This window comes from Leptinotarsa decemlineata, unplaced genomic scaffold, assembly GCF_025532065.1.
Source record: "Leptinotarsa decemlineata unplaced genomic scaffold, Ldec_3_MD MMD2_tig00003798_RagTag_RagTag, whole genome shotgun sequence".
Taxonomy (NCBI): domain Eukaryota; kingdom Metazoa; phylum Arthropoda; class Insecta; order Coleoptera; family Chrysomelidae; genus Leptinotarsa; species Leptinotarsa decemlineata.
Genome location: NW_027412596.1, coordinates 896964 through 1145810, shown reverse-complemented (window position 1 = coordinate 1145810; position 248847 = coordinate 896964). Strand labels below are relative to the sequence as shown.

At 35.6% G+C, this 248847-nt stretch overlaps 3 protein-coding genes and 2 long non-coding RNA genes across 5 annotated transcripts in view; 3 read left to right on the top strand and 2 right to left on the bottom strand.

Annotated features, from left to right (window-relative positions):
- LOC111517105 (O-acyltransferase like protein) overlaps positions 1-38703 on the bottom strand; it is a 47619-nt gene extending 8916 nt beyond the window's left edge. Inside the window, exons 1-9 of the mRNA XM_074178433.1 lie at positions 38496-38703; positions 36799-36972; positions 33037-33251; positions 24530-24606; positions 20939-21132; positions 20709-20881; positions 8380-8548; positions 8108-8301; positions 7908-8055 (exon numbers count right to left, since the gene is read on the bottom strand). Of these exons, the coding sequence (XP_074034534.1) occupies positions 7908-8055; positions 8108-8301; positions 8380-8548; positions 20709-20881; positions 20939-21132; positions 24530-24606; positions 33037-33251; positions 36799-36924 (1296 nt within the window). The 5' untranslated portion in view covers positions 36925-36972; positions 38496-38703. The remainder of the gene's footprint in view (positions 1-7907; positions 8056-8107; positions 8302-8379; positions 8549-20708; positions 20882-20938; positions 21133-24529; positions 24607-33036; positions 33252-36798; positions 36973-38495) is intronic.
- Positions 38704-104349: 65646 nt separating this feature from the next.
- On the top strand, positions 104350-105626 carry LOC141483658 (small ribosomal subunit protein uS5m-like). Its single transcript, XM_074178432.1, has one exon. It carries the CDS (start codon positions 104667-104669, stop codon positions 105114-105116), a length of 450 nt encoding a protein of 149 aa, XP_074034533.1. The 5' UTR covers positions 104350-104666; the 3' UTR covers positions 105117-105626.
- Positions 105627-107545: 1919 nt separating this feature from the next.
- On the bottom strand, positions 107546-108843 carry LOC141483640 (small ribosomal subunit protein uS5m-like). Its single transcript, XM_074178406.1, has one exon. It carries the CDS (start codon positions 108524-108526, stop codon positions 107546-107548), a length of 981 nt encoding a protein of 326 aa, XP_074034507.1. The 5' UTR covers positions 108527-108843.
- A 15790-nt stretch (positions 108844-124633) lies between these two features.
- LOC141483657 (uncharacterized) lies at positions 124634-248399 on the top strand. The gene is made up of 3 exons (XR_012466212.1): positions 124634-124784; positions 125294-125374; positions 247981-248399. It is a non-coding gene; the product is annotated as an uncharacterized lncRNA (long non-coding RNA).
- LOC141483634 (uncharacterized) lies at positions 180762-181437 on the top strand. Its single transcript, XR_012466201.1, has 3 exons — positions 180762-180945; positions 181006-181138; positions 181200-181437. It is a non-coding gene; the product is annotated as an uncharacterized lncRNA (long non-coding RNA).
- Positions 248400-248847: the final 448 nt, after the last annotated feature.

The window sequence follows — 248847 nt, the reverse complement described above, 5'->3', positions numbered from 1 at the left end:
AACCGAATATCTGACATTTTTCCTGTTCCTTGTATGAAGAAAAAAACTTCACATATATGCGGTTGGTTACCTCGTTCACAGGCAGATGGCGCGATGACATATCTGCTGTTTGTTTTCCGCTTCAGCCTAGTTCGAGAAATGATACTCTGAAGAAAATCGATTTTCAATTATCGGAAATCACCGACTTTATGTTGATGATAAACACTACCCTGCACTGATGAGTAGCCAAACAGCCCGAAACCGGTCTCCAATAATTGAAAATCTATTGCGACAGTTGTATCGCCAACAGCATATGCAGGAATAACTTCTGTGAAAAATCCTGCACTGACACCTGTTGGATATAATCCAACGCCCTTCATGGTATCAGCCAGGGGAGTATTCGTTTTCTCATAGGTGTCAGTCCATTAACCTATAGTGTAGGGAGTTGAGACCGGCCTGAACGAATTGTTCCTCCAGATCAGGGGTCTCCAAACTTTGAAGCCTTCGGGCCATAATGATTTTTTCAGTTTATTTCAAGGGCCGATTTCTGCCCTTAATTATATTTCTAGACTAGGATAGTCGCAAAGTGCGTGACCTAAGAAAACTTACGCTTTTTTGCATTTCAATTATTATTGTGTATTGTGACACTTAACGACATCTAGTGGCGAGTAGTGGTACTATGTACTATCTTTTTCAGCTACCCGCTAGGTGGCATTAGGCGTAATCAAATATTTGGAATTACCGCGTTGGTTCGAGAAAGTTCTGGTTCTAGCTAGTGTATTCCGATCACCTCGAGATGGCAGTAATAATTGCATATAAAAAGGCTAGCAGCCTTTTTATGCAATGCCTGCAATGCCTGCGAGCATTGCATGAGTCAACGGATGTGTCAGATACTGCTCAGGTGTTGATTTTATTCGTGGAGTAGATAAAAGCTATGAAGTGTATGAAGAACTTCTTGATATTGATAGTATTCACGGCACGGCAACTGGGGCAGATATTTTTAAGGGAGTTGAAAATGCCATTAATAAAAAGAACCTTCGATGGAGAAATTTGAAATCTATAACAACTGATGGAGGCAAAAATATGTATGGTGAGAATAAAGGAGTGGTTGCACTTGGGCAAAGGCTGTAGAAAATGATGGTGGTTCAAAATCATTAGTCTTACATTGTATCATTCATCAACAGTTCTTGTGCGAAAAATGTTTGGATATGTCTGAAGTTTTAAAACCAGTCATATCAGTTGTTAACTTTATCAGATCCACTGGGCTGAATCACCGACAATTCCGCGAGTTTATTCAACAGATTGGAGAAAATGATTTATCATACTGCCGTATGCTGGCTTAGTTGCTGAAAAGTCCTTAAGCGCTTTTTTGAACTTCGAGTAGAGATCGAAATTTTTTTAGATGAGAAGCAGCGCCCTTTTGCCGATTCAGAAAATAGTGAATGGATGTAAAAGTTAGCCTTCTATGTCGATTTGACAAATCATATGAACTAACTGAATTCGAGATTGCAAGGAGAAAATTAGCTTCTCCCTGATTTATACACCAATATCAAACAAATCCTTCAGGCAGAAAATAATACTATTTCAATCGCAATTACGTAAAAAATGTTTCACACATTTTGAATCATGTGAAATATTTAGCCACACTATAGAGACGAATTTTCCGTCAATTTTGCAATCGAAACTTTGAGTGCTTTGAAGATAAATTTTGATACTCGTTTTTCAGATTTTGATGTCATTGCGAATGAAATTAAGCTTTTTCAACATTGAAACCCTGGCTCCGGAAGTCCAAATGGGAATTATTGATTTACGGTGCAGTGATATGCTTAAGAACAAATATCAAAATTCATCTTTGTTGGAATTTTATAAGAGTCTTCCACTGGAACAATTTGATAATTTGCAAAAATTTGCTCGTGGGTTGTTTTCTGTTTTTGGTACCAATTACTTGTGTGAGAAAACGTTTTCCAAGATGAAGTACACAAAGAATGTTTACAGATCTCAATTAACCGATGAGCATCTTAAATCTCTTTTGATAATTATTACAAGTAAAATTGATCCACAACTACAAAGTATTTTCGGTGGAAAATCACAATTACATAAATCTCATTAGTGTTTTTGTTTTACTGTGATTCATTTCAATTATTTGTTAGTTATTAATATGCTTAAACTAAGATACTCAGTTAAGTTTTCTTTGTCATCATTTCTGTCGTTGAGTTTTATCTTGCAAGTAAATAAAACTGAGTAATTATCATTCTGTGTTTTCTTTTTCAACTTATCACAGCAATAGTAACAACAATTAGATAATCATTGGCTGTCGCGGGCCAGATTGATGACAGTAAATCATTGGCTGTCGCGGGCCGGATTGATGACACTGGCGGGCCGGATGTGGCCCGCGGGCCGTAGTTTGGAGACCCCTGCTCTAGATGATTTGATCAAAAACCTAAATCTATCAATATCATAGGCGGTATTCAATGAATATCATGACAATATGAACGACTCAGAAACATCCTATTTTCATCCTATTTTTTTATTATCCGAACATAACTGCATAGGAAATAACAAACAGCTAACGATATTTCAGTAGGCGGTTTTCGATATTTCAGGAATTTTTCTTTTCAATTTTTGAATTGTAACATTCCAGAAATCGATTCCTTTCCATTGTTTCACTTAAAAAATATCGATAAGAGAATGAATAAAATATCTCTGATGCAAGGTCAAATTTTGATAAAATAGTGCGGAATTTAGTGGTATCACTGTATATTGATTTCATCATTAGTATTCAACAATTATGTTTCTTCAAAGGTCGACATTTCTCCATAATCTCAGAATGCATTATCATGACTTGTTACTTGTTACTGCTCCTGCTTGGTGTGGGGCAACTCACGCATAACCATGAATTTCTCACGAAGTTTTACGGTGGTATCGTAGTTAGAGAAATATGAGTTTTATATTCTCCTGAATGTAAAAGTCCGTATTTAAGTTATTTCAACTTGTCACGATAATTCAATGATTCGCTTTGTATCAACAGCCTATCATGTGGACTATCAAATAAAACATATTAACATTCCATTCTTCTGATTTGTGTCAAAGGAAATATGCCTGATCATTTTCCGAAACATTAATCAACCAAACAAAGCTATGTCAAATTGTTTATGTTACGCAGTTACTTTTGTTTTGTATATTTTTCATATTGAGAATTTTTATATTCCCAAGAAACAGTCAGAAATATGGACCCCTACCCAAAAATGACTTTCAAATGATAAATCCATAGATGTTTTTGATCTCATTTTCATTACTTCGTCTACGTCCGATTTTCACATCTTCAATTTTTCATGGCTCAGACTTTACTGCACTTCATTCGATAGAATGATGTTAGTCTTATATATGAATATACAATTCAAATAGAAGGAATCAATTTTTATATGATGAACGTGATGAGTAACGTCATTTAGCTGCTCAAAATCTAAGTAGAAATGGATTGATATACCATTTTTTAATACTGGTTCTACTAGAGATGACCATAGACCTCTGATTCCTTACTGACACTTTTTTCCAGCATTTTGAATCGTATCGATCTATTTGTTGAGTGTTTGTTTTATGTAGCTCTTCAGTTGGTTAGCTGACACGAATGATTCTATGCCAAGCCAGAAGCGATTTAGATTTATCAGTCTTTCAGACATCTACGGATTCCTTCAGCACAGTCTTCATAATTTTCAGATATATTTCCTTCATTTTTGTGAAATTTTTCTCCAAATTATTATTTTCTCACAGTTCAGTTTACTGTAACTACAGCTACCGTAATTTTGTTCGCATATTGAAGTTAATAGTTCACGAAGTTTCGGACGATTTACAATTTGTGTCGTCTATATTAGTCAGTGTCTACCTAATTCAACCCAACCTATAATCACCATTACATCCTCAGATTCTGTAGGAATCTGGGTAGCTTCTTTTATCATTATTCTGATTTACGAAATCAGATGATAGATAGTAATAATGGAATTAATACATTCCAGATTTTCAGTATCATTCAATAGACGTGTTTATTTCATACGACAATGTCGGGATCAAGGACACATCATCCATAATTTGTTGTTGTTGTGCCTACCCCTTAAACGTCCCCAACATCATCATAAGTCTACCAACCAGATGACCATACACTAATAGATTCAATCCGTTTTTCGAGGTCGAGATGGAATTCCTGGGGCTTCGATATGCCAACTAATTCTCGTTTTATTACTTTTTGTCAAATAAAAAAAGGTTATCCGAATTTTGGCAGGGGTCAACACGTAAACATCATGCAGAGACCTACTCAAGCAATACAAAATATTAACTTTTGTGGATATATTCATATTCAAAATGTACATTCATATTTATACGATATAGCTCCTATCATAGTATTAATACGAGAAATCATAATAACTTTTACCATATAAATACAACCTAACTGCCAAGTCCCCTGTTCATTTGGGATTGAAAATGTTTGAAAAGTTACCTCTTTCTCTTTGAGCGATTGATAGAATTCATGTTTTCAAACGCAACTTGAAAATGTTTTCACTGAATAACATGTTCTATATCGTGCAAAAATTTCTCGAAGAGAATGTATGATTCGTTTTGTATTCACATACCTGACTATTCCAATATATGTTTTTGTCTTATGGAAAATTAATATAATTATTATTATTTGAAAAATGGGTGGTTTGCGACATCATTTTTTTTCGCAAGTTTTTGGTTATTTCTTTTATCTATCTGTCGTTGATATCCTGTTGGTTTTCTTGAAAAATCTGTCGTTCCTTCTCAAAGAACTAGTGTGTTTTGATTCAGGAGCTTTATATCACGTGTATTTTTTCTGTTTTGTAAAATTTAAGATCCTTGCCATTTCCGACAATTCATTCGATTTTATTAGTTCTTCACAGTTGTGATAATGACATCTCGATGAAGTCTTTTTTCTCGACTGATTGTTCAATTTACAGACGGTTTGCTAACCACGTTAGCATCAATATGAGATGACTCATTGGCTGATGATACTAACTTAGTTAGTGGAATGCGTGTCAAGAATTGATATAAAAAAATTAATAAATACAGTTTATTGTATGATTTTCACTATAAAGGGTTTTACAAGAATCGCTACACGTGTTTCGCTATTCTATAGCTTCTCAAGCTGTTGAAGTATTTTTCCACTCCATGAATCATCTATTGGAATTTCCTTCATGCCAGTTCTACAATCCATTCAAATTCATACGAGCGGCAAATGAAACGTAGTTTCTGTTGTTTTTTGTTCGAGTAGCTTGCTTGGAGAAAATATTTCCAGTGTTCGACCAGCAGTAGAAAACAAACGTCAGGTGGTGTGAAATAAAACTTCATTCTCAATAATTATGCACAGATTAAATTGCAGCCAGAGATGAAGATATAATCTTGAAGTTTGTAAAAATCTATACAGCCTGTATAAAACACTACAGCTTTTGAAGAAGGAGAGAAGGAGTCAGCGCGGTCACTTCATAATTTGCTTTTTTCACAAGAAGAAGATGAGACAACCGATTGATTTCAGAATCATTAGACATTCCGATGAAAAGCAAGAGAAAAAATTGATGAAATATTGGTTCGCAAATGATGAACATATTTCGAATAACGGTTCATTTTACTTTTTTCGAACTCTTCGGATAGTTACTATTCAGGACAAATATTTATTTCTTTCACAGTTTGCCAGTCCCCACGTAATAATAGGATGAATAGAAGAATAACCCGTGAATGGTGTATGTTTATTATTTTCAATTTCAATAAACGCACTTTCGTACCGTCGTAATATTTGTGAAACATACCACACACAGGCCTTATAATTGTGGTATATACAAAGACATGATAATATGGATATCAAGGTATTTAAGTCGGACGAAATTCACGTGCAAACGTTTCATTTTCGCTGCCTTTGATAAGAATGCTAATAGTGGATCAGCATCTCTCATCACCTAGAGGGCACTTTCACTTTTTTTTTAATGTAAAGGGAGGTCTCGTGATAACACATTTGATAGGTATTTCAATTCTCTCTCCATATTTTTTGCATCAATGAAAATCGGAACAGGTCTTTCAGAGAAATCAGCAATTTCATATTAGTTTCAGAAACTTACAAACTGCTGATTCAAAAAAAAAATGTATATTTCAGTCACTTCAGTCCATCCCAGTGAATGTTCAATGCGATCATCATTCAATTCCTGACAATAATGGAGTTTGTTCACGAATTCATCATGGAATGGTTCTGGGGTAATTTCGTTAGAACCACACCTCACAAAACAACACACCACAACTATCAGCTCGGAAGTAGACTGTGGTGGTGTAACGTGAATTTCGGATTTCACCAATCATCATAAAAATCTAAGTTTGCGGGTCATTCTGGGAGACCACGTTTACCTATCCACTGGTTTGGATGATTGTCATCTAGCCACTTTTGAACCAACTCGTCGTAATGAAGAGGTACCTACCTACCCCAAATTGCTGAAACCTAATTTCAGTTGAAAAGTCGTTCGTATTTGATAATTTTCCAAACCGGTAGACAGGCAAACATGATCACTCAGACGAGCCCACTAGATCACCTGATCGGATATTTTTGAGTCGAATATTTTCGAGAAAAAACGTGACATCTGAAGTGACGATACAGAACCGCAATTCATTTCAGAATTCGTTTATTAAAAAAGAGGTGCTTGCAACGATTTTACCCAGGAACATTTCACAATATAGAAAAAAACTGTAAGTACACTCCATTATTGTTGTGAATGATTTAACGTTTTGAATATTCATTAGAATGAAATTAATTAAGATTTGAATAATTTGAAAATTATGATAATCATAGTGTGATGAAAATGGCCGATACTTGAAGAAAATCTATGAGGTTTCCAAGTGACACTCGATTGTGAGATTTCCAAGCATTTTCATACGTATCAAACAAACAATTAGACAATTTCAATTTGGTACTGAAGTGATTGACGTGCCATGTTGAACCTTGATGAATTTCATTAGTTTGTTATTTTCAGCTGATCATTTCAGTTTTATTGACATTTTCAGGCATTTCCATTAATTTTTTATGTCATATTAGGCTGTGGAAGTCTGAACTGATGAAATCTACCATGATATATTGTCAACCTACTTTAAACAAATGTTGAACTTTGTTGATGAAAATGAGCTGATTTCAGTTGAAAAAGATATTTTAGAAATATTGAAATAAGAACAAGAAGTCACGAACAAGAATCAACCGGAACCCAGGAACAACATCCAAGACGAACACAGAAAAAAAAACAATGGGAACAAAAACACAGCAGAAACAACAGAAACAACAAAAATACAAGGAACATCAATAGTACCTAAAACAACAAATGCAAAAAGCTGGGAGCTGATACAATAAGATATTTCGATGATATTGTCATGTTGATAGCAAAAATCAATAAGTAACTGTTTTTCATGGTAATCTCAGAACACCATTTGATCCCTTCAAATAATTTCAGTTAATTCTACGTAACAGTCATAAAGTACGTAAAATAACAACTGTTTGCCGAGATCGAATTTTTCTTCAAGAGATAACGGATATTTCGTAAATGTCGCCATTATATTTCAGCTACAATTTGGGTTCCATTAGGTCGTTATTTGGAGCTTTGGTTTCGAAATGACCCATGAATAAGTTGGGAATGACAGGTTATCATGGAGAACCCATTGGAACAACCTCTATATATCAATGAGTTTGTAGAGACATAAGGCTCTCCAATGGGTGCATAACAAGCCCATCATCTGGGCTTAACAGTGATTCGACTAGTTCACATTTTAAAAAATCGAGGCGTTCATTGTGATAGAAGTTAATATCAGAAAAAAAACTGTTTCAGGGAAATGGTTGCACAAACCTAAGATAAATCATGCATTAATTGTGAAATGACATATCATGAACTCACATTGTTTGGTGAGAAACCTTTTCTGCAAATCTTGAAATAACATGATCCTAGAATCATTCCGACCCAGCTGCTCAACCAAATGGAATACGTGGATAAGTAAAGAACATTGAAATGGTGTGAGACGAGAAGTTTTCCATATTCAAAATTCCTAAAAAACAGTTTAGTAAAAGTTAATTGCCTCATTTTGATGAAATACTTACCTGATGAATGTCTTGAATATTAAATCTGTATCATTGATGTATATCATCAAACCGTACACTGTATAATATATAAATAAAAGTGATAAAAACACTTTTTTCAAATTGAAGTTATACTTAAATGAGATATATAAAACCATCACATGAGCAACGTACATTTGAAAGTCTGCCGATAAGTACCATGTCGTACCGACACACTGAAAAATACTATTTAATCAAATTCAGAAATCGAATTGGAAGTGTACTAATATGTATATATGTAAAATATCACTCACCATATCTTTGATGTCATAAATGTTGTTGAAAAACAAAATAGTTGCATGCCAATTTTTTTTGCATCCAAGTAAGTGAAAATTCATGATATCGAAATTATTAGGACCAACAAAATAATGAAACCACGACGTATTCAGTAATGTAATGAGTACGATCACTGTTGAAACGAGCCTAGAAACAAAAAATATTGATGAACCTGTGTATTATTTGATGAGTAGCATACTCAACAAATCAATTCATCCAATTACCGGAATGTACAACATGAAAACATTTGTACTTGTACTTCAATATTAATATGCTACAACTATTTCACTCGACTATCATTCTTGAAAACTGACTAGCAAGTATTGAAATGATTATTTTTCTGTGTACAACATCAGAGCTTTTGTTGACCTATTTTGTGAATTTTTACTTTCCACGATCTGAAATAAATGATTCCTAATTGTAATGTTGCAATGTTTTAGGAATGGCATACTTCCTGTTCATCCCGATGAGTTACTGCGTGAATTCAATATATTTCTCACATATGAAAATGTGTTTTTATTGATCTTGTATTTTCACTACAGAAAAACTAATAATTTCAAAAATATATCTCGACTTCCCGTCGTTTTCAGGATCAAAAAAAGAATCATAGTTTCTATTTTCTCAAATGTATCGTACTGGACTACCTTCGAATGTTTTTGAAGTCAATCGGCAACTTTTTTGTATTCCATATGTCAGAATTTGGCATATAAAATATTAGAATAAATATTTATGAATTTATAGTCCATAAAATAATAATGAACAACTTTTATTGTGTTCAGATTGTGGTAGATGACAATTCCCAAAATGTATTGCAAAGATGGAGGGAAAATAATTTTTTCACTTTTATCTATTTTTGATCTCCTTTACTTATTGATTTTTCACTTTGTAACAAATGATTGTCTTCAATTACGTTGAAAAAAAGAAGAAATTGAAAAAAGTATGAAATCATTCATATTCAAGAAGAAATCAACAAAAAGTTTCAATTGAATCTTTGAATTTTAACTATTTTACACATTAATCACATCTCTGGCTTTTTCAACAACCCATTTTTACCACTAGGGTGAAAATGATATAGTACTTTCAAAAAATGAACATTTGAATAATAAATGTATTCAATATATACAGTACGGGCGCAAATAGTCCCTCTTGATTTTCGAACCGAACAAAATATTGAAGTGAGACATAATTCAAATGAAAATGTATCTTCGTCAGTACTTTTCGATAAGAAACACAATGGTGTTGAATCTCTCGTTGTCGAGACAGCCGCTACCAACTTTCATTTTCGAATAGGAAGCAGACTTTGTAGTAACTCTTTTGACAGGTATTTCAATTGTCTATTCAACAACGATTTCAAATTTGAAATTCGGATGGGCCATTCCTGAGTGATTAGCCGTAACATATTAGTTTTTAATATTTACAAAAAACGATTGATATAATCTCACTTCAGCTAATTCCAGTAAATGTCTGAATTATTACCATCCACTTACTGACAATAATGAAGTTTGTTGACAAATTCATTCGTTGAGAAATTCATTATGAAATGTTCTGAAGTAATTCGAGAGAAGCACCTCTCATTCTGACCATGGGCTCTGAAGTAGACTCCGGTTGTGTAAAGTCAATTTCAGATTTCACCAAACCTCATAAAACCCTAAGGGTGTTATATCAGATAATGCTGCGGGCCATGTATACCCATCCACTGGTTTGAATAATTTTCATCAAGTCCCATTCAAAGCAGCTTGGTTTGACCATTTTTCGAAACGGGAGAAAGGTAAACGTTGTCCCTCAGAAGAGCTCACTAGATTACCTGATATGACGTGATACGTGACATCTGAATTGTACGATACGTAACCCAAATTCATTCCAGAACTCAAGGATAGAAAAAGAGGTGCTTGCAAAAATATGGCTCCAGGAATATTTCATTTTTTCTTCGAGGATCAAACACAAGCAAGGAAAATCCTTGAGACGCTCTGAGAGCGATGTTTGTGTGAAAGTAGCAATTCACGTTGGATTTGAATCGCTGGAAATTAAATTCATCTGGAAAAACGTTCTCAGGAAGTTCATTCCACATAAACGCAGTTCTCCAAATGAAAGAGTTCCTAAACAGTGAAGGTCGAGTTATACTCAGTTGCGTATTTCTGATATGTACCACTCTTCTGGGAATCAAATGCGGAGTTACTTGAATACCTATCTATAAAAGAGAGACAAATCCCCAACCTTTTTTTCGATGTTCCATACACTCAAAGAGATGTGTCTCTAATCAGGTGCATGGCTCTTTTCTGGGTCTGATATAAGCTTTTTGAAGCATCAAACGTTGCTGAGGTGTGTACACTTTTCTGGTTCGGAACAGTGTTTCAAGCTTTTGAGAAGCAGCCTTTGCAATTTCATTGACATGATTGTGTTAAGACATATTGTTGTCCATTTTAACCACCAACAAACTTATGGAAGTAGAAAGTTAAATCATCTGTCCCGACATTATTATATCTGGTTTGGAGAAAACCGACGCTAGGGTTTTCTTGCCATTGAATTGAACCTGGTTACTTCCCCCCAATTCAAATTCACCTCTAGATCCTCATTAAAATGTGCAACCTCCTGCTACCATCAGCGTTGATGATGAAAGTATTCGAGATATATTCATCGACGTCCACTTGCAGGATCGTTATTTCAGCAAACTGGAGAGCGATACACAAGAATGATCCGACAAGCCATTGCATCGAAGGCAAACCCTCATGCCACCCAAGTGAAAGGCCTTAGAAATATCAAGCGCAACAGCTCTTGCGTTATTCCAAATATGGGTAACATGCGATAGAAGATCGCCTGTTGATTTTTGTTTTCGAAAGCCATATTAATGATGGCTCAAAAGAATAAAGCATTCTAGATATTTGAGAATATGGTGGTTTACGGCATCCTCGATAATTTTTTATATCACCGGTAGCAAAGCGACTGGTCTATAGTTATTTGGAAGATTTTTTTGCCCTTTCTCGGAGTAGGCTGAAAGCGAGCAATATTCTAACAAGAAAGGAAAACCCCCTTCTTTATAAGACATTTTGAAAAGTCTGCAAAATACTGATGCGAGTTCATTGGCGCACATTTTGTGTACACTGACGGGCACTTCATCCGGACAAGACACCATATTGATATCAACCGGTTTCAAAAACCACCAGACTAGTCGGAAAGGTATTTTTGGCATTGTGGATTCTAGTGTGTAAATGAGTGGTGCCTTTCCCAGGAAATCGACTGAGGAGTGGGACACGAATTGTGCAGAAAGTAGATTTGATATTTTTGCTGTTGTTACAATTGACCATTCGCTCGTATCTATGGTGTAATTGTGGATTTTGTAAAGTTTAGATTACAGCTTTAGTTACTGATCAAAAGGATCTAGACCCGTGGGGAATGGCAAGCAGTTCATCGCTAAGCTTCTAATTGTGGAGTTCTTTGCTTTCATTTATTTTAGGTTTGCAGCTGCTAAGAATATTAACAAACCTTGTTCGGCTTTCGGCACTGTGATTTTTGCGCCACTGCCTCTAGGCGAGATTTTTGAAGGCGACAGCTTGCTTGCAATTTTTGTAAAACTAAGATTCACCTTTGGAAGTTCCTTTCATCTAAAAAGGACTATATGCATTCATGGATGATGTTAAATCTCCCATGACTTCGAAAGCTCAAGTTGGTGAATCATTAGAGCTGAAACAAATATGGTATCAAGATCATCCACCTCAGCAGATCTGTGATGCCAAACTTCATCGGTAATTCATTCAACTCTGAAATGTGTTTATGATCAAAAGATTCCAGTGGAGACCCTACGGTGACTGTGTGAATTTTTGGATTGGTTGTTAGGTATAGACCCAGAAGACTGGCATATTCTCCATCACGGTCAGAAATGCTAGCTGGCTCATTTATAATCTGAGTGAGTCCACTGCTCATTGCAGCGGATATTTGGAAATTTGAGCCAAAAATTCAATGATCGCATTGAAAGAAGCACCGATAACCTTATTTCAGAAGTTTTGAAAGAGTTTAATGATTGCTGTAACAGCTGAGTATGTTTATTGAAGTTGCTAATTGAGCACATTCCTATAATGTTACCTTGCTTTATATACATATACATTTGAATTTATCATACTCATAGTTTTGTGCTAGATAAAAAGTATAAGTTTATGAGACTCTTTTTAATATAAGTTACTATGGATTTTTAAATAATGAACATGTTTGGCGTCATTGTGAAGTTACCTTAAAGACAACCGGTATATTACAATCGTAATTTCATCTATGCAATATCAATTATCTGTAAATAACTTCGACATGAAATACTGTGTTTCTGATAGAATGCGATAGTTGAGTCATATTATTTTCAATCAGAAAATAACATTCTAATTATAAAAACATCAATTATTGGGATACAACTGGCCACCCAAACTTCTCGTTGAAGGTATACTATCAATATTCATATTTTCATTTTTCAATTTGCGTAACAAAATTGAAATGACTGTTGGAAGTTCATTCTGGGGATAAATGTACCTAATATGCCTAGAGTGAATACATGCAGAAAGTCAGTGAAGCAAGCAGGTAAGCAGAAACAAGAAACAATTTTGCTTATTTTGGTTGGTGTCACCTCCAGAACAACTGCTCCGAGCTATGGCAATAAATGAATTCATGCAGACTGGGGTACTATATTTTATTAAGTAGGCAGGTGTAGTGAGTAATACGAGATGATGCGGGTTAAAGATGAAGTAGAAACAAATAGACCTGAAGAGCCATGATAATATAAAAACATAGGCTTTCACGACCGCAGTCACGATTAAAGAGAAAAAAATCCGGGATAAAAGGCCGTGGTCGAATGGAATCTAGAGTATCAAACGTTTCATTTGCTACTGAGGCAGACATCATCAGTAACGAGTCGTGCTAATAGTTCGTTTCTGAGACTTCGAGATATGAATAAATGAAATCATCAATATCAAGAAACATTACATGTTTATAGTAGGGACAATGTAACATACAAAAAAACAAATAAAAATATGTGAAACTAAAAAACTGTTAATCTATTTCATAACTTTCTTCGCAGTCAACTCTCATACCACTGATGATGAAACCGTTACTCTAGATTTCATTCGATCACACTTAGTAGCCCCGATTTTGTTCTTTTTATTGTTGGTTGTTAATGTTGATGATAGTGATAGGAGTAAAACTATCTTAGTCGGTGGGTGGCTTCAAAGAGTTAATTTAAAAATTTAGCGCAAAATCGGCATTCATAGGTATGCGCTTCATCTATTGAAAACACTTTTTCCTAACTAGAATGAAATCGCTGTCTCTCGACGCGCCTCTCGATAACCAAGATGGGAGAGATGACTTAGACTTGTAGTCTTATTGTTTTCAATATACATATTTATTTCAAATTTCACTCATCAGAATATATATTTCAACTTGAAGACAATGATAAGAGCGTCATTATATTTGTGTTTCTTTTTTTTAGTACAAAAATAAAAAAAATGTCTAATGAAGCACGTACTTCCACCAGAGGTCGGCCGTGACAAATCTGAAAATATGTAGCTAAAGAATCACTAGTAACTAGTGTAATATACGTATGTCAATTATTCGTCACATGGAATTATGTATCTTGTACGATACAGGCAGAGGGGAAAAATTAGATAGGTCGGTATTATGCATAATTCGAATTTCAGAGGGATGGGACACTCATAATTATATATGTATGATTATTTATCAATTCATTTTGATGAATTGAAAGAAACACTGTGATCTTCATTTAAAGTTAATTGCTTTATTTTTTTCTTTGAAAGATTCATACATTTAGTTTTTGTATAAAGATGGAAACGTAGGAAGCCAAAATTTTTGTCTCAAAAATTCAACTTTTCTGAAAATATACCTCCTTCAATGAGCCTTTTTCCTGAGAATAATACAGCGAATATGTCCCGAGAGGCAGCACTAGTAGTAGGGACAAACATAAACTATTCACAAGTAAAACAGCAGTGTTATTTACGTAATATTAATTCATTATTTGAAAATATAAATCTGATATGAAAAATTATTTTGTGCTAGTATAATGCCAACAAAGCATTGCTGTTTTGCGAATTGTACGTCGGATAATCGATATCCGGAAGAAAACGTGTTTTTATACCATTTATAAAACCTCATAATGATGAGGTTAGATGTAAGAAATGGATACATGCTTCGAGGAGAGTGGATTTAACAGTGCAAAAAATAAGTATTCATATGTATGCTCTGAACATGAAATGAATAGTACATTTTTCATAGTTAATTACCATTGATTAGAATGAGATATAATCTCAATAGTTTACTTAATCATATTCATTTATTATATTTAATTAATTTCATTTCATAACTATCTGTATTTGAGTAATATTTTACTCGAAAATAAATCTGAAATCCATAATTATTTTTGATTTCATTTATTACAGTTTGAATCTACCGCTACTTTTTTACTAGAGTCTGAATACTAACCTGTCTATTAATTCACTTTTTTCCAGTTGCTTTCAGATTCCGGCATGCAAGCCAACGTTTTAATGTTACAACATTGTTATCCTTTACAGTTGTAAATTTTCGTTTTGCTCCAGGAACATCTTCTTCTGTTAAAAACATTCTTTTTCAATTGTACTTTACCATATGTTTATATGAGGATAAGGCAGTGTTTGTCTCTACCGAACTATTAGCGGTGCTAGTGAGTCATTTTTCGTACTTCAGGAAAAAGGTTCATTCAAATAAGATTTCTATGATTGGGGTTTGATCAAGTAAGCGAAGGAATATCGTTGTACTGTCATGGATGACATGAGTATATTTAACTCATTTGTGGCATAAGATCATTATTAAATGAATGAACGGAATGCTTCACCCTGTATTAGTGTGAAGTTACCCACAACTTTTCATCCACAGTTTATGACGAAGGACAATCGAACAGGGTTTAGAATGAGATTTGCGAACAGTCAGCATTCTACATAAACTCATTATATCAGCCAACTGTCCGTATACAAGCAGTAATACAGAAAAAAATGTAAAATAAGAGTAAAATATTATTCAGGAAAAATCCATTTGTACCGAAACAGGTAGCGAATGAGAACTGGAAAAATAGTTTCTCGGTAAAAATTTTATGACTTGTAAAAAGTATGTCATTTGAAATATCCTACGTTAAACAATACCGAATGCACAGGAAAGACTCATCCATAAAATATCAAATTTCTCACTGATCAAAAATAGTTTGTTGACGAAAATTTCAGAAATATTTCAGCAAAAGTATATCTATCGACGTGCTGAAACAGATTTGCGTACCATTCGTTTCTTGGGTGCGAAAAAAATAGTTCCATATATTCGGAAGTGAATTATTCAAAAAAAGTCAAATTTCTCACCTATCAAAAATAGTTTGTCGATTAAAATTTCAGAATATATTCTTCTGAAGTATATCTATCGACGTGCTGAAACAAATTTGCGTCGATACGTTCCTTCGGTGCAAAAAAAAAGTTCCGTAAATTCGGAACTGAATTACTCATGAAAGTCAAATTTTTCACCTATCAAAAATAGTTTGTCGATGAAAATTTCAGAATATATTCTTCTAAACTATATCTATCGACGTGCTGAAACAGATTTGTGTACCATACGTTCCTTGGGCGCGAAAAATAATAATTCCATATATTCGGAACTGAATTACTTATGAAAGTCAAATTTCTCACATATCAAAAATAGTTTGTCGATGAAAATTTCAGAATATATTCTTCTAAAGGATATCTATCAATGTGCTGAAACAGATTTGCGTACCATACGTTCCTTCGGTGCAAAAAAAAAGTTCCGTATATTCGGAACTGAATTATTCATGAAAGAAAAATTTCTCACTCATCAAAAATAGTTTGTCGATGAAAATTTCAGAATATATTCTTTTAAAGTATATCTATCGACGTGCTCAAACAGATTTGCGTACCATACGTTCCTTGGGTGCGAACAAAAAATAGTTCCATATATTCGAAACTGAATAACTCAAAAAAAGTAAAATTTCTCACTTATCAAAAATAGTTTATCGATGTAAATTCCAGAATATATTCTTCTGAAGTATATCTATCAATGTGCTGAAACAGATTTGCGTACCATACGTTCCTTCGGTGTAAAAAAAAAGTTCCGTATATTCGGAACTGAATTATTCATGAAAGTCAAATTTCTCACTCATTAAAAATAGTTTGTCGATGAAATATTCAGAATAAATTCTTTTAAAGTATATCTATCGACGTGCCCAAACAGATTTGCGTACCATACGTTCCTTGGGTGCGAAAAAAATACTTCTATATATTCGGAACTGAATTACTCAAAAAAGTCAAATTTCTCACTTATCAAAAATAGTTTGTCGATAAAAATTTCAGAATATATTCTTCTGAAGTATATCTATCGACGTGCTTGAACAGATTTGCAAACCATACTTTCCATCGATGAGAAAAAAAAGTTTCGTATATTCGGAATTGAATAACTCAAATAAAGTAAAATTTCTCACTTATCAAAAATAGTTTGTCGATGAAAATTTTAGAATATATTCTTCTGAAGTATATCTATCGACGTTTCCAAACAGATTTGCGTACCATATGTTCCTTGGGTGCGAAAAAAAAATAGTTCCATATATTCGAAACTGAATAACTCAAAAAAAGTAAACTTTCTCACTTATCAAAAATAGTTTGTCGATGGAAATTCCAGAATATATTCTTCTGAAGTATATCTATCGATGTGCCCAAACAGATTTGCGTACCATACGTTCCTTCGGTGCAAAAAAAAAGTTCCATATATTCGGAACTGAATCACTCAAAAAAAGTAAAATTTCTCACTCATCAAAAATAGTTTGACGATGAAAATTTCAGAATATATTCTTCTGGAGTATATATCTATCGACGTGCCCAAACAGATTTGCGAACCATACTTTCCATCGATGAGAAAAAAAAGTTTCGTATATTCGGAATTGAATTACTCATAAAAGTCAAATTTCTGACTTATCAAAAATAGTTTGTCGATGGAAATTTCAGAATATATTCTTCTGAAGTATATCTATCGACGTTTTCAAACAGATTTGCGTACCATATGTTCCTTGGGTGCGAAAAAAAAATAGTTCCATATATTCGGAACTGAATAACTCAAATAAAGTAAAATTTCTCACTTATCAAAAAAAGTTTGTCGATGAAAATTTCAGTATATATTCTTCTAAAGTATATCTATCGACGTTCTGAAACAGATTTGTGTACCATACGTTCCTTGGGTGTGAAAAGAAAAAGTTCCGTATATTCGGAACTGAATTTCTCATGAAAGTCAAATTTCTCGCTTATCAAGAATAGTTTGTCGATGAAAATTTCAGAATATATTCTTCCATAGTATATCTTCCGACGTGCCCAAACAGATTTGCGTATCATACGTTTCTTGGGTGCGAAAAAAAATACTTCCATATATTCGGAACTTAATTACTCAAAAAAGTCAAATTTCTCACTTATCAAAAATAGTTTGTCGATGAAAATTTCAGGATATATTCTTCTGGAGTAAATCTATCGACGTTTCCAAACTGATTTGCGTACCTTATGTTCCTTGGGTGCGAAAAAAAATACTACCATATATTCGGAACTGAATTACTCAAAAAAGTCAAATTTCTCACTTATCAAAAATAGTTTGTTGATAAAAATTTCAGGATATATTCTTCCATAATATATCTATCGACGTGCCCAAACAGATTCGCGTACCATACGTTCCTTGGGTGTGAAAAAAAAAGTTCCATATATTCGGAACTGAATTACAAAAAACAAGTAAAATTTCTCATTTATCAAAAATAGTTTGTCGGTGAAAATTCCAGAATATATTCTTTGAAAGTATATTCAACGATGTGCCGGAACAGATTTGGGTACCATACGTTCCTTCGGTGCAAAAAAAAGTTCCTCATAATCGGAACTGAATTACCCATTGAAGTCAAATTTCTCACTTATCAAAAATAGTTTGTCGATTAAAATTCCAAAATATATTCTGTGAAAGTATATTTATCGACGTGCCAAAACAGATTTGCGTACCATACGTTCCTTCAGTGCAAAAAAAAATAGTTCAATATATTCGGAACTGAATAACTCAAAAAAAGTAAAATTTCTTACTTATCAAAAATAGTTTGTCGCACCCAAGGAACGTATGGTATGCAAATCTTCTTCAGCACGTCGATAGATATACTTTGTAATGATACATTCTGAAATTTTCATCGACAAACTATCCTTTACAAGTGAGAAATTTGACTTTTATGAGGAATCCACTTCCGAATATACGGAACGTTTTCTTTCGCACCGAAGGAACGTATGGTACGCAAATATGTTCTGGCACGTCGATGAATATACTTTCAAAGAATACATTCTGAAATTTTCATCGACAAACTATTTTTGATAAATGAGAAATTTGACTTTTTTTGAGTAATTCAGTTCCGAATATACGGAACGTTTTCTTTCGCACCGAAGGAACGTATGGTACGCAAATGTGTTCTGGCACGTCGATGAATATACTTTCAAAGAATACATTCTGAAATTTTCATCGACAAACTATTTTTGATAGATGAGAAATTTTTCTTTTTTTGAGTAATTCAGTTCCGAATATACGGAACTATTTTTTTCGCACCCAAGGAACGTATGGTACGCAAATCTGTTTGGGCACGTTGATAAATATACTTCAGAAGAATATATTGTGAAATTTTCATCGACAAACTATTTTTGATAAGTGAGAAATTTGACTTTTTTTGAGTAATTCAAGTCCGAATATACGGAACTATTCTTTTCGAACCCAAGGAACATATGGTACGCAAATCTGTTTGGGTACGTCGATAAATTCACTTCAGAAGAATATATTGTGAAATTGTCATCGACAAACTATTTTTGATAAATGAGAAATTTGACTTTCTTTGAGTAATTCAGGTCCGAATATACGGAACTATTTTTTTTTCGCACCCAAGGAACGTATGGTACGCAAATCTGTTTGGGCACGTCGATAGATATACTTTCGCTGAATTAATTCTGAATTTTTCGTTAACAAACTATTTTTGATCAGTGAGAAATTTGATATTTTGTGGATGAGTCTTTCCTGGGCATTCGGTATTGTTTAACGCAGGATATTTCAAATGACATACTTTTTACAAGTCAGAAAATTTTTACCGAGAAACTATTTTTCCAGTTCTCATTCGCTACATGTTTCGATACAAATGAATTTTTCCTGAATAATATTTTACTCTTATTTCACATTTTGTTCGGTATTACTGCTAGTATACGGACAGTTGGCTGATATAATGAGTTTATGTAGAATGCTGACTCATTTATTCGACATGTTTCAATAATATATCGTGTTTTTAAAATGATAACATCAAAATACAGGTAAAATTAATAATATTTGCAATCTGGCAACACTGTTCTCAAATCTCATTCTAAACCCTGTTCGATTGTCCTTCGCCATAAACTGTGGATGAAAAGTTGTGGGTAACTTCACACTAATTCACCCAGTAATGTTATCCAGATTGATGCTGAAAAGGCAACAACGGAAGTGTCCTAATTCGAAACATCTATATTCGTCATTGTGGATGACAGTGTTTCATGTAAGCAAAATGTCATCATATTATACTATATTGTGTTTTTGTATAATTCAATGTTTATATAAAAGTAGTTTTTTTGAAAGTACTTTTCTTTAGTGGAATTCAAGATTAATATGAAATTATTTGTTCCGAGAGGGCTTTTTCCCACTTTGAATTAATTGAATGCTTCATATTGTAATGTTATTCAGATTGGTGCTGCAGAGGCAATGAGACAAGTATCTTATTTTGAAACAGTTTTTGTCAATTGATGTACTCTCGGTGATACCTAGATGAGCTTATGAAATTTGAAATCAAATCAAATAAAAATGTACTTTATTGTTGAAGATGAAATCTCATTGACAAAGTGTTACTATTCTAAGAAATATAAGATACACAACTCAAACGATATTGTCGAAGATAAAATAATATTGTCAAAAGTGTTATTATTTTAAAGAATGTAAGTTATACAAATTGAAAGTAATATTTGAACATTTGGTGATTTCAGCATTTTGGGGTGAAAAAGTAGTCAGAAAGTAATAATATATATATGCTACATATTGAAATAAATAATAATAATAATGAATATTCTCATGCAACACATACACAGTCTTGAACCTGTCACTGAATAATTAGTTATATTAGGTTTTGCCTCAAGCTATCTAATTTTTCAGTTTGACTATGATAGAAAAACTCTTTGAAAGTATTTTTGGCTATTTACATCGGAAAAAATATTTCAAGACTTACCTGAAATATCTGTTGATTATTATCAGGAAAACTTGTTTTAAAGTGAATTTGCCATGTGCTTCCCGAATATTACATATTTGGTTAGTCAGCAGCCAGGAAGATATCACGAAAAATATGAGAACCAGAAAAGTTTCCAAATGGCTAGATGTTATAAACAAAGGAGTTGCCAGCATCTGAAAAAGTCTCATTGCTTCAGAGTGAAAAAATTGATTTTTGAAGTATTGCTATACCTTTTCGATTGAAGCTGGGTTTTTATAATACGATAACGAGTAATACAGCTTCGTATGAGTCAGTAATAAAAGTATTGTCGTATAAAAACGAAAACCCTGCATAGAAGTCAGTTTTTTATTGTCCTCATTTTTCGCAGAATGCGTTCTCTGCTGCCAATTGTAACGTAGGGAGAATAATCGTAATGTTCTATCCCCTGAAGATATTTGAAAAATAAAATAAAAAAAAAAAAACAATTGGTTTTACTTCAGCACAACAGAAAACACCACCGTCACCTGATATTCACTTACAGAGCTAATACTGAAATTAAAGGACACATGAGATGTTTTATATGTTGAAACAAAAAATCAATGAATCGATAAAAAAAATCATTCTCAAAAACTGACTTTCATTATTATGGATTTGATTCAAAATGAATTCTGAATGAAATCCAACTCATCAATTAATTTCAATATACAATTCAAAAAAATATACCCTTCCAATTCAAACAATTTATATGATATATGGAAGTTTGTCGAAAGATTTATCTTTTCAAAGAATAGTCGTACACTTTTTTATCTTTGAATTCTCATGTCAAAATCATATTGTAGTTCTAGTTACCTGTGCAGGTAAATCACTTGATAAGCATTTATATCATTATTTGAATGAAATCATCAAACCTTATAAATTGCGTTATGTAAAATGGATGGTTTTAAGTTAATTTTTTTATGTTTTTCCACTATGAATATTTTTTTTTCATTTTCAGTTATCGCTAGAGTGCCTTACAGTGTACGCATTATGTATCCATTTTGTGTTTCAACTTTGATCATAACTACCTTAAAATTCAACTATTTTTAAAAAAAGGAGCAAGACATTTATATGTCCATGAATGGAAGTGACGTGATTTTATTTCAAGTATTAGCTCCAGCCAATTTTCTCATTTCATACCCATAGCAGTGAAGTGCATGAACAACTTTTTTCATATTGGGTTTGAAGTGACATCATTTTATTTCATTCGTCGTTAGCACAGCCTTTCGTTTGATACCTATATAATAGAAATATTAATTACCATCTTGGGTGGTCCACCATACTCGATTAAGAGTGACGTCATTTAAATTTTGAATTTTTTCAGCAAACTCTTTCACTAATTAATCACATCATAGGGGTGCATAAAGAATAGTTCAGCATATTGGGAGATCCTGAATATAAGATATAGAATTACTTCACTCAGCTAACCATGCATCGCCATCCAAACTAAACATGTATGCAACAAAACTTTATCTCAATCAGTTGATGATGACTGCTTACAAAGTTTGATCTGAACTAACATCTACATACATATTCACAAACATTGCGAATTGAATGAAAGCTTGTATTGCGCCCATTAAACTATACCCATATATCATTATTTTTCTCGCCGGAACAGTCAGTGTAAATGAAATAGTCAATAGGTTCGAGAAAAAAAAATCCAATGTTTTATTCACTCGGCTGTGTGGAAGTTCATTGTTGGCTATCGAAAGAGAAGTATTGATTCACGTTAACTGCATCACAATATGTCTAATCATTTTTCCAATAATTGAATAGAACTGGCCGATACTCAATAATAATAATAATAAGTGTTCATGAGGGGTGAGTTGAATTTTATTAGCTTTGACATGAAGTAAAATTTCATCTCTACATTGAGATTCATTATAGAGTGCGTCAGAAGAAAATGACAGCTTTTTGCCATACATAATTTTCAGAACCTATTTCTGCAAAACCTGTAATTGGTTCAAGAAGCAATCATTGACGCCGCCCCAGCCCAAAATCCCATAGGATAGTAAGGACTCAAGGAAGAATAAACAGTTTTCAACTGAGTAATGTTCAATATAAAAATGGATATTGAAACTAACTAAATATTGTATGATTTTCACTATAGATGGTTGAACGAAAACCGCGATTTTTGTAAAACCCCCTATAGTGAAAATCATACAATGAAGAGTATTGGTTAGTTTCATTTTTCCATTATATAGATTTCACTAATCAATCATAAAATCTCTCATATGACGTCAATAATCCCGATTAATCTAACAGTGATACAATAGTCCACTTGCACTCGATTTATAATTGGCGAAAAATATTTTAATAATATGACAATATTGTCATATTTATTTAAGACGTCAGAACGGTCGGCATCGGTGGCGAAAGCGTGTTGCCGAGTGTGAATATTTGTTTGTACTCACACACCTGAACAGGAGTCAAAATCTAAGCAACTGTATAGGCGAGAATTTCTGTCGGTTGTAATTCATATCAGCTAGACAACTCTGTATTGAATTTTCACACATATCTTCTTATTTCACTTCGAGTTATTAGATGTACAATAATACAAATAATATGGCATGCAAAAGCTGTAAAAGCTCCATCGTGTCTATGACAAAAAATGTCATAAAAGTGCCATGTGAATATAATGAACGAGAGACTTCGTACGAAGCCACACAACATGATTCTGAAGAGTATTCTTTTTTTTACTTCACTTCAAATTGGAAAAAAATTTCAAAACAAATAAAAATTATTATTTTTCTATCTCTTGCAGAGAATATAGCAGAATCAATTGATTAGTTCCCTAGTTTTCCACTGGATTTATCAACACCTCCATCTTTCATATTAGGTAAAATATGAAACCAAAAATTTCGTTGTAATATCAAGATTATACGTTATGCTTTTACGTTCTTCATTTCCATAATATATTTATATGTTCATGTCATTATTTTTTACATTTCTGCAGATGCAAGAAGTGCTATGGTTTGAAAACCATCTGTCCCCCATTTTTGATGTATCTCTGAGATATTATCCGACGAAGCTCTGACGAATCATATCTGTGTCATTATTTTAGTATATTACAAATAATACATTGATCAAATCATTATCAATAACACATAATCCGTTGGAAAACTAAGTTTTGTAAATAGAGAACTAAATCAAAATGATAAAAGGCGTCCCTTCATTCGGCAAACTATTGCCACCTGAATGAATATATTTTGCTTTATAGCATCAAATCATAAAAAATTCAACCCACTCTCCCTTTGAAATATCAAAATATATCAGATTTGAGGTGATTATGAAAATCCAACTTCTTCTTACTTATAGCGAATAATGACGCAGCGGATTTGAGACATCAACAGCCTCTGAGAAAGCTTTTTGATGTGACGCACATTCAGTAAAATTCCAAGTGAGAATTTCTCAATAAATAAATATAGGAGTTTTATTGGCATATGAACGAACGTAGCGAGGCAAGCAGGTAACCAAAGTTATCCTTGGTTAACCAAAGCCCCTAAGCAATTCCCATATTATTCATGCACTGACGCGTTACTTGACGAAAATTATTATGGAAAGTAATAACACTATACATGATAGTAAAACAATTTACACACCAATAAATTGACTAAAGCGAGTTTCGCTACACTGGTACGTACCAGCTCGACTAAGGGAGCGATATTGTAGCTAAACGCGTTTCTAGTGAAGTTTTTAGTGTGGACATTGTTTTATTATCTGTTCTCATACCAATCTTATAATCAAAATTATTCGATTATCTGAGTATCATATACAGAATTTTTTTAATAATGAATGAAAAATACCTTCTTGAATATTTTTGCTTCGAACATCTAGAAGCGTTGAAAATGCTACTAGGAAACCATATAATATTACAGCAATCCTGAAACAAATATTAAAATAGATGAAAACTCATCCATGAATTTTGAATTTGAAGTATGTATTTTCCTGAAATCTCAAGCACCTGTTTCCATTTTGCAATAACTTATATATCATAGATGCCTACTTGACCTTGCCTTGAACTTACATTTCGATAACTTTGTCAGAAACGTTTTATTTTTCAAGTGATAACTTCTTATGGGAAGGTGAAACACCTCGTTACCTAACGCGTAACTTTGCCAATTTGTCTGGCTTCCCTCTCACGCGGACGGCAGACTCCTTCTCTCTCGTATGACAGACATTCAGTGTTCAGTGTGCCTTAGATATATACTTTCGACAGAATTATAAAAATATAACTGGCAAACACGTTATATTTTTTTATTATATGAAACGTGACTCAAAAATGATTATACTAATTTTGTGTATGTTCATTATTAGTATCATTTTATTCATTCCCGAAAAAGTAACAATTGGCTTATGGTAGCTATAATATATGTACATACACAAAATAATCAATAAAAGATTTCATTCATGAATAACCTTTCCTTATATTATCATATTAATATATACAGGGTATCAACTTGAAAACTTTCCAACCTCAATATCTTCCTTTCAGTAAATAATTTGAGAAATCAGAAAAGATGTCAATTTTATAGTCAAGGGGGTCACTTTCCAGAAATATTTGTAGCTATCGTTGTTCAACCCCCGAGGAGGGGTAGATGTTACCTTTAGAATCTCAAATTGAAAGGGGTGTCAAATGGCATATTTTTTGATTGGCGTTCAATATTGCTTCCAATGATACCCTGCAGTTCAATTTTTTGTCGAGCAGTTTCCGAAAAATAGCGTTCTGAACTTAGACATGTAATTTGAATTTGCCTGTTCTGAGATGTATTATTGTATCAACTCCTTTTGATAAAAATGGTCAGAAGAGTAGGTGGCATCGTGCCAACCCTTGAATGACAGAAATAAATGTATTACGCGTAGTATTTTCTATTTGTTGTTCATGCTACTTTCACAAAAAAATGCGAGAAAGACATTTCAAACATGAAATCTACTTACGCTTATCTTATAAACTGTTCGAAATACCGTTCATTTTGTTCCAAAAAGTAATAAAATCTGTTTTCGAACTCCCTTCTAACAATACGAACAATTCACTAGGAATTGACTGGCATGCTGCTGTAATTCGTTCTTTGATTTCTTCAATATAAGATTGTGTTTTATAAACAACGGATTCAAAATGCCCCCAAAGAAAAAACCTAAGGGTGGTGGATCCGTCTATTCGAAAATCTTTCGTTTAACCACTGTCGGACGGAAAAAAAATAATGAGATGGAGCACCGTTTTGCTGGAAATGTAACAGATCCTTCTGCAAACGTTCATCACCTTCTGCATCCATTCGAGTTTCTAGCTGGTGAGTTATAAAAGGATCTAGTCTCTTCAATCATCTTAAGGTACAGATTGCTAGTCAAGTTTTCTTACAGAAAAAAATATATTTTTACGTCTCTCCAATATCGACAATTTTATGTTCTAACATTGCCATTCATAAAAAAAATTACTCATCGCTATAATTAATATTCAACAGAAGATTGGGGATTTTATAGCATAACCATCCTCGTGGGGCTTTCGAAGAATCTGCATTCTATAACGATGAAATGTATGAATTTTCAATGCTTTTCTTAGAGTCTCGCGTGACATTCCCGTCTGTTCTGACAGTGATTGTAAGGAGATCTTGGGCTCTGCAGCAAATATTACCAAAACTTGAATTTGAGCTGCTTCATTCAGTACTCTGGGGTTATTTCTTTCTTTATGTGTCACTGAACTAGTTTCGTAAAACTTATTTACCAAATCCAGCACATACCGGTGACTTACATTATAATTTGGATGTCTTTCGTTAAAAAAAACTTGCCGCCCTTCGTGTGCACTTTTCAACTTCTCCATGAATTACAATCATTTCAATTCTGTTTTGAAGAATGTAAACCATTTTTACACTTTCATGCACTTATTGAAGTTATCGCCAAATATCCCAACAGGGCTGTTTAGCGATTACGATACTACCACATCGTTAAAAATTTGTGAATGAATTTTTTGCCTCAAAACAAAAACTTTTCATAGCAGGAGTAGCAAAAAAGGGCGGCTATGTGTACACTTTCTGCGATGAAAATTAGGAATTCAGCATTTACTGAACACAAATTTACTGCCATCTACGTTTTACTATTAGACCACTTTTGGATGTAAATCAGTTAAAGCTAATGGCTAATGATACCCCTAATAAAGGGTTGGAACGGTACCACGTTATGTTCCTACCAGTTCTGGTCAAACTATGCATTTCAGTATAGAGCTACTGATAATTACTTCTGTTCGAAAAATACTCATCGAAAAATACTCATCAAAAAATAATGAGTCAGGGTACCATTGGAAACAGAATTGAATACTAATCAAAATGATGTGCCACTTATCCCCCCTTTCTATTTGAAATTCTAAGACATCTGGCCCTCCTAGGGGGTTCAACCATGTGAAAGAGTTGTTGATGTGTATTGACCCTAATGTGTATTGATGATAAGTTGGCAACACTGAAATAAACAGTATGAAACTTACCTTTGTTTACTTGACATGGCGCAGTCAGAAAAATTTCTATTAATTAAATAAGAAAGCAGACAAAGGTGAAAAACAAAATAAATAAAGCCTCACGTAGGAAAAAAGTTCATAGCTGTTAACTGAGCATACTAAACGTCGAGTAATTGAAAATGAGTAAAACACGCGCTGCAATAGCTCCAATGAATATGGAGAGAAATCTTGCTGAGAATTGGAGGTTCTGGAAGCGTCATTTTCAAAATTATATTATAGCTTCGGAACTAAATAAAAAGACGGAGCTAATCCAATGTGCACAGATGCTTCATCTCATCGGCGAAGAAGGGTTCAAAATTCAGGAAACCTTTACTTTCACGGACGAAGAGAAAGACAAGCTACAGGTCTTGCTAGATAAGTTCGAAGTCTTTTTTCTACCTAAAGAAAACTTGGTTTTCGAAATATTCAGCTTCATAACTTTACGTCAGAAACAAGGAAAAACCCTAGATCAATTTATCACCACGTTGATGAAACAGGCAAAGAAATGCAAGTTGGGAGATTTAGAAAACTTGATGGTGAAAGCCATGATTACTGTGGGAGTCAGCGATGAAGACATTAGGCAGAGGCTGCTGGAAGATGGGTCCATTTCCTTGGAAAAAACCATTGAGACATGCAGGTCTATTGAAAAGTCCAAGGAACAAAGTGAGACAATGAAGAGCACTGCGTCAGGAGGCGTTGGTGCTGCTGTTGAAGCAGTAAAAAAGAACAACAGAGACTTTCAAAGAGGCAATTTCGGTGGAAAGTGTAATAACTACAGTTCAAATAATGCAGGTACCAAAAAGATTGTTTCTTGTACAAAGTGTGGGAGGGCAAATGATTTAAATAAGTGCCTAGCCTTTGGCAAGATTTGTGTGAGTTGTCACAACAAAAATCATTTTGCTAAAATGTGCAAGAAAAAATCTAAAAAGTTAATGTAGTAGTAGATGAGTCAAATAATGTAGATGTAGTAGAAGACTATATGTTCGTAGGCTCAATTCACTCTATCAATGGAAAATACAAACAGGTTTGGACTACACAAATTAAAATAAACAATAAGTTTGAATCTTTCAAAATAAATACCGGGGATAGTAAATGTACTTCCACTAAGAAATTATGAAGAGTTAGGTTTACCTTTGAAGTTGATAAAAGGGACAAACTCAAAGTTGAAATCATATACTAGTTCACTATCGGTAGTAGGTAAATGTAAATTAGAATGTCAAAAAAATGATGAACTGTATAAAATAGAGTTTATTGTAGTTGACAGTGATACTCTGACTATTTTAGGGCTACCATCTTGTCAGCAATTGAATTCAGTTAAGAAAACTGACTTGGTAACTGAACAAGAATATTCACAATTAGTGAAACGTTATACAGAAATATTTTCAGGAATTGGGCAATTGAGGAAAAAATATCACATAGAAATTGAAAAAATGCTAAGTCTGTTGTACATCCCGCACGTAAAGTGCCTTTACCATTGCACGATAAACAAAAGCAAAGTCTACAAGAGTTAGTTAAATTAAAAATAATTAAAAAAGTTGATGGTACATCTGATTGGGTAAATGCGCTAGTCTTGGTTAAAAAACCAAATGAAAGTTTACGTATATGCCTGGACCCAAAGGATCTAAATTCTGTGATAAAGAGGGAATATTGTCAAATACCGACAATGTCAGTTAGTTAGTTGGGGCTAGTTATTTTAGCACACTTGATGCCACAAGCGGGTTTTACCAGATAGTATTAGATGAGAAAAGTACTGATTTGTGCACCTTTGGCACACCTTTCGGACGATACAAATTCCTGAGATTATATACCCTATGGAATAAAATCAGCCACTGAGGTTCTCCAGGATCGGTTTGAATCAATATTTAATATTGAGTAGGTGGAAGTTTATATCGATGATTTGATCGTGTGGGGTGAGACTAAATCAGATAATGATAGTAGACTTGAACAAGTAATGCAAGTAACTAAACAATCTGGTGTTCGATTCAATCTAGATAAATGCCACTTCGGCAAAGAGTCTGTTACATATATGGGACATAGAATTTCAAAAGGTGGGTTAGCACCAAATGATGAAAAAATAAAAGATCTTACTAACATGCCACAGCCAAAAATTAAATTGGATATACAAAGATTGTTAGGAATGTTTACATATGGAAGTAAATTTATTAATGGATTTTCAAGTACAACACAGCCTTTAAGAGAGCTTTTAAAGAAAGATGTAGAGTTTATATGGCAAAACGAACATCAACAAGCATTTAAAGAGTTGATAGCTAAGCTAATTAACAAGCCAGTACTACAGTTTTTTGATGTTACAAAAGAAGTAACAGTATCAGTAGATGCATCTAAAACAGGGCTAGAGATAGTATTGCTACAAAATAGGTTACCTTGTGCATATGCTTCGAGGTCAATGACCGAGGCTGAAACTCGCTATGCTCAAATAGAGAAAGAACTCCTGGCAATCTGTTTTGGAGTATCAAGGTTTCATGAATATATTTTTGGAAAAAGGATAACAGTGGAAAGTGATCATCAGCCTTTGATTTCAATTTTCAAAAAACAACTTGATAAATGTCCTGCAAGACTTCAAAGGATGATGTTACAGCTACAAAAATATGAAATAAATTCAAAATATATTCCAGGAAAAGAGTTGATACTTGCCGATGCACTGTCAAGAGCGTATGTAAGTAATAATGATAATTCTGATTTTAATGAAGACATTTGTGCTCAAGTATGCCTAATTAAGTCACAGTTAAACATAACTGAGCTCAAACTAAAGGAATTGAAAGAGAAAACAAAAAATGATGTAGAGTTAGAAGAAGTGAACAAAATTATTTTACAAGGTTGGCCAAACAGTAATAAAAAAATGACAGAAAATCTTAGAACTTACTACAGGTATAGAAGTGAGCTAACCATTATAGATGATTTGATTTTCAAGGGACAAAGTGTAGTAGTTCCACGCACTATGCGTAAGGAAATGATTACCAGAATTCATTATGCCCACATGGGTATTAATAAGTCCGTTAAAGTTGCTCAAGAGTCGGTATTTTGGCCTTTTATGTCTAGTCAGATATGACAAGCAGTCCAAGAATGTTCAATTTGTCAGATTTGGAAAATCTCAAACCAATGAACTATTAGAAACCCATGGAATAAAGTAGGATGCGATATTTCAAAATCAGAAATAAAAAATACCTTCTTTTGATAGACTACTACTCAAAATACATAGAAATAGCTGAACTTGACATAAATTCCACTAGTGATAAAGTAATAGAAAATATGAAAGCAATATTTGCACGACACGGGATACCCTTGACGTTGGTATCAGATGGAGGGCCACAATTACATCACATCTGTTTAAACAATTTGCATGTGAGTGGGAGTTCAGCCATGTGATCTCCTCACCCAGAAACCCTCAGTCTAATGGTATGGCAGAGAGAAATGTACAAACGGCGAAAAATATTTTCAAAAAATGTGCAGCTGATAAAAAAGATATTCATCTGGCACTTTTATATTACCATAGTACACCAATTTTTGAAAATATCTCACCATCCGAAATTTTAATGTCGCGTAAACTTAGAACAACTTTACCATATATAAAATCTCAATTGAAACCGAAAATATACCAACAGTATGATAGGAAAGTTATAGAAGATATACAGATTAAACAAAAAGCTTATTATAACATTAACAAAAAGAACCTACCAGTGTTATAACCTAATACAATGGTATATGCACAGATATTACCAAATTCAGAGTGGCAACAAGGAATGGTCTTAGAACAACTTAGAAATAGGACTTATAAATTACAAATGAGCAATTGGTCAATTTTGGAAAGAAATCGTAAATTTATCAAGTTGAATTATAAAAATATAGTGGAAAAACATTGTTAATTTGTACCAAAACCACCTGTAAAAAGTACTAGAGTTGAGGAGGAACATTGTATAGAAAGTTTCAATGATAGTAATATGAAAGAATTTCAGGATGGGCGAGAAATAGTTGATGATAATGTAGATTTGTCTAGAGAAGGAGATTGAAATGTAGAAAGCGATAATTCAAGTGTAGAATTATTGGAAAACACTCCCCAGACATTATTACTTCAAGTGAGAATAATGGGTGAACATTAGGTGAACAAATATCTGAAAGTTCTGATAGTGAACATAGAGTGATAGATTTAGAACGAATGTTTGTAAACGCTTCTGAAATAACATCTTCAGGTAGACAAATAAAACCTGTTAAAAGACTTGACTCATAGGGGAGATGTGAAGAAGTTGCTAATGGGTATTGACACTAATGTGTATTGATGATAAGTTGGCAACACTGAAATAAACAGTATGAAACTCACCTTTGTTTACTTGACAAACCACAAGGATACAAATAGTCCTTGCAAGTGTTCTGTGTCATCCCTGATTATGAAATTGACCTGTTTTTCCAATTCCTTATATTGTTCACTGGAAGAAAGATATTGAGGGTGTGAATTTTTCAAATTGGCACCCTGTATAAAATTAAAGTTATAACCTGACCTTTCTCAAGTCGAACAATTTCAATAATGAATAGTTCATTAGATTAGTTAAAGTTATCACTTCTTTCGGGCGTCCCGAGACGCCCACGTTTTTTATTCATGAGAAGTTGAATGGATATAATTAACGACATTCATGTTATGTCGATTCACTTAATTGCTCTAGTGATGGAATTTTCGAAGCAAATTTAAAATATTCAAATATTTCAATGCGTTATGATTTTTAATGAAACATTACGATATACTTCACTCTGATTTTCATTCAACCGTTTAAAAATCATTCACCCAAATGAAAAATGCCTAACGCAAAAAGTTACGAAACCAGATTTACTTATAATATAATGAGAATCACGGGAATAATTTCAACTTTGAAATGCCTTCTGATGCATAGAGAATGCGTACAAAGATTCACAAATGAATATATTTGGGCTTTTAGAAATTATCATTATATACAGTTGGAATGAAAATAAAAGTGGAGAAAATAAAAATCCATAAAATATTGTGAAATTGCTGATTTGTGTAGAAACAAATTATTTTGATCTTGACTGAAAATGAATTGATGAATGGGTTAACCAATACGTGAAATGGATGCGAACTTTCGGTGAAGGTGATAACTGTGTCAAAGCTATTGACTGGGTTAGTCGTGATCTGAAGTTTCTGTTTATAAAAATCTGTTTAAAATCTGTTTTTCCGTTAACTATCTGTCGCACCTCTACGAACGAGAACCTTAAGAAATCGAAACTTGTGCAAGCTAAGGATTAACGACGTCTTACTTTTTAACGTGTGATTCATAACACGGGTTGGTCAATTGCAAGTGAAAATCGATCGATCTATGCCTTACAATCAAATACAAACAATACAATTGAGTGGAAAATGAGAAATGAAACTTTCTATGTTTTTTACCACTTTTATTTGTAACTATCGTTTCTGCAGTTTCGTCCTATCTGGACATTTTCAAACTAATACAATAAAACTGAAAATAAATAATAATGATACCCCTAATATGACTGAACACCACTGTCTGTAAGAGCTATCATTATTATTTATTTTCAATTGTATTGTATTTGTTTCAAAAAGTCTATATAATAGGGAACTGCAGTAACGATAGTTACAAATAAAAGTGGTAAAAACATAGAAAGTTGCATTTTTCATTCTATATGATGATCTCCTACCACGTAGCAACGGCTACATCAATCAATTCAATAAAACTGGAATAAAAATGAAATGGAATAATCAAGATGAATGTCAAAAACATAATAACGCATCACAATATCTGGAATTTCAAAAGTAGGGATATACAAGAACGGTAAACTATTGAAACTTACAGTACATAGTAATCAAAATACGACCTAGTGATAATTCCATTGGTACAAATCATAACGTCTGCTGATGAAGTCAAGTTTAAATGTCTAATTTCCTTGTTAATCAGAGCATATGAATATTCCTTGATGGACTGATTATTATATGCTGTATATTTTGGAATACAGAGGTTTCTCCAAAGGATATCCCGACGAAATTTGTATACGTCTTGTATAGAATCCTGAAATGAATTCAATTATTAGTATATTGTATTGAAAAGCCTTACAATCGATTGGAAACTCACGTCTCAGTTCTCAATTTTCACATTCGTTCAAAATTTGAATTTTTTCCTCTTGCGTCATGTCGAACAATTGAATAATGAAAATGATAATGATGAACATGATAATTGTAATATGTGATAGTGAAGATAATAATGATAATAATAATGATGATAATATACCCTTTATACCCTTCTTGCAGTTGCGTGATGGGTATAGAGGTTACTGACATCAGATCTCACGAGGCGCAAGTCTCTAATGCACTTGCTGTCAGCATTTTCAGCTCATGCAGCTCAACCTATATCCATCGACATAACGCGGCCCTAAGAGAGCTTTATTACCACCTACAGCACTTTTACGGCATTGACGAGATACCAGTGTTGCCCTATGGTTAGAAAAAATTAGATTTTGCAAATTCATTGGAACTATGCATTTCCCACCCTTCGGCTTTCACAAGATGATCAGCCTTCCTGATGAATTTATTGTTGGCAAATCCAGTCGGTCTCGGTCATTTATTATTATCATAATTCACCAGCGTAACGCGGCCCCAAGAGTACTTCATAACATTAAACTCTTGCGGTGTCTGGCGAACAATCGGTGTCACCTTCTACTACTCACTCCCCACATTCAGGCAGATACAAGCCAATAAAGCTGATGTGATTTTTTCCGATCATCAAAATAAGACGATGTTCATCATGAAGTTTTTCTCTACCTGTGAAATAAATATCATCCGAAAATAGGAAAAGGAATGTATCGAGGTTTACACAGCGAACTCTGCAGACTATTCCCAGACCACTCTGTGGAATAATGGATCACTCCTAAGTGGAATTACTTTCTGATCCTAAGATAATATCGAAATGACTCAAAATTGCAGAAATCTCAGCCGGAAAAATACAGGAGGCTATCATTCTTGGTTCATTACTTCTGCTCACAGTACATGATTTTCTGATCGAATGACCGCTGAGACCCTTATGCACTTAAAGTCGACAAGCCCAGAATGTGTGGTATTATCCCGTATTGCTACTTTTATTGTATTGACAAAATACCGGTGTTGCTTTATACTTCGAGAGATGATGAATTTGCTGAGGGAAATGAGAAGTGGTCAATCTATTCCCACTATCCATCCCTATTCTCAGATAATGAGCCTGATGAGTTGTTCTTAACCACCAGAGCAAAACTCGTAGTGGAGTTTTTAGCTCCAGGTGACGAATATTGCTCGAAACGAGATACAAAAACGAATGAAATATAGAAATTCTCTCTTCGAACTCCGCAAACTCTATCTAGTACAGGTACAAGGCCTGCCGCGAGACGCCTGATACCATAACACAGTTGCTGTTAGCATTCCAGTATACGCGGTTGCAGCTTTTATCCATCGAAATAACGATGCACTATAATGCTTCACTACCATCTACAGTAAGTACTTTCACAGAATTGACGTGTATCGGTGAGATTATTATCATTCAGAAGTAAGAGGAAGAGCATGTGAAATATCAAGATTTCCTCTTCAAATTTCGCATCCAGACCACTTTGTCGAAATTTCGGCTTGATGAATCTATTGAAAACACTTCTCCAACACCAGAACGAAACAACGATCTCGCTAACTTAGCAAGCGTCCTCAAGAGATCATTACGACTAAGAATGTAATGATCTCCTGAGGACGCTAACTTCATTAGCGAAACGCATGTCGCGAAACCGTTATTTTGTTCTGGTGATGGGGAAGTGGTGTCAATAGAATCAGTCAGTGAGCCTGATGTAATTTTCAAACATTGGTGCAAAACCGAACCGGTAGCCCAGGCGCATTCGGAAGGAAGATAACTTTCCCCCTCGCTGGTGCCGGCTGTAGGTCTCAAGGGCTAACCGGTAGACCCGAAATGGGGATCCAGGATTGCGAAGAGAAGGCCCCCGCAAACGAGCTCTTCACTGGGATCGGAGACAAGATGATGGGGTTCATAACGATAATTTGCACATCGGTGATAAACTTGACAATCACAACGGTAAACTTGAATAGACGCATTTATTGAGAGATAGCCTAGGAGAGTAGTGAACTCGTGGAGAGAATACATGGCAAAATTGCATGCTTTGTCTCCGTTCTTGTGGCTACAGTAGCATGCCGACTTTTCCACGCCAAACCTTAGGGACTATATATCTTGTCTTCTGCGGTAGAGTTATATGGCTCCACCGCTTATCATCGCTTATGGGTTCAACCTTACAGCCAAGTCAAGGTTCGGAAATTCTGGTGGGAAGAGGTGCGAATCACATTCTGTCCCGGCTGTTGAAGCTCTCTATAGAAAGATTCGGACTGCGCTAGGACTGTAATATGATTGTGAATGCTCACGAATGTCCTTTTAGTAGGCCGATCAGCGATTGGCAATGTATCTACAAAACTTCAAATGAGCTGCTGAAATGAACGATAATGACACATTATCGCTCATTTGATATATTCTGCAATACTTTTCAATCTTCTCACTAGCGACTTTTCAGCAGCCACAAGTATTCGTATCCTATAAAGACAATGCTATTTGGTAGTTTGTCGATGTTTGCCGATGGATATAAGGTGAATCCGCATATTGGACATGCTGACGGTGAGTACATTAGGGTTTCAGACGCCTAGCGACAGACTCTGAACGTTATGTCAGGAACCATCATTCCTACCACACGACTGCTGTATATTAGGATTTCATTATTTTTTTATCGAAGGTTGAGCTGATTGGGCCATATTCTCTGACGTCCCGATACATTCGGGAGAGCGCGCCAACACTATTAACCAATGACCACACCCCTCATCGTGAGATAAGTTATTATTGGGTCCAAAAATCATGTGACCTAAGCAAGCGTAGTGAGCCAAGAATGACAACCTTCTGCATTTGTCTGGCTGAGATTTCTGCCTTAGAGCGGCAAGCCGTCGTGACCTTGGAATTCGAGACTAGAGTGGCATCATCTCACTTGAATAATTACAACAATAACTCCGACAGAGTTTTCTGAATATATTTTGTAGGGTTCGAAGAAAAAAATGTCGATACTTTATTCGTTTTTTTTTTTCCTTTCCAGACAATATTCGTCTTGTCAAGAGCTGAGAACTCCTTTTGCCCTGGTGATCGCGAAAAACTACCTGCACCGTGTGTCAGGAATCTCTCTATCCATTACACGTCCCTGGTAGATTATGGTGTTGAAGATTCCATCCTGGCAGGCCATGATGAACCCCTCAGGTTTTAACTTCAGCTCACTCGACCTGAGGTCAGGCTCTTTGATGAGCCGAGGGCTTCAATATTTTCGAAAGAGACCCTATGCATTGGCTTGTCGTTGTGTTGACGCAGGAGTGAAGCAATCTCTGCGGTTGTGCCGTGACAGAGTTCTGATCCCCTCGTTCAGTGTAGAAAAATAAACGAAGTTCACCGGTCATTATTGTCATTATCATTATTATTATCATCATATTTTTTGAGAATATTACCTCCATATTCAATACTGAATAGTTCAATTTCCTCAAACGATGAACATAAAATAATCACTCACTTCTATATATTTCCATACTTCACTATTGTTCTTGGAGCCTTGAAGATTCACTTTGAGTTTGCAGTACAAGTTTTCATTCTGTATGCACGTTTCATAATCATCCATTTGGAATAGAGGTGGCAACATCTTGATGTTATGAAACACCAAATGGTCGGTCCTTCAAACAGTTCGGAACTGGAAAAAAATAGAACTTTGATATCATGTTTGCATATTTTGATGGAATAGAATAATTTCAATTCGATTGAATCATCTTCAACTCATCAGAATATGAAGTAATTGGTTGGTAACTGAGTAAAAACATCTTATGCTCCAGAATGCAAGACTTGGAATGGAAGGAAAAAGGTGGGGTTAGAAAAATACATATGTACAATTTTGTTTCTTTGTTATTACTTCAACTTTGGTGTTCTCATTTTGACAGAGAGGATCATTGAGAGATAAAGTTTATAATGGTACTGATAATTTTCGCCAAACCTTCCTCAAAACTTGTTTTATTTTCAGCGGAAGTCTCCATAATATGTTTCGATTGTATACATTTATTGTATATCCAATTGTATTCGCCACTATTGGATTTGCAAGCTTCACGGTATGTTCATATTTCGGATGATGTCTTATATAATTCGGATTCACCTCAGTGGAACGTAGAACTGGAACCAATTGTATAGAGTAAACTCCAAACAAGTACTATTTTCATACACCAGAACTGCACCAGTCTTCTCAACGTATAATTCACCAAACAAGTTGACATCTTCAGGAGATGAAGTGATTATTTTACTTCTTCTGAATTCACTTCACTTTTAAGGATTTTGATGAGTTTTGAAAGTTGCTGAAGTTCAGTTTGTTTTTTCATGAACTACACCTCACGATTCAATCTCTATCTCCATCAAACTTTCTCTTCAATACTTTCTTGGTCATATATTTGAAAAAAAATTATTGAATAAATCCAAATATTCAGGAGGTGATAAATAATTCTTTCTCATGGGTGAAATAATTAATTCTCCCATTATTTATCCATTGATGTATGGGTAATTCATTGTTCATATAAAAGTATTTGTATCGAAAATCCAATGTTTATATGAAAGTAGCTGTCACAAATGGTCTTTTTCTTCCAGTTTGTGTCTGAAAGTTACTTCTTTAAATGATCTACACAACTTTATAAAGAGCTACTTTCTCTGAAATTCATTGCTTTCTCTCTCTTTTTGGAATTAGGAAGCCAAAACCTTATTTCCACAAATATTATTCTATGTATCATCACATTAACTTTTCGAATTTTTCTGAAATAGAATACAGCCCATGTTTTTCGCTGATACTATAGATTTCAATAGGTAGAGATATTTAGGTTCCAGAAATAATCATTTTCTGAGCGGCAGTAACCAACATTCTCTGATAACGGTAATTCAAAAAATATATGATTGTTGATTACTTCTAAAACAGAACGTGTGTGTTAATCGTGTCATTGATAAGTCAATAACTTAACCATTTTTGATGTGTAAAATGAAACCCATGCACTGTAACCATACATTTTCCGATTGATTGAACATATAATATTCAAACCTAATATCTTTACTTTTTAATCCTGATGAAATGTTGGAGATAGATAAAAATCAATGAGGGTTCCTAACATTGAAAAAATCAATCAGTTGACGATGAAAATATTTTTACAAAGTGCGATAATATTAAATTGAAGAAGCCACTCATACCTAGAATGGTTGATGAAAACTAGCTGAACTAGGAATGATTTACACTAATATTTCGCAACACGACTTTTTCTAGAATACGTTGGCACCGTGGTTCACAAAATACACAAATACATGGAACAATCAAGTATTTCTTGTTTGAGAAATACAAAACTAATGAACCTATCTTCAATGCACTATGCAATTTTATCCTACCGAGCCGTGACAAACAATTGAATTTCCCCGCAGTTTATTGGGTGATCTGGAATAATTAAAAAAATAACTAGACTTTGCTCCCTTCCACTTGGAATTTCAAAGTAACGGTTTCATTCATAGTAGATTCGTTGTTCATACTTTCACTCAAGATGTTGAGTTATGATAATACTTTGTAGTTGTTTAATTAGTCGCATGATTTATTATTTGACTGAATACAACATTATAAAGATCTGAACCGATAAATAGTATTTCATTAAAACACAACGTGGTCATGAAATGAGTATGAAATAAGCCTTTAAAAAAGTACTCAACATTTTTGACAACAGCAAAGTTCAAAAATTCCACTCGACTGGTGCAAGACATTTTTGTGGTATTTCTGACTGCACAAAATTCACCCCCCAAATTTTAAATTAGCATGAGGTTTTAAATTGGCCGTTCCTCAAACACAGCCTGAATATGTGAAAGATCTGAAGAGAAGAATAACAGCTGCGGTATATAACTTCAGGCAGAATTTTTTTGGAATATTGGGGGGAATTCGGAAGGCAGCCTTTAATACAGTTTGGAAATTAATGGGGAGTAATTCGAACATTCGAAGAAGAGAATTACTTTTTATTAATTTTTTATATTTGATTGCAAAACACTCAATAATTGAATACCAAAGAGAGGTCAAGTATGTGATGTTTCTGAGGACAGAATTGAAATATATTTAACCGACCTCTTCATTCAAATTCAAGGGATTGTGTGCACCCAAGCTCTGAATGTATTTCATGAACTTTATAGCGCCTTACTTGAAAATAAATTCACCTTCTAAAACTGTGCTCATGAACTTACTCAGAATAGATGATATTACGTCATGTGATCATATTGTGTTGTACTCTGCCCACTCGCCATGAGTCATTTTGTGAGCAAAAGCAGCCCAAAAACTAAACCTACATGCAAACTGTCGTCTGCCGCTTTCGCACCCTTTCCTCAGACCGCACAGGAGATCATCCAGCAGAATGTTGCCTATTGACCCTTAATTTCCTTTTGATAGCATATGACATTCTCATTCCTTTTTTATCCATAATATATTCAAATATTTCACATTGAAAATAAAATCTAAAAATTGAAAATTTTGGTATTCAATAAAAAACTCAAAAAACCAAGATCTCTTTCATTAGGCTGTGAGTTGTTTAGCTGTGCTATTTTCAGATACATTCCTTTAGATTATTGCCAATTTTCAAAGCACAGAAATTTAAAAAAGAAATTGAGCTCTTAGTTTTTCTAGAAATCGTTAAATATTCACAAACATACTGTTAATGGAAAATCAACAGTCTTGCTATGCATCTACTCTTGAAAAATCAATTAAAGTGTGCTTTGATTTTTAAAATACTTGATGTAACAAAAGCAAGGTTGTTTGTAAAAATCACAAACATGAAAATTACTCGAAGTAGGTGGGAAATGCCACCATACGTTCTCATAACTTTTTCATCAGATTTGACTTTCTTCGATTAACTTTTTTTAAAGATTGTTGGTTGAGCTATTTAGTCATAGTCATCATTGGGATTGGGTCCAGTCTTTCTGAACCACTTGCTCTTCATAATATAATGGAACAGGGAATAAATATCCAAATAATAATTTGCGAAAGGATTCAAATGGACTCAACCACTGGTCAAATGAATTTTTATCATTTCAGAGTGAAGATATCTCATACATCTGCTCTAAATTGTAATATTTTTAATTTATATATAAAATTTGGTGTGGGAAATATGTTTTGGACCCATACGTTGAATGTAACAGTGTTCAAATTCATTATATCACCCTTAAAAAGAATGTCATGTTCGGTCAGTGAACAAAGTGAACTAGAATAAGATGATTCATTAATATGATTGGAAAACATATTGAATTTCATTATATCTATAAAATCCAACATGTTTCCAGTAAAACAATATCTTTTAGCGCTCAACCGCAAACAGTTGATATTTCCCGTACTTTCTGTTGTTTTGCTCAAAAGTAGTCGAAAATGCATTGAAAACATTCGAATTCAATACACTTGGACGGCTATAAAAGTTATTTGGCATCTGCTGTGGATACCTTGTGCCAGATATTCTCTACGGAAGTTCGAGTGTGAGTAAATGTATCAATATTTCATTCCAGTTTGAAGAAAATTGTGTCTAGACCACTGTAACAAAAAGTCATGCGTATATAATGACAACGAAATATGTTTTTTGTTTATTTTGAGTATTTATAATGAGACGAATGAGTCTTATTATAGAAATAAATGCGTGTTTATAAAAATTTCAGGTAATTCCGTTAGCAGATATCTAGATCAGTGTGAATGTGCACCAAAACTAACAGATAAGAACTTTTCTGCTCATTTGACTTTTACTCCGAAAAAACCTTCAATCTAAGAATATAATGCTAACCAACATTGGGAAGTATAAACCAAGTTCTATTTGGTTGCTTACAAGATATTTATTTATATATTCGAGATACAAATAGAAAAATCAACTACAGTATCCACACAATTGAATTAATATTAGATTAATAGTAACCTATAATACACAAGTACATAGTGTCTAATATGAAGGAGGAATTAGTATTACAATACACCTTTTCATCCTATTCAGAGGAATCATCGTTCGAAGTTACACAACGCTAACAATCACATGGTAAAATGTAAGACCTCGCTAAACCTTAGCTCGCACAAGTTTCGATTTAGTTGTCGTTCGTAGGAGGGGGATAGTTGATTATCAGTTATTGACTAAATGTATTAATGAATTATAATTTATAAAAATTAGTTTTCAATATTTTTTCGTACGTAAGTATTTTGCAAGAGTATTATCACATTCAACGCATCGACATAGAGGAGAGTTCTGCAAACAGTTTGTTCTCTTAAGAAGGGTAAAATGAACAATTCATATGCTCTTATTGTTCTATTTGAAACAATCAACCAGATTATTGATAATAATGATGAACAATTCATTTTGTTAGATATTATTTTTTGAAAAAAAAAGGGATATGTCACGCTACCATTCTAATTTCGTACTGAGTTAAATTGCCTGAAATTTTTAAATGAAAATATATCCATTGAACCAGAATATTCTCTATCTACATTTGACGGTATCAAAAAGTTTTAACTAATATAAATATAAAAGTTATAGAGAACAAAAAAGCAGAACCTGTGTTGTAAAAAAACATTCTGAAAGAAAATATAGTTACTGAGGACATTCAAATAAGAGAATGAGAAATCAAAAAAATGCATGAACTCTCATTTTCTGTCTGCTTGCACGCATTGGATCATCAAAGTATGGCACATGAACATTATAGCAGAATAGATTCAAGACTCAACCAGTTGTCCATTTGCAGAAATTCCATCAATGAAGAATTAAGCCAGAAAGAGAAAACGATATGTTTTTTTTTCAGTATATGCATTCACGGTAGAATATGAGAAAATAAATTACATTAAGATAACTTACAAATCCAATACATTTCACAACTCAACATGTGACGGTTTTTTTTACCGAAAAAATGCACATTCCTCAGGAACTCAAGGGTAGCAACTGAGATTTTCCAGTGTTCCCCCACTTTAAGATACGGAAACCAGCAAACCCATAGTGACACATGACTTTCTCTCTAGCGATCAGTATTGCTAATATAATAAGTAAACTAATTTTTGCTCTAAATCTACTAGATTTAATTTATGTTTGAGCATAAATAAAAAATAGAAAATTTTAACGTGTATCACTATTCTTGCCGATTGGCGATATATAAAGGCTGATTCAGGGTGAACGGCACATTACACGTTTCTGGTGAACTACACACCACATCACTTCAAAAACTCAAATGGAGAGAATATTCGTACATACATTCTTTACAGAAGTAGAAATATTTTCGACAATGTGGTATTGCCACTCTCATTAGAAAGTAGTAGCAACTTAGATTTTTCAAATGGAACACCTTGTATATATTACGATTAGTCGACAACTTTCATTGATATTATTCTATGTCTATCGGTTATTGTTTTGTATCTGTAGAGTGGGGAGAATGAGTGTAGGCCCACAGAACTTAGGCCACATGTGACCCATTGTACATCCTCCCGAGGAGTTGTCCTCCTAGGTCATCATCCATCCTGTCCTTTCCAGGAAGGTTAGGAAGGTGGACAGGTCACTGGGAGACATCTCCTTCATTTCGGCAGGTGTAGGCCAAGACTTGCCAAACACACATTCTCGTATTGACGATAACTCCGGACACTCGCATAGTACATTCCTGACAGTTTCATCTTCCTGTTCACACATCCTGCTGGTGTGTCCACCAGCTCCATATTATGGAGGTGTTTCCTTAGTTGACAGTGGCCAGTCAGAAATCCCACTGTCTGTATATATGCGTATTGCATTTATGGCATCGAATTCTGTGTTCTGTTTTATTTGTATATTGTAGGGTTTATTGAATACAAACCTGGGTTCAATTGCATCAGTGCTTGCCTGCAGCAGTGGTTGCGCAGTGAGTGCTTCTCGCCACAGGCTCAGCCTCAATTGACCCATTTCTACTTCGAGGTTTACACCAATCGTGAGCAATCGTAACATGGCCATCAACACAACCTCCATAACGTACAGGTCTAGAGGGGTCAGATCAGTAATTAATTCCATAGCCAATGATCTTTCGATTCTGCCAACGATATGGTGAAGGGCCGAATCAGTAGACCTTCCCGGAGTAAATGCATGCTGATATGGATGAAGTGGGTTGTGAACAAGTACTTCTTCCCTTATGTACCCGCACATAGCCTCTCTCTAGTTTTTAAAATGAACGATGTAAGACTAATTGGTCGGAATGCTTTTTGTAATCTGTAGTCCATCCTACCTGGTTTGGGTATGAATACTACTCATCCTTCTCTCCACTTACTAGGAATATTCTTCAGAGCTAGAGAGGCTCTGAATATTTCAATCAGGTGCGGCATAAGAATATCCAATCGCCATTGAAGTAGGGCTGATCTTATATCGTCAGATCCTGGAAACTTAAAGAGGGAAATGCCCGATATGACCCATCTTATCTTGTTCTCATCAATTACTGCACTAGCAGATTGCCAGTCGTATTGTGAGGGTGTTGTTGGTACTTCCATTCGTTCGTCGTTCCAGGAAAGACAGAACCTGGGAAGTGAGTTTCCATAAAAATCTCAGCACTCTATTGGAGGTTGGCGGCTTTGTCACCATTTTTTCCTCGTTAGGAGGCCGATACCCTTATGGTGGTCGTTTGAGAGTGCCTTCTGTAGCCTAGAAGCTGGTGAAAAGTCTTCGACTGCCTCACAACAGGGTCTCCAGGCTTCTGTTTGCTTTTGTCTGCAGACTTTTTTAAAGTCTCTGAGGTTGCCTTGCTAGATACCCCACTCCTCTTCGAGTTGTGTGCGTTTTGCCTTGTTGAAGGTCGTCCTCGCTGTCTTTCTGAGGTGTTCCAGTTCATAAAAACATCATGTTTTTTTTGTGCCATCTGCTTGCATCATTCTCATAGGATAGGATTCCTTGTAGGCAATGTCTATTTTGTTTTGGATAGATACCGTGTACCTTTCCAGTTTTTCATTATTACCAGGAGTCAGGACCCTCTGTTTCCCGCAGAGTCGATTGTAGAGAGCTACATCCGTCCTCTTCAGGTAACGGGATTTTACAGTGGTCCTGAGATTCTGACTTGCCACTTGCCAGTCCTGGATTTTGTTTGATATTTTGGCTGTCGCCAGCGTTATATTTATTAATGTTTGGCTACGGGCGTTAATAAATGTCGGCTCTGCGCCTGTGTTCAAGATTGTTAGATCTTTCCAGATTATAAATTCATACAGGTACTAATCTCGGGCGTTGATATCCTTGCTGCCGCAATCTGTTACCGTTTTTGAAATATGAAATGATTTCAATTTTTTTTTGGAAAACCTGCTAAAATGCTGATATCTCTGAATTAGGATACCAAATAAGGTACCTAAGTTTGGCTTGGAGTTAAGTGATACTTGGAGGCTTCCCGCACTTCAGCGTAAACTCCGTTACTTCAATACAGGGTAGTGAAAATATACAGTTTTTTTTCGCTTGCTCGAAAAAGTGACTGAAAGTTGAATATTTCAGGTGAAATACCCTTTTTATTATTATTTCAAATCCACAATGCTGTTGAAATTAGCTTCTTTTTTATGTATATCATGCGTATACTTAACTAGTCAAGTTTCGGACTTATGAGCATTCGTTTGTGAAAATGTTTTTTTTAAATGGTATTCTCATTCGGTTCAATCCTTCGAAGAATTGAACAGAAGTATTCAAACAAAGTTCTTATGAATAAGTTTATTATTATTGGGCGGTGTGATAAAATTATCAGCAGAACATGTAGAAAGTTTCTTTGAAATGTATCCAAATCTACCGCGAATGAACCTCAATAAATTCAAATGAATTCCGGACGATTTCAATGCATTTGGATCAGCTCTGAAAGGATTAAGAAACCCGTAACTTCTGAAGACAACCAGATTGATGTCTTAACATATTTTCATGTATTTCCTGAGTCATCGATGAGAACTGCTGAAGAAGATTTTGGTATAAAAAGTTCATTCGCTTAAAGAATCTTGCAAAGATAAAAAATGTATGATTATGAATCCATCAAAATTCAAGCAATGAAGCCTCAAGACCCTCAACAGAAAGTTGAATTTAGTGAAATGTTATTGATACGCATTCAAAAAGATCTTTTTTTTCAAATAAAATATTTTGGAAATTTTCGAGAGGAAGAATAATTTTCATTATCACCTATATTTCGAAATTTATCCTGTAATACGACCTTAGGAGAGAGATAATGTTGTGTCATGAAACATTAGTCGGCTATCTTCCAGATATAAGAAAGAGCTCAGATGATGACGTAGTCCCTAAGAAGTCAACTAGATTCTAGGAGCCTATTGATGAGACGAGTTCTTATTTTTGAAAAATAAAGTCAAATTTATCCTCAGTTTCCTTCAGCAAGACGTTAATCCTCTTCGATTCTTGCTATGAACGTAGTTTTCCACCCTGAGATTTGCTAGTGTTAGGGTACTTGCCAGTGATTTAATCATTTTCCTAATTTTTTAAATTCTATTGACAAGACGAATTTCGTCTTGCAGTCAACTTTATTTTTTCCAGATTTTTCTGACGAGACGCTACCGATTGTCGTTTCTTGAGAACCACATAGTTTCCACGTTGAGGCTTGCTGGGATCAGGAGTACGTCTTAGTGCTTTACCTCCTTTGTTTGAGTGGACTGTTCACTATCGCCCCTACAGGAGGGGCGTTTTGTTGGCTGTATCGGATTCCTCAAAGTGATCCTGTTAATGAGCTACCCACTTAGAAGTACGCTTTATAATATGAAGTCTTCTCTAAATAACAGGTGATATTGAAGATAAAATGAAAGTCTCATTCTGCTATGATGAAAAATAAGTGTGATAATGATATATTCGTGCTCACAAAAACCAGGCCACCAAACGTGGATTGCGATTCTTAGAATTGCATTTACCGCATACCCTGTGCGTGCAGAAAATCCTATATCAGTGAAACTGAGAGACCATAGGAGTCCGTATTGTCGAGCACAAGAGAAACATACAGTGAGGAGAAACCAGCAAATCGAAAATAGCAGAGCATGTTTAGACTCATCAATATAAGTTCAAGTGGTCCCAAGCTGAGATCATCCACAAAAAAAACACTGGTTTCAAGAGAAAGAAGCGCATATATGTTGTTCAACGACGCATTCGGCCAAGCTAGTGTGAAGACGCGCAATATATGGAAACCTGTTATCAAGCGGAAAAACAGTGAACTTCTGCTGAACCGGTGAAGCGGAAAGAGGGGATAGGTGGAAGCGTTCGAATGACCTATAAATAGTCATCTCTCGAAGGAATAGTCCAGTCATCACCCGAAGACGATTGTGGATACTATCAATGGAAACGTCGTGAAGTAACTTGATTTGAAATCTGTTTTTTTTATCATTCTTGCTTTATTTCATTTCTACTGAAGTTAAACTCCTTTACGCACGCTTGACTTGGGGAGTGAGCTAGTGAATGCGTGACGAGAGCGTTACGAAAGGCGTCATCGGACGAGGCGAACGGAAGTTGAGAGAAAGGTATAAGTTGGTGAAGATAGAAAGAGAGACTTATGTTTTGTAGTAAGAAGTGAAATCAGTCAGTAAGTTCTATCCAAAAATTTTGTCTACAAATTGAAAAAAATAAAAATGAAATCCATAAATATTGATAAGCTGTAAACGTTTCGAAAAATATTCTTGATTGTTTTCTAAACCTCAAATTCATTATAAAAATGTCGCCTCAACTTGGGATAGTTCTAATTTCTTTTGATATAATTGAAAACAATAAAATGTCCGGAAGTCGCACGCGACACTACATGAACACACAAAATGAATGTTTTCATATGAGTATTACTGGAGTAATAAAGAGATCGTATTAGCCTTTTTTTTAGGAGAAACCACCATTGGACTGGGCACCCTCTCAAATTTCATAAAAAAATATTCAATATTGATAATTCTGTGGTCGAATCAACATTCACACTGTGTCATTATTGAATGTTAACTGCACACATAAAAGTGAGTTGGCCGTGAAACACCGTCGGATATGCAAAAACGTGCTATTTCCATTTGACACTGGAAACAAAAGACTATTGTTGATTATCATTGCTGCTGTCAAAAACTGTATCAAAACAGTACGTCAGATTATGCCCGATTAGTAGGAAAAATATTCTGTGAAGCAGTAGGAATTGTGATCTACCATAGGAGATCAATTTTACATCGCACACTTAGTTGTGTGCGATGTAAAATTGAAATATTTGTCTGCTTTTTTGGCAAGAGAAGCTGCTAGAGAATGTCATAAGTGACATACTTATTAACTTCCAGTGAGCAGCAGTACGGTGAACCATATAAATTCTGTTTTTAACCAAATAGCTTGTGTATCGAGGCATATGTTCAAAAAGAGAAACAATCCACATCGTGAGAATAGAAATGGTGTGCGAATATTGCAATATTTTCGTAATAATTTTCATCCAAGCTTGCGAAAGGCTAGTTCGAACTTAAATACTCCTAGAGAAGATATCAGGGGATACTTTATGAAAAATAAAATTAAACCATTCAAGTAAAATATTTTACACATTCTGAACCGGGAGATGAAGAAAGAAGGAGAGAATTTTGTTTGTGGGCTCATGGAGAGTATTTGAATGATATAAATTCCTTCAAAACAAGTTTGTTTAGCGATGAAGCTATGTTCATTAAAAATGGAGTAGCTTTATTCCAAAATTCAAGGTTCTGGTCAGCGGATAATCCTGATTGGGTTATGAACGCAAAAATGCAATATTTCTATATGATGAATGTGTGCGATGAAAAAATCCATGATAAGATTATTGATACGTCTTTCTTCGATAGTAATCTGAATGGAATTATATTTTTAGAATTTTTGAGAAATGAGTTTTGGGTTTCCTGTACGTAATGCCGTTATTGTCAGAGACTGATTAAATAAAGATTATGGAGATGGATGGATAGATTGAAATAGTCCTTACATTGAGTGGCCGCTAAGATCACCAGACCTGATACCGATACATTTTTTCTTTGGGGTACTGTGAAGCAAAAAGTTCACGAGTCTAGACCACAGCCAGTAGAAGAAGTACGCATTAGAATGTCTGCTGATTGTGCAGAAATCACAACGGTGTTAAACTGAGAAAAGTTGAATTGAATATTAGAAAAAACTATGACAAGTACATTGCAATGAATAGGGGATTGGTTTAAAAAAAAACAATGGACGTTCATTTCTCTTTCTGTCTACAATAATTTGTTGAATATTGTTTTCAATTGTTTAATGTGTCCAATGATTAATTGATCAGAATGACTATGTTCATTCGTTTATTTGATTTGCCACATAGTTATCAAACATAACTTGATCTTTATTTCGCTTTTCAGTGCTTAGGATACTTGAATTAATTCATAATAATGAACATTTCTTTGATTCGACCACAGAATTATATAATATAATTTTTCGTTGAAATTTGGTTTACCTACCATCATTTGAGTCGAAACTTGTGCGAGCTGAGTATTAACGAGGTCTTACCTTTTAACGTGTGATTCCTAACACTGTATTGACCAAATGAAATTAATTTCTGCTTTTCGTAGTGGGAAATAACCTGCGGCGAATCTTCCAAATCGAAAACGTTGCACAGGTGTCTGATAGTTTTACTTTAGTATGGCTCTTCAGCTTCCCGAAAGAACGTTTTCTGCAAGTGGCCGTCGATGGATATCTTTCAAATACTTTAACCATCATCGCTGGTGTTCCCCATGGATCTATATTGTCTTCAACCCTCTTTTTATTGTATATCAACGACTTATTAGAAAAAATCAAGAATCCAATACATTGCTTAGCTGACAACAGCACACTTGTCTCGTCTTTCCATTTGGATTCCAGGACATCGGCTACGAAGACGCATCTTCACCGGCAGCAGGAGATTGCATATCTTAATGAGGATCTAGAAGTGATTTCAAATTGGGGTGAAAGTAACCAAGTTTAATTCAATTCCACATTAAACCCAGGCATCGGTTTTTTCTAAGAAGATAAATGTCTTCGAACCAGATATAATAATGTCAGGACAGACGATTCCGCTTTCTGCTTCGATAAGTTTGTTGGGGGTTCAAATAGATACCAATATGTCTTGGTACAATCAAGTCACTGGAATTGCAAAAGCTGCTCCTCAAAAGCTTGAAACACTGTTTCAAACCAGAAAACTGTACATACCTCAGCAACTTTTGATGCTTTATATAGCTCAGATCAAACCTCCTATGGAATATTGTTTTTTAAGTATGGAGCTCGTGTAGACCTATGACTTTGTAGATACTTGTGGCAGATACCCGACTGAGAAACAACAACTGATTCAGCTAATGCCGTGCAGAAGGCTGGAGTAAAACCATCAGGTACCTACGCATGTGCAACGTCCTCTATTTGAAAGATTCGTTACTTCCCACTATGGAAAGCAGAAATTGATTTCATTTGGTAGGTGTGACCAAATAGATAGACCAGTTGAAGTCAGAATAATAATAATATTTCGGAGAGGTGCGTATGACATGCTCCATTGGGACATGCATATGACATGCCATAGTGAAAGTAACTTGCGACGAATCTTCCAAATGAAAGACGTTGGGTTAATTGTTGTTCGTCCATCGGGTATCTGCCACACGTACCCACACAGTCGTAGGTCTACATAAGAGGCAAGGGGTAAGGTGTTTTCCACTCGAACCTGGAGCATGTCATATGCACCTTTCTGTGATATGATAATCATGTACTGCAGGTCATTTCAAACAGAGTGAACTAAGTTCGGGTGAAAAACACTTTTCCCCCTGCCCAGGACCTACGACTTTGTATGTACGTGTGACAAATACCTGAAGGAAAACAACATCCAAATCAGCTGATGTCACGCAGAAAGCTGGAGTGAAGCCATTAGGCACCTGTGCAACATCTTCCGTTTGGAAGAATTGTTGTAAGTTATTTCCTATACATGAAAAGTGGAAATTAATTTCATTTGGTTGGGACGACCACCGATAGAATGGTTTCGGAGTGAACAAAATCAATTACAACTATTCATAAACTCTATCAGCAATAACCATCTGTGCCACCTGCAGACAAAGTCTGGAAACAACTTCATACTCCAATGCATACTCCGGGGTGGAGGTCAGAATAATGATGATATTCCGGAGAGGTGCATATCATGCCTGAGTTCAGGTGAAAAATACCTTACCCCTTGCCTCTCATGTGAACCTACGACTTGTAGGTACGTGTGGCAGATAGCCGACGAAAAAAATAACTAACCCGTCTTATACCGCATAGAAAGCTAAACACGGTTAGAGTTCTATATGATATAAAAAAAAACGAATCACTCACTCTAACGGTTCTGTGTTTTTTTCAGATTGACATTATTGTTCGTAGTTCATATTTGGAAAACAATGCCGATATTATTGCCGTTCGTACGGGTCTCCATGAAAAATATTGGTTGATGAATGTTTCAATGATGATGAATGTTTCAATGATGATGAATTTTCAGAATATTTTGAGAATTTTGAATGATCTTATGAATCAATTTCATGAGTGATTCAAGTATATCACTATTAAAGATGGAAAGATCGTTGACATTAAAAAGTTATTTCAAAATGTTACTTTTATCAAATTTCACACAATATTCTAATGAATCCAACAATGGACACTTTTTCAACATTCTGCCCATTCATTTCGTTTTTCTCGAAAGGTTTTCATAAATGAGAAATCTGATTTTTTCATTTTCCTAGAACAAAATTACTGAACGGTACACATTTATGAACATTTATGAACAAATCTGTGTACAGTATACATGTGCAATGTTTTCCAGCTAATGAAATAACAATCGTGAAAAATGACCAGAATGATTCCTGATATTATTGCAGCACAAGTCTACTAAATATAAAATACGACTTTCCGCTTTGCAGCTAAAGGAATGAACAACACTGGAATTCTCCCTCGAATGAGCAGAATTTTTCAGAAAATGAAACACAATCTCCAGCTGAAAAATCACCGTTATCGAATGTTTCACCACTTATAAATGGGCTTCTATATCATGGCTCGAACAATGAGATATTTCTGAAACATATTTTTCCCGGTAGCTTTCTATTCGAAACATGAATAGAACAAACATTTCAATGTTGTCAAAATCTCAAGAGGTATAATATTTCAGAAACTTTTCTGCTATACTTCCATTCATTTTGAAATGGAAACGGTATGCATCACGTTTTTCATTTGGTGAGGTATTCAGGCGCACTTCGGTTTGAAATATCTGAAATCATTGCTGTGGATAGGATTCCACCGAACCTACTGCACTTACAAGAGTGAAAAATGACGGACACATTTCTGTATTGATTTCGTTTTATTTTCCGCAGGTACATAAAAAATATCATTTGTAGTTAGAAAAGTCAGATGTTGTTGTTATCATCGTTTACTCGATTCGTCTTCACTACTCGACAAGTAGAAGAACATTTACGTCTAAATTTTATATATCTAAGTTACACGTGAGCTTGGAACTGATTTTTTACAAGAAGAGCTTTGAGCCGAGATCCATCCATTCGAACTCGAGCTGATAAAATACGAGTCGAGCCAAACTTTCAATCCATTTGAAGCTTTTTAGAACCATGAGAAGATTCCGTCTTAACCTTTTTTCACCCCCTTGAAAATAGATTCTCAGGAAACATATAACATTTCCTCAAATAAGTGCAATCAGAGGATTTATTTCACTAAACAGTTCAGAATAACGAAACACATGTTTCACTATAAATTAGCTTTTTCAGCCGTGTTGAAATCAAATGTCATGGTTTTGTTAACTGTTCACCTAGTGAAAATCTTATAATGAAATGTTAGACGAGTACTTTATAGTTTCATCAAGTACCGCCCAATTTCATCACAAACCGACGCGATTGCAAACTTCCATCACAAAGCATGTCGCAACATTTTCTTGCGTAATTATTTCAATTTTGCGATAACTTTGGAGATATTGACTTGAAGTGAGGAGAAATCAAAATATTTTTGAAATGCTCAAGGTAACTATCGGATTAATCTGATGAATATTGATTTATGTGTCAAGTAGTTTCGTGAGAATGAATTATCTTTCCTACCAACCGATTTCCTAGAGTATTTGAAGTCCACTAGATACTCGTTAGGACAACAAGAGAATCGTTCCAAATTCTTGGGGTTCTTATTGAATACTCTTTGTGAGCAGGAAAATAGCAGAATCAATACTCCTGACCGCTCTGAATTGAACGATTTCGTACAATCTATCTCGTCTTGTGTGTGTGGACCTTTTTGCTGAAAATATCCTCACTAGTTTACATTGTTTTACATGTTCAAGAAGTAGCAAAAACGTATGTGACTTTCTGGAACTTCTACCAACGTTTCCTAATACGTCTGATAACCAGTCCGTGCATAGCTTATCAGCTTATTGTTAAATCATCTGAAAATAGAATTTCAACGGGTGATGACCGATTGTATTGCCAAATATGCGCCAAACTAACTGACTATTATAAGACAAAAAATATAGCTGAGGCACCAGTCAATCTAATGATCTTCAAACATGACTCAACCAAACCAAACTCTTACGAAGCACCAAACTCTTACGAAGTTTCGGAATGGATGAACACTCCAATCTAGCAGACCACTATTATAATCTTCATGCAGTTATTGTTCACTGTGGTTCTGGCGTTGAATCTGGTCATTATTATGCATTGGTCAAAGACAAAACGGACTGGTTTAAGTTTGACGCTAGTCGTGTCACTAAATATTCTGGCAATATCTTGAATTTTTTGGAGCCTCTGGAGACACCCTACATTTTATTTTATGAAAGAGAGGACGTTGGCAGATCAAGATCTTCAGATGATGTGGTGCTGCAGGTTTTTCCGGGTTTTTCCGCAGCTGAAAAAGCAAATGTGCTCCTGGAATCAATCAAGTCGCCCCAGAGCGCCAATTGATTCTTGTTGTTGCTTTATAATTTCATAATTTGTATTACTTTTTCATATATAGCTTTACAATTACTGTGAATAACAAAATATTCTCATTGATGGTATTTGTGATCCACATTTCATTTAAATCAATATCATTAAGTTTGAATTTCACTACAGACATCATTCCAAAAAAAATGGATGTGATTATGTGATTGCATTTCAAATTGATTCAGCATTCAACTCTCAGTGTCAAATGAAACATATGTTTTTGGCATTTAGTAAATTATAATTATTATTCAGATCTGCATCGTGTTAATTTCCTTTTTATCAAGTGAAGAGTAAAGGCTCAATTGTCTACTTCCTGAACATATTTTTATTTGCACAAAACTTTATTCGAAAAAGTGCGTGAATTTGTTTGTTATTTACCTTTTTGTTTTCATTAAATCATATGTGACTCTTCATTCTGATTGCATGAACCTTGTTTTTTTCAAACACTTTTCATCGATTAGTGAAATGTAATTATTTGATTTTATTAAATTGATGGATGTAGCCGTTACTATGTGTTAGGAAATCATAATGAAGAAAAGAGAATTGAAAACTATGTTTTTTACCACTTTTATTTGTAACTAACGTTACTGCAGTTACGTCCTATAAGGTCATTTTCAAACTTATACATTAAACTAAAAATGTTTGATTACATTAGCCCATATATAGCACCGCTGTAGGTAATAATAAAGGTACTTGGCTTGATTGAGTACCTGCATTTTGTTTACTAGTTACAATGCGGATATGCTAATTTGAAAACCGGTGAGGAAACTAAATCGATTTGATCATTCGACAGTTTGCACCCACAATGTTTATGCTTGTGAATTTCCAAGGATTCTAAATAATTGAGTTTGTAACTCTTCCTTGCATAGTACAAAATTTTCGTATCGCTTAGATTCGGGATGTTGTGGTTGCATGCCAGGAATGGTTTGAAAAGGTCGAATCATTTTTTCCTAGTCTGAACTACCTTCCATGTTCAGCATATCCTTTATCTTTTGCATCGAAAAGGAAGCGAGATAACCTGGCATATGGTCTGAATGCCACTTCAACATTGTTTTTTCTGAAGAAACCCGCAATTATCTCTGTTCCTTTTCCAAAATATGTTAGTTACCCATTTCTTGATTTTTGGTTGTTTGACCTGAGGGTATATTAATCTGTTAGTAAATTTACGGCTTTGTTTTCTGACTGACTTATGCGTTGAAATCATTATTATGACCTCTCTGTGTAATTATATCAATTTCCCTTGCTAGATTGTTAGCAAACAAAGGCAGTGAGAAAGCTCTGTGCAACATTGAATTGTAGACTGCTAATTTATGATTTTTGGTAATTTTTGAATTTCAAAGAGAAATATTCAACTGCTGTTTCCGCTTCATTTCACTGATAAATATGCAGAAAAACATATCTAGTTATCAAAATGACAAAATTTTGTTATCTTAGTAATTCTGAAATGACTTTTGTTTGGGGTATGCCATACCCTAGTATACCAACCGAGATAATTTATTTGGGTACACTTACGGAGGGTTAAAGCCATTACCTTCAATTCAGATGCACTTAGATTTGATCATTCTACATGCATTTTGCGTTCACATTTTGCGTTGCTAATTTATGACTGTCTCGATGTATGAGTTTGTCCTGAGTGGACGAAACTGCAGTAACGTTATTTACAAATGAAAGTGGTGAAAAACATAGAAAGTTTTCAATTTCTTCGTTAAGATATTATTAGTTTCTAGTTAGTAGCTACTTGTGACTAATTATTGGTAATTTGTTACAGGTTATTAGTTGTCAGTTATTAACTATTGTTTTTCATTTATTGCTCAATATTATTCCAAATCTCCAGCCTCCCTGTGTGATTATTCGTTGAACATCACTTCTTACTCTCCTAACCGAAAAAGAATGATATAAAAAATGATGTGGCTTTTTTAGACTACAAATACATAATCTTCATGAGTCTGCGAAAATATCGGTAACATACATATGAATTGAATATATATTTTTCTGTCTTGCAAGAGTATAGTCGTTAAGTCCAGGCAGTACATTTCAAAAATATACACAGGACATAAATAGATGGATGTAGCCGTTACTACGTGGTAGGAAATCATAATGAAGAAAATAGAAATGAAACTTTCTATGTTTTTTACCACTTTCATTTGTAACTAACGCTACTGCAGTTTCGTCCTATACGGACATTTTCAAACTTATACAATAAATTAACAATGATTCATTACATTCGCCATTATATACTACCCCTATAAGTACTAATACAAATAGAGGTACTTGACTTGATTGAGTACCTGAATTTACAGTCCACAATGCAGATGTGCCAATTTCATCATTTAACAGGTTGCACCCGCAATGTTTATGCTTGTGGATTCTCATGGATTCTGAATAATTGAATTTGCAACCCTTCCTGGCATAGTGCAGACTTCCCGTATCGTATAGATTCGGAAACTTGTGGTTGCATGCCAAGGAATGGTTCGAAAACGTCGAATTATTTTCTCCCAGTCTGAAGGACCTTTCATGTTCAGCATACGGGTTTTAGAAATTTCGGCCACATTGTCCCACATGTCGACCTTATCTTTGGCATTGAAAAGGAAGCAAGATAAGCTGGCATGTGGTCTGAATGTCACTTCCACATTGTTTTTTCTGAAGAAACCCGCAATTATCTATGTTCTTTTTCCAAAATATGTTAGCGTTACCCATTTCTTGATTTCTGTAAAGTTAGTTACAAATAAAAGTGGTGAAAAACATAGGAAGTTTCATTTCTCTTTTCTTCATTATGATTTCCTCAACAACTCATCAATCTTCTTGATTGAATTGGGTACTAATCTAACCCCTGTGAGACAATCATCACAATAAAACTCCAACAGACGTTTTCCTTTTAACCCTTCGTTAGTGTTCAGGGGTATAACATACCCAGAACTGCAAGTCACAGCTCTCAAATCAAAACGAATTGACTAACCGACCTATAGTGCTTAATAGCTGTAGTTAAAACATATTCTTTCAGGTACTATACACTTTCATCTCTCTCCAACGTCTCAGTTGTCAACGAGACATCTTAGAAGTCAGTCAGGGTACGACATACCCCTAACTATTTGTGTTATGAAGTTTGAAGGTGAATTTCTCATTAGAAATAATATTCTACAAAATATTGTTGATTATTTTCATGAATATTTCAGGAGTTTCACTAAAATCGTAAAATGTCTTACGCAGGGCCTTAGCGAATAGAAAAACCATGGGGAGAGGGAATTCAAATTTTCCCAACCCCACCAGCAAAATTTCCCAACTTTCGAAAAAATGAAAGCCGAGGGATTAGTTACTACTATAATATATCAATTTTCTTACTCAGCTATCCAAAGATTGGCTGAATGCTTATGTCCGTTAGGGTATGCACAAACAAAAATAAATTTTGGTGATTATGAAAATAGTGGAAATTATTCTACCAAGATCCTTGGTCTTCCACCATATCCACCATGTATAGAAATATTCAATACAAATGAAAGGAAACAACACTTAAATAATATTGTTCTTATTGTTTTCTACTATTATTTTTTCTATCTTCATGGACCAAAAATTCCCAACATTTCCCAACTTTTTCCCAAGTCGAAAAAGCAGGGGAGGAGGCTCCCCCCTTCCCCCCCATGGCGACGGCCCTGGTCTTACGAAGGAGAACGAATAAGACTAGAACGTTTATGGGAAGAGTTTGGCGCCAGTTCTGAAGTCAGTGCTAGAAGAAGTCGAAGTCGCACAAATAGGTGAAGAACATGCTGCTGAGAAAGAAACAGAACACGCAGGGAACGAATTGGAAAATACAGTTTCTGCAATCAGCGACTGTTTCTCGACACACTGTAATCAACAGTGTGTCGAGAAATAGTCGCCGTTGGCCTTTGACACTATTTTTTTCGTTCATGAAGAGGCGACATTTTTTTAAAGAACAAAAAATCAAGAAGTGGAACGTAATGAACCCGGACCAAAGCAACGATGCACAACCAATAGGTGTTCTGTTTGACCAAGAAGCAAAGACAGAAAGACGTTTTATGTATGGAACACGCAATGATGACATGCGACAATTGCGCCAATTTCGAGAGCCCGTAACTCTTATTTGGGAAATTATCACTCTTAGTTTTGTAACCTTTTGTTTGTGGAACAGTTTTTTTAGAACATTTCTTTTAGTTGTATATGCCATGTCATGATCTCCATATTTTATGATGAATATAGTTGAACTGTATTTGTCAAGGATATAATAAACACATATTTTTCAATTGGTGATTTTTGAATTTCAAAGAGAAATATTCAACTGCTGTTTTCGCTTCATTTCACTGATAAATATGCAGAAAAACATATCTAGTTATCAAAATGACCAAATTTTGTTATCTCAGTAATTCTGAAATGACTTTTGTTTGGGGTATGCCATACCTTAGTACACCAAACGAGATAATTTATTTGGGTACACTAACGGAGGGTTGAAGCCATTACCTTCAATTCAGATGCACTTAAATTTGAACATTCTGCATGCATTTTGCGTTCATAACTATCACAACTCAAGAGAAAGTCATTTTCGGTAATTCTACATTTCAAACAATCCATGGTGTAGTATGTTTCTAAAGATATTTACTGAGTCCTGACCTGTTACTTTCAGATCTTAGGTTGTAGGGTGCTTTATCTTTATTCTACCTATTAACGTCGATAATATTCGTCATTATTATATCAAGAATAATAAAGCAGTAAATTTATTTTATTAATTTCGTCTTTTTCTTTGTTTTTAGGGTGAACGTGCTGTTATTTTTCCTTTGCTACTCGGGGGATTTTCGATTTTTTGCTCTTCTTTCTCTTCTGCGTCATCTTCTTCTTCTTGATCACTAGATTTTTCCATTTCTTCTTCTTCTACTCCAGTCTCATCTCGCTCCGTGTTGTCTTCAGATTCGTAGTATGAATCTGCTCCGAAGATTCCGTCAATAATTTTTGATAAGCTGACTTCTTTTTATTTTGTTGATCAGTAACCATGCCGTATTCGAAATCCTCATCTCCATCATCAGAGTCATTATTTTCATTTTCATCTCGATAACAAACTTGCTCTAAAGTTCAATATCCAAATTCGCATTATTTACTGAGCTTCAAGTCTGAAAAGTTGAAAAAACCCGAGAAAATCATTAATTTTTATAAACAAATGCCTAAAATAATAAAATTAAAATTAACTGAAATATATATTCGAGATGACATTTGAAAGATAATTCAAATATCTACAAAAATGCTCGAAAGGCTTATTGTCGTATCTCTAATAGTTCAAAAGAGTTGAATAAGCATTAAAGTCAACAAATGGATTAGCTGCTGCAACTTTTGTCAGCACGTGTATTTTCAAAATTGAATAAATAATGGAAAACATTTTTTATTCGTATTTTTATGTTCGTGGTTGTTTTTGTGATTTTTATTTCTTTCAAGAAAAAATAAAGCTACGTTGAGAATTTGTTTATAACAAATTGTTAAGTTAATAAACGAGGAAATTGTTGATGAATTTTTTTCTGTTATTTTGTAGAGAACTGTTAACTATGATTTTAGAAAAGAAAAAATGTCTTAACTAATAATTTAAACAGGAGATATATAAAAAAACGATTATAAACAATTAAATATTATTAGTAAAAGAACATTTTTTTAATTATAATTGACAGTCCTCTATGACGTTGTATTTTTTTTAGAATATTGAAATAGTCCATTCGTTTATAAAAAATGTATAAATTATGTGTTTCAGTTCATATATGTCTGTAATTGACATAATGATGAAATAATGATGAATAAAGAAAAAAAATGTTCGGAACTTTATTGTGTTTTTTTTGTTCACTTTAAAAAATCATTTCAAAGAAAGTATTGACATTTTCAGAACAATTATTATGCAATTTTCTTTTGTATGTATCTGAGAAGCACTCCACGAAGCGAAAAAATGTTACGGTAATTATTTGAAAATTAATTTTACTTTGAATGATAGAGGAAGTTTCAGAAAACTTTTTTAATTAACAATTGTCTAGATTATTGAAAAATTAACTTTAATGAAAAAATCCAACGGTAATCAGTTCTCTATGGTGTTTAGATTGAATCTTACATTTTTTAAATTTTTTCTATTATTTTAAGTACCTTAAAAAATATTTTCAAGTTACGTACTCGCTTAGAGGCCGTGCACGCAACCTAAAAATGACGCGCGGACGGTTATTTTCACCGTTAAATAAAAATTATAAATAATGGAGATAACGTTTTGGGAGTCGGAACTTTTTTCAGTAAATATCCTCCTCTTCAAGGATCTTTTTTTCAAAATTCAAAAATATTGATAGTTTACGAACTATAAACAACAAAACCGAAGACTGCTTCTTAGGGTTTTTAATTGTTTATAACTTTTAGAATTTTTTATGAACTAATTTACTTCTTTTTCATAATGATCTAGATAATATTCCGGATCGAATGAGCCTAACCACTTAATTTTACTAAAATTATGCCTATTCAACTCGAATCTAAACTTAAAGCCCAGTAAACTAAATGGTCGATTACAGTTGATACCAATGGTTGTGAAATTAAAGAGACAACAAAATGTCTTGTATCCCAATATCAAATTACTGATTCAACCCAATCTATTTCATTTGTTGTTTTCGTTTTGCCATCAGCGACGTTCGAGAAAAATATGTAGTCATAGGAAGATTCGATGGCACACTATGGCACACTATTGCTGTGCCATTTCACAACTTGTATTAGCTGTAATTTTTGATAATATTTTAGATCAGTTGAGTTTGGTGAATTTCTCACCTCAAAGAATGGTTCAGTTTCGAATAAGTGATCGAATGTATTTTTTCTGGTTTTATCGTTTTTGATGAAGGGGTAATTGGAAAATTCAGCCCAATTAAAATCTTCTTCGACTTTTACAATAATTTTTGAAAATGTTCAATTTCATTCACGAAACTGTTTCTCAATTAATAAAATAAGCCATATTCCGAAATTATAACAAACATTTTGCTGTCGTGTTTATGTCTTTGGCATTGACTACTGAAGTCATTAGGTTCTTCTGAGTAGGGTGCCTTAATAACTCTCTGAGCCTCCTGGGAGCATCATGGCTATTTGTAGTTCCGCCAGCCATGTTACAAAGTAGAATGAATCCACCTTCAATTAGATAAATAATAAATCTGAAAGCAATTATTCATTTAATAATTAATGACGAAGTTTGACTTCATGATGATTAGCTGTTGAAAGCATGGTTCGAATTCTCTGTCTATTTATCGGGTATCAACGAAATCATATATAACACACATGTGTTATATATCGTCATGCTATCGAATATAGCATGACGTCAGAAATATTGTCAAACTCGGTGTAGGATGAAACTAATGTTTCATTCTACATCGAAGTTTGCTTAGTTTTTCAATAAATGTTTGAAAATTGAAATTTTGGATTCACATACGTACTTTTTATCAATTTTTTTAAACGCCATTGCTTACATCATTCATCTCGAAAATCTGAATAGAAATTTGTATTTTTTGAACTTTGACTTCGAAATAACTCTCTTATTCTATTTTCTTTGTCGGTGAAAAAGTGAAAGTGTCATTGTGGAATGATAACTTCATAAAAATGACATTTTTCACCGGTAAAGATAAATGGACAGCACAGTATAATTTTTTGTAACAAAAGAGGTACACTTCGATGTCGAAGTTCAAAAAATACCATTTCCTATTTAGATTTTTGTGATCAATGAAGTGAAAATTGGTATATAATAATAGTCCGTAAAGAGTTCGTTGATGAGTGGAAAACTTCAATTGTTGACTTTTATTCAAAAACTGAGAAAACTTCGTCGTTAGTTTTTTTTTTTCGAGTTGTTTGACGTAATGGTACCACCATATTCAAATAGAAATGGCTATATGTGTTATATCGTTGAAAAGGGAATTTTATTTGGCTGAAAAAATATATAGAGTCCTACTGGAAATTCTCGACTTGGTTTTGTTTCCGATTGATGCTGTGAAGATTTTCACGAGTTTTATTATAAAAAATATCTGCTTCAGAGAACGCCGAATTTTAAGTTTCTTACTACATAAACAATTGAATGAGGCCGTGAGTAGTAGATTACTGCCGGTTCTGGGCTTCCCCCACCACTATGACGTATTAATTGCTTTTTTTGTTGTTGTTTAGTAACATCAAGACGATGTGACCTTGAAGTGTCTGGTGCATGGATCATTCAGAATTTTTTTTTTCAAATTAGTTTCTATATGTGTGTGTGTGTGTGTGACTGCACGGTACAGGGTTTCATCATGTGCTTGCCTATGTACAAACATATGTCTGAATACTTTGAAGATCCTTCAAGTAATGAATGTTCCATCGGTGTGAGCCCACCAAGTGACGTCACAGCGGCAACCGTTCAACGGTAAGAGAGCAAGATGTTCACTCCACGACGTGTGACTGAGAAATGCGTATTTATCGGTGCGCCCTCACCTCACTCGATGCAGTCAAAGCTGTGACGTAACGCATCGCTCTAGCCTCGCTATCGATGGTGACACGCAGGCGGCCGAGGACTGTGCTAACGTCTGCCCTCTCCGAAAGCGGAACGACCACTGCCTGTTATCGCATCCAGTTGGGAGGTGGCCTTGGCTGTGACGTCAGGCATCTCTAGTGGGTTGCAGAGTAGGGTGAACCGAAGAGAGTTAAATAACGTGGATTTGTATAGATGATATTGTAGAATCTCGTGAAGTAATAATCTGAAAATTATCAACTTGACCTGTTCCAAGGTATAGTTAGGGCAAATTGGGTGAATATAACAATTGGCAGAAATTCTCCCTATTACAGCAAAATTTGACCTCACATTTTCGCTTTGGAACCTCATTGAACTATTGAGGCCCGCGTCGGACTGCAAATTCGAAGGTTATAAAATAATCAGAAATGAGTAATGAGAAAAGTTCATTGCATATATTCAAATGATTCAACATGAAACAAACCAATGAAGCACAAGTGATAAGAAATGAGAGTTCAGGGAGTGAATTTTTGTTGCTTGTAACTATCCAATGGAATTTAAGATCTGAATCTTGTGCAATGTTATATTCATGATGACGAATAAAAGAACAGTTATTATTTAGGTCTATTTCATGTACGGAAAACACTGAAGAGATTGAAATCGAATTACATATTCAAAAGAGAAATAAATATATTAGAATTTTGAAAAATCTTGAGGTTGGGTTAGAATTTAGAAATTGTCGAAAGAGACAACTGCTTTGATAAGCCGATTTTCTATAGTTTGTGCCTGTATTTCTTGGTCCCGTGTGACAAAAACTTGTCGATTTTGATATTGCACGTAGCTTTTGCATTTCGTTTCGACCTTCACAGCATATGACATCAGCGTAACTATAACTGAAAAGTAGGATGTGCCATCACTTTGATCGAAAATGAATTCTTTCACGTGTCATTGCCAGATTTACCCGTCTTTGAAATAAATGCAAGGTTATTATCTGTCCCAAAACAGATGCGTAGACTCAACACATAACATTTTACAGAAGAACAGACTGACATTTCTCACGCATATGCATGTATAACATGAACTAGGCATCACATATTTATTGATGATTCAAAATGCTACACTATATTTTCTCTTGAAATATAATGACATTACAATTTGAAGCAACATAGTAGATTATATTGACGTACCTTCAACTGAAACGTGGGTATCGCCTCACTTTAGTCTCATTTTTTCCACACATTGGCAAAATCTGATGGTGAAGTTTGTTTTAACCTTGAAACTAAATACTAGGATTTTCTCGAGGGTCGAGTTCTCATGTATGCCGATGAAAAAGACATATTTTTCACACCTGAATATATTCTCGACATGAACTATTACATGTCGCATTACACATGGTTCAATTTGAAATGTATTACTATCTTGTTCTGAAAACCCAATATTATCCAAGATTCAAGTAAGCGTGTATTCAACCTGAAAACTGATTCCTTTCCTCCACCATTTCATGATCTGACCTTGAAATTGAGTTTGATCTTCTACTTGACTACGTGGTCATTTTCTGTCGATGTCCTGCTATACTGGTTTGTGAGTCCTCAAATATTACATAATGCACACATTTTTCGTACATACACATGCATGCTTCACACCATGCATGCTTATGCTTATGTTGTAGTATTTTTCTCGAGAGAATTTATCTGGGTGAAGCTGCGATGATTCTGCAACCGTGTTAGGAATCACACGTTGAAAGGTAAGACCTCGTTAGTCCTCAGCTCGCACAAGTTTCTCAACTTCTGAGAGTTGTCGTTCGTATGGGGGAGACAGCTGATTAACGAAAAACATATTTTAAACAGAAACAGAACAGTATGATGTATCCATCAGAAGTGCAATACTAGGAGTTTGATACAAACTAGCATTCTTTTCCAATACATGAAATGTATTCGACCTAATATCGATACTTATGATCAGTGTAAACTAAAGAAGGCGAAAACAAGTATCAGAATGTTTCAGCTAAATTTATTCAATATGAAGTTTTCGCATATTGGTTTCTCTATTCTTTCAATCAGTATAACTTTTACTTGCTGCATGATAAAGATACAGTAATGCAACTTATCGCTATCGAATTGGGTACTGTAATAGCGCGATAAACATTTTTGTCAACATTTTTACTGTTGTTCCTGTAAATATAGTGTTTCAGACTAATATATCATCATAGAAATTCATTTTTCTGATACACTATGATTCCATTAGACATGTGTCTCAATAGAAGATTTTATTCATATTCATATTCATTTCTAATTTACTGTTCGAGGAATATTTTCTGGCGCTCCATTTCAGTCAATCAGTTATTGTTGAACCTGCTTCTGCAATTTTGAAAAATGTTTGTTCATGTGATGGAATAATATCGCATCTATTTTGAGTATGAAAAAAAATGAATACAAGGAGAAAACAGTGAACGATGGACTTGAAGTGTTATAAGGCTTCTAAACGAATGAAAAAAGATCTGAAAAATACTACTACTATGGGTGGGAAACAAAATCTACTAGCATTCTTGGTCAATATTACAACACTAAGTAATCAGATGGAATTTGAGATGAAGAAAGGTGCAGGCCTGATTAGCCGGAAAGAGACAGCCTCTAATCGAGTACATTGGGATGATTCAGAATCGGCTTTCAATTCGCGTATCCGGACTGAAGTATTTAGTTATCTCAAGCATAAGAACTCTATCTCATTTTTGATCGACTGTAAGACCCTTTTTGTGAGACGAATTCAAAATGCATTGATAAAGAATGCATTTTAAAGGTTAATGTGACATTCAGTGGAGAATTTGAGGTTGTCAAAGGCGATCGAATCTTCAACGACTATAAGTATTTCACAATACCTAACGCATCCATCCATAGTAACACTTATATGAATATGTGGTTCGAAGAACATGTTATGGAGCCAATCATGATAAAGTTGGAAGAGTGTCAGGAACGTGACAGAGGTTAGACGTTGGAGGTAGTAGTGAATTTGGGATTTAACGTAAACAAATTTGTGCCGCAGAGAGGATCATGAGACATTGAACTGCCTTCTCAAATCGAACGAAAAATCATGATAATGCCTGCTTCGCTTGGGCCATTGTTTCAGTGTTGTATCCAGTTCCTTATAGACAACATTATGATCACATCCTATCTTATCCTGACTATTCAAAAGTTCTGAAGTTTTAAGGTATCCATTTTTCGATGACAATTATTCAGATGAATAGTTTCGAAGGGCAGAATGATCTCTCAGTCAATGTTTACACATTGAAACTTTTGAAATCCAAGTATACTGTAATACCACTAAGATTGAGCATAGCAAATAATAAAAGCGAACATGTGAATCTACTCATGATTCAAGACTTCTATAACGATGAAAGATGTGAGGATTCAATGAATGTCTATGATGTTACGTCACCAACCAGAAAACACTTTGTTTGGATAAAAGACCTATCTAGTTTGGTGAGTAATCAACTCGACAACCATAATGGAAAAAATATTCATGTCTTAGGTGCTTTCACTGTTTTTATACGCAAGCTACGTTAATAGCTTGCGTATAAAAACGTATCAATAAAAACACACTCAAGTTAACTAATAATTCAAAACAATCTCTTACAAAATGTGAACCGAAATATATATGTTGGAGGTTAACAACAAAAATGAATTTGAGCCACATTATACTTATATGTTTTTTATTTGATGTTTCTATGGTTGTGTGTTGTTATATATTGTCAAGTTCAGTTGTTATATTTTACCAGAAATAAAAATTATAGAAAGTCTCCATAAAGTTCTTATCATAAATATAAAGTATCTTCAAACAATATAATGAACAAGATCTTACTACAATATATAAATATTTTTCATTGTTGTCTGTTTACAAAATATTTGATGGAAGAGTTGAATTTTATATTTTCAGGAAATACATCGACTTAATAGATACTTATGAGCCCTTCGAAGGAAAAGACCAAGAAATGTTACCCTAAAAAATGAGGACAAGGGGTTGATATCATCCGGTTGTGACTTCATCGTTAAAGCAGTTTTCTTTGCTCTTTTCCACACCACCCTGGAGTGAGAGCTGCCAGAGCGTTTGGTTTTTAGATTGTAGAGGAACAAAAAAAAACATCGCCAATAGCCCTATATAAAACCTCTCTAGAAAGAAAATAGGTGTGTGGTTCAATTTGAAATAAATAACAGTAGGTTTCATTTTTTTTCCAATAGTTCTGCTTCGACTCACAAAAATACACCTGTGTTTCAGCAACAAGATAATATGTTAACAAAAACTTTTAATGTGATATGTGGTTTCCACTCGTACATAGAACCGTTCATGTGAGACGAGAATTATTTGTAATTGATATTGTTATTTATCAATAGTCATAGATATTGAATTGAGTAATGTCCCCATGAAAGAGTATGGTAGGTCTCGGGAATAAGATAGCATTTATCATCGTTAGGATTCAGAGCAATCTTCGTTTTTTCTGCTATGCTTATAGGATTTTATTAATTTTTTGTGTGATTGCTTTTTCGGTACAATTTTCCAAACAAGCCACGTAATCTTCGAAAGCGATTATTGTTTTGACAACATTATGTTTAACGCATTTCGCTTTCTTGGATACTCCGAAATTGGCCACAATTTGTTTGATTTCATCATTTTCATAACTCTCCTAATTCAATCTTTATTCCAGATCAGTGATTTGATCTTCTGACGATGCAATTTTAGTTGAGTATAATTTAGATCTGAGTCCAATAAAGTCGATCACAAGCTTTCCGTTGTTCTCATCCTTCTTCAATCCAATCACTTTCTTATTCGCTCGGGGAATATTGTAAATTATATCTGATTGATAATCGCTAGTATCGAAATACTGATAACAATCATTATTCATCATCTCATATGGATCATAATTTATTATTTCATATTTCAAACTGTCAGTATAAACTGCGAAAAATTTTCTCTATACCTAGGAGCCATGTGATCATAATGGAAATTATATGAAGTCAACTTTGTCAAATCCAATACTACCATTCCAACATATATAGGTTTGTTGAAGTATATTTCGGATTTTCCCAATTCAATGGCAGTCAAGTTTTCATCGAAGACAGTCAAACTCTTGAACCAAGGATTGGAGATTCTGGCTTCGGCACCATATCGCCCATCCCAATTTGTTACAAGGCGAACATCACAGTGCTTTCTCAGATTTTCCATAGTTTTCCCTGAAACAAATATTTATATATATGGGACAAAAATTGAATTTTGAAGATAGAAGTACATATCAAATACGGCATTATTCATTAGTTTGAATAGGTTCTTTTCAAAATCAAATTCAGGTGTGAAAAATATGTCTTTTTCATCGGCATACATGATAACTCGACCCTCGAGAAAATCCTAGTATTTAGTTTCAAGATTAAAACAAACTTCACCATTAGATTTTGCCAATGTGTGGAAAAAATGAGACCAAAGTGAGGCGATACCCACGTTTGAGTTGAAGTTACGTCAATATAAACTACTATGTTGCTTCAAATTGTAATGTCATTATATTTCAAGAAAAAATATAATGTAGCATTTTGAATCGTCATCAAGTATGCGGTACGTAGTTCATATTAGACATGCATATGCGTTAGAAATGTCAGTTTGTTCTCCTGTAAAATGTTATGTGTTGAGTCTACGCATCTGTTTTGGGGGAGATAATAACCTTGCATTTATTTCAAAGTCGAACCAAACTTGCCGGGTAAATCTGGCAATGACAGGTGAATGAATTTATTTAAAGTGATGGCACATCTTACTTTTCAGTTATAGTTATGCTGATGTCATATGCTGTGAAGGTCGAAACGGAATGCAAAAGCTACGTGCAATATCAAAATCGACAAGTTTTTGTCATACGGGACTAAGAAATACAGGCACAAACTATAGAAAATTGGCTCATCAAAGCAGTTGTCTTTTGCGACAATTTCTAAATTCTAACCAAACCTCAAGATTTTTCCAAATCCTAATATTTTTATTTCTCTTTCGAATATGTATTCTGTAATTCAATTCCACTCTCTCCAGTGTTTTCCGTACATGAAATAGACCTAAATAATAACTGTTCGTCATCATGAATATAACATTGCACAAGATTCAGATCTTAAATTCCATTGGATAGTTACAAGTAACAAGAATTCACTCTCTGAACTCTCATTTCTCATCACTTGTGCTTTATTGGTTTGTTTCATGTTGAATCTTTTGAATACATGCAATGAACTTTTCTCATCACTTATCTCTAATTATTTTATAACCTTCAACTTTGCAGTCCGAAGCGGGCCTCAATAGTTTAATGAGGTTTCAAAGCGAAAATGTGAGGTCAAAATTAGCTGTAATAGGGAGAATTTCTGTCAATTGTTATATTTATCCAATTCGCTCTAACCATACCTTGGCACAGCTCAAGTTGATAATTTTCAGATTAATACTTCACGAGATTCTACAATATTATCTATACAAATCCACGTTATTTAACTCTCTTCAGTTCACCCTACTCTGATACCCACTAGAGATGCCTGACGTCACAGCCAAGCCCACCTCCCAACTGGATGCGATAACAGATGTCAATACGAACAGGCAGTGGTCGTTGCGCTTTCGGAGAGGGCAGACGTTAGCACAGTCCTCGGCCGCCTGCGTGTCACCATCGATATCGAGACTAGAGCGATGCGTTACGTCTTAGCCTTCACTGCATAGAGGGCACACCGATAAATACGCATTACTCAGCCACACTTCTTGCTCTCTTACCGTTGAACGGTTGCTGCTGTGACGTCACACCACTACTAACTTGGTGGGCTCACACCGATGGAACATTCATTACTTGAAGGATCTTCGAAGTATGCAGACGTACGTTTGAACATAGACAAGCACATGATAAAACCCTGTACCGTGCTTTCTCACATACACACCAATCAAATGTAAATACGTCACTATGTCACACACACAAAGTCTCATTTGAAAAAAAAAATTCTCAACGATCCATGCACCAGACACGTCAAGGTCACATCGCCTTGATGTTACTAAACAAAAACAAAAACAGCCTTCCCTGCTAGGGCAGGCAAAGCCCGAATCAGGTTTAAAGAGTTCGGCAGAGCCGTATTCTTAACATCTGACCTAAAAGATCACTCACTATACAAACTAATCGGCTTCGTTAGGAATCTGGGTTCATTTGGTCGAGTATGAATAGGTGTGAGCCACAATAATCTCTTGCGGCTTACGGTGGAGGGTTGAATAGACCCACTCACTCACTTACCTAACCTAACCTACAGTATGCAAACAATATTCATCTATTCAAAAAGTGAAATATTGCTTCTTCACTTGTTAGCGCTGTTGGGAATGATTACGATTCAACCAAAGTAGACTGATTTCCTATTTTCAAAATGTCCTAAGTGGAGGATCGACTGAATGAAAATATCCAACATCTGTGCACGGTTATTCCTCCAAATTGTTTTTTCAAACTTCATTCAGAGTAAAGGAAAATAATTTTGATTAAGAGGTTACATGATTGTTCTGAATAAAATAATGTGGAGATAAGTGCAAGCACTTGTTTCTCATATACACAGTACAGGTGAAATAACGATGAGGAAAATATAATGATAATGATAAAATAAAAATAAGTATAATAAAATAGTAAAAAAGTACAATGAAATGTGGTGATCTTATACACATATACACAAATACACCCACACTTGTATACACATATACACACAGGTATACATATATAGGAAATGCATGAAGAATACAGTGTAAAAAATTGAGAAAATGTAAAAATGTATCGTGTAAAATGTAAAATAAAGAATGTCAAATGTAAGATGTGGAATGTAGGATGTAATATGAATATGTGAAATGTAAAGAATGTAGTAAAAACAGATATACTTAGTAATACTACAATAAAACCAATTTAGCACTACAATAAATACATGATATAAAACGATACAATGAAACACAATGACATATAGCTTAATATAATAAATACAATATACTGAATACACTATAGAATTTTTGTTATTTCATTCAACCATTGGATTCTATCATGGTAATGACAATTGATCTGGGAGTCTGCAGTAAAAACTTTCTGAATGCGATTTAAATGTATTTTTGTTGCGTATAGATTTATTTATTGCTTCTAGGGATACAGTTATACATTTTAGTGCCAATATAGGAGTAGCTTCTCTGTGATATCGTTTTTTTTAATAGTGGGTGAGTAAGTAATTGACGTCTCCTAGTCGTGTACTGATGACTTGGATGGGGTGCACAGACAAGGTCTTCCTCTGTCTAGAGATGTATTGATTTTTTTATTAATTTGATTATGGCATCTATAGTGGAGGTTTTTTCCCTAAATCCAAATTGTTTATCAGACAACAATTTGAATTCATTTATGAATGAAGTTATTCTGTTTTTAAGAAGTTTTTCGAATATTTTTGACAAGTAACTAATGAGAGACATTGGTCTATAATTACCGACGGATGTTGTATCACCATTTTTAAAAACTGGCACTACAACAGATCTTTTTAGGGCATCAGTCCATATTCCCTCTTCAATACTCTTATTGATTATATACGATAGTGGAGTTGAGATGTGGTATGATATTTCCTTCAAAAGGTCTGCTCTTGTGTTGTCAATTCCAGGAGATTTATTGTTTTTTAGTCCATGTATTAGATTATATATTTCATTAGCGTTCGTAGGAACTAGCGGCATTTTATTTGGCAGGATCTTTGATGTGCTCACAAAGTGAGAATCTCTTTCAATTTTCTCAGCAAGAATCTTCCCAAAACTAACAAACTCACTATTGAATTCGTTTGCTTTTTCCTCATCGTTTGTTAAGAGTTCCCCATCATCATTTGAGATATTTCCAATGATTTTGTGTTGTTGTTTCCTTCCACAGAGTTTCCTTACCATGTCCCACAAGTACTTTGTGTTTGATTTATTTTTTTTTCAGTGCTTATAATATTCATTTATATTGAAGGCTGGCGAACGGTAGCAAGCTGTTATACAAATATTTTTGTGCACAATATCCACACTAAGAAAATTTATACCACGTTTTGTTATAATTGAGTATTTGAATGAAATATTGTTTTTCAAGTGTATTACTGTGTCGTCATTTTGATTGAATTGGCCTCGATTGTAGATTAGGTTATAGCCTAATATATTGTATAACTCTGGATTTGCAAGGAGCCAAATTGAAGCGTGATGGGATGAAGATGCGCTTATTTTTCACATTTCTCATAATATGTTACATTGCGAAACATATGGGTTTTTTTTTGAGAATATCACTATTCAATATCAATATTCACTATCGAAATTGAAGCAGACAACTGAATCAATTTCTTGGACCTAACAGTTAGTAGAATGAACAACAAACATGATTTTTCAATTTATCACAAACCGTCCTTTACAGATATTACTATACATTACGATTCTACTCATCCTTATCAACACAAGGTAGCAGCTTATAATAGCATGATTCACAGATTAGTCAATGTCCCTCTTTCAATAAATGATTTTGATAAGAACTTAATATCATCAAGCAAATTGTGGTTAACAATTGGTTTGAAGCCGAATTAATAAACAAAATACTTTCCAAGAAAGTCTACGCAAAAGCGATTCAAGACGTTTTTCCTATTGATGAGGTAGATTATCAAAATTACAGAGCTTCAACGTATTTTGGACAACCAACAGAAAACGTGGAAAAAATAATTATTATTGATGTAGATGTGAGGTAATATGCTTCAGGTAATCATGATAGAACATGTACCTTAGGTAGAGGTTTATATAATTTTTTTGAGTTAGTCTCAATTGTGGTTACCTGTGGTATATGTATATTAATGTAAGGGCAACTTGAAGTATAAATCACTTGAAAAAGCTATTGTGCTAGCGAAACATGTTGTGACATATTTTTCAAATAAAGTTTGTGGAGATCAAATCGTGAGGTGTAGTTTCTGAAATTACTATGGATCTTCATCAAGTAACAGGCGAATCAATCGAAAAAAAATCTCATGTCTTTTGCCTACGTTCAACAAAATCTCTCTTCTTAGCAACCTTCTGGCTCACCATGTTTGATTTTCGTCAGTACATCACCTGTTATCTGTCGTCCGTACTTTACCCCACATCAACTAAATACAACCTCACGCCAACCTAGCCAGTTTATCGATGACAGTGTGATAGTAAAAATGTGTCTTGTGAATTTCAGAATCTCTCGCTTCCAAAACTACAAGGCCTGTCTGGTTTGATTATGATTCAAAGTGATTATGATTCATAGTTGTTCACAATAATATTCAATTTTGGGTTTTTTCAATTTTTTTTTATTTGCAATTCATTCTATGCTATTTCACATTAGGCGCTCGATAGTCTACAAATGAAATCATTTGAATGATTACCCAAATCGCCCTGTTCCAGTTGGTATGACGGAAATAGATTATGAGGCCCTTTGTCTTCGGAAAATGATCAATTATGTTTCTTGACATCTAAGTGAATTAATTTATCGATGTCAGAATCATCGAAATCAAAAGACCAGAAGTGGAAACCGGAAGTGACCTTTTTTGATGAATTCGAAACCTTCTCACCATGAGGAATCCAAATATATCATACAGGGTGAGTCGATAAGGTTCCTTTGGAAACAATATATAGGATTCCCGGTAAAACCGGTCAAGTTTCATTCATTTTCAAATAGACACCATTAAATTTTTCAAATATAGCTCTATTTTTCCATTTGCATGAAATCTTTCAACATTTCACTACTTTTCTTATCAGAAGTATACTATACGAAAAACTAATATTTTACAAATTATACCTCGTTTTAATTATTGTTGTAACCGCAAAAAATTCATTTATTGACGTTCACTTACTCAAATGGCGACAATTTTTTGCAACACATAATGTCAGTTATTTTTTAAACAAATTTTCTACACGTTCCACTGTATCCTCTGGGATTTTCTGGGATCGTTATTTTTAACATCTCGACACGTGTTTCTATCACCAAGTGATCATCTTCAAAGGGGAAGATTAAAACTGTTTTAATTTGAAGATGATCACTTGGTGATCGAAACACGTGTCGAGGTGTTAAAAAAAACGATTTGGTGTTGGGAAAAAACTCCAGTAATATTCATTACTACACCAAAGGTTCCAAACAGTGCATCATAACGAATAAAATGGGGATTTTCCATTGCATAATAATTCATATAATGCCGATACATAGTTTCATTTTTATGAAAAGTCGCTTTAACAGCAAATAACACAAAATCGAAAATTTTTTTCCTGATTGATCATCGACAAAATTGAACAGGTTTTTCAAAGTTTCCTCCTCTTAACTCTTGCATCAATTGTATGTGGTAAGGATGAAATTTGCTTGTTCGTATCATACAAGACACGCTGGTTTGAGAAAATCCTAATTCCCTGCTCAGGTCTCGAGTACTCACATGGGGATTTTCAACAAGGTGGAGAGCAATTTGAAATGTATTCTCTTCATTTGTTACAGGGCAGACACGTTCGAACTTCTCGTGATTTACCTTACAAGTTCTTTCAAATCTTAAGTTTAGAGCTTGAAATGCCCTTTTCTTTATCTGGTTGTTTCCTTTCGGGGAACTTCTCTTTGAATAACTTAGATGCAAAGAAGCAGTTTCCGTCACTTTTCCCAAAAGCATAGAGAATTTGCACCATATTTCCCAATACATAGTTTATAATGAAAATGATTCAATCTACACGCGAAAGAAACTTCAATACATGGCGTTATTGACAAATACGGAGATTCATTTTTTGATGTCGGTCATGGATAAATGGGTTTTTGAAGAAAAAAACAGTATAAATATTCTTTAGGTTTTTTGCGCAATTCTTACCGTTGGAATCGCCGATAACTATCACTAGATGGTATGAAAAATGCTGAGGTACTAGCGATTAGTTTGAATATTCGTTAAACGAATTTAAGTAAGTGAACGTAAGAAACAATATTTTTTTGTGGTTACAAAAATTACTGAAACTTGGTTTGATTTGTAAAATATCAGTTTTTCGTATGCTATTCTTTTGATAAGAAATGTAGTGAAATGTTGAAACATTTCATACAAATAAGAAAATACAGAGTGTTTCATTCGAAAAAGTTGAATTATATATGAAGAAAAGAGAATTGAAACTTTCTCTGTTTTTTACCACTTCTATTTGTAACTAACGTTACTGCAGTGTTCTTTTGGTTGCCTCTTTGTTTTCCTTTGTTATTGAATTCAACATCCCTTCTTCTATTCAACGTGCTGTACGTGATGATTCGACTAAGCTCTACTCAAACTGCAGTTGCAGTTGCAGTTGCAACTGCAACTGCAACTGCCAAAAATGATGCAAAGTTGAGACAGTTTTTAAAAACAGATAAATATTTCACTTTATTTCTACTTTTTGCGAAATAGCTTGATACATAAGCATAATTAAAAACAATATCAATGAAAAGTCAATAATTTATTCTTTACTGCACTTTTCAAACAGTTAAACTTTGATTTACTAATTACGAAAAAATTACAACGCAATTAAACTAAGGGAAAGAATTATACGAAAGTAATTTCACATTTACTAAATATCTTTTATGAGGTATGAATGAACAAAATTACTGTACCTACGAGTCGAGAGACTCCTAGTACGAGCCAGACTAACAACACTACATCACTGTCGATCCGACTTGAGAAAAGAGACCAAGAGTGTTGATAATGTAGGCAGACTAGACATTTCAGGAACCAGTGTGGAGCAACCCCTAGAATTTTCTGCTCGAAATACAAGAGAGATGGAGTGATGTATCGTGACTGTTCGTGCCACGTCCGAAAAACCACTAGGACGCTGCAACAACCTGGGGCATGTGCAGCAAAGCCCTCATAATGCCTCTAACACCATTGTTCCGGCCCATGAGAACAACCGCCCCCAGGACATCACCAACCGCCCCCAGGACATCACCAACCGCAAAGGCGAGACTATCGTCCCCATATTCGAGTCAATGTTCTTGGTAACAACGTTGAAGCTCTGATTGATACCGGCTCTGTGATCCCCTATGTGGGAGACAGGATTGCTGGACAATGGGATTTGCTGGGAGTACCGAAAACTCCAACAACTGCCAGTTCAGCTCGTCTGGCTGATGGAGAAATCATCATAGTTCCAACAACATTCCGAGTAGAGATACAGTTTTACAACCACCGCTTTGAGGAATTGTTTGGACACTTATGTGGATTCTTCTCTGATATGGTCATAAAAATGGACATCCTCCGGAAGAGACAGTTCACTCTAGATGTAGGAATTGGTGAGATATCTGTGCATCACCGCCCAGTGGCCATGGAAACGAGGTCCGTCCCCTGTTTCCCTATTAGAATTACCAAGCCAAGGTCGCCATTAACTCTCACAAAAGAGGAGGAGACCTGACTGCACACTTTCCTTCAAGACTTCTTCAAATAAGTCCAAGCTTCGTATACCTATGTGCAACTGATGATTATCAAGTAAAAGCAATACTTTATTTTCAATTGAAGCATTGGTATGCTTTTGAAAAAAATTTAACGTTCGTGACGTTGAAACTAGTTGCTCTGAAAAAACGTTTGGCTTGAACGCAGCGGAGTGAAAGATCTGGGTTGCGCTTCATCAATCCAGAAAACCAATTCTTTCCTGCAATGGCATTCTGTCTCCATGTATCGGGCATGTTCGGCGAATATTTTACGGCCAACTGAAAAGCTGATTTCCAAATTTCTTTGGGTAGTAATCTTTAGAATATATGCGCTGCTTTGATTATATAGACAATTATTTTTTCCTGGTTTACGTCAAATACAAATAATAACAGAAACAGCAGATTCTTGCTCAATTGCTTGCTTTTTCTTCTTAATAAATCTACTCAAAGAAACGTAATGTAGTTCATATTTAGCTGCTGCATTATTTTCAGTAACTTTGTAGGCTTCTTCATACGCCAAGATGGATTTCTAACCTCTCTATGTTTTTTCACTCTTACTCGTAGCATCCTAAAAAAAAAGTCAACAACTCAACATACCTACATAACCTACAATATGGAAATAATGAAAAATTCACTACGGCCATGTCGTCCCCCATGTCAACTGACCCTGCAGCACATATTTGAGTAAACACTCGAATATTTTTTCACTCTTGGATAAGAGTAATAATTTAAACTATTCCGACTAAAGAACATATACCATAGAAACTAATAAATATAGTCGAAGCTGGATACTTACGTTTTTATCTCTTGTGACACACTTTTTCACAATGTAAAAGTTTACTTCGATAGCCGAAAATCAAGTTATCGTGGACGTGTACATCCACTCACAACTGCCGTCAGTGACCGACTGTTGGCTACGTGCTGCATCTAATGGTGCTTCATTTGGTACAAACGCGCGTGATTTAAACGGCGAAATCCGTCTACTATGGCAGTTGTTTCTATTGTCCTCTGTTTCAAATGTCCTCGGTCTACCCTACTCGTAATATGTTTCTTTAATCAGTAGAGATTTTTTCTCCTGGTTTTTCGATGAATCAGTTATCTTCTTCTAGTGAAAATGTTAGATCTGCATGTTATGGAAATATTTTGCGTGGACTTAGGTATGAGGATACTGAATACATATACTTTTCGATGAGCCCTCTTGCTCAAATTGAATATTGAAATTGAAAATTGAGAAATATACAAAGGAATATACGATGGCAAAAATAAATGCTTGTAATCTTCTGTGTCCAAAAAAAGATGTCTTATCATCTTACACACTAAAGGTGCATCAGGATTCGTACCCAACGAGTTGAACATATTCACATCGGGAAGTAAAACATGCGACTTCTATGACGAAATGAACTCCACAAATCTCATAAAATGGTTGGAAGATATATTTATCCCTAATGCTCTAGAAAAATGAGTTTTTGTTATGGATAATGTCACCTATCACAATAGTCGGGTTGATCCCAGTCCGAATTTCCCATGAAACGGAACCAATGTTTTAAAAGCTGTATTATATGCATTAACTGAGAACCATTAATCAGCTCATGAAAAGATATATTGTTGACACACTTTTAGCGAAACATGACATTTATTTATTTATTCAATTATTCATTTATTTATTTATCAGTTTATTTATTTATTTACTTATTTATATATTAATTCATTCATTTATTTATTTATTTCATCCACTATTCTACAGGATGCACCCAATTACAATAGGGAGTAACAGTGGCATTTACTCACATAATATAATTTGTGAATCTATAAAAAATGAATAAAAACAGAACTGTCAGTTAGTTGAGATATATCTTTTGAGTTGTATAATCTGGCAGTTGAATATATCTAGGACATGACTAACAGAATTAGAGGTATCGCACATTGTATAAATTGGAGATTTTTTCATTATATTTGTATGCGTAGTGTTGGGATAAAATGTGACACTATTTCTAGATGACCGCCTAGAAACCTAAAAATTCAACATATGTAACAGTTGAGAGCAGGTGATGATATTGTTTATGACCTTGAATGAAAAAAGAAATGAATGATATTTACGCCCCACCTCGAGACTACAAAAATTGTGAGTTACAAGCAATTCATAATAGCGTATTCCTACAGTAGGATACGTGCCCTCAAGTTTAAAAGACATATATTTAAGGAAGCGCCTCTGTAGGGCTTCTTGAAAGAAAGAAAGAAAGAAACAAAAGTGAAATAAAGTAATTTCAATGTTGAAGCTTTTTCGAAGTCTTTTGTATTTCTAACTAAGAATCCATATATGCGATAAGCTGCATCTGGTACACCAAATGTAGCTATATATTCAATAGACTTGAAGCCATTGAGTTGGACGTACTGTTTACGGTTGTAAAAATACGATTTGAGGAGGAGAATTAATTCATTGGATAACCCAAAAGTTGAAAGCTTGTTGTGCAGGATACTATGGTTAAGTCTGTCGAACGCTTCAGAAAAATCAGTGATGATGACATCAGTATGAGACTGACAATCGATACCCTCTGCGATACATCGAGTGATTGTTACAATATTCGTAGTGGTTGAACGTCCTTTCATGAAAACATGTTGATTGGGGCTAATAATGTTGCTGGCATGACAGTAGGTTGTCTTCTCAAGAAGCATCTCAAACACTCTACAGTTGCATATAATAGAGATTGGTCTGATATTTTGTATTTCACTTTTATATCCTTTTTTTTAAAATTGGGCAGATTTTCGATATTTTCCATATTGATGTTTTCAGGCATATATTAATTGAAGTTGTTAGTGGTTTAACCATAGCTGAGGCACAATCTTTAATGATGAATGCTGGAATATGAGCAGATCCCGCAGTAAATTTAGGCTTTAATTTTTTTAGGGTATGATAAACATCTTCAATACTGAAGTTTTTGATTGCTGAGCTTAGAATATCACTACTGTTGTTCGCATGGTCACTTAATGTTGACACTATATGAGAACCACTGAAGAAATCAGCAAAACCATCAAGAATATCTGAGGGATTATCGAGTAGCTTGCCTTCATGTAAAATGTTTTATCTCTGATTCCATTCGTATGTTTTGACTTGTTAATGAAATACCAAAACTTATTGGGGTTATGGATAATCTCGCTCTCAGTTTTCTGAATAAATTTTTTATAAGCTATTTTAATGGCTGCTTTGATTTCTGCCCGAAGACGTTTGAATTCGTGAAAAGCGTGAATGTCGTCGTTTCTTTTGTATTCACACCTAAATTTTGTTTTAGTTTAAATTTTCTCTATCAATGCACCATCAAAGTATGCTGGATAATTATTTTTAGATTTTATCGAGAATTTTGGCACGCAGCATGATTTTTCATAAAAGTGAAGACAAGCATCATCTGCATTGCGAAACGCATTTAGAAACGTCCAATCGAGATTGAGAATCAGAGCGGAAGTTAGCTTTTTTAAAATTGTATACATCTTGGAAACATGATGCAAATTCATTCTTCGAGTTCGTTTTGAAGTTCAGTTCGCACGTTATTTCCAAATCAGGATGATGACCATCTTCTTTTACTAATGGATCTAGGGATTTTTCAACGAGACAGAAGTGATTGCAGAACACCAGGTCTGAAAGTCTGTGCATCTTATTGAAAACAAAGTTATTTTGCGATAAGCATATTGTTCAACAAAATAGTATCGGGCTACTACGATCAACACTATGCCTACAACCGTACGCATTTGTGGTTGAACTTGACAGAAAAAATATGCGCACATCATACTAGCTGATGTTCGGAGGCTAACAGAAGAAACATTTCAAGAAGTGATAATTCAAAACTGTTGAAACATCTACAAACATGTAGAAAATATTGGAAAAAAATATATTGAAAGAGAGCACATCATGGATGAGGTGCAAGAATTCATAATAAATGTTGCAGAAGATACCGGTGAGAATAAATCATGACTGTCTGACAATGTAACAGAATAAAATAGATATTCTTTAAAGAATAAATTGTGTGGATAGCTCAATATTTTTTATTTTTGTCCAGTATATAATTTCCCACATTCTGAAAAATGGACGAAGCAAACTGGTAGCTAATGTACTCAAAAAATAGTGAAAAATACGTTAGTTAGGTTCCAACTAAACGCTGTCATGATAAAATTGTGTGATTTGATCTTTCTATGTTTTTTTTCATCCATCAATTGAAGATTTATCTAATTATATAATAATTCTACTTAACCATTCTTCTACTCGGTCACATTGAACTGGACTATTTCAGTGCTATTGAAATGAATAGTTGAGTAATATTTTCAGTTTTTACTTTTCATATAAGCCTATTCTTGGGGTTTCTTTTTATTTTTCACTCGGCTATGGGCTAGTTCAAGTGATTCTGTTGATTCGACATTTGGCCAAAATGCAGCTCCTACACAGACGGAAATCTTGAATTTACGATGTGGAAAGCGGGTCTCCTGAATCGCCGCAACGCGCCAACAGAAATATAGTAGGCCATGCGTTAGGGTTATTGCCATCGAAGTCATAAATACGGTTGGAGTGCGCCAAGAGCTATCCTCGAGTGCCACCCCTCGTTTCTCTTGCCAGTCTTATTTCATACAGATGTATGATAAAGAATGTAAGATATGTTTGCGTCTTATCGATCCAGGAATCCGAAAAATAAAGGCTGTTGTTATGTCTCCAAAGAAGTGGGACATCTTGGAATCGAGAATGAACAAGTCCATTGTGTTTTATAAAATGCAGCATTTTTTAAATTATGAGTCATCTTATGAATTTGAATTTGAAGAATATATAGTTTTGTGCAATAACTAGATTCATTTCATCGCAGAATGTACATTCTCCCATTTAATAAAATCAGAAAACAATATACCAGAAACGTTGCGTTTTTTTATCCTTTTCCTCCGTACAACGGAGGGCGCACTGACATCAATTTTCAGTAATCATCATCCGAACCGTGTGGAAGGCGACCATTGGGTTCGAGAATCACATGCCTTAGTACAGCAAGTCAGTATAATCTTGAGGTTCAAAAGTAGAAAAATTATGATTCCTAACAACGCCTCAAGCGGAGAAGGAACATCCCATGTACCAAAACAGACATTGAAACTGAAGACTGTCAAGGAGAAATACATACATACAAGAAAATGAATATTTCGAAATAAGCGTGGTATTAGTCGGGAAATAAGTTGTTTGCCGGCAGATATTCATCAGAACCTACTGTTCAAGTAGTTGGGAGAGATGACCGATTCGAAATTTTATTTACAAATATTTATATTCTTGTATGTATTTATGTATCTCACCGTTTGATGTTTTGTTCTCGAGATAGAGCTGTTACTATAGTTCATTCGGTATTGTATGAGAGTGAAAGAATTCCAAGAATGCAAACATGCCAGTACATCAAAGAAAGCAACATATTCGCAAGTGGTACAGAAATTCATCACCAAAGTCACTAAGATATTTCTACCCGCAATGTCCCTATGAGGATGCCGCTAAGGAGACATTGAAAAAGTGACTAGTGGCAAAGAACTTCAAAAGAGGCGCTGTTTAACATATTACGCTATATATATAGTATTAATAGCCGTCGGACTCTGGGTATCAACATAAAATTTTCAAGTATATATTCTGTATTGTGCGAAGATAACTGAAATATCGTGAAAACTGATTTTGTTTGAATATTTCATTTTGAGAAGGACAATTCATATTTGTAATAGTTTTCAATTGAGGATTATTACCTTACAAAATAAATAGAATATTGAATTCTAAAAATAAATACAAATGATGGAAAAGCAAAAATTCACTGAATTTGATCAATTATCCCTCTGAAAAAAATCTAATTCTTGAGTAACTTGAATTTTTGAAATATTGCATATAAAAATACATATGTATCACCTGGTGACGTTCCGAAGACTATCCATTTTCTTCATATAACCTATTTGAATCAAAACAATATAATTTGTAGTTATAATTCGTCTTTTGATGTGAATCAATTTGATATTATTATTACTGACACTGTTGAAACGTCACCAGCTGAGTATACATATAGAATAGATTTCCGCAGTTAGAAATTTGAACATCTGAATTTCGGGTTGAACCGCGCCCAAAGTTTTGCATTGTTCAACGTTTAGGCTTCGACTTTTAGTCTGGGTCAGGGCCATCGCCATGGAGGGGAAATGGGGTAATCCTCCCAGTTAGGATTATCTGCTGTGATGACCCTCCATTTGCAGTGAAAATGGTTTCGTCGGTATATAAAATACTTTTTAGTAAAATTCTCCTTGTGCCCATAAACAATATTCCAGGCGTCTTGCTTCGTCGCCTTCTTGAAGTGTGTGTAAAAATTTTGGCCGAATAGTTTTTCGTGGAATATTCAAATCTAAAGTGGCATTCCTTATACTGGCATTAGGATTATTTCCGAAATAATCTAAAATGATTTGATCATTCCTGTCATTCCTGTTTCGTCTTTGTACAGGATTACTTTTTAACATAATTTTTGATACTACAACAGTTTCAATGAATATTTTATTTATTTCATTTACCGTACTGCAGGTAATACGAGGACGATCTGGATGTCTCTCATTAAATATTCTACAGTCCTCTCTAGCACTTCTAACGTCATCTCCCGAAAGGCGTACAATTTCAATTTTCTCTCTTACGCTCAATCTTGCAGCCATGACACAAAATAATTCGAAGAACTCTAAGGTGAATATTGTTGACAATAGTACACTTAAATCTTTCACAACTGTCAAACTGTAATATCATTTCCATGGAAACTAAGACTTAAATTGAAATATTAGGTCTTAGTTTTAGTTAATTTGCGTGAAAACTTGAATGTAATTCCGTTATTTTCTTTAAAAATATTTACGATATTTGTTTTTTTTTCATCTGGCGGCACTTTATTGTTGAAATCATAAATAAAATATTCTCATGGCTATATCTAATGATATAAGATGTTTTTTGTAACTGTTAGCTGTGTGAGTATTCAAATTTTTGAGTTGTCATAACTTTGTTAATAATGAAAATTTTTCTATGAAATTTTGTTCACACCTGTTTAGAGGCACTCTGAATCCAGTGGCGTGGAGATTTTTTCAATGAAAAAATATATGAAAAATATGAAAAATATTGTAGTATGCCCTGAAACTTTAATAAACATTTCAAATTTTGTCCCAAGGTAGAACTTTCAGTACTTGACAATTGAAAAAAAATCCCCGAAAAACTACTATTCTATATATATATATATATATATATATATATATATATATATATATATATATATATATATATATATATATATATATATATATATATATATATAGCACCTGTGCTATCTGTTTTGTGGACTCAAAATTAATCTTGTGACCTGTTTGTAGATGGTGTTGAAAGAGGGCAGAGGAGGTTTGTTTTGTTCTTATCGAGTTTTTGTGCTCCTGGGTTCTGGCAGATATACGTCTGTTGGTCTGACCGATATATTGTTGTCCACAGTCCTCGCATGTGATGCTATATACTCCTTGGTTTTCTAGGGAAATTCTCTCTTTCGGTCTGGGCAGCCAACTGGATATCGTTTTGTGCGGTTTGTAGGTTGTCCGAATGTTTTTACGTCTTAATATTCTCCCGATTTTGTCGGTCACACCTTTGATATAAGGTAGTGTCACTGATTGTCTGTCGTGTGGAGAGTCTTCTCTCGATCTAGGGGATGTTTTTTTGGTTCTTCTTTGTCTGTCGATGGCCTTTTGAATGATCTTTGGTCCGTAGCCATTTTGTCGCAGAGCCTTTGTTGTCTCCCCCAATTCTGTTGCCCTGTTTGTTGGTTCTGTTAGGCGAAAACTGCGGGATATTAACGTGTTGGCTACGGATTGTAGCTGGGTAGGGTGGTGGTGTGATGCTGCTTGTAGGTAGCGGTTGGTGTGTGTGGGTTTTCGGTAAACTGTATAACCCAAGTTGCCAGTTGGTTTTCGTGTTATGAGTAGGTCTAGGAAAGGTAGCTGCCTGTTCTCCTCTCTTTCGGTAGTGAACTGGATGCGGGGATGGATGTTGTTCAGGTAGGTCACAAACCGGTCTAGTTCTTGTTTTCCGTGGGGCCAGATGATGAATATGTCGTCTACATATCTTTTCCACAGGGTTGGTTTGAGGCGGGCGTTGTTAAATGCTTCTTTCTCGAAGTGCATCATGAACAGGTTTGCGATCACGGGCGATAGGGAGGAACCCATCGGAGCTCCCTCTACCTGTTTATAGATCTGGTTGTCAAATATGAAATAGGTGTTTTTAAGGCAGTGCTCTGCTAGATCCGTGATATGTTGCGGAAAGCTATGATCAGTTCTAATGGTGGCTAGGGCTTCGTTTATGGGTATACTCGGGTAGAGGGATTTTATGTCTAGGCTGGCAAGGATGTCGGTGTCGTTTAGTTTGATGTTTTTAATGATATCCACCAAGTGCTCTGAGTTTCTCACATAAGATTCTGCCAGCTCCGTCTTTGGTTGCATGATTTTGGATAAGTAGATTTTGTGTCGGTGAGAGTATAGCACTCACTATTGGTCTTAGTGGAACGTCCGTCTTGTGCATTTTTGGAAGGCCATACAACTTCGGGCATTTGCTGGACTTTTTCCGAGGTATGGTTTTCTGCTCGATTTCCCGACCTAGCTTGAAAGACTGGATTTTGGCCTTTGTGGTTTTCTCTAAATATGTCGTCGGGTCTCTGGCTGATGGTTTATAAGAACCGTCTTGGAGGATGTTCATCATCTTTTTCTGATAGTCCGTGGTATTCATGACTACTGTCGCATTGCCTTTGTCTGCCGGTGTTATTATGATGTTCTTGTTATTTTTCAAGTTCTGAAGGGCATCTCTTTCTTTCCTTGGTAAGTTGGATTTGGGTGGTTTTTGTGTTTTTAGGACATGTGCAACTTCATGTCGTATATCCTCTGCGGTCTCTGGTGGCATGTCTTGTAAGGTGGCTTCCAAATGGAGATTATTTCCTCATTTGGGACTGTTTTTGGTGTGATGGCAAAAAAAAACAAATAGCGTAAATATTTTTTATGAAAATAACGGAATTACATTCAAGTTTTCACGCAAATTAACTAAAAGTAAGACCTAATATTTCAATTTAAATCTTAGTTTTATGAAAATGATATTACAGTTTGACAGTTGTGAAAGATTTAAGTGTACTATTGTCAACGATATTCACCTTACAGTTCTTCGAATTATTTTGTGTCATGGCTGCAAGATTGAGCGTAAGAGAGAAAATTGAAATTGTACGCCTTCCGGGAGATGACGTTAGAAGTGCTAGAGAGGTTTGTAGATTATTTAATGAGAGACATCCAGATCGTCCTCGTATTAGCTGCGGTACGGTAAATAAAATAAATAAAATATTCAATGAAACTGGTGCAGTATCAAAAATGATGTTAAAAAGTAATCCTGTACAAAGACGAAACAGGAATGATCAAATCATTTTAGATTATTTCGGAAATAATCCTAATGCCAGTATAAGGAATGCCACTTTAGATTTGAATATTCCACGATAAACTATTCGGAGATGTCTCAAGGCGAAGAATATTAAACCTTTCAAGTTAAAATTTTTACACACACTTCAAGAAGGCGACGAAGCAAGACGCCTGAAATATTGTTTATAGGCCCAAGGGGAGTATTTAAACAATATGAATCTACTAAAAAATATTTTATATACCGACGAAGCCATTTTCAGTGTCATCACAGAATTGTCGCTAATGGGCAGCAGATAATCCTAACTGGGCAATAAACTGTAAAAGCCAGTATTTCCAAAAAATCAACGTCTGGTGTGGGATATTGAACGAACGAATTATTGGTCCTTTCTTTTTTGAGGAAAACATTAATGCGCAGAGGTTTCGAGAATTTTCAAACACAGAGTTTTGGGATGCTATTCACGAACTGCCAATCAATGAAAGATCAAATTTAATTGTCCAGTTAGATGGGTATTCAGTTCATTATGACAGAGCTGTGAAGCAATGGTTTAACGAACATTTTCCAAACCGATGGATAGGCCGTGGTAGTCCCTTTATCGAGTGGCCACCCAGATCTCCAGACCTCACAGTTTTGGACTTTTTTCTCTGGGGACTCACACAAAATGTTTACAAAAACCGCTCAAGAGATAGAAATGAACTTTGTGCAAGAATTCGAAAGGTATGTGCAGATATTAGCCCTCAAGAACTAAGGGACGTAATCAGAAACATTCGTAAGCGTTATGACACATGTATTGAAATACGAGATGGATTAGTAGAGGCTACTAGAATATGAGTTAGAGTCAATTGTTGCACTGAATCGAAACATTTCAATAATTAGATATTAGTTACGTTCATTAAAATTTTTTGCTTCATTGTTAGTTGAAATGTGTGAATGTAATTCCGTTATTTCCATTGAAAATATTCACGCTTTTTGTTTTTTTTTTTTCATCTGGCGGCACTTTATTGTTGAAATCATAAGAAAATGGTATATTGTGACTGTTAGCTGTATGACTTTTCGAATTTTTGAGTTGTTCTAACTTTGTTAATGATGAATATTTTTTCATGAAATTTTGGTCACACCTATTTAGAGGCACCTTGAATCTAGTGGCGTAGTGATTTTTCCAATGAAAAAATCGCTAATGAAAAATCCCGATTTTCGACTAAGAAAAAATATCGTAGTAGGCCCTGAAAGTTTATTAAACATTTAAAAATTTTTCCCAAGATAGACAAAACCATCAGGCACCTGTGCACCGTTTTCGATTTGGAATATTCGTTTGAGTAAGGAAAGAATAGATATCTCAACAAATACAAAAACTGTAAGGAATTTCTATAGATAATAAACTGTAATATGATGTACATATTGATCATCTCGTAAAAAAACTAGCAAATTATTGTTATGCAATTAGAGTGTTGAGAAGTTACTTGAAAATCGATGCACTGAAAACGGCATATTATGGGACTGTTTTTCCTCTGCTGAAATATGAAAAATCAGTATGAGAAGTGAGTGGACAACTGAATCGTATCTTCGTGATGCAAAATCGTATTTCGAAAACAATGTTTAATATATGAATTACACAGTGGTGCCTTCAAGGGTAACAAAATGCTCACTGTATATTCTGTATATATTTATGTTTGTGTAATTTTTGTACATGAGAACAAATCAAATTTTGTCGATGACAAATATAGACTGAGTATTCCAACAGACAGCAATGCAATTATATTGTTCCTAAACATAGCTTCAAAAATACAGAGCATGGGCCGCATTACGCATCAATTGAATTTTACAAACATTTACACTTGATTATCAAAGAAAATCGGACGAAACAAACTTAAAAAAAAATATTTTCGATCTGTTGTGTGACATTGAGCCATATTCATTACAAGAATTGATGAACGAGTAACCGTTTCCAGTTAGTATTCAATGTGAGCTTCCTAATAACCTCAATATTACATTATACTCATTATTAATCTAATTTTTCCCTCTCAGTTTTATGTACTCATTGTAATTACCCATACCACGTGATTTTATTCATATTATTATTGAGAGACATTTGTGTTTTTAATTTAATCAGTTTTCTGACTCGAGTTTCACAAATTGTTCAAATTGAAAGCTTCAATAAATCTATCTATCTACAGCTGCCGGACTGAGTCATGGCCGGTGATAAGCTCCTCCCTCAAGATGTGTAGAAATCTGTTATCAGTCTGTTGGATAATTCGAGCCGTAAACGTAAAATTGTAAACAAAAGTTTCTATTCCTTTTTTCCTAACACTTTCTTTGTCATACACTTTCCCAAACTTCTTGCTGATAAGAATTTTCCCACCTGCCATCACTCAGTCCGGTGGCTGTATCTATCTAGTGATGAATAGAACATTTTCCTTTGTGGAAAATACTTGTCGGGGTAAACTGAAGAGTTTTCCCTCTCTACATGCGTATAAAGTTGCAATTTTCATATTTTTCGGGTTGTAGAAGGTCGATAAAAACTGATTTTCCTCAACAAAAGATGAATTTTGTTGAATAAGTAGGTATATAATCCAACAAATCGTGTATATGTCGTGAAACAAAACTAGTTTGAAATTTCACGAGCTCCAGTATAAGGACCGCCCACTCAGAATAAACATTAAGAAAACGTGGAAAAACGTCGGTTTTCCCAAGATATTTCAGCTTAGTTTCGAAAAATTAAGATATGAAATGTCATTTCCTAAGCGATAGAAAAATCTTTTGCAAGATTATTAGCCTTCGCTAATTTTTAAATAGGGAAAAAGCTGATTTTACGGAAAATGGCTTTTTCAGTCAGCTAGATAGGGAAATCGTGCTTTCTTCAAAGAAGCATCGATAGAGATTCTTAGTAGCTATCGTTTGACATCTCGATCACGTTTCCAGTGCTCGTGGTTCAATTTTTATTAGCATTTGAGTTTGAAAAATGTAAGATTTTTCAAACGTATATTTTTGCAAGAAGGAATAGGAATATCGAGACGCGGCATAAGACTTTTTGTCTTAGGATGCTGAGATCTATATGAAATCAAGGAAAACGAAAATTCAGGTTTTTCGTGATTTTCCGAAGATTTCCGAGTGAGGCCTAAGACTGTTAGATTTCATTTATCGTACAACGCAAATTGAGGAAGCGAAACGAAACATGAAAAGAATGAGACAGAAACAGCGGCATATAGACGTCAATGGAAATTAGCAGAGCGGTATTCCCACTTCAAAGCCCAGCGCCTGCATAAAAACAGGTCGTAAACGCTGGCAAATCCATACAAAATGAGTTTTTTTCGTAGTGGAACTATTGAAAGTAGGTCAGTCATGATCGCACGGCTTTTGCGATCTCTGGTTGGCTGAAAGTGGCGCGGAAGAGAGCCCGTTTATTTAGGATAAATATGCGGAGTTCCGTGTCACGATAGTTAGTCGAAGTTCGAGTAGTGAACAAGTAACAACGATTTAAAATATTCGAAGATATTTTAAAAGTTTCAAGCTGCGGTTGGATTATTTTGAATGAATTCGTGTCTCTGGTTCTTTTCAGAACTAAATAGAGACAAACACATCATAGGAGTCTTCAGGAAGCTGCGGTTAACACTAAATAGCCAATTTGGAGGAATTTTTACTGGAATTTGGAATTCTCAGGATCTATTGAAACCAAATCAGGATATATTAGTGGCTGGACATTTATTAGAGGAATTCCAGGACCGTGGATATTTTGGGAGCTGTTGAAACGGATACTGGAGCAGATTACTGGTTGAATATATTATTGTTGCACATAACCATACTTTACGTTGTCCAGGTTCCTTTTGGCACCCCGCCGAAGGAAAGCAGCCCAAATCCTGCAAAGGAAGAGCAGGTCCCTACTAAAGTTGCTCGGTCTCACCCACCCGATCACCTTGCGGTGTTAAAGATCGAGGTGTTTAGAGATTAAACTCGAGAGGGTCAAGACATCATTAGTTACGTCCTTCGGGCGAACGACTCAACTTAACCATTGGGACCTTTCCAAGACTTCGATACCTTTCCACCTAATCCTGCGAGCGGCCCTCATCCTAGGGTGCTGTTCAACCGCTAGGCTCCTTGTTCCTACATCACTAGCTCAGTTCACCCTGTAGGCCTTGGTTAGGAAAGTAGCTTTCGCGAACCAAGGGTGAACTTAAAACATAGATTTCCGTGAATCCTACCCTCTGACTATTTCCTCGTCAGAGTCATATTAGGGACTTTTGAAATCGAAATGCAGACTAGGGCAAGACACGCGCGAGCGCAGCTTGCAGAAAATACATCAGTGCCAAATCGCGAGACCACAATTTTCGGTCACATAAATCCTTTGTCAGACAATTTTAGCCGCCTGAGTGCGACTTCGACGAGCCGACAAGGAACCCCTATGGAATCTGGTTTCACAGGAATTAGTATTCCGAGAACCCCAGTAGGACCAGCCAGTCTGAGGCTATGTTCTACCCAGCGTGCCCTTTTCACAAACGAGGACATCAGTACCTCGCCCCTGGTCGCAGGGCGACAAAACCCGAGCACTGATGGTTTTTCAGTAAGACGAATAGATAGACAATTCGACACGCCACAAAGGACAGAGTCCTCAAAACGCGATAATAACTCGGCTTATCAAACAGTATTAAACCGCATTAGGGAATTTAATACACCTCAGAGTCGACGAAACAGCATTTTCCAGGAGGAAAATACACCGTTTTTCCAGGAGGAAAACGACGTAGGAAAACGTCAGGAGACGTCACTACAAGAAACCAGACATCATCTCCGAGGAGGTGCACCGGCTAGGCCGCAAAGCGAACCCCAATTAGGGCTTCGCGCGATGCTAGCGATGCGAGCACGATCTCCTATGCTGAGATCGGCTCCGAAACTACGAAATTCGCAATTTTGTTCCCAACCGGAACAAAAAGCAGAAATCGGAGATTTTTGCCGACGGCGAAAACCGGAAGGAGCTTTCCCTCCGAATCCGACAATTCTGCCTGAACGCGAGATAATGAGACACATGACGGAAGAGTTACCCACTTATGTGGTTACCAGGAGTCCGAAGATACACAGGGTGTACAGCCATCCTGTAGAAATAGCATGTGCACAGGAAATAGAGCCATTGTCGAACCCGACAAGAGATTCATGCTACGGACAGCGTTTTCAAAGCAACGAAGGCTTTGGAGACGCTGGCCACATGGAAATGGAACAAAGCGTCGAAGCACAGGTCGTCCGACGCCAGGCGTCGCGATGCCCCCAGGTCGGAGCATTTAGCGATCCCTGGGAGGAGAGGGGTGCGTTGCGCACAGGAGCGCCTCGCATCTTGAACCAGCTGGATACTGACGACCTAGCGGAAGCGCTACGGGGTGGTGGAATGCCAGAGGGTCACCCTGAAGCCGAGAGAGGCTTGGGGGTGGCTTCATGGCGGGGTCAGTACCTCCAAAAGGAGTTTTACGTTCCAAGAGAGCTAACTGAAGCAAACCAACCTCCCGTCGTACCCAGACAGGAACTGAGTCCCAAAATCCCTGGGGCTCAGGTCTGGGAGGCCAGCCGGCCGTTACGGCGAACGGTACGCGCGGTCGGAGGGGGCGGAGTCGTAGGACACGCCCCCTCGAGGCAAATCGACCCCGACGTACATGTTACCGGAGGACATATATTCAAACGTTTCAAAGTAGACACATTCATCTCGAATTCCTCTAAAAATATTTGAAATCTATCACGTTGATCATTGGGCAAACAACAAAAGTCCATCAAATGATCTAACTGAAGGTTGTCATGGGATTTTTCATCATTGTATGTCTCATCTGACAGTTTTCATATCAACTCATAATATTTGAAAAAGATGCATTGATTCAGTATCACTATTGAAAAATATGCCCGCTAACCAGATGAATTTGAAATGAATCTAGCTGCATAATGTTCATTATAACTAGTCAAATCGTCAAACCATAATGTTCTCTACGTATTTCAATTCTTGTTCAATCGCGATAATCTCTTGGCAGATATCAAGATATTCTTCAACCATTTTGGACCTTGTGTAAGGTACCATAACGCACAGTAAAGTCTTTGATTCAAACACTATCATTTGGCAAAACTTCAACACAATTTTCTGCATTAACATAAACTTGTGCTTTCCTGAACAGACTTTCATGTTCAGCATTCAATTTTCTCAGCTTCAGTTCGGATATACTCCTAGACATTCTACGTTTTGAAATGAATTCAAGGTCAAATTGTGACAAAAAGGAAAAAAGTACCTGCAAGCAAAATGGCAACTAGTATTCATATTATCAACTGAACCTGATTCCATATATAAATTGAAGGGGTACATTTTCAGAAGGGATTGATTTTTGTATGAAGAAGGATGAGTAGAGTGCTCAAATATTTTTTTCTCATTCCAAATATATTTTGGGAAAGTTCCGTCATACTTTTGTTTGAAGGTGGTTGACAATGTTTCATGATGAATTTCGTTAGTTCGGACTTCCATTATCTAATATGATATAAAATTATTTGAAATCTATGAAAGAATCAATATAATCAAAATTAATAGCTGTGATGACCCCTGAAATAGAATAACAATGAAATGAGAGTCAAGCAACAATTGAAAATTTGAGAATAGATGAGAAATAAAAATTGAAAGATTTCAAGCCAAGTTACTCCAAGATATTTCGATTGTTATCATCCACAATCGTCTTCGGGTGGTGACTAGATGCATTCCTTCGATAGATGACTATTTATATGTCACTCAAGTGCTTTCATCTATCCCCTCTTCCCTCTGCTCTCTTTACCGGTTTAGCGGGAGCTGACTGTTTGACGGGAGCTTTCAGTTTCCATATGTTGCGTATTTTCATGCTAGCTTGGCCGAATGCGTTGTTGAACATATGTGCGACTTCTTTGAATTTCTTCCTGAATCAGTGTTCCTCTCTATGGATGATATCAGTCCAAATAAGCTCTGCTATTCCCCATTAGCTGGTTTCTACCCGCTGTATGTGTTTCTTGTGCTCGCATTGTCTCCATTATATTCTACTGATTGCAATTCTGCATCGACTTCCTCAATGAATACATTTTTGATTGAGCGTGATAAAATCGAAATGAGCTCGAATTGAGTCCAACTGCTTGGTTTCGAATCACTTCCTTGAGATTGATATTGGCCGGGATTTTGTTCTGTGCATCCGTGTAATAAAGTATGCTGGCGTTTATTACATTTTTCACACGACATTTTCAACCTACATGTCCTAGCTTCGAGATTTTTTCCAAACGGCCTCGGATACAATCTAACGACGATTATCCCCTGACAATTCGCGGAATTTATTACAATTATATAAAAAATGAAGCACTTGTATTAGCCGTATTCTGAAGTCCTTCTTGACTGCACAATTAGCTTTTTCTCCCAAAAAACTTAGTAAGGATTGAAGTGACTGAAATTTATCATCCTGTAGGTTGAGTCTCACTGCCCTGCTCGTTTGTTTATCCATTTATTTGCTTGGGTCAAATTTAGTAATTGAAGTTTGTCCCCTTCCTCTTGACCAGATTAATCTGAAACACATATTTGGTTTTAATGACAATATAATTTAATGACTTCTGTATCATTCTATATTCAAGATGGCTATAAAATGTCGGATTACGTATTGTTTCACAACTACCTCAATATGAGTATCAGATGACAGGGCTTGAATAGTGCAAATTCAAGATGACCGGAACAACTAAATGACGGATCACATTTTTTACAACTACTTCAATATGGGTAACAAATGACAAGGCTCGATTAGTATAATAGTAGTACACTTCAAAAAATATGCAATTTCAGCTACAAAATGAGGGATTGCATATTGTTCCACAACTACTTCACTTGACTATTACGATACTAGTACACTTTGGAAAATATAAAAATTCAAGATAGCCGCAGCAACATAATGACAGATCACATATTTTTTCAAAACTACCTGAATATGGGTACCAAATGATAGGGCTCAACTAGTAGAATAGTAACACACTTTGAAAAAGATGCAAATTCAAGATGGCCGCAGCTACGAAATGGAGGATTGCATGTTGTTTCACAACTTTCTCAAAATGAGTATCAAATAAGTGTGCGTGACAAGTAGAATAGTAGTACACTTCGAAAAAGAGCAAATTTAAAATAACCGTAGCTACAAAATGACTCATTACATATTTTTCACAGCTATCCCGATATGGGTATCAATTGACAGGGCTTAACTAGTAAAATTGTTGTTCACTTTGATAAAGATGCAAATTCAAGATGGCCGCAGCTACGAAATGGAGGATTGCATATTGTTTCACAACTATCTCAATATGGATATCAAATAAGTGTGCTTGACAAGTAGAATAGTAGTACACTTTGAAAAAGAGCAAATTCAAGATAACCGCAGCTACAAAATGTCGGATTACATATTACCTTGTAATACTGAAGCACTTAATAAACTAAACAGAATGAGAAGAATTGAGTAACAAAATTAGAATCTGAAAACTTGAAAATAAAATGAGTAATTTTTTATGTTAAACGATTTCATTGACAGAAAAAAAAATGTAGATAATGTACTGAAGATTGATAAATTATTCGGAGAGTCCTAGGAAGCAGTCATCACATCACTCTCCTTAGCAATCTACAGTATTGATCAGATACAAAAATTGTAGAATCGTTGGGCGTAATATTATATATTTGCTGAGATTACACTACGCCCTACGATTTTTTTTATCTAATCAATACCGTAAGATGGCTGAGGAGAGTGGTGTGATGATTGGTATCTAGGACTTGAATTATTTTCCAGTTTTCAGTACATTATCTACAGCATCATTATTTTTTTTTTCAATGAAACCGTTTTTCATAATTTTTCACTTATTCAATGCGAAATTGTAATAGTAGCTTTGACATTACTGCGATTTTCCTTCATATTCAGCTAGCTTCATTTTAATTCAGCTAGTACGATTGGGTATCAAGGTATCAAGGTTACATAAGGGACTGGCCTAATTATTATATTGATAAATGACCAACTTACTTTGTATTATCTGCGATTTGAAATGCAATTTGGACTGTGATTTGAATCGCAATTGATTATGAGTGCATGATATAAGCTTCACACGCATTTATGAGGGGAAACCAATTCACACTAGTGACTGGTACTTTTTGTCTTATGGATGTGCATGGTCAAGATGATATAGATAAGTTTATACGAATGTGGCTGACAATGTTTCATGGTGAACTCCATGAAAGAACAAATGAAATTGAAATGGGTAAGTAGCTGAAATATCAATTACATGAATTGAAAAATTAAAAAACGATTCCAAACCAAATTATTTCACGAAATTTCGATTGATAGTATCCATAATAGTCTTCGGGTGATGACTGGGCTTTTCTTCCGAGAGATGACTATTTATAGGTCATTCCAACCCTTTCACCCATCTTCCCTATTTTCGCTTCAGCGGTTCAATGGGGTTCATTGGCTTCACCGGGAGATGCCGATTTGCTGGTTTCTTCTCTATCACTGTGGGTTTCTCTCGTGCTCGGCAATGCGGACTCTCAATAGCATCTTAGTTCCACCGATATAGGATTTACCACACTCACAGGGTATCTGGTAAATGTAATTCTTGCAATCGCAGTCCGCGTTTGGTGGACTCGTTTTCGTGAGTCTGCCAAGTATGGTGTTTCCGAATCTGAAACAGGTACTGATGTTATACTTGGACCCCATTCTTCTAATCCTTTCCAATAATCTTCTGACGTAGAAAAGGGCAAGCACTGCTTCTTTTCCTTGTGAGGCTTATGCTGCTTTCTAGCCAAACTCCAATATAATGATGAATTACAATTTCTGAAAGATTAACAAATTACTACCTGGAATGACACCATCGAATATGTTAATGGTGGCCATCTGTCCATTTATCAACCAAGCAAACCGGTTCAAAAAAAGGGACTCAATGAAAAACTGTCACTAAAAAGAGATTCAGGTCTGAAATTTTCCATACCCCGTAACACTGGTTCCATGTAGCAGCCAGTCCACATTATCTTCGGGAATTGCAATACTTATTAGGTACATATTACCGTACAGCACTATCAACTCGAATGCGATCAAAGAAACATTTTCCAGGAGAGCATGTGTTGGACTTTCAGCCTATTGCAGAAACACTATACTTTTTCCTTCCAAATAAGACTTCCTGATGGATTTACAGTTATTTATTTTTCTAATAACTGCCTTTGCGATAGTAACGTAAAATATTATTTTATTCATAGAGATCGAGATCGATCACCCAGTCCTTCGGTGTTGATATTTTCCCAGATAAAAAAGCGTTTCAACTACTTCATGACTGTCGGACCTTTGAGCGTTGTTGTAGTCATGTACAAGTTGTGCTAGACTGAACAAAAGTATATATTACATCCTGGCGATGATCATACGCTTGTGAAAGTTGAAAACGCTGAGATGATGTTGCTGACACGGCAGCTTGGGAGTTTTTTGTGAGAGACACAATAAGTCGGTCACCGGAGCCGACACGGAGTCGACACGAAATCGGGGGTCTTATCCCTCAGCCTTCGAGGCTGAGGAAGCTGGCCTAAATAGGAGAGTTATTTTGTTTAAGCGGTTTGTGCGCAATTTAAGGAAAATCGGTAGTGAAATTGTAAGACGGTTTGGGTACAGGGGAGTAATGAAAGTGTTGGTGTTGAAGACACATCGGTTCAACGGAACCTATGGTTGACTATGAACCATCAAAGAGGCGTTATGTGAGTGTTTGTTTTTTTCACTAACCAGTTGATATTGAGAGAGAGTTCACATATTATTTTGTCTGAGTCCACTTCTTATTTGCAAATAGGTTTTATATTGTTGGGTTCCTAGTGCGGGTTGTTTAGCTGGATTTCATATTACAATTACAAAAAAAGAACGCAAATTTGAGGTTATTCACTACTATCCCTAAAAAAACAGTGAAACTGAAAATATTTTGTACTGAGTTGGCGCGTTTGTAGTTGTTCAACAGGGTGAATTGAAAGTGAATAGCACAGTCAAATTGGCGGCAAATTATTTGTTTTATTTTCTTTCATTTAATGGAATTTAACATTTTGTTTATATATGATTTCACACGTTATTTTTTTATTAGTTTGTCCGTGGAGTGGTTGTTTTACTCATTATACTTTTATTTGAAACCTTGGAATTGCATTTTCACTTACACTCGTAGAGTGAGATGAAGTTAAGACATTGTCAATCTATCGAGAAGAGGATAGTTAGTGGAAAGCATTTTAACTAACATTAAAATTCAGCTCTGGAATCACATAATGAGAGAGAATATAAGTAGGTGAACCAAATGACCAGATTTCAAACAGACCGGCCTCCTTGCGTTCGCCATGAACCCTGCAGCCTTAAAAGATCAAGTTTATTCGACTGGCTTATAACAATGGGATAGGTTATTTTTTAGTGGGTATTTCAGTCAAATCTTTGTGGGCTATAGAAAAACTATTTTCTGCTATTCAAGCTTTCGAAAATGTATTTTTTCCTTCATCAAGAATATCTACAAAAAGTATGATGCAAACATTATACAGTAATAAAATATCAAAAATGGACTCACCAAAGTTACTTTAAAATATAAATCGGCATATAAATACAAACATAGAAAAGCCGAGAAGTCAAATGCAAATTTGACGTTGTAATTTTGTCACAGAACCAGAGAAAAAGTGATTTTTAAGTTATTTGCAAATACAGTGAGATTTTAATGATGTAATTATAAATAATTTCAATAAAAATATTATGTATCACTTACATCATCAAAATCTCACTGTATTTGCAAATATTTTAAAAATCACATTTTCTCTGGTGCTGTGACAAAATTTCAACGTCAAATTTGCATTTGACTTCTCGGCTTTTCTATGTTTGTATTTATATGCCGATTTATATTTTGAAGTAACTTTGGTGAGTCCATTTTTGATATTTTATTACTGTATAATGTTTGCATCATACTTTTTCGATTTCCGAAATCTTGAATAGCAGCAAATAGTTTTTCTATAGCCCACAGAGATTTGAGCATTAGGTAAATTTGCCTGTATTTTTTCTGCATCAGGTACTTTTCTTCGTGTTAGATCTTCTCTAGGAATGTGTATGGTTTTGTTCAATATATTGAATGTGAGATCTTGTTGTGTTTTGATTTGTACTTGTTCCTCGATAAGTGATTTATGACTGTTGAATTTATGGATGTTCAAGTTTTCCCAAATGTTCATGCGGTTTCCCTTGTTGATTTGTTTTATTAGTTTTATGTTCTCTGGTGGGGGGAAATTATGTTCGTTTTGTATGGCGTGTGTTGCAAGATTTGATTTATATACTGATGGATTTATGTATGCCTTTTTGTGCTCATTGTACCTTTGGATCAGTTTTTACTTGGTTTGGCCGATATAGAATCTGTTGCAGTCCGAGCATTGTATACTGTATATCCCGTTTTGGTCTTTGCCTTCTTCTTTTTCATAGTTGTTTATTTATTGTTTCATCTTTGTGTTCGGCTTGTATGTGATGTTGATGTTCAGTGGTTTGAAGATGTTTGTTAGTTTTTTGGTTTGGTGTCCTACGTACGTAAATGCTGTCCATCGTTGTGTTATTTTGTCTGTTGGGGTGGCTTAATCCTTGTTCTGTATTTTTTGTTTGATTCTGTTTACTAGTTCATCTATTGTCTTTTGGGTGTATCCGTTTTCGTTCGCTATTTGGTATATGATTTTCCGTTCTTTGTTTCGGGCTTCATTGCTGAGTGGTATCCTTAACATTCTATATATGAATGCGTTATAGGCAGCCATTTTGTGTGATGGTGGATGATTTGAACTTGCGGGTATGGTGGAACTTGTTTGTGTAGGTTTCCTGTATATTGCCATTTGAAATTGTGTTCTGTTGTGGTTATATCCTATGGTTATGTCCAGGTAGTTAAGTTTTGAGTTGTATTCTTCCTCAATGCTGAAACATAGTTTTTGATTTATTTCGTTAATTTCTTTTGTTATTTGTTCTATCCTTCTTCCATTCTTATTCCATTGTTTTGTGATAGGTACAGTCCATCGTCAACGTATCTGAACCATTCTCCTTTTTCATCATGTGTTTTTATTATTGTTGAGATTTTCTCATCTATGGTTTGCAGGTATATTTCGGATATAGTGCTAGATAGTGGGGATCCCATCGCTAGTCCATCTGTTTGTTTATAAATTTTCAGATTCGAAATAATTTTGATTAAGTATTGTATTTAGACTGTGTTCCATTTGGTTAATGTAGGTTTTGTCTATGTTTTGGTGTTTTAGGTTCTCAGATATGATGTTTATACTTTCGTTGACTGGTGTGTTGGAGTACATGTTTTTTATGTCGAGCGAGTACAGTTTAGTGTTCGGACTGACATTTGTCGTAGAGATTCTGTCTGTGCGTTCCATTGAATTTTTGATGCTGTAGTCGTTGTTCCTGTTGATTTTGTTTTTCAGTTCGTCGGCTATGATTTTTGAAATTTTGTATGAAGGTGCTCTGGTGAAATTGATAACCGGTCTTATAGGTTTATTTTCCTTATGTATCTTTATATGTGCGTTGAGTTTCGGTGCTTTTGGGTTGTTGACTGTGTATCTGTTCAATGCTTCGTTGTTAAAGATCTGTTTGTTGGATTTCATTAGGCTATTAATTTGTCTTTCATATTTTGTGGTTGGATCGCGATTCATCGTGCTAAAATCGTTTTCCGTTATATATTTGTTCACTTTTAAACTCAATTCCTGTTTTTCAGTAATAACTATGGCGTCACTTTTGTCGTCACTTCTTGAGAAGTTGATCTCCAACAACCTCACAGCAGTTAAAGCCAACAAAAATGACGCCACAGTTATTATTGAAAAACAGGAATTAAGTATGGAAGTGAACAAATATATAACGGAAAACGATTTTAGCACGATGAATCACGATCCAACCACAAAATATGAAAGACAAATTAATAGCCTACTAAAATCCAACAAACAGATCTTTAACAACGAAGCATTGAACAGATACACAGTCAACAACCCAAAAGCACCAAAACTCAACGCACAGATAAAGAAACATAGGGAAAATAAACCTATAAGACCGGTTATCAATTTCACCAGAGCACCTTCATACAAAATTTCAAAAATCATAGCCGACGAACTGAAAAACAAAATCAACAGGAACAACGACCACAGCATCAAAAATTCAATGGAACTCACAGACAGAATCACTACGACAAATGTCAGTCCGAACACTAAACTGTACTCGTTCGACATAAAAAACATGTACTCCAACATACCAGTCAACGAAAGTATAAACATCATATCTGAGAACCTAAAACACCAAAACATAGACAAAACCTACATTAACCAAATGGAACACAGTCTAAATACGATACTTAATCAAAATTATTTCGAATCTGAAGGGAAAATTTATAAACAAACAGATGGACTAGCGATGGGATCCCCACTATCTAGCATTATATCCGAAATATACCTGCAAACCATAGATGAGAAAATCTTAACAATAATAAAAACACATGATGAAAAAGGATAATGGTTCACATACGTTGACGATGGACTGTACATATCATAAAACAATGGAATAAGAATAGAACAAATAACAAAAGAAATTAACGAAATAAATCAAAAAGTATGTTTCAGCATTGAGGAAGAATACAACTCAAAACTTAACTACCTGGACATAACCATAGGATATAACCACAACAAAACACAATTTCAAATGGCAATATACAGGAAACCTACACAAACAAGCTCCACCATACCCGCAAGTTCAAACCATCCACCATCACACAAAATGGCTGCCTATAACGCATTCATATATAGAATGTTAAGGATACCACTCAGCAATGAAGCTCGAAACAAAGAACGGAAAATCATATACCAAATAGCGAACGAAAACGGATACACCTAAAAGACAATAGATAAACTAGAAAACAGAATCAACCAAAAAATACAGAACAAGGATCAAGCCACCCCAACAGACAAAACAACACAACGATGGACAGCATTTAAGTACGTAGGACACCAAACCAAAAAACTAACAAACATCTTCAAACCACTGAACATCAACATCACATACAAGCCGAACACAAAGATAACACAAAAAATAAACAACTATGAAAAAGAAGAAGACAAAGACCAAAAGGGGATATACAGTATGCAATGCTCGGACTGCAACAAATTCTATATCGGCCAAACCAAGAAAAAACTAATCCAAAGGTACAATGAGCACAAAAAGGCATACATAAATCCATCAGTATACAAAACAAACATATTTTCCCCCCACCAGAGAACATAAAACTAATTAAACAAATCAACAAGGGAAACCGCATGAACATTTGGGAAAACTTGAACATCCATAAATTCAACAGTCATAAATCACTCATCGAGGAACAAGTACAAACCAAAACACAACAAGATCTCACATTCAATATATTAAACAAAACCATACACATTTCTAGAGAAGATCTAACACGAAGAAGAGTATCTGATGCAAAACAAATACAGGCAAATTTACCCAAAGTACCTGAAATACCTGAGTTAAGACGCTCTGACCGCTCGAAATTAAAGTCGAAATTTCGAGATTGAAGTCGAAATTTCGAGATTCAAAGTCGTAACTTCCAAGAAAAAAATATGTGGCCCTTCTGCGCTTCCGTAGGAAAGTTATTTCTTCTCAATAAGAGACAAAATGGTAATTTTGTGAGAGGAACGGAAACATGTAATCAGTGAGGTTTTAGGATGGTGACTGTTAGTTCATATTCTCATTTTGCCATTATTTAAAAGAAACAAGGATATTTTGTGGCGAAAAATATTATGTAGTTCAAAATTCTTTCGAATTACTACTTTCAAAATCACATTTCCAATTATGAAACAAAACAATCAATTTCAAATGATTCAACTGTTGACAATTTCATATTTTCGTGCCTTCTATGAACTTTCCCTCCAATCGAACACATTTTTCTATGGGCTTTCCATTATTTCCTCCAACTCTTCTCAGTTCTCTAGGTGTGATTTCTCTACACACTGGTATAATTCTTACACTGAGATAGTCCTCATTTGTTGGCCTATCATTATAAACTTCATTTTTCAAGTTTCCCCATGAATAAAAATTCAGTGGAGTTGAATCTGGGGATCGTGGTGGCCATACTACGAGAGGGCTATTGGGTCCTATCCATTTCATAGGTAGATTCCTATTCAACCAAAAATCTTTTTATGCAACTATTGTGAACTGGTGAAGCATCTGACTGAAAAATCATGGTGTGTCACACATCCAAAGGTAGTTCTTTCAACACATCGGAAAATGCATTTTCGAGGAAATCAACGAATAGTCGTCCGTTTAAATTTTGATCGAAAAAAAATGGCCCGATAATATTTTAGTTGGGGATACCACACCCCACATTAACTTTCTGAGATATTTGGTCTCTACAATTCACCACCCAATTTGGATTTTGTTCAGCCCAAAACCTCATGTTCTGGAAAGAAACGACACTATTCGTGGTAAAGGTAGCCTCATCACTGAATAAGAAATACTTTAAAATATCCCTGTCATTGGGATAATTTTCCTGCATCCATAAACAATACTCTTCATGCCAGATTTCATCTCCTTCGTGCAAAGTATGTAAAAATTCGAGTTTGAACGCATGCATTTTATGCCTCTTTAAACACCTCCATATTTTACTGCGGCTCATAATGAGTTGAAGCGATAAGTTCCTCAAACTAATTTTAGGATCAGCTTGATGAGCCGCCAATATTGTATCATCATCAATATGATGTTTTACAATTTTTCTGTCTTCTGTTACTTGGCCGGTGCTCACCAATAGAGTATATATTTTATGTACAGTTCCAGGCTGTACAGCTACCTCTAGCGGGTGTCTTCTATCAAATTCAACGGCCGCTTCACGATAAGACCTCACCCGCTCACCAACAACTAAAACAATTTCAATTTCCGCTTGAAGTGACAGACGTGCCATGTTGAACTTTGTCAATCGAAATGAGCTGATATCAGTTGAAATGGGAACTTCAGAAATATTAAAATATGAACAGGAACTCACGAACAGAAAACAACTGGGACACAGAAACAATATCCAACACAAATACAGGAACAAAAAACACAATGGAGAAAAACACGACAGAAACAACAGGAACAACGGTGATTCAAAGAACAACAATAATAGAAACAATAACTGCATTGAAAACTGGTCTGGGGGTTAATACAACAAGATCTTTCACCAATATTGTCAGGTTGACAGTAAATATCAATGAGCAACTGTTTTCCATGGTGATTTCAGGGCACCGCATGATTTAATGAAACTGATGTAATTCAATCCCTTCAAATGATTTCAGACAACAATTCAGCAAGTAGGCAAAATAATCTAAATTCTACCTGTTCACCGAGTGCGATTTTTTCTTTAAAAATTAACAGTTGTTTCGGTGTTTCAGTGAGTTTGAAGATTAATTTTGTTTCGGATGGTGAAATGTTTCCTCAATATTTTGATAAAAGACCCCGCACTATTATTAACTACTAATTATTCCTATTTTATTAATAATAATAAAATTAATAAAATTGAGTATATTTTGCACGATTAGTTAATCAAGTGATTTACATAACCTCAAAAGTACTCAACACTTGGCACGAGTTCTCACCAACAACGGTTTTTTTTTGTGTTGTAAGTATACTTTTTTTATTTATATCGAAAATGTTGTTGAAAATGGTCAAAAAAGATTCTGTGAAAGTTAATTTTTATTAAAATTGGCAAACTTTTTTTTTGTATTCATTTTTTTACCATTTCTAACCAAATATTTTTGATATAAATATGAAAAATATAATTTTTCGCTTTCGTAAAACAGCCTAATATTTACATGAATATGTAAATGTATATGAATATTGAATATTTTATAACTAGGGCCAAGTTTTTGACATTACGGCAAAAATATTGATCTTATGAAAAATTAATTTTAATTTAATTTTATCAAAAAAATTTCTTTTATGATTTTTTCTTAGAACCGATAGGAAAGCCGTAATTTCACAATTTAGATTTTCATAGTTTCCAAAAATCTGAATCAATCATTACGAATCTTCATTTTGAAATTACGATGGAAATATTGGTCGTATGAGAAAATTATAAGAAACAAATTTTTACTAAAATTCAATTTTTTACAACTTTTGTTTTAACATTTTTTTTATAAAACTATTTTTTTTGCTACAATTTCAAAAATTCAAACTAATCATTTCAAAATAGCGGTGAAAATCCTGGCCCTAATTATAACTATAACGTTTTTCATCATTAAGTAATTTCATTAATTCTATTTATGTGTGTTTTGTACAGTGAGCAATGCCAAGAAAACGCAAAGGGGCTGATTTGAGCCGTAATACAAGTAGATATTTTTACACACTTACACACTTACAATAAGTTAGTTTTTTTTTATCTACACTAGAAATATATATATATATATATATATATATATATATATATATATATATATATATATATATATATATATATATATATATATATCAAGAATGAAATAATTCGTGGACACAACACTCAGAAAATAGGGTTTGCAAACAAGTGTTACCCATCTTTACATTTGGCTGCACCGCGCTGATGAGGCCAATAGCCAGTAACACGTGTCCGCGGTTTGCCCCTATTTTTTTAGTGTTGTGTTCACGAATTATTTCATTCTTGATTTGTATCATACACACTGGATAAAATCTCTATCTGTATATATATATATATATATACACATATATATATATATATATATATATATATATATATATATATATATATATATATATATATATATATATATATATATATATACAGAGATATAGATATTATTGAGTGTGTATGATATAAATCAAAAGGAGGAAATTCGTGGACATGACACTCAAGAAATATGGAGGCAAACCGCGGACACGTGTTTCTGGCTATTGGCCTCATCAGCGCGGTGCAGCCAATTGCAAAGTTGGACAACAACTGGTTACCAAAAATGGAAAAAAAAAACATCACATATACATCACATGTCCACATATATATATATATATATATATATATTAATCAAATGGTATCTTGAGGTTGCAGTCAAGGTCAATGATGAAAACTCTTTGCTAGTTTGTCAAGCTTTCGGAAATGTTTATTTCCTTCTTCAGGACAACTGAAAAGATGATTTTAAAAATATATGTATACAACGTTACAGATATAACTTACTCAACATGAGATTGATATAAAAAATCAGCAGCAAATCGAAACGAAAAATATTTTGAAAATTAATTTTGACATGAATCTATAAATGACAAGTATTTGTTGATAACGTAAAATAATAATTTGTTTTACATCAGTTACATACTGGATGAATCAGCATTACTATTTCTTCTTCGATTATCGTTATCTAATTCAAACAAATAAGTATAAATTTGACTGAGACCATTCAAGTCAGTTCTTTCATTCGTGGATTTTAATTCTCCATTTATGTGTATCATTTCTAGAAAAGAACGTTTGTAGGAATTTTGTTCAATTTCTAAAATACTAGCATTAGTATAGTCCATTTGGTGGTCTAATGAATTTATATGTTCTGATAATGCACATGATGAAACATATCTTCTGCAATATATATATATATATATATATATATATATATATATATATATATATATATACTGGTCTGGGGGTTAATACAACAAGATCATTCAACAATATTGTCAGGTTGACAGTAAATATCAATGAGCAACTGTTTTCCATTGTGATTTCAGGGCACCGCATGATTCAATGAAACTGATGTAATTCAATCCCTTCAAATGATTTCAGACAACAATTCAGCAAGTTGGTGAAATAATCTAATTTGAATTCGACATTTTGGTATATTTGTCATTCGTCAACAATAGATGTACCCTCAAATCTAAAATACCACAATCGCAGTACAACTACTAAATATAACTAAAACATTTCAAAAGCTGACTGTCTCTGCTCGGTGTAATCTGGCACCAACAATTGTGAACCCCCTAAGAGAAGAATTGTTTCAAAAACAAATACTTGTTTGAAGTTCGACAAGAAATGCGAATTTCTTTAACAAATTACCTGCTCAAGACCTTTGGAAAGGTATCACATCAGTGAGTAATGCAGAAAAGAAAAGGGGTCGTGGAAAAAATGTTTCCAAATCCAAAATAAAAAACTTGAATAGAGGCCAAGTAATGGGCATAAGCAAAGCAAACATCATATGGCCAGGTCTTTCCGCTCCGATTCTGAGAGAAAAAGAACTGGTGGAGCAACAGCAGTTACCTGAAGATCCAGAAGGAGAGAAGAAACTTATCGCTCTGAGGGATCAAATGGGCAAGTTCAAGCATCAGAAGTTGAGTCCGATTGAGAGGGGATGGTCAGGTGCCAAGTTCCCTGGTAAAATTATCGGGCCTCCAGATCCAGTTGGAGAAGATACTTCTGAGGGATTCAATACCAAAGTACTTGAATTGAAAACCGTTTTTAATATGAAGGGAAATTTTGGAAAAAAACGAAGACTCTCAGTGCTCAGCGTAACTGGGAACGGAAATGGTCTTGGTGGTTTTGCTTTGGGAAAAGGACTAGAAACTAAAATTGCAATTTTCGGAAATCTAAAAATAGGGCAGGGCAAAAGCTTATTCATGTAAAGCGGTTCAACGATCACACTGTTTGTCATAACTTCTTTACCCAGTTTGCCACCACAAAGATTTATGTGTATCGGAATCCTGAAGGATACGGTATTGTTTGTCATAGAGCTATAAAAACTATTTGTGAAATGGTGTGCATCAAGAATCTCCACGCCAAAATAGAAGGTTCTAAAAATGTTAGTAAAATTACCAAAGCCTTTTTTTTGGGGCTTATCAGACAGAAATCTCCTGAGGAAATAGCCGAAGAGAAAAACCTTCATTTGGTCCAATTCTGCAAGGAAAACAACTTTTACCCCACCGTTATTGCATCTCCAAAAGAATGCCGGAAGCAGGAAAAAATTCCCAAAGATGAAATTTTAGATTATAAACAGTACTGTTTTGACGAAAAGGTTGTTCTGAAGAAGAAGAAGCTTCCACCATTTTACTCTACATATGAATCTTATGAAATGTACCTCAGGAAGCAGGAGGAACTGAGGAATCAAGATCAAGTTAGAAATCACTTAATATCCGAGTATGAAAGTGATTTAATCTAAATTCTACCTGTTCACCGAGTGCGATTTTTTCTTTGAAAATTAACAGTTGTTTCGGTGTTGCAATGAGTATGAAGATTAATTTTGTTCCGGATGGTAAAATGTTTCCTCAATATTTTGATAAAGGACCCCGCACATTTCTTATGAGAAATGGCTTGCCTTAAATTTTGCCGAAATTTTGATATGTTTTAGTTCTTGATGTGCTTATTGAAAGTGTTCACAGCCAAAGCTCAGAATTGTACAGTTTTTAAAATGTGAACCTTTGAATATAGATTTTTTCCATTTCTTGCAGTTTTCGCTCATCAATCGAGAGCTCTCACTTCTGATTGGGATAGAATTTGGATGTTCAGCAACCAGAATTAGTTTTACGGATAACCTTCTTCAGTTATAATAGATGCCGCCATCGATAATTTTTCATACACTGCTTCACACTATCTCGATAATCTGAGAATGTGGTGCTGTGACATTTTCGTCAGATAGGCTCAAAATGGATGATAGCATCTCACAGCATCTGTATCTTTCATACCTGAGAGTACTCTTTGGATAGAATGAAGGGGTTCGGGTATTGGAAACGAACTATTTTGCGCCGTAATATGTTTCACCTAAAAATGGGCTGTTCCATCGCGAGTGGCGGGCAGTGTATATCACTTTAGCCAACTCCATTCAGGTGATAGGTGCATTTTTAGCATTTCCATCAGTCCTGAGAGTTTCATCATTCCACCTCGAACATTACGGAAGATACGGGGGTGTTTCCATAAGAAGTGAGACAAATTCGGATTTTTCAGGACTGAAATTTTTTCAAGTAAAAAGTGTATTCGTAGTGAGTTGGTAGTCTTGATCACGATTCTGAAGGAATTTTGAGCCTATTTTGCCCCCTAATATGTTTTACCGTAAAAATGGTGTGTTCCATCGCGAGTGGCTGACAGTGTATATCACTTTGGTCAACCCCATTCAGGTGGTAGGTGCCTTTTGAGCATTTCCATCAGTCCTGAAAGTTTTATCGTTCTCCCTCAAATATTACGGAAGATACGGGGGTGTTTCCATGAGAATATATATATATATATATATATATATATATATATATATATATATATATATATATATATATATATATATATATATACATATATATATATATATATATATATATATATATATATATATATATATATATATATATATATATATAGAGTGTGTCTCACTTCTGATGGAAATGCTAAAAATGCACCTATCACCTGAATGGAGTTGGCCAAAGCGATATACACTGCTCGCCACTCGCGATGGAACAGCCCATTTTTAGGTGAAACATATTACGGCGCAAAATAGTTCGTTTCCAATACCCGAACCCCTTCATTCTATCCGAAGAGTACTCTCAGGTATGAAAGATACAGATGCTGTGAGATGCTATCATCCATTTTGAGCCTATCTGACGAAAATGTCACAGCACCACATTCTCAGATTATCGAGATAGTGTGAAGCAGTGTATGAAAAATTATCGATGGCGGCATCTATTATAACTGAAGAAGGTTATCCGTAAAACTAATTCTGGTTGCTGAACATCCAAATTCTATCCCAATCAGAAGTGAGAGCTCTCGATTGATGAGCAAAAACTGCAAGAAATGGAAAAAATCTATATTCAAAGGTTCACATTTTAAAAACTGTACAATTCTGAGCTTTGGCTGTGAACACTTTCAATAAGCACATCAAGAACTAAAACATATCAAAATTTCGGCAAAATTTAAGGCAAGCCATTTCTCATAAGAAATGTGCGGGGTCCTTTATCAAAATATTGAGGAAACATTTTACCATCCGGAACAAAATTAATCTTCATACTCATTGCAACACCGAAACAACTGTTAATTTTCAAAGAAAAAATCGCACTCGGTGAACAGGTAGAATTTAGATTAAATCACTTTCATACTCGGATATTAAGTGATTTCTAACTTGATCTTGATTCCTCAGTTTCTCCTGCTTCCTGAGGTATATTTCATAAGATTCATATGTAGAGTAAAATGGTGGAAGCTTCTTCTTCTTCAGAACAACGTTTTCGTCAAAACAGTACTGTTTATAATCTAAAATTTCATCCTTGGGAATTTCTTCCTGCTTCCGGCATTCTTTTGGAGATGCAATAACGGTGGGGTAAAAGTTGTTTTCCTTGCAGAATTGGACCAAATGAAGGTTTTTCTCTTCGGCTATTTCTTCAGGAGATTTCTGTCTGACAAGCCCCAAAAAAAAGGCTTTGGTAATTTTACTAACATTTTTAGAACCTTCTATTTTGGCGTGGAGATTCTTGATGCACACCATTTTACAAATAGTTTTTATAGCTCTATGACAAACAATACCGTATCCTTCAGGATTCCGATACACATAAATCTTTGTGGTGGCAAACTGGGTAAAGAAGTCATGACAAACAGTGTGATCGTTGAACCGCTTTACATGAATAAGCTTTTGCCCTGCCCTATTTTTAGATTTCCGAATGGCAATTTTAGTTTCTAGTCCTTTTCCCAAAGCAAAACCACCAAGACCATTTCCGTTCCCAGTTACGCTGAGCACTGAGAGTCTTCGTTTTCTTCCAAAATTTCCTTTCATATTAAAAACGGTTTTCAATTCAAGTACTTTGGTATTGAATCCCTCAGAAGTATCTTCTCCAACTGGATCTGGAGGCCCGATACTTTTACCAGGGAACTTGGCACCTGACCATCCCCTCTCAATCGGACTCAACTTCTGATGCTTGAACTTGCCCATTTGATCCCTCAGAGCGATAAGTTTCTTCTCTCCTTCTGGATCTTCAGGTAACTGCTGTTGCTCCACCAGTTCTTTTTCTCTTAGAATCGGAGAGGAAAGACATGGCCATATGATGTTTGCTTTGCTTATGCCCATTACTTGGCCTCTATTCAAGTTTTTTATTTTGGATTTGGAAACATTTTTTCCACGACCCCTTTTCTTTTCTGCATTACTCACTGATGTGATACCTTTCCAAAGGTCTTGAGCAGGTAATTTGTTAAAGAAATTCGCATTTCTTGTCGAACTTCAAACAAGTATTTGTTTTTGAAACAATTCTTCTCTTAGGGGGTTCACAATTGTTGGTGCCAGATTACACCGAGCAGAGACAGTCAGCTTTTGAAATGTTTTAGTTATATTTAGTAGTTGTACTGCGATTGTGGTATTTTAGATTTGAGGGTACATCTATTGTTTACGAATGACAAATATACCAAAATGTCGAATTCAAATTAGATTATTTCACCAACTTGCTGAATTGTTGTCTGAAATCATTTGAAGGGATTGAATTACATCAGTTTCATTGAATCATGCGGTGCCCTGAAATCACAATGGAAAACAGTTGCTCATTGATATTTACTGTCAACCTGACAATATTGTTGAATGATCTTGTTGTATTAACCCCCAGACCAGTTTCATTGCATTTGTTGTTTCTAGTATTGTTGTTTTTTGAATCACCGCTGTTTCTATTGTTTCTGCCGTGTTTTTGTTCCCATTGTGTTTATTGCTCCTGTATTTTTGTTGGATATTGTTCCTGTGTTCCAGTTGTCTTCTGTTCGTGAGTTCCTGTTCATATTTTGATATTTCTGAAGTTTCCATTTTAACTGGTATCAGCTCATTTCGATTGACAAAGTTCAACACAAGTCTGTCACTTCAAGCAAAAATTGAAATTGCTTTAATTGTTGGTGAAGGGGTGAGGTCTTATCGTGAAGCGGCCGCTGAATTCAATAGAAGAGGTAAGCTAGAGGTAAGCTGTACACTCTGGAACTGTACATAAATTTTATAATCTATTCGTGAGCACCGGCCAAGTAACAAAAGACAGAATAATTGTAAAATATCATATTGATGATGATACGATATTGGCGGCTCATCAAGCTGATCGTAGATTTATTTTGAGGAACATATCGCTTCAACTCAATATGAGCCGCAGTAAAGTATGGAGGTATTTGAAGAGGCGTTCAAAGAGGCATAAAATGCGTGTGTTCGAACCCAAATTTTCACATACTTTGCAGGAAGGAGATGAAATCCGTCGAATGGAGTATTGTTCATGGATGCAGGAAAATTATCTCAATGACAGGAATTTTTTAAAGTATATCTCATATACAGCCTACCTTTAACACGAATGGTGTTGTATCTTCCCAGAACATGAGATTTTGGGCTGAACAAAATCCAAATTGGGTGGTGAATTGTAGAGACCAAATATATCAGAAAGTTAATGTGTGTTGTGGTATCCTGAACGAAAATATTATTGGGCCATTTTTTTCCGATCAAAATTTAAACGAACGACTATTCGTTGATTTTCTCGAAAATACATTTTCCGATGTGTTGGAAGAACTACCTTTGGATGTGAGACAGGGCATGATTTTTTTCAGTTAGATGGTTCACCAGTTCACAATAGTGGCATAACAAGGGTTTGGTTGAATAGGAATCTACCTATGAAATGGATAGGACCCAATAGCCCTCTCGTAGTATGGCCACCACGATCCCCAGATTCAACTCCACTGGATTTTCGTTAATGAGGAAACTTGAAAAATAAAGTTTATAAGGATAGGCCAACAAATAAGGAAGATCTCCGTGCAAGAATTATACAAGCGTGTGAAGAAATCACACCTAGAGAACTGAAAAGAGTTGGAGGAAATAATAGAAGGCGCATAGAAAAATGTGTTCGATTGAAGGAAAATTTCATAGAAGGCACGAAAATATAAAATTGTCAACAGTTAAATCATTTGAAATTGATTGTTTTGTTTTTTTATTGAAAATGTGATTTTGAAAGTAGTACGTTTGAACTACATAACATTTTTCGCCACAAAATATCCTTGTTTTTTTTTTTAATGATGGGAAAATGAGAATATGAACTAACAATAACCATCCTAAAACCTCACTGATTACCTGTTTCCGTTCTTCTTACAAAATTACCATTTTCTCTCTTATTGAGAAGGAATAACTTCCCTGACAACAAAATGAAAAATAAAATATTTATGTGAAAACAAAAGTCGAGTACCTCCTAAACGATTTCGTTCATGTTTTGATGTCAAAACCAAAAAAAATCTACTTCAATTATTACGGAAGATACGGAGGTGTTTCCATGAGAAGTGAAACAAATTCAGATTTTGCAGGACTGAAATTTTTTCAGGAAAAAAGTGTAATCGTAGTAAGTTGGTAGTCCTGTGTATATCACTTTGGCCAACCCCTTTCACGTGGTAGGTGTATTTTGAGCATTTCTATCAGTCCTGAGAGTTTCATCTGTCTACCTCGAATATTACGGAAGATGCGGGGGTGTTTCCATGAGGAGTGAGACACACTGTATATACCTGATACCACCATTCAGACGTTTTTTTTGTTATTATCATTTTGTTCGTTATTACATTCTTCATTTCGATTCATATTGTACGATATTCATTTGAGCCTAGCTTGAAACACAACTGTCTGCTGATACTATTCCAAAATGATCGTTAACTACTTGAGAAACATCCACGAACTTGAATCATTCATGATGGATAAATTACCGTAAAATAAATAGCTCCACCATATGAAACTATATTGAACTACGATCAGTGTACTTTTTGTGATGCAATTTTCCTTTTGCTATGAAATGTATTTTTTGAAAAGCATTCAATGATCATAACTATCAGTATGAGATGAATAAATTGAAGAGAAAATACCTCCTCGATAAAAAAGTCAAGCGCTAGTATGATCTTCTAGTATTGAATTGGGGGATATTCAGATTCATTTTCAAATGAAAATCTCTCAACTTTGATATCTTCAATAACTACTCAGTCAATTCTTGAATGAATTGTAGCTAATAATTCTTTTGAATAATCGGAACTGTCAGGAATTTTCAGTATATTTTCTGTGTCAGTAGTACTTATTCAATATATCTTTTGTTTTGATTGGAATACATTTAATATTCAGCCAGTGATGGAAACACCTTTCAATGATTTTCTGCATTCAAAACAATTTTCAATGAAATTGTCTGATTCAATAAACCACTATAGATATGGAACTTTTGCAATCCGTCGTATATAAACACAAAATTCAATTAAATTCCTCCACATTCATGGTCCCGCTCGATTTCGTATCGTTCAGAACAGCCGATCTGGAGATAATGGAGAAGAAAATCCTCATTGTTTGATATCCAAACCGATTTGATAACTTTCTCTAATCTCCTGGTAACAATAGTCAAATAGATTTCCAATACCAGAGAATTTATTGGTTTTGTAACAGTTCAAAACTTTATTCATCAATTATACTGGGATATCTGCGGTTAGTTTCAGTTTGTGCAAAGTTTGTAAAATGGTATGTGAATTCGTTTCCGTGACTATTGGTGTTGGAACACCTCCATAGCAGATGGCGTGTTATATTCATTATGAATTTATATATATCCTGATTTCAAAGTTTTCTAATACTAGGTGGATTTTATTTCAATTAATCGTGAGTTGGGTCATGTAAGCCTATATATATTGATTCGTCATATATTTTCAAAATTGCGAAATACTGAAATCTTCTCTTTTGATCTACTGTCTGCTCAGAAACTATAATTGAAATGTTGTCAAAGTTTGAATCAAATAAAATATTTTAAGTTATTGTAGAGGAATATGGAATTTTCAAGGCCTCGTTGTAACGCAATGGCTTCTCCCTGATCGAGTTTCAAGAGACAGTAAATTTATAGAGGACGTTCAGTTTAAACAGATGCTTATATGTCAGATACGGTAACCAAATAACTCTTACAAATGGTAGAAATTAGGGAAATGTAACAATGAAAGAATAAAAGCAGAATTCAGTTTTAAATAAACACATATACAAGGTGTAACTGAATAAGTGTGAAACATTAAAGAAAGTGATTCCTCATCGAAAAAAAGATAGGATCTTTCATATAAAGAAACTTCACTGGAGCATCCCTTGTTAAGATACAGCCCCTTAAAGGGGGTACATAAAATTTGTATAACAATTTTTTCACAAGCACTAAAAAAGTTACAATATTGAAATTGACCTGACGTTATCTACTACCAAAAAGACACTTAGCAAGAAATTTATTTGGTTTACCCCATGGTTGTAAGGGGTGGAAAACGCAACCCCTAAAATTTATTACCAATGTGACTTTTTGTCTTATTATTTGTTTACCATTTAAAAATTCATTTCCGATAGCCTGTTTCATTCCAAACAAAAAATGTATTTTAGGTTTTTTGCCCAAAATGAACCAGTTCGCAGCAAAAAATTATTATACGAACAACTACAGAGATACATCGTGATAAATGCGAATTGGATTTATTGTTATTTTGTAGTTAGTACCTGCATTAAACGATTAAAGGGTAATAAACAAAACTAATTTATTAATAACAAAACACACAACATGTAGAAATCATAGTAAATGTTCAACATGTTTACTTTCTGACATTACGCATGCGTCTAGACGTCGGCGCATTGAGACACGTATTCGCTCAAATATTTCTGGAGTCTCTCTGATTACCCTGCACGCATCGATGATGCGGTTTCTTAAGTCATCTACATCGCGAACAGGAGAACGATAAACCAAATGCTGTAAATGGCCCCAAATAGAGAAATCGAAAGGATTGAGATCCGAATATCAAGCGGGCCAGTTCTGTGGTCCTCCTCGACCTATCCACTGATTTGCATATGTTTCAGTTGAATGCTGACTTGCTACTTGACTAAAATGGGCGGGAGCCCCATCATGCTTAAAAAACATATCCCTTCTGACGCCCAAAGGAACTTTCTCCAGCAGTACTGAATGCACTTCTCTTAAAAATTGAACGTATGCCTCATCATTCAATCGAGGAGGTAGAAAATGAGGCCCAATTGAATCATTCCCAATAACTCCAAGCCACACGTAAGAGAAAACTGTTCTTGGTGGTTAGTTTCGACAATAGCGTGAGAGTTGTTCCTTTATAATTCTAAATACCGTCATATGATCAACATTCAGCTGGAAAGCAATCTTTCTAGTACTGGTAGTAGGTTGTTCATCAATCTTCTTCTTCTTCAAGCTGTGGCGTTCGTACTTCTCGATGGCGACCACAATCCTGCGTTCTTTTGTTGAATGAACCATATTCTTGTAATCGTTGATGAAGTCGAGCAAATATTCTATGTGAAGGATGCTGCCGTTGAGGATACATTTCAGCATATCTTCTAGAAGCTTCTAACCCATTTCCCTGCGACAGACCGTAAACGTAATGCATATCAGTCATTTCCTTATTTGTGTATGTCATTTTAATAATAAGTGAATTATTAAAGTAACAAATTAAAAACAGAACAACAACACACAATTAGTGTTAATTCAATTTAGAAAATTCGCAAACTGACAGCGTCATACCAATTTGATTGTCACTATCGCTAATAGTGACCTACTGGATAGATTAGTTTCGTATTTTCGCATTCATGACTATGTATCTCTGTAGTTGTTCGTAAAATAATTTCTTGCTGCGAACTGGTTTATTTTGAACAAAAAACCTAGGAGACATTTTTTGTTCAGAATGAAACAGACTATAGGAAATGAATTTTTAAATAGTAAACAAATGATAAGACAAAAAGTTACATTGAAAATAAATTTTGCGGGTTGCGTTTTCCACCCCTTACAACCATGGGGTAAATCAAATAAATTTTTTGCTAAGTGTCTTTTTGGTGGTACAAAAAGTCAGGTTGATTTCAATATTGTAACTTTTTCAGTGCTGGTGAAAAAAATTGTTATACAAATTTTATGCACCCCCTTTAAGGGGCTGTATCTTAACAAGGGATGCTCCAATGAAATTTCTTTATATGAAAAATCAACGAATAATTGAAGCCGCCTATAGCAAGGAATATTCAATCGACAAAATTTAGCGTTCAAGATATTCGAACCATTTTCCAAAAAACTGTTCAATCTACTTTCGTATCAGATGATTTCGTACCGCTACTAAAGAAAATGATTTTTATCGTTTCAGCAGTTATGCGATATTGATGAGAGTTGAGATATATCCGTGGTTGCCCACCTTTCAGGAGTTTTTCCTAAATTTTGAGGATAACGTAACAAATCAGTGGCGGGACTCTGATAAGTAGAAATGTATTTTAGAATCAAAATGTGACGTCAAAGTCGAAATCTCGGTACTATGATGTCAATTTCTGATGTAATCCACCTTCATAGTCAACGCCGATAGAATTGCTTCCTAACGAAATTCTAGAGCATGCGAATTCTTTGTTTGTATATGTGACAGAAAGAGATAAGTAATAAATGAAGGGTATATTTGCAAGAAAAATAAAAAAATCAATACTTTGGGAAAGGCTGGCACTAAATTCAAATAGTTTAGCCCAGGGACAACGGTTTGTGAAATGGAAAAAAACGATGGCAGACTGGAAATCCAAAACAAAACTGAAAAGCAGTAGAAATGCTAAAAATGTAATCCAAACTGGTGGAGGGTCGTCATGTGCGGAACTGGAACAATTGGAGAAGGATCTGTGGCAGAGAAAGGTATGATACCAGATAGCAATATATAACTCTGAAATATAAGTAATAATTTTTTGAAAATGAAAAAAAAATCTGAACCATTGAAAGAATCTACATGTACTTCGAAAATCGATAAGTTCAGAAGCTCCTAAAAGTTATTCCTAAGAAACTGAGATGCCTCACGCTGAAGAAGTTGGCACAAGTCAACCAAATAGAGCAAACAGCTATTCAAACATAAAAAGACGGAAGTTGAAAAATGAATGAAGAAATATTAGATTTTTGGAAAAGAAAGTTTTTGGCTTTCTACTACTCCATCTTGATATATAAAAAGGATGGAGAAATCTTCCAAAGAAAGGAAGAAAGTAATCAATTTGAAAATAACTAACTCTATACATGGATGTGTAGATCATGCGAAGGAGTAACTTTCAGACACAAACTGAAAGAAAGTCCTTCTGAAACAGCTACTTTCATATAAACATTGAATTACACGAAAGAAAAAATTATTTCGAAACAAATACTTCTATATTAACACTGAATTATACAGAAGATACTTATCTCTACTCAGTTTGTATTTCAAACATTCGTTTTGGAATAAAAATCAGATATCATTCACATGATTTCTACTTTAAATAAATGATAACAAATTGCACTTACATGGAACACTGTCACCCTCTCTGGTATACATCGATGTTTCGCCTTAAGACACTTGCCCTAATACTCTTCAGTACCAAATTGGATAACATTATAGAAAATACGCACAATTCATTAATGAATTACGATTATTTAATGTCACGAAATAAGCTTGATCTGCTCATGTCATCAATGACATCGTAATGACATTTATTCACATTCATTCCCAGCCGGGAGGAATCTTATTTGAATTGAAGGGGTTATATTTGTGTGTATTTTCTATAATGTTTTCCAATTTGGTACTGAAGAGCCTTCGGACAAGTGTCTTAAGGCGAAACATCTATGTATATCAGTGAGGGTGACGGTGTTCCATGTAAGTGCAATTTGTTACCATTCATTCAAAGTAGAACTTATATGAATGATATCTGATTTTTATTCCACAACGAATGTTTGAAATACAAACTGAGTAGAGAAAAGTATCTTCTGTATAATTCAGTGTTCATATAGAAGTATTTGTTTCGAAAGATTTTTTTTTCTTTCGTGTAATTCGATGTTTATATGAACGTAGCTGTTTCAGGAGGACTTTCTTTTAGTTTGTGTCTGAAAGTTACTTCTTTGCATGATCTACACATCCATGTATAGAGTTACTCATTTTCAAATTGATTACTTCCTTCCTTTCTTTGGAAGATTCTCTCATCCTTTTTTTGTATCAATATGGAGTAGTAGAAATCCAAAAACTTTTTTTCCCAAAAATTATTCACTCCTAAAAATATAATCCCTTCAATTCAAATACGATTCCTCTAGGCTGGGATTGAATCAAATATGTGAATGAATGTCATTACGATGTCATCGATGACATAAGCAGATCAAGCTTATTCCGTGACATTGAAAAATCGTAATTCATAAATTATTTGTGTGTATTTTCTATAATGTTATCCAATTTGGTACTGAAGAGCCTTAGGGCAAGTGTCTTAAGGCGAAACATCGATGTATACCAGTGAAGGTGACAGTGTTCCATGTGAGTGCAATTTGTTACCATTTATTCAAAGTGGAAATCATGTGAATGATATCTGATTTCTATTTCAAAACGAATGTTTGAAATACACACTGAGTAGAGAAAAGTATCTTCTGTATAATTCAGTGTTCATATAGAAGTATTTGTTTTGAAAGATTTATTTTCTTTCGTGTGATTCAATGTTCATATGAATGTAGCTGTTTCAGGAGGACTTTCTTTCAGTATGTGTCTGAAAGTTACTTCTTTGCATGATCTACACATCCACGTATAGAGTTACTTATTTTCAAATTGATTACTTCCTTTCTTTCTTTGTAAGATTCCCTCATCCTTTTTTTGTATCAAGATGGCGTAGTAGAGAACCAAAAACTTTCCCAAAAATTTATTACTCCTAAAAATATAACCCCTCCAATTCAAATATTAGATGTTCTTCGAAACATTGAAAAGTCAATTGTTTCGTATCTGTATCTTTGGGCAATATTGCTGACTCGGTGATGTAGTCATTTTTTTTTTCGAGTACTGAGAATACGTTTTTTTCCGTGATATTTAAGGTGATAGTTTCAGTTTTGTTCTTTATTTTATATATTTTATTTTATACCTATAAAATATATTTTATTTTATAGGTATTCACTTTCTGAAACCAAATAAATTATTTCCTGATATGTGTGTCATTTGACATGAAATCAATGCAAACTTAAAATGTTCATTTGAAAGGAATATCCCGTGAAATATTGTTCAATTATGAAATTTCTTTTATTGTCAGGGTTCAAATTATCATCTAGAGGAAATGGTTGATTTGGAATGCCATTAATGAAGTTTAAAATTTCTATACTTTCAGCAATACACAAATTATGTAAAATGGCACAAGCTACTGCCATATTGCCAACAAAATCTGAAGCATGACGTTATTTTCTTTCGGATATTAAACACCTGAAACGTACTTTCGAAACTCCTTGCTGAAGCATGTCTTCCTTTATATCTCTCCGCAGGACTATTGAAGGGTTAATACAAAATTGCGGTCGTGAGCCAAGGTTGCTAAAGATAACTAAAATCTCCTAACAACCAACTATGATGATCGCCTGCAGCATAACATCGCCTGGGTTCATCTTGAATTATGGAGTTTATTCAAATAAATGAATCATGGCAAAAACCTGAATATATTGCGTTAATATTGAGTATTCGCAAAGTATAATTACAAATCCGAACCAGCTAGAATTTTAAGAAAAATTAACAATTTTTTGAAAAGTACTTACAATTCGTACATTTTTTGAATGGACCCCTTTCCGGTTCAAGTAATTGTGTTCCTCTTCTCGTGGCTCTTATAATTGCTATCTATTGCTCCTATAACTCCCCGAAATCCTGTGTGTCCCATAAATGTTTCTTTCATTTAAATTTTCCACTCAGCAGAGTTTCAGAAACGTTGAGAATTAACGGTGCTTTATTGAATACATAAAAATGTCTATCAAAACTCTCTAGTGTTGAATTTTTGGGGCATAGGCTATCACCAAATGAAATTTAATTGTTATCTAGTTACATTGGAGTCATACAAACATTCACACCTCCTAAGAGTATCGAAGAAAAATATAGGTTTTCAAGCTCAGTGAAAATGGATACCATCTTTAGATACTTCAACCGAACCGATAAGATAGCTAATTCATATGAAATTGGTCAAAAAAACAAATATCGTTAACTTTGAGTAGATGATCAATAAAAATCTTCCTGGAAATGGAAGGATTATCTAATAAAATTAGAAAATTTGGATTTAACGATCAGAAGGCAAGAACTCAGATTATAGCGTATGCGAGTCCAATCGGTCTAGGAGGTGTCCTGATCCAATTCAATGAATATATACCTCAAATCATCGTGCTTGAGAATGAAAGTTCAAATGATTATGAAAGAAGGTACTGTCAAACTGAAGAAGCTTCAGCATTAGTTTAGGCTGTGGAACGTCTTCACATTTATCTATGGTAAAGACATCTTTGAATTGGTATAGACCACAAACTGTTATAAACTATATTTGTACCAAAATCCTGGCCTTGCACTCAAACAAAAAGGTGTGTGTTAAGGCTACAGTGCTTTAACGTGTTTTTGATGAAATTCTATAAGGTTATAAAATATCAGAGTAGCGCCGCAAAAGATTACTCCATATATGTGTCAGATAAATAGTGCCTATTACTAACTGTCATTTCCGGATTCTTTACTATTCCACTCCACATCGGTGAATTTCATTTATTTCATTTTGAATTAAAGTATTTTCTTGAGATCGCACGATTTCCTTCAATAATCGTGGATTAGTGTATATAGTGGTATATAAGTATTCAACGTCTCATGGTTGCGTCGGGCTTTGGCACATGAGGTGAGTTTTCGAAAATTATATTGTTTTATACCACGTCCTTTCTTGATCAGACCGTTACACTTCAAATGACTTTCATGGCGTTTAATGATACGGTTTCGACTTCTAATTCCAAATCGCCCAAAGAATAGGAGTTTGTGACAGCAAGACTGGGTTTCCTGAATCTTTCTTCTCAACAGTTTTTCTTCACCTCTGCCTCCGACCTTTATGTTACTTCTATTATAATATATTTACTGCTATTATAGAGATATATTCAAACCATTCACACATTTCTTTCATTTCAACTGAAGTATAGTTTGTCAAGTATGCCAATTTGATTTAGTAATTTCAGCTGTAAGAGTGGCGTATGTTTTATTTTGTTGTAAATCACTTGGCACCCTCCTATATAATATTTTTGTCTGATACTAATAAGACCCACACCCGACTCCACTGAGATATTAGTCGGTGCATAAACTTGAACTGTTCTATCGCTTACTGAGAACAGCCAAAAATTACATAACAGTTTTCTGTATCTGTATCTCTAGAGTAGGGGTGGTGAGTGTAGCCCCACAACACTTAGGCCACATGTGACCCATTGTACCTCCTCCTAAGTAGTTGTCCTTCTAGGTCATTGTATATCCTGTCTTTTCCAGGAAGGTGGACAGGTCTCTGGGAGACATCTTATCGGCAGGTGTGGGCCAAGACCCGCCGAACACACACTCTCTTATTGACGATAACTCCGGAAATTCGCATAGGACATGCCTGACACTTTTATCTTTCTGTTCATACAACCTGCATAGAGGTGTGTCCACTAGCCCCATATTGTGGAAGTGTTTCCTTAGTAGAAAGCGGCCATTCAGAAATCCTACTGTTCAGCGTAGATTTTTCCTGGTCATCGTCAGATATTTCTCAGACGCCAGCTTCCTAGGGTCGCCCAGGGTGATCCTGGCAAGACTGAATACTTTGGTTTCATCCCATCTCTTAAGGGGTTGAGCATGGGTGTGACGTTTGGCTAGTTCCGCAATTGTCGAAGTCATCAGGCCGTAGGTGCCACTTGGTCCTAAAATTCTTAGTCCAGCCGCTATCTTGGCTAAAGAGTCGGCAATGAAATTACCTTCATTCCTGTGGTGCCCTCCAACCCACCTCAGGATAATTTTATTATCTACCGAGGCTTTGGCTAAATCTTGGTGGCACTCCAGTACTAGCCCTAAAGTAACACGTTGTCTTGTCTGCTATCAATGCCGATCGTTATGTTTTTGCCAGAAATTCCTCTCCTTGTTAATCCTTTTGTGGCGATTGAGATGTCAGCCAGTTCTGTTTGGACCACGCTGGTATTTTTTCCATTCCATACTTAATTCTTAGGCTTAGTGATCTTGAGTACACTCCACATTCCGAGCATTCTTTGCTTTTGAGCCGTCTGTGTAAAGAAGTATTGCATCTGTAGCATCCGACTCATTATTATGTTTTATTTATATAATGTAGGGTTCATCAAATACAAACCTGGGTTCAATTGCATCACTGGTTGCCTGCAGCAGAGCTTACGCAGTAAGCGCCTCTCAACCTCAATTGACTCATTCCTACTTCGAGCTTTACACCGGCCGTGCCCAATCATAACATGGCCATTACCGCAACCTCCTTAATGTACAGATACAGAGGGGTCAGACCAGTAATTAATTTCATTGCCGCGGTTGGTTTTATTCTCATGGCTCCTGTAGTGATTAAATAAGCCGGTCGCTGTATTTGATAACATTTTTATATGACCGTTGCTTGTAGAACTTTCTGTCCTCATGGACAGGTCTTATTATTGCAGTGTAGATCCACACGGTGACCACACGGGGTGAAAGACCCCATATGCGTCTCACTGTCCTCCGGCATTGGTAATGAGCCACATATGCTCTTTTTGCTCTACTCTGTTGGTGGGAATTCCATGTTAGCTTCCTATCGAGGATAGTATAGTATTTCACCTCTTCAGAGAATTTTAGTTTGCTTTTAAGATTTCGGGAGTTTTGGGCTCATTAACCTTTTTTCCTGCTGAAAAAGACCATCTCAGTCTTCTTGGGATTGATCGACAGTGAGTGTTCCTTTTATCATGTTCCTATCAATTTGAGCCCATCCTGCACTCTACCGCACAGTGTGTTAACAAATTTGCCTTTCTGCAAGATAACTATGTCATCTTCATATGTAATTATGTGGAACCCATTATCGTTGAGGTGATCAATCAGGGTATCCTGAACTATGTTTCAAAGAAAGGGTGATAAGACCCCTTTCTGTGGACATTCCCTCATGACCAGTTCTCTCACTGTAGTGCCTCTTACATTGATACTTATTGCTCTATCAGAGAGCATTTCGAGTATCCATTCTCCTACTGCCAGGGGTACATTCCTGGAGTGTAGTTGCTGGGTAATTGTTGGAAAGGTTCGCTATCTATAAATATACCCAGGATGGATTTTTTGTTGTCCAATGATCTTTCGATTTTGTCAACCAAATCAGTAGACCTTCTTGGAGTACATGCATGCTGATTTGGATGGAGTGGGTTGTGAACTACTATCGCTCACAAAGCCTCTACATAGTTTTTAAAAAAAACGATGTGAGGCTAATTGGTCAGAATGCTTTTGGTAAGGTGTAGTCCATCTCACCACTTACTGGGAATATACCTCAGAGCTGAAGAGGCTCTGAATATTCCTTTCAGGTGCGGCCCGATATGGCCCATCTTGTCCTCGTCAATTACTGCACTAGCATATTGCCAGTCGTATTGGTACTTCCACCTAGGAAAGACAGAACCTGAGAAGTGAGTTTTCATAAGAATCTCGGTACCCTCTCGGAAGTTGGCGGCTTTGTCGACATTTCATTTTCATCAGGATGCCGATACTCTTATGATAGTCATTTGAAAGTGCCTTCTGTAGCCTAGAAGCTGGTGGGAAGTCTTGTACGTTTTACCTTGTTAAAGATCGTTCTCTTCTGTCTTCCTGATGTATTCCAGTTCAGGACTCCACCATGTATTGGTTGTGCTATCTGCTTGAAACATCCATATCGGACAGGATTTCTTGTAGGCAATATCTATTTCGTTTTGGATAGATAACGTGTACATTTTCAGTTCTCCATTATTGTCATCAGTCAGAGATTCAGGCTTACCGTATAGGTTAATCAGCGGTGGTCTAACAAAGAAATATGGTCCGAGACTTGCCAGTCCTGAATTTTGTTTGATATTTTGGCTACGGGCATTGATAAATGTCGGCTCCGGCCCTCTGTTCAAGATTGTTAGATATTTCTCAATTATATATTCATATATAATGGCCTTGGGGTCGCTATTCACTTTAGGTGGCTTGACTTCTAGGGACCTGGGGTCTCCAGAGTTACCCTCTGCTTATTTTCGTGGTACTCTTATAGTCAATGAGATAAACGCGTAGCTTATCCTCATTGATTTCTTCTTTAGGAACATCATCTTCTCCGATCCCGAAGACGAGGAGTTGTCCTTGTGGGTTCACCTTCACCACATGGTGGAAAGTGCACCATCTTGCTACCGTCAAGTCAGGATTCTGCGCCTTCAGCCGAAGTAACACCCCCCACTTTCCACCGGATGTCGTCTTGTGGACATCCTCCGGGATCCGGAGCGAGGCTTTGGTAAGCTTTGGGAGCTTATCCACACTGATGACTGCAAGTGATGCCTCCTCCCACAGCTTAATATCCATTGTAGCTTTCTTCAGCCACTCTAGCGTCACGTCATCATCACATACCACTCTGAAGATTTGCTGTTGCTGCTGGAGGCAGAGAAGATCATTTTGTCCAGCTTCTCCAGCAGTTGTTTTTTAATGAGACTCTCCCATTCTGCGGTAACCTTATCGTACGGGTTAGTCTCATCTATGATGACAACCTTGAGGTGTCTCACGGCGGCCTCCATGAATGTTTTGGAAAGTACAGCGACATTACTATCATTGCGCGGCTTCTTCAACTTTCTTGGGGTTCCCTACGTGGAGGTGCTCACGTTTCCGTCAGTAATACGGATGTGCTCAGAACTATACATCATTGCGGCACCGATACTCATTGATATCCATACCATATTATGAAGCTATCGTTGTATTGCCATTCGGTTGTTATTTCCGTATCCTGCAGTGCAACGAGGAAGCTTATTGTTCGACAACCTGAGCTATTGCACATGCAAAAACATTAGGTGGTGGTTCGAGCAGTGAGACAATAAATCAGATTTGTCTCAGTTGATTATTCACCTCAAACACGTACACTTTCATGATAGTAATTATATTCTTAAAAAGGACTGATACGTAATTATATATTGTCTTTTCTGCTACTACTGTCATCTACCTTCTTAGCATATAAGTCAAATACTAACTATGAATACAAAAAGTGATGAGAATATACAACACTTGGATTTGGTTCATACAAAGAACACAAATTTTCTGGACAAAGACATTCATTTATTATTTTATTGTAATTTCATTTCAAGATATTTTGCTTGGTGTAATTATTATTCTCACCTTTTTTTAAATTTCGATTGTCATTTGTTATTGCAGAGATTTCAAATCACATCATATTAGACAATGGAAGGGAACGTTTATTAAATTCTGAGTTTGAAGTCGAAATCTTTTATTTTTCAAATTGATTCGTGGCCCTTTTATACTTTCATAAATTTCATTTCATTTCAAAAATTTATAAAAACATATTATGTGTAAAAAGAAGTTAACTAACTATATAAGGAATTTTCATTGAAATCCACCAGTGTTGTTTTTTATGATTGTCAGTTATTTGGTAAAAAACTATAAGAAAGAAACTGAAGAATTTTGTACAAAAACTTTTCTGGTGTCCATTTCCTGCAAATTTAATCTTAATGTACCAGCCAGTCCGTCGTTCGTTGACAGCATTTTCTTTTTGGAATTTAGAGCACGTAATAGTTTCGCAAACGCGAATATCCGGTGTGACAGGATATCGTAAGCTGGCATTCGAGAAGTCGACCTCCATGGCCAATACACGTCGGCTACTTATCGGAATTTCCTGATCCCGAACGACACTTGTCATTTGTTACGACTGTAGTCTTGAGTATCGTGCCGGAGGATTTATTAAACTTGTTCCAGACTGCTGTCTGAAAAGAGGCGGTTACGAAAATATTCATGCTCTTTCCAAGTTCCCTGCAGTGCACATCTTGATACATTTGATTCACAACTGGGGACACTATCGTTTTTGAAATATACTATAAATTGATGAATGTAGCCATTACTACGTGGCAGGAACTCGTCATGAAAAATGAGAATTGAAACTTTCTATGTTTTTTACCACTTCTATTTGTAACTAACGTTAATGCAGTTTTGTCCTAAAAAGACATTGAAATTATACCTTAAATTGTATAAGTTTGAAAATATCCTTATAGGACGGAACTGCAGTAACGTTATTTAGGTACAAATGAAAGTGATAGAAAACATACATAGTTTCAATTTTCATTTTTCTTAGCTTGTGTAAGTTGAGGATATCATAGTTTGCAATTTATGAGGGAAGAAATAATTGAAATGTATGTAATGATTTCGCTTTTTCTATTGGTAATTGTTCATTTAAAATGTAGAAATTTTTTCTTATTTCAGGGTGACTGATCAGCAGAACGGCAATGTACTCTTTGAATTACTCCAATATTTTGAAAAAATGTATTATCATCTTCAAGCAAAAGCTACAAAAATTGTATGATGATAGAGAAATATTATAAAATTATCACAACAGGCTCGACTAACTGTTGGTGAGTATGGCCGTGTCGGAAATAATGTTATATTTGAACAATTAAAATATGTCAATATAATAAAACAAGTATGTCAACTCCTCACTGGTATAAAGAAGATTATTTCAATACACTTAATGAAAATCGTAATAATTTACCGGTGAGAGCCATGTGGTTGAAGACCAAAGAGAGAGAAAAAAGAACAATTGACACTGACAGCTGTCATGTGATTTACTTTATTGTTTGTCTATGTTGGAACTGTGGAACAATTGAAAACAGTTTTGGTGCAAATGTGATCAGAGTCATCCGCTGTTATATACGCCTATTAATGAGAAAACCCAATATAAAATAATGTGAATTGTTATCGATATCAAGTAGAAAGGCATATATTCCGCTGAGGTGATCAATGTCTGATCTTCTATTAAGATAATAATGAATTTCATCAACATTTTGGAATAACTTGTGTTATAAGAGTACACTTTCGTTCTGCTGATCACTCGAAGATATTTTTATGTTTTTTTCTTTAGTAGTCAGGAGAGACTGTTCTTCAACTGAATCACAAAGTGGTCCCGCCCGAAGGAGAAGCTAGCCAGGGATAAAAAATAATAGATGTGAGTATGTCCAAAACACATCTTACAGCATATGGATAAATAAGTGTTATTACAAGGTGTAGAATATAAGACCACAACAGGAAGATACACTTGCAGGTTAGGAACCAAACTTCTCAACTATGAAATAAACAGTAAACATAATTCTCTCAATCACATTCAATAAAACTTGAAGTTTCTTATGAATGAGATAATCCAATCATCAGATCGTAAAGTCTTATCAAAATTTTCTGGGAGACAACAAATTTCATAGAATGAAATGTTTCACAAAATTAGATCAAAGAGTTCAAATAAATTCATCAAACTCGTACCAGCAGGTAATACATTGCAACTGTTCACAGAGTCAGAACGAATAAGAAATCTTTCAAACATTAATATCCCTGAGGACATCTCGGAAGTTTTTGGCCTTGAACTCCAAATTTAGAATCGAACCCATCGTTGTTGAGACATTTTCTATAAAAAATCTTCTAGCATCTATATCACATCTCTATATCACATCTCTATATCACATCTACTATCTCTGATGACAATGTTGAAAAGTCAATAGTGGCTCGTTCTACTGATATTATCACTAATTTCATTAACACCTATAACCGTAACAATGATTTTTTTAACACTTATCAATTAAAACTAAACATCTGTAAAAAAATAATTCCAGGGTCATTGTAACTGAGTTTGATAAAGTCAATGTCACTGTGGTCCTTGACCGTGACCAGTACATTACTCTTTCTACAAACCTTTTCAAAAATTGTAATTCTCACTCACAAGTAAGTAAAGATCCCATATTCAACATTGATGTAATGATTTAATTAAAAAATTATTTGAAGTTAATCAGATTGACGAACCCACAAAAAAACGTGTGACTAATAATACTTGGACCTTGTTCAAATGTTATGCTTTGAAAAAATACATAAACCAATTCTCTCTGTTAGACCTATTATTGCTTCATTTCTCATACATATTTTAACTGAAGCTCTTGTATTCGACAATCAATATTCTATTGAAGATTCATTTGATATTTTCTCTCCATTCAATGAAATGAAATTACCAGAAAACTATGTAATTGCTAGCTCATATGTTGGAACTCTTTTCAGCAATGTCTATTTAGGTGCTTATCCCAGATGTATCGATAAAAAATTTGAACGTATTAGTCAGATATGTGGTATTCATAAAGACGAATTCTTTCATTTTATCACTTTTTTTTTTGATAATACATATTCCTCTTCTAATTTATAAACAAAATTTCGGTACTCCAATGAAAGCTGAGTTATGTCATGTCATAGATACCTGCTAGATTCGATTTCACAGGTACTTTTCTCCAAACTCGTTTTATAAAAAAATATTTTATTGACATTATCATTTTTCTTTCTCAACAGTTCATCATTGAAACTGAAAATAATAAGCAATGGGTTCTTTTCCTCGACACTAAAGTCATTAAAACACCAGATAATACTCTCCCCATAGATTGGTATCGCAAGCCTATCAGTTCTGGTAGGTTCCTGAACAATTGGTCATACCACAATCAGTCGACGAACTTTAACTTGGCCAAGCAAATGAAAAACCGCATTTTGAAGATTTCAGGTCCTTTTTTTCATTCAAAAAACTCAAATATACTCTCTCAATTATTTACCAATAACTCGTATCCAGACCCTACCCTGAGGAAGATATTATTTAGAGCGTCATCCATTGACGTTCAAGTCGATAATAACAACAAGTTGGATAGTATATACAGTCTGACAATATGAAAATTTGGAATAATTCACGTCCAGTTAGGATACTTTTTTTTGCTTTTCTATACATCAATGATACGACACCTCAATTATGTGGATTATTCTGAAATTCGAATGTAAAAAAGCTTTCAGAACTATACTAATCATCAATAAATTGTTTTCAGAATTTGAAGATAACACCCAAATAACTTTTTCAATTGATCTGTTCCACATAATGTATGAAATGTAGCGATGAATATATTGGTTGAACGTCAGGATTACTCAAACATAGAATCAGTTCACATAAAAGTGATTGTAGTTTACATCCTGAAAAATGTGCTCTTGGTAATTATGTTTTCAAGAAAGGTCATAAAATGAACTATAATTCAACTGAGCAACGACTGACTGGTCTTCAGCTGTTCAGTTATTCAAAATAATGAACAAAATATCAGTGACATCTGCAATTCAGAAAGCAAATATGCTTGATATATTCTGTCCATAAAATTCTTTGACGATGGTTTTCATAAAGATGGCTTCTTCCATTTTATCACTTTCCTTTTCGATTCATTTTTTTTTCTCTGAAACTCTCGAAGAAAACAATTCAAACTCTTTGCATCAGTCATGGTTCATCAACGTGATAAATTGAAGTTATAATTTTTAATTTTCGTAAACCAGTGGCCTAGTTACAATAGTTTGTGTTCATATTTTCCCTCGTATTTTCTTTGGACAACTGAAATATCGAACAAGTATTTGAAATCAGTTAGGCTCATCGATACCCAACCTTAATTTCATGACATTCCATTCGCCTAAAAGTGAAGGTGTCTGAGATATTTGCGAAAAACCGCAGATATATTCTGAGAAGAGACATAACATCCTGTGTGAAATAATCGCATGATGCAACTTTTTTATAATATAGAGAAATAATTGTTAACCTCCTGATCATTTTTTAATGTTTGGAGTATTTAAAGCATAGTACCGGTAAGTCAGAATGAGACTGGCAAACTCAACTTCAATTCGTCATGTTATTCGAACGAATCGATTTCGTAAATTCACCGATTTGTGACCGTACAATTTTGTATAATTATTATTTCGAAACATCAACTGACAAACCCAGCCTCAAATTTTAATACCTCTGTCAGATAAGAATTAAAGCCCGAAATAATATTTGCGAAAAACTGAAAATGAGTGTCATTATCAAAAAAGCCATTTCTAGAAAGATATTTTCCAAACATGTTGTTTTTCGTGAAAGAAAACAATTATTGTGTATTTATATCTACTCAAATGAAATAAAAAAGGCTTGAAGTAAATGTTCGAATAGACCACTATTTTGTTCAATACACAATTGGCATCTCCGTACCATTGACTGCCGTGTACGCTTTGGAATATTCCTGTATGTGTGTCATATATTAACGTACATGCTGGTAAAATTCTTGCCGTTGAATCTTCAGCAGATTCTACAGGTGTCAAATACATCAGGGATTTGGGGTATCTCCTCAAAAAAAAGTCTAGTGACGTTAAATCCAGAGAACGTGCAGGCCAGTGTATGGGACCACGTCTACCTATCCACCGATCATGGAATGTTCCATCCAGAAATTGATAAAGGATTCCTTGAAAATAGGCCGGTGTTGTATCATATCTAAACCACATCCTTTGACGAACCAATAGAGGTAATTCATCAAATAGCTCAGGTAAAACATGTTCAAGAAAATCTTGGTAGTTCTCTGTCCATTTAAACGGGGAGAGAGAAGATATGGTCCAACGATATGATTTTCGATATTTCCTTCCCAAATATTGACTGCAAACTTCTGTTGGTAGCCTTTTCTAAACATTACATGCGGATTTTGTTCATTTAATGAATGGATATTTCTACTATTGATACTAATAAAATACCCTTCTATTCTGAAACTTGCCTCATCTGTGTATAAAACATATTTGGGAAAGTCGTTTGCTCCTTCATACATCCTCAAAAACCATTCAAAAAATAATCCACGGGGCCATAATCACTAGCATCTAGGGTCATCACCTTCTGCAGGCGAAATGGGTTCAACAGTTGTTCACATGCTACCCGACTTACTGTTGATTGTGACACTTGTAAACTATACGAAATTGCCCGAGTGCTTGTAAAAGGATCTGCAGCTAATTGTTCAAGAACTTGTCCTTCCGTAACATTATCTCTTGTTCTGCTCGTTACCACAATGTTGTTTACCGAATTTGAAGGACCCCGTTTTCTTCAATGGTCGATGCACAGCAATAAAAGTAGTGAAATGTGTATGACGTTTGTTTGGATATCTATTTTTATATAATTCAGTAGCGGCTCTGGCACTTCCCCCTGTTTCATCATAAACGAAATGCATATTTGTATATTCTTCAAATGAATAATCCATTTTGACACGATCTTCACTGACTGAAATGACGACAGATGAATTAACAACAATACAAACTTGTTTGGTTTTCTTTCAATCATGTCTATTGTAAGTATCGATATATCAGTTTGTTTCTACCGGGAACAATGTCGGTCTGATTCAGACTCATCCGAACCATCTATTCAATCATTCCATTATCTCCTAAGGATGCTTACTATGTCACTTGACTGTACTTTTCCTAATTTTTTTTCTTTCGATTCGTGATAACTTATTTCAAAGTCGAACTTTCCAGGCTAGTTTGTATGCCATTGATCATTGCATGAAAAATACACAATTTTTCTATTCTTGTTCTTTTTCAAAACTATATGCTGAATGGACTAATTTTTCTCGATGAACCAACTAGAGAATGAAATTCAACAAATCAATAGTACTTATCTTCGGTTTTATCGTAAGAAAGTAGCATTATGCGATCATTACACATAGGAAATTACGTTGATATTCACGACATATCTTTTTCTCAATTATCTCAGAAACTTTCATTTCCAGACACATAGACTGTTATGACTTTAGGTTGACTATCGATGGGGCTCATTAATCAATTCACTTGTCCAAAGAAAATTCGTTCAAATAATATGACGAATAAAGAAACGGAGTTTTTCGGTCTCATTTTGACTTAACTGTACCATGTTATGAATACTCCCAACCGAAAAATGTTCAGGAAGTTGATAATTATTCCTATGTTATAAGAAAGTTGCATTTTGCGATTATTGCACCCAGAAGTTTATGTGTCTTCTCAGAACATATCTTCAGTTTTTCGCAAATATCATAGAAACCTTCACTTTGAGGCAAATGAAATGATGACTTTTAGGTTGATTTTCGATGAGCCTTACTGATGTCAAACGCTCATTTATCAATTCAATTGTCCGAAGAAAAAAAATATATATATACGATCAATTTGATATTATCAGTGTCAATAATAATATCAAATTGATTTACATCGACAGACGAATTATAACTACAAATTATAATGTTATGATTGAAATAGGTTGGATGAAGAAAATGGATAGTCTTCAAAACGTCATCAGATGTTACATATTCATTCTCATATGCGGGATTTCATAAATTCAAGTTATTGAATTTATTATATTTTTCTTCAATAAGTTGATTTATCGAATGAGGTAATTTTGTGCTTTTTACATTTGTATTGAATTTTATATTTAATATACTGATTATTTTATAGATCTGTAGAAGGGATCAATCCTGAATAAAAAACTTTTTCAAATATAAAGTGTCCTTCTCAAAATCAAATATCTGAACAAAATTAGTTTTCAGGATATTTCAATTATCTTCGCATCATACAGAATATATTTTCGGAAGATTTATAATAGTTCGACGCCTATTAATACTAACTTTAACGCAATATGATCGAAAGTGCCGGCCGCCTCTTTTGACGTTTTTCGTCACAAGTAACTATTTTAATGGCTCGTTAGCGGCGACCTCAAGGAGCATTGCGGGTAGAAATATCTCAGTAACTTCGTGGATGGGTTGCAGTGCTACTCGCTTGAGACGACTATGTTGCTCTCTTCGATGTACGGGTATGTTGGCATTCTTGAAATTCTTTTACTCTCAAACAGTACCGAATGTACTATAGTACAAAAACAACTCATGTTTTTGTCTAATAATAAAAATTTATGAAAGAACAACAACATAAAATATTTTATGGAACCTGACTTTAATCATTGTTACGATCTTCATTCGGGTTTGAACTGTATCCTAACGTTTCGCCAGCACGAGTGGCTGGCTTCTTCAGAGGTTTATGTATCTTGATGGTTTACCGATGGTTCAAAGGCCTCCTAAACATGGAACTAGTATGTATGAGAGAAGCCCAATATACAGAGGAATTCAATTTCTAAATCATCTGCCTGCCTGTATAAAATTGGAAGACAACGTCAATGTTTTCAAAAGAAAACTCAAAAACTTTCTATGCAATGAATGTTACTATGGCATATCAGAATTTATGAGAAAAAGATAACGTTAGTTATGACCCTCGGATGCCCTTATTTTTATTATAACCTTCAATACTTTCAATATTGTCATTTCATCTGATTTCATGTATACATTATGTTTGAGAATGAAGAATCATGTCTGTCAGCTCACTACTAAGTTTCGTCATCTGATTAGAAAAGTAAAGTACCAAGAATAAAAATGATCTCGTTCTATTTTTCTCCGTAATGAGTCTAGATATTGGTTACACAGGCACATAAAAATATGATCAGTTGCAGATGAGCGCTGTTTTGATATATCTATAACCAATTTTTCTTCAAACTTGGACACGATTCAACTCCACTATATTAATTCCGCTATGTCTTTGAATATACTGATTGATAGAATATTTCTCTACGAATTCAAATTGAACCAGAGTGCTGCCAAAACAGCCCAAAAAATCAACCAGGAATGACACATAGTTATATATGCATTTTATAATTGATAAGTATGCCGCGGCACAAAATCTCTTGAACGATGATCTAGATTTGCGCAATCATCTATCAAGTGAACATGATTCAAAACTCAATAATAATGAATTTTAGATTGCAGAAAAATCTAAATTATTACTAAATCTAAATTATTTATATTTCCCTTGTTATGGTACCATTACCGTTAACTGTCCCTTATCACGCTTTTATTAGCTTCACCTGTATGTATGTATGTTTGTTTGTTGTAACTCTCCTTTTCATTTCATATTTATTCCCGTTTAAATGCTCGGGATTTGTATTTGACAGAATTATCGACATTATTTCTTGATCTATTCGCGGGCAGATGGCGATGTACGTAACCTCTTCGAAATAATTCGAACTCACTTTACATGTATTTCTTCATTTGGAAAAAGTATTTTTTCTTATTAACACGCGCGCTTGCTGCCTTATTTGTAACCATCCTTTGCACGGCTGCTGCCTTCCTTGGGCTTGATAGCTGATTTTCAAGCTCCCTCTCCGGAATCGAAAAATAGTAATGGTAATTTTTTTGAACAATATACGGCTGATTGATTACAAATTTTGGATAAAATGAATATAGTTTAAAAATACTAAAAAATACGATTTTATTGCGCACGAAACTCAAAAATGAAAAATAAATATAGTTTGAAAAAACTAAAAAACACGTTTTCAAAGAACATCGAACTGAACATTATTTTTTATGAATAAGCTCAAAATAATAAACGAACGAAAAAATCAGTATTATTGTGAAAAAAGCGTGGGCGTTTTGTGCCATATTTTTTGTAAATCAAGCGCCCGTTGCTTTTTCAAAATTATACTAGTATTTTTCGTTTTCGTTATTGTTTCGAACTTATTAAAAAAAAATTTTGACTTTTTAGTTCGATGTTCTTTAAAAGCGTGTTTTTTTATTTTTTTCAAACTATATTCATTAAAATTTTCTGTATGTTCGCGTGGAGTTTGTTGGTTGAGTTTGAGAAGCTCTCAGCTAGACTTTACCAATGTGTACCAGAATACCACCATTTCTCTGTGTATAGTTCTTTGCATTTTCAATGAAGCCGATTTATTATTATCATTATTATTCGACAATGATAGTGTTAATGAACGCACTGTTCAACATTGGTTTACAAAATTTGAAATTTCGTTCCGGAGATTTCAGCTTCGAAGATGAACCCCGAATTGGTTGACTCAAAGTATTTTTGGACAAGCATTTGACGACCTAGGTGGAGACTGACCCATTACAACGATGCGTGGGATGGCAGAAGAACTGGGTGCACAGACCATACACCCTAGACGGTTCACGACAATGCTAAACAACAGAGACGGAAAAAAGCGCCATCTGAAGATTTGTATCAGTACTATTGTGACGGACGCGGGATATTCAAATGTTGTATATAGTTGGAATATTCATTTTATTCAAATGTTTTTTGTAAATTTCAGCGCATTGTTTAGAGTCTCAAACTACAATTTACATTGAGTGTTGTGTGGACTTCAAACAATACGCTGAAATTTCCAAAAACAATGTGAAAATTATAGTTAGAACAAATTCTTAACCACTGCTTTATGTTGTAGGGCAATAAGGTTTAAAAAAAACAGCTGAATCATTATAGATTTTTCATTCAAAACATTTCAACATTGAACATTTTGTGTGATTATATGTTCAGGTTGCTCAGAATTCTTTTTCTTCATTCTGTTCAAACGAATTTTATTGGCTTGTAATTTAATTACTTTTGTACCTGTATACAGTTTCGATTTTCCCTGTATAATTTGATTTACACGCTTGCACCAATTATGTGTGATAGTTGTTATGGTGAATTTTATAACAAATTGGATTATATTATTTTTATGTTCCTCTTTGTTGCAAGATAAGAATTCAAAGCTAACCTTGCTTCTTATTGTATTTTCAATTATACGAATTAAATGTTTGGAGTATGGTTATTTATATAAACAATAGTTTATCACTTCTAGTGAACGATCCACCATATTCTCTAAACGAAATTAACAAATTTTGGTGTGAATGATAATTCATTGAGAACATACAATTCTTACAAACTGAACATGAAACAGTTTTCCTGATTTTTTTCAGAATATAACCAGCTACGTAATTTGTGGCCAATTCATGTAATAAATTGATGGATGTAGCCGTTACTATGTGGTAGGAGATCATGATGAAAAGAGAAATGAAAATTTCTATGTTTTTTACCACTTTCATTTGTAACTAACGTTACTGCAGTTTCTTCCTATATGGACATTTTCAAACAATAAACTAAGAATGATTCATTACATTCGCTAATATATACCATTCAGGTACTTGAGTACCTACCTGAATTTAGAGTTCACAATGCGCATGTGCCAATTTTAAAACCGGAGAGTAAATTAAATCGATTTGGTCATTTAACAGGTTGCACTCGCAATGTTTATGCTTGTGAATTTCCAAGGACTCTAAATAATTGAGTTTGCAACCCTTCCTTGCATAGTGCAGAATTTCCGTATCGTTTAGATTCGGAAACTTGTGGTTGCATGCCAAGGAATGGTTTGAAAACATCGAATCATTTTTTCCCAGTCTGAAGGACCTTTCATGTTCAGCATACCGTTTTTGGAAATTTCGTCCGCATTGTCCCACATAAACACTATTACACTCCGGAAACTTAAGCTTATAAACTCCAGATTTTTCCAACTTGTCGACCTTATCTTTGGCATTGAAAAGAGAATGAGATAACCTGGCATGTGGTCTGAATGCTACTTCCACATTGTTTTTTCTGAAGAAACCTGCGATAATTTCTTTTCTTTTTCCAAAACGCAGGGTAACGCTAACAACATATTTTGGAAAAAGAACAGAAATTATCGCAGGTTTCTTCAGAAAAAACAATGTGGAAGTAGGATTCAGACCACATGCCAGGTTATCTCATTTTCTTTTCAATGACAAAGATAAGGTCGACAAGTTGGAAAAATCTGGAGTTTATAAGCTTAAGTGTCCGGATATTTTGGATCCAGGAGATCCTGATTCAACCTTCTTGTTAATAACTAAGAAAAATCTTCTGATTTCAAAACACCCCAAATTGATTTCATGTTCTTTAAAGTGAAAGACCAGTTTTTGAAACTTGGAGGTCTTGAAACTGCATCTTTTGAAACTGCATCGTGTCCAGAAGGGGCAATGCTTCTCATTTCCACAAGTCGAGATGGTCAGATTCATCTGTTGAACCAGCTCGTAAACATTTTCCACGATCAGGAAGTTTGGTGGAACCATTTACTGAATCAAATAAACGGTCGAAAAAATTCAATAATTCAGCAGTGTCCTCAACATTTTCCCCACATTTTCGCTGTGTATCTGCAAGAAAACAAAGTTCAATAACATATACATCATGTTGGATACTAATAATGCTAACTACTTGTATGCATACAATTAGTCTGTACCTTTTCTATTCCGAAGCTAAAACACAGACAGCATACAAAGGTATATTTTTTGTGAAAACTTCAAGTGGAAACTTATTTTGATGGAAATAACATTTGTTTGTCACTTCTTCCAACATGGAGAATTTAAATGGTTTGGTTGAATTCTAGTTTGAAACACAAAATGGCTGAAAATACACCCATAATCATTATTTTCTTACCAAGTTGACTAACTAAACGCAGTATTGCAGCCAACCTTTAGGTAAATATTTGGGAAGCGTGCTTGACCTTTATCTTCTTTAATTTATTTTCATGAATATGCTCATCAGTTAAGTGTGGTAGAACCTCCAAGCCATCAACTGCCTCCATTATCACTCTTATAAAGTAGTTCAATATGTTTCCATCTTGCTGTTTTGTTAATATTGCCTATGGTATAACACAAGTCTCTCTTTATTAAATTGTTTTGAAGTCCTTTCAGTGAATGTGAAGGGTCAAAAATTGGATATATTTTTGAATTTGCAACTTCTAATGAACCATGTCGGTAACTGTCTATGCTTCCAGATCTATAATATTTTTATTTTGTCTCTTGAATTAAATTATTTATAACACTTGAATTATTTTGATCGCATATCACAGTTATGGGTTTAAGGCTTATGTTTATAAGCTTTTGTATAATAACCACTAATACATGTTTTATTTGTAAAGTTGATTCACCGCCGTCACACGAAAAATGGTATGATATAGGCGCTTCCCACTGTGTTATCAATTCTCTAACCATAAATACTAGTACATGGTCAGCTGAAGAATGTCCTCTATTTTCCTCTATATCTTCAAATCCTTCTATGAAACCAGAATGCTCATTGAAATGAAGGCTGGGCATGATAGCCATTTCATCAAATAATATGGCCATATAATTTTCAGAAGAATCCTTATCAGCTATCAACTTTTGTAATGAATCACAAAGTACATCATTTATACCTGGTCCCCCCACAATTTCTGCTAGAGGCCTAGTCAGTGTAGATTTACTGGGTAAAGTGAAAATTTTTGAAACAACTGAGTAAGACTTAACTGATATGGTGACAATAGTGCACTGCCTGCATTACCTAAAAAAGAGATCAAATTTTATTAATTCAAAAATAATGTTATAATGCTAATGTTATACTAAAACTACATTAAAATGATTCTATTGAAGTGAAAAAGGTGCACTACGGCTATGCGCTAATTTCATACCAAGAGCTATTATCCAATGAACTCAGATTTCATGCATCAATTTTCGCCAATATGAATATGAAATTTTTGACATGACTCATGTATCTCTATCCTTCAAAATGTAGAGTGTTGAAAAAAGAGAGTAATACACTGACTCTGCACGAGTTCTGCCAAAATAATTCGATATATGTCTGTATGTTTATATTCATTACCTTCAATACTGTGATGAGATTCGTTCAATTCTGGAATCTCCATGACTAACTCATCAAATTGAGTACTTTCTTGAGCAGAATTATTTAAAGACTTAGATGTTGATGGAGTATCATATACATCATTTGGGCCCGTTGAACCTATAAAAAAGTCTGTTTCATTCAAGTTTCACGAATTAAAATTTTTACTCACCAGAAAGATTTAGAGTTGGAACAGCGTTCCCAAATAACTTGTGAGACCAAGCAGAAATGTATTTTGCCTCAAAATGACTATCACTCAGCCTTCTAGCACCGTAAACTTCTTTCGGGTCCATTTCCATCAGTTCCAAGTTAGTAATTACCAGTATCCATTTCTTGAACCTATTTATATCTTCATCTGGATTAGGGAACGCATGTCTCATACTAGATATACTTTTGCAATAAGGAACGCAACATTTGTTGTGGTAAATCATTGTAAAATAATCAAAATAACGAAATAAATAATCACTAGGGTACACAGTCAGACAACAACACCACAGACCAACAACACATGAGTGACATGAGTCACATGACCATCTTTAATATATTATGCACATGTTCTTCTTCTTCTTATCTTTGAAATACATCACAAACCACAAGAATATATGTGGGTCCGTAACATAAAACCAAAGAACAAATTCACAGTGCCATCTTAAGATTTGTATCGGGACTAAAAAAGGGATTCAAGGTGAAGTAACCTACGGGAACCCTCTAGGGTATATGGTCTGTGACTGGGTGTCAGCTCCCGTGCTGTGGGTGCCCCTTGATTTGGACGATCCACAGAATTTTTCACGTTTCGAAGTATATTCTTCGTTTCTTCTGCGCAACCAATACGATCTTTTATAAGATTGTATCGTCACATGTGAATGAAAGTGGATCCTCTAGTTAGACACCGATGAGACACCCAGGTCTTTCCAAAGGCGAACACCCGCCAAAGAGAGAACACAACAGAAAAAGTCCTATCCTGCTTCACGACAACGTCCGTCCGCACGTTTCACAAATCACCGTTCGAAAATCAAATGAAATGGGCGTTCTACTTCACCCACTCTGGTCTGGGGAGTATCAGACCTTTCGCCAACTGAGTATTATCTTCTCAAGCACTTCGATAATTTTGTTATCGATAATTTTCTCATCGATAAAACTTTCGCCAATCAGGACCAGTCAAAAAATTCCTTCGTCGACTTCATCGAATCCCGAGCAAACAATTTTCATGCTGACGGTATCAATCGACTTGTGTTACGTTCAGCGTATTTCGATTTGTTTCAATGAATTTCACATGAAAGTAATGTTGGCATAAGATAGTCTTTCTGAAGATACGGAATCAACTACCTAGAAGTTTGCTCACCATAGCCCCATATAGACACAAATATTTGAATTTTATAGTGACTCATCGAAATCTATTGTTATTGAGTTTTTGAAAATATTTCAAATTTGAAGTACATAACTTTGCAATTATTCACATTATCATTTCCGATGGAATCCGACAACCCTCAAAGGTCGAAACGAATGCGATCTGAGAAGGACTGAAAATAATTCATCACAACAAAATTTATCAGTAAAAAAACCAACGTAATTTAGGTGATTTTATGTATGATTAACGGAAACATGGTAAAATAGTTTGAGCATAGAATATATTCATTTTGATGGATAAAACGTTACCACTTACTTTACTAGACACTTATCTTGGTGACAAAAAGCATTGGTTCACAAAAATGAGTAAATTTCAGGACGCTTCTCTTTTGAAGTGCTGTGTGCGAAATTTGTGCTGTCTGTTTTATTCTTGATAGAGAAACGTTTCTTTAGACGCCTTTTCAGACACTTTTTCAGATGAGTTATTCAGTGCTTCAGATTATTGTGAGAAACATTTTGAAAATATTTAAGTCTGGGCGATCTGAATATCGATTATTCATTTGAGAGGGAAAAGAAAACTTTGCTTAGTGATGCACTGGAATGTTTCAATTTAGCTTGTGAAAGTATTGAACCAACAAGAATTTTCACTTATTCAGACGGGTGAATCAGTATTTTGAAAATTGGTTACTTTTCAACGATGTGTTTCAAACATTTCATTTGGAGAGATTTGTGTATATATGTATCGTTTATTTAACACAAGCTAATGCAGTTACAATATTAGTCTTAATCTAGGTTAAAAATTTAAATGTCACAATTAAAATTTAAAATTTAAAATCATGTACATTGAAACATATAAATAAAAACAGCACAATAAATAAAATAAAAAGAAAAAAAAAACTGTATTAGCAGGTTCCTATACTGAACACTTTGTAGGTCTAAAAGGTGCACTTTTAATTTTCTTTTAAATATATTTAGAGAGGTAGCATTCTTAATATCCTCCGGTAGTTCGTTGAATGCTTGAACTCCTTTAATGAAAACTGTATTATTTGAATTGACATTACTAGTCTGACGTATATGAAAGTTATTGCGACTTCTTGTATTGTATTCATGATATTCAAAGTTATACTTTAATTTGTCACTTAAATATACATGAACATCACCAGTTTTAATTTTAAAAATAAATATTAATGCTAAATAACGAAAGTAATTTTTTACTGATAACCATTTTAATGTATTCAACATTAATGTTATATGTGTTCTTCTATCACAAGATGATATTACTCTCATTCCTCTATTTTGAAGTTTCTGAAGTCTTCCAATTTCATTTTGGTTTAGTAAGTACAAGATGGTTCCACAATAGGAAAAATGAGGTAAAATTAAGCTATTATACAAAAGTAAAAGCGACCATTGGTTTAAGTGCTTAGATTGCCTACTTAAGTAATTAATTTTGAATGCTATTGTTTTAATAATATATGAAGCATGTTCCTTAAAAAACATTCTATTATCTACAATTACACCCAAATATTTAATTTTTCTTACTAACTCAATTTTATCATTTGATATTTTAATATTGCAATTATATTTTTTGAAGTCATGGTACTGCTTGTCATTTCCTATAATCATGAATTTTGTTTTATTTTTATTAATTTTTAACGAGTTGAAGCAGCACCAGTTATATACAGATTTGAGTGTCTCATTTAATACATTAATTATATCAAGCAGATCATTTGATGCATAATATATTAAAGTATCATCTGCAAACAGATGAACATAGCATCTATCAATTATAAATGAAATATCATCGATATACAATAAAAATAGAAGAGGACCTAACACGCTACCTTGCGGTACACCACACTCGTTTATAATTTCTGAAGATAAAATGTTATTTAATTTTAATTTCTGTTTTTTATTATCTAAATATTCCATCATCCATTTTAAAGCATCATCAATAATACCAAAGCTTTCTAGTTTTCTAATAAGTAAAGAGCGGTTAACAGTTTCAAATGCCCTCTGAAGATCTAAAAAAACAGCACCTGTGATTAATTTATTATTTTGGTTTAGTTTCCACTCATCTAAAACATACTGCAGTGCTGTTTCGCAACTGTGTTTGCCCCTAAATCCTGACTGTACACAATTTAACAAACTATTTTTTTCTAAATATTCAACAAGTTGCCTATAACTACTTTTTCCAATACTTTCTCAATAGTACAGAGCATATTGATTGGTCTTAGATCAGATGCCTTATTCAAATTAGCAACTTTAGCAATTGGTGTTATAGTTGAAATTTTTAAGATTGATGGAATGGTACTGGTTTCTATAGAAGTATTTATGACATTAATTAAGGGCATTGCAACATTATCAAAACAATTTTTTAAAAGTTCTGCATTTATATCATCAGGACTTCCTTTATTTGCCATTTCAAAAATAATTTCCTTTAAAGTATCTCTGTTAATTAATTTAAAACTTTTTAAGTAGATATTGTTAGTTCTATTTACAACAGGAAAATCTGGACCAACATAATCTATATTGTTGACTATTTCTTTGATACTGTCAACGTAATATTTGTTTAAAACCTCGGGCATTTCACATATATCTTTCACAACTTGATTTTCACTCACCTCAATCTCCGTGAATCTAAGTTCTTTATTATTTTTAGGTGTCATTTCCTTCAATATCTTCCACAATTTAACAGAGTTTTGTTTGTTATTTTCAATTTGTTGTTCATAGTATTTACTTTTTTCTCGTCGAATTACTTTAACTGCTAAATTTCTTGTCTGTTTGTATTTCTCTAGATTTGAAGGAGATTTGTTTAAAATATATGCCTGATAACTAATATCCCTAGCTCGGGTAGCTTTTTGAACAGTGTCATTTCACCAATTTTTATACTTGGGAAAAATCTTAATATCTTTTATTGGTGCTAATTCATCTAATATTTTTATAAGCTTTAAATAAAAGTCATTGTATCTTTGATTTATATCTAGTCTATAATTCCATTGTATTTCAGCTAGTTTTTCATTTATTTTAAGATAGTCAATATTTCTACTACGGCTTCTTATTACTACAGGTTCTCTATCATGTAAACTGTCATTGGTATAGATCAATATATTAAAATGTGTACTTATTTTGGGAATCTTTTTAATTTGTATACAGACGTTTTCCGAATTTGTAAAAACTAGATCTATAATTGAACCACCGTTATCGTTATTAGATGGATGAGTAATATCATTGACTATATTCTTTAGACCATTGTCAGAAATAAAATGCTTTAATTTAACACTAGCTGTTGTATCTACCAGCCAATCAATGTTAAAATCACCCGTAACAACTATATTACAGTTATTGTCACATAAATATGTCACTACAATGCTTTCAAAAAAGTCTAGAAATATTGGAATAGATCCATTTGGTGATCGATATAAACTAACCCCAATATAACGTTTTTAAACATGAATTTAATCATCATAAGCCAGTACTGCTTTGGTTCACCAAATGACCTATGTATGTAAATCTGGCAGATCATTGGTGCTTATGGAATACCAGATCTCAAACATAACGAATTTGTGATTCAGATAGTGCTGATTTGACCCACCGTAAATCATCCCATCAGTGGTGCCAGGCGAAACCTCGAATGCGCTGCTGGACTCAACTGTCTTTAAAGAACAAGCCTGAATAGGTGAGGTTGATAATATCCCGTGACGAAGACACCATGCATGGGATCAACACGGAAATCAGTTCTCGAATATCAAAGATATACAAGGCTCACCAAGGCAATCAGTTGCGAAGCCAAGCATTGACATCGACCGTCGACGAGATTCGTTCTCTTTCTTCCACTGCAGCTTTTACCGCAAAGCAACGTGTTTTTTCAAGGACAAAATACAAGCACCACAAGAAAATCCTCAAGGCGCTTTCAGAGCGGTGCCTGTGCGAAAGTAGCCATTTACATTGAATTTTAATCGCTGGAGACTAAATCCATTTGGAAAAACATTCTCCAGAAGTTTATTTCACATAAACGCAACTCTCCAGATGGAAAAGTTCTTGAACAGTGAATTTCGAAGTGTACTGATTTGAACTTCAAAACGATGAGCAGCCACAGTCCGTCGCGAATTTTTGATATGTACCGCTCATGATGGAGTCAAATGTGCCAAGTCACTCGAGTACTTCTCGTGAAAGTATCTATAGAGGAGAAACTGAATTCCAACCTTCTTTCGAAAGTCCAGGCTATCAAGGTTGCACGTGATGTTCGCGTCTCCAATCAGGCATATGGCTCTTTTCTGGATGAAATAGAGCAACTTTGGGGTATTTTTGGAAGCAGAGCCCCATTCATGAGAACAATACTCCAAAGAAGGTCTTATCTGACGTCTATGAAGCATCAAAGGTTGCTGAAATGTTTACAGTTTTTTGGTTCGGAACAGTGTTCCAAGCTTTTGAGAAGCAACCATCGCAATTCCAGCGACATGATTGTGCCAAGACATATTGGTGCATTTCATCAGTTCGGACTTCCATTGTCTAATATAATATGAATTTATTTGAAATCCCTGAAAGAAATTGAAAAGATTAACCGAAAATAACAATTTTATTGAACAAACAAATATGAAGCCACCAACGTCATCAACATGAGTTCCCGCCCACTCACGGATGTGGAGGAATCTTTGTTGAGGAAAAGTCTGAACTTCGCCAATGCACCAACATCTGTGCCCACTTTAGAAAATCAGAGAACAGCTAGCTCGAGAACCAGTTCCAACTTCTAACGTAAGCAATACGTAGAGACAACACCATCGAGATCTTGCTTGCAGATAAGGGAAACGCTACTGGATACTGATCTTTACGAACAGAAGATCGAAGAGTTGCTTCAGAAAGGAAAAAACACGAAGATCATGAGAGACCCTACTTCATCAATTGAAAGGAAGTTGTACCAGACTTTGAAAAAAAACACCGAGTCTATTTTTCGGCAAAAGAGAGATGATCGTTAACACCGCACCACAGTAACCCCTTTCACTTGACTACTCAAAATCCACAAAAAGAATGTTCCGCTCAGACCGATCATTAGCTCCACAGAATTAAGCCACTCAGAACTTGTCCAGATTTCTACTACCAATAATAAAACCATTGCAAGGTGAAACATCATCTTTTGTGATTTTGTGAAAAATTCAAGGCATTTCGTTGAACTTTCAAAGAGCAGGATCAACTGATCAGTTTCGACGTGAAAAGTCTCTACACTAACGTTCCTGTCGAAGAAGCACTTCAAATCATACAGAAGAAGCTATTCGAAGATGGGGACCTGAAAGATAAAACAAACTTACCGATACAAGTAATCATGGAATAACTAGGATGCTGTGTACGAAACTGCTACTGCCTAGTGAAGGACTAACTCTTTACGCAAGATGAGGGACTGCCACTTTCACCGGTTATAGCTAATATATATATATATATATATATATATATATATATATATATATATATATATATATATATATATATATATATATATATATATATGTAGTGATTTGAAACTCTGACTATTGAAGAAGCCCACAAGAAGCCCCGAGTCTGGTTGAGATACGTAGATGACACCTTCATAATATGGAACCATGTGAATGCAGAACTAGATACTTTCCTGAAGCACATCAACAACGAAAGTCCTTCCATCACTTTCACAGTGGAGAAGGAAGTCCACAATGAATTGCCTTTCTTAGACGTATTGGTGAAGAGGACCGACACCAAATGGGAAACATCTGTATATCGAAAATTCACTCACACAGGACAGTATCCGAACCAGAAATCCAACCACCATCAATCGTCTAAGAGAGAAATCATCAAGACTCTACTAGACCGTGCTTTCGTGCTCTGTAATACAAAGGAAGGTCTCGAAAAGGAACTAGGCATCATCAAAAATGACCTTCAACGGAATGGTTACTCCAGAGTGATGATAGAACAGGCTTCAGCTAGAAGACAGCAAGAGCTCCATAAGGAAGAGAAGCCGCCCCAACCAGTACCTGTACTTCTCTACATCAGAGGATTATCGGAAAGGGTCCAAGTATAACATCAGGACCTGCTTCAGATCTGGGAATACTATCCGTAGCAGCCTCACGGAAACCAGGCCACCAAACGCGGACTGCGATTCTAAGAATTGCATTTACCGGATATCCTGGGAGTGCGGAGAATCATACCATTGGTGAAACTAAGAGGCCATTGAAAGTTCGCAATGCAGAGCACAAGAAACCCACACAGCGAGGAGAAACTAGCAAATCCGGAATAGCAGAGCATGTTTGGAATCATCAACATAGTATCAAGTGGGCTCAAGCTGAAATTCAAAGAAACCGCGTTTATGTTGTCCAACAACGCATTCAGTCAAGCCAGCGTAACATATGGAAACCTCTTATCAAGCGAAAATGACCAACTCCCGCCAAACGGTCATCTCTCGCTAAAACCAATAAACCGGAGAAAGGGAAGAGGGGATAAGTGAAAGCAGTTATCAGATGATTGTGGATACTTACAATCGAAACGTCGTGACATAACTTGGTTTGGAATCTTTCAATTTTTATCTTTCATTTTTTGTTAATAATATTTTTAATTTTCAGCTTTTATTATTATTTCAATTTTTTGGTTGTGGTTTGTATGTTATTTCTTTGTAATTTCAGTTTTTGTTTAATAAAATTGTTATTTTCGGTTATTAATAATTTTTTCAGGGATTTCAAATCAATTCATATTATATTAGACAATGAAAGTCCGAACTGATGAAATTCACCACAAAACATTGTCAACTACCTTCAAAAAAACATATTGGTGTCCATTTTAACCTCCAACAAACTTATCGAAGCAGAAAGCGGGATTGTCTGACCTGACATCATTATATCTGGTTCGGAGTCAATTATCTTCTTGGATAAAAACCGATGCCTGGGTTTTTGTGGCATTGAATTGAACCTGGTTACTTTCACTTCAATCCTCATTGAAATATGCGACCTCCTGCTGCCGGTGAAGACGTACTTTTGTAACCGATGTCTTGGAGTCCAAATGAAATGACGAGACAAGTGTGCTGTCATCAGCGATGCAATCCATTGGATTCTTGTTTTTTTTTTCAATTTATTTCAGGAAGTTGAAGAGCTATACACAAAAATGCCATAGCATCGAAATTTGCCCCGCAAACCCTCATGCCACACACGATCAAAGGCCTTAGAAATATCAAGCGCAACAACTCTTGTTTCTCCATATGTTTTTCGATTGCGTATTGTCAACTATGAGTGACACACAAAAGAAGGTCGTCTGTTGATCTTTGTTTCCGAAAGCCATATTGACGATCGCTCAAGATGTTGAAGCCTTCCAAATATTTGATGGTTCACGACTTCCTTCATGATTTTTGGTATCACCGATACCAAAGCGACTGGTCTGTAGTTATTTGAAAGATTTTTCTTGCCTTTTTTGGGAATAGGCTGATGGCGAGCAATCTCTCGATGAGAATGAAGAACCCCTTTCTTGTAAGACAGGTTGAAAAGTCTGCAAAATACTGGTGCGAGTTAATTTGAGTACTTTTTAGGTATGATGACGGACAGTAAAATAGGGCCAAACGCATGTTGATATCGAGCTGTTTCCAAATTCAATTGCAATTGAACCGCCCGCTTGTATTAGTGGTGGAATTTGGTGGTGAATTTTGTAAAGTTCTGATTAACAGATTTAGCAGAAGAATCTAGATCCGTTGGTTTGGCAAGCAGTTTATCCCTAATTCTCTGATTGTAAATGTCTTTGCTTTTATTTATCCTAACTTCGTAGCTGTTAGGAGCATTAACGGTTCAGCGGTTTTCGGCACTGGGATTTTTGCACCACTGCTGATAGGCGGGATTTTTGAAGGCAACAGCTTGCTCGATATTTTTGTTGAATCAAGTTTTGTCGTTGGGAAGTCATTTCATTGAAAACGGAATATATGCATCCATGAATGATAGAATAACTTTCGTGACTTCAGAAACACAACTTGATGGATCTTTAGAGCTGAGACAAACATTTAGCCATGGAAAACTTCGGAAATGTTCTAGAAGATCCTCCTGTTCAGCTGATCTGTAATGATAAACTTTGCGCGGCTTAGATTATTCCCCAACATTTATCAGTAATTCAGTCAACACTGAAATGACTTTGTGGTCAGAAGATTCCAATGGATACCTTACAGTGACTGCATAAATTTTTGGATTGGTTCTTAGGTATAGATCCAGAAGACTAGCGTATTCTCCATCACGGTCAAGAATCCTGGTTGGCTCATTTATAATTTGAGTAAGTCGGCTGCTTATTGCAAAAGTCTCAGCTTCGCGACCTTGTTCGTCGTTGGTATTTGAAAATTTGAGCCATTCGATATTGTGGACATTGAAGTCACCGCATATGGAAATTTCAGCATTGGGATGGTTGATTTGCGGAAAGTAAATGGTGTTTGCAAGTGATTGTTCCCTATATTGTGTATAGGTGGTCGATAAACGCAGCATATGAATTTGGTGATCTTCTGTGATATTATTTTGAACCAAAAAACATCAATGTTTCGGGGTTCCAGCATTTCCGCTCGTTGATAGTAGGAGACCAGAGTCCAAACACAACGCATCTGTGAATCAACATTAGACAGCGCTGAGCCGACACGCCGTATGTATCATCAGTGGTGCTAGGCTGGGTAAGTGATGTCGATGACATCTCTCATTATGAATATGCCATATGTGGGATCCACAGAGGAAATAATCCTCTAATATAAAAGACGAACGAGCTTTTTCATGGCAAGCGGATGTAAAGGCAGGCAAGCTTCGAGATCGACTGACGACGAGATTCGGTCACTGGCTTGCTCTCCAGCTTTTACCGCAAGACATATAGTGGAAGACAAGAGTCGGCAGTCGATCTCGAAGCTGGGCTTCACAACTGCTCGCCATGGTAGACCTCGTTTATCGTCTATATTCGATGACGGCAAGGTCGATGACGGAAAGATGTCATCGACCTCACCATTTGTGCTTATGTTCTGAAATGAAAACTGTCTCAACTCCAAACAAAAATAGATTCAAAGACACCAGTTCTATTAATAACAAATTCGAAAATCTTTATCGGTTTCAAACTATTTTGAATAATCGCATTTGAAACTTTTTATAATATCCACTGTGCTTGTGATTTTTTTTTTAATTTACTTTCCTTTTGGATATGTTCGACATGTCCCGTTGTAGAAAGTTCCGCTAATCCTGATCAAAACGATCATAAAATAATACCATTGGTTGTGAACGAAATTATTCATATCTGTCTAGAAAAATCTGTTTAAAATCTGTTTTTCCGTTGATCAGCTGTCGCCCCCATACGAACGACAACTCTCAGAAGTTGAGAAACTTGTGCGAGCAAAAGACTAACGAGGTCTTACCTTTTAACGTGTAATTCCTAACATGGAACACGGAATCCTAACATATGAAAGATAACTTGCGAGATCTACTTTGGTCAAGAAAAAAATCAACGATTCAGATATAGTCATAACAATGAATCAAAAGAATTACACGATACCAAGCATTCATTTTATCAGAGCTGTCTTGAATCATCACAAAAAGCAGAAACAAATATGGAGTATCTAAATTAGATTTTTTCATTCAATTGAATGTCAACAAATTTCTCGATAAGATAAGTCACCTGAGCTACCTTTCAGTGAGAAAAATATAAATTGTTGTCTTGTTTAATTAGGAATAGGTAAAAATACGCTTGCCATTGTTCTCAAATTACCGATCCGTTCAATTTTCTCTGAAAGAAACAAATAGTCATTCATTCAAGACATGTTCTGATGGAATTTCACCCTACATATTAAAATACAACAAACAACTTTTGATATCACTTTATATGTTCAACTTCTGCATGAATAACAAAGTGAATCAGAACCACCATCAAACAGTTGATAAACCAATGATTGTTCTCCATCACGTTTGTACAGAAATATATATTTATATAGAGTGATGGAATTTTTGTTTCACACTGGTAGTTCATGACAAGGATTCTTAACAAAGTGAAAGTTATTATTTGAAACACAAGCGTGTTAACATAAAACACTTGTGTTCAACAGAAACTCGTTTTTCTTTCGGTTTTTCGCTACCTAAGCATATCAAAAATGATCATAAATCAACTCTCCTGTCTGAAACATTGTTCTTTTTTCTCATACTTGACCATAGAATTCAATTTCATGTAAAAACAACATCGATCCAAAATTTGTTCGCCTTTTCCCTTCGGAACAATGCGATTCGAATTGAATAACCTGAAACTGAAACTGAAAACTTGCACCTGTTATGAAGGGGTTATTGTGAGCGTCGTTGAGAAAATGAAGTTTATGACAATGATAGATTTTCGAAAGGACTAGTAGGTATTGTGTGGATGTAGTTAGTTAACTCAATAAAAAGATACAGGGTTCCACACTCAGATTGTAAGGAACTTAGTTGGAAAGAAAATAATTGGCAAAATAAATTCATTCTACAAATAAAATTGAGGTATAAGAAAAATATGAATAAATGAGTGTAACTGACGATCAAGCATTGATTGAATGGGACTGGCCGATACTTGATGCAAATCGATAACAAAACTTACAGATAAATTTTATTTTGATCTTCAGTATGAAAGTTTTACAAAACTGCTACACGTGCTACACAAGAGCTTCCTCAAGCAGAATTTGATCAACTTATTTAGAAAATTACAAATATTTGAACTGAAATTTTTCTCGCGGCCTCTTGGAATCGAGTGCATTTCCTTTATGGCTTCATGACTTTAGAGTTTAGAGTGAAAATCTGTTAGTTTGCTATCAAAACTATGGTTATTCGCAATCTCTTTCAGTAGATTCAGTAGGGATTCTCAACACAAAACCCAGCATTTTGAGACATTTTGCCACAATTTCTGATACTTGAAGGTTAATATTAATTTCGCTATCAAATTCAACTCCTAGATCGCGAATAAATGTTTCTCTTTTAGGAGCTATATTATTCAATTAATATTCAAAGAATATATAAAGTATATTCAAATAATTTTAGCGAACGTGATTGACACTCATCAATGTTTACCTCTGACAAATTATTTCTACACCACATGGTGTAGAAATAATTTGCAATTCAGCATCTTCCCGGTAAGTACGTGCTCGATAAAGTTTTAGATCATCAGCCAACGAGATTTTTTGAATATTTGAAAACAAACTCTATTTCCGATACAAACAAGTTGAACAACAGTTGGCCCATATGGGACCCCTGCGGTACCCCTGATGGAACCTGAATGTAGATTTTGTATCTCCGTATCTCACAGACAGAGTTCTACCAGTTAAGAAGCTATCAATTACTTGCAAGACATTTCCGCCTATACCAAGCGCTTGAATTTCAGATATAAGTAGGCCGTGGTTGACCCTATCAAAGGCTTTGGAAAAGTCAGTATAGACTGAGTCAACTTGTAGCCTTCTCCCAAGATTTTCAGTTAAGTAGTTTGTGTGAAGAGCAAGGTTAGTACAAGTGGATTTACCTTTTGAGAAACCGTGTTGTTAGGAATTGAGTACAGACTTAAAGTCCCAGGAAAGTTTTTTTGCGATCATAGAATCAAACATCTTAGCCATCTCTGACTGATTGCAAACTGCTCTTTAATTCCTAATACTTTTCGTATCTCCTAATTCATGTATTGGTTACAGGAAGCTATGTTTCCAATAATCTGGAAAGGTGCCTAGAGAAAAAATTTGATTGAAGATGTTTCGTAATGGGATTGCTGAAGTGTATAGATATGTGTGTATGAAAAATAAAGGTATCCCATCAGGTTCCATTGAGAGGTTAGGTGAAACAGAGAGAACGTAATCTATTATATCCGTAGCAGTAATACTGTAATTGTTGATATACTTTATTTTCAAAATTATATTCAGGGGTAAAATTCACTGTCTGGTTATTATATACAGTTGAAAAATAAATGACAAACAAATTGACAATTTCAGAAGTATTATTACCGACTTCATTTTCATAAAACATGGCTAAAGGTAACTCATAATCCTTCCTTTTACTCTGAATATAACCCCAAAAGGCCTTTGGATTATCAGAAATATTGTCTTCAATTTTATTATTGTAATTTTCATAGAACTGATCTCGAATAGCTTTACAACGGTTTAAAAATCTGTTTTTTCGTTAATCAGCTGTCGCCCCCATACAAACAACAACTCTCAGAAGCTGAGAAACTTGAGCGAGCTAAGGACTAACGAGGTTTTACCTGTCGGATATAATCCAACGCCCTTCGTGGTATTAGCCAGGGGAGTAGTTGTTTTCTGATAGGCGTCAGTCCATTAAACCTACCGTGTAGGTATATGGACACTGGCCTGAACGTTTAAAGTTCATTTGCTTTAGATTTGTTGACTGCCAGTCTTCAAGCATAGCCCATTGACTAATAAGAAAGTTTTTCTTCCTTATTCAGAGGAATCGGGCAGACTACGGATATGCAGTTGGTTAGTACCTCGTCCACTAGATGGAGTGACATTTTGTGATGTTCACTCCAACTTCGGAAGAGGAATGAAATACTCTGAAAGAATTCCGATTTTCAATTATGGAATATCATTGACTTCAGGTCGATGATGGTCACTATCTTGCACTGACGAGTGGCTGATGAGTCCGAAACCGGTCTGGAAGTGTGCTCGTTCCTAAATTGAGGGTCGACTCTTTCAGTTGTATTGTCAATTGCATATGCAGGAAATTTTCGTGAAGATTCCTGCACTGACGCCTGTCGGATATAATCCAATGCCCTTCGTGGTATTAGCCAGGGGAGTAGTTGTTTTCTGATAGGCGTCAGTCCATTAAATCTACTGTGTAGGTATATGGAGACTGGCCTGAACGTTCAAAGTCCATTTGCTTTAGATTTGAGGTCTTACCTTTTTCAACGTGTGATTCCTAACACGGTTGCATCCCAGCTTCAATCAGATGAATTCTTTCGAAAAATATCTGGTCGAGGCGGGAATCGAACCCACGGCCTTCCGATCGTGAGTCGGACGCACTAATTCCACAACTGTCCCTCAATTCACACAAATCATAACAGCCATTAATGTTACCTGTTTCCTTACATCTTTCATGAGTGTTTCATTGTCGTAAATCATTTTTCTGAGATTAGAACTCAACCAAGAGAGAAAGATAGAAGTTTTGAATTTTTTCAAAGGAATAAATAGGTGAATTGCCTGATAAATAATGTCATAAAAACAATGGATGTTATTATTAGCATCTGAGTTACAGAGAATTTAAATTTCGATTTCCCGCATAGATAACGTAGTCGAACAACTTTGTTAACAGATACTTGATATTTGGTTCATGTTTGTTGTATCCAATGAACCAAAGAACATACGATATATGAGCATATGTGCCCAGTGTTCTGGCACATATAAGTACAATAACAACCTGTTATAGGGTTATCATTTGCATTTGTGTGCTGTATGTATATTATATATTTCGTGTCATTGCGATGACGAAAAAAAACTCTGAAACAAAGTTATCCGGAATATAGAAGTGACGTATCGGAATGAAGTTACTTTGTTGCTTCCCTCTGATTTGAATCTTGTACATAAAATGGAACAATTCTCAATTGATATGTACCGACAGTCAGATCTCATAAATAATCCAGAGTCAGCCTAGGAAAATAAGGAAAATGATGATGATCCAATGGTATCCATCTTCCTCGTCTCCTCCTGAGATTTTCTTCCTCTATTATGTTCTGTACCGTATTTATCTGGCGAGATTCTTCCAGAATCAATTGGGCTAATTATTTATCTGCTCACCTCATTCTAATGACTGGGTGGTTTTTGTTAGTAATTGCTTCACCAGTAAGAAGAAAGTTCCTCAAATGATAAATGTGATGGATTGATGTTGTGGTCGAAAAAAACTTATAGATTGATTTCATGTGTCCATTGCGCGCTTTAATTGTCCTACGGGTTTTGGTCACGAGGCGAGAGGCATTAACCTCTTCAGTAGTTTGTTCATTCTGTACACAGTAGATGATTTTATGTACAATACCTTATTCTTCCAGAAGAGGAATGGAGTCTTTATAATCACGATCGACAACAAAAATGTCATCCTCAACAAATCAGTTTCTTATCCTAATAGTGTCTCGCTAAAAATCGTTTCACAAAGTTAACGCGTCGTTGTTTCTGTGGTCGGAAAAGTGAGGTCCTTAAATTGACGAAATATAATCGTTGGGAGCAACAATATTGGTTGGCTTCAATAAATGGTAATTTTTGTGTCTGCAGTACGACTGACGAAGTACTTTGAAAGTCTTGCTTTTCAACAGTTCACAATAGGTCTGATCCATGTATGCAATGGCTTTACGCTGTACAGGGAAAGCCCTTGTTTAAGTTTGCAAAAAAAATTCACCTTCTGCTGGTACAGTATCGCAGTAGGTATAGATATTGCGGAACGGATCCTTATTTATCGGAATCATCGATTTGAATTCTTCATCTGTGAAACTCTCTTCTTCCTGGTAATCCCGTTGTGGCATGTTCTGTACATTCCTAAGTTCTTGTAAGAAAATCAACACATTCATTTTTTCTATTCTACGAGTACGTGATCGGAAATTGAACTGCATCCCAGGAATAATTTGTCTCAGGAAAAAACCGTTCATATCCAAGTGATGTATGCAAAACCTAACATTATCTCTGATATAAATGTTTTTCAAAATAAAAACATTGACTCGGCACTTCAGAGTCAACCGATTTAGATTGGGTCTAGCGTTACACACTACGCAAGATTCGTTCGAAGTTTGTTTCAAAATATTCAGCTTGAGAAATGCCCAGTATTCTCCCAAAGCAGTAATCTCCCCTATTGCAATTCAGGTACAGTCTTGTTTTCTTCATTATTCACCCCATCTAATTTTGCTATTCGTTGTATACACATATGAAACTTTGATTTTGAATACAACTCATCAGAGAGGTATGAAATATCCAATAAACAGGCAAAAGATTCAAACTTTAAAAAAATCTTTTATTTATTTGTTTTTAAATATACATTACATGATACATTACTAATAATATGTCATCATGATAACCAATAGACAACTGGTAACTTGATCGAAAAAATATGATACCGGTTGAAATATTAGCGGATGAAGTTGATAAAACTATGTGACAATCTAGGAATGCGATTATGGAATGGTTGGTTCAATTATATGATGACTAAAAATCAATGCAAGGTTATGTGAATCACATAATCCCATCCTGTGAATCCAGAGAATCGATCAAGACATTGAAAAGTACTTCTCATCAATGTTATACTTCAATAAATCGTGCTACAAGTTATTTCGTATATATTTATAGTGTTGTAACTTGCAACCTTATCAATAGGTATACCCATTTTTCCTTACATCCATTATTTTTCCTTGTATCAGCCCCTATACCGGGTGATACAGACTCAGGGTACACCCCTTTTTTCTCCTTTATTTCTTTAGCAATATTTCTGAAACTGGAAACATTGAATTTGCTCACTGGATGGCACTTTTTTACATATTTTTAAAACAAATTCAACTTCCGGTTTTTCCGAAAAAAACAAACAACTTTCGGTTTTCAAATAGGACATCCTCTAGATTATCACAAGTTCAGTTAGAGATGGTGTTTGATGGTGTTATCTCTAATGACTACGGAAATATCGCCATTTATTTTATACATACCTTGCAATATAACACGGCATATTTCCCCCGTTTCACTACCAAATTCCACATTTTGCCGACTTGTAGTTTTTCTCAAAAATTGTCCATTATTTTTTGTGGTGCCCGCGTTGACTTTTGATCAGGACTTCGAAAAGTTCATCATACCATTTCTGCTGATCATCAAGAGATCATCTTCCTCTTGAAGGTGATCACTTGGCGATTGAAACACGTGTCGAGGTATTACAAATAACTGTTTGGTGTTGGGATCGAACCCGAATTCATCATATTCCTTCCATTCACAGAACTTATGTTATTTCCAATAAATAAGGGATTTGTGTTAGTACAACACTCCCGAATGTTATTCTCTAAATGTTGTTCGTTTGCAAATGGTCTATGCTTATACACTTCTTGTTTCAGATAACCCTATAAAAAATCCATCGAAGATAAGTCCGGTGATCTTGGTGGCCAATATAATCTTCTCAATCTGTACACAAAACAATTCGATTCATTGAACACAATAATTTGACATTACCCAAAACTAAAAACTCGTTTCAAAAGCCTACTGAGGGAAAATTTCATTTCGATTTGATAAGTACCTACTATTTTTCCCAACATGTTGAATTTAATCTTGTAATGTTTAAAATCACGAAATTTTATATCATGTTCAGTACAAATCGCTAGAACGAAAGACTGTTGAATGAAACTGTAGATCAATGTTTGGTTTACAGAAAAGTATCATATTTTGGATTAGATCGTATTTGAATTAATTGTCGAAAAAATTCTCAAACTGAGTAAAAATCCATTAAAAAAGGAATCAAAGTGTGAAATTCAATAATTGACATATTAACTAACATCCATACAATGAAAATCCGAATCAGTTTAATAGTAAAATGAAAAACTAAATGAACTTTGTAACAAAAGAGACGAATTTCGGGAGGTGTATTAATATCTTTTTCTGGTAGCAGGCCAATGCGGGAGTTTTCTGGGCAAGATATGACATTGAAGTCACGTATTCATTAAAATTATGACATTCAAATCATGTTTCGTTCGAATCGATAGAGCAAAATATTCGAAAAATAAAAAAAATTCAAAGAAAGTCGAAGTCACAGTCTAAATTTCGAAAGAAGTTTCAAAATTGGAAACTGAGCATCTTTTTTTGGCGGCCAAATTTAAAAAAAAAAAGAATAATTTTTTGAGGATTTTCGAAGAAAATGTCGAATTTGACAGGTTTAGAGTAGTAAATGACAAAACGAAAGAAGATGTTTTTCACTCATCTCTCGGGCACAAATTAACTGCGAAGTGAAATTTTAATTATATTTATTAATAAAAAAAATCTATACGTCATGTGTGACACTGTATATGTATGATGTTGTTTGGTGACCTGTTGGGGAGAGGGTCTACGAACGGAACAATATTATGTTAATTTTCTCTTTCGAGAGTGAACTGTATATAAGGGTCGTAGATGTTGAAGATGAACAGGGTTTCATCGAGAGAATCTCGATTGCTCTTAAGAAAGTGTTTAAAAGAACTTCAATGAACAGGGAAATACCATCTAGAGTAGCTAATACTACTTCGAAATGATCTTCAATGTAATATTCATTATTGCTTCAGTTATAATATCAGTGAGGAAGGAAGAAATGGATTATGTGAGTGCTCCTATGTAAGAAGCTACTAATGGGTGACGCGATAACGTAGGATTATGAATTTTTGGGAGTGAATAAAATTTTGGAGAAACTTAATTATATGGAATTACCTTTTCTTCCATCACCTCATCGATCTCATTGTTCATATGTGAAGATTTGATTAATTTGTTGCTTTTTGTTTGGATAGAGAAACTTGGGTCTGAGCGGAGTTGATATCTGTTCCGAACAACTGTTATGGACTTATCTGACTTCGTTATAATTGAATTTGGATTTTCTTTGAAGAATTTTTGTGATTGAATATATAAAAATTAGTGGTTATGTTGAGAGATATAAAAACCATTTGTAATGAGGTTAGTGGATTTTGAGAATGCAATATTTTTTGCTTGAATAAATGGAATTGGCGGCGTCATCTGTAAATATATATTGTAATGAAGAAACGCACGCTGAGAAGAGTGCTGCAGTTCGGGTGTTTGAAAGCGAAGAGATTATCAGATTCATTTTGCGCCACAGAGTGCTTTTCCACCTTTCAGTCTTCGTCATATTCACGAATAATATGAAGTGTTCATTAAATTATAAATCCGTTTAATATTTCTGATGATAGAATGTGAATTTTCAGCATAATATTTTTTTTTCGTCATTTCCATTCCATCTCTTTTCGTTAGAAGCGGCAATTCGCATGAGTTAGGGATAACTATTTACTTTCAACCACCTTTGCCGGTAATCACTCGGCTGTGAACCTAATTCCTTGGCAATATGTAATTGCCTTTTGTGTATCTTGCCAACAATAGCTCTGCAATCAGTAAGGTAAAAACAAACATGAGATAATTCTAATTTGCTTTGATATACGCTCACAACGACCACGTAACAAACACATGACTAATCTAATCATGATCGAGCATTTCAAAGTTTCTCTACCAAGAATTCAACATGTGAAAACAACCGATTACAACTGAATGCAATTTTATTTGGAATAAAACATACTGTTCAGAAATTACGATTGAATAGTTAGCGAATGAAAACCGAAAAAGTAAAAAACTTCTGAAAGCACATTGTACGTCAACGATAAATGGAAATATCTTCTCTTTATTGAAACAAATGTTGAGTGAAGTTTCAATAGATTTATGTTCCACTGAATAGTTCCATTTTCGCATGTTTATGACTGATGTTTGTATGTCGTGATTAATCAGAATGAATGCAGCAAAAAGGTGGGGGAAAAGTTAATTTCAATTGATCACAAAGTCAAAGAATTGTCGACAAATGTCATCGAATCGTTCCAGAAATACTTTGGATTGTAAAAGAATATTTTTTTACTTTTGGGCGGGAATAAAAATTCAAAGACATATTCAAGAATGATCAAGGCAAAAGTATCTCTTGTCAATGTCAATAATTCAGACACAATGTCGAAGACTTCAATCCTCATATCTTCAAAGATTATAGAATATCATTACACTGAGGATACACTACAAAAACACACTCTCGTCTATTTTCCACGATAGTTCTATATTTGTTGACTAGTTTCAGTCATTACACCATTCTCAAAACTAACTAGATTACATTTAAATCTGAGTAATTTATACCTACGTTGCCTATCCTATCATGAATATTTTGGTACCTACATTATCTACACCTGGAATATCGATAAACATAACAAAACAAAACTTTTGATATAATGTAGGTTTTGAGAACTGGGTTATAGGTTCAGGAGAGGACTATTGTTCAGATCAAGTTTTTTGTTAAGGATAATAGAACTGGGATTTTTGACTTGTTTATTCATATAGATTCCAAGAGATCATCATTTTCGTTTTTTCGCATGTGTAGAGAATTCTTGAATTATCTTTATCTATTTTATGTTTCGAATTTTGAAGACGTTCGAAAAAAGGAAAATGATGAATCTGTTGGAATCTATGAAAATAAACATGTCAAAGAAAAATCCCAATTCTATTATCCTCAACGAACAACTTTATCTAAATAAAGTCCTCTCCTGAACCTATAACCCAGTTCCCAAAAACCTACAGCATAATTTTAAGTTATCGATTCACTATCTAGACCAATGGGAAAAAATATATTTCATGAAAAACATAAAGAAGACCATGGTATTGTTGTATATCATTCCCTTAAGAAAATATCGCTGGCAGCCGCGGGTAGCCATAAACCAATTGTGACGTTGTTAAAACAGCGCCCAGCCCGTCTAATGTTTCGCAGCTATGCGATGTTCGCAGTGTTTCGATGGAATTCTGCCGAATTCTCTATCAACGTCGAGATAATTCGTTCACCGTATATAAATTCGACCCACTCGCATATTGAGATAGTCAAGTGAAGTGAAGGGATCTTATGAGGCTAATGACACAATAATACTTGAAGTTCTAGTCGAAGCGTTTTGTTGTATTAACAGTGAAATAATGTTGAGTTTGATTATTGTTCTGTGTAGTCAATGGAATCTTCTTCAACAACATAGAAGACCTTGACTTATCCAAGCGCCTAACTTTCGCTTTCCTCAGCAAGCATATGCGGTCTCGACTTATATCTATCGACAAAACGCGGTCCCAAGAGTACACCTACGGCACTTCTAGGGTTCTGACTGAATTGGGTTTGACCTAAGGAACTTTATTTATCTTTCGCTATTTGAATGAATTCATCGACTTACTTTTCAAGCATGAGAGAACTGTTGAAATTTTTTATTTTTATGATGATATTTGGTGAAAATCTGGTTTCTTTGTCTTATGATTGTCACATCGTGTTACATTCCTTTTTCCTAGTATCATAGGATGATCGTCTGGTTTATTTCAATGTTTTCTTTTCATCATTGCTGAGTACGCTCATACAAAACAACCGTCGAATATACATATACACTCGTTTCTTTGTATACGGCATCACTCGAGTGAGTTTTTTATTTTTTCAATATGATCCACCTATTTTGTGTATGACATTTCGATTCCGCAGATAGCAATTATTCAATTCTTCTCAACCTATTTTTCCATAGGGTAGTTGGGATTGAACAAAGGTGAAGTACAACGTTTTCAAATAATTACTGACAAAAAAATGTTTCACTTGAATTCAAGGAGTGTACCTCTCAACTTTATGATTATAATAATGATACGTAGGTCCCAGCGAAAATGGGTATTTTCGCTATAGCTTTAGATTATTTGTATATCTCATAGAAAAATTTACATGTTATTCATCATTTTCGAACATATTTCTCCTTGAATGATTTCAGTTACCTATTAAATTTTTTTTTGGAATAACTATGTTCCTTGTCGAGTGATTTTGTGTTTACCCTTAGATTTGACCGGAACTGTATTTATTCTATTGGATATCGTAATTTATTTACAAATATTGTTGTTTAATATATTATTATATTTCTATCATATATATTATTTATATTATATCTTACTATCAGAAAATGAATTCAAGTTCATGTCGCCAATAATTGAATAAGTATCTGGGTTTCTTACTTTTTGTAGATAGCTCACAATTTCATCAGTAAGGACTTGTTTGGCACATATACTCGGGGATTTGTAGATTGCAGTGATTGTTATTTTGTGTTCTTTAATGGTTGAATGTATTTCCTCTGATAATTTCAAAATTTTGCATTCCACAACATATTTGATACTTTTTCTGATAAAAAAGCCATCAGTTTCACCAGTGAAGGTGACAATATCAAATTTCTCATTGAGTTGACTCAAAAATAAGGATAATGAATATTTTTCAATATACTACGTATATTCGAATGAATGCATTCCAATCCATTCATTTCGGTTGAGTGAAGTTCTGTTTCATTTTTCATGATTTTGGTAGATATCGGTTCATTTGTGTATGTAAGAATCCATACTGCAATCAAATTACTGTTCTTGATATATATTTCAAAAACAATAATGATTGTTTCAAGACTAATCATCGAAAGAAATTGCAATACAATGAAAAACTATTTGAATTATTCAAGTATCAAAAAAGTTGAATATCAGTATGAGAGAGAGCGTAATATTTCAAGACTTGATTTATTTGATTGAGTTTTCGAGAAAAGAGCATAGTATAGAATAAATATAAAATAGTTATACAATACTCAGTTAATTCGATAGGAGTATCAAAAAGGTATTGCATCATTTATCTACCTCCAGCTTCACTATCCTTCGTATTACTTTTTTGCCTAGTTTTTGGTTTGCCAACTGCATTTTCCGTTTTCAAATTCCTTCGTAAATTTGGTGTTTTTTGAAAACTAGGCTTCACAGTAAAACTGTGTTTTCTGTATGATTGTGGGTTGTCTAGTGCGTGTTCCAATCCGTGATTTTGTTTAGAGTTTGGTGTGGGTGTTGCACTGGTCTATTGATATCCTCTTCTTCCTCCGATTGTTATGATTCTTTTATTGTATGCTGTTTATGATAAGTTCATTCCTTTCGACCAATTCTGTATTGATGGTAGTAGCAGTACTTTTTTATCTTCTCTTTGTATCTGAACAAAATAGAGTTTACCAAAATTTTTCGAAATTTCTTGTGTTTTCAAACGGAATACTCGTTCAACTTCCATTGGTCTGTCAGATGAGCGACCTAGAAAATGAATATTGTTAATGTCCTACAAACTAAGGTTAACTTCAAATAGGTCGTTGACTGAAGTACATTCACGTCCAGGGGTTAATACGTTGGGTTTTTATTGAGGTCCGAATACCAAAAAAATGTTTTTGGTACATAACTTCTTTCTTCTCAGTTCTACATTCTATGGTTCAGAACTTCTATTTTTCTCCTTAGTTCATTCCCTCATTTTCTAATAAAGAAATTGTATCCTTCAGTGGGCCTATATCGAGTCTAACCCTGACCTCTATTTCTCTATTGCGTTCCTCAATTCGTTCTTGCTGATGGGTATTTTTTGAGAATATGTTGTGATGTTATTCCTTCTTTCCAGCAGAATTATTTCAACACCACTACCAGAACTGATGCAGAAAATGATTCATTATGTGTGATTGATGACTTGTTCATTTTGTGGTGATTCATGATCACTTTAATGAAAAGACACAAATGACACAAAAGTGTTTTTGTTCATTTCATTAAAGTAAACGATTCAATGAATGGGTACATACTGTATTCCAAACAAATTTGTCTCCTGTGGAAATAGCTTTCTGCTTTTCAAAATTAAATTGTTATTCTGTGCACATTTTAATTCATCTTCACAAGACAATGATTCAGAGGTATTCTATTTTTCTGCACTGATCAAGATTCGCTACAGAGTACCAAAAACACGTCCAATATGGCTGAGCGAAATTTCAAAACCATTGTTTACAGTAACAGAAAAGGTATAAATAAATGTTGGAACCATTATTGGTCTATGGTGAATGCTCATTTTCATTGTCAATATCTCCAAAATTATAAGTTTCGGATATGGGGAAGTGTATCATAACTAGGGCTCATTTTCATGATAGAATTGAACCTTGAGGAAAAAGATGGGGGTTCCCATTTGAAAAAAATTAGATTTTTGATTTTTCTCATTCACTTATTGGACCCTAATTTTTGGGCACCCTGTGGATTATTCAGTGGACGTGAAAATGATGTGTGATCCGTTCAACCTTTAATTTTCACGATTCACTAGCTGCATATTTAAATAAATAGTAATTTACATAAAAATCACATATGTTCGAGAGGCTGCATCTGTCACTTTTTCGAAATGAAACCGAATAACTCGAAAACGGTTCATTTTGGATATAGGGTATTATGCAAGAGTTAGAATTCAAATCATGGAAAAAATATAAAAATGAGGTGAAATACAGGGTGTGCCATTGAAAATAACAAAGATGACGTCACTTTCGGTGAAACCCGAAATGTCACCTCAACGATAATATTTCAGTTGAATTCTTCATCAGTTCTTCACCCATCCTACCAATTTTCAGAATCGCTCTACTCTGTTTTCTATATATAGATTGCGTTAACTCGTCAAGATATACCCTGGATATAATGTTATTGTATGGTGAAATAGTGAAATATTGTATAGTGAAATAGTGTCTCATTCAGAGACATTTGTTATTCAGTCAGAGATTGACTGCTAATTTTCAGCAGGTTTTATTGAATAATATCGGCCTTGATTTCCAACTTGTTCATGAGATGAAAAAAATAGGTGTATTTATCTGTCCACATCTGTCGATTGATAAAAAATTTACCGAAACAAAAAAAATTGATGAAGATAATTTTCTAAAATTGAAATATGAAGTTTGGTGAGAAGTTCAGATGGAAATATTATTTGGAGCATTTCAAGATAACAGAAAAAATGATTAATTTTTTCGGCAAAAATATCTGTTAACAATTATATTTTCCTGAAGTGCTGAATCATGTTTCTCGATTATTTTAGACTTGGCTTGTGAATTGATATTGATTAAAAAAAAATGTATAAAAAAAATTCAAATGAAATAAATCAGTATGAAAAATTTGATATAATTTGGATTTCTAACCTTTGTACAATTATTGAAAAAATCTTTCTGTCATGAAGTGCCGATATTCATGTCTCATTGGTATTCAAGATTTCTTCCTTATATCCAAAATTATTTTTATGTTTATGTTTTTCTATTATATTCATGTATATTATGTATATTTAAATTTTTGTAATCTGAAAATCCAGTTCACAATTGTGAATAGAAAGGAAAAAAAATCGCTTTTCTGAATGTATAAGTCAAAAGACTAGAGTGGCAGAGTAGGGCATGCAGCTTACAGTAAACCAACGAATACGGACCAATATTTGTATAAGCATTTCAATCAACTACTTTCGAATAAACGTGAATAATACGAAAAACATTTTTTACATTCATTATGAACCGTGGAATTCAAACAGATTGCATTAACAAAAAAGCCATACAACGTAATTTATAAAAGAGCACTAATATAAAATCTCACTCACATGGAACACGCTCATTTTCAAAGTGTACTTCGTCGGAATTTCAGGTTGTCAGGGTATCTTCAAAGCCCTTCGTGTAATTTTATGTTCATATGGAAGTGGTTGTTCTGAAAGTGTTTTATTTTCCAGATTGAAAGGAACTCCTACGTTTATTTTGCACATAATTACTTCTTTTTCTTGCTTCGGAAGTTTTTCACGATTTTTTGTCAAGCCAAGAAACTTTTTTCCAAATAATTATCCTCTCCTGAAAAATATTTCTCTTTCAGTTGAATTATTTCATCCTATGAAATTTCACCTACCAATAAAATTTTATTCATTATCGGAATAGTAACAAATCTTCGTAATCACGAAAGAAACGCTTCGGTAGTTCACTCTGGTAGTCGTAGACTTCTGAAGAGAGCTGAGTAGAAATATTTCCAATTGATTTTTTCAATTTGTAGATGAATTCATGAATATGACAAGTTACTGACCAATTGGCTACGCAGTGCTTTATATTACGCAGTAGTTTCTTGAGGTAAAATTTTCAGTTTTTCCTTTATCAAACTTCAACATATTTTGTTGTGATATAGCTTCGTTCATTTTTAAGATTGTTGAAGATTATAGACTCAAAAAAACCAAGAGAAATATCGAGTCCTCGTCAAAACATGTCTTTCAAAGAATATTTACGATTAGTTAATTTTCAGTTGCCTCTTTGTTAACGAATTACCCATCCTTCATTTTTAATTGTTTTTCTATTGCATTTTTTTTCCGTAGTTGAATTATTTGTTATGGCCTTTATTATTTTCGTCTCTTGAGTTTCAATGAAAGGGATGAACACCGTCGGATGTCAGAAATACCGCCAAAGCATCGGAGAACAATCCGGTAGCAACGTAGTCCGGCATTGCTCATCAAATATTCATTCAGTACTGCCATGGGATTTGAGATTGTGAAAGTATTCTGATGAAATTTTCACAAAGTTTTCTACAAAATGGAAAGCTGAACAAAGAGTTCTCTGGATTTCATAATAATTATTGCCAACATAGAATATGAATTATATCGGATATCACTATTTCAGGCCAACAGAAAAAATGATTTATTTCTTCGGCAAAATTATCTGTTAATAATAAATATAAATATATAAAAAAAAATTCAACTGAAATAAATCAGTATGAAAACTTCGATAAAATTTGGATTCCCCATTCTCTTTTGATATGAATTTTCGCACTATTCACGGTTAGATTTTCACAATCTTCCTTGTATCGATTTCAAACAATTTTTTTGTCAGTATAACATCTATTAATCGATATATCCTAATTTTGACCAATTGAATTTTTAGGTTTCGAATTGAAAATCGCGGATTATTGACAATTATCTGCCTGAATAGTCATTTTGAAATGAAAGTATTCTTAATTGAAAATGCTTTCCATAGTACTGAAGAATTTTTGAACTTTTTAAATTCTCATAAATTGTATTTGTGATGAATCCATATTATATTTTGAACTTTAGTTTTGTCTTTTAGTTTTGGGTCATGAAATATAATATATCATTAAGTGGGTGAAAACTATATTGTGACTTGAAGTATGTAGAATGTGCTTCTGTTCACCTCACACTTCTCAAAAATGTAACTGTGAACATTCTCACATATAGTAAGGAGGCATACTTGAAGACTGACTGTAAATAAAATTATCTGAAAGAACAATTCGTTCAAGCCAGTCTCAACTCACCTACACTTCAGCCACACAACAAGCGATGCAATTGAACCCAGTAGGATTTCTGACTGGTCACTGTCAACTAAGGAAACACCTCCATAATATGATGCAGGATGTGTGAACACGATGTACTGTGCGAGTGCCCGGAGTTATCGTCTATAAGAGAGTGTGTGTTCGACGAGTCTTGGCCTACACCTGCCGATATAAAGGAAATGTCTCCCAGTGACCTGTCCAGCTTCCTGGAAAGGAAGGAAACGAAAAGTCACTTTGAAATTGATGCGAATAATTTCTATCATTGAATTTTATAATCTGTATCAAGAAAAATATCTTTGGCCACGTGCCCAAGAGGGTTAAACACTACCCCGAAAAGTAAAAAAATGCTTGAAATATGAAGGAAACGAAAAGCCACTTTGAAGTTGATACGAATAATTTTTATCATTACATTTCATAATATGTATCAAGGAAACTCTCTTTGGCTCCGTCCAAGAGGGTTAAACACACCGCCAAACTGAAAAAAAAATCTTGAAAACGATCGAAACGAAAAGCCACGTTGAAATTGATACGAATTATTCCTATCATTACATTTCTTAATCAGTATCAAGAAAAATCTCTTTGGCCACGTGTAAGAGGGTTGAACACAATTCCGAAATGAAAAAAAAATTAAATATCAAGGAAATGAAAAACCATTTCGCAATTGAATACGCTAAGTTCTCCTTTCAGTATCAACAAAAGTCTGTTCAAAAAATAATCACACCCCCGAAAAATGAAAAATCGGTTTTTATTTATATACATTCCAAAATGTGTTATTGGAATGTGGAATTGGCCGCGGTGGTAGTGCGTCCGACTCACAATCGGAAGGTCGTGTGTTCGATTCCCGCTTCGACCAGATATTTTTCTCTAGAGAATGTATCTGGTTGAAGCTGGAATGATTCTGCAACCGTGTTAGGAATCACACGTTAAAAGGTGAGACCACGTTAGTCCTCAGCTCGCACAAGTTTCTCAACATCTGAGAGTTGTCGTTCGTATGGGGGCGGCAGCTGATTAAAGGAAAAACAGATTTTAAAAGAGATTAAAACAGATTTTAAAACAGATAAGAAATACTTCCACATCACCTGAAGCGAGAAATATCAAATCTGAAAAGTTAATGAGGAGGTTGTTCCAAAACTTTCATCAAAACAATTTCACGGGTCAGGAGGGTTGGAAAAGAGATATACGGGATATTTTACTCAAAAGCTTCCTTCATGAAACAAAAATAACAAAGTTTATTCACAGACTAATTTGCATCGTGTATATTCTGAAAAATCATAAACACTTGTTTTCTGTTTGTACGTATTGCTTCTCAACAGCAATTCTGAAGCCTATTATAAGTAGATGCATACAGCCGAATCCTGGCCTCCCCCCACCACTATGACGTATTAATTGCTTTTTTTGGTGTTCAGTGACATCAAGTTGAAGTGTCTGGTGCATGTACCATTCAGAATTTTTCGGGATTTTGTGTGTGACGTAATTACATTTGGTTGGGGCGTGTGTTAGAATGCATGGTATAGGGTTTTTCATGTGTGTGTCTGTATAGAAACATACGTCTGCATATTTCAAAGATCCTCCAAGTAATGAATGTTCCATCGGTGTGAGTCCACCAAGCGGTGTGACGTCACAGCAGGCAAGGTAAAGGATTTATCATGTGCATGTCTGTATACAAACATACATCTGCATACTTCAAAGATCCTCCAAGTAATGAATGTTCCATCGGTGTGAACCCACCAAGTTTGTGGGGTGACAGCTGCAACCGTTCAGCGGTAAGAGGTAAGAGAGCGAGATGTTCACTCCACGACGTGTGGCTGAGTAATTCGTATTCATCGGTCTGCCTTCACCCCTCTCGATACGATGAAGACTGTGTGACGTAACGCATCGGTCTAGCCTCGCTATCGATGGTGACACGCAGACGGCCGAGGACTGTATTACTCCCCCCACAACTATGACCCCACAACTATGACCCCACAACTATGACGTATGAATTGCTTTTTTGTTGTTTAGTAACATCAAGGCGATATGACCTTGAAGTGTCTGGTGCATGGATCATTCAGAATGTTTTTCATATGAGATTTTGTGTGTGTGTGACATAATTACATTTGGTTGGTTTGTGTGACACACAATTCTGTGTGTGTGTGAATGCATGGTACAGGGTTTCATCAAGTGCTTGTTCATGTACAAGCATACGTCTGCATACTTCAAAGATCCACCATGTAATGAATGTTCCTTCGGTGTGAGCCCCACCAAGTGAGTCCGTCTACATACTACACTTTCAACATTGAAATGATCTCTACATACGTCACACGATGTCGACAAGGTGACTTTGAAGAAGTCTTTACATGCGGACAAGGCGACATTGAAGTAGTGTTTTGGATTTGACATACACGGTAAATTTAGGATTTGACATTATCATTCATGTGTACTGCACCAGTTTGTACAGAATAAACACACGTCTGCATACAACGAAGATCCACTGCCTTCCTAATCAGTTTGGATGGTACCTATCGTGACAGAGAGTGCACACGTCTACACTCTCTGAAGTTCCAACGACCACTGCTTGGCTCGTATCACAATCTGTCAACACATCGAGTTGTGATGGTGGAGAGGTCGCAAGACACTTTCAATTATGGAATGACATCAACATACGTCACACGACATACGTCACACGATGTCGAAAAGGTGACTTTGAAGAAGTCTACATGCGGACAAGGCGACTTTGAAGTAGTAGTAGTGTTTTGGGTTTGACATACACGAAAAAGTTAGGATTTGACATTATCGTTCATATGTACTCTGTACCAGTTTGTACAGAATAAAAACACGTCTGCATAACGAGTTGTGATCGTGAACGCCATCATTGAGTATGTGAGAGCGCATTGAGATGAATTCGTCTTGAGTATAATTCCTTCCAAAATTTTGTTTGCATTGTCATAAAACGTATGTGAAACTGCTGATTACACAGAAATAGCTTATTCGAAATTCCAAAAGTAATATACAGTGTTGAATAGTCAATTGAATCAATTTTTAAAAATTCCCTTTCCGTTTGGAAAGAAGTTGGTAACGCCCTCTCTTTCAAAGATCCACAAAGTAATAAATGTTCCATCGGTGTGAGCCCACCAATTTAGTGGTGTGACGTCACATCAGCAACTATTCAACGATAGAAAAACGTGATGTTCACTCCACGGCGTTTGGCTGAATAAACGCATCGCTCATCCCTCGCTGTCAATGGTGACGCGCAAGCGGCGAGGACTATGTTAGCATCTGTTCTCTAAACGATAGCGTAACGACTTCTGTCGACGCGTCCAGCTAAGAGCTAGACTTGGCTGTGATGTCAGGCACGCCAGGTAAATATGTTTATGCTTTATTATGTATATATGGTCTTCCAAGAGTATTTCAATACATTCTCAACATATAAGGGGACAAGCATTAGCTGGAAATATAGTTGCGCCATCTATGAACTGAGGTTGAAGACCGTGATCGCCAAAGTGTGTAAAAGCATTGGTGTTCACTTTCGTACGGTTGTGAAGGTCTTGAAGTAATTTGGAAATAATATGCTTCTTTATTTGAACAATATAACTGAATAAAAACTAGTCACTGTATTTAGAAGTTGAAGAGCTTGAAATGTGAAAATAACGTTACAATGAATTAAGTGTCAGTTTGAATAGTAGAGACTGCAAGTAGTTTTTTTCATAGTTAGACCAATAATGATTATGACCACTTTAAAAATATATCTAGTAACACGCCAGAGAAAAGTATAGTAAACAGTACACAGTTATACAAGTGCTTCGGTTTTGCAAAATATTCAAATAAAATCCCATAAAAAGTGTTACTTGAAATATTCAATTCAATTGATCGATTTTTCTAGTATTTCGCAACTTTGCGATTCCTGAACTATAATATCTACGCAAAAATTGTATTGAATTCTGTACCTGAGAGGTAAACTGTCGTAACTGAAAAATTCTCGATTTTGGGGTTATTGATGTAACTACATTATCGAGGTGTATATTCTTGAGTGGACAGTTTTGTCGTATCTGCACAGCTAATGAATGGCGTCATAGCCAATGTGACTTCAATGTATCTGTTATGATATGATATGTGTAAACTCAAGTAACTTGAGTTACAACTGCTCTCCTGTAGAATTTGCAGAATGTCAGTTACCATAGTTTACCTCTGAGGTACAGAATTTATAAAAAAATTATCGAATCGCTTCATTTTTCAAAAGAGTGATAGGTGGCGCCATCTTTCCGTCGGTAGAAAACCTAATATCAAATAAATGATTTTTAACCACAGTAGGCAACAAAAAATTCCTTATTTATGCAGTGGGTTGACTACACACAAATTATATTAAATATTACATGAAAATTAGTTTAACAAACGAGCTTCCATTGAATCATCCATGCATGGATGCAGACACAAATGAATGTATAAGAAGTAAAAAAAAAACATCAGTTGAAATATATTTGGTCAGGAAATACTCAACACATCATCAACTGAATTTTTTTCATAGATATACATATGCATTGCGAGCACGTACAATTATGCACCTACCATTAATTAAAAAAAATAATATATTAATCACTTTCCGATTCAGAACTTTCACCAATGGAGAATACGGTCCTGACTGGTAACCTTTAAACGTGCTTATCAGAGACCGCAGAAAGTTGTTATTTTTCGAGCAAAATTCAAATTTCAAAATATTTGTGATAGTGTATACTGCATCATACCATAGCCAACTTCATCAGTGCCTGTGAGTTATATTCTTTTCATAGTATATTCATTTGACCTTTCTTCGAAATCCTTACTGACAAGACCAAATAGCGGTTCTTATCAGTACATTAAGAACTGATGGACAGGGGCGTACTCAGATAATTAAAACTATGAATGAAGAACAACACCCAGGTACTTCTGACTACAGGAGTACCCAGAACGCTTCAAGACTTTTCTCAACGACAGTCAGTCAAACGATAGCACCTACTAGCCCACCAAATTTTCCGTAAAAAAAACAAGCAATCTTATTCAACGCCCTAGAAAATACAAAACTGGAAGACTACCTTCTAGCCTTAGGAAATCAAATCGACCCAAGATATATTATTTTCTCTTCACGCATTTCAAACAACAGAATTTGTGTATATCTTTCCAGTGAGACAATCGTAGACGACTTTCTCACCAAGGCTAATGGAAAAATTGTGGTGAACCAAGAAATTCTTACAGCCAGAAGATTAATCACGCCCAGCGAAAAACTGATTTTATCGAATGTTTGTCCCTCGATTCCTCACGAATTGCTAGAAATCGAACTTCGTAAGTTAGGTTTGAACTTGGTATCTCCATTATCCTTCCTGAGAATCAGCGCCTCCGATCCCAAATTCAAACATATCCTGAGTTTTCGCCGACAAACCTACATCTCTCCTGTTTCCCACGCTACATTACCTCAATCTATTGTAATATCTTTCGAAGAAACTCCATACCGAATCTTTCTCTCACTAGACAATCATCTATGCTTCAAATGTAAGCAAGATGGGCACTTATCAGCAAATTATCCAAACACGGTTACCAACGAATCCACTCTGAACTCCAATAACGACAAAGACGAATCACCCACAGAATCCAGTTCTATACCATTAAATACCATAACAATGACCAACCAAAAAACCATAACTATCGATAGAATACCCACCCATGAGCTACCAACCGATTCGAATCAATACCACAACTCTTCTGAAAAACGTAACATCTCTGAGATAACCACTCCCCCTACTCAATCATCGAACCAAGAAAAACTATTCATCAAACCAAACTCAGACATAAGGCTAAAAAAATCAAAATTACTCAAGATAGAGAATCTGTAGAAGCTCTGCTGAATCCAGCTAGACCCATATTTGATAACGTGAATCGAAAATCAACCTTAACATTTAACGAAATTACGGACTTTTTTGAAAATGTGTATGGCTCAGCGGATCCTCTGAGCGTAGCAAAAAATTACACAAAGGACATAGACGATCTGATAGAAACTTTGCACCAGATGTATCCACTTTTAAATGATCGTAAAATCAAAGCAAGATGTACAAAAATCCAAAACAAAATCAGGAAACAATTAGCAGCTGAATCCAGCGAAATTGAGGACAGTGACACATCACAGGAACTCTGCTAATTCAAACTTCTCGTTACAATTAACCCATTTATTTTACGTTCAACTCAATATTGCAGTGGAATCTTAATGGGTACTATACCCAGCTAGAAATGCTGAAATTGATCCTACAAAATCATGACCCATCCATAATATGTCTACAGGAAACCCATTTCCATAAACAGAAAACGCACAAACTTTCAAATTATACATGTTTTTTCAAAAATAGAGAAAACACGCGACATGCCAGTGGAGGAGTAGCTATCTACACTAAGAATACATTAGAGGTGCAGAATATTCCATTGACCACCAACTTAGAAGCGATTGGGGTTGTTATCTGTGGGCCAATGAAATTAAATATTTGTAATATCTACATTCCTCCCAATCAGGATCCAACTGAAGACGAACTTACCAACCTTTTTGGGCAAATTCCTTCACCTCGATTAATTGTTGGTGATTTCAATGCGCACAACCATATTTGGGGATCTAAGAAAATCACAGTGATGGGACAAAAAATTGAAAGAGTTATCAACAACCTACAACTCAATATACTGAACGACGGAAGAGTCACAAGATTCAACTCTGCAAATGGAGATTCCTCAGCAATTGACCTAACCCTTTGTGAATCCGAGTTATCTATTTCTCTTGTCTGGGAAGTACTTCCTGAATTATTCGGAAGCGATCACTTTCCAATAATTATAAACAATGAGAACTATCGTAAACCCTACAATGTAAATCCCAGATGGCGTTTGAAACAAGCAGATTGGACCAACTTCGTAAAATATATCGAAAACGATCCCATTATGTCAGATACTGAACAAATACTTAGAATGGACGTGAATCAAATGATCGAGACATTTTGTCAAACAATTACGAAAGCGGCGGAAAAATATGTTGGAAAGAGATCTACCTCCAATAAATACCCTGCCCTTCCCTGGTGGAATGATGAATGTCAGAGTGCAGTGAAGCTTGCAAAAAAGGCATTCAACACTTTCAAACGACACAAAACTCCTGAAAATATGACAGAATTCAAACGTCTGAGGGCACGAGCTAGATATACAATGAAAATGAACAAACGTAAATGTTGGCAGGAATTCGTAGCTGGTATAAATAATTCCACTCCAATTGGAGATGTTTGGAAAATGGTTAAGCGAATCTCTGGAACTCGTAACCACTCAATGATTCATTATGTGAATTACAATGGATCCCCACTTACCTCCCCACAAGACATAGCAGACGCTTTAGCATCAACACTTCAAAAACATTCAAGTAACGAAACTTATACATCACAGTTCATAACTCGAAAACTAGTTGAAGAGAGTACTCCCCTCTCATACGATGAATTAACTGAGCATCCAATGAACTATCCTATTACAATGAAAGAACTTTCGGTCATCCTAGAAGAAACAAAAAATTCTACACCAGGCCCAGATGACATTCCCATTATTTTCCTGAAAATGCTGCCCCAGAATGCCAAAGAACTACTGCTGAAAATGTATAATGTCATATGGAATACGCATGTTTTCCCGCATATATGGTCAGAATCAATCATAGTACCTATTCTTAAAACAGGAAAACCAAAATCATTAACGGATTCGTACAGACCAATCTCATTAACATGTGCCATGTGTAAAGTAATAGAGAAAATAATCAATAGAAGACTGATATGGACCTTGGAAAATCGGAAACTCATCATCCCTCAACAGAGCGGATTTAGAAAAAAGAGATCCACTCTGGACAATCTAGTTGACCTTGAATCAGATGTCCATGAAGCTTTTGCTAACTCCCAAGAATGCATTTCAATATTCTTTGACATATCAAAAGCATATGATACGGTATGGCGACACTCAATAATTAAAAAACTCCATGAATGGTTGGAAATTCGCTGAAATTCATTACGAACTTTCTGAATAACAGAAATTTCAAAGTTCGTGTCAATGGCACACTTTCCTCCAAAAGAACCCAAGATAATGGAGTCCCCCAAGGAACCTCGCTGAGTGTTACTCTCTTCTTGGTTGCAATCAACAGTATCATTGATGACTGTGCAGCCCCTCTGAAAGCTAGACTTTACGCAGATGATTTAGTTGTCTTTGGTAAGGGCAAAAATTTCAAAACTATTTATGGATATTCACAAAATTTCATTTATAAACTACAAGAATGGTCAGAATTATCAGGTCTAAGAATATCTGAGAGCAAGACAAACTGTATCCATTTCACGAAAAGACCCAAAGAAAATTTGCCTAAATTACAACTCAACTATAAAGATATTGAGTACGTCAAACATACAAAATTTCTGGGTATGATATTCGATCAAAAACTCAACTGGAATGAGCACATTACTACATACCTAAAAATGACTTGTCAGAGCGGTCTAAACATAATGAAAACTATTGCATCTAGATCATGGGGTGCAGATACAAATATATTAATGTTGATCTATAGATCTTTAATTAGATCAAAACTGGATTATGGCTCTATAGTGTACAACTCCGCAAAAACGGGACCTTGAAAAAACTGGACACCATCCAAAACTGTGCTCTTAGAATTGCTCTTGGAGCATTCCACACAAGTCCGGTTGAAAGTTTATACTGTGAATCAGGAGAACCTCCATTAAGTATCCGAAGAAAACATCTCAGCCTCACATATGCCGCTGCAGTTCAATCTAACCCAGATAACCCTGTTTTCCATAACGTTATAGCCCAAAGGTTCAGAAATACATTTGCAAAAAGGAAGAGGGTGGCAATTCCATTCTACGAGAGACTCAATCGATTCCTTTCCAACTTACTACTCAATCGACCTGAAATTTTCAACACCTCAAACATTCCTAATCCTCCCCCATGGACCTTTCCAAGCATTAAAATTGAAAAAGGGCTCGTACAATTTGAGAAAAATAACACCAACCATAATTTAATTCATGCAACTTTTCAACAACTATTGCAACAATTCGAAGACTGTATCCAAATATACACCGACGCATCCAAATCAGAAGAAGGAGTGGGGGCAGCATTCACCAGTACTGCCTCCAATCACTCCTTCAAACTACCAGCAGAAAGCACTGTATTCTCAGGAGAACTTTATGCCATATGGAAAGCACTTGAATATGCAGAGAAAAGCGATCACTCAAAATTCTTGGTAATTACCGACTCACTGAGTACACTGGAGGCAATAACGAAGCTAAACCCAGAACACCCCATCATACTTCACATCAAACATAAGCTCCACTCAATCATTGAGAAACGTAAACATATCCACTTTATGTGGGTTCCATCACATGTTGGTATAGCAGGCAACGAAAGGGCCGACCAGCTGGCAAAGGATGCCATTACTAACCCACTCACAGATATTGAAAAAAGAATTGCCCACCCAGACCTGAAACCGTTTTACAAACAAATCCTTACTAACGTGTGGCAACAGCAATGGAATGGCTCCAACTCTAAAATATCAACAATCAAACCATTGGTCTTACCCTGGAAATCACTTCCAAAAACGAGAAAATTGCAAGTTATCCTATCACGTCTTCGACTAGGGCATACTCGCTTCACTCATGAATACATGTGCCATAAGTGTTAAACATATTTTATCTGAGTGCGCATCTTACTCCAACGAGAGAGTCGAGTACGACATCCCCCCTTCAATTGAAGCAGCGTTAGGACAAAATTGTAACTATGAAAAACTAATTGCCTTTCTAAGACGTATACAGCTGCTGCACCGTATATGAAAATTTATTGTAAGAAATCAATGTACTATGAAATTTGAATTGTCGCTAATAACCCTCGAGGTTGATGCGACATCAAATAAATGTAATAAAAAAAAAAAACTTTCACCAATGTTTATAATAATAGGTGTAATATCTATAGCACAAAGAAGCTTTTCTCGTTCATACCATTTTTCTATGAGTGATTCGATGTGTTTCACACATTTTGCCCAAGTTTCAGCATTGCACTTCTCTAACGCTTCATTCCACATACTTAATACTTTTTCATCACTGTATCCATCTCTACCAATATATTTGTTATAGTAGGTTTTGCAATCAGTCCAAATTAATTCAATAGCATTAAAATCTGGGTGGTAAGGTGGTAATCTTAATACTTCATGTCCATGTTCTCGTACCAGTTCATCTATAATATATATATTTTCCTTTCGTTTCATCTTAGCCAATTGTAATAATTCTGGTTTTGTTAATTTGTCATCAAAATTAATGTTGTTTTCGTGTGAGCAACTAACAATTTCTGATTTTCTTGAAGAACGGGTAGACTGTTTATTCAAAATTTCACTATACTTATAAATTATACTAATTCATACTTATAAATTATACTACCCCTACAGCACAAATGTGTCAATTCTAAGGGGACTGTAAAGAACCCAGGCTCCCCAAAGAAGAAAGAAGGATGTCTCGTCAATACTTGAGACGTTGCTGTTTTGAAGTTATACTTTACAAGGTATAAAGTATGTAATGGATCGTATGGTATCTCAGGGTTGTAGTGGATCAAACCTGGCTCTTTGTAGTGAAAAGCAGAAATGTGGTAGACTGTTTATTCTCAGATGACTTGACAAAACTAAAATAGTGCACGTTTAGATTTACACTTGAATTTTATATCCTTACCTACCTAAAATAGTGCAGACACCAACCAAATATCAAAAGGATAATATTATGAGTTTTATTCAACCAAAAGCACGAAAACAGTTTCATCAATGTGTCGATCTTTTCTGACTTTTAAATGGCCTTTGCAGTAACCACGATCGAAATAGCCGTTGCCGTTTTTATGTGGAACTAAAAAAACTCGCCTTGAAAAACCTTTCTCGAGCTGCTAATCGTGGCCCTGCCTAGAGCACATAGAAATGTATTGTGGGTTCTATAACGAAGTGGCGCTGTGGAAATCACGTTTCGCTACATCTGTCCCCCCTCAAGATGAATACTTTCTATCGTAAAGTGTTCACAGTTTGTATTGGCGAATGATAAAGTTTTAGGTGACTGGCGTGAAACATGCCACGCTCAAGATCTTGATCCGGCTGGCAAAGGATATAAGTATCATTTGCAATTTTTTGTTTGATCCGGTAGGGACCCTCAAAGAGAAGCAAAATCTTTCTCGTTTCGGCCCGAATGGATGAAGAAATATTGTGGGCCTTAAGTAAAACTAAGTCACCCGGCTGAAAACGGGTGTAAGGGCGACCCGGGTGTTTTGCGGCTCGTCGCTCCGCTCTGCACCTAAGGTTTGCTTCGGCCAGAACTAGTTTGTCATTTTGCGACTGGTTTCCCGCATTATAATCGGGATGGACGATATCAGGTGGTAACAACTTCACTTTATCCTTTCCGAACTCAAGCTCAATAGGAGCGAAGCCGGTGGATTCGTGGACGACTGAGTTTAAAAAAGACTGAAATAACGGAATATCCATTGCCCATTTCGAATACCGGTCATGATAATAGCAACGCAAAATTCGGCCAATTTCGCGCATGCAACGTTCCGACGGATTGGCCATTGGGTGGCGTACAGAAATATAGACAAGTTTAATGCCCAATGTCTCTAAAGTGGCTTTCCAAACTTTCGAGGAGAATTGTGTAGCATTATCATGAAGTACACGTTTCGGAAGACCGTGCAACGGAAAATAATTTTTTTTCAGCCTGTTCAACATGGTGACAGAATTTGCCTTTTTTATCGGATACAATGTCACGTATTTGGTGAATATATTATAAATGACAAAAATATACATAGCCTCTCCGCGACTGCGCACCAAGGGACCAAGCACATCCATAGCTAGTAAGTCCGTCTTCGATTCTGGAAGTATCGGTATTTGGGGAGTATTTGGTAAGATTGATATTTTGGATTTTTGACATACATTACATGATTCAATTATTTTCTTAATATTTCTTTGCATATTTTGAAAAAAAAACTTCCTCTCTCAGAGCCATCCATATTTTATAGACTCCGAAGTGTCCCAGAGCTTCATGCGCACCCATAACTAGGTCTCGTATAGGCGATTCTGGAATGCAGAGAAGAAAAATGTTTGGACTGTCTCCTCTTTCATAAAGAATGTCTTTATAAAAGTTTAGGATCGTCGGTTTGCAACTCACCTATTTTCTTCAGCTTCTCACCAATCTGAACGGGAAGTTGAATGGAGGTTACTCTGAAACATTTGTCAGTTGGTGTGGGAAGTCTTAAGCAAGCGTATCGTGATAGTGCATCGACCTGAAAATGTTCCTTTCCTGGCACATGTACAATCTGAAAGGTAAAATCCTGAAGGGCAAGAGCCCATCTCGTGATTCTTGGACTCAACAGTCGACAAGAGTTGAGATAGGTCAAAGTTCGGCTGTCCGTATGAAGGGTAAACTCGTTGGCCAGGAGGTAAATTCTCCAACGTAATATACACCAGAGTGCAGCTAATACTTCTTTTTCGTTCGAACTGTATCGTCTTTCCCTTTCTATCAACAGTCGACTCGCCCAGGCCACCACATGTTTTTCACCCTCTTTGATTTGATAGAGCTGTCCCGCGATTCCAACATCGCTTGCGTCCGTTGCTACATGTAACGGTAAGGTGGGATCAGGGTGATATAACAGAGTGGATTCTTGGAGTTCCTGCTTGAGACTTTGGAAAACTGTTTCCTGTTCCTCCCTCCATTTCCACTTGGTAGGTTTTCGCAAGAGTGAGGTAAGCGGCTCCGAAAGGTCGGCAAACCTCGGTGAAAAAGCTCGGTCATAATTACAAAGGCCTAGGAACCTTTGTAGCTCTTTCAAGTTGATAGGACGTCGATAATCCTGGATGGCCTGAATCCTTTCTGGATCTGGACTAATACCTTTCGGAGAAACTACATAGCCGAGAAAATGCATTTCGTTCTGGAAAAATTTACATTTAGCCAATTTAACCGTTAAGCCTGCCCACTGTATCCTGGAGAAAACTTTCTCCAAATGTCGTAAATGTTCTTCAAAAGAAGATGACATCACCAAGAGGTCGTCTACATAAGTGAGGAGAAAATCACAGTATTCATCCCCGAAAACCAGCCTCATTGCTCTCGAGAACGACGCCACTGCCGTGGACAGCCCAAACGGTAAAGTACAAAATTGGTACGTTTTTCCGTTAACCATAAACCCGGTGTATTTTCGATCTTGAACCTTTATTGGAATTTGCCAGTGAGAGTGGGATAAATCAATTTTTGACAAAAAAGTTTTGCCCCCCAAGGAACGAACGATGTCATCAATGCGCAATGGTAACTCAAAATCAGGCACCAACCTCTTATTGAGGTGTCTCACGTCAAGGCAAACCCTGACGTTTCCATCTTTTTTATGGTCGTCATCAGGGCAGATATGTAGGAAGTAGAGGCCCGCTCGATAACACCCCACTGTTCCATCTGGGCTAAAGCTGAATTTACAGCGTTTCGGTGAGCCACCGGAATGGGGTACGGTCGAACAAAAAATTCTTCGTCGTTTTTGAGTACGATGGGATGCTCATATAACATTGTACGCCCCGGAATATTCGAAAATACCGTTGAATATTTCTGGATTAACTCCGCAAACATATCTTTCTGATCATTGGTCAGGCAACAGTTAGCATCAAAAATTTGTGATACTTCCACCTTTTCATGATTTAGAAAAACCGTCAAGGCTTCATTGCGTCTCTGAACCGCATTATTGACGATATCAGAAATGCGGGGAGATTCCACATTGCCATATTCATGCTCAAACAACCTCTCTTTGATGTTCAAAGGACGGTCCTCTTAATGTAAGGTTATCGTTTTTTTCTGTAGGTTGAGAACTGCCTCATAAATCCTTAGAAAATCCACCCCAATGATAATTGGATAATAAAGATCAGAAATAATAAGGAATTCGTGACAAAATTCCGTTTCGTTCAGTAAAAAGGAGATATCGGCTTGAAATGACACTTTTTTATATTTCGATTGAAATGCACCTACCACTCGGATTCCGGGACACGGAAAGTGGGGAATGTATTTTTTATGATCAGAAATTTGTTCCCGTACCACCATCGAGATTACCGATACCGTACTACCTGTATCAATCATGGCTGGGAATTCTTGGTCATATAATGTGACTACAATAACAGGGATCGCGTGTCAACCGGCGCATGGTTAAAATCACATTCTTCCAATAAGTCTGAACGAGGAAAATTTTCGATAAGTGTGGCTCTGTTGAGGATTGCTCCCACGCGTGAGCCTGCACGCGGGAGTACTCTTCGTTTTCCGAGGGCGGTACCTCAGGGGAAGATATGTCGAGGTTGGAAATGTGTTTCTTTCGGAAGACTCCACCAAAATCTTTCCGGTTGGCTCTGAAATTGACTTTTTGTTTGATTTGATTTTGTTTCCATTGATTAGTTTCAGTTGGTGTCGGTTTGGGAAGAGAAAAACAATTAGCAGTCTGACTAGGATAGTTGTCGCTAAAAGTTACTTTTTTGTCGTTGAAAAAATAGTAATCGGTTTGTCTAAGTCGATCAACTGCTGTTAAAAGCGAACTCGCCCCGACCAAAACTGCTGAAATATTCGGTGGAAAATGTTTTGCGATTGTGATTAACAGTTGCTCCGAGGAGTGGGGGGATGTAGGTATTTTGCCATAACGACGTATTTATTGAAATAGTCGACGAACGCGCCATCACTGTCTCTGTAACGCCCCGATTCTAACTGTAGCTTAACTTTCAGTTGTTTGTTGGCACTCCAAAATTGTTCCACGAATGCGGCCCGGAATTCAGTGTAATTTGCAAAAAAATTAATATACGCCTGAAACCAAAGTTTGGCTGAATTTTGGAACAAGTGATTAACCATCAAGGAAAACTTATTCATATCAATATTATGTACATCGATAAAAGTTTCAATATAATTTAGAAATTCAATTGGGTGGAGTGAGCCCTCGCCATCATAGATAGGTAAGGACTTACATGATTCTAAGTCTTTCACAGCCTGAATCCTATTATTTGCGCAAGAATATTCGAAAGCTGCTGGTACAATCCCTAAATTACAGTTTTCTCTATAAAATGAACAGCATCGGGATTTATGGATTATGCTCCCTGACTATGACAATTCGTACAAATAGGTAAACACAAATTACCATTCTGTTGGTTACCAGAAAATAATGAATTATTTCGTGGATTCGAAAATTTTTCTATATTTCTATCTGAATAAGTATTGGTGTTCGTGAATGTAACGGGTTGAGGATTTTTTTGTAAGCCTAAAAGATTTATATTTGGCTGAAAATCATTTTCTTTCCTCATATTATGACTGAAACTTTGTTTCGATGAAGAATGTAACCCGCTACTAGTAGGAATGTAACTGATTTTTGGAGTAACAATAGGCGTAACCAGGGTTGTAGCAAAATTCACTTCTGCTCTTTTTAAAGGGGGTAAAACATTAGGTATTATATTTCTTGGACTCTGTTTAGGCCCCTTGTTCTCCTCACTTAAATTAATATTATGGAGATCCTGCTCCAGAGAAGAAAAAACTTGTACAGTTGATACTGTGATTGGTTGTTTTGAAAAAACCAATGATGTAGCTCCAAGTGATGAAAAATCGTATCCTGGCAGTGGTACCATTGGAGTTGTCCCCAAAGGTGCCCCAAGAGTAGGTATTGTTAACAGGCTGTTGATGTTCAGAGGTGAATACAATGGAGAAATGTTACCTTGATTTCCAGTATTATCCGTACTTTGCGATGTTGGGAAAATTATATTTTCTGCCTCCTCATCGTTTCCCATCATTCGCCCGCTCCGTAGCTGGTATCTTTTCGGAGAATTATCCACCACCATTTTCTGGCTTGGATATGACTGAAAAAATCAGGCCCGAGTTGATCGCCAAAATGTAATGGATCGTATGGTATCTCAGGGTTGTAGTGGATCAAACCTGGCTCTTTGTAGTGAAAAGCAAAAATGTGGTAGGCTGTTTATTCTCAGATGACTTGACAAAACTAAAATAGTGCACGTTCAGATTTACACTTGAATTTTATATCCTTACCTACCTAAAATAGTGCAGGCACCAACCAAATATCAAAAGGATAATATTATGAGTTTTATTCAACCAAAAGCACGAAAACAGTTTCATCAATGTGTCGATCTTTTCTGACTTTTAAATGGCCTCTGCAGTAACCACGATCGAAATAGCCGTTACCGTTTTTATTTGGAACTTAAAAAACTCGCCTTGAAAAACCTTTCTCGAGCTGCTAATCGTAGCCCTGCCTAGAGCACATAGAAATGTATTGTGGGTTCTATAACGAAGTGGCGCTGTGGAAATCACGTTTCGCTACATCTGCCCCCCTCAAGATGAATACTTTCTATCGTAAAGTGTTCACAGTTTGTATTGGCGAATGATAAAGTTTTAGGTTTAGTGGCGCTGTGGAAATCACGTTTCGCTACAAGTATAAACTTCATATGAACATTTTGGTATTGTTTACAATGGACAACATAAGTGTGACGTCAAGAGTGGGTGGAGCTTGGCGAACTTTTCCAAACAATTCAAAAATGCATTGAAATTGTCATAAGAGCTTCTTTCAACGAATGTTTAACAATTGTGGGGTACAAATAAGCCTTTTCAGTTATAATTTTACATTTGCAGGAGCATTTTCTTCCTACATATATCAAACAGCGACCCGTAAGTAATTATTTCTCAGTTATAATAGCTTCTGAAATATTTGTTAGGTTATGTATTGAATGTTTCTATCATTATTAAGTTTTCATTTCACGTTTAAGAATTTATAAAAAAGATCTTCAAGTAATTTGTGTTGAAACAGCATTTTATATGTTATTTTCCTTTTGTTTCAGATTTCTGACCTGCAGTAAACATGGTTACGTGTTTCGTTCCTGGTTTTAAACACTACAGTGAACAAAGGAATTGTAAATTTTTTGGATTTCCTGCAGACCCAGCTGAGAGAAAAAAGTGGATTAATCTCATAAGGTACCTAATCAGCATACTTAATACATAGATGAAGCATTTTATTGTTAAATTAATTTGCAGGAGACAAGATCGAGGGTCATCAAAGCATTCATTAGTTTGCAGTTGTCATCTTGTTAACATGAATAAAAAATAGAAAAACTTTATTTGAATTCAATATGAAGAGAAAGTTCGACTTTGAAACTCCAGAAAAACAGTATGTTCACATGAATGAGAAAAGATATTACTATTCTTGGATTCAATAACTTTGTTTTCAGTAAACTAACTGTCAAGGCAAGAGAGGTTGAGGTGGAAGCAACCAATATAAGTTCAGAAGCAGCAGGGCCTTCACAAATATCTGAAACAGAGACTCTTGCCATTTTAAATTTGTAATTGGTATAATTTCCACATAGATACTTTTGATTCCTTCGGTGAATAACTATATGATTTCACTGATTGAATTCTTTGAACTTTATTCACTATTTACAGTAGTGGCCATAAAAAATAAATACTATCTATAACAACTGATCGATTTAGTTTTCATTATTTTGAGCTTGTCCCCAACAGTTACTATATTCAATACTATTACAGAAATATTGGTGAAGGTATATTCTGAATATTTATTACATATATCTGATACACTTTATCTTAACATGATTATCTGGATATAATTTTATATACTGAGTCAAGTTTCAGCTGATATAAGATTATGTGTAAGTTTTGGCAGGTACTGTTTTATAAAAAAATCTTATAGCAGCGATAAGTTTTCTGCCCACAGTGGATCATATTTCTTGTCCGTCACAGATATATTGTAGTGTCCAAAAAGAGCTAATGTGGCAATATGATGACATTTTATTCCTCTAAGACAAGTACAATTTGCAGATATGATATCTTCAGATTTATTCAGTGTGATCTGCAACAAAGATACTGTTCGGTAAAAATGGAAGACTTATACATGACATACGACTCACTTCAACACGGTAGAGTTCATCTTTCATGCTTACATGTAGTTTTCCTCTTCCTCTTATCATCATCAAGTTAGCATCAAACTGCATACTTTCCACATGATTTGATTCCAAGGCATTTTCAGCCTTTTTCATCATTTTATTATCATTGTCGAGTAAATCATTTATAGAGGATAGCTTTAAAACATGTTATGAAGCCATTCTATATCTGAAATCTGGAACAATAGATGTTGAGTAACTATATTTCAATTGAAAAAATAACATAACCTCAACAAACATAACAACTCTTGAATTTTCATTAAAAACGTTACCTACCAATGGAGATTTTTTCAAAATATGTAACAACTAACTGACACCAAATCAAAAATGTACGCGAATGTCCTTATTAGCAATGCAAGCACATTACAATATATATATATATATATATATATATATATATATATATATATATATATATATATGTATATATACATATATATATATATATATATATATATATATATATATATATATATATATATATATATATATATATATATATATATATATATATATATATATATATATGTTGAACTGGTTTTTCCGGGTATTTGATCCGTGTATGTGAAATTAGAGATAATATCACATACACGGATCAAATACCCGGAAAAACTAGTTCAGCATATTCCTTTCCGTGAAAACTTCAGATTTCATATTCGATACCTTAACGTGGAGAAGAGGTCAACTAAGAAGAAGAACTCAGGTAAAACTCAACAACATGTAAGTAGTAGGTAGTAGAGAGTTTATGGACTACTCTATCTCTGAACACGTAACGAATACCATTTTACCAGTATAGTAAGAAGTTAGTTGAGCAGGGTCAACAAACTTCTGAACACGTAACAGCACACCTTGATAATGACAAATGAGATTTTGTCGAAACGTCGGTGAAATTAGAGATAATGTCACATACACGGATCAAATACCCGGAAAAACCAGTTCAGCATATTCCTATCCGTGAAAACTTCAGATTTCATATATATATATATATATATATATATATATATATATATATATATATATATATATCTGGTTCTAACATCCGAAACTGTTTGGAAACAGCGCAAGACATGATGCGTACAAGCAAAAAATCTCAAACAGTCCGAAACAGTCTCGGACACTTGTTTAAACCAGAACGCTTTTAAGGAGACCACTCTGTCACCTATCGTATGTATGAAGAGATGAAGACAAGAAAATACTATTGATTATGTCCATTTTGTTATGTAGCGGATCCTTATAGTCAGTTCAAATGTTATCTAACCTCAATCATCAATTATTCAAATCAAATAAATAAAAGAACATCCTAGCAAATAGCCCAAACAAATTTTCACATAAATGCGCATGAGCAACGGGAACAGTTCTCGCCAGTTCAGCTTCGAGAGCAAGAACGATTCGGGACGGTTCAAAACAGTTTAGGATCATTTCGCAGTCGAATCCAGAACAGAGGATTCGTCAGTCCAAAATTATCCTCAATAAACCAGAACGCTCTCTATTAACTGCGCATGATCTTGACGTCCTAAAACCTGAATTCCGTATAACCAGAACAAACCTGTAAAATCGATTTGTTTGGAAAAGTTCGCTAAGCTCCGCCTAGTTGTGACGTCAGGACTTAGGAAGTCTATTAGAAAAGTAAAATCTTCTCACATTTGACACTTTGTGGCCTCAGGAGCTCAAGGCTTCCTGCTAGTATTGTAGGGGGAGTCCTTATAATAACGGTTTATACAATTTATAGACTGACACATAAATCAAGGGATTTGTTAACAAGTTTGGAACCAACTGAGGAAGGTGTGAATGTTAGGGAAAGGAATTATAGATATTTCAACTGGATCTGAGTTTGATTCAATTGGTTACCGTTTAGAATAAATTTCCCGTTATTGTTTAGTATGCTATATAAGCTCCAGGGTTGATGAAGCGGGTGGCGCTCTACCCTCCATCTTACCCACGCCCTTCTCCACTGTTTAAAAGCTGGTGGCCTATCCTGGGAGCTATAACATAACCTCAACGAACATAACAACTCTTGAATTTTCATTAAAAACTTTACCTACCAATGGAGATTTTTTTCAAAATATGTTACAACTAACTGACACCAAATCAAAAATATACGCGAATGTCCTCATTAGCAATGCAAGCACATACAATAAATATATAAATAATTTCTTATGGCGTTTTAACATGTAAAATCGATTTGTTTGGAAAAGTTCGCTAAGCTCCGCCTAGTTGTGACGTCAGGACTTAGAAAGTCTATTAGAAAAGTAAAATCTTCTCACATTTGACACTTTGGGGCCTCAGGAGCTAAAGGCTTCCTGCTAGTATTGTAGAGGGAGTCCTTATAATAACGGTTTATACAATTCATAGACTGACACATAAATCAAGAGATCTGTTAACAAGTTTGGAACCAACTGAGAAAGGTGCTGATGTTAGGGAAAGGAATTATAGATATTTTAACTGGATCTGAGTTTGATTCAATTGGTTACCGTTTAGAATAAATTTCCCGTTATTGTTTAGTATGCTATATACCCTCCATCTACCCTCCATCTTACCCACGCCCTTCTTCACTCTTTAAAAGCTGGCGGCCTACCCTGGGAGCTATGCTCTCTCAATTCCCTAGTTGCGACTCTCACGCCAAATTGTGGAACAATGAGAAATCGTTTACAAATTGACTTAATTAGTTAATGAGAAATGAAAGGCGTGACAAAAGATGGCGCCACCTATAAGTCTTTTGAAAAATTTGTTCAATTATTTTTTAACTTTATTTATAATTTTTGCTATATAACAGATCAGAGCAATTTAATTTTTATATTCTTCAACACAGATCATATCAGGTTTGTTCTGGTTCTACAAAATTCAGGTCCCAGGACCTCAGGATCATGTGCAGTTTATATATAGCGTTCTGATTTATTGAGGATAATTTCGGGCGCCAGTATATGCATATATATTCAATGATGACAAATTGTCAACTTCAATTTTCAGTAAAAGTAGTACTCATCATATGCACGGATATTCAATGACTAACAAATTCCCAACTTCGACTTTTCAGTGAAAGTAGTAATTTGTCATATAATGCACACATATTCAATGACTAACAAATTCCCAACTTCGACTTTTTAGTCAAAGTAGTCATTTGTCACATAATCTTTTACTACTACTGTTTGTATGAATAATGTAGCCCTGAAAAGGGCTGTTTTTTTATCAGTAGGTCCACGGTTATTGTGTCACAGATTTGACATTATTGCATATTATACATATCGACACTCGGGTGAAGTTTTTTAGGGGTCTCTCGCAAGCATCGCACTAATTATGGAAACGGTGTTGTGGGTGTTAAATAACTTTTGTTTCGTGACACTTCCTGAAGAAGATATATATGTTGTATCGTAGCATTAGAATATATAACATATATGTTATAGTGATGATCAAATAATACTCAGTGGAAACAGTGGAAAGAGATAACCAGACAGCCGACAGTGTTTTACAATTTACATACATTTGCCAGACATGATATTGACAGTTGACAGTATCATTGTTTTATGTTATTGGGTATTGTTTTCGTCAGTTTTACAGTATTTTGCAGTCAAATATATTACATAAATAGTTTTTTCAAAGCTAAACGTCTCTTGGCATCATTACTTCCAAAGTAAGTACAATACAATATGTTTTATTCATAAATGTTCTTTAATATTTCTAACCTCACAATTGACATTTGTGAATATGATTCCGCATTACCGGGATATTATACAAAAGTAATTGGGAGTGTGAAAACGATAATAAGAGAAATAACATTAATTAAATCTATGAAATCATGCCAAAACATGTACAATATATTTATACTCCTTTTGAGATTATGCCTGGAAGTATTCTCAATTCACAAACACAACAATTTGTGTTGAACTTGTGCGAATATTTTGAAATGGAGAGAGCGCTTGGAGGACCTTTGTTACCATTTTCATCTGTTCAAGAGGTAACCATTGAAATGATAAAAGAAATGTCATAACTTTTCTTAACTGTATTTCAGAGAGTTGCAGATGCACTTGAAATATCTAAAAAACGGTGTTCAATATCAAACAAAGAAATAAACACAAACCCATTCCATCAACTCTAGGAAAAAGTAGACATCGTATCAAAAAGAAAACATTCGATTTACCTGAAGGCTGAAAATGGAAGTATGATATACTGTGTACGATATGTATAAAGACAGTGAGTACATCTTCTTAGTACGTGGTGAAGAAAAGACGGTACAAATTGACTGCTCAGATGTCTATATGATGGAAATGTTATTTCACGTGTTTTCTGTTTGAGTGTGTTGTGTCGGGACTTCTAATTCTAGCTATACCATTAGTTAAATTTTGAAAAATTTCATTTTCAACCAATGAAATTAAGTGTATCAGTGCAGCACACTCTCAAAAAGAAAGCAGATTTCATTCGATGCACGTGACTTAGACGCGACACTGACTAGTGTCGAGAGAAAAATTTCTAAACAAATATAACCCCCATTTTCATCAGTCACAACTGTATCAGGAATGGCCTTGGATGTATGATAATCAGTTAACTAGTCAAACTTAATTGTGAAATATATTTTTTTTAACATTTGAAGGTTCAGTTGTATCTCGTATTCGAAGTGCAGTTATAATATCAATTCTCCTATTCTATGAATTTTGAAATGTACCTATATTAATTTGAATATTTTCTTTCAGAAAAACATCTTACCCTTCGATCTCTGAACGATGAGCTGAAAAATAAGGAAATTGTTTCTATGTGCGAATCGTCTTTAAATGTTTTACTGGAAGAGCTGGGATTTAAATTTGAAAAAGATGATAATCGAAGAGCTTTGATTGAAAGACCTAATATCGCTTCACAACGAGCATTTTTTTCACGCAAATACCAGGAACACCGAAGAAGTTTAAAACCACAAAGAGTGGTTTTTTTAGATGAAACATGGATGTATTCTAGAGGAAATAAAAGAAAGTCATGGCAGGATGATAATGTAAAAAGTGCACGCAAACCCGAAGGATATGATGGTAAACGATTTCTTGTTGTGCATGTTGGTTCTATGAAAGGGTTTATTCCAGAAGCCAGTTTATTGTTCTGTTCAAAATCTTTGACTTTAGATTACCATGGAGAAATGAATAGTACGATGTTCACCAAGTGGATTACTTTATAGTTACTTCCCAATTTGGAAAAACCATCTTTAACTATAATGGACAGTGCACCATACCACAGTGAAATTTTGAATAAACAGCCTACCAGTTCTTCAAGAAAATCAGAAATTGTTAGTTGCTCACACGAAAACAACATTAATTTCGATGACAAATTAACAAAACCAGAATTATTGCAATTGGCTAAGATGAACCGAAAGGAAAATATATATATTATAGATGAACTGGTACGAGAACATGGACATGAAGTATTAAGATTACCACCTTACCACCCAGATTTCAATGCTATTGAATTATTTTGGGCTGATTGCAAAACCTACTATAACAAATATATTGGTAGAGATGAATACAGTGATGAAAAAGTATTAAGTATGTGGAATGAAGCGTTAGAGAAGTGCAATGCTGAAACTTGGGCAAAATGTGTGAAACACATCGAATCACTCATAGAAAAATGGTATGAACGAAAAAAGCTTCTTTGTGCTATGGATATTACACCTATTATTATAAACATTGGTGAAAGTTCTGAATCGGAAAGTGATTAATATATTATTTTTTTTAATTAATGGTAGGTGCATAATTGTACGTGCTCGCAATGCATATGTATATCTATGAAAAAATTTTTAGTTGATGATGTGTTGAGTATTGCCTGACCAAATATATTTCAACTGGTGTTTTTTTTTTACTTCTTAGACATTCATTTGTGTCTGCATCCATGCACGGATGATTCAATAGAAGCTCGTTTGTTGAACTAATTTTCATGTGATATTTGATATAATTTATGAGTAGTCAACCCACAGCATAAATAAGGAATTTTTTGTTGCCTACTGTGGTTAAAAATCATTTATTTGATATTAGGTTTTTTACCGACGGAAAGATGGCGTCACCTATCACTCTTTTGAAAAATGAAGCGATTCGATAATTTTTTCATAAATTCTGTACCTCAGAGGTAAACTATCGTAACTGACATTTTGAAAATTTTACAGGAGAGCAGTTGTAACTCAAGTTACTTGAGTTTACACATATCACATCATAACAGATACATTGAAGTCACATTGGCTATGACGCCATTCATTAGCTGTGCAGATACGACAAAACTGTCCACTCAAGAATATACACCTCGATAATGTAGTTACATCAATAACCCCAAAATCGAGAATTTTTCAGTTACGACAGTTTACCTCTCAGGTACAGAATTCAATACAATTTTTGCGTAGATATTATAGTTCAGGAATCGCAAAGTTGCGAAATACTAGAAAAATCGATCAATTGAATTGAATATTTCAAGTAACACTTTTTATGGGATTTTCACTGAATATTTTGCAAAACCGAAGCACTTGTATAACTGTGTACTGTTTACTATACTTTTCTCTGGCGTGTTCATACTAGATATATTTTTAAAGTGGTCATAATCATTATTGCTCTAACTATGAAAAAAACTACTTGCAGCCTCTACTATTCAAACTGACACTCAATCCATTGTAACGTTATTTCCACATTTCAAGCTCTCCAACTTCTGAATACAGTGACTAGTTTTTATTCAGTTATATAGTTCAAATAAAGAAGCATATCATTTCCAAATTACTTCAAGACCTTCACAACCGTACGAAAGTGAACACCAATGCTTTTACACACTTTGTCGATCACGGTCTTCAACCTCAGTTCATAGATGGCGCAACTATATTTCCAGCTAATGCTTGTCCCCTTATATGTTGAGAATGTATTGAAATACTCTTGGAAGACCATATATACATAATAAAGCATAAACATATTTAAAGGACAGATGCTAACATAGTCCTCGCCGCTTGCGCGTCACAATTAACAGCGAGAGATGAGCGATGCGTTTATTCAGCCACACGCCGTGGAGTGAACATCACGTTCTTCTATCGTTAAATAGTTGCTGCTGTGACGTCACACAGCGTCACATTTGTTACTTTGTGGATCTTTGAAAGAGAGGGCTTTACCAACTTCTTCCCTAACGAAAAGGGGGTTTTTAAAAATTTATTCAATTGACTATTCAACACTGTATATCACTTTTGGAATTTCGAATAAGCTATTTCTGTGTAATCGGCAATTTCACATACGTTTTATGACAATGCAAACAAAATTTCGGAAGGAATTATACTCAAGACGAATTCATCTCGATGCGCTCTCACATACTCAATGATTGCGTTCACGATCACAACTCGTTATGCAGATGTGTGTTTATTCTGTACAAACTGGTACAGAGTACATATGAACGATAATGTCAAATCCTAACTTTTTCGTGTATGTCAAACCCAAAACACTACTACTACTTCAAAGTCGCCTTGTCCGCATGTAGACTTCTTCAAAGTCACCTTTTCGACATCGTGTGACGTATGTCGTGTGACGTATGTTGATGTCATTTCATAATTGAAAGTGTCTTGCGACCTCTCCACCATCACAACTCGATGTGTTGACAGATTGTGATACGAGCCATGCAGTGGTCGTTTGAACTTCAGAGAGTGTAGACGTGTGCACTCTTTGTCACGATAGGTACCATCCAAACTGATTAGGAAGGTAGTGGATCTTCGTGGTATGCAGACGTGTGTTTATTCTGTACAAACTGGTGCAGTACACATGAACGATAATGTCAAATCCTAACTTTACCGTGTATGTCAAATCCAAAACACTACTTCAATGTCGCCTTGTCCGCATATAAAGACTTCTTCAAAGTCACCTTGTCGACATCGTGTGACGTATGTAGAGATCATTTCAATGTTGAAAGTGTAGTATGTAGACGTACTCACTTGGTGGGGCTCACACCGATGGAACATTCATTACATGGTGGATCTTTGAAGTATGCAGACGTATGCTTGTACATGAACAAGCACTTGATGAAACCCTGTACCATGCATTCACACACACACAGAATTGTGTGTCACACAAACCAACCAAATGTAATTATGTCACACACACAAAATCTCATATGAAAAACATTCTGAATGATCCATGCACTAGACACTTCAAGGTCACATCGCCCTGATGTTACTAAACAACAAAAAAAGCAATTAATACGTCATAGTTGTGGGGGGAGTAACACAGTCCTCGGCCGTCTGCGTGTCACCATCGATAGCGAGGCTAGACCGATGCGTTACGTCACACAGTCTTCATCGTATCGAGAGAGGTGAGGGCAGACCGATGAATACGCATTACTCAGCCACACGTCGTGGAGTGAACATCTCGCTCTCTTACCTCTTACCGCTGAACGGTTGCAGCTGTCACCCCACTAACTCGGTGAGTTCACACCGATGGAACATTCATTACTTGGAGGATCTTTGAAGTATGCAGATGTATGTTTGTATACAGACATGCACATGATAAATCCTTTACCTTGCCTGCTGTGACGTCACACCGCTTGGTGGACTCACACCGATGGAACATTCATTACTTGGAGGATCTTTGAAATATGTAGACGTATGTTTCTATACAGACACACACATGAAAAACCCTATACTATGCATTCTAACACACGCCCCAACCAAATGTAATTACGTCACACACAAAATCTCGAAAAATTCTGAATGGTCCATGCACCAGACACTTCAACTTGATGTTACTAAACACCAAAAAAAAGCAATTATTACGTCATAGTAGTGGGGGGAGGCCAGGATTCGGCTGTATGCATCTACTATTATACAACCATTCTTCCTGGGCCTCATAAGGGATAAAATCATAAAATATTAAAAAATATGGATTTCTTGGGGATCAATCAGCAAGTGAAACAACATTTTTCAGTTAACACCAAAGTTAGTCGACATCCCTACTAATATTATAAATGCGAATGTTAGTTTCTTTGTTACGGTTTCACGCGAAAACTTATCAACCGATCATCATGATCGGTTCTTGGAGGTATTAGAAGTAACATAGGATACATTGTATTGAAAAAAATATTTTTTAAGTAAAAATATGTATCTCAAAAATTGACTATAGTTTCAGCTATTTGGAATTTTTCTATGTTTATTGTTATTTTCTTTTGTCATTTTCATTCTTAGGATAGGTTAGGTTAGGTTAGGTTCTCCATCGGCGGTGTCTCCACCTTGTCGTGGTGATGGAGCTTGAGTGCCTTAATGATACCGAGAGCCATGTCGGCTGTAGCTTTGCTACTGGCAGGGTCTTCCATGCCGAACGGGTCGAAGGAAGAAAGGCCAGACTAAGAGGAACATCACACTAAGGGAGTAAACCCTTTCAAAAATCCGCAACACAAGGTGTCATGCGACCCGTGCCGAGGGGTGAATGGCCAGGCGTTAAATGATCTCTAACGAAGCCACGGGGAAGATGGCGATCTCCCGGTGTAGAGCCCTAGCGGGGCAAGGGCGCACTGCCCCGTCGGACTCAAACGCGTCCCTACTCGTGGGAATAACATGAGTGAACCTTTAAGAAAAAAACTTGAAATACAGACCGTAGAGGGAGGCGACCACCCTGAAACTGAAAGAACAGACCAAGTTGAAATGAATGAAAATAAGCACGGGAGCACAATACCAAGATGCAATTCGCTGCCTGAGTCAAAAAAAAGAAAAAAACTAGAAACGACGCCAGAAGGTAAGAGACAAAGTATATCTGGACCTTACAAAAAGAAAGAGAGTCCGAAAGTCTTCACGCTTATGGAAGCTATCCAGGTGAACCAAAAACAAATGGCCGATCTTAACAAGCTCTTGAATGAAAGTCCCAACATTAATAAAAAATTAAAAGACCCAGTACAAAAAATGAAAAAAACGACGGAACTGCTCCAGAAAAAATCCGTAAAAGAATGGCTAGAAAGAAACAAATTGAAGCCGATAGAGAAATTCCAAAAAATCGAGACCTTGAAATGGGAGGAGGGGATTTTACCAACACCAAGGTGATAGTGGGAAATCCTCTGTCGACCGCCGATAGTACCATCAAAGTGGTCATGGTTAATCCAAAGGATGAAGCGATGTCTAGGAGCATACAAAAACTTTACAAGGAAAAATACCCGGAGCTGGCAGAGATAAAAGATGATTTTACTAAAATAAGAGGCAAAGATACCCTGAGCTGCAGAAAGGTTATTAAGATAACCCATGACGGGACGCTGGAAGATATATGGAGGAAACTCCATATGTTGAGAGACGAAACAACAGACAACAGAAGGATATGCATCCACCATATAGAGGGAACCTCCAATGAGCAGCTCCAAAAAATGGTGGAGGCTATCTTTCATCATGCAGACACCAAGGTCGAAATATATACCACAACAACATACGGTCCTGGGATTAAAAAAGAAAAAAATACCAGTGGAGACGGAACAAACTATAAAGAAATTCTGGGCAAGGTAACGGGAGCCGTCATAAATAATGAGGCAGTTTCCTCAATACACAGTATAAAGAGTACGAAGGACGGAAAACTCTTGCTGACCATTGACAAAGACGCAGGAGCTCTAAACAACCTAAATGACGCATTGAAGGTTGACAAATCTCTCCGAATTAGAGGAGAAATAGGAGAAACACCGTTAGAAACCTTCCACCTCAAAGGGATGTCCGGAGATGCTACAAAGGAAGACATCATTAATGCAGTCCGGGTAGCCATAGATGATAGGAGTACCGAACTCAAAGTCAATGAACCGCGTACACTTAATAATGAGACCCTCGCGGCAACTTTGACCATGCCTAGCGAACTGGCAAAAAAACTCCAAAATAAAGCTTTCTTTAGAGTCGGGATTGTCAGATGTAAAGTGGAAAAACGGGTGAAGGTGCCCAGATGCGGGAGGTGCTGGGCCTTTGACCACGAAATGGACAAGTGCTCCGGGCCGGGCAGGACGAAAAGCTGCTATAAATGTAGGGAAAAGGATCACGGCGCTACAACATGTAGCAAGGAGGAATTCTGCCCACTGTGTAATGAAAGCCACAGAGCAGGTACACTAAAGTGTAACTTATTCAAGGAAGCCCTAAAAAAGCCAGGGCTCTCGAACAGAAACGAAGAAGGTCTCTTCGCGGGAATGGAAACAGACCGAACAGAAATCCATCAACGCAGGCACCACTAAACTCAAAATTACCAGAGACAGAAACAACACATTTACTAGAGACAGAAACATCAGGAATAATTCAGGAACTCCTAAGAACTCTCTCCCATGAGGAACTAGACGAGATTACTGATAACGTATTCGAGACTTAGTAAACACACATCAAAAATGATAAAAGTTCTACAAACAAATTTAGGTAGGGCCAGGGCTGCACACGACAACGTGCAAATGGCAATAACAAATCATCAGATCGATTTTCTCATTGTTGCCGAACCAAATAAAAGACTGGTAATGAACGGAGAGTGGTAAGTAGATACAAGGGGAGACGTCGGTATAAAATGTTTTAATGAAAATGTAGGAGGGAAGAAATTTCGGAAGGAATCTGATTTCATAATTCTAGAACTCCAGGAAATAGCTCTGGTGGCCTGTTATATATCACCTAACATACCTATAGAACAATATAGAAGAGAGGTAGACGATATAATGAACTGCGTAAGCACCCTGGAAAAACACACGATTGTAGCAGGAGATTTTAACGCTGCCTCGCCTCTATGGGGAGCACCCTCTAGCAATTCAAAAGGGGAATACTGGGCAGAATGGATCGCAATCAGGAACATGGTCGTCATATATAAAGGAGATATCCCTACTTTCGTAAGGGGGAACAGCGCAACCTTTATAGACGTCACTCTGACAACGAATGGGATGGCCCATAAAATAAACAATTGGGAGGTGAAAATTGAAGAGAGCCTAAGCCATCACAGATTAATAACTGCAAGGCAAGGAAGAAAACTCAGCACCTAAGGGGTAAAAAAGAAATCGACCTGGAATCATTCGAAACGCCTTATCCATAGTAATTGATAACGTTCATAACCACCAAGAACTTACACAAGCCCTAAAAATGGCACAAACTGCTGCGACGAGCGTTAAGAGTTACCATCAACGTGAACAGCCGTACTGGTGGAACGAAGACACAAGTAAAGCCAGAAAGATATGTAATGCTGCGAGCAGAGCCATGACCAGAGCGAAAAGAAAAGATCAAGGAGACACTGAAAGGATTCAAGCTATGGAGAGGGAGCATCAAGAGCTTAGAAAAGCCTACAAAAAGACAATAAATGACTCCAAGAGGCGGGAATGGAAAAAACTATGCGAAGAAATTGATCTTGACGTATTTGGGCAAGGATACAAAATCGCCACGAAAGCTATTAAGCACCCTTAAGCAACACCCCCTACAACCTGACTTCAGGGGAAAAAAATAACATTGTACGAGGGCTCTTTCCGAGGTATGAGGACAAACGGCAAAAAACGACAATTACCAGAGAATACACAGAGTTCAACACGAAAAAACTAGAAGCAGCTAGGGAGAAACTTAAAATCGGGAAAGCTCCCGGACCAGATAGAATTACAAAGTAAGCGATGAAGATTGCCATCAAAGCTAACCCATCGAAAATAACTGAAGTGTATAACAATCTACTGGTGATACAAAGTTTTCCGGAAGAATGGAAACACGCAAACGTCGTGCTCATACCAAAAGGGAAAGTTGCAGAGAGAAAGTACAAGACCATATGCTTACTAGACTCAGCAGGGAAGGTATTCGAACACCTAATTAAGAGTAGGCCCGAAACCGAACTGGAGGGGAAGAAGGGCATCTCTGAAAAACAATTTGGGTTTAGAGAAATGAAGTCAACAATAGATGCTGTAAAGAAAATAATCGAATTCACGGGGGAGAGAAATTCAACTTGGGCCGTGCTAGTTGCAGTAGATGTTAAAAACGCCTTCAACTCAGCAGTATTGAGTACAATATGTAGAAGACTCTCAGAAATAGGTGTGAGTTAGTATATAATTAACCTGATTTTCAGCTATTTAAGCAACAGAACAATAAACGTTGACGGGAATAAACTGACAACAGATAAAGGAGTACCGCAGGGATCCGTTTCGGGGCCAACCCTATGGAATGTTCTTTACGATCCAGTACTGAGGCTAGCGGTCCCAGATAAATGCAAGGTTGTGGCCTATGCAAATGACGTCACGCTGGTGGTAGGGGCAAAGAATAAATAAGAATTGGTAAACAAGACAAATGAGGCTTTGAGTAGGATTTTTAATTGGATGACAGAAAATAACCTTGATATCGCAGCACATAAGACAGAAGCCGTGATCGTGACCCAGAAACAGGGATGGTACCTGCTTTGGAATAGGTGATGCCGAGATCAAACCTCAGAAAAGCATGAAATGCCTTGGAGTTATACTAGATGATAAATTAATATTCAACGCCCATATTGAACATACTGTAGTCAAGGCTAAAAAACTAGCAAGTGCACTGGGAAGGTTACTCCCTAATATCAGAGGGCCTCAATTTAATAAAAAGATACTATTATGCAGTGTAGTCCAATCCATATTACTATATGGTGCTCCCATATGGGCCAGGGCTATGAAGATACGAACGTATTCCAGGATGATGGTATCCACGCAAAGGAAAATGCTTCTTAGAGTTGCCTCTTCGTATAGAACAGTCTCGACGGAAGCTATAGCGGTGATTATGTGAAGTATTCCTATTGACCTATTGGCTGAAGAAAGATCTAGGATATTTGCTAGGAAAAGGAAAAAAGCAGACCTATTCCATGAAGAGAGGTAGGTAACGATGAATCTATGGCAAGAGAGATGGGACTCAAACACACAGACAGCCCAATGGACGGAAAAGCTTATCCCAAGAATAGAACCATGGTGCATAGAATACTTCCTGACTCAGTCTCTTTCTGGGCATGGATCATACAAAACATATACCTACCGCATCGGCAAATCTCCAAATGCTGAATGTGAATATTGTGGACACGAAGATACCCCAACTCATACTATACTGAAATGTAATAGATGGATCAACCTAAGATCGCAACTAGAGAGGGACATTGGGGAAACTCTGGAAGTACATAACATAATCAAGGTTATGTTGAGTGGTCTGCATAAGTGGAGAAAGATTCACGAGTTGTAGGAGGACGATGGTCGGATGCCGCCTGTACCTGAGGATATGTCTGAAAGATGGTTCCGGGTACGAGATAGGCGAGAGGTGGGTTTTAGTGAGTATCAGGAGTCTCACACTACAGGGGAAAGGAAGAACGGATACCCTGTGTAGCTCATAAAGAGTAAGGTTAGGTAAGGTTAGGTTACATTGAGATATATTTTAACATTTGTATAGTTCTCATATTGATTCATTTCTATTGTACTGACAATTATTTAATGGCATAAATGCGAGCGACGCCGCGAGTAAAAGCTAGTGAGTCACATAAATCATTTAGCATTTTGTTACTCAAAGACACTGCTTTCCCAGTTTTGGAAAGCAGAAGTAGGCAGTTATAGTGAATTAGTCTATGATATGAGTAACATTTGAAAATATTTTCTTCGATATTTGCCTCAATGTTTTCTGAACAATACAGACATTTTTATTGCATGTTACAACAACTGTGCAACAGTAACCATTTTAATTCTTGCCTGTACATATTCATATCGCATTTAGTTGCCAAATGTTGATTATGTACAATCATAGAAAAAAAATTATGTACACTCCGCAATTGAACGCATCTTTCTGAATAATGTGATTTAGAATTTCAAATGGCCAGTTCTCAGCAATTTGTTTTTTGGAAAAAAAAAGTGCCTAAGTTTCATCATATATATTTTAGGAATAAGTTTTTTTCTTCCGAATGGATCAATTACAGTAAGCTCTTCTTCAAAAAAATTTACTTTGACTAATTCAAAAAGTTGATTACTTGCAACTGATATTATCACTTCATTTTTGATGAAGTTGACACTATTTATGAAATTACTGTTAACTTTGATATCTCCAAAAAATTATTGATGAAACAACAAAAAATATCTGATAATAGTTTGTTTTATTCAGAATAGAAAAGCAATGATCGATGACAAAACCATCAAGTCATGTTCCTTCATTCAAAGTTGAAAAGTCATTTATGAGAAGTTCCTTGAAGGAAAAATCTACTGCTGGATTCACTATAACAACGTATCCTCTCTTACTAGGTAACTCTTTATAATAATCAATGTGTGCTACTAGACCATTATCTAAAAACTGTTTAGTTTCCCAATTCCTCATCTCCTATTGTAACGGCAATAAAAATAAGAGAACTATGAGAGATCAATTACCCTAACACCAAACTGATATTTTTGCATTCGACGCGCGTGTCGCTAACAAGGTTAACATCTTCAAGAGAAGCAAATTAATACTGAATCTGAAGACGAGGGTTAGCTATTCATATACCTGAAGTTTTTTGGTCCGATGTGGACTTTGTTTGTTAAATGATGATTATCCTAATTGATTTTTCGGTAATTAACTAGTGGAACCACTACCTGCGAATTACTTTGTCAACAATAGATTAAAAAGTGGACAAATACGTGAAACACATGGTCATATTCTCTTAAGTTTACCTCCATACTATTGTGTTTTCAATCCAATTGAAATGGTTTGGGCCACAATGAAAGAAAGCTTTCGGAAATGTAATCCGTCACTGACTTTGAATGCTGTGGTGCTTGACAATATAAGGCGAGTGGTGAATGAAGTGGGTGATAGTGATGTGTAGAAGAACTGTGTGGCCCACGTTATAAAAGAAGAGAACAAATATTATGTGCGAAGTTCCATAAATCCGATCGTTATTCAACCCGATGATGATTTCATCTCATCAGAATATAGCGAAGAAGAATTTTGATTTTTCTAATAATTTGTTGGCCTCTATTATTTTGTAAATATATGTTTGACGGGAATTCGGTGTGATTATTTGTGTTTTCATTGTATTTTAGAGTTTTCGAGTCGGAAATCAACTACCTTAAATTTCGAAGTTTTTCATAGTTACCCATGGTGGAAAAATTGAGTTGATATAACTTTTTAATGGGGTGATCAATTGCTATGATTGTAAGAATGAGTAACTGAAAAACTACCACTGAAAAATAATATGCCGACGCCTATGTCGAGGTGGGAATTCCTTCTCTGTGATGTTCCAATCGGTATTGGAAATACTATATAATATTTGAGAAAGAAACTTTTTGGCTTTCTACCACTCCATCTGATACGAAAAAATGGATGAGAGAATCTTCCAAAGAAAGGAAGGAAGTAATCAATTTGAAAATAAGTAACTCTATACATGGATGTGTAGATCATGCAAAGAAGTAACTTTCAGACACAAACTGAAAGAAAGTCCTCCTGAAACAGCTACTTTCATATAAACATTGAATTACACGAAAGATTCTCTCATCCATTTTTTGTATCAGATGGAGTAGTAGAAAGCCAAAAATTTTCTTTCCCAAAAATTAATCACTCCTAAAAATATAACCCTTTCAAAACTATATAATATGTTGTCCATTTTCAGAAATCAAGTGGGATTGTATCATCGGGCAGAAAAATAGCTGGCAGCATGTGATAATGATAGAATGTTTTTAATTTCTTGAACCTAATGTTCCAAAAGCTTTTCGATCGAAAAATCCTAATTATTATAATCCCAAGGAATGTGAAAATTACTTAATCGTACCAATTCCTTCGGTTATTCCAAGGATACCTTGTATTTGGTGATTATGAATATGATCATATAATATACCAGAATTAACTTTTTTCAAAAATTCAAAGAAATGGTATCTGGAAGGATCTTCATTTCTGGTAGCGCAAGGACATTCAACTTCGACTGAACCATGGTCTTCAATTGAACAATCGTCTTCTATTAAACCGTCAGGAGATGCAGCTAGAAATGGATGTTCTTCATGAATGATTAATCCAGCAGATTGATAACTTTCTGATGTCGATATATTTTCTTATTGCCAACTTTTCATATTTTATTTCATGTAGTAACGCCAGGAATCTGTTAGATAATTGTTTCGAAATAGAATGAATCATATTTTTGAATGAGTCGATTTTTTTAACCTTACATATCCTTCCAAAATATGACGACGTGACTCTCACTTTCCTTTATTTGTGCCAACTCAAGCAATTTCTTTGTTCTCGAATAATCTTCTCTAAAGTTTCTTTCTCTCTCTGTTTTAGTTAACTTTAAATTATTCAAAAATGTCTCACATTTTTGACGGAGCATTACCGATATTGAGACTGAAGAATTTTTTATTTTCATTGGATTTCGCAAACATAATTAGCAAACAAAAGTTCCTTAGTATGATTTCTTAACATCCCGAATATTTTCATCACATTTTTGATGAATCCATCTTTCATATTGATCGCATTTGACGCAATCTGTCTTCTCATTAATAATACTGTGTCCGCAATAAGCACGATGTGGCAATTCATTGTCATCTTCTGGAAAAACAATACTGTCGCTAATAGTTGAATGGTAATTTCTCTATAAAAACTTTCCTTCGAAATGTGCTCCTGCATTTTTTTTGTTTCCGTTGCCAACATTCTTCACAATATTCCCCGTCTGTGTTGTCACCTTTCGACAGACGAGACTTCCCAATCTCTAAATTATATTCTATATTCACAGCTCTGTTACGCCAGCGATGCAAAGTAAGAAAATGGCATTTACAAAATGCCTTTCAGGTATCGAAGTCAAAAATTAGGTGCTCTGTAACTTACATCGCATTACATTATGTGATGCTAGCAACGCAACGATAATAATAATGAAATAATCAATGTTGAGGAAATACTATTAGGTGTTTATTAAGTGCTAAACAGTGAGGATCGTCAAATTTTCTAATTAATAAACAAAAGCTTCCAATTTAGCTAAACAACAGATCTAAGAAGCAGGTCTCTGGAAAACGAGGACGAATGCTCAATCAGGTATAAACTAAGCGTAGTAATGAAGTGCTAATTAGTTGCTTGCAAGAAATTAGGATGAAAACGACCGTGAATGAATGGAGCCCCATAGCAATTATGGAATCTAGGTTTACTATAAATATTTGATGAGCACATTTATTGAGGAACATACTATAAGAACTCAGTACATCAGTCATGGTGGTCATCGGGTCCACAAGCCCCATAGGAATTATGGAATCAAGATTTACTTTAAATATCTGATGAGCTCCTAATGAGCACTTTATTCTCATGCCCTTATTATTTAATAATAATAATAAGACGTTTATTGATCCGAATTCACAATTACATGACCAGTATAATAATACATATATTTTGTGATATACAGATTAATTGGCCTATTGTCAGGTTTCTGATACGAGATCAGGTGCTGTTGATGCCCAGAGGGAAAATGCATATACTGAGACTAAGATTGAGATTATTATATTTCGAACATTATGAAAACTGTCAGGTGAGTACTAATGTTGAGATAGCTTCTCTTTTACCATTCTTTTGAATGACGCCATCGATTTTGTGAAGTCAGTGATCCGAAATTTATTCAGAAGATTTGCCGTGCAGTATGTGAAGGAACGTTTGAATATCTCTTTATTATGGGAGGGTATAGTTATAATTCCTCCTAGAAGAAACAGGTTGTATGAAGTAGTCTTCGATTATACATATTCATCCAACTTATTTCCTTCATTTTATGCGACAGTCTCTGTCTTCGCCTTATACCAAATATCAACCTTACACAAAAATTTCGTAATTTCTGAATGCGCCCGGAATCTTTATTATCTAAACACGGCCCATATATGCTATCACAGAAGTTCATGTGTGAGAGAACAATTGAATCACAGTTGAATGGTAATTTCTCTTTAAAAACTTTCCTTCGAAATGTGCTCCTGCATTTTTTTTGTTTTCTTTGCTAACATTCTTCACAATATTTCTCGTCTGTGTTGTCAACTTTCGTCAGACGAGACTTCCCAATCTCTAAATTATAATCTATATTCACAGCTCTGTTACGCCAGCGACACAAAGTACGAAAATGGCATTTACAAAATGCCTTTCAGGTAACGAAGTCAAAAATTAGGTGCTCTGTAACTTACATCGCATTACATTATGTAATGCTAGCAACGCAACGATAATAATAATGAAATAATCAATGTTGAGGAAACACTATTAGGTGTTTATTATGTGCTAAACAGTGAGGATCGTCAAATTTCCTAATTAATAAACAAAAGCTTTCAATTTAGCTAAACAACAGATCTAAGAAGCAGGTCTCTGGAAAACGAGGACGAATGCTCAATCAGGTATAAACTAAGCGTAGTAATGAAGTGCTAATTAGTTGCTTGCAAGAAATTGAGATGAAAACGACCGTGAATGAATGGAAAAAAATCAGGATAATTTATTTGAGAAAATAAATCAACAATATACAATACATTCATGAAATGCTCATGAACTCATACACAGGTGCTTACTAGATATTTATAGTAAACCTAGATTCCATGATGGCTATATCGCCCATGAATCATTTTATTCTCTTGCCCTTATTTATTGAGAAACGTACTATGAAACCTCAATACATCAGTCATGGTCGCTTTCAGGTCTATGAGCCCCATAGCCATTATGGAATCTAGGTTTACTATAAATATTCAGTGAGTATTTAATTAGCACTTTATTTTGGTTGTCTATGTAGGAATTAACGAGAATTTCAAGACTTTATTGTAAATTGTTGATTTTATTTTCTCAAATCAGGTATCCCTTTTTTTCCGCTTATTCACGGTCGTTTATATGATTTTATTATGATTTCTGACAAGCACCTAATTAGCACTTCATTCTCTTGCCCTTATTTATTGGGAACGTACTTTAAGAACCCAGTCCACCAGGCATAGTGGTTTACAGATCCATAAGCCCCATAGGCATTATAAAATATAGGATTACAATAAATATTTAGTGAGCATTTAATCAGCACGTCATTCTAATGCCCTCATGATAACAGAAAATACCAGAAAAACTCAGTATATCAGTCATGGTGGTTATCGTGTCCATAAGCTCCATAGGAATTTGGAATTTGGATTTACTATAAATATCTAATGGGCACCTAATTACCACTTTCTTCTCATGCACTTATTTATTGAGGAACGTACTGCAAGAATTCAGTCCACCAGGCATAGTGGTTTTCAGATTCATAAGCCCCATAGGCATTATAAAATCTAGGATTACAATAAATATCTGGTGAGCACCTATCAGCAATTTATTCTAATGCCCTCATGATACCAGAAAATACCCGAAAAAAAACTCAGTCGTGGTGGTTATCGGGTCTATAAGCACCATTGGCATTATGGAATTTGGATTTATTATATATATCTAATGAGCACCTAATTAGCACTTCATTCTCATACCCTTCATTATTGAGGAACATACTATTATTCATAGCTATTAGTCATAGGCATAGACATTAAGGAAAGTAGGTTTACTATAAATATCTAGTGAGCACCTGATCAGCATTTTATCTTCTTGCCCTTATTTATTGAGGAACATACTATAAAATCTCAGTACATCAGTCCTGCTGGTAATCGGGTCCATAAGCCCCTTGGCATTTTGGAATCATTTCAAATCAGTCATGGTGGTATTCAGGTCCATGAGCCCCATAGGCATTATAGAATTCAGGTTTACTATGAATATCTAGTGAGCACCCAATTAGCACTTTATTTTGATTGTCTATGAATGCATTTTCGAGCATTTCAAGACTTTATTGCATATTGTTAATTTTTTTTCTCATATCAGGTATCCCGAATTTCATTCCGCTCATTCACGGTCGTTTTCATCTTAATTCAAGCACCTAATTAGCACTTAATTATCTTGTCCTTATTTATTGAGGAACGTACTATAAGAACAGTACAGCACTTTATTCTCTTGCCCTTATTTATTGAGGAACGTACTATAAGAACTAGTACATCAGTCATGGTGGTTATCGAGTCCATATGCCCCATAGGAATTATAAAATCTAGATTTTCTATAAATATCTAATTAACTCCTAAGTAGCCCTTTATTCTCATGCCCTTATTTATTGAGGAACGTACTGTACGAACTCAGTCCATCAGTCATAGTGGTTTTCAGGTCCATGAGCCCCATAGCAATTATGGAATCTAGGTTTACTATAAATATTTGATGAGCACATTTATTGAGGAACATACTATAAGAACTCAGTACATCAGTCATGGTGGTCATCGGGTCCACAAGCCCCATAGGAATTATGGAATCAAGATTTACTTTAAATATCTGATGAGCTCCTAATGAGCACTTTATTCTCATGCCCTTATTATTTAATAATAATAATAAGACGTTTATTGATCCGAATTCACAATTACATGACCAGTATAATAATACATATATTTTGTGATATACAGATTAATTGGCCTATTGTCAGGTTTCTGATACGAGATCAGGTGCTGTTGATGCCCAGAGGGAAAATGCATATACTGAGACTAAGATTGAGATTATTATATTTCGAACATTATGAAAACTGTCAGGTGAGTACTAATGTTGAGATAGCTTCTCTTTTACCATTCTTTTGAATGACGCCATCGATTTTGTGAAGTCAGTGATCCGAAATTTATTCAGAAGATTTGCCGTGCAGTATGTGAAGGAACGTTTGAATATCTCTTTATTATGGGAGGGTATAGTTATAATTCCTCCTAGAAGAAACAGGTTGTATGAAGTAGTCTTCGATTATACATATTCATCCAACTTATTTCCTTCATTTTATGCGACAGTCTCTGTCTTCGCCTTATACCAAATATCAACCTTACACAAAAATTTCGTAATTTCTGAATGCGCCCGGAATCTTTATTATCTAAACACGGCCCATATATGCTATCACAGAAGTTCATGTGTGAGAGAACAATTGAATCACAGTTGAATGGTAATTTCTCTTTAAAAACTTTCCTTCGAAATGTGCTCCTGCATTTTTTTTGTTTTCTTTGCTAACATTCTTCACAATATTTCTCGTCTGTGTTGTCAACTTTCGTCAGACGAGACTTCCCAATCTCTAAATTATATTCTATATTCACAGCTCTGTTACGCCAGCGACACAAAGTACGAAAATGGCATTTACAAAATGCCTTTCAGGTAACGAAGTCAAAAATTAGGTGCTCTGTAACTTACATCGCATTACATTATGTAATGCTAGCAATGCAACGATAATAATAATGAAATAATCAATGTTGAGGAAACACTATTAGGTGTTTATTATGTGCTAAACAGTGAGGATCGTCAAATTTCCTAATTAATAAACAAAAGCTTTCAATTTAGCTAAACAACAGATCTAAGAAGCAGGTCTCTGGAAAACGAGGACGAATGCTCAATCAGGTATAAACTAAGCGTAGTAATGAAGTGCTAATTAGTTGCTTGCAAGAAATTGAGATGAAAACGACCGTGAATGAATGGAAAAAAATCAGGATAATTTATTTGAGAAAATAAATCAACAATATACAATACATTCATGAAATGCTCATGAACTCATACACAGGTGCTTACTAGATATTTATAGTAAACCTAGATTCCATGATGGCTATATCGCCCATGAATCATTTTATTCTCTTGCCCTTATTTATTGAGAAACGTACTATGAAACCTCAATACATCAGTCATGGTCGCTTTCAGGTCTATGAGCCCCATAGCCATTATGGAATCTAGGTTTACTATAAATATTCAGTGAGTATTTAATTAGCACTTTATTTTGGTTGTCTATGTAGGAATTAACGAGAATTTCAAGACTTTATTGTAAATTGTTGATTTTATTTTCTCAAATCAGGTATCCCTTTTTTCCGCTTATTCACGGTCGTTTATATGATTTTATTATGATTTCTGACAAGCACCTAATTAGCACTTCATTCTCTTGCCCTTATTTATTGGGAACGTACTTTAAGAACCCAGTCCACCAGGCATAGTGGTTTACAGATCCATAAGCCCCATAGGCATTATAAAATATAGGATTACAATAAATATTTAGTGAGCATTCAATCAGCACGTCATTCTAATGCCCTCATGATAACAGAAAATACCAGAAAAACTCAGTACATCAGTCATGGTGGTTATCGTGTCCATAAGCTCCATAGGAATTTGGAATTTGGATTTACTATAAATATCTAATGGGCACCTAATTACCACTTTCTTCTCATGCACTTATTTATTGAGGAACGTACTGCAAGAATTCAGTCCACCAGGCATAGTGGTTTTCAGATCCATAAGCCCCATAGGCATTATAAAATCTAGGATTACAATAAATATCTGGTGAGCACCTATCAGCAATTTATTCTAATGCCCTCATGATACCAGAAAATACCCGAAAAAAAACTCAGTCGTGGTGGTTATCGGGTCTATAAGCACCATTGGCATTATGGAATTTGGATTTATTATATATATCTAATGAGCACCTAATTAGCACTTCATTCTCATACCCTTCATTATTGAGGAACATACTATTATTCATAGCTATTAGTCATAGGCATAGACATTATGGAAAGTAGGTTTACTATAAATATCTAGTGAGCACCTGATCAGCATTTTATCTTCTTGCCCTTATTTATTGAGGAACATACTATAAAATCTCAGTACATCAGTCCTGCTGGTAATCGGGTCCATAAGCCCCTTGGCATTTTGGAATCATTTCAAATCAGTCATGGTGGTATTCAGGTCCATGAGCCCCATAGGCATTATAGAATTCAGGTTTACTATGAATATCTAGTGAGCACCCAATTAGCACTTTATTTTGATTGTCTATGAATGCATTTTCGAGCATTTCAAGACTTTATTGCATATTGTTAATTTTTTTTCTCATATCAGGTATCCCGAATTTCATTCCGCTCATTCACGGTCGTTTTCATCTTAATTCAAGCACCTAATTAGCACTTAATCATCTTGCCCTTATTTATTGAGGAACGTACTATAAGAACAGTACAGCACTTTATTCTCTTGCCCTTATTTATTGAGGAACGTACTATAAGAACTAGTACATCAGTCATGGTGGTTATCGAGTCCATATGCCCCATAGGAATTATAAAATCTAGATTTTCTATAAATATCTAATTAACTCCTAAGTAGCCCTTTATTCTCATGCCCTTATTTATTGAGGAACGTACTGTACGAACTCAGTCCATCAGTCATAGTGGTTTTCAGGTCCATGAGCCGCATAGCAATTATGGAATCTAGGTTTACTATAAATATTTGATGAGCACATTTATTGAGGAACATACTATAAGAACTCAGTACATCAGTCATGGTGGTCATCGGGTCCACAAGCCCCATAGGAATTATGGAATCAAGATTTACTTTAAATATCTGATGAGCTCCTAATGAGCACTTTATTCTCATGCCCTTATTATTTAATAATAATAATAATAATAAGACGTTTATTGATCCGAATTCACAATTACATGACCAGTATAATAATACATATATTTTGTGATATACAGATTAATTGGCCTATTGTCAGGTTTCTGATACGAGATCAGGTGCTGTTGATGCCCAGAGGGAAAATGCATATACTGAGACTAAGACTGAGATTATTATATTTCGAACATTATGAAAACTGTCAGGTGAGTACTAATGTTGAGATAGCTTCTCTTTTACCATTCTTTTGAATGACGCCATCGATTTTGTGAAGTCAGTGATCCGAAATTTATTCAGAAGATTTGCCGTGCAGTATGTGAAGGAACGTTTGAATATCTCTTTATTATGGGAGGGTATAGTTATAATTCCTCTTCTACGAATATTTACATTATGAACATGGTTTCTAAAGATGATTTTTTTTTGTAAATAAGGAGGTTTTTCGTATTTTAAGATTTTATAGAAGAAACAGGTTGTATGAAGTAGTCTTCGATTATACATATTCATCCAACTTATTTTCTTCGTTTTATGCGACACTCTCTGTCTTCGCCTTATACCAAATATCAACCTTACACAAGAATTTTGTAATTTCTGAATGCGCCCGGAACCTCTATTATCTAAACACGGCCCATATATGCTATCACAAAAGTTCATGTGTGAGAGAACAATTGAATCACACACAGACATTCTTTGTGCTTTGATTTAGAAATTTTCTCTGGGGGTAGATCATTTTCAAATTAGCATAGCCAATTCTCAACTTTGACGTGACATCCTCCGTGAATTTGAGTTTATTGTCAATTATCAAACCCAGATTTCTAGCGGATGTTCTGAAAAAAATAATCTCATTAGCTATACTAATGTTCAAAGATGCCTGCAATTCTTTCCTGATTCTATCATTACAAAAAAGTAGATGATACATATAGATGATACTTGCAAAAAGTTAATGACTTTACGAACTGTGCAGTATGAATCGCATAAAATAATGGACCCAAAATACTTCCTTGAGGTACACCAGTGGTGACAGCAATCGCCGTCGATGTCTCATTTTTATACACTACTCGCTGTAATCTGTTCGTTAGGAATGATTTTATCAAATCGCAAGCTCGCACAGAAAAGCCGATATGATTTAGAATTGCAAATAGAATTCTATGATTCAACATATCGAACGCTTTTGTGTAGTCCAGGAGTACCAGGATCGTTGCCTTACTTTCGTCCATTCCCCTCAGAACATCATCTGACACATCAGTCAATGCAGAGCTACAGCTGTAACCTGGCCGAAAACCTGATTGATTCGCTGGTAAATAATTTATCGAGTTGATAAATGGTACTATTTGAGACTCAATGGCTCTTTCGAGCACTTTCGAAAGAACAGGTAGAATCGAAACTGAACGTAAGTGTGAAAACTCTGATGGTGAACTTATTTTTGGCAGAGGATTGACGAGAGCTCCCTTCCATAACTGTGGAAAATAGGAGTTTTTTAAACAAGAGTTAATTATATACGTTATATGTGGCACAATAAAGGGGCAACATAGTATTATTAGAGTAATATTAAGGTTATCACACCCAAATGCTTTAGACTTAATACCTTTCAAAGTTTGACAAACAAATTCTTCATTCACCTCCACGAATGTAAAAAAATGTGAAAATTTTTCAGCAGTATATTCATCTAGTGAACTAGTGCTTGGCTGGCGAGAGTTTTTACATGAGTCAACAAAGTACCGATTGAGTGCCTCAACGTCCTGTAGTTTTTCTGGTAATGAAGCATTGTTTTTCTTTTTAATGTTTAGTTTTTTCAGTTCTTGCCATTTTCGTTTTTGGTTGATTTTTTTGAATTTATAGTTCAGATACGCTTTTTTCGGCCCTTACAGCAGCAGTGATAACATTTGTCATAGTTTTGTAATGTTCCCTATGTTCCACCATTTTTGTTAACCGATAACGATTGAGTGATTCATTCCTTAATTTTTGCATTCTGCGTATATTATATGTAATCCATGGACTACATGGTTTTCTTTTGTTTTTTACGTATCGAACAGGTGCATGATGGTTGAAAAGTTGCAGTAAGTTATCTGTTGGAAAAATAATTTTCTTTTCTATGTTTTCAATCGAGTACAAAATGTCCCATGCTATGTTTTTGAACGTATAGAGGAACGTACTGTAAAAACTCAGAACATCGCAATTATGGAATCTAGGTTTACTATGAATATCTAATGAGCACCTAATTGGCACCACTATATTCTCTTGTCCTTAATTATTGAGAAACGTACAATAAAAACTCAGTACATCAGTCATAGTGGTTTTCAGGTCCATGAGCCCCATAGGCATTATAGAATCTAGGTTTACTATGAATATCTAGAGAGCAAATTAGCATCCTATTTTGATTGTCAATGTATTAGTTTATTTGTATGAATGAATTTACAAGCATTTCAAGAAGTAATTGCATATTATTAATTTTTTTTCTCAAATCAGGTATCCCGATATTTTTTCCCACTTATTCACGATCGTTTTCATCTTAATTTCTTGCAAGAACCTAATTAGCACTTTATTACTACGCTTAGTTTATACCTGATTGAGTATTCGTCCTCGTTTTCGAGAGACCTGATTCTTAGATTTTTTGTTTGGCGAAATTGAAAGCTTTTGTTTATCAATTAGAAAATTTCACCAGCCTCACCACCCATGTTCAAATACTCTTTCAGATACACCTACAGTGTAGGTAGTTGGGAGACATAAATATTGCGAGACTCCATTTCAACATATTTATTTTCTAGTACGTATGTATTTCTCCTCGATTCAGTCTTCAGACCGGTTTGATATCAGTTGGAGTATTGGTACATGGGAAGTTTTTTCCCCGTTCGGCTCTTTCTTCACGAGGTAGAATTATTAATTTTCTCCTAGTAATAGGGGAGCCCAAGCGGGGATTTCGGAATTTATTAAGGCGCGGCAGATTGATTTACAGGGGGATACCTTGTACTCCACCAAATATGAGCCCTATATATAAGGCCGCCTGTGAGGGATAAAGGATCAGATTAGTAAAAATGAATGATCATCAGAAATTCTCGAGCGCGTCAGATTAAGGTAGGGTGAGTTGATTACCTGCTAAAAAGTGTATATTCCAGTAATCTGACAATTCGAGAGTGACGTAAAGAAATGGGAGGGCAGCAAAGCTGTAAAAAAATAACGTCATTTCGACATTCTTGAGAGTAGCTATTTTTTTTTTATTTTGAAAGAAATAATTCAAGGATAACGAAAAATATATAATCTGACAATTTCCGCAAGCCAAAATAACAAAAATCCATCGATAAAGTTCAATGCACGCAGCAGTGTGATACCTATATTTCCCTCTCCGAGTTTCTATTCCTCTATTCTCAATTCACTTTTTCTCTATCTATTACTTCCTCACTCCGTTCCCACTCTGAATTCTGTTGCCATGACGCCATCACAGCTGATCACAGAGACTCGTTCTTGATGAAGATGAAGATTGATTAATCAATAAATTGATGGATGTAGCCGTTACTACGTGATAGGAAATCATAATGAAGAAAAGAGAAATTCAACTTTCTATGTTTTTTACCACTTTTATTTGTAACTAACGTTACTACAGTTTCGTCGTATAAGGACATGCAACAGTATTTTTTTACATATTTAAAAATCTATAGTCGTTTTCCCCACCGATGAAAAGGTATATATTATATAACATTTGTTTCTTCTTATCATCTAAGCATTGCATCCTAATATGTCTCAATGACGCTCGAATGAATCCCCATTTTGCATCGTGGGCTCCCCTGCTATAGACAAAGGTTTCGTGCATGCAGTTCAGCAGCGTTGAATTTGAACGAGTCCCAGGTGATCTATTCGAATAACTTCAGCATGGTCCTGCTGTTGGATGGACGAGAAACATCTTCAAGTCTGATATCTATGAGGTATCTTGCATGGAAATTCAGATAGCTGTTGAATTTTGCTTTCTTTCTATGTGAATCATGCGTATATTTAATTAGTCAAGTTTCGGAGTTATGAGAATTTATTTCTGAAAATGTCCCTTGAGAATGGTATTCCCGTTCGATATTTTGCAAGTAGGACATATGATACATTTTTGACAGTAATGTTGTCAAATAATAATAATAATAATAATAATGTTTTATTTTCCATTAGACAATTAAAAATTGTATTGGATTCGTCAATACAAAATAAAATGAATAGAAAATAGAATGAAATGAAACAAAATTGAACACAAAAATAATTCGAGGCTAAAAAAAATTACATCAGAAAAACAAAGAAAGGAATGAGAATATAACATGTTAAGTTTGTAAATATTCCTTCAACGAATAGAAACACTTCTTCACTAGGAAGTCTTTCAATTTGTTTTTGAAACAATAAAGTGTTTCACTCTTCTATATTTTGTCGGGGATTGAATAATATAAGAGCAAAATTCGAACAAAATCTTTATTGTTGCATGGAGCAAAATGGCGCACATTTTGAACATTTACTCTAAATTTCCTATATGAGTTACCCTTAATAGGTGTTACTTTTTTTGTGTGTGCTTTAAAAACAATTATTGTGATTTATTAACCCTAAAACAGTTTTTTGAACTTTTCTGTGTCATCAGCATTCAAGAAATTCAGCAGGTTGTATTCGTTGTGTAGGTGAGTTTTTAGTATAATTCACTTTTTTATCAGAAGCATAAAATATCCACGTCAAAAGGCAACCTTAATAGGAAGGTGCCACCCAATTTACCTAAAATGTAAGGGTGGTAACCAACCTCATTCCCCGAAAAAATCTCCTCGTAATGAACAAATAATTCTTACTTTTTTACGAGATCAAATGGATACGAATTAGCAGGTTGTCATAAAAAGCAATAATTTATTTTTTTATGAAAGTTCTGAACGTAAATTGTACCTTAAAAACAATTTGATTTAATTTTAAAAAGAATGGAACTCAATAAAAAAAACCTTTAAATCTTCAAATTATCTCGAAAACTAATCGTTACAAAAATTTTCTTCCAACAGAAATGTGAAGGTATTCGAAAGACCTTTAAAACAAGGTGCCACTCGACCTACTTTCCCCATCTAAATAAGAGTCGTCGGACGCACCCCTCCGAGGGGGTGCATACTACAAAAAATCTGATTAGTCTGAAATGTTTCCCCCTTCAATTAGAAATCGACGTGTCTGAGCTTTTTTTAAAAATCTTACTTTTTATATTCAAAAACGGCTCTGTTAAGTTTTCGTTGTTACACACTGTATATGACTTCGAATTCTAAATACGAAATACATTGTTCCCTACTTTTTCAAGACATATTTGAAAGAAAAGAAAAAAAAAAGTATGAAAACTGAATTCAATGAACGAAACGTCTTATTAACGATTTGTACATACATAACATAGAATAATGCAAATATTATAACCACACGAAAAGTTCATTTGCTTCATTTTCATATCCCCTGAAATGGAGACACAAGAGACAACAAACAATGGTTACTTTATTTTCTATACATTTCTCAAAAACGGCTATTGATAGTCGCGTTCTGCAAAAAGATTATTCATTATCTCACTTTCAAGTGAGCATTCGTTTGGAAGTAGGTACATTGAGAACCCACAAAACCTTGAAAGTGTGCAACAATCTGAGAAGTAGACAGACCGGGGCCTCGTTAGACACACACTTTCTAGAAAATCCAGTAACCCAGTCCTAGTACCAAATACATTTTTTTTTATATTTTCCGTTTTCTCGATTGTATAAAGAAGCATTTTGAGTATACAGTCAAAGAATTATTACGTTTTCATGAAAATCTACTTAATTTCATATAATGAAGAAAAGAACTCTGACTTAAATAAATTATATGAATGTGAAATGAATATTTCAAAAAAATTGTTGATTATTGAAAACACAAAAACACAAATGATATTTGTATTTCTGAATTTTCAATTCGCTACTCTCTTTCGACACCTTGTGGTGCTTTAAATTTAATATTATGTTCATACAGAATTATATCCTTCATTTCATTATGAATGGATATTCTTTGATAAATCGAATGACCATTCCTTTGATACCAATTAGAAATGGATATTGGATAATGGCAATCGTCCTGTCCAGATTATCAGATTTATTGTCCGGTGAACCTGAAACGCAACCTGTTGAACTTCCATACTAATTGATCCCCCTGTTCAAATCCATCTGTGGATATAAGCTCTTAATTTGAATGTAAATTCATTACCAATCTGTTTGGGACTACAACATCGGAAATTGCTGCAAGATTGACGACATTTGAATAACCGTGATTGAATATTCGAAATTGATTCAGTTACTGATAACATATCTTCATGAAATTATCTCCCGCAGAGAACTGCAAACTTGAAAATATATTCGAGTGAGAAAAATTCATAATGAAATTGTATGAATTTTTGAAAATGATTTTTTCATAAAGATGTGTAGAGCATGCAGAAAGGAAACTTACAGACACAAAATGGAAGAAAAAGCCCTCTCGAAACAACTACTTCTATATAAAAACTGATTTGCATAAAAAACACTCTCATAAAAAGACATTTTCAAACGAATAAGATATGATTGATCTCCTATAACAGCAGATGAAATTTCAAAAATATATTATTTCGAATGATGACCATATAATACGTTTATTGCAGTTATTTTTTTCCATTCTATTCTCCACATTTTTCATTCGATGATGGAGAAGTAGAGAGTCAAATATTTCCTGTCCTGAAAAAAAAATATATTTCAGAAATTCCACGATGGGTGAGAATATTACACAAAACACCAATGGAATATGGCTTTCATCATCCTTTCCAAAAAAGGAAAACGTGTATTAATTGAATTGAATAAAAAAATGTGCACTGAATGATAATAATTTATATTTAACTTTGAAATAGTACAAAAATAAAGCAATAATAATTCCTGCCGCTGAAGAAGCAAATGCGCAATTACTTTTTGTTGTTGTTTCATAATTTCATGATTCGTATTACTTCTTCTTTAATATATAATACAAAAATAATCGTATCGAATGAATACACATATGGTATCCGAGGAAACACATACGATCTTCTCTCGAATACTTTCACCATCAACGCTGGTGTTCCTCAGGGATCCATATTGCCTCCAACCCTATTTTTATTTTATATCAACGACTTATCCGAAAAAAACAAAGATCCAATATATTGCTTTCCTGACGACAGCACACTCGACTCGTCATTCCATTTGGATTTCAGTATATTGACTACGGAGGCACATCTTCACTGGCAGCAGGAGGTTGCATATCTCAATGTGGATCTAGAAGTGATTTCGAATTGGGATGAAAGTAACCAGGTTCGATTCAATGTCACAAAAACCCAGGCATCGGTTTTATCCAAGAAGAAAAATGTCTTCGAATGGAATATAATGATGTCAGGTTAAACAATTCCGCATTCCGCTTTCTGCTTCGATAAGTTTGTTGGGGGTTAAAATGGACACCACTATGTTTTGGCACAAATATGTCGCTGGAATTGCAAAGGGTGTTTCTCAAAAGCTTGGAACATCATTCCGTATCAGAAAACTGTACACACCTCAGCAACTTTTGATGCTTCATAAAGCTCAGGGAAGTGTTTAAATGACCTGGCACATTTGATTCCACCAATAGCGGTACATATCAGAAATACGCGACAGACTGTAGCTGCTCATCGTTTTGAGGTTCAACTCAGTACACCTCGAATTCTCTGTTTGAGAACTCATTCATTTGGAGAACCGCGTTTATGTGGAATGAACTTCCTGAGAACGTTTTCCAAATGGATTTGATATCCAGCGATTCAAATCCAATATACTTTTGCATAGGCACAGCTCTGAGAGCGCCTTACGGATTTTTCTGTAGTGCTTATGTTTTGTGCTTAAAAAACATCTAGTTATTCATCAGAGCGCGAACAGAGTATGAAAATTGATGATGTTTGAGGCAATTATTAAAAGTTTCGTCATTTTGTAGTAGTTGAAAATATTGACATTATATTCTAGGGTTGTGAAGCATTTGTCAGGAGCTTTAAGACATTATATTCTAAGGTTGTGAAGCATTTGTCAGGAGCTTTAAGAAGATGTGTCACAAGACCGCCCTTTCTATTTAATTTTTTTCTGCATAAGACGCCAAATTGAAAGTTTCATCTGTCAATTTCACGTCAGATTAAAGTATTCATGCATTAATATCATTATCCCAAATTTCAATTTCTTGAGTTGACCTGTTCAAAAAATAAAAGGGAGGGACATTAAAAAAATGCACTGTATAACATTACAAGATGGAGAACTCAATTCTTTCATAAAATTACGATTCCATGTCAGGAATGTAAGTGAAATTTCAGCTTCTTCATATACTCTATTGTATAGCATTCCTGTGAATGATATCTGTTTCATTTCCATAAAGAATGTTTGGATTACAAACTGAATAGAAGGAAGTGTTTTTGTATTTTATAATTCAATGTATTTTTTCAAAGTATTTTTCTTTCGTGTAATTCAATGTCAATTATTACCAGAGGGATTATTCTTTCAGTTGGCATCTTGAAGTTACTCTTTTGCAGGCGTGTTGGCTGTCCTTGTCATCTTTCACTGCCTGAACCACTGTGCATGCTGTTTTCGGCGAGTGCATTGGCTTGGGATGTGGGCGTTGAGCCAACCGGCCATCGGAATCCTGCTTCCACGTAGCTCCGCTGGATACGGGGATGACAGAACCACTTGTGGTTCTGTTATTCCCTAACCGAAGGGCATCCCAACGAGGGCTTAATCCTAAGGTGTGTGTCCGTGCCAAGAGGATGAATGACACTGAGCCTATCAGCTACAGAAACGTCGAGATACTGGGCGCCCTCTCGTCGTAGCATCGCCTTGTCATGGTAATGCGGGGCTCTGCCTAGCTACTTGTGGGATTATTAGGAACAGACGCTGAGTCTATAGAAGAAATGGATGTCGATCTTACCACTCCAACTGACCTCCCTGTAAACTTAGATCAGGAGCGAGTCTACAGAGGAGATGGATGTCGAGTTTACGACTCCATCTGATCTTCCTGTGAAATTCAATCCAGGAGCGAGTCTACAGAGGAGATGGATGTCGAGTTTACGACTCCAACTGACCTCCCTGTGAATTTAATTCAAGAGCGAGTCCCCAGAGAAGATGGATGTTAAGTTCACGACTCCAACTGACCTCCTTGTGAATTTAGTTCAGGAGCGAGTCTACAGAGGAGATGGTTGTCGAGATTACGACTCCAACTGACCTCCCTGTAAATTTAATTCAGGAGCGAGTCTCCAGAGGAGATGGACGTCGAGTTAACGACTCCAACGGAACTTCCTGTGAATTTAGTTCAGGAGCAAGTCTACAGAGTAGATGGATGTCGAATTTACGACTCCAATGGACCTCTCTGTAAAGTTAGTTCAGGAGCGAGTCTACAGAGGAGATGGATGTCGAGTTTACGACTCCAACGAACGTCACTGTAAATTTAGTTTAGGAGCGAGTCTACAGATGAGATGGATGTAGAGTTTACGACTCCAACTGACCTTCCTGTGAATTTAGTTCAGGAGCGAGAGCTACGGCGAACGCAAAATCTGTCTCAGGTGGAGGAAGTAACGTCCCATGAGCGGGTTAGCAAACGTTTGTGCTCAAGTGAGGTTTCACTTAAATCAGAGGCGAAAAAGCCCTGCATGTCTGAATCTAAGGCATTGTCAGGTGTAGCTGACGTGCAAAAACCCTCATATGGGAAGGTTGTCGTGGGTATCAAGGTGGGAATCTTGCAACTTAGCTATCCGACTACCTCATTATCAGAGCATATACTTTGTGCCTACCCCGCTGGGGACTGAATCATGTCTGTAGAGCTGTACTCTTATTATCTGACCTGAAAGACCACTCACCATACAAAATAATCGGCTTCGTGAGGAAGCTGGGTTCATTTGGCCGAGTGAGAATAGGTGTGAGCCACAATAAACTCTTGCAGGTTGCGGTGGAGTGTCGAATAGACCCACTCACTTTGGACCTAACCCAACCTAACCTACTCTTTTGCATAATCTACACATCTATGTTAAGGGTTCATTTTGAAGTTGATTGGTGTCCTCCTTTCTTTGGAATATTTCCACATTTCTTCCTCCTTTCTGAAAACACAACTCTTTTATAATAAACAAGATTTTTATGGCTGAGAAAAAATGCTATTACGTACTGTCATCATTTGTCTTTCGTGACAATCGTATTGTTTTGAAGAAATTGAGAGTTGTATCGTGTGAGATTATCCAGATTGGTGCTGTAAAGGCAACTGACTGAGGAATTGATTGCTTAACTATTAGGTGTGATATCGACCACCCCTACTCCTCAACTGTTCTTCATCATCAAGTCGACCAATCAGAAGCCACCCCGCGTACAGCGGGAAATTCAAATTGTTCTCACTTCAACGAGACAGGCCACCCAGCCAAGCGCACCAGTTATGTGGTTCCAGTGGCCACCGGCGCGGCGGCTGCAAATTCTAGGCAGAAAATAAAATGAAGATATATTGCCGTGTGAATTGCTCACAGGTCGTCGGCTTGATAGGCGTTGTCCTCAGCCTCGGTACCAACGTGAGATATTGGAAGTAATTGTGAACTGATGATAGTGATGGGGTAGGCGGTTGTCTATTGTCATCGGCGATTCCATATTGAGATAGGACTCCACTTCGTTCTCGAATCGTTCTTCGTTCTCGAACTAGGATGAGCGATCCCACAAAAAATGTTTTGAGCCTCGATTTGGGCCTCGACATAAAACCTCGACATGGTCCTCGACATGGTCCTCAATTATTATTGATAATAATAGTTGACGTGTGTGAGAGTGATATGAACATCAAAATGCATGTGTATGAGTCCATGAGTGATAGGGAGAAACGAACATAGCAGCTTCGTTAATAATTGTTGAATTGAGAGAGATGCTGAATTCATTGAGAAAGAAGAAAACCAAAGATAAGGATGTGCCGAAAGGGCGCTATCAATAACAATTTTTTGGAATAGTTATGAAGACAAGGAAAATTTGAAATTTATATGAGAAGCCAGGCCGAGTATTTTCACAATGAGTTTGGACTTTGAAAATTTTCAGATGACACTATACTAATAGTCATATATTAGTTATTAATAGGTGAATCATAACATGCAGCACATTTAAGCGGAGGGATTTCAATAAAGCCTACTTGTCATCTCCCATTTGTTACTTGGTTGCTGCGCAGAAGTGGTGATATATGTGTATGTGAGGGTTAGAGATATGTGTGTATGTATGAAATATTGAAGGTAGAAAAAACAGGCGTGAAAAATTAATTTATGAAGAAAATCTTCTATGGTGCAGGCATAACTGCATGCCAGGGTGGTTCTGCATGCCAGAACTGTAAAAAAAATTAATGGGCGCACGCGAAATAGATGCGCCCAAAAAACTGTCAGAAAACATTATGGAGTTTATTATTCCGGGAGCGTCAGAACTGTACCACTATTCAGAATATGTGCATTTTACCTGCCGGGTTGGCATCCCCAAAAAATGAAATAAAGTACAGCTTAGTCTTTAGAAGAACGTAGTAACGGAGTGAAATGGCGACAAAATCGAAGGTGTTTTTTAGAAAAAAATGAACATCGCGGCATTCGATGAAAAAAAGCAAGAAGCCATTTCTTTCCTAATAAAAGTTGAATCGTGACATATGATGTGTTGAAAGTGAGGTAGCGAGCTTAAAAATAAACGTTGAAACACCAGAGGTGCGATACTTCTCTTGACACGTGATCAAGCTGGCATCATGTGGAAATGAAAAAGAAGTCAGAAAGCAAGCCCTTTCGAAAAACATAACGACGCTCATTATTTTCGAAACAATGAAACTGTGAAACTTTTTTCGATGCATGCGCATGGAATGAGCATGTCAGAAAATCCTTCAGGAAACAATATTAACGTTTATTATTTCGACGAAAACAATATCAGAACTTCACGACTCTACTTAATGCGAGCCTTTAACCTACCAAGTTGGTAATGGAGAAAATAAATTAGAAGTCGAAAGCGTTCAGACGAACATATCAACGATCATCTTTCCCAAATACCAGAAGTGTAACAATTTCTCGATGCGCGCGCGAAATAGACGTGTCGAAAAAGCCTTCAGGAAACACTATTTTGACGAGAATGTCAGAACTGTACCACTCCTCTCGACGGGTGCCTTTCACCTGACAAGTTGAAGTCATCAGGAGAAGAACTAGAGAATATTATTTTGTTATAACACTCTGTTATGAATATGTTTTCATTATTGTAATGAATAAATGTTTTGTTTTGGATGAAAACGATGTATTTCATTCTCAGCGTTGAGGAATATATGAAATTGTTGATTTCAGAAAATTGTAGAATTTCATTGAAAATAGTATCATCGAAATTATCTGGATGTCAAGAAACATAATCAATCATTTCTTTGAGCCGAACAGGTCTTGTAACCTATTTTTGTTATACGAGTTGCAACGGGCTGATGTAGGTACTCATTACAAAATTTCAATTGTAAATCACAAAAATCATAATATTCAGCGCCGAATGTGATATAGCAATAGGAGAATTGTAAATTAAAATACAACCATTCGACAAATTTAAAAAATTAAATTTGTCGGGTCATGAACAACTATAAGTCAGATTCAATAGTAATTTGAAAAACTACACCTCACGACTTGATCTCCACAAACTTTATTTGAGAAATATGTTACAACATGTTTCGCTAACACAGTTTCTTCATTAAGAGATTTGAATACGAAATGAATAGTATGTTTATGGATTTCTATGGCTTACTATACAAGCCGACTGTGGTATTCATGATCGGGGGCAAGCCTCAGGAAGCCATAGATATCCATAAACATACGGAGGACTACAACAGAAAAAAGGAGACAGTAACGCTTAACCGGACTTAAAATCCCTTACTCAAAGATGCTAAAGTGGCAACAGCGCAATGCAATGTTACAGCTCTTAGAGACGACAGGTCATTCAGTAACAAGTCAAGCATCAGTACCATAACCAATAACAACCTGCTACCAGGTACGGATGGAATAGATACTTCACCAACAGGTAATACCACTTCGGCCAATAGCAACATATCAACAAGAGAGGCAGACTACTTGAGTCAACATAAATACAACCTACGAACTAGAAATCACCAGACATAGGCGAATCATCAAAATGAATAAATCTTTGAAGCCAGCCACTCGTACTGGTGAAACGTTAGGATGTAGTTTCAAACTAAGACGGCCTTCAAATCTGAATGAAGATAGTAACAATGAAAATCTCGACCGCGAAAGCCTCAACCAATTCTTCAAACGGTTTTTTGTTCAGTGCCCTTCTGACGTCATCTCTCTTCGTTTTTACAAATCAATTCTAACCCCCTTCTCCTTCCATTTGATATGCTTTACGTGATGATGTAACTTAGGGCCTTTCTGAAATTTTGCGCCATCTTTGTTATAACTCATTGATTTTCACAAATTTTTCCACCACTTCTTACGCCTACGACGTCGTCACCCCAACTGTTTTCATGTACTGTCATAATTATTATAATCATTCAACCCTCATCCCTGAGTTCAATTCCATCTTACACCACCAACCAGCCGATATTTGTTTCCTCCAAACTGAACGGCGGATCGACGTCACTCTCATAATCTAGAATAGGTGCGCGTCAAGAGGCGATCATTTTTTTCTCGAGTTGAATGGTCGAAGCCCGAATCAAGGTTCAAAAAATGTTTTAGGGATGCCTCATCCTAGTTCGAGTACCAATATTTGCGTGATAATGTTGTGCCAATTCTTTCAACATTTACTGTTTTTTCTGCAGTTCGATATTATTGAATCGTGCCTCTTGCTCAGGAAAACTCCTGAAATTTCTAAAATAATCAACACAGATCAGGGGTGTACAGACATATTTGAGTGGCTTTTGGCTTCCGCAAGAAATGAAATACCAATTTTCAACAATCTTCACTTTATTTTCACAGCTCGAACTGAGGAAATTTTGGAAATAATGTTATCATCATGAAAGATGAACATCGGATCATTCAACAATTTGTGGAACCTTTCCGCCTCCCCATTCACAAGATCTAACGAGTTCTATATTGTTCTGAATGGAAACAAATATGAAATGAGGATGTTTTTTCGAGGTTGTTGAGGTAAAAAAAACGTTACTATCATATGTTACAGAAGAAGTACTCAAAAAAAGATTTTGAATGCATTTAAGGATTCCTATTCTACTTCATTCAATTATATAGAATTCTCCATCAAAAACTGTAACATGCTTATAAAAATGATACTCTTGAATTTCGATAGTGTACCTTCACCCCAAGTTTGGTGTACTTTGCACGAATTTAATATTCATGAGATCTAAAAAGGCATGAGTATGAGAAAACATATTATCTCATCGTTTCTTCCATATAAAACAATGAATGCATTCATTGACTGTGTCGATAATTTAAACCAAATTGGGTTTCATATTCCTTGCTCGGTCACACAAATGTTTCATTTGAATGTCTCACACATCAACATAAAATATATCTATTGGTAATAATATTGAAATATGTCGTTGATTCATTCATAGTTATACTGATTATTGTTCATCGAGTAGAAGAGATGTCGAGAAAAACCCATAGATATTGTTATCAAAATTAGTATCTGCCCCAGTTCTGTAATGTCGCGGCAATACTCGAGTGACGATATATTTTTCATCACTTTAAAAGCATGGGTTTTCATTCCGCAATGGGAACTTGAAACTTGATTCTCCTGAAAGTTTCCCTAACTGCAATGTCCATTTTGACGGTACGTATATATACTTCGGGCTACTACTTCAAGTTACGCTTGGTTTCATATTGGGATGATTGATTCTGGGTGAACTTTCTCAATTCTAAGAACAGTAGGTTTTTTTAGTGATCTGAGATTGAGTGCACTTGTATAAATTGGACGACGAATGACTATATCTTTATTTCTCGATATGTTAGAGTTGACAGAACATTCTCAATATTCAAACAGTTTCATCGGTAGTTGTTATCCTAATAACATCATAATTTCTATGGAATTGAAAAAAAAGTTGAAATTCACCGAATTTTTCAAAAGTTGGAAAATAATAGATTTTATTGTTCATTATTCACCAGAGAGATTCCTCGAACTTCGAAACTTCTGAGAAATAATGAATAATGTGTCAAGTAATCAGCTGAGTTATACCATCAACTTTTTTTTATTGTACTTGTGGAGTATAAAGTCTGCACGAAGTCGTGATGGACTAACACGGCTTGTGATGCAAGGGCATTTTTCATGCTCAGCAATAAATGTATTTAAAACAATATTTTTCACATATAGTCACTGGCTATAAATCAAATCATCTGAGAGATTAATTCGTTCAGGCCGGTCTCAACTCCCTACACTGTAGGTTAATGGCTGACACCTATCAGAAAACAACGACTCCCCTGGCTAATACCACGAAGGGCGTTGAATTATATCAGACAGGTGTTCGTGCAGGATTCTTCACTGAAGTTATTCCTGCATATGCTGTTGGCGATACAACTACCGCAGTAGATTTTCAATTATTGGAACACATTTGTGGACCGGTTTCGGGATGTTTGGCCTCTCGTCAGTGCAGTGCAGTGCAAATTAAATTCCTTCAGAGTATCAATCCTCGAACTAAGCAGAAGCAGACAACAACAGGTTTGGTCTGAACGAATTGTTTTTTCAGATGATTTGATTCATAGCCAGTCTTCAAGTATGCCCACTGACTATATGTGAGAAGTTTTCTGTCCTTATACGAGGAATTGGGCAAATTTTGGATATGCAGTTAGGTACCTCGTTCACAGCCAGATGGGGCGATGACAAACCTCTTGTTGTAGTTGTCTGCTTCTGCTTAGTTCGGGGAACGATACTCTGAAGGAATTTGATTTCGAATTATCGAAAATCATCGACTTTATGTTGATGATATACACTACCTTGCACTGACGAGTGGCCAAACAGCCCGAAACCGGTCTGGAAGTGTGTTCCAGTAATTGAAAATATATTGTGGCAGTTGTATGGCCAACAGCATATGCAGAAATAACTTCAGTGAAGAATCCTGCACTGACACCTGTCGGATATAATCGAACGCCCTTCGTGGTATTAGCCAGCGGAGTAGTTGTTTTCTGATAGGTGTCAGTTCATTAACGTACAGTGTAGGAAGTTGAGACTGGCCTGAACGAATTGTTCTTTCAGATGAATCAAAAACAATATATTGAAACAATAAAGAGAAAGGAACATACAATGAATAGTGATCTCATTACTTTGACCTTCCATTTTCTAATATAATTTGTACAAATGAAATTAAAATGAATGGTTGTAAATAACAATTACATAGAATCTAATCCACAATCGAAGACGATTTTGGATACTAACAATCGAAACTTCGTGAAGTAATTTTTCTAGAAATCTCTTAATTTTTATCGCATTCGATTGTTCAATTTTGAATTTCCTGCTTATTTTTTATTCTTCTGTAATTTTATTTTAGTCTTTTTTGCTGAATATTATTGTTATTTTCAGCTATTCATTTCAATTTTCAATTTCATTTTTCCTTTCTGGAATTTTTAATCATCATTTAACTTTGTCAGTCACCTTCAATCTGAACAACTCGACGTAAAGACCCGAAAAATGATGCATCTCCATAGGAGTTTGCATCCCAAATCGTCAGCTCCACGGTTATACTCCCCCCGAGAACAGAAAGGCCGTGGACTCTTAAGTTTGAAGTTTCTACATGACAGAATGTTACTGGATGGTGCCTGTAAAATCGTCAGGAGTTCGAATCTCCTTCTCTGTATGATCCGCGACCATGAGAGTGCAGGAATTGAAGCAATTTCATTCTGGGCAGATGCCCGATCAGCTGATGAACTCGGCTCAGTTTTTGACAGTGAATAAGGTGATCACAACTTTGTCATCGACTTGGAACAATGCATTGGCTTATCCTTGGCAATAACATTGCATTGGCATTGGCATTGGCATTGGCATTGGTATTGGCATTGGCATTGGCATTGGCATTGGCATTGGCATTGGCATTGGCATTGACATTGGCATTGGCATTGGCATTGGCATTGGCATTGGCATTGGCATTGGCATTGGCATTGGCATTGGCATTGGCATTGGCATTGGCATTGGCATTGGCATTGGCATTGGCATTGGCATTGGCATTGGCATTGGCATTGGCATTGGCATTGGCATTGGCATTGGCATTGGCATTGGCATTGGCATTGGCATTGGCATTGGCATTGGCATTGGCATTGGCATTGGCATTGGCATTGGCATTGGCATTGGCATTGGCATTGGCATTGGCATTGGCATTGGCATTTTCATTGGCATTGGCATTGGCATTGGCATTGGCATTGCATTGCATTGGCAATAACATTGCAGACCATGGCTTATCAAAGCGCCTGACTTCCGCTTTCGTCAGGTCGAGTGGGCTGAAATCGGAAACTGAGGGATTCATCATGGCCGGCCAGGATGGTGTCTTCAACACCACAGTCTACCTCAGTCGCGTAATGGGTATACAGGTTCCTGACACAAAGTGCAGGGCCTGCTGCGAGGCGTCCAAGACTCTATTGCACTTGTTCTCACTCCGAAGGATATTGAATCCCTTATGGGGAAAGAAAATTGCCGAATTTATTGGAACTATTCGTTCTCCACCCCCTCAGGCTCATACAAGCTAATGAGCCTAATGTAGGCCTTCTTGATCGATATTTGTTGTTGAGTTTTCAGCTCCTGGCGAGACGAATATCGTCCTAAAAGAGGAGGAAAAATAAAATAAATATCAAGATTTCCTCTTCGAACTCCGTATACTCTTTCCAGACCACTTTGGCAAGAATATTGTTCTGATTATTGTAGTCTCTGGTGGCTTGCTGCACCAAGGCAGAAATTTCAGCTAAAATTATGCAGAAGACTGTCATTGATGGCTTACTGCGATTGCTCAGGGCACATGGTTCTCGTACCCAATGATTTCACACCCCTCGTTGTGGGGAGTAGTCGTTGATTGATAATGCTAGCGCGCCCTCCGAATGTATCGGGTCTTCGGGGATATGGCCTTGCCAGTTGGAACTTAAATAATAATAATAATGCTGATGACACTGGCCAAATGACCCATCGTCATTTGGCCAGAGTGTTCAACTCACAACTCGACGGAGAGCTGAGGGCAATGTATTCAGGGCACTACCTATATGATAAGAGAATCAACGTTTGAATGAGCCTGAATTCTCCAGTACGCAGGAATCAACGATATTCATTAGGAAGCCTATAATAAATGAACAACGATGAAGGATGAGTTTCGTATTGGGACCATCTGGTCCCGTTGCATTTGTTTATATTGTCTTCATTATATTAATAATTTTATCGTTGGTTATAAGATTGAAATTAAATGGCATTACTTCTGGTAATTTTAGGCTCAGACAATAGTCTTGAAATTGAGGGTTTGGGTTGTAATTATTGGTAATTGTTGCAAAGTGTTCGTTTACCGCATTAGAGTCAGCAAAGTGATCAGAAAAGTGATTCCAATTTTTCTCTCGAGTCAATTTCCTTTTCATCAAGATCTTTCCACATAGATTTGCAGGTACCTGTTTGAATTCTGAACTGTAAGTGAGCTTTTTTATCAGTTCATACAGCAATATTGACGTAATTTCTGAGGTAATTGTATTTATTCCAAACCATCGTATTTTTCGATCTTTTGTACTTTTTGAGGGCCTTAAAAAATAAAAATATTTTTCTCAAATGAGCCTAAAACCATAACGAATGAAAAAATACTAGTATTATTGTGAAAAAAGCGTGGGCGCTTTATGCAATATTATTTGTATATCAAACGCCCGTCACTTTTTTGACAATAATACTAGTATTTTTTGTTCGTTATTGTTTTGGTGTTAGTATAAAACTTCAGTAATATTCATTACTACACCGAGGGGTCCAAACAATGCATCACAAGTATCGAAATTGTTTTCAAAGGAGAATGTTGAATAAATATATAACAGTTTCATTTAGAATTTGATTTTTTCGTGAATATTTTGTGCTAGGTATATTACATACAATAATAAGTAAACCAAATCATTATAAAAGGCTTGCTCGTGATTGAAATTCTCGAAACAACGGTATGTATGATGAGAAGGTTTTTTTGGGGACTGATTCCAAGTCGACACTGCAGGTTGTTATTGAATGGTCCGAGAGATCTGTACCTTCTACTCCAGTATATATGACAGTTTTTTTATTTTGCCTTGTTTTTCTATCCTGAGATCGTTGGTGATGATATCTTCATTGGCACACCTGATTATTTTAGAAACCTATGTTTTCAAAGTTATCATTCGTTTGGAGGTTGTGAATATAATCACGTTGCAAGACTTCTATCATTTTTATCAATTTCTTTGAGGGTGGTGGACGGAGTTTCATGGTGCATTTCATTATTTATCACCCAATAAACGTCGTGAAATAACCTGGTTCGGAATCTTTCAATTTTTAAGATTCATTTCTTGTTAATAATTTTTTAATTTTCATCTCGTCTTAATTGTTTAATTTTTTTTTTATTTTTTGGTTGTTGCTTGTATTTTACTTCATTATCATTTCAGTTTCTTTTTGCTTAATATAATTGTTATTTTTCAGCTATCTTTTTGAATGTATTATATTATATTTTCTTGCAGACATATAGGTAGAATGTGCTGTTTTTTCTTCAATTGATTAATTTTTTTCGAAATCAGAAATCGTTGATTTGAGATTATCCGCTAGTTTGATTTTGATGAATTATCAATTAACTCAAACTTCGCAATAAAATGCTATAAATGAATAACAGCCTGTTTTCTATGTATTCAGAAAAATGTTTTGAATGTTTTCATACGGTGTTCAAATGCATCAAAAAAGAGAAATTTTTACCTTCTTCCAGATTTTTTTTCGAGTGCGATTCTCAATATGACTCATTATTCAATTATATAGGTGAGGTATTGAAAAGGTCAATCCTCAATGATATTATTTGCTTTCCTACTTTCCAAATGATATACAGTTGATTGAGAAGACTAGTATAACCTCAATGAGATTATAACGTGGGTATGTTATTTCAATAATCGATAACTAATACTCCTGAGTTAATATCAAGTTTATGTATGTGCCGCCATTGCTCCTGATAGGAGCATTCCGTCCGATCCAGAAATTCCTGATATTATGAACGGGTAATGAACTAGAAGCTGATTACTAATGCCTTTCTCTGTAAGGATACCAGACAGCGCCAGCTCAAATGAATTATATTGGAGGGATGTTATCGGTTCATCATTTGAGAAAAGATTCAGCACTAACTCATTACTTCCATATTACCTATAATAATATAATTTCATGAAATTTCATGAAATTATATTTCATGAAAAACCGAAATAAATTCTGTATTTTTTTCAGACTTCCGCTTTTACATTCTCTTCCGCACATTTGAGCTCTATAAGAGTTCTTTGAAATGAAGTACCTAGAGAATAAGATTTCTTACAATTGATGTTATTAGGATTGTTACTTTTGGAGATATAAATCACACTCACTCAAACTGTTAATAGCAGAAAAATATGAAATCATGATATCTCTGCAGGATGGCAGTAAACAAGAATCCTTTCTTCCTCCGCTCAAACCTATTCGAGTGGAATCAGCACAGATTCTGTCAGCCCAAACTTGCGTGCTCACCTCTTGTAGATGCACACTTTCCCATATGGATCCGAGTAGTTGTAGACAAACGAGACTTGATTTTTTGACTCATCACAAATTATATGATCACACTGTTGATTAGGAATGTTATAATATAGGATGAGATGATTTATTGATTTTTCAGATTTACAAAACGATACAAATGAGATGAGTCCAAATTGCAAGTTCACAAAAGATATAAAAACAAATATAGAGTTATGATAATAAAATGAAAATTGAAAGTTAGGGTTAGGAAACATTGCAGAAACACTTAAGTAACTAAAAAATTGAAAAAATAAAGTTTTTTGTTTTCGTTTATACATATACACTTACATGCTTACTTACATGCACACATTAATATCCAATAGTAACTAACATGCAATGAATATTGTGTTGCTAAGCCGTAAATTTGTGTGGCACAGGATAAGAAAGCTATGAGAATATGCTCGTCAGAAGAGTAAATACAATTTTTAATTAATATATCTTTTAGATACATTTTGAACAAATATTGATTCAGCTTTCTGACGTAGAGATTCTGCTTGACTTTCCCAGTCTGAATCTACTCGCCCTCAAGTCTCGATTCATTTCTATGAATGTCTGTCAGGAGTTGAAACAGATAGATAGAATATACCGTCATTATTCCTTACGATAGAAAATGAGGTGTTCAGTCTTGAGTCTAAGAAACCAGCCCCAGATAATATCCTCACAGCTTTTCTCGTAACAAAAATATTCAATTTGCGTTAGTACTATTATAGTATAGTATAGAATAGTGAGCTGATAATATCGCCTGTTGAAATACTACTTTCTCCAATTTCCGAAGAAGAAAACAGTATTTCGGCAGTGTAATGCTAAATTGCCAATGTGCTATAATCGGTTTGAAGTATCATCCAGATGTATGCCTAAGAGTTTAATACTGTGTTCTTCAACCCAAAGATGTTTGAAGTAAAAATAATGTATTAAATTTCATTTCTGTTCAACATTAGTTTATTTTTTCAGAACCGTAAGTCAGCATTCATTTAAATTTAATGGATATTGCGCACAAAATCACCTTCGATTTTTCCGGATGCCTTAAGAGTAGTATCATCGGCAAAATCAAAACAATTGTGAGGAGGCATGTAGAAATAGAAAACATTTATATAGATTATGAATGAAAGAGGGACCAGTACCATCTTATGGAACTCCACATGTAACTGGTTCCATGTATTGGTATCAGTTTGTCAGATATTTAATTCCGCATATAATTTTGACCTTTGAATAAAATGTTAGTTATTTATATGATTGTTGAATTATAATGAAACTTCAAATTCACTTCCTGAAAGTAAGTTTGGGAATAACATTTCAATGAATATATTTGAATGACTGTCAAAGTTTTTCCATGAAACATTGTTGGTAATAAAAATAGACTTTCGTTTGTCTGAAAATATAGCAAATTAACTTTCCATACTGAATATTTTTCTATGAATAATAAAGATTGTTGTATTTCCATTTTATTGAAAGTGTTGAATGTTTCCAACATTCACTTTGATACATTCAATTCAAGATTTGGTTCCAACTTTTGTGCAGAACATTCTCAAGCAAGTATCATTTTATTTCATCATTTTTTTGATGAAATATACATTTAGAACGATTCATGATAATTTCAATTCGGCGCTGGTATCGAGCGGATTTATCAAGAATTTCAAGTGTTACATATGCCAACATGCTAGTTCATTTATAGTACGACAAAACGCCGTCCAACCGTGGCGCCGAATAAAAATTATCAACAAATAATTTAATTCATGTATCACTGAATTTCAATGAATAATATAATTCAAATAATTATTATTCGTCTCTGCGGTCGAACGGATTATTACCGTACTATGACCAATGCCATTCATATATGCAGTTATGTAGTTCCACAAAAATACGCCCGCCGTCAGCGCCGAATAAAAATAATCAACACACAGGAGGCTGTCATTCTTGGCTCACTGCGCTTGCTCAGGGCACATGATTCTCGGACCCAATGATCACTTACCCCACGGTGTGGGGAGTGGTCATTGGTTGATAATGCTGGCGCTCCCTCCCGAATGTATCGGGGCTTCGGGGGATAGGGCCTGACCAGCGCACACTATGGTAAAAAAAAATTATAATAATAATGATAGTAGTGATAATAATAATAATAATAATATTGCTATCAGCATGTCCAGCATATGCGGTCTCGGCCTATATCCATCGACATAACGCGGCCCTAAGAGTGCTATATTACCATCTACGGCACTCTTACGGTATTGACGAGACGCCGGTGTTGCCCTACGCTCCGGGGGATATTGAACCCGTTGTGGGGAACGAGAAGTGCCGAATTTATTGGAACTATTCGTTCCCCACCCTCAGGCTCATACAAGCTAATAAGCCTGATGTATTCCTTCTCGACCACCAGACCAAAACGATATTTGTCGTGGAGTTTTCAGCTCCTGGCGAGACGAATATCGTCAGAAAAGAGGAGGAAAAACGAATAAAATATCGAAATTTTCTCTTCGAACTCCGCAGACTATCCAGATCACTCTGTCAAGATGGTCGTTCTGATTATTGGAGTCCTTGGTGGAATGATGTCTTCTCTACTCTCGAATCTCAAAATCATACCGGCTTGCCGCACTAAGGCAGAAATCTTAGCCGCACAGAAGCAGAAGGCTGTCATTCTTGGCTCACTGCGTTTGCTCAGGGCACATGATTTTCGGACCCAATGATCACTTACCCCACGGTGTGAGGAGTGGTCATTGGTTGATTATGCTGGCGCGCCCTCCCGAATGTATCGGGGCTTCGGGGGATAGGGCCTGACCAGCGCACACTACGGTGAAAAAAAAATCGTTCATTATGCATAAAAATACATTTATATATATAAAAGGAAAAGGGTTAGCCAAAGGCTATCTTTCACCCCTCCCAGAAATTATACAGTGAGTATAAGAAAATAATTATAAACATACTTATTTACTTTCATAACAGTAATAGAGAAGAGAAACAAATAATGCATCAAATAGTTGCTGATAACGCTTAATATTCTTAACATCATTTTGGTTAATTTAACAATTCCATTGCACTACCATACATTGAATTTTAAGGATTAGCCCTGAGTAATAAGCATCTGTGATTTTATTTCTTTCTTAAATTGATGAATATTATGATTTGAAAAGAGTAAAATTCCATTCAGATAAGAAAACAAAAACATCCTTGAAATTTGGAAGTACGGTGTCAAGGTATGTTGAATGAGTTGATTCTCAAATTGACCATAAGTAAGTATGTCAGAATGCCTGCTTAATGAACCATATAAATAACTAGGTACATGAATTGATTGTTGATAATTTCTATTCGGCGCTGCGGTCGGATGGAATATTGTGTTACTATCACTAGACTATCATGTTGCCAGATTTGAAAATTCAGCTTCTGCAAGAATCCGCTCGACGCTAGCGCAGAATTGAAATTATCAACAATCGTTTTAATCCATCCAATTATAATTATCAACAAACAATTTTATTCATGTTCCACAGAAATTATAGTAAATTATTCGATAATTACGAAAAAAGTATATATTTATGACAAACATTTACTTCCAAAAATTTCAAACAATGAATCTATATTATAACTGTTCGCACTTTTCATCAAAGAAATTAATTCATGTAAATTCGACAAATTGTCACGTAGGGTATACCTATCTCCCCTTCAGCCTCGTGCAGAGAAGAATTTGGAAATGCATGAAAGTATCCCAAAACTGTTATACCATTGTCATCATCATCCACTTTAGTCTTCTTACGAATGATTTTTGGACGGAAGGTTCCATTCAACCTACAGTTTTTTAGTAGTCGATTTATCACATTACTATTCGTCTTCGGAAGTTCTGGATATCTCTCATGAAATACTCGGCATGTTCTAGTTGCAATTCTATTGCACTCACCATAAATTATCAATAAATTCAAAAAATCGTCATTACAGTAACCTAATCTTGACATTATTCTATTATAATTGGTAGATATCACAATCAGTCAAAACCACCAACGGAAGTCTGACGTAAAATAATTGGTTTATTCATTTTTTCGAATTGACTGATCTGAGACAGTTAAAAAACTGGATCAAAAATAAATATAACTAAGTATAAAAAAATGTTGAATATCCAAAATAAGTGATGAATTCAAAAAAACGAGCAAGAAAACCACGTCAGTTTCCGTTTGAAACAGTTTATCTCAAAAAAGGTTCAAAATAGAAATAGTATTATCTGAACAAAGTTGATCTAAAATTGGATGTAGAGCTCAAAAATTTCAAAATATACAGGGTGTTTCATTTGAAAAAATTGAGTTCCACTAATTTTTTCATGAGATCAAAGTATCTGAATTTTTTGAAGACCCTGTATGAGTCAAATGAAAATATGACTCGGAGTGAAGATCCTCATAGTATCACTCCACTATATTTCAAATTTGATCGTTTTAGTGCAAGAGAGTTCAAGATTATCAGCATTTATAAAAGTTCATGTTTGGTAAAAAAAAATATCGAAATCAATTTATATCTTCTAAACGGTAATAGATACGTATAGGGAAATAGTATATGAATTTGTTGACAAAGGGATAATGAATCATATGTATACGGGGTGTTCTATTTGGAAAATCAAAGAAGCCGCTACTTTATAGTAGAAGCAACAACGCCGCTTCGTCTGAAATATTTTACTGTAAAATTTTCAGGTTGATCCGTTAAATAGTTTGTCAGAAACGGGTAATTAAAGCTCTGTATACACAGTGTCATCCCCAAAGTATGCACCATGAGGGAAACTTATTCATTAAGGGTTTTTCGACAAAAATTTATTCCTGATAAAAGTTTGTGCATCCCCTAAAACTAAAGATGCACCAACAAAATATAGTAAAACACATGTAATATATGTACAAGGAGTCTTCAAATATTTGATTTTGAGACAAGAGTAAAGTACTGTTATTTTGAAAAATTTCGAAAAATGTTTTTTCCTTAAAATGGGTCTAAAAATTACCTCCTTAAATATTAGCATGTGTTTAAGGAACACCCTGTATATAGACAAAGATTGTATCGAGTGTGTATGATGTACAAATCAAAAATGAAACAATTAGTGGACATAACACTCCAAAACATCATACACATTCCATAAAATCTTTGTCTGTATTTATATCCTGGACCCGGATATCACGCAGATAGCTATAGCTACCTACGTGGTCATGTTAGATGTAGCCTGGGAATTCTAGGTCTTCTAACTGGAACCACAAATGTGGGGTTGGCTCCTGTTGTTGACTCCGTGCATATGTGTTGTTTCCTGCTTTAGGCAAACAAGTGTTACCCACCTTTACACTTGGCTGCACCGCGCTGATGAGGCCAATAGCCAGAAACACGTGTCCGCGGTTTGCCCCCCTTTTTGGAGTGTTATGTCCACTAATTGTGTCATTTTTGATTTATATATATATATATATATATATATATATATATATATATATATATATATATATATATATATATATATATATATATATATATATATATGAAATCTGAAGTTTTCACGGATAGGAATATGCTGAACTGGTTTTTCCGGGTATTTGATCCGTGTATGTGATATTATCTCTAATTTCACCGACGTTTCGACGAAATCTCATTTGTTATTATCAAGGTGTGCTGTTACGTGTTCAGAAGTTTGTTGACCTTGCTCAACTCACTTCTTACTATAATGGTAAAATGGTATTCGTTATGTGTTCAGAAATAGAGTAGTCCATAAACCCTCTACTACCTACTATTTAAATGTTGTTGAGTTTTACCTGAGTTCTTCTTCTTCTTAGTTGACCTCATCTCCCCGTTAAGGTATCGAATATGAAATCTGAAGTTTTTACGGATAGGAATATGCTGAACTGGTTTTTCCGGGTATTTGATCCGTGTATGTGATATTATCTCTAATTTCACCGACGTTTCGACAAAATCTCATTTGTTATTATCAAGGTGTGCTGTTACGTGTTCAGAAGTTTGTTGACCTTGCTCAACTCACTTCTTACTATAATGGTAAAATGGTATTCGTTATGTGTTCAGAAATAGAGAAGTCCATAAACCCTCTACTACCTACTATTTAAATGTTGTTGAGTTTTACCTGAGTTCTTCTTCTTCTTAGTTGACCTCATGTCCCCGTTAAGGTATCGAATATTAAATCTGAAGTTTTCACGGATAGGAATATGCTGAACTGGTTTTTCCGGGTATTTGATCCGTGTATGTGATATTATCTCTAATTTCACCGACGTTTCGACAAAATCTCATTTGTTATTATCAAGGTGTGCTGTTACGTGTTCAGAAGTTTGTTGACCTTGCTCAACTCACTTCTTACTATAATGGTAAAATGGTATTCGTTATGTGTTCAGAAATAGAGTAGTCCATAAACCCTCTACTACCTACTATTTAAATGTTGTTGAGTTTTACCTGAGTTCTTCTTCTTAGTTGACCTCATCTCCCCGTTAAGGTATCGAATATGAAATCTGAAGTTTTCACGGATAGGAATATGCTGAACTGGTTTTTCCGGGTATTTGATCCGTGTATGTGATATTATCTCTAATTTCACCGACGTTTCGACAAAATCTCATTTGTTATTATCAAGGTGTGCTGTTACGTGTTCAGAAGTTTGTTGACCTTGCTCAACTCACTTCTTACTATAATGGTAAAATGGTATTCGTTATGTGTTCAGAAATAGAGTAGTCCATAAACCCTCTACTACCTACTATTTAAATGTTGTTGAGTTTTACCTGAGTTCTTCTTCTTCTTAGTTGACCTCATCTCCCCGTTAAGGTATCGAATATGAAATCTGAAGTTTTCACGGATAGGAATATGCTGAACTGGTTTTTCCGGGTATTTGATCCGTGTATCAGAATATCAGCTATCAATATATCAACAATATTATAATCAACATAAATACTGATAGACATGAACAAAAGCAAAACATAAAAGAATTCAAATACAGTTACAAAAAAGCTGAATTGTATAGGCTTTGCGAAATGGTGAGAGATATCGATTGGTCTGATGTGACATCAGAAAAAAATGTTGATGTGGCAGTTGAAAATTTTTATGGTAAATGGAATAAGATAATTGATGAATGTGTATCAAAGTACAATGTATATAAAAACTCTAAAAAATATAAGGTTTGGCTTACGGAGGAAATTAAAGAGTCGCTGAAGAAGAAAGGGAGGTTTAGGAAATTAAGCTTTGTACCTGATTATTATGCAATACAGTTCAACAGTTTAAGAAAGAAGATTAAAACACTAATAAGATTAGAGGAGAGAGTATTCAATAAAAAAAATTTAAGGTGGGTTGGGTACAGATATTGATGATTTTTGGAATTGGGTGAGAAAATAAAAATGATAGTACTGGGAACTATGAATATAAAGGGAAAAAAATTGAAGACAATGAAACAGCGGAAGCATTCGCAACGTTTTTTTGCCTATGTTTATTCAAAAAGAAAGTCATCGATCAATCATATTCTGACTGTGTGAGTGGTTTTTCGGTAACAAATGATACGTTCAGCATGCAATCAGTTACACAGTCTGAATATGAATGAGCAATCTGAAAACTGAAAAGAAGGCAGCTGAAATAGATGGTATATCACCCTATGTGGTATACCATCTATTTACACCAAGTGTAAATGAGTGCTTCGCAACACCTCTGCTACATATCTTCAATTTAATCCTGACAACAAATGAATTTCCGGGTTTATGGAAAATGGCTGTAGTTACTCCCATTTTCAAATCAGGTGGTATTTGACTCATATCAATAATGCCGACACCTTCTAAATTATCTGAACTATATTCAAGATTATATGGATATGTTGAGAACAGTATAATGCCTCAGCAACATGGCTTTGTTTCCAAAAATTATGTTAATACAAATTTATCCATCTTTGTTTCTACAGGGTACGAAACACTTGAGAGTAAGTCACATCTAGATGTACTATTTACTGATTTTAAAAATGCTTTCGCCAAAGTTGATCACGATGTATTATTAACAGAGTTGAATGAGTTTGGACTTTCTGATAGCACACTCAAAATGTTCGGAAGTTATCTTGAAAAAATATTTTTACTGGTTAAACATGATGGAAATTCTTCGGGGAAATATGAAGGATGTCTAGAGTATCACAAGGATCCAAATTAGGACCCTTGCTCTTTGTTAAGTTAATTAATGATTTGCCCTCAGTTCTCAGGTACTCAAGCTGTTTGTTTGTTATGATCTCAGAATAAAAAAAAATTGAAACTGTCAGAGACAGTGTTATGTTGCAGAAAGACTCGCAATATGATTGCGAGTGGAGTTATAAACATAAACTATTTTTCAATCTAAAAAATGCAGTGCTATGAGAATAACAAGGTTAAGAGATCCGATAATATTTGATTACATGATGCAAGGAGAGGGGTTAAAAAGCGTTATGGAAATGAAAGATCTGGGTATTGCATATCATGATAGAGTATCCTTTTCAAACCATGTAAAAATATAATCAAATCAACAAACCGTATGTTAGGCTTCATAGTAAGACAAACAATATTTTCCAATAAAGAAGCTATAAAGATTTTGTACTACACATTAGCCAGATCGAAACTTGAATTCGGATCAGAAATTTGGTTAGGAGGATATTAAACTACACTTTTTGTAAGTAGAAAAAATTCAAAACAAATTTTTGAGATTTTTGTACTACAAAAAATATCGTATCTATCCTGACTACAGAATATTTAGAACAACACAATTGAGAAATTAATTCAGAATATTGTCTCTGGACAATGGAAGAAACCAAAATATATTGATATTTCTATTCAAAATACTGAATCATGGAGTCAAGTCTCCTGAACTCCTCCCAAGGATAAGATGTAATGTGCCTGCAAAAAGAATGATATATATACCCTTTTTTGGTACCTTGGGAGCTGTCTGACTTATCCATTCAGTCCAAGTCTCCAGAAAATAGTGCAGCCTCTTGGGCTTATTGCGTTTATTCTCCCATCTTCTCATGACACCCATTCCATCAGTCTCGTTCCCTGTACTAGTTTGTACAGGTTTCGTGTTGGATGTTCGTCATATTCTTCTGGACGTGATTTAGTATATCCATATATTGCCTGCCTCCTGTAATTCAGTGCCTCACATTCGCATAGGATGTGTAAAGCTGTTTCTATCCCTTCGTTGCATAATCTGCAGCTGAGGTCTCCGTTGTACAGCACCATTTTATTCCGGTCTAAGCGGACAATGACCGGTTAGTAACCTTGTAATCATTCTGAGCCAATCCCTTCTATATTGAAGTAGTTCTTCGGTTCTTTTCTCTAATGAAGGTTCTACTGTGTTTGTTGCCAGGTACCTTTGTCCAGTACTCTGTGTGCTTCTTATTGGTTCATGTCCTAATCTGGTTTCGTACCAATGATTTTGGTATCCCCAGCTGGTTCAGGACCTATATATGAAGTTGATGATCCGCGTCTAGCGCATGCCATTCCAAACTACAGATTCTTTCACAGAGAACGTGTTGGACGTGCTGGAGGGGGAGTTGGCATTTTTGTCAAACGATCCCTACAGTGTGTCCAATACGGCATTGACAGTGCTCGATTACACGGTACTGAGGCCGCGGGGGTCGAAATTCAACTGAGCAGGGGTTGTCCGAACATTCGTCTACTCCCAGAATCTCTGGATGAACTGCTGATGGGAAGCAATATTCCGATAATTGCTGCTGGCGACTTCAATGCCAAACACTGACCTTGGAGCAGAGCCACAAATCGAAACGGCCAAGCGCTCCATGCGCATGTGGACAGGCATGAATATCTTATGCTGGGACCAGATGAGCCTGCGTACTATCGCAGGCAGTCTAGGCCTGATGTACTAGACATCGTGCTTCTCAGAAATGCGAAATTTACGTTCTGTCGGAACTGGATTCCGATCATAATCCAGTAATCCTGGTATTGGGCGATGATCTTCCTCCCCCTGATTATCGCATGAGATCCAAGACGGACTGGGATGTCTTCACAGCCCAGCTCGAAGAGATGCGCACCCCTCCTGAGGTACTCTACTCTCCCGACGAACTCGACGCGGCAGTTGAGCGTTTCGAGCTTTCTGTGAATGATGCGATTCGAGCGGCCACCTCCAGGGAGGAGTGTCCGCTGAATAGCTACAACGAGTTTCCCCCTCGTATCAAAGCTTTGATACGAGAGAGAAATCGCCTATCAGCGAACCCTTTTCCCAGGGGACAAAACAGCGGCGAACAGGATGGCCAATCAAGTCAAACAGGCCATCATTGAGCATCGAAACGAAAGGTGGGAAGAGCTCTTGGAATCCTTCGAACCTGGGAGTGACGAGCTTTGGCGAGTCACTCGTAGGCTCAGGAGGAAGAAGACTGCTCTCTCACCCATTCACGGAGAGCGCGGAGTGTGCTACTCCCCCGCCGACAAGGCGTTAGCCTTTGCAGGCACGATGGAACGTCAGTTTCAACTTAACGTTGACGACAACGACAACATCGATCGCGATATGCTGCTGGAAGACCGGGTTCACCGACTCCTCAGATAAGATGAGGATGACGATATCCGTCCGGCTTCTATGGAAGAACTGAAGGGTCATATCAAGACTGCAAAGGCCAAGAAGGCTCCGGGGGTGGACTCAATAACCAACAAGTTGTTGAAGAGACTCCCGGAGAACTGCGTTGAATTTCTTTTGAACCTAATTAACAGTTCGTTGGCCCTCAGACACTTCCTTAGAAGGTGGAAGCATGCGATCATCGTCATGCTCCCAAAATAGGGTCAGAACCAGCAGAATTATCGCCCGATCAGTCTACTCTCGTCGGCGGCTAAGCTGGCTGAAAGAGTTGTACTGCAAAGACTCAACGAAGAAGTTGAGGACCGAAATGTTCTGCCTAACGAACAATTTGGTTTCAGGAGAGATCACTCCACTGAATTACAGGCTCTAAGGTTGGTCGATAACACCATCAGCGAGCTCAACACTAACAAAAAAGTGCATATTGTGCTGTTAGACATTTCGAAGGCCTTCGACCGAGTATGGCACGAAGGCCTTCTGCACAAGCTAAACACGTTCGACCTACCTCGGAGCCTGATCCGGTGGATCGGGTTTTTCCTGAAAGACAGAACTTTTCAGGTCAGAGTAGAGGGCTCTCTGTCTGATAGCAGAGAAATCCTCGCTGGGGTGCCACAGGGGGCCGTGCTCTCTCCGACGCTGTATTCACTCTATACCAGCGACCTGCCTAGGTCCGAGCGAGTGAAGATATCCCTGTACGCCGATGACACGGCTCTTCTCTAATCTTCTATGGGTCGAGAGCTCGGCGTCGTCTATATGCAACGTGCATTGGACGACCTCGAGGCTGGTACCTCGATTGGAAGATCTGAGTAAACCCGGAAAAGACTCAGGCGATAACCATGGGAAGATTACTATATTCTCCGGCCAGAGAAGTGAGAATCTCTGGAAGGGAGGTTGACTGGCAAGCGCGGGTAAAGTACCTCGGCCTTCTGATAGACAGTAGGCTCACTTGGAACCCGCACATCATGTGCGTCAAGTCTAAGATCGAGGGTTGGATAGCCAGTCTGTACCCTCTGATCAACAGAAAATCAAAAATGAGCACGAAGAACAAAATCATGATCTATAACACGATGTTCAAGCCTGTCATCATGTATGCTTCAGGCGTCTGGGGATAAGCGGCTCCGTCCAACATTTCCATTTTGGAAAGGTTGCAAAATAAGTTAACTAGGATGATTGTGAATGCTCCTTCGTTCGTGCGGAATGAAGCCATCCGCAGAGATTTGCAGCTGCCTTCCATTCGGCAGTCCATCCAGTCGAGGAATGAGAGAGTTTTTGAATGAAAAAACGGAAACTCATGAAAACCCGTTAGTTAGGGAAGCCACAGATTATGCCGTAGACGACCCCTCCCGATAATGAAGGCCCCGACCCTTTCGAATGAGGCCCCCATGTCCCCCGTTAACGAATGAATAACTTTCTCATCCATCCCACCCCAGTCAGGTAAGGGTATCCCGTGAAGGACGGCACTGATGTCTAAGGACTTCATGCCGTCATCAATCAGTCATGAACCCATTGGTCCTCTTCGAGACCAACAATCAGTCGAAAGGGTAGGGGAGCTGGTCTCCAAACCTGAAAGAATTCAAGATGACATTCTGGCGGTCTAGCGCATTCATCATCTTTATCATTACTTGTGATTCCTGAATGCCCAGGGTGTCCTGAATGACACCCAGCACAAAGTTAATTTGTTCCTGTTTGCAAGTTCATTCAGCTCTTCATGGCATTCCCAGAACAGTTTTGATGTCACTTTCGGGTTTGTCAGAGCCCCTAGTGCGCTCTTCGAGTCTGTTAAAATATTGATCCGCTTATTTCTTTGAGGTCTCAATTTAATCAGCCTTGCAAGAAAGCATACACTTCCGCCTGAAAGACGGATGTGTATAGTCCTTGCGGATAAATGTAGTTTAAATTTCTATCCACTCGGTATATTCCAGCTCTCGTTCCATGTTTGGTTTTCGATCCTCCTGTATACCAGGTGTTTTTCCAAACATGTTTTCGGGTTGACCAATGGTCTTCCACTCTTCACGGCTTATGATTTTGGCAGGGAAGTTTGGCAGCTTGTCGATCCCTCTTCTCCTCCACGCCTGGATGATTGATTCCAACGACGTATTGTCAAATGTGCCCTCAATATCCAAAAAAGCAGCTGAAAGTACTTCCTTGTTTTTGTAAGTATGTTCTACTTTTTGTGTTTCCCTACAAAGAGCCGTTTCTGTTGACATACTTGACCTGTATGCATATTGGTCTCGATGTAATGGTCTGATAGCCATTGATACGTTCCTAATATGGCTGTCAAGTAGTTTTTCTAGCGTTTTCAACGCAAATGACATGAGACTGATTGGTCTCAAGGACTTCGCTGAGTCCTGTACGATTTTCCCAGGTGGCCCTGATCAATCTCCAAATTTTTGGTATGTGTCCCAGTATACAGAATGTTTTGAAAAGAACTTTTGGTCCCTTTTGGAGCATTACTGGGAATATGCTATCAGGTCCCGGCGACTTATAGGGTTGAAATGAGTTCACAGCTCATTAAATTTTCTCCAGATCTATCAATTCATTCATCACTGTCATTTTCCAGTCCTCCCTGGATGCCCTTTTCGGGGTCTCTGATGTCAAAATCCATGCGGTTTAAACAGGTTTCTAGGTTCACTACATAGGCTCCCCAGTTTGTTTTCCGGGGATTTTGATACGTTAGGATTGAGGTCTGAAATACCTCCGATTTCAAAGTTTATGTGTTGATGGTCTGAACAACTTTCCTCATCCGACACATTCTATTTCCGAACATAGTTACTTACAAATGTAGTTCCTATCGTTACGTCTATTACTTCACCACCTCTCGCATTTACGAAAGTTGAGAACTTTGAAATGTCCAAGTTATTTGCCATGATAAAATGCCGTTTTCGTTGCTAACCTCTTTCGTTGGTGTTGGTGCGTCCCCAGGTTAGGTGGTGTGCATTGGCATCACAGCCAATTATAAGTTGTAGTCCCTCTGCTTGGAAGGTCCTAACCAACTCTTTCACTTCCCTGGTTGTTGGTGGTTACGGACTGTCGTAAGAAAGGTATGCTGATCCAATGATGATTTCCTCAGGTCCGCCCCCGCCAGCCGTCTCCATTTTGACTGCTGTCAAGTCTCTGGAACACAAATTACTCAATGGCAGTATATTTATTCTTTTACGGATAATTATGCATGTTCTTGGGGTCTCTGAGGTTCTGTTATAAATTCACTACCCTCTTATGCCCCCAATCACATTATTTTCCCCCTGTACACCCAGGGTTCTTGTATGAGAGCAAAATCAAACCCCCCCCCCCATCAATTTGGTAAGGACAGCCAAGGCCCCCTTACTGAGTGTCAGGTTTGTTTGTATTACTCTCAACATTGCTGGTGAGAGAAGATGACCATGAAGATGAAGATGACCATGCCCAGCTTATAGTAGGCTTTGAACTCCAAGGCCCTGAAGGAACTTCCATTCGGGGAGAAGGCTAGGATTTGTTCTTTCTCTTCCACTTTTCTACGCAGGAGGATCCAGTTCTCCACTCCCAGTGCAGGATTATGTTCACTGAGGCGTGTCCTAACTGAAACCATCTCGATTTTTGGCCCGGAATGAAAATTAGGCCTCTCAGTCTTTTCGGGAGTTCATTGGCCTCGACCACGGTCGAGTCTGCCCACTCCCAAAGATTGCCCAAGTTTCCAAAGCTTCTTCTGAGTCATTCTTCCGTCCCTTCATTCACACAGATCATCCATAGGACCCCTGCGCCAAATTAGGTGTTTTTAAATTGTAGATTTTCGAGGTTACCAGAGAGAGTATTGTTCAATTCGCGGACAAGTCCCTCCTGGATTAGGTCTGCTTGATCCTAACGCAGGGTGACCTCAGGGTGTCGCATGTCAGCAACCGTCAACCTCAAGCTCCTAGCAGCCTCACTATAAGTCCCAGTTTCTTTGGAAGTCCTGGGTTTTTTAGTACCTTTTGTGGGGAACTTTTCACATCCTCTCTAGGTCTCTTTTTGGCCCTTTTGGTTCCTTTAGTTTTTTCTAGTTTGCTGTTGTCCTTTGTATTACATGGATTTTCAATCCACGTTCCCGCAGCTATTTTCTTCGCTTTCTTCAGTTTGCACCTCCAGGATAGTATTTGTGAGGAGTCGCTCGAAGAGTCCTTCTCTGATGTTCTAGTAATTATTTGGTCCATTCAAGTCCCACGAGTATAGGGGTAAGGGGGTTGTCCACATCCATGGTGTCCCCTGTATGGATATAAGGCCAGATACTTCGGGAGGTCGCCTGGTATCCCAAAGGTTCCGTTAGTAATACCTGATGGGGCTCAGGTACCATTCATTCTTTGGCACGGGTCGCATAACACCTTGGATTAGACTTGGGTCCTTCTTAGTCTGACTGCTCTGTTTCGGCCTCTTCGGCATGGGAGACCCTACCAGTAGCTGAACTGCGGCCGACATAGCTCGTAACTTCATCACAGTACGCAAGCTCTCCCACCACGACAAGGTGAAGACCCCTCGGGAGAGTCAATATACCCCTAGTTTGTACTACTGTTAGGTCACCGCTCATAATCATGTTGCGACTAGCCAATACATTCAACTTACTGATGGATATAGATTGGGCAGTTTCATTCAGCGCTTTCAAAAAACTCGTTACACAGTTCATAATAAATTTCAATTGAGCATATATTAAGTATTAAAATGTAAGCCATATGAATGTATCTATTTATATTTATATTCGATTTTTTTATTCATGTAATAAGGCCTTGTAGGCCTGTTTGAATAATAAATAACTAAGTATATACGTCTAGCCTCTCCCAGAACACTAAGTATATTTGACACTCCTTCTTCACCCAGCCTGCACACGGATTGAGTTCAGCCTCAAGCATTTCTACCATGTCGCGTTGCTCCTCGACTCCCTGAATACAAGTGGAGCTTCAAGCAACCCAGCCAGTCTACAGTAACTTCTGCCGATGATTCCATATCTGTTGACCCCATCCGGGTCACATAGTCCCTTACACTAGCGAACAACTCCACTTCGTCCTTATCGGCATCGACCAACCTTCAATTGAGCAGAGTTGCCAATTCATTTCCGAGATCCTCGGAATGTCCTTGAGCTCTCTCAGCAATTCGAATATTATTTTGTCGCAAAACGCCGTTCTTCCATGAGCTTCCTCAATCTTGGGAACAGGAAAAAGTCGCAGAGGGGCAAATCTGGTGAATAGGGTGGCTGAGGCATTATTGCGGTATTGTTTTTGTCAAAAAATACGAAAAAATAATGAAGACCGAGCAGGTGCTTTCTCGTGATGCAAATACCATGAATTGTTTTTTTACAATTAAATACAAAGCGGCGCATAACTCCTCATTGATCATAAGACCATGGGACAGGAACTCCTGATGAACTGCGCCACGATAATTGAAGAAAATGGTAAGCAAAACCTCGATATTTCTTCGAACTTGAAGTGATTTTTTTGGTATTGGCTCCACTGGGCTTTTCTATTGGGACAATTAAACTTCGGTTCCAATGTCATAACCGTATACATATGATTTGTAACTGAATGGCCGTTGAAGTCGTTCAACAATTCCCAAGCGATGCTCATGCGACAGTTTTTCTGGTAAAAATCCACCAATTTTGGAACAAACTTTGCTGCTACATGCTTCATGCCCAAAATTTTCAGAAATATTGCATGGCATAAGACAGCGGATATACCGACATCCTCAGCAACTTCTTCAATTATGATTCAACGATTCTCTATGACAATTTTTTTCACTTTCTCAACATGTTATCGGTTGTTAATATGCTGGAGTGTCCAGGGCGAACGCTGTCACTCATATCTTCTCGACTTTCTGTGAAAAGTTTGTACCACTCGTTAACATTTTTTGACTCGGCGTACAATCATCGTATGCTACTGTCAATATATCTAGTGTTTTTGAGCACTCAATTTTATTTTTTCAACTAAGTTTGATGCAGAGTCTTCAATCCATTATTTTCGATAGCAAAAAATTGCCGAACACGTAAAACGCTTCTAACTTTATGCATCTCACCAACATACTCAACATGCTGAAACTATGAACATATGTTCAGGACGAGTAAGAACGTAAGAATAATCGCTGATTGAATGTACGTAGCCCGCGAAATTTAACCCAACGTAAGTTTGAAAGATTAACATCAGATTCCCAGTATCTGCAACCGGGCTTCGGTTTGAAACTACTAAGTATTGGTACATACATTCTCAACCACTAATCGTCCCCAAAATTTCAAGTTTGCTCAAATGACGGATACGGGGTCTTGAAGAATTGTCAGCGATGATGGCGCTACTCAAAGAATAAATAGCTAATCGGCATGATTGAATTTTGAACATGGGTTATATTCTTCAAATTGTGGTTTGCTGTATTTTGATTGTGGTTGTGGATTTGTGAAAGTAAAGTTATTGGTGCGATGATTATGAAAATTGGAAACTCATGACTAGGTAAAGTAAATCACTTTCAATTACATTCTGTTAACACTATTTTCATTCGTTTCTAACTACCTATATTATTTATCATTTTAGCCAAATTTGAGTTTTGACAGATGGAGAGACATCGAAATTCTATATATTCAATCATGGGTTTACTAAAACAATAAGACTTTGGAGTTCTAGCTGAATGCTCTAGAATGCGTTTCCGTTCGACGATATGGAGCCAATTAACTAGTTCATTATTCAGAACTTCGCCCATTAACATGATGCTGAAATGGTATGACGTAAATTATCAACATGAGTAATATGTAGCAGTCATTAGCCAGAAGTTTTACCTGCATTTGATAGCTGTAGTTTCGATGAAATAATTCCACCTCACTTTCGTGAGGTTTATTTTACCCGGGAAACAATAATACAAATACTCCATTCCCTGATAGTTTAATGAAAAAAAGAAATTTCCGATTATCATCCTTGTGTTATTTCTAACAAAGAATCAGTGATATTGAATTGAGAAAGAGTTTGTTTCTGAGATTTTTAGAAATAGTTACTTTCAGACACTATATTCAATTTAGTAACAATGCAGGCTTTTTCTAAATTTCAAATTATATGTAATCCTTTTAAAGTATAATTTACATTTGACTAAGTACTATTAGCAGTGTGAACGCAAAAAGTCACCAGCTTCTTTAATTCTGAACGGGTAAAGATCGAGGTTGGACAAAATTTATTTGAAAAGGTATCTGTTAAAGTACTTTTTGATAAGAACTGTTACCAAGAGGGCGTTACAACATTTTTCAATAGAGAAGGGTTTTATAATATATTGTTTGATAAGCAATCTAGTTCTCTATCCAACAGTGTTATATTTTTGTCATTCAAATCGGACGTTATTGAATATTGTGAAGTCCTATAATCTTTCAAATGATCTCTAGAAAAACGATAAATATAATTTCAAAGAGAAATGTTTCTCCTTAATGGTAGTTGAGGTTTCTCAAACATTGTTGATGATAAGCTTTCATTTATTTTTTACAGTCTCTTCTACATATTATTTTTCAGGTTTCGACGAGATCGACTAATATGGTCATAGTTCTGAGTAGGTAATATTGCCACCTAGTAATACAACATCATGGCTATTCGCAGTCCGTTATCCATGTTAGGTCTCCCGTACTTCAACTAGATAAATTCTCTTGAAAAAAATATCTGGTTGAGGGAAGATTGATTTCAAGAATTCTACTCATTATTTTTGATGAAACGAATTTTACTTTTATTTCATTTGGCAAAGTGTAGGTATCTTATAAGACTTTGCTAATCATGTCTCTATTTTGTAGTTGAATTATTAACAATGAATAAAATTGTTTCTTTGAGATTATTGGCATTCATCTCCTTCAAGAAAGGAGAAAACTCAACTTTTGTGGAACAAGGGTTTGTTTGAAATCTGTTATTCAGTTCTGTTTTCTTCACTCTCATTCCCACTAATTTGTTCATCACAAAATTGAAAGAAATGTTATCTTTTGAATGCTTCAATAAGAATATGACGATATTGTTTTCTTTACTATTCCTTTCTTGTTGTTGAAGAATTTCTGAGAATCGTAACTCAACGAGATTTTAAGTTTGCTTCCTCGATTTTTTTTAATTCTTACCTCAATAGTTTTGATGACCAATTTCAATTATTTTTTTGTTTTATTCCTACAGAAGTTTGAGAGATTTCAGCGGTTTTTTATAATTTTTTCAAGTATGCCTTAGTTGAATATTTATCAGATTGAATTTATCAGATTGAATGAATTCAATAAATTACTGGTATTACCCATCCGGGATTCAAAAGGACATTTTTGTGAATGTGAAAAACAAATTGGACATAATTCATACAGTTCTATCTTCAGTTTCCTAATATCAGCATAGAGAAAGTTAATTGAATGAATTGATTGTTGTAGACAGTGAGAGTAACTTATGGTACGGGTCATTTATACATATACAAGCAAAGCAAACAAGGGTAGAATATTCGCGAATAAAAAATATGAAACACCAGTATTGTTTACAGAAAAATGACGGCATACAGAAATATCGAATTGTTTGGTGGTCCCTAACAAATATTTGTTTTTGGTAAAGGATTTTGAAATATCTGCCGTTTCACATAAAAACGTGGGATATGATTTTTTCATTGTGGTGCGTGATATATGATTTTTATCAATCATGATTCCATTTTGAATTATCTTCAAAGAGTCTCACACACAATTTATTAGTGACAAAAATACTCATTTGCTATTTATCTAGTTTGATCTTATGTGAAACTTTTTTTAGTTATGATATAATATGAGTTCATCTCTTGGTACAAAAACCTTATTTTGATAAAGAAGAGGTGTACAAGTTAACACAAATATTAGTATATTTTTGAATCGTTTTTGCTCTCGAAGCTGAACTGTTGAGAACTGTTTCCGTTGCTCATGCGCATTCATGTGGAACTTTGTTTGGGCAATTTCTAGGATGTTTTTTTATTTATTTGATTCAAATAATTGACGAATGAGATTAGATAACATTTGAACTGACTACAAGGATACGCTACATAACAAAATGGACATGATTAACAGTATTTTCTTATCTTCAACTCTTCATACATACGATAGGTGGCACAGTGGTCTCCTCAAAATGCATTCTAGTTTAATCAAGTGCCCGAGACTATTTCGGACTGTTTGATTTTTTTTGTTTGTACGCATCATGTCTTGCGCAGTTTCCAAACAGTTTCGGATGTCAGAACCAGAACAAACCTGTAGAGTATGGGGAAGTATAAGATTGACTTTCCATGTGTCAAATGTTTTTTGAAATTAATGACCTATATTCATATTCGTATTGGAATACGTCAGAAAAGTCCATTCGAAAATACACCAAGCGAGTTGAAAAAAGTAATCGAAAAGTGTATGTATTCGACGTCTATTGCACTGTCCTCATCTTCCTAATTTGAAAAGGCTGCTTTGTTATGAAGAAGTTCAGAGAAGTGTAGTTTCTTCTTGTCTGAAGATAATTTGAATAAAAACTCTTTCATTACACTCGAAGAATAGTTATTCCACCAAAAACAAATAAAACAAATTCCGAACACAATTTTATGAAAACAGTGTTCCTCTTTAGGTTTAGGGGAAAATTCAAAGGAGTCGCGTATATGTTGTCCAACAACGCATTTAGTCAAGCTAGCGTAGAGATACGTAACATATGGAAACCTAACGCTCATCTCCCTCCAAAACCAATGAAGTGGAAAGAGAGAAGAGGGGATAGGTGGAAGCACTCAAATGTGCTATGAATAATCAGATTTCGGAGGAATAAGTCCAGTTATCACCCGAAGACGATTGTGGATACTAACAATCGAAACGTTGTGACATAACTTGGTTTGAAATCTTTTAATTTTTATTTTTTCATTTTTTGTTAGTAATATTTTCAATTTTTTCAATTTTATCAGCTTTTATTAATATGTGAATTTTTTATTTTTTGGTTGTTGTATGTTATTCCTTTGTAATTTCAGTTTTTGTTTAATAAAATTGTTATTTTTGGTGAATCTTTTTGATTTTTTCAAGGTTATCAAATCAATTTATATTATATTAGACAATGGAAGTTCGAACTGATGAAATACACCACGAAATATTGTCAACCACCTTCAAACACGCTATTGTTTATTGAGTAGTGTGTATGTGCCCAAACGTTGTTGTAAATCAGAATTCAAAGGTAAGACATCAATGTATGAGGTTTAGCTTGGTTTTAGGTTAGGTTGCGTGTCGCCAGCCGCAGCAGCGGTTATCACGGCTCGCGAGATGCAGCCACGGGCGAACTGGTGGTAGTTGTAATAGGCCCGAGTAGTCGCGATGACTCGCCTCGCCCCGCGAGGCGAAACGGCTCTGGTTGAGGCGCAGCCGTCTGTTGAAACTCTGTCAAGCAGCCCTTCGGCTTGAGGAGTGTCTTCGCAGCCCCCAGGCTCGGAGTATTGCTGATGCCAGCAGTATTATTTGACGAAGCAACAGTGATTCTGTGTATAACACAGTATTATTTTGTTGTAGCATGCACATACTATAGCATCTTATTGCACCCACTTGCAGACAATCCCTCTTTTGCGGGCCAGCAAGCGCTTTGCTAACATGAAATTTCTTTTCAAATTACAGATGAATGTCCCAGAGTCCGCCTTCGTGACGATGGGAGAATTGGTGGAAGAAGCAGCGTAGACCGAGGAGCATGATAAGATCCTGAAACTGGCAGCAGAAGAATGGTTGCCACCGGGCTGGAGAAATTGGAAGGTGGTAAATCTCTCCAAGGAGGAGAGTTTTGGGGACGAGCTAGATCTTCAGATACTCAACAAGTTGAGATTTACCCTGCCCACAGTAGCAATTGCTTGGGTTTTCAATCCAGCGATACAGAGCCTGCCGGAGAAGCAATAACGAGACTACAAGGTCGAAATGTTGAACTGGGCCTTCTGCAGAGCCTTCATCATGAACCCTCCGGCAGTGCTTATCAAAATTAAGGGCTCAGTGGGCCAGGTAGCGCTGTTTCAGCAGGCTTTAGTGCCACTGAAGGAGCATTTCATTTCTAGTAAGCGTGCGGCAGAGTTGTTAGACCCTGAAACGGAATCTTCGGAGGAAGATCAAAATCTAGATGAGTCCGTTGAGGGTGCCGTTGGTGAAAGAAAGTGCTTGGTGCTGAGCAATCCAGCCAAGAGATCGAGAATTGGAAAGTTTGAAAATAGAGTGGAGAACATGTTCCACGTCCTGTTGGACAAGATTGAACACAGGAACGCAGAAGACAATGGATTAATGGCGAGTCGTTCGGTTGAGATAATGATAGTTTATTGAAGGATGAGCTGGACAGCAATCATAACATTGATCCGAGCGCCGGTCCCACGACATGGGAAGCGCGGGTTGCCCGCTCAAAACAAAATAACCAGTTAGCTCAGAAACTCTTGCTCGAGTTCCGCAGGTTATGGAAAGTGCTCCGGCGATTTCGCCTCCTGCTTCAGAGATCAAGGCGCAGGTCCT

Coding starts and splice junctions, on each gene's coding strand:
- LOC141483658 (XM_074178432.1), top strand. CDS start 104,667: ATGGGCATAAGCAAAGCAAACATCATATGGCCAGGTCTTTCCGCTCCG.
- LOC141483640 (XM_074178406.1), bottom strand. CDS start 108,526: ATGGGCATAAGCAAAGCAAACATCATATGGCCATGTCTTTCCTCTCCG.